Genomic DNA, 266,300 nt, shown 5'->3' on the forward strand with positions numbered 1-266,300 from the left:
GCCAGTCCGAGGCGCCTCAGGAAAATCCAGGAAAATGCACCAAACGGGGGTAGCGGGTGGGTGGACAGAGGGAAACGCAGCAGGCGGCCTGGCTCCGGAGTCCTGGGCCTGGCCCCGGCCTCTAGGCCAGCGGTCACTCCGAGAACAAAGGCAGGTGGGGACCAGTACTGGCCGTGCAGGCCACCACCCACACGTGGCCCTGTCCGACGCCTCAGACGGAACATGGGCAGTGGCCATGCGGTCCAGGTGGCCACTCCCACTGGGCTTTCCCTGAGGGCCCGACCGAGGGCTGGACCCGCAGGTCAACCTCGGGCTGCCCAGCCCACCACCACCTGGCCAGGGCCTACCGGGGCCTCCCAGCGTCCCGGTCACCTGCGGCCCAAAGCCCAGAACCAGCACGAAGAGCTGGCCAGACACATGGGCTGGGGCGTCCAGCGGCGTGGCCAGTGGCAGAGTGGGGGGCCACAAGGCTGGGGGCGGGGCGGAGACACGTGGGTGGGGCCGCGTGGGCGGGGATGTGGCGGGGCCTGTGGCCCTGTAGTAGGCGGGTTGTGTGGTGGGGCCTTTGCTAATAGCCAACGGGCAGGGCAGGTGCTGGTCCGTGGGCGGGGCCACGTGGGCGGGGCCACGTGATCGCCTGGTGGACGGGGCCTTAGCTAATGTGGGCGGGCCATATGTGGTGGGCGGGGTCGTAGGCGGAGCTCAGCCCCTCCCCCGGTCCTGACTTGGTACTTGGCCCGGCGCGTGGCGGGGGTCCAGGCTTCCTGTGAGCAGGCAGGAGCCTTGGCAGAGGGGCTGGCAGCCCCCGGGCAGGACGCCGAGGAGAGCCCAGAGCGGCTCTGGACAGCTGCAGCCTTGTATTGTAAGGCGAGGGGGGCTGGGCGAGGGGGAGGGCTAGAGGCCGCGCCGGGTCCCTGAGCATCACCCCAGGAAAGTTTCCAGCCGGGAGCCCGGGCCCCCAGAATGACCGCAGAGCGCCCCGGAGTGGACACTGGGCTGGCCCCAGCGAGACGGGCTCACTGCAGTTGCCGACAGCTGTGCTGACTCACCGGTGGGCGTCGGTCCTGCACGAGAGCCCCACTGTCCCGCGGTCAGCGCGTACTCCAATCGAGAGTGTCCGCTAGCTCGCCACGCCGCCGTTCTAATCACCCATTGATAGATGGCCAGTGCTTTTATAGGACTAAACAAATTTCCGCTCCCGTGTCCCTCTGTCGCCCGGGGCGGCCGGTGTTTATGTCCTGTCCCTGATTGAGAACACGCCTGTGCACCGGGGCTTACGGCCACTTCCTGTGCTCCAGACACCGCGCTCTGCAGGCATGAATGCGGGGCATTGTGCCGGGCGCGGGTGCCAGCCTCAGGGGGGGGGGCTCCATGTGCGGCTCTGGCCTCCTGGGGGGCACGGCCCGAGGGAGCGGGGCCTCGTCTGCAGAGCTGACCCCCAGCTCGCCTGGGGAGTGGGGGGAGGAGCAGGACGGGAGCACCTGAGGGGTGGGCCGACGGCACCCGCAGTGGTGCCCCTGCGCCCACCCCCCCCCCCCCGAGTCCAGTGGCTTCTCCCGGAGCTGGAGTGGTCTTGGAGCCCAAGCCATGGGTTAGCGCTCCTCTTCCTGTGCCCCCGCCGTGACCCTGTCCTCAGGTCCCCGCTGCTTCCGCTGCTTCAGAGGCCCTTGGTGGGGCGCGGGCGCCATTGGCAGCTGCCTTGTGTCCCCCGCCCTGCCCGGACCTTGCGCCAGCCTTGGCTGCAGAATCCAGTGGCAGGTCATTTGTGGACTCAGATGTCTTCCTGTCCTGAGCAGGTAAACTGAGGCTCGAGGGAGCTGGGGTCAGCAGCGGTGCAGCGGGGGGCGGGGCACAGCATGAGTCTCAGCGGGGCAGGTGCTGGGTCGTGAGGGCCTCACCCCTGCAGGGTTAGGCTGGGGTGCTGTGTCCCAGGGCGTGTCCGCTCCACGCGTGCCTCTGCTCCCTCCTTGGGGATGGGCCCCTTGGCACCCTCAGCAGAGTCCCGGGCCCCCCGGGGTGGACGCCTTCCGGAGCTGCTCCTCGGGGCCCTGGATCCAGTCACTGCTCTGTCCCCTTGGCCCCGGCCCATCTCTCAGCACCCGCACTGGCCCAGAGCAGCCCGGATGTAGATACACGGCCTCATCCTTGCGGGGCAGAGCACCTGGGGTCGTCTGGGGTGGGAGAGTTTGGGGACGCCGGCTCCCAATGAAGGATATGCCCCTCACCTTGTCTGGCCTTTGGGGCTGCTCTGTGAAGGTATGTGTGCAGCTGTGTGTGCCCGTGTGTGTCTGCAGGTGTGTGTGCCTGTATCTGTGGGTGTGTGTCTACGGTGTATGTGCCTGTATCTGTGGGTGTGTGTCTGTGTGTGTGTCTGTGAGTGTGTGCCTATATCTGCAGGTGTGTGTGCCTGTATATCTGTGGGTGTGTACTCGTGTGTGTCTGCGGTGTGTGTGCCTGTATCTGTGGGTGTGTACTCGTGTGTGTCTGCAGGTATGTGTTCCTGTATCTGTGGGTGTGTGTCTGTGTGTGTCTGTGGGTGTGTGTGCCTGTATCTGCAGGTGTGTACTCGTGTGTGTCTGCGGTGTGTGTTCCTGTATCTGTGGGTGTGTGTCTGTGTGTGTGTCTGCGAGTGTGTGCCTATATCTGCAGGTGTGTGTGCCTGTATCTGTGGGTGTGTGCCCATGTGTGTCTGTGGGTTTGTGCCTGTGTTTGTCTGTGGGTGTGTGCATGTCCCACACACCCGCAGATACACAGGTCCCTTGTGTGACCCAGAACTGCCTCGTGCCGTGGGCAGAGGCTTCAGCCCCAGGACCTGCTGGCTGTCTCCTACCACTTCGTCACCTTCCCAGGATGCGGCTGGGCACCCCTAGGGCACTCCCAGTGCCCGCGGCCAGGATGGCCTGCCAGTGCAGGTGGGGACATGCTGAGTGCTAGACGCCTGCCTGGTGCCCGGGGGCACTCCCAGGACTCTGCTGCTGTCCCCAGTGGCCCTCAGGGGCCCAGGGACCAGTAGGGTGGGGGGCTATGTCCCTGCGCAGCTAGTCCCCCTCCTGTCCACTCTCCCCAACCCCAGGACTCCTGGACAGCTCTGCCCACCTGTGCCACTGATGACTTCCTGCACCTGTCTGTCCATGTGCACACTCCTGCAGACACACCTGCACACACCTGCACACACCTGCACCATCTGCACACACCTGCACACACCTGCACACACTTGCATACACAATTACACATACCTGCACACACACCTGCACACACCTGCACCATCTGCACACACCTGCACACACCTGCACCATCTGCACACACCTGCACACACCTGCACACACACCTGCACACACTTGCACACACAATTACACACACCTGCACACACACCTGCACACACACCTGCACACACCTGCACACACACCTGCACACACAATTGCACACACCTGCACACACCTGCACACACCTGTACCGTCTGCACACACCTGCACACACACCTGCACACACAATTGCACACACCTGCACACACACCTGCACTTACCTGCACACACATCTGCAACACACACCTGCAGATATATGCACATACCTTCTTATGCACACCTGAAAGCACACAGGCACAGTTCTCACCAGCAACATGTGTGTACCTGCAATCACACATGCACTCATCTGTAACACATGCAATACACCTGCAGAGACATGTGTACACCTGCAGGCACACGTGGACATACCTGTAAACATGTGCACATACACTACAAACACTAACACATATCCATACGTACCTGCAGATGTGCACACACTCCAGCAGACACGCACTGGTATGCCTGCAGATGCACGTGTGTTTACCAACACCAACACACATGCCATTGCACATCTGTATATGCACACACTCAGACATGTGCAGACATGTCCATGTGAGCAAACACCTGAGCATGTGCACACAGGTGGAACACGTGTGTGTACCACCCGCTCTCCCCAGCACACATGTGTGTGCCACCTACTATTCCTGAGCACACGTTTATGAGCTTGGTGCAGGCGAGACCTGAGGGGGGTGGCCCCACTGCCCCCGTCCCACTCTGTGTGGGCGTGTCCCTGGCTGTCCCTGCCTCAGTTTCCCACCTGGAAAGCGAAGCTGTGGTGGGGCTGTGAGCTGTGGCCGGAGCACGCAGGGCGGGAGGCCGTGGGGGGCTGGGCACCCCTGCATACATCCTTCCAGACGGCCGTCCCTGTCCTACTGCAGGCCTGACCCAGGGGCTGCCGCAAGGCTCGGGCGGGGGTGCTGGTGGCACCGGGAAGAGGAGTGGGAAGGACGGGGACGAGGCCTGAAGGCTGCCAGCAAGGACCGGGCATGGCAGCACCGCTGTGAGGCTCGGGGGCTGGGCGGGCAGGGCGGGCGGGAGGTGTCCCTGGAGGAGCACACGTGTTGTGTCCCGGCCTCTGCTGGCTCCGAGGGGGCGAGGGGGTGGGGGACCCGCCTCTGTCCCCGCGAGGGCCTGAGTCCTGGTCACCTGGTCTGGGGTGCCGGGGGAGACCTCTTGTCCCGGCCCACGAGTGTGACCGTGCCTGTGCCCAGCGGCTCTCAGCTGACCTTCCAGCCTGCGGGGGCCCTGGCCGGTCCCTGGCCAGAAGCCTCGCTGGTCCCATCTGAGAAATGGGTGGAGGGCCGGTGTGAGGGTGGCGTCAGTGCCCTGGGCTGGCCGCGCCCCCCCGGCAGAGGGCTGGGCCTCCTGTGCCTGTAGGGGCCGCGCTCATGGGCTCTCATGTGACATCAGCGGGGAATCAAAGATATTTTATTATTTGGAAACACCATATAGGGAAGCGGCCCGGAGCCCTGTCACGGCGCCAGAGCCGGCACCTCCCCTGGGAGTTAATTATTTTCTTAAAATGCAACTTGTACTGTTAGTTTAAAACATTCCGAGTGTGTTCGCACTCTGTAAATCTTCAGTGGCCTCCAGTCCAAATCACTCGCAGATAAGCGCCGCTCTGCGGGGGGACAGGGGTGGAATCAAAGGGCCCGGGCGCCCCCGCCCGCCCTCTCCCCGCACGCCCGCCCGGCTCCCTGTAGGCCGTCACTTTCGGGGGGGCTCCGGGCCCGCAGCGGCCTCAGGCTGCTCGGGTTTTTCTGGTGGGCAAAGACCCCCGGCTTGCCCGAGGGAAGGGGGGCAGCTTGTCTGGGCAGCCAGGGGGGCAGGGGTGCGGGGACCCCTGGGCCTCCCGGCTCACTCCGGCCGCCCCACCCAAGCCCGTCTTCCTCTCGAGACTGTGACGCGTCTGGGCCCGCTGGTGGCGCCGACGCTGGCACTTCTGGGTCTGTGGTAGGACCGGCAGGGCCTGGGCGGGGGGAGACTCAGTCCTGGGAACCCGTCCCCCGCTCACTCAGCTGCACACCTGGCGCCCGCCTCAGCCCCAGCCCCCCAGGCTCCCCACAGGCCCCCAAGAACACCACAGACCCCCATGGGCGCCTCATGGACCCCCACAGGCCCCCACAGACCCCACATCACCCCATGGACCCCCACAGGTCCCCTGGGCCCTCTGGACCCTTCAGAGTCTGCGGTCAGGACCGGGCCCAGGACTGACCAGGCCTTGGGCCCCTGCAGACCCTCTGGCCAGGCCTGGGCAGGAGCTGCCGCAATCAGGAGACCCCCGACCCCCTCCGCCTTTCCCTCTGACCCCACTCAGTGCACGGAAAACCCATAAGGGTGACCCAGTGACATCGTCCGGGGGACGGCCAGGGCTCCCATGACTGCTCAACCTGACGGGCAGCAGGACACGGGACAGGCCAGTGCAAGGGTGCGGGTGTCCCGGTGACAGTGTGTCATGTGCCATGGGTGCACACACGTGTCCACTGGTGATGGAGCATGTGACATGTGTGCATATGTGTATGCACGTCTGAGCAAGTGCTTGTATGCACAAGTGTGAGCAAGTGTGCATGTGTATTTGTTCATGTGTGAGTGCACGTGTGTGTAAGAACACAGGCTCTGCGCCTGTGACGTGTGAGTGCGTGTGAGTGACGGGCTGAGGGTGTGCGCATAAACACGCGTGGTCAGGGTCAGGCAGAAGCCCCTGGGCTGGGGTCTGGCCTGTTGGGGAGGAGCTCTGCCCCCGGCCCTGACCCCCAGCCCTGACCTCCAGCCCTGACCCCCAGGCCCGCACCCCTGGCTGCCTGCGCAGCACATCCACACACTTGGGCCCGGGTCCTGCAGCTTTGGGCTGCGGGGACAGGGCTGTTGGGGCTCCTGCTCCCTGCCAGGGGGAGGGGCTGCGAGCCCCTGCAGGCCCCTCGGCTGGCTGAGCACGGGCAGCGCCCGACTTGGGGCTGTGGTGGGCTGTGGGGCGCTTGTCACGTGTCCTGAGGGCAGGACTGCCCGCACGCGGCTGCCCGGAGGTGCCCGGCTCACTCCTGCTCCCACCAAATAGCATTTTGGTGAGTTAAGTGTGAGAGAACTAAAAACAACCCGATTGAATTTCCCTTAGACACACACGTGGGTTTGGAAGTCAGGGGCAGGGGCCGGGCTCGCCCCCCCCCTCCTCAGTGGGCGCGCCCCCTCTCGCCCCCGCGCCCCCCCACACGCGTAGATGACGAGTCTGCAGTCTCGAGCCTCTGCTGGTCCCTGGGTGCAGCGTGCAGGACTGTGCGTCCCGGCTGGGGGGTCCCGCCCTCGGGGTCTGAGCATGGAACACTTGAGGTCATCGGAAAGGCAAACAGAATTGTTAACAGTTTCCAAAAATAACCCAGCAACTGTGGTGGCAGCGGTGGGCAGGGAAGCTGGGGCAGGGCGGCTGGGACCCCCTCTGTGTCCCGTGCTGGCGGAGCTGTGAGGGGCCTCAGCTGGCCCAGTTCATCTGCAGAGTTCACCACGTGGGTGGGGGACTGGGGAGGTCCCGTGTGACCAGGGAGGTGAGGCAGGGCCACTGTGATGTCTGGACTCCACTCTAGAGCAGCAGCGGCACCACCATCACCACAACCATCACCGTCACCATCACCGTCACCATCACCACCACCATCACCATCACCACAACCATCACTGTCACCATCACCGTCACCATCACCACCATCACCACAACCATCACCGTCACCATCACTGTCACCATCACCACCATCATCACCATCACCACAACCATCACCGTCACCGTCACCATCACCGTCACCATCACCACCATCACCATCACATCACTGCCACCATTGCCACCATCACCATCACCACTACTGTCACCACCGTCTCTACCATCACCTTAACCACCATCACCTTCACCATCACCACCACCATCGTCACCATCACTGTCACCATCACCATCATCACTCTCATTGTCACCATCACCTTTACCATCACCATCATCACCTTTACCACCTTCATCATCATCATCACCATCATCACAATCATCACTGCTGCCGCCACCCACTGCCAGCCATCCCCGTGCAGGGAAAACCCTTGAACCATGCATGAGTCTGGACTTGGCACAGCCCCTGCCTCCCCGATGCTCCCTCCCTGCCACCCTCCAGCACCCGTCCCCGCGTGCCTCTGCTGTATCCAGCCTGCGGTCTGCCCGGGCCCCTCGTGCCCCTGACAACGCCCCCACTGCTGTTTCATGCTCCCCGCAGCTCCCGGTGCCCGGCCCAGGCCCCAGCTCGGAGCGGCTGCTTGCCCTCCCTGGAAACCCCCGGTCCAGGGGGTGGGCTCAGTGGGGGCCTCAGCAGGGCAGGTTCAAGAGTATGGGGGACTCAGAAGCTACAGGAGGGCCCATGTGTACAGATTAGGGCCTGGGGGCCCGTGTATGTGGGTTCATGTGTGTGTGTGTGTGTGTGTGTGTGTGTGTGTGGGCTCGTGTGAGGGTCCATGGATGTGTGGGCTCATATGTGGGGCTCATGTGTGGGTATGTGTGGCTCTGTGTGTGTGGTTCCGTGGGGGAGGGGTTCGTGCGTGTGTGGGCCTGTGTGTGTGGGTCCGTGTGTGTGTGGGCTCGTGTGTGGGTCCATGTGTGTATGTGGGTCTGTGTGTATGGGTTCAGGTGTGTGTGGGTCTGTGTGTGTGTCCGTGTGTGTGTGTGTTTCTGTGTGTATGAGGTTCTGTGTGTGTGGTACTGTGTGTGTGTGTGTGTGTGTCTGTGTGCGTGGCCCTGGGAGTCCTCTGTTGGTGGCTGTGCCCTTGCAGTGGCTGCCCGGGTGTGTGCTTTGCAGTTCCCGTGTTAGTGAAGTTCCCTCCGTCACGGTTCCCCGCGCAGATTCCGCCCCTGCCCGGTCAGGGTGGGTCAGCAGCCTCCGTGAGGGATGAGGGGGGGCTCCAGGCCGCGCTGGCCAGAGCCCATTCCCGGGGGCCAGCCCACGCTGCAGGGTTGGGCGCTGAGGGGGCCGGGGCGCCCAGAGCTGCCTCCAAGGTGGGCTCAGGGACATGGGGTGGCCCAGGGTGGCGGGGCAGGGCCCGAAGGTCTCCGGGGTCAGAGGTCGGATGGGAGGTGGGTGGGGCCCCCAGCTGGGGTAGCCTCGGGCTGGGCCAGCCCCTCTGTGCTGCGCAGACAGCCGCGGCGTGAATATTCATGAGGAGTGACCTGGCTGGGCCAGCGCCTGCCCGTTGGCGGCCGCGCAGAGGCCTGGGGCAGGGCAGCGGGCAGGGCCCAGTGCAGGGCAGCTGTAGACGCCGCTTCCGAGCGTGTCCCCGCCGGGCCCGGTCACTCCTGTGCTGACACAGCGCGGCTCCTGCAAATTGATTTTTCCTCTGCAGCCTTTGTGTGCGCTCGGGCTAACGCAGAGCCGCCCGGCTGCCGGACCCCTGCCGACCCCCGGGGTGCCAGTGCCCGCAGCCCGGCCCCGCCTCCCGGGGGCTGCGCTGCCCGCTGGTGGCAGGAGTCTGGCCAAGGAGCGGGGCCCTGTGGGCACGGCGGCCGGGACCCCGCTCCCCCAGCACCAGGGGCCCTTCCTGCCTGGACAGGATCCTCACCGCACACCGCACACGGGCGGGGGCCTGCCTGTCCCGGGACCCAGCCAGACCGAGACTCAGACGCCCGCAGCCTCGCAGTGGGGGCTGGGGGCTGGGGGCTGCGCCTGCCTCGCCTCCTCCGGAACCAGCCTCTCAGCTGGGGCGGGGAGCACTGGGTCTATCCCCAAGTTCCAGACTGTCCCCCACGGTCCGGGCTCTCACGGACGCCAGGCGGCCCCCCCCCCCCCGTGCTGCCCCCTCCGGCAGCCCGCCCAGACGGCCGGGCACGGGCCTGCTGTGTGTCCGGCGCCCACCCCTGTGTGCATCCGTAGCGGGGCCCCCTGGGGTGAAGGTGCAGCCCCCGGCGGGGGGCTGGTGAGAGACATGGACAGCTGACCGTCCCCCACTGTCCCACACCCCAGCGGCTCCTCGGGTTACACTCGGCTGATGTCATGCTAGAAAGAGGCCCCTGCAGACCCAGGCCAGCCGGGAATGGGGGGTCGCAGCAGCGGGAGGGAGCGGGCAGGCCTGCCCTCCATCTCGCCTGGCGTAGCCGGTCCCTCACCGTCACCCCGGGCTCCACTCCCGCACCTTCCTGTGCCCGCCCGGCCAGGGTGCACGCACACGCACGTGACACACACGTGAGCTCCCGTGTATAGGTCAGTGCGTCTCCTCATCCACCCATGCGGTCAGCCGTGCACCCGTGTAGTCATCTGCCACCCGCTCGTCCGTTTGCCCTTCCCCCGCCCACATCATCCTTCCGCCCGCCCACCCACCATCACCCACCCACCCGCCGTCCCCCACTTGTCTCTGTGTTCTGACCGGACCCTCAGTTTACCAACACGTTTCTTGCTCTAGCAGCAGGACAGAGAGCGTGTGACGGGGCAGGAGGGGCGTGTTGGGTGCACAGGGTCTGCCTGCTGGAGTGTGTCTGAGCATGTGACATGTGTTTGCTTGCCGCAGCAGGGAGCGTGGGACGGGGGCTGCCCGCACGCTCTGCCATCCCAGTCCCCGGGCGCCCGCTGGCCGTTCCCCCCCCCACAGCTCTGCAGCCCCGGGGGGCGAGGGCATCGTGCTCTCTGCCGAGTGGGGGGCTGCGGCCGCCCTCGCTCCACACATGGTCCACGTTAGCTACCCCCACCGATGCGTCCACAGAGTTCCTGGCCCTGGTGGTCGGCCCGCCCCCGCCGCCAGCCCACCTCACTTCTAATTGGGCCGCCAGGCCGTTTACTGGTGTCTGGGTGGCTGCGGGGCTGTGGGAGCAGAACAATGCGCCATTCACGTCCAAACAGAACACCAGTGATCAGCTAAGATCTTTAGCTAAGGAGCACGGTTTAATTGGAACAGATGCTGTGAATTCCAGTGCACAAGGCCAGCTCCTATGTGATGGGGACCAGGTATGTGCCAGGGGTCCCATTTTAATAGCGGCTTCGATGGGTTTTATTGGCACATAGAAAGCCCAGCCCCGTGCGCCCGCGGGCACTCGGTTGCTCTGAGAGAGCCTAGCCTGCGCGGCCAAGCCTCCTCCCCGGCCCCCCAGGAGCACGGCCCGGGGGGCTCCACCGTCGGCCGCCCTCCGAGGGGTCTGGCTGGGGTCGCCCTGCCCCAGGAGCCGGCGCACACTCGGGCACCCAGTCTGCGCCTCCTGCCCCGGGCTCAGCTCTGGCACGTTCACGTGGTGCCTGGGGCCCGCCTCACACCAGCAGGCGCGTGGCAAAGGCCCCTTCCCGGCCGGCGAGCTGCCTCGCTCTGCACGGGGCAGGGGTGTCCCTTAGAGTGGCCTCAGTCTGGCCCCACCCAGAGCTCCAGGCACAAGTGCCACCCTTGCCCGTAGATGTACCGCAGGCTCCCGGTGAGGCTGTCTCGGGGGCACAGGAGGGCGCGAGCAGGTCACCTGACACAGGACACAGCCGGGAGCCTCAGCTGCAGGGAGCCTCGAGGTCACCCCCCAACATACTCCCAGAACCCACCCACTCACGAGCCCCCCACCCACCACTCACCTCTGACCCCACCCGCCCGCCCCCCAACCAACCACTGCCGTCCGTGTACTCGCCCACTGACCCTCCCCCCTCCCTTTGCCATTCACCCATCTGCCCGCCCGCCCGCCCACCCACCCATTCCTCTGTGCACCATCGTCCTTTGTCTGTCTGTCTGTCCGTCTGTCCCCGTGCTGACCCCTCCCCCTCCCCCTCTGTCCCGGGCACTCGCACTCGCACCGACCTTCTGGCCTGTGTCACCTCCCAGCAGGCGCGGCCTTGCGGGCCGTCCTGGGTGCCTGGTGGGCACTGGTGCCATCCAGGCCGGGCAGTGGCCGTGCCTGCCGGACTCTTTCCTGCCCGACTGACTCCCCCAGAGACTGCTCCTTGGCCCGAGCCCTGGCAGCCCTCCAGGTGACCAGTGGGTGGCAAGGAGGGGGCTTAGCGCCCGTGGAGGTGAGAGTCAGGGGCCATTAACCAGGACTGGTTCCTGGCCCGGCCCACCCGGTGCCCCGGCCCCCGGCATGCGGCGTGGCTGTCCGTGACTCTCCCAAGGTCGCTGAGCCGACAAGGGCGGGTGTTCCCCAGACGGGACCACTGCCGTGGGGGGCTGGGTCAGGGCAGGCCAGGCCACAGCCCAGAGCCCGGGGGGCCTGTGGTCCCTGGCGTCCAGATTCAGACTGGCCCCTGCGGGCCCCTGGCAGACACTCCTCCCTAGGGTGCTTGTGCCAGCCCCGTGGGGTGACCCAGGCTCCCATGGGGTCACCATGTCCCCAGCCCGGTGGACGAGCTGCCCCGAGCCCAGGGCTGAGGCTGTGGAGGGCCCCAGGCCATCTTTCCCCGACGGGCCTTGAGGGGCCTTCCTGGCCCCACTGTTTCTGTGGGGAGGGGTCTTCCTGCCCACCCCAGGCCCTGCCCACTGGGGGTCGGCGTCCATGGCTCCCTTTGTCCAGCTGGGTGTCGGCTGGCCTCCGTGTGCTGCCCAGCTCTGCCTGCCCAGCTTCACCTCCAAGACGTGCTGTGCTGAGCCTGGGGGTGCAGGGGTGCCCAGGGCCGCCCATTCCCCGTCCCCCCCCGGCCGTGTCTGGGGGGTGCAGGGGTGCCCAGGGCTGCCCCATCCCCCGCCCCCCGGCCGTGTGCCCAAACAGCATGAGCCCGTCTCGTTCTGCCCAGGACCCACTGTCCAGCCACGGCTGTCGCGGCCGAGGCTCCCTGTGGGCAGGTGCAGTGGTGCCCTCGCCCACTGCCCCGCGTGGGGGGAAGCTCCAGGGGGCGCTGGAGGTCACGTGACGCACTTCCCCTCCCAGCCCCCAGAGGCTGAGCTGGCCCAGCCGCGGCTCCTCTTGGGGTTTCTCTGCTGACCCCGAGTCTGCCCGGTCAGGAGCTGAAGGTCGTTTCCTAAAGACGATGGGAACAAACGAAGGTTCTGTGGCCTCCGACGCCGAGCGGGGACCAGCCGGGGCATTTTGTTGGAGCTTCCGTGGTGTCCTGCAGAGGCCAGGCCGAGGGCGCCCCCATCCGCTTCCCTTCTGTGCCCGCCCGGGAGGCTTGCCCGGACCCCGGCCCTCGGGAGGGGCGTCGGGAGATGGCCAGCTGGGCCCGGGCTGGGAGAGTCCCTGGTGCCCGCGGGGCTGTTCTGAGGTGCATCTCCGCCCCAGACAGCCCCGTTTCTTGGTTCGTCAAACATTTGTGGACTTGACCTGGGTTTCGCCTTTCCCCTGGCAGTGCCCGCTGGGCCTCGGGCCGCCATGCCGAGCTGCCAGACCGTCAGCCCTGGGGCGGGCGGGTCAGGTGCTGGCGCTGCCCCGGGCTCCGCCTTCTCACGCTCGGGCGTTACGCCCCTCCGGGCGTCCCTCTGGGCTTCCGGCCAAGGCTGCCTGTGGCCCCTCAGCGGTGGCCACTGTCCTCCCTGCACCAGAGGCTGGAGGAGTTGGAGCTGCACGACCCCCCACTCCGGGTGGGCCCGCGTGCTCCTGTCACTCACCCAGCTCCTGCCCCAGCTGCGGTGGGGGCTTCCCCGTCCCTCCGTCCATCCAGCCACGCCATCGGTCACCCACCCGCCCGTCCGAGGTACTTCTCCGCCTGCTGAGCCCTTCTGGCCGCCGGGCGCCTCCCAGATCTCTGGGCCGTCCTGTGCCCGTCTGGTTCTGGCGGCTCTGGCGAGGCTCGGCCCCTCCTCCCGAAGGACCGGGTTTCCTCAGCTGGGTCCGCTTTGCTTGTCTTCGGACGAGGCAGTGGTCTCCTTGGGCCCCAGGTCTGGCCCTTCGCTCCAGGTGCGGACAGTGCCGTGCGTGTCTGACGGGGCCCGGGGGTCTCGGGCGCGGCTCGAGCTCGTTTCCCTCCCAGGTGGGCGTCTGGGGCTGTGTGCATCCCCCTCACTCCTGCCCTCTGCCTATCTGAGACACCCTGGCTCTCACGCCCGCGGGCTGCCCACGCTTGTCCTTCTTGCCTCAGTGGAGACCAGAGTAGGCCCAGGGGGCCGGTGTCACCCCCGGGGAGCTGTCGGCTTGAGGCTGACTTGGGGGTGCCGAGTGCCAGTTTCTGCAAAGGGGGCGTCTCTGAGTCAGGGCTCTTTGGCTGAGCAGACCCCCCAGGCCCTGGCTGTGGACCCCCAGCGAGCCCGTTTTCATCCCAGTGATGATCTCAAAACAGTTCCTCGTTGGTGGCTTTGCACGGTCTCCCCCGGCTCTGCTGGGGGCTGTTCTGTCCGGCCAGGCCTTAGTCTAGTCAGTCTTCCTCAGTGCCTCAGTGCCGCCTGCACGCAGCACGTGCAGGAAAAGGCCCCAACAACGAGACCCCGGCCTCGGCCGCCGCCGGCCCCCTCCTGGGGATTTGCGCTGCTGGTGCGTGGCTGCGGGTGAACTTTGCCGGCAGGTCCCCCGAGGCCTGCCAGAGTGGCCAGTGATGTCGCCTTGCTCAGGGCTCGTGCCCGGGGGAGTCCCCTTCGCACCTGTGTGTGGCCGGTCACTCAGCCTTGCTGGTGGTCACTCAGAGCCCGGCCTCGCGCTGCGGGACTGGCCCTGCCGGCTGCCTGGCACGGGCCGTCGGCGCGGCTATGTCTGCCCAGTGCCGGGGAGCCGGGTCTCTGCAAGGCCCTGGTGGCCCCTGGAGATGGGTTGCCTGGGGGCGTGACGATGCTGGCTCCCCGCGCAGAAGGGGACGGCCATGCTGCAGGCGCCGTGCTGCCCGGGGTGGGCAGTTCCTGCAGACTGTACTTGGGGCTGTGCCGGCCCTTTGGGGAGTCGGGGCGCTGCTGGGTTGGGTGCTGTGGGCCGAGTGCTGTGGGCCGGGTGCTGTGGGCTGGGTGCTGTGGGCCGGGTGCTGTGGGCCGGGTGCTGGGTGCTGTGGGCCGGGTGCTGTGGGCTGGATGCTGTGGGCCGGGTGCTGTGGGCTGGGTGCTGTGGGCCGGGTGCTGGGTGCTGCGGGCCGGGTGCTGGGTGCTGTGGGCCGGGTGCTGTGGGCTGGGTGCTGCGGGCCGGGTGCTCTGGGGGTGGGCACTGTCTCCCTTTGAGCAGACCCAAGCTGCCCTGTGCGGGCCATGCTGTCCCCGTGTGCCGGCCGGCCTGGCCCTGGGCAGGCAGGTCTGGCTTCCAGATGTCCGCCAGCGCTAATGAGTCCAGTCTGCTGACCACTAATTGGCCGAGGCTTTGGGCGCCAGTGACAGATGGAAGTGGGGTGACGGGCAGACGGGCGCGGACGGGCCGAGGGCGAGGGTGCCGGCTGCTCCGGGCTGCCCGCTCAGGTCCAGGTGGGGACTCGTCCAGCGGCAGGCCCCGGGGCCTGGGGACGGCCGCGGAGCAGGGCCGAGCTTCTGGGTGAGGCCGTGTTGGAGCCGTGTCGGGCCCCGGCCGCTGCCCATAAACCTGCCGGGGCGATTTACGAGCGCGGTCAGCAGGTGGGGCTCCGGGCCCGTCTGGGGCCGGGCAGGGGCTGTCCTGGCCGCGCCGCTGCTTCCATGGGGGCGGGAGGAGCCTCCCTAGGACCGGCCCGAGGGCAGGGCACGGCGGGGTGGGGCAGGGGGTCTCAGGAACTCTGGCCCAGCAGCCCGGAGCCGCCCTTCCCGCGGCCTGGGACCCCCCGGCGGGGACAGGGCATGGCGCAGCCGTGAGCAGGACCCGCGGCCGGGCCCAGGCCCAGCGCTGGCGAGTGAGCACGTGTGTGGGAGCCCGCACTCACGGGTGGTCAGGCGGCAGGGGGCTCCCGGAACCCTCGGAGGCCCCCGCCCCACCCGTCCCGGTGCTGTGTCCCCTCCCAGGGGTCATGGGACAGTGCAGCTGGGGGCCCCAGACTCAGTGTGGATGCTGTCACAGGTGGGAGGGGCAGAGTCCAGCGCGTGGGGGCCGGCTTCCTGCCCGTCGGCCGCTCCCGCACCACACAGGACACGGCAGAGGGTTTGGTGACCAGAACATTCTGGTGTGACCCGGCATGGCCTGGCCGGCCTTGGGAGACTGTCGAGCCTCCAGACTGTGCTGCCGGGACGTCTGAGGTGGGGCGGGCTGGCGGCGGGCACCTGCAGCCTGGGGCTGCCACCCAGGTTTTACCCCAGCACCCCAAGGGCCCCCCGAGCCTCCCTGGAGTCAGCCCTGAGCACAGAGCCGGGAGTGACATTGAGCACAGAGCCGGGAGTCAGCCTTGAGCACAGAGCCGGGAGTCAGCCTTGAGCACAGAGCTTGGAGTGAGCCCTGAGCACAGATCCAGGAGTGAGCCCTGAGTAAAGAGTTGGGAGTGAGTCCTGAGCACAGAGCCAGGAGTCAGCCCTGAGCACAGAGCCAGGAGTCAGCCCTGAGCACAGAGTTGGGAGTGAGCCCTGAGCACAGAGCCAGGAGTCAGCCCTGAGCACAGCTGGGCACCCACGTGTCCCCACTGTCTGTCTGGCGTCCACGTCCCAGGGGGCCGAGAGGCGTGGGCGGGAGGCAGAGGTGTGGGGGGATGGCGGGGAACCTTCTGTCTCACTCGATTTCTCACCACCCCCCTCATCTCTTCGCAGCTGTGACAGGCTGGAGGTGCCGGCACGTGCGGCCGAGGGAGTGTCCCCTCTGCCCCCTGGACTCCAGCTCAGCGTCCACCCTGGCTCTGCCCTCAGGGTCTCAGGCTCCATCTTCCCCCACCCAGAGGGCTCAGGCCGGGAGGGGTGCTGAGGGGGGGGCCGGGGCCTCTGGAGAGCCATCCCCGAGGGTTTCCTGGTGGAGGGTGCGTGGGTGTCTGCTCAGCAGACGGCCTCCGACCTCCTCCCTCCCTGGGCCCTGCGTGGCGCCTGGCCATCCTGGCAAAGGGAAGGAGATTTGTCTCCCCTAAACAGCAACTCGCGGGCAGCGGCCCCTCTCAGGGTGGACGCTGAGGTGGGGCCTCTGCCTGCAGACTCAGCTCCGGGGCGCCTGAGCACGCAGGGGAGGGGGGGGGCTCCCAGCCCATTGTTGCCTCTGCTGATTGTTACCCGGGCGGGCCGGGGGCTGGGCGGGGGCCTGGCGGGGGCTCCGGGCACTGAGCCCTGGCCGCCCGGGCTGGAATCTCCGGGCCCCAGCCTTCCGAGAGCCTGCCGGGTCACAGAGTGGCGGCCCGGCGCGGGGCAGCATGGCTGAGGCCCACGCCCTGGACCTGCCGGCCGTGATCCTCGACAACGGCTCCGGGCTCTGCAAGGCCGGGCTGTCGGGCGAGATCGGGCCGCGCCACGTGGTGAGCTCCGTCGTGGGCGCCCCCCGCTTCAAGATGCCCGTGGCCGGCGCCAACCAGAAGGCGTCCTTCGTGGGCGACGAGGCGCTGCAGAAGGCCGAGGCCCTGCAGCTGTGCTGGCCCATCGAGCGCGGCCTGGTCACGCACTGGGACGAGGCCGAGAAACTCTGGCGCCACCTGTTCGAGTGGGAGCTGGGCGTGAAGGCCACCGAGCGGGCCGTGCTCATGACCGAGACCTCGCTGAACCCCCGGGAGACTCGGGAGAAGACGGCCGAGGTGATGTTTGAGGGCTTCTGCGTGCCCGCCTTCTACCTGTCCGACCAGGCCGTGCTGGCGCTGTACGCATCCGCCTGCGTCACTGGGCTGGTGGTGGACAGCGGGGACGGGGTGACCAGCGCCGTGCCCATCTTCGAGGGCTACTCCCTGCCCCACGCCGTCACCAAGCTCCACGTGGCCGGCAGGGACATCACGGAGCGGCTGGGCCGGCTGCTGCTGGCCGGCGGGCGGTCCTTCCCGTGCCCGCTGGACAAGGCGCTGCTGGACGACCTGAAGGAGAAGCTGTGCTACGTGGCGCTGCAGCCTGAGCGGGAGCTGGCGCGGCGGCCTGAGGAGGTGGCGCGCGAGTACAAGCTGCCCGACGGGCGGCTGGTGAGCGTGGGCGACCAGCTCTTCCAGGCGCCCGAGGGGCTGTTCGCGCCCGAGCAGCTGGGCCTGCAGAGCCCGGGGCTGCCCCGCATGGTGTCCGGCAGCATCGCCAAGTGCGACGCCGACATCCAGAAGACGCTGTTCGGGGAGATCGTGCTGTCGGGCGGCTCCACGCTGTTCCAGGGCCTGGACGACCGGCTCCTGCGGGAGCTGGAGCAGCTGGCGTCCAAGGGCACCCCCATCAAGATCACGGCGCCCCCCGACCGCTGGTTCTCCACCTGGATCGGCGCGTCCATCGTCACCTCCCTGAGCAGCTTCAGGCAGATGTGGGTCACGGCCGCCGACTTCCGGGAGTTCGGCAGCGCCGTGGTGCAGAGGCGGTGCTTCTAGCCCCAATAAAGGCCGGGGGCTGGGAACGCTCGTCCTCTGTGTGCCGCCTGGCGGGCGCCGGGCTGGGCGGGCAGCTGGACCCCCTGCAGAGGGGCAGGGAAGGGGGGGCCCCCGGCCCCCGGAAGCCCGTCCCGGTGAGCTCCCAGCCTGCGAACAGGTGCATCTGCGTGGTCCTGACTGGGCCCGCTTGCTCCTGCCCTCCCGGTGCCCCGGGCATCGGCTGGAGACTGGGCTCCCCGTCCCTGAGAGACCCTGTCGCCCTGTGCCCATGTGCCCTGTGTGCCCGTGTGCCCTCCATGTGCCCCATGAGTCCATGTGCCTGTGTGCCATGTGCTGTGTGTCCGTGTGCCCGTGTGCTATGTACCCATGTGCCATGTGCCCATGTGCTGTGTACCCATGTGCCATGTGCCTGTATGCCATGTGCCCGTGTGCCCATGTACCCGTGTGCTTATGTGCCATGTGCCCGTGTGCCCGTGTGCTATGTACCCGTGTGCCATGTGCCTGTATGCCATGTGCCTGTGTGCCCATGTGCCCGTGTGCTTATGTGCCATGTGCCCGTGTGCCCGTGTGCTATGTACCCATGTGCCATGTGCCTGTATGCCATGTGCCCGTGTGCCCATGTGCCCATGTGCCCGTGTGCTTATGTGCCATGTGCCCGTGTGCTCATGTGCCCCTGTACCATGTGCCTGTGTGCCATATGCTTGTGTTCTGTGTGCCTGTGTGCTCATGTGCTGTGTGCCATGTGCTTGTGTGCCCATGTGCCATGTGCCGTGTGCCCATGTGCTGTGTGCCTGTGTGCCCGTGTGCCGTGTGCCTGTGTTCTGTGTGCCTGTATGCCCATGTGCTGTGTGCCATGTGCTTGTGTGCCCGTGTGCCCATATGCCATGTGCCATGTGCCCATGTGCTGTGTGCCTGTGTGCCCGTGTGCTGTGTGCCATGTGCCGTGTGCTGCCCCATCCCCGACACTCCTCAGGTGCTTTCCCACGGTGGGATCTGGTGTTCCTGGTCCCGGGTTGGACACGGCAGTTTCTGCCCTGCCTGCCCACACCCCCTACACCCTTTCCCTCCAGGCAGGTGAGCACCCAGCCGGCACCCCTGTGCCCTGGTCACGCCTCGGGCCCACAGGTCTCCCGGGCCCTCCACGTGCGGGTGCAGCTGGGCCGCCTCGGTTCCCCTGGACTCCAGCCCGGGGGCTCTCAGGAGGGGCGTGGGGCCCCAGGAGCTGCGGGCGTCACTGTCGGCCTGAGGCTCTGGCTGGGCCCCACGGGCAGGACCCACCCCAGCACTGAGAGCCGGGCACGGGGCGGGCAGAGACCCCGAGCCTGTCCACACCCGGCGCTCTGGGGGCAGTAGAGGGACTCGGCCCTGGGGACCCCCTGCCCTCTCCCAGCGTGCCCCTCCCACGGGTGCCCAGCGATGCAAGGACCCCCACGCAGCCCTGGCAGGGCCTTTGGCGGTTCCCAGCCCACACTCACCTGCACCCACACCTGCACCTACACTCACTGCACTCACACTCCCCCCCGTGCTCGGCCCCAGCGGGACGGCCTGAGCCCCAGTGGGCCGCCCCCCCCCCCCAGACCTGCCCACATAGACTGGCTCCAGGCCTACTGCGCACCCCTCCCTCTGCACCCGACAAGGTCAACGTCACTGTCACTGTCATCCTGTTCATCAATTTGCTCGAGCGGGCACCAGTAACGTCTCCACTGTGAGACTTGTTACTGTGTTTGGCATATGGAACACGCCACGGGGAGCTTGCCAGGCTCTGCCGGGTGGGCGAGATACTTCGGTAGCTTGCCGGGCTCTCCGAGAGGGGCAGAGAAATGGAACCCGGATCAGCTGTGTGCAAGGAAGTTGCCCTACCCGCTGTGCTATCGACAAGGTATACCCCAAAATTCCCGTACCTGCGCCCATGTACACCTGCACCCACCCCTGCACCCCCACACACCTGCACCCCCACACACCTGCACCCCCACTCACCTGCACCCCCACTCACCTGCACCCACACTCACCTGCACCCACCCCTGCACCCCCACACACCTGCACCCACACTCACCTGTACCCACACCTGCACCCACTCACCTGCACCCACACTCCCTGCACCCCCACGCACCTGCACCCACACCCGCACCCACACACCCCTGCACCCACCCCTGCACCCACCCCTGCACCCACACTCACCTGTACCCACACTCACCTGTACCCACTCCTGCACCCACACTCCTGCACCCACACTCCCTGCACCCCCACGCACCTGCACCCCCAAGCACCTGCACCCACACTCACCTGCACCCACACCTGCACCCACACTCCCTGCACTCCCACAGACCTGCACCCACACACCCCTGCACCCACACACCCCTGCACCCACACACCCCTGCACTCACACTCACCTGCACCCACACACCCCTGCACCCGCACTCACCTGTACTCCCGCACACACCTGCACCCACACACACCTGCACCCACACACCCCTGCACCCACACTCACCTGCACCCCCACACCTGCACCCCACATACCTGCACCCACACTCGCCTGCACCCACACTCGCCTGCGCCCACACACACCTGCGCCCACACACCTGCACCCACACTCACCTGCACCCACACACACCTGCACCCACACACACCTGCACCCACACACCTGCACCCACAGACACCTGCTGTCACCCTGGCCCAGGTCGCATCAGCTGCTGCAGTACCAGTGGCCTCCACTCCAGTTGGAGACCTGGGTACCTCTAGGTGGGGGCGGGTCAGGCGTCCTCTCTGCTCTGCCTGCGGCTCTAGGCTGCCTCAGCTCGGGAGGGATCAGGCGGGGCCAGCGTCCCCCTGTGGCCTGCCTGGGAGCTGGGGGCAGCGCGGTCACGTCAGGGCCAGGCCTGGGGGCTCCCCATCACCTGCTCGGGCCTCGCTTCCTCCACCCGCACCCGGGGCCTGCTCGGCCTTGGTGCAGTGCAGCCTGGTGGTCTGGGCAGCTGCCTCGTGAGGAGTGTGTCGGCGGGGGCAGCTCTGTGACCAGTGCTCAGGCCGGGCAAGCTGGGGCCCCCTGGGAGCCCAGACCAGCGCGAGGAGAATGTTGCCCAGCGTTTCCTCTGCTCAAACACCCCCAGGGGTTCAGGCCCCACCTGGTCTGGGCTCCTCCGGCTGGGCCGGGCGCCCGGGAGCAGGGGTCGAGACACTGAGGGTCCCCCACCAGGAGTCTGGACCAGGGTGAAGTGGGGAGGTGCAATCAGAGGGCGGAGGCCGGGGGAGGTGCCGTCAGGGCGGAGTGGCCACAGGCTCCTGTGGGCCGAGCTGCCAGCGGCCCCCCGCCGGGCGTGAGGTGACAGGAGGCAGGGGGGCCAGGCTGGAGCCTTGACCCCACCCACACTGGGCAGTGGCGCCCAGGCCTTCCTGGTGGGGGTGCTGCCGCCCTGCAGACACCCGGACTGAGCAGATGTGAGAGGCCTCGCCCAACAGCCCGCAGCTCAGAGAGGAGCAGGGCCAGGTGGTCCGGCTGTGGGGGGCCTAGGGAGACAGGTGCAGGGCGTGCCTAGGGGTCCCTTATCTCCTGGGGAGCGAGACCTCCACAACTCATCCGGGAAATCAATCAGGAGAACCTGGCAGAAGGGACTGGGGCTCTCTGTGGCCCCAAATCCCCTGCTGGGTGGGGGTGCGGAGGGGGGAGGGAGGGACAGGGAGAGGAAGAGGAAGAGAAAGGAGGGCGAGGAGAGAGTAAGGGAGGGAGAGGGAGAGAGGGGGAGGGAGGGAGAGAAAGGGAGAGTGTGAGAGGGAGAGGGACAGGGGGAGGGGGAGAGGGGAAGGGAGAGAGGGAGGGGGAGGGGGAGAGGGAGGGGAGAGGGAGAGAGGCAGAGAGGCAGGGAGGGAGAGAGGGAAAGGGGGAGAGGAAGAGGGAGAGAAGGGGGAAGACGGGGAGCGGGAGGGAGGGAGGGAGGGAGGGAGGGAGGGAGGGAGGGAGGGAAGGAGGGAGGGAGGCCTGTGCCCTCCTGCCTGGCCCCCAGGCATGGGGGTGGGGTGGGCTCCCGCCAGGGCTGCTGGCAGAGTCACCGGGCAGGGTGTCCCTGTGCCGGGAGCTCTAGCCGGCCCACTGCCCTGCAGCTGGGGTCTCCTGCAGACCCCGCCCGGGAATCTGTGGGTGACTCGCACACACGGGACGTATCCACGCCTGCACACGCAGGCACACTGCACACACATGCGTGTGTGATGCTTCCTGTTTCTCAGGGTGCCGCCCACGTGCCCGTGGGAGCTGCACGCGGTACACTGGCCCCAAGGCGGGACTGGCTGCAGGTCGGGGGGCCGGGCGCATCCCAGGCACAGAGGCGGGCTGGGCCTGGCCCCTCCCCGTGGGGGCGAGGCTCACAGTGCCACAGTCTCTGCCACCAGCCCTGCCCACGGCTCTGCTTCTGCAGCCCCCCTGGGGGACCCGGACAGGGTGGCGGCTCCGGGGCCTCAGCACAAGGCCAGGTGGGGGAGCACTGGGCCAGGAGCAAACACAGGTACAGAGACACAGGAGCACACACGGCAACATGGCACTGTATGGTCTGAGCACACATGCAGACACATACATGGAAACATGTGCACACAGAAATGCATTAGCACTCATGCAGACACACATTGGTACACATGCACACATGTAGACACATACATTGGCACATGTGTACACAGAGATACAAACATTGACATGTTGAACCATGTACTCTACATCTCGTGTACACACATGAGCAGGCACATGTGTGCCCAGGAACTGCCTGCACACATGTGAACAGATGAGCCCACATGAATGGGTCCCACACACATGTGTACAGGTGAGCCCACATGAATGAGTCCCACACACGTGTGCACATAGATGAGTTTGCAAGAATGGGTCCCACACACGTGTGTGCTTAGGTGAGCTAGATGAATGGGTCCCACACACATGTGTGCACACAGATGAGCTCCCATGAACGGGTCCCACACATGCATGTGCACACAAGTGAGATCATATGAACAGGTCCCCCACGTGTGTGCACACAGGTGAGCGCCCATGAACGGGTCCCACAGGGCCTCGGGTCCAAGCTGGGCTGAGACCCAGTTGGGGCCTGTGGGGATGGAGACGGGGCCTCACAAGGGAGGTGGGGGACCCTTGAAGCGCCTGAGCAGGCGCAGGGGTGCCCGGACCTTCAGGGATGTGCCCTGAGAGGCCCTGGGGCAGACAGGCGGTCAGCGAACCCGATTCTGCTGTCTCAGTGTCCGCCGACTGCTCTGATCACAGTGCTCCGGCAGCTGCCCTTGGCTGGGCGGGGGGGGGGGGGGGCCGGTCCCCGACGGGGTCAGCGGTGCCCCATGAGGCGGCTCCAACTCAGGCCTTGGTGTGGGGGGGACACAGGACGCACCGAGGAGGGGGCAGCGTCGGGGGCAGCAGTGGCACGCTGGGCTCCCACATCCCATCAGGGTCACCTGCGGGAGGCCGGGGCCACCTCTATCGGGCCACCTTGGGGTCCCAGCGGGGTCTAGCTGGGGGGTCTTCCTGAAGAAGGGAGGGTCTGAAGTGGGAGAGTGTGGGGGTGAGTGGAGGGGAGTGTGAGGTGAGTATGGAGGTGTGGGGGAAGCGGAAGTAAGTGCAGGGGAGTGTGCGGAGTGGGGGGAGTGAGGAGGAGGGAGTAGGGCGGGGAGGGGGAGTGAGGAGGAGACTGAGGAGGGGAGTGGGAGGGGAGTAAGGAGTGGGGAGTGAGGCAGGGAGGGGGTGAGGAGAGGAGTGAGGAGGGGAGTGAGGAGGAGAGTGAGGAGGGGAGTGGGAGGGGAGTGAGGAGGGGAGTGAGGAGAGGAGGGGGGCAGGGAGGAGGAGTGAGCAGGGGAGTGAGGAAGGGAGTGGGGCGGGGAGTGCGGTGGGGAGGGGGAGTGAGCAGGGGAGTGGGACGGGGAGGGGAGTGAGGAGGAGAGTGAGGAGGGGAGGGGGGTGGGGAGGGGAGTGAGCAGGGAAGTGAGGAGGGGAGTGGGGCGGGGAGGAGGAGTGAGGCGGGGAGTGAGGAGGAGAGTGAGGAGGGGAGTGAGGAGGAGAGTGAGGAGGGGAGTGGGGCGGGGAGGGGAGTGAGGAGGAGAGTGAGGAGGGGAGGAGGGCGGGGAGGGGAGTGAGGAGGGGAGTGAGGAGGGGAGTGAGGAGGGGAGTGGGAGGGGAGTGAGGAGGGGAGTGAGGAGGGGGAGTGAGGAGGGGAATGGGGCGGGAAGTGGGGCAGGGAGTGGGGAGGAGAGTGAGGAGGGGAGTGGGGCGGGGAGGAGGAGTGAGGCGGGGAGTGAGGAGGAGAGTGAGGAGGGGAGTGAGGAGGAGAGTGAGGAGGGGAGTGGGGCGGGGAGGGGAAGTGAGGAGGAGAGTGAGGAGGGGAGTGGGGCGGGGAGGAGGAGTGAGGCGGGGAGTGAGGAGGAGAGTGAGGAGGGGAGTGAGGAGGAGAGTGAGGAGGGGAGTGGGGCGGGGAGGGGAGTGAGGAGAGGAGGAGAGTGAGGAGGGGAGGAGGGCGGGGAGGGGAGTGAGGAGGGGAGTGAGGAGGGGAGTGAGGAGGGGAGTGGGAGGGGAGTGAGGAGGGGAGTGAGGAGGGGGAGTGAGGAGGGGAATGGGGCGGGGAGTGGGGCAGGGAGTGGGGCGGGGAGGGGAAGTGAGGAGGGGAAGTGAGGAGGAGAGTGAGGAGGGGAGTGGGGCGGGGAGGGGGGCGGGGAGTGAGAAGGGGGAGTGAGGAGGGGAGTGGGGCAGGGAGTGGGGCGGGGAGCGGGGCGGGGAGGGGAGCGAGCAGGGGAGCGAGCAGGGGAGTGAGGAGGGGAGGGGGCGGGGAGGGGAGCGAGCAGGGGAGTGGAGGGCGTGTGTGCTCTGGCCGCAGGCCTGTCCCCTGGCTGTGCCCGGGAACTCCCTGGCACGCTGACGCACGTTTGCGGAGCGACTGGTGCCAGGACGGGGTCCTGCTCACTTCTCTTTCCCTGGTGGGGGGTGAGCCCTGGGTCCCCTCGCGGGTGGTCACGCCCGGCACGGCGCTGCCTCTACACCCCACCCGCCTTCCCGGAGCAGAACCGCTAGGGGTCACGGGCACTGTGCCAAGGCTGCGGGCCCTGTCCTGCAGGCAGGTGACCGGCTGCCGCCCGCCCCTGTGCTGGGGGAAACGGCTAGCGTCCGCCCGAGGGGCCTGCGGCTCGGGGGCTGTTTGCACAGAGCAGCCGACTCAGTTTCCCTGCCGTGTCTCAGCCACCCCGTCTTGTGGGTGGCCGCGGTCCTTTACTGGGGCCATTTCGAGAAATCAGTGGGGGGAGGCGCTCTGGGACCCTCGGCCTCCTGTCCCACGTGAGCCCCATTCCACGGCGTCTCTGGGCCTCGCCTGCTGGCCCCCGGCCCTGGAGAGACAGGCTATAGCCGCTTCCCGGCTGGTGGCCCTGGGGCTCTGGCCCCTGGAACCCACTGACTCCGGCACGGCTGCTCCAGGGCGCTGTCGTGGCTCAGGGCACTGGCCTGCGGGTGGCCGTTGGGTTGGTGTGGGGGTTGGCGTGTTGGGTCCATGTGTGGGTGTGTGGATTGGCATGTTGATTTCATGTGTGGGTTGATGTGTTGGGTTCCTTGTGGGTTGGTGTGTGGGTTGGTATGTTGGGTCCATGTGTGGGTTCATGTGTGTATCCACGTGTAAGTTCATGTGTGTCAGTGTGGGTCAGTGGGGTCAGTGGGGTCAGTGGGGTCAGTGTGGAACAGTGTGGGTCAGTGGGGTCAGTGTGGGTCAGTGTGGGTCAGTGGGGTCAGTGTGGGTCAGTGGGGTCAGTGGGGTCAGTGTGGGACAGTGTGGGTCAGTGTGGGTCAGTGGGGTCAGTGTGGGTCAGTGTGGGTCAGTGTGGGTCAGTGTGGGTCAGTGGGGTCAGTGTGGGACAGTGTGGATCAGTGGGGTCAGTGTGGGTCAGTGGGGTCAGTGTGGGACAGTGTGGGACAGTGTGGGTCAGTGGGGTCAGTGTGGGTCAGTGGGGTCAGTGTGGGTCAGTGTGGGACAGTGTGGGTCAGTGGAGTCAGTGAGGTCAGTGGGGGTCAGTGAGGTCAGTGAGGTCAGTGTGGGACAGTGTGGGTCAGTGGGGGTCAGTGGGGGTCAGTGGGGTCAGTGTGGGACAGTGGGGTCAGTGTGGGCTAGTGGAGTCAGTGAGGTCAGTGTGGGTCAGTGGGGTCAGTGTGGGACAGTGTGGGTCAGTGTGGGTCAGTGGGGTCAGTGTGGGTCAGTGTGGGACAGTGTGGGTCCGTGTGGGTCAGTGGGGTCAGTGTGGGCCAGTGGAGTCAGTGAGGTCAGTGGGGGTCAGTGGGGGTCAGTGAGGTCAGTGAGGTCAGTGTGGGACAGTGTGGGTCAGTGGGGGTCAGTGTGGGACAGTGGGGTCAGTGAGGTCAGTGGGGGTCAGTGGGGGTTAGTGGGGGTCAGTGAGGTCAGTGGGGTCAGTGAGGTCAGTGGGGGTCAGTGTGGGACAGTGTGGGTCAGTGTGGGTCAGTGGGGTCAGTGTGGGTCAGTGAGTGTCAGTGGGATCAGTGTGGGTCAGTGTGGGTCAGTGTGGGTCAGTGGGGTCAGTGTGGGTCAGTGGGGTCAGTGGGGTCAGTGGGATCAGTGTGGGACAGTGTGGGTCAGTGGGGTCAGTGAGGTCAGTGGGGGTCAGTGTGGGACAGTGTGGGTCAGTGTGGGTCAGTGGGGTCAGTGTGGGTCAGTGGGGTCAGTGTGGGTCAGTGTGGGTCAGTGGGGTCAGTGGGATCAGTGTGGGACAGTGTGGGTCAGTGGGGGTCAGTGTGGGACGGTGTGGGTCAGTGGGGTCAGTGTGGGTCAGTGGGGTCAGTGTGGGACAGTGTGGGTCAGTGGGGTCAGTGTGGGTCAGTGGGGTCAGTGGGATCAGTGTGGGTCAGTGTGGGTCAGTGTGTGGGCTTTGTCCACCTTGTCCCCATCTGTACACTGCTTCCCCCTTCCACCCTGATGAGAGGGGCGTCGGGGTCTGAGCCCTGGTGGACAAGTCCACCGTCTCGCGAGCACGGGGACTCTGGCAGCACCGTTGCTGGGCAGGGACCTGCCGCCGGCGTGGGGAGTGTGCGGCTGCCCCCACTCCTGGCCGACCAGGACCCAGACCCCAAGTGCCCGGGAGACCAGCATCGCGGCAGGGAGTGACACGCACGGGTGCCCTGAGCACGAGCACTGAGCGAGGAGCCTCCGAGTGCGGGAACGCATCCCTGCTGCCCAGAAGGACGTGGCGTCTGAAGACAATTGCTGGGAACAGCCCGACTGGATGCGGAAGACGAGGGGACGGGCAGAGTGGACGCAGTGCTTAACGGCCCTGGGGCACGGCGGCGGGGTTGCTGGCCAGAGCCACGAGGGCATCTGAGGGTCCACCCGAGCCTCAGCCAGGCAAGACGTGGGGGCAAGTGGGGCCTAGAGGGGCCTTCCGAGAAGACGCCATCTGAAGTGGGGACAAGGGACCTTCCTGGGCAGTGTCACAGGGAGGTGAGGGGCGTCAGCTGGAGGGGACACGGCAGGTGGCTCCTTGAAGGGCCTGAGACCGGTGGCCGGCCCGCCTCAACCCCGGGCACCTCTCGGTCCCGAGTGCCTGGGGTCCCAGAACCCTCCTGGCAGTGAGGTCGAGAGGGTAGCCCCGGGCCGACGGGCACAGCTGGGAGCCTGAGGCCACGGGCAACTCCAGGCGGTCACTCAGATAGCCACGACCTTCCCGGTGCCGCCCAGCACGCAGAAGCACGGGAGCAGGTGCTTGCAAGCCGGGGAGGGTGGGCCGGGTTGGGGGCACAGTTGAGGGCGTGTGGCAGGAGCCCGCCGCCCCGTGGGGCCGCGCGGGTTCCCGGGAACACATGTGTGACCCGAGGCCTCGAACCTGGCATGAGGAAACTGCATGGCAGGAGAGGAAAGAGGACAAGCCAGGCGGGCAAAGGGCCGGGGCGAGGAGCCACGGGAGACAGAGACGGGCGGGCGGGGAGCCGAGTGGCCCTCGGGCTCCTTGGCCCCCAGCGGGCCGAGCTGGAGAGCCCCGAACTCGCCGTGCGGAAACCCCAGACGGGCTGGGGGAAGCCCCACGCGGGTCTGCGCGGCCCGAGGGTCAGGACTTAACTCACAGAAGAAGCGAGAAAACGCTGTGAGCAGATTAAAATGAAAATACAATATTTTGAAATCGGTGGGAGGCAGTTAAGCAGCGTTTAGAGGGAGGCGTGCGGCCATAAACTCCCGGGTGAGGAACGGAGGAAACGCCGAACTAAGAAGTGCCGCGCTCCGCCGAAGGGCCGTAAGATGCAGAGAAATGACGCCCGAGCAGGCAGGAGGAAATCGTAAACACCAGAGCAAAGAGCTGGGGAGGGAAAGTGGAAACAGGGAAGAACCAACGGAGCCAAAGGCTGCTCTTGCCAAAGGCTGCTGGTGAGCCCTGGCCGGGGACCGGGCAGACGGCACGGGTCAGTGCCTCCAGAGGGCCAGCGTGCGGGTCCATTCACACCAAGCACGAGCAGCTACAGCCAGGTTAGAACTGGACATCTTAAAACGCTTCGAAACAGAATAAAGATACGCCGCGCAATCAGCTCGCGAAGTCTGTCAGACTGCTGAAGGGCGCGAACGTTCAGAAGGAAACCTCTCAGCTCTGCGGGACGGGCAGCCCCGAACTCAGGGCTGAGGGAATGAGGGCTCCAGAGGCTTCCGGAGGCATTTCCAGGGACCCACCGTCACCCCCACACCATCCTCCTGGCGAGTCTGGGCCCGCTTGCCACAGGAGCTGTGGCCACAGCTGGTGCATGAGCTCATGTGAGGGCTCCATGAGCAGCACAGCTAAAGGAGCACGCCAGTGTGGCCCTGAGCACCCGGGTGTGTGAGAGAGAGGGAGGGGGCGGGGGGAGGGAGGAGGGAGAGAGAGGGAGAGAGGGAGGGATAGGGAGGAAGTGAGAGGGAAAGAGAAAGGGAGGGAGAGGGAAGGAGAGAGGGAGAGGGAGGGGAGAGAGAGGGAGAGGGAGACAGAGGGGGAGAGAGAGATAGGGAGGAAGTGAGAGGGAAAATAAGAGAGAGAGGGAGAGAGAGAGGGAGGGAGAGAGGGAGGGAGGGGGAGGAGGGAGGGGGAGAGGGAGGGTGGGGAGAGAGATGGAGAGGGAGAGAAGGGAGATGGAGAGGGAGGGAGAGGGATGGAGGGGGAGAGGGAGGGTGGGGAGAGAGATGGAGAGGGAGAGAAGGGAGATGGAGAGGGAGGGAGGGGGAGGGAGGGGGAGATGGAGAGGGAGGGAGGGGGAGGGAGGGGGAGATGGGGAGGGAGGGAGGGAGGGAGGGAGGGGAGGGGGAGCACCCTTTGGGCCGAGCAGGGGAGGTGCCCGAGTGGGAGATCATGGAGCTGAACCCCGAGTCCCAGGTCACGTTCACGTCTGGGAGAGTCGAGACCGGCTGTGTCCGGACAGAGCCCCCCGCAGTGTGTGGGGAGCTGGGGGCGACTTCCCTTCCCAGGCCGGGTGCGGGGGCTGAGGGCCCCTGGCCCTGGGCTCATCCCCCACCCGAGCAGCTGCAGGGCCTGCAGGGAACCCGGGGAACCCAACAGGTCAGGCGATGGCTTCAAAAGCAGGACGGGACAAGCGTCACTGAAGCACGGCGGGGAGGCGTCTGCCTCACATGCCGTAGACTCGGGTTTGGTTCGGTTCGATCCGCGGGGTCCTGTGTTTACCCTGAGCACTGCCAGGCGTGTCCCCAAAATCAAACAGACAAGCAAACTAGAATTTGCTAAAGTGAAACTGTTTATTCTTCTGAAGCAGCTTTGCAGAAAATGCAAAAGAAAAAAAAAAGCCAAACCAACCCAGAGGCAGGTGGCCAGGGGCGGGCGTGGCAGGTGCAGTGCCCGGGACTGAGCCAGGGCAGCAGAGGCCCAGGGCCCCGGCGCTGCAGGGGACAGTCTGAGGCCCAGTGGGCAGGGCCCCATCACCAGGACTCCCATCTCCTGCCACCCGCCCAGGGGGCGCTGGGCTCGCACTCACGCTGTGGCGCGACCGTTCTGGCCAGCACCGGGCAGTGCCAGCCCGCAGTGGGTCTCTGCGAGGCGCTGGAGAGACGCGGGCACTGTGCAAGGAGCAATCTCTCGGCGGGGCTGGGGAGCCGGGCGCTGCCTCCCGGTTCCGCCCCAAAGCAGCCGAACCCTTCTCACAGCATAAACCAGCACAAAGTGTAATGACTTCAAGGTGCCTCCGGCTCGCCGGGGCCTCGCAGCTTAGGGGTTTTTAAAAATACATATATTTAAAGCAAATATTATTGCACATGACTACTCTGTAATTTGGATTAATTGCTTTGGCTTTTTTCTGGAAATAAAATCTTTAAGGCAAATCCATAAACCCCTGGCCCAGGCCGCCAGTCTAGCAGCGCGGGCTTACAGAGACCCCGGGCACCCCACAGAGGACGTGGGGGGCCATGAGCCCCTGGGGGCCAAGGACACATAGGACCACGTGGCCAGGTGCCAGGGCTGTAGGCACTGGGGCGGGGGGGGGCTGGGGGCCAGCCTCAGGGGTGGGGCAGGCACAGAGGCCACACCCTGGCCCCTGTCACTCTGCTCATGACACTGCGAGATGCCATGTCGCCTGGTCGGGACCCAGGGCCACGTGCCAGGAAGTGGTGGGATGGGGCTGGGGCCACCAGAGTCCCCCAGGCTGAGCAGCTGAGGGCCAGAGGCAGCCTTGATGGGGGCCACCGCCCAACGCGCTGCGCTCCTGGCCCCATAGTTCATTGAGTGGGGACCCGTCCCCCCACACAGTCCATCCCACACAGTCCATCCCTCCCTCCAACCATCTGCCAACCCGTCCCCCCATGCACCCACCCACCCTATCCATCCACCATCCATCCCTTCCCTCTGTCCACCCACCCACCATCCATCCATCCATCCATCTATTCACCATCCATTCCTTCCCTCTGTCCACCCACCCACCATCCACCCACCATCCATCCCTTCCCTGTCCATCCATCCACCATCCACCCACCCACCACCCACCCACCCACCATCCATCCATCCATCCATCCATCTATTCACCATCCATCCCTTCCCTCTGTCCATCCATCCATCCACCCATTCACCCATCTATCCACCACCCAACACCCACCACCCATCCACCCACCAACCATCCACATCCACCCACCCACCATCCACCATCCACCCACCCACCACCCACCAGCCACCCACCATCCACCCATCCACCCACCATCTACCCATTCATCCATCCACCCATTCATCCGTCCATCCATCCGCCCATCCATCCACCCAGCCACCCACCAGCCACCCACCAGCCACCCCCTCATCAATCCTCCCTCGCTCCCACCCCCCATCTACCCCTTTACCTCACCCACTCGCCATCCACCATGTGAAACTGCCAATGGTCTTCCTGTGCCCATTTGCTGGACCCTGTGAGTGGGAGAGGACAGATCGGACGCTCACCTTCTGGACACCCGAGGGTGCAGCACCGAGGGGCTGGCAGGGGGCAGGAGACGAGGTTCCTCCTTGGAGAGGAGGCGCAGGAATTCAGCGGCTGCCGACTCACAGCGCCCAGAAGGAGGGGGAGGATTCTGCTCTCAGTTGAAACCCCAGAGCGATTTTCCGACAATATCTAGTCTTTGGAGAACAATGAAAAGCAGCGAATGCAGGAGAACGGCTGATGACTCCCCGAGTTCTCGTCCCGGAGAGCAGGCTGCTGACACCTCACTTAGCTCCGGGGTGAGGGGCTCCGAGGCGGAGCTGGTGCCACCCCGGGGCCGAGTGTCTGTCGTCTGTCTGTCCCTGGCAGCGTGGCGGTCTCGGGGTCCAGTTCTCTCCCTGGATGTGCAGCTCAGGACCGGGCCCCCGGCCTGCGCGCTGGCCCCGAGAAAGCTGGGAGATCAGGCGCCCGGATGCTTCCAGAAGGTGGGGGGGGGGCCCGGGGGTCTAAGGCAGAGCTGGTCTCGCGGGGGAGATTCTGCCGGAGCACCCGGGCAGGTGCAGGACGGGTGCAATGAGGGTCCTGGATGCTCCCCCCGTCTGAGCCGGGACTCCAGTGCCGGGAAGTGACCGGCGAGAGCAGGCCGCTCCCCTGTGCTCCTGGCAGCGCCCCCAGTGGACAGGACTGGATGTGCGTGCGTGGGGTTTCTGGGTCCCCCTGCGAGAACATCGGGGATGCAGGTGCGTCTGTCCTGGGCCATTCTGGGGGCCCTGCTGTCCGCTCCAGCCCCCGGCTCCCACCATGGCTGGCCTTGGGCAGCCCTGGCCTCCCCGGTCAGGCCAGCAGGGTGTGCAGCTAGGGGGCGCACTCCCGGGGGCGCTGTGAGAGCTCAGGGGCAGCAGGGCGTGAGCCCCGGACGGAGCCCGGGCACTGGCCTTGCCCTCCTCTGCAGCCATGGGGGCGGGCCTGTGCCCTCCCTGCTCTTCCACAACACTGTCTGTAGGTGGGGCAGGGGTGTCTTGAAGCAGGGGGCGCATTGGCACCACAGGGTACAGCCAGCACCTCGCCTGTTCCAGAACCTTCCACCTTTGCAGGGGCAGGAGGGGAGCCTGTTCCCTTGTTCCTCAGGCTGCCCCTCCCTCGCAGCGGGCACTTCCCTGGGAGCTGCAGCAGCGGCTGTGGGGGTGACTCCCCGCCCCTGCCCCAGCCCCTCTAGCACAGGCTCCGGAGGCCCCAGACCACCAACTGCAGCCTCCCTGGGGTCTGCGGATTCTTCCAGAAGCTCTGGCAGGCTTTCCGACTCAGAATTGGGGCCAGGGCACAGGCTCCAGTCGGAGCTGCTGGTTTCCAGAGCAGAGGCTCGGGGCAGAGGGGGGCCGCGCAGGGGGACCCCACACCATGCACAAGCACATGCACACACACACACACTCTTAAACACCTTGCACACGTACACATAATCTTGCACACACTCATACACTCATATACATACGCCCTCACACATTCACACCCACTCATGCACACACATACACACATGCACACTCATTCACACGCTCGTGCATACACTCTCACACCTTCATACCCACAAACTCGCACACACAATCATGCACACATTCACGCAGTCATGCTCACACTCATGCGCACAGACGCCCTCACATGTTCACACCCACACACTCAGAAACATGCATACACACTTTCATACCTGTACACTCACACACTCACATTCACACTCGTGCACACCAGATACATACGTGCATGCACAAGCACACATTCACACACTCATACAGACACACACACACATCACACCTGCACACTCATGCACTCTGGTGCCCATCCACATCCACACTGTCACAGTGCATATTTACACTCCCACTCATATGCGTGTGCACACTCACTCACACTCCTGCACACGTACTCCTCGGGTTCTCATGTGCACACGCTCACACTAATGTGGCACACACCCATGTGCTCATGCACATGCATGCACACACAAGCTCCCGCACCCAGGCTCTCACGTGCTTACACACGCTTGTGCACGCAGGGCGGGTCGGGCAGCCCCCGGGACAGCGGCCGTGGCGGCAGAGGCAGGAGAAGCACTCAGCCTGTGGGGTTTATTTGTGTTAAGAAATCCGCATTCGCTGCTGAGGCTTCCATGGCTTTGTTTAAGTGATAGTTTTCCTTTTCGGTGAAAGTTGGAGCACTGATAAACAGCTCCAGCTGTAAAAATCAAAGGCGGAGGTGACGCCAAGGTGCTCACGACACAGAAACGCGGGGGGAGGGGCCTGCCTCCACCTCTGGAGTGGAAATCACCCTCGCCACAATGCGGGCGAACAATTACCCGCTGATTATTAATTAGCGTCCTTTAGAGGTGCTCCGGCCCCTGTTCCCCCTCGGAACTGTTACCGCTCTGATGTGCAAACTAGCTTAGTGGTGTTTATTACGACCCTGTCCCATGTGGTCCCCGGCTCCGACGGATACTTTGTAAATGACACATTTATGATTGCAAAGACCTTCCTGGAAGCCCAGACACCAGCATGACGGGCTGCTGCTGAGCAGAGCCAGAGGCTGGGCCCGCCCGCCCCGCCCGCGTGAACACGGCGGGGAGGGCTGGACTCATCTGCGCCTCAGCAGAGACCCCCGCCCCTCCCCATCTGTGCACTCTGGGGGGCTGTGTGCCCTCTCCTAACCACCGCCCCCCTGTAAGGGGCAGGAGCTACCATGGACACAGCCCCAGATGGCCGGCAGAGGCAGGCCCGGGGGTCCACAACCCTGAGCCCCCACTGCAGGCCAGGGGGCGCGTCTCCCAGGCCTCTGCTGCACGCCCCACCCCCACCCCTGCTGCCAGTTTTCTTTTCCAAATGGCACCTGGAAGGAGGGGGACGCTCTGGGGACTGTGTGGCCACACCCCTGCCCTCCACAGGCAGCTGGACACGGAGCCCCTGGTGAGGGGCCCTGCCCACCCTCTGGGACTCCGGGGGCTCAAGTGGGCACCATGGGTAGGGGGAAGAGGGCCCCAAGTCGGGGCTGTCTCTGGGCGACTCTGGGTGCCCTTGGCAGAACGTACCAGGAGCCCAAGGGGCTGGGTGCTGCCTGCTGGAGCCAGCTGGCCCCGGGCCAGGTCCAGTGCTGACCAGTAGGACAAGGTCAGGGCTGGGCCCAGGGCCCGGTCCATAGGGGGGGTGGGGGGGAGCGCCCCAGGAATCGGCTCAGTCCCTGCGCCCTCCTCCGGGACGGATCTTGCCCCGCCCTGGCCCCTCACCTACCGCGCGGGCTCCTCACCCCCTTTGTACACATTAGGGAATTGGGGTGCCAGTAGCCGGGCGGGGCTGACCCCAGCCGGAGGCGCGGGGGAGAGGCTGGGCGTCCCCTGCCCCCTCCCTCGCAGGCCGCGGACACAAAGGGAGCAGGAGGCAGGGGGGCGGTGCTCCCCCGGTCCCCAGGCCCAGCCTGGCCAGTCCTGGAGCGGGGTGAGGGCTGGGGCCGGCGACGCGGCGCGGCCGCGAACGCCTCGCTCCATCACCTAGGGGTCACTCCGCAAAAGAAGTAATTTTCCCTCTGCCTGGGGCGCTCTGGTCTCTGCCCTTTCCTCGCCAGCGCGAGCCCCGTCCCCACCCGCGCGGCGATTACCGGTTCAGCAGCGAGTCCCCGGGGCGGAGGGGCGAGCCAGCCGCCCCCGCCCCTCCTCGCCCCCCTCCTTCCCGCCCAGAAGCCGGGCGGCGGGGAAGGCGGCAGAGGCGCGGCCCCGCCCCGGGCCCCCCATCCCGGCGCGGGGTTTTGGGGCGGATCTGGCCGCCCGGCTCTCAAGGTCACGCAGGAGGGCCCCGCCCCAACGTGCCCGGACACGCCCGCCGCGCGGTCGCCCGGGTCCCGGCGGGGGTGCACCTCGGGGGAGCACGCCGCGACCTCTGCTCCAGGCCCGCCGCCAGCACCCCCGCCCCCCACGGATGCCGGCGCGCGCCCTCTGCAGGGCCGGGAGCCTCCCTGGAGGCGGCGTCGGGCGCCCGCGGAGAGAGGCAGGGAAGGCTGCGGGGGCGGCGCGGGGGTGCGCCCTCTCCCCAGAAGCGCGCGCCGCTGCAGAACGCCCGGCTCGGGTGTGGGGGGACCTTGGGCTCTCCCAGCCCGCACGCGTCTAAGTCCCTGGGGCAAACTGACCCCAAACTCTGTATTGGTGGGGGTGGGGGTGCCCGGCCCGTTTGCTCAGAATTTTCTCGGTTCCCCGCGAGAACCCGAGGTGGGGGCACGGGAAGGTCTCCCCGACTTCGCTCGGGGAGCCTGGGGAAAAGCAGAAACGGGGCTCTCCCCTCCAGGGTTACGCCCGCGGCGTGCGGAGTCCCCGGGACCAAAGACGAAATCTGGGGCTCCGGGTTCAGAGGCGGCGGCCGGGGACGCCGAGGCGGGATTCGCAGAGCCACGTGTGGGCTCGCGGCTCAGGCCCCTTCGGAGCGTTTGCTCGGTTTCCGGGCGCCCCGGCGGGGTCCTGGGCTCGGGGGCGCAGGGCACGCGGGGTGCGGGCGCCCGCGCGGCGGCCCCGGGGTCCGGCGTGCAGGGATCGCGCCCCCGCGCGCTGTTTTCGTTGTCCCGCGCGCAGCGGGAGCCGGAGCCGCGGGCAGGGGCCGAGTCCTCGCGGGCCGCGCTCCGGAGCCGCCGCGGTGTCCCCTCGGCCACGCGGGGCGGGTGGCGTTGGGAGGGCAACGAAGAGCCCGCGGCGTCGGCGGGGCGCGGCCCCAGGGTCCCCTCGCCCGGCGCGCGGGCGGCCCGGGGTGTGCGGCGCGGGCCCGCGAGCCGGACAGCGGGATTCGTTGGCGGCTTCTGGGAGGTTCTGGGCGCGGGCGGAAGGCGTGGGAAACCGAAGCGGTCACCGCGGCGTCGCGGACGCCCGCACTTGCCCCCGCCGCGGCGCCCGGCGACGGTGGGGAGCGACCGGGCCGTCAGCCTCTTCTCCCAGGGCCGCTTTTGGTTGAGATTCGGGAAAAATTCCCTCCCCCCCAGGCTCCAGCGGGGAGTTCAGGCCCGTGGCGTCGATCTCTTAAAAACAAAACAAAACAGCAAACATTCCGCACTCAGCGCCCAAGAGCCCTGCAGGGCACCCTGCGGGGTGCTGTCCTGCATGCCCAAGGGTCCTGCTCGCTACCAAGGAAGCCGCTTTCCAAACCTGGGGTGTGCAGGGTGCTGTTGGCTGTGGTCCCTTGCCCGAATTCCTGGGCATCTGGCAGTGAACCCTGGCCTTCCCAGGTGGACCCATTACCGGGCGTGGGGCTGCAGGACACTTGACGTCTAGAATTAGGCCAGGAACTAGGTGGGGCCAAAAGGAGGAGCAAAGGGGCCCTCAGATCAGCCCAGAGCTGGGGCTGGAGCTGAGCGGGTGCGGTGGGCCCAGCCACCTCAGGCCTCCCCGGCAGTCCCCCAAGCTCCCTGCTGAGCTCCAAGACCACCTCCCTGTCCCTCCGACCCGACCCTCCTGCTCTCCAGGCTGGCAGTGTGGGGGAGACGTCGCCTCTGGGGAGGGCCAGGACCCCGGAGAGAGTGACACCCATACCCCGGGCTCGCAGGGCGGGAGGAGGGTTTACATTCCAGCCTCCCAGGCAGCCGTATGTAAATCAAATGTAAATCAGGGTTTCCCGGCACTGGGGTGTGCGGAACGGCCTGCAGAGCCCGAGCTGCGCCCCTGGGTGGCAGGGGACGCCAGTGGCCAGCCCCCAGGAGGCAGCCACGGCCCAGGCCCCGGGAGGGATGTGGCCCGAGGAATGCAGATGGGCTTCTCAGGGTGCCCCAGAGCCCCGGGGACCCCTTACCTGTTGCCCAGAGGGGTGCTGAGCTCTGGGCTTCCCGCAGGGCCTCCCAGGCCAGCTCAGTCCTGTGGCTGCCCTCAGCCCGCCCAGCGCAGTGCCCCTGGGGCGCTGCCCCCTCCCAGTGGCCCTTCAACCCTCTTGGGACCCACCGGCAAACCCCTTGTCCTGCCGCACACAGCTGGCCAGAGGCCTCTCCCCCTGATTGTGCAGTGCCCGCCCGGCCTCCGCTTCTAAGTCTGGCCACGCGGGGGCAGGGCCTGGCCAGGGCACGGCCTCGGATCCAGCAGCAGCAGGCTGCCCGAACAGCTCCTTGAGCCAGCCTGGGCCGGAAGAGAGCACCCCCACAGGCCCTGTGCCCTTGGGGGTCCAGGCCCCTGAGCCACTCCCAAGGTGACCCTGAGGTGCCCTCCCAGGCCCTCACAGCACGGGGAAGCGTATACCCACAAGCCCCTCAATGCTAGAAGGGGTCAACCGAGTCTGTTGGGGGGCCCTGATCCTGCAGACAGGGACTCTGAGCTGAGGGGGCACGGGGGCCAGCTCTAGGGTGCATCTGGGGCACCCAGGGAGAAGGTGGGCCTGATGGTGGCCCCCAGCCAGGGAGAGGGGCCCCGGGGCAGGCAGGACGGGCTGCAGGCGGGAGCATCTGGGCCTGCACTTCACACCTCCACAGCTCCCGGGCTCCCTCTGTGCTGAGGGTGACCTTGGTCTGGACCAGCCCCCTCCGTGCCCTGGGGTTCCACCTGGGCCAGCATAGGGTGGCCTCGTCCCCAGGGACACCCCACGGGGCCCCAGAGCCCAGGACCTGCGCCAGCCGTCCAGCGTCCCTGGGGAGAGTGTTGGGCTGGGGGACAGTCCCGAGGGCTGAACCCCCTCATGACAGCACTCACCGAGGCTGCTCCGTCCGGGGGCGATGGTCGCGGGCGGCGTGGCAGGGCAGGGCGGCTCGGCGGTTCCGATTCGGTCTGGGAAGCGCTTCCGACTCGGACACTACCGAGAAGGCGGAAGGCCCGGTGCAGCCTCGGCAGGGCCTGCCAAGTCCAGTTGGGCCGGCTGCTCCGGCCGGGGGCGGCAGCCCCGAGCCTCCTTCCGGGGCGCGACTCTGCTGGGACCTGGGGTGGGGGGGCTGGGGTCAGCTCAGGCCAGAGCCGCCTCGCCCCCCTCAGCACAGGCCACGGGGTTCCTGCCATAGTGGATCTCGGCGGAGGCTCCCAGGCCGCGGGGCACATCGAGGGGAGGGGGCGGCGGCAGGCGGAGCCGCCCCCGGGGCCGCGGCGGGCACGACCCCGCGCCCCGCGCCAGCACCCCGGGGCGAAGCGAGTTGTGGGGCCGGAAGCGAGGGCGCGGGGTCAGCGCCTCCGCGGGGTCCAGGTCCATGTCCGGAGCCCAGACAGACCCCCAGACTTGCCCGGGTCCCCCTCCGGGCCGGTCCCCCAGCCCCGCCAGCGCCCCCAGCCCCCGGGGCCGCGGCGCGGAGTTGGCGGCCGGCGGGGCGAGGAGCCGCCGCGGAGCCGCCCGCGCGCTCCACCTGCTCCGGCCGCGGCGCACCTGGGCCGGGAGAGGCGCGCGAGGAGCCCCGGAGGCCGGCCCGGGGGCGGCGGCGCGCCGCGGGGTACTCACCTGGGGGCGGCGGGCCCCGAGCGGCGGCCGCGCCCCCCGGGGAGCGCGGCTGGGAACGCGGAGGGCGCCGCGCCCCGCGGTCCGGAGGGTCCCGGGCCGCCCGCGCCGGCCAGAGCCGCTCGGCCCCGAGACTCGGCGGTGGGGTGGGGGGCGCAGGGGAGGGGGGCCCGCAGGCTCCGAGGGGGCTTCGGCGGAGCCGGGTTCGGGCGCGAGGGCCGGGGGCGTGGGGGCGCGGGCCGGGGGCGCGCAAAGCTCTTTAATTCGTCACGACACGCGGGGGGCAGCGGGCGCGGTCGCCGGCCCCGCGCCCCGACTGTCCGGCGCGGCGCCCCCCGTCCCGGAGCAGCGCGGCGGCCGCCCGCATCCTCCCGTCGTCCGGGACGGGCCGGCCGCGCGGCGCGGCGCGGGGGCAGGGCGGGGGGCCGTCACCTCGCCTCGGGGCCACCTGGGTCCTTTTAAAGTGTCCGGGGTGCGGGCCCCGGGCGGGAGCGCCGGGCAGGGAATGTTTTCTTAAAGGGCCAGTCCGCGCCGCGCCGAAAGGGGGAGGGGGCGGGGGGGGCCGGGAGGTGAGGCCGCGCGGGCCGCCGAGAGCCCCCCAAAGCCGCGCGCGGCGGCGGCGGCGGGCGGCGGCGCGATGATGAGGATGATGAATACATTGCAAAGTTTTTTTGGCCCCGGCGAGGGGTGTCAGATTGAGCGCTGTGTGCGCATGTGCGAAGGTGTCCAAACTGACAATGCTGGGGAGATGAAGATCGTGTGTAGCTGCTTCTGGACTCCAGGAGGAGGAGGTTCCGCGCGCCGACACCATGCGATCCAAGGCGAGAGCGAGGAAGCTGGCCAAAAGTAAGTCTCCCGCGCCCGGCCGCGCCGCACCGCCGGGCCCGGGCCGCGGGGCCGGGGCGCCCGGGCCAGGGGCGCGCGTCGGGCGGGGCGCGGCCGGCGCGCCGGGGCGCCCGGGGCCCCCCGATCGTCCGCGCGGCCCGGGGGCCGCTCCGCCTCCCGCGCTCCGGGGCGGCCGGGCTCGGCGCGGAGGCTCGGGGCGCCCGGGCCGCGCGCTCCCCGAAGGCGCCGGCCCCCTCCTCGCCGAACCCCCTCCCCCCCCTTGTCAGGCGCTCGGGCCCGGGAACCCGAGGCGCGCGGTGGGGGCCGGGGAGGGGGGCGGAGGGGGAGGGCCGGGGGTGGAGGGGAGCGAAAAGCGAAAGTTAGCGAAAAGTTGACGAAAGGGGAAAGCAACTTTTCCCTGCTGGCTGGCTGCTGGCTCGCTCGCTCTCCGACTGCCTCTCAGCCCTGGGCAAATCATATTCCGGGCTCCTGGAATAGTGGGCGCTAGAGCACCGCCTTTGGCGTCCGCCAGCCGGGCGCAGAGGAGGGAGACCCCGAGCCGGGGCGGGGGCTGGAGGCGGGGGCGCGGGGCGCCCACCGGGCCCGCGGACGGCCGGGCGGGCGGGCGAGGCGGCCCCGCGGCCGGGAGCACAATGGGAGCCGCCGCCGCCGCGCCCGCCGCCGCGCCCGCCCGGGAAGTTTCGTGCCCACGGGTGCCCCGCGCCGCGCCGGGCGCCCCCGGCCCTCGGCGCCCCGCGCCCGCCCCGCGCCCCCGCCGCCCCGGCCCCGCCGCCGCCGCCGCCGCCGCCGCCGTCGCCGCCGCCGCCGCCACCGCCGCCGCCCCGGCCCCGCGCGGACCCCCGCGCGCCGCCCGCCCGCCCGCCGGCCACGGAGCCGCCCCGGCCGCTGCCCGCTCGGTCCCGCCGCTCTTACTTTCTCTTTCGCTGCGTCGCGGGCCGCGTCCCGGGCTCCGGCGCCCAGCCCGCCGCCGGCCGGGTCCTCGCCCCCGGCCCGCGCGCCCGCCGCCCCGCGCCCCGCGCCCGCCGCCGCGCTCCGACCCCCGCGCGCCCTCCGCGCTCCGGCGGCGAGGCCCGCGGGCCGGCCCGAGCGGCGGGACAGGTGGGGGAGGCGGCGGACCAACGGCTCTCGCGGCCCGGGACGCAGCCCGGTTGCAGCGAAGCGGCGAGTGCGGCGCCCGGCCGGCCCCACGCCCCGCGCGGCCCCCGCGCCCCCCGCGCCCGCCGCCCCCGCGTCTGCGCTCGGGCCGCCGCCCCCTCGCTGCGGGGGCGCCGGGCAGGGGGCGGCGGCCGCTCCCCGGGGAGCCCTGCCCGGCTCCAGGGCCGTTCGCCCGCCCCTGCCCACCCCACAGGCCTGGCAGCGCCCGGGCCGCGGCCCCCGGCGTGAGCCGGGGAGGGGGACGCGCCGCCCGCCGCCCGCCGCTGCCCGCAGCCCGTCCGCTCGCCCCTCTCGGACCGCGCACGGCTCCCGGCCGGCCGCCCCGCGCGCACGGGCCGCCCTCGGCCCGAGGGGAAAAGCAGCTGGCGGTTTGGGGGGACCCCCCTTGGACTCCGCGGTGGCCCTTCCTGGCCCCTGGACGAGACGCCCCTCTCCAGCCCGCGCCCGCGGACGACTGCGTCCGCCCTGGCCCGCGTGACCTCTGGGCCCTCTTGGTGCGAATAAGGCCCGCGCCGGCGGACTGCGAGCGTCTGGGCCGGAGCCTGCGGGGCGCGTGGGGGGCTCCCGGCTGGGGAGCCCATCGGGGTCGGCGGGTGTGTTCCGGTCGCCTCGGAGACGTCGCTCCGGGGCGCAGGCCGCGGGTCAGCCCTGGCGGGGGACGGACCCGGAGGAGTGAAGCGGCGCCGAGCGCGGGGCTGGCGCTCCTGGCCTTCGCTGCAAGCGAGAGCGCCCGAGGCCGCCAGCCCCGAACTCCGGGCGGGCACCCGGCGTAGTCCGGGACTCTGCTGGTGCCCCCCGCCCGTCGGCTAGTGGTGCCCAGACCTGGGCCGGGGGGGACCTGGGCCCTGCAAGGGGCGCCTGGGCCTCGGAGGAAGGAGCTGGTTGGGGGCACAGCGCTGCAACCCTGCTGGAGTCGTTAGTGAGAACCAGCCGGACTGAGCCCGACACAGCTGGAACCGCCAGGGAACCCCTTGGCAGGACCCGGCGGCCACCTCCAGGCCGGTGCCCGGGCAGGCGCGGCAGCAGGGCCGAGTGGCTCCGGGAGGAATTTCATTTCATTGGACGATATTTTAAGCAGATGTGGAGGTCCCTGGAGACCCGACTCCATTACCTGGGAGAGAGGCGGCTGCCAACCCGCCCCGGCCGCTGGGAGGCCGGGAGGGAGTGGGGTCACGGGGCAGGCCGGCCCCTCCCTCTGCCCTTGCTCTTGGCCTGTGGTGCGGCCAGAAGGGCCAGCCAGTTGGGTGGGTGTGACCCCCAGACCCTGGGCTCAGGGGGCTGTGCAGGTCTGTGCTTCGGGGGCTGTGATTTCGTTTGTGTTTCCCGTGACCCCTCTGCAGCGCGTGGCCTCTGTGTGGCCGGCCCGGGACAGCACCGGGGCTCGGCAGGGCGCTCTGAGCTGGCCAGAGCCACCCTCTCAGACGCAGTCCAGGCCCCCCGCGCCCCCCTCGAGCCAGCACAGGGCGCCCCGGGCCCCTCCCTGGACTGGGCAGTGCGGGTGGTGGGCAGGTCCGGGCAGGGATGCTAACAAAAGCGCCACTGCTGTTAGAGGGTGGGGCCAGGTGGGCAGGTGGGCGGTCAGCAGTGGCTCTCCTGCCCCCTCCTCCTCTCGGCCCAGGGGGGAGAATCGGAAGACTCTCCAACTGCCCCCCCCAGCTGTCCCGTGGAGCCCTGCAGCCCGGAAGGGGTCTGTCTCCAGGTCCCTCCAGGCAAGTGTGCTGGGGCGGAGGCTGGGCACTGCCCTGCCCCTGGGCACTCTGTGGGCTGTGTGTGTGCGGGGAGGGTGTCCAGGGCAGAGAGGCTGGAGTCGGCTGCCCGCTGTCCTCCCCGGCTGTACTCTGAGCTGGACCCGAGCAGCACACCAGGTCACCTGTGGCCCTCTGCCCTCGTTGGAGCTCAAGCTGGCCGTGGCCTTCGCCCGGGCAGTTGGACCACTGGGCCGCCGAGATCGCCCACGTGTCCCGGGGCTGCCCGCTTTGGGCGAACAGGCCAGGTGCCGCCCGCGAAGTCAGCAGGGCTGCCCGCTCCGCTCCACCCTGGGGTCCCGGGCGGGGCCTCCCATGCCCACAGGGGCACAGTCAGGGGCATCCGGAGCATGGACAGGGGGTGGACACGGTGGCCCCAGAGCAGGTGCTGAGCTCCACCCCTCAGGGCCTGCCTCTCCTGCCGTGCAGTGTGGGGGCCTGCCCAGACCCCCCCCTGGGGGCGGCGTGGGCACCATTAGCCCCTGTGAGAGTCAATTAGGGGCAATTAGGGACTGGGGGGGTGCTGGTGCTGGTAATTAAAGTGATGGATAATTAGAGTTTCAACAAAAATTATCCAGGATTAAAAATCTTTTGAATAATTTCGTTTAAAAATTTCAAATAGCGTTAAATACAATCGATCAGGATTTGAAGGAAACCCGCGTAAGGAGTGCTGGGTGCTGGCACGGGCAGCGCCAGCTCTCTCGGGCTGGAGGTGCGGGGCTGAGCCCTGCGCCGCTCACTCCCGCCTCGCCTAACCCCCGGCTGCTCCCGGCTGGGCAGACCTGCCGCCGAGGGCTTCTGCCTCTTAGCGTTTGACCCGAGCTGCAGCCGCCTTGCCCAGACCCTCCCCGCCCCCCTCGGGTCTCACCCGGGCTGGGGCGGTGGGGAGGGGGAGCCCGGCGGGGAGGGGCTGCAGGGGAGTCTAGCCAGAGGAAGGGAGGGGACACCCCTCCTGGGGGGTCCCACACTGCCTCCCGGAAGTGGGAGGTGCCAGGTCCTGGGGTCACTGCCTGGGGGGGGGGGGTCAGAGCTCCCCAGTGCAGGCACCTTGAGTCAGATCAGAGCCCCAGGTCACACCGAGAGTGGGCTGGGTCAGAGCAGAGCCCCCTCCCCTCCCCCTCCTCCCCCCCCCCCCCCCCCCCCCCCCCCCCCGCAGCCACAGTTCATTCCTCGGGGCTTTCAGAAAGTGTCAGAAAGTGTCAGAAGGGTCAGGGTTTCAGCTGCCTGGGCAGGGCTGGAGTCTTCTGGGTGCCTGGCTGGCTGCCTGTGCCAGGGCCTGCCCATCTGAGCCCTGGGTGCCCCTCCAGGTGCGAGTGCCCCACACTGGGCCCCTCCCCGCAGGTGTCCAGGGATCTCCTGGCCTCTGCAGCTGTCAGGGCAGGGGCGGAGAGGCCGTCCTGTCCAGCTCCCCGGGCCAAGGCCAGCCTGGGGGCCACGGGGGCCAGCGGGCTGCCGGCTGTGCCCGTCTCGGGGTGAAGCAGAAGGTTCTCACTCTGTGGGTTTTTCGGGTCCTGCCTGCGTGGTCCAGGGCGTGGGGGCCTGGTGGTGGCCAGCCTGGCCTTCCTCCGGGGAGCACGTGGGAACAAAGCCCCGAGGTGGCAGGTAGGTGCCCTGCCTCAGAGCCATGTTTGTTTAATAGTTGACGTTCTGTGAGAAAAAAGCCGGGAACGGGCTCTGGGGCAGACCTCGCTTAGTTTATATCCACTATAACTATTTCTGTCCATGAAAATTGGCTTAATTATATCAATGGAATGTTTCTTTTTCAATTCTGTATGCAATTAGTCCATCTTGCCGGCTGCAATTTATTTTAATAAAAAAATAAACCAGTGGCGTGTTCAGTTCCTCGTCCCCTGGGGACAAATGCGATTGGTGTGTTTAATTTCATTAACTACAATGCGGCCTACTGGAAAAATGTATAAAATCAGCTTTATACAGCTTAAACACTGGCGTTTGAAACAAATCATTATTGCATTAGCTGTCACACTGGTAATTCTAGAATCTTAGGAAAAAAATATATTATGGCTGTTTTTATAACCCTTTGCAAATGCACTGTTAAAATAATTTATAATCATTTTAAAACATGGCTGGTCCGGGTGGATATTTCATGTCCCGTCACTAAGCTTTGCGATGCCCTGTGCCCGGCTCCAGGCTGCAAGGTGCCCGGTGCCCGGCTGCCGGCCGAGGGGCCCTCTGCAGGCCAGCCTGGGGCTCTCTCCCGCCAGCGTGGGGACTGGGCAGGCTGGCTCCCGGCACCCCGCGATGGAAGAAGCACCCTGGACGCAGGCTCGGGGTACGGAGCATCTGTGCTGTTGGCTCGGCCGGCCCCCACGCCCCGGGCACCCCCAGGAGAGCTGGAGACCCCAGACGCACCCCTTCCTGGCCACCGACTCCCAGAGGGCCTGTGTCCAGGACAGCCCCAGTGTGGGGTACGGGGTCGGGGCCCAGCATGGTGCAAGCCGCTGGCCAGCAGCTGGGGGCCGGCTGGGCTGCAGGGTCTGTGCCCCTGTCTCTGGTGGGTGCCGGGGGCTGACCCTGCACCTGGGCCTGGAGGCTGGGAGCCCTGGAGGCCATGGCCAGGCTGCTGGCCGCTGAGGGACTCCAGGTGTCCCCAAAGTGCCTGCCCCTGCCTGTCCCCGAGGCTCATGACCCCTTTGCCGTGGCCCCTGCTCTTCTGGCTCATTAGAACCAGCAGTTCTGGGGGGCTGTCTCGGGTCTGAAGTCCCCCCGGTGCCCCCGCTGGGCCCTGCCCGGGCCTCCCTCTGGGCACTTTGTTGTGCTGCGACCTCAGAGAGAAGCCAAGCTGAAGGCCGAGGGGTGACGTGCAGAGACAGGCGCCCCGTCCCACCCCTGCCGGGACCCCTGCCATGTGCACGGTGAGGGATGGGCCCGTCCCCGCGCCCCCTGCCACAGCCCCTGCCCTGAAGCAAGGGAGGCTTGTTCTGAGACGTGTGTCCCGGGCAGACCAGGGATGGTGTGTGTGTCTCTGGGCACCTGCCCCTGTGCGAGAGCTTCTGGAAGGTTCTGAAGGACAGGCAGAGGCCACTGCAGGTGGTTGGGGTCTTCTTTCCAGGATGAAGGGAGGGCTGGGGGGGCACTGCCTGGAGTGGGGGCACCACGGGCACCTCGTCCTGCTGGCAGCTCCATCGGGAGCCCAGGGCTGCTCGCTGGGCTCCACCCACCGCCCCCTGGAGCCTGGCTCACCCGCGGGCTCCCCGCAGGCCTTCCCACCGCCGGGCAGCTGCTGCTGGCACTGACCGCTCTGCCCTGGGCTGCCTCCTGCTGCCTCAGGCTTCCCCTCGCCCGGTGCCCAGCCCTTGTGCAGGGCTCTGCTAAGTTTGTGGGGGTGGCCGGGCTGCTGGCCTGTGCCATCGGTCGGTTGGGACTTGGGTGGGAAGGAGCCGGTACACCGCGGCAGTGCACCCCCAGGCTGCGGCCCCCGGCACCCCGGCCCTCCTCTGCTGGCGGGCGGTGTCCTCCGGATCCCAGTGCTCTACTTCCAGCTGCGGCTCCATGTGCCGTGCTCCTCTGACTCCGCTCTGCCCCCGACATTCCCGCACAGGGACCAGGTGTGCGGGCCGGCGCCCGCCTCGCGGAGACCCTGGACCCGTGTTCAGGAGCGGGCGGTGGAGCAGACACGGATTTCCATAATGGACCTGCCCCTGGGCTCCCGGGAAGGCCGGCCAGCGCCAGGCGCTTGTATCCGCTCACTGGGCTGGTGCCGCCTCAGGGAGCTGCAGCCCCCCGGTCCATAGAGCATGGAACAAAGCCCAGACGTGCCGCCTGAGGAGCACAGATGGTGTGGGAGCCCTACGACGGGCCCAGACAGCGGCCTCGAACCCCGCCCGGACGGCCTCCCTCCGGCCAGGCCGGCCCATCCCTGGCGTCCCCTTCGGGGCCCCTTTCCCTAGAAGCAGCTCTGCAGGGACAGCTGCTTGTCCCGGGGTGCCCCCGGCCATTAGCCCCTCTCTCTGCCCAGAGCGGGTCCAGCCACCCCCCGGCCCGTTGGCACCAGGGTCGGTCGGTGTGGCAGGGGGCTGCAGCGTGCAGGGGAGCCTCGGGCTGCCCCAGCCTCCTGGGTCCTCCTTGGAGGGGACCCTGACAGGCTGACAGTGACCCCCTCCTCGCTGCCACCTGCTGTCCCGGGCGCTCCCCGGGGAGGCGGCTTCCCCGCAAATCACTCCCAGGCTCTCTTATTCTTGGAAGACGCCGCGCATTCTTGAACTGCTTCAGAACGGGGAGCATTTGCTGGCCAGAGCCGGCGGCTGGAGGGCGAGACGGACGGGGACACACAGCTGCCCGGGACCCCCGCGGGGCCGTCCCCGCGCGTGCCCCCTGGCGCACACCCGAGCCAGGCGTGGGTGGGCACGCCACGGCTGCTTCCCCAGCCGCCCCCCGCCCCAGCTCCTGAGCTGGTGCAACGGTGTCTGCCCAGCTGCGCCGAAGCCGTGCACAGCTGTCGGCCGAGCAGGAAGAGACCAGAAAGTTCCATGCAGACGCGGCCACCCCAGACTGCTCCGTGCCCGCTCGAGCCCCCCGAAAAGGCAGGGGGAGGGCGGCTGTTTAGAGGACCCTGGGCCCGTGTGCTCACGTTTAGAAAAATTAGGCCCTCTTGAAAAATTACGGAATTATGCGGCCAGTGTCGGGTTCCGAGATAATGATGTGTCTGTGTGTGAAAATATTAAATTGCAATGACACGCCTGTGAGGGCCTGTCTGAATAGGGTATTCAGTTCCCGCCCGGGCTGCTCCGAGCGCCGGTGACTGATGGAATACAAATGGTGTCGTAAAACATCGGGCGCACCCCGGACTCGCTGCTCCGCCAGGCTGTCCCCGCGCCCGCGAGGGAGCAGCGGCACCACGGATAATTATTTATTTATCACCTTCGCCAGCGCAGCTCTCTGCCAGAGATCAGTGCCGCCCTGGCCGAGATTGCGGGGACGGGCGGCCGGGCCCCGCCCTAGGACCTCCCCAGGTCCGTGTCGGACCGTGTCCCGGGCACCTGAGCACCATTCCCCACGGTGTCCCCGGCGCGGGGCCGTGGCTGGGCACCTGGGCCGTGGGGCCAGTGACCCCGGGCCCGGAGCCGGAGCCCTGTGCCCACTCCCGCCACAGACTGGCCCATGTGCTCAGGCCCTGCGTGTGCCACCGTGCTGTGCGTGTGCTCGTGTGAGCGGGCTGGGGTCTGGGAACAATGGGCCGGGCAGCCGTGCAGAGAGCTGGGCTCGCGGGCCCAAGGGGGCTCCTGTTTCACGCTGGGATCTCCGGGGAAGGCGTTAATCTCACCTCACAAAGGTTAGATAAAGCCCCCGGGCTGCTGTTGGTCATTGAATCTCATCTGCTAATGACTGGGTCTGGGGTCTGAGACCCTCCCCCGCCCACCGCTTAAGGGGTCCCCAGGGACCTTCCTCTGTGCTCACTGGGTTTTAAGTTGCGGGGTGGAAGGGGGGCCTGGCGGGCGGGCGGGAGGGAGAGTTTGCTGGCGGCTGAGCTCTGGCGAGGGCCGGGAGTTTTGCACGTGGGAGCAGGGCCCCCCGCCCCCCAGCTCTCTGGATCCGACATGCCGTGCTCCTCCCGGGGGGCCTCAGCAAGGCCGACCCCCAGGCACAGCAGGCCGAGGCGTGTGGGGTATTGGGGGCGCTGGTGCCCCGCCTGCCGCAGGCCTCAGCCCACCGTCCGGGCTTCGGGGACCTGGCAGGTGACGGGGTGGTGGGGGGCGTGCAGGCGGGTGGGGGGGCAGGCCTGGAGCCGGGGGGTGCTCGGCTCCACGGCCCCAGCCCTCTGCAGCGCCGCCAGGGAGCACCTGGACGGGCACCTCCTTCAGACCCACCCTGCCAGCCGCCCTCCAGGGCCTCTAGAACCTTCTCGAGCTTGGCTGAAGCTGGCCCTCCCCGGGGCCTTGGTACACGGGGAGCGCTGGGGTGCTGTGCATCCGGGCAGCCAGACACCCCCACTGGGCTTGAGGGCCCGTCCCGGTTCCCAGGAAGGGCTGAGCAGTGTCCGGGCACCACAGGGAGGGTCAGTGTCGGGACCTGGTGGGGGGGCAGTGGCTTACCTGACTGCTCTCCGCAGTGTCCTGACTCAGGACAGAGTAGATCTCCATGGGCAGGGTGAGCGAGTCTGGGCACATGCACGCACATGCAGGCACACGCAGACACACGCAGACACACACAGACATGCAGGCACAAGCAGACATACACAGGCACAAGCAGACACATGCAGGCACACACAAGCACATGAAGGAACATGCAGGCACATGCATGCACACACAGGTACACACAGACACATGCAGGCACATGCAGGCACACACAGGCACATGCAGATACATGAAGGAATACTCAGACACATGCAGACACATGCAGGCACACCAGACACACACAGACATGCAGGCACACGCAGGCACATGCAGATACATGTAGGCACATGTAGGCACACACAGGCATATGCAGACACAAACACACATAGACACATGCAGGCACATGCAGACACAGGCATATGCGTACATACTCAGGCACACGCAGACACATGCAGACATGCAGGTATATGCAGGCACATGTAGACATACACAGGTACACACAGGCACATGAGGGAATACACAGACACATGCAGGCACATGCAGACACACAGGTACATGCAGACACAGATACACACAGGTACGCACAGACACACATGGACACATGGGAACCCTGGGTACACATAGGCACATACCAGGCTCCCACAAGTACACATATGATACACTCCACATGCAAGAGCACACAGGGAACACATATGTGCAGAAGTACGCACACTTTACATACATACGCACATGAGGAGCACATGGCCACAGTCTGCAAGTTCATAGACACATGAGAATGGCACACATGTCACCAAATATAACCTTCACATGCAGAGGAAAGCACGTGTGTATTTCACATGCACATATGTGGAATATATGTGCATGTGGAATATGTGCACACACCCACACATGTAAAGCGGCCCTTGAAGACACACATAGGCATAAACCCATAGGCAAAGCACATATTTCCCACACAGACACACACATAGGCAAATGCAAACTGTCCATGGGAGTGTGCAGCATCCCGTGCACACACGTGTGCAGGCATCCTGGGCACACACATGTAGAGTGTCTTGAATCCCTTGTGAGAGTTCCTGTATGTGTAGGCATGCACACAAGTGGGTTCCCGTGTCCACGCGTGTGTGCAGTGTCCTGCGTCCACAGGCCTCTCCAGTTAGTGTCCCGTGCACACGCATGCGTGCAGAGTGCCCTGCGGGCAGGCGTGTGCTACACACTTTTGGCCAGCAGCAGGGACGTGTGGGCACTCGGGGGCTGTCCTGCTAGGGTGTCCCACACCCCACCCTTGGGGGGCCCAGGCGCTCACAGCTGCGTGCGCCTCCACCCCATCAGCAGTGGCCTTTGACAAAAGTTGGATCTGGTGTCCACAGGCCCCGGAGCTGCCCACGAGCGTCCCCCGGGCCCTTTCAAAGGGACATTTGATCTGAAGTGGGGCCGGTAAGGAGACTCCTGCGCCCCTGCGCCCGCCCAAGCCCGCTGCCCGCGAGGCCCAGCGCTGGCAGGGGGCCTGGGACCTGGCGATCTGTCCCCCGGGAGGCTCGGAATGCGGGTGAGGGGCCACGGCCGGCCGCCGGAGGGGCGACTCCAGGGGCTCTCGCCGAAACCTGAGGTGCTCTGCAGAGAGGCCGCCGGCCGTGCTCGGGCCAGCACGGCCCCTGCCCGGGAACCTGAGCCGAGGGCGCGTGGCCGCGGCCCCCCCACGGGAACGGGAACGGGAAGTGGGGGCTGCCTGGCCCGGCTCCAGGGGCCACTGCTTCCGTGGGGTCCTGCTGGGCCCACTCTGGTTTAGGGAACTTGACCCTTGCCATGGGGGCCGCAGCCACTCCGTGCAGGGCCCTGAGGCGCGTTCGGGGCTGGGGGCAGCGGCCTGCGGGCTCCGGCCCCGAGACCGAGGCTGCCGGCGGGCCTGGGCTCTGGGCTGAGCCGCCTTTCGGGTATCAGTTAGGGGGCTGTGAGGGCCGTGGCCAGCTCTGGTCCCAGGGTGGATGGACAGTGGGTGCACGTGGGGTGGACAGACCTCCTGTCCACCCCCGAGGGCCCACATGGCAGGACGGGCCCCTGGCCTGGGCAGTGTGGTGCTCACCCCAGGCCTCCCCCACCGTTGCTCACGGCTCAGGGCAGCACACGGCTGCTCAGGCCCTTTGCTCCTGTTGGCAGGAGTGGACAGAGGGACCGGCCCGGGGCCTGGCGCCCGCCTCAGTGGCCGCGGGAGACTCCGCAGCCGGCCGAGCTCTGGGGTCTTGGGCAGAGAGCAGCATCCCTGGAGTGAACCGTCTGGGGCCCGAGTCCGCAGTCCAGGCCTGGCCCTGCCCCGTCCCCCCGTGCCCCGGCCGGGCTGGAGGGGCCAGTGCTAGGGCGCTCCTGTCTGGGTCCCCCCTTGGCCTGCGTGTCCCGGGGGCAGGGACTCCGTCCCACATTGGGGTCAGGCCAGCCCCTCTGTACTCGGCCGGAGTGACCCCAAATGAGGAAGCACACACAGCTTGCGGCCGGGGCTCGGGACGGGAACTGGCTTTGATTTCACCCTGGCCGGTGACGTAAGGGCAGCCGGTGGCCAGGGCAGCGGCCCCGACGAGTCCTGCCTGTGCACCCCACCCAGTAGCCCCCGTACCCGGAGGAGGTGCCAGGGGTCTCAGCAGCCCCGGCTCTGGGTCTGCCCCCCGAGTCCTCCCCCGCACTGCACCCAGGCCTGTGCCTACGGGCGCCACCCCTGACCTTGGCCCTCGCCCCCTGCATGGACTGGGCAGCCGGGGCGGTCTCGCCCGGGAGAGGGGTCGGGCCCAGGCCGCATGGACTCGGGGAGTCGTGGGTCGGGGCTGATATGGCTGACGGTCCGGCTGGTGCAGGGTCCACGGAGCTGCCCCTGCCCGGCTGAGCCTCTGGCGTGAGCCTGCCCCCGACTCCGAGCAGAGCTGGGGTCCATGTGGACACGCCCTGGCCTCGGCGAGGACGGGAGTGGGGGCCAGGACTGCCCCCGCTGCCTGCTTTTCCTATCCATGTGGGCCCCTTGCCCCTCCCTGGGCCCGCAGCGGCCATGGCCCCACTCACAGGGGCCTGGCTGGACCCCTCAAGTCCTGAGACTGTCCTGGCAGGCCGGGGAGAAGGGGACTAGTCCCTGGGGGCTGACACGGGGCCCACAGAGCCCGAGGCACTGGGCAAGGGAAGGTCCTGGGCCCCCAGACATCAGCCCCTACTCCGAGGGTCTCTGTGGGGCGCTCGAGCGGGAGTGGGTGGGCTCACACAGCAGGCTGGGCGCCCCGAGAGTGAGGAGGGGGAGCGTCCCCTGGTTGGACGGGCTCCCCCTCCGTCCTGGACCCCTCGGTGGAGCGTCCCCGACCTCTCCGGACCCCACTCAGGGACGGGCGCGTGGCCCGGGGCCCGTGGGGGCTGAATTCCCCGGCGACACTTCTGTGATTCTGTGGTCAAGGCGGGCGGAAGCGCCAGCAGAAGTGGGACCGTGTGGTCACCTGGGGCTGGGGCCGCGGCCACCGCGTGGGGCCTGTGGTTCTGTGACCTAGAACAGAGCATGGGGGACGGGCCAGACACACCGTGGCTGGGGAGTGGGCCGGGGGCCGGGGGCGGGGTGGGGTTGCGGGGCCGGGGGGGGGGGTCTGTCTCGGGACCCTCAAGGCAGGGGCCGGCCCGCACAGGGCTGGGTGAGAGGTTGGGGTCAGTGAGACTGGCCCTGGGCTCAGCCACAGGGACGGCCCACACGGCCAGACCCCAGCCCCACGCCTGGACCCCAGCACGCGTGAGGTTTCGGGGCTCCACTCACGCTCTCTGGAGCCGGACTGAGGTGCGGGGGGGGGGGGTCTCCCGTGCCCGTGTGTTTCCCACACACTCAGGAGTCCCACTGGGCCCCGGGGAAGCTGGGGACGCCCCCCCTCCCCTTCCCGGAGCGGCCGGGCTGGCCTGGGGGTCCACATGGGGCTATTCAGGGGGCTGTGAGGGGCTGTGTCTGGATGTGGCAGCTCAGGCTGAGGGTGTCTGAGGTCGGGGTGGGGTCACCGGGGAGCTTGTCGCCTGGGGCCAGCACCGCCCGCTCATGGTGGGCCCAGGCTGGGGTCCCAGCAGACCCGCTCCTCGGCCTGAGGTCCAGAACCAGGCGCCCCACGCCACGCCACGTCACGCCACGCCACGCTGCTGCGGCCTCCCCCCACGGGAAGTGTGCAAGGTGGGCTCGGGGCGCCCGCCGTGGGGAGGCTGGGGGTGCTGCGGCCGCCCTTCCTCTTTGTGGGCGACTCCCTCGCCACGGCCCCTCCCGCTCGGCCAGCCAGGGAGGAGGCTGGGCCCCGGCTGGCCCAGAAGGTTCTAGAACAGGCTGAACTGCTCCGTCTCCCTGCAAGAGCTCAGCCTTGACTTGCCCACCGGCTGGACGGTGAGTGCCAGTGTCCAGGCCACCTCCCCGCCCCGGGCAGGCTCAGGCTTCCTGGGGACTCCGTTCTTCTGGAAGTGTCTGGAAGGGACGACCGCATGGCCAGTGCTCGCCCTGGGGACAGCGGGGGCCTGGTCAGGCTGTCGGGCGCAGGAGGGGCCGGGGCGGGTGTTGGTCACGCTGCTGCTGGTACCTGCCACCGAGACAAGGACGTTCCCGGTGGGTGCTGACCGGCCCCTGCAAGCCTTGCGGGTGCCCGGCCCGGTCCGGGAGGGGCTCTCTCCTGGACGCGGGCTCGGGGCGGGCGCAGAGGCTGAGTGCCCACGGCACCCGGCACCCGCTCTCATGGGCCAAGGCCCCCGTGCAGAGTTGGCTGAGTGGTTGGTGCCCCCGCAGGACCCACACCAGGTAGGGGTCTGTCCCCCTGCCCTCGGCCTGTGCTGCCCTGCAGCCCCCCTTCCCTCGGGGCTGGTTCCCTGGGGTCCTGCCTGAGTGGGCCACGCGCTGGCCGGGAAGGGTCTCCGGGTCTCTGAGCTCTGAGTGGGCCCAGGAAGCCACCCTGGACCCGGAGGAGGAGAGGCTGGGCGCAGCAGGGGTGCGGGGAGAGGAGTCTTGGCCCCGCCCTCAGCCCCAAGGGGTCAGGGATCCTTGGGCGCTCTGAGACATCCCCTGCCAGGCCGCCTCTGGGCGCAGCTGGGGGCAGCCCCGCCCTGCCCGCACCTCCTGTGTTCCGGGGTCCTGTGGTGGCTGCTGCAGGGGCCCGGCTTGGGGTCTCCCTGTGCCCCGGGGAGATCCCCGCCCTCATCCCTGCAGTGCCCGAGCGGCCGGGTGGACCCGTGCCGGACACTCGTTTCCTCCCTTCGCCGTCCCGGGTGGGTTTCTGCTGGGCACAGAGCCAGGAGCACCTCTGCGCGCTCGAGGGTCTGGGTGGGGGTGGGGAAGGTAGGTGGGGCCGGGGGCGGGTCAGGGGCAGGTCGAGGGGTGGGGGCCGGGTGGGGTCCGGCTCCGGGTGTGCAGCAGCGTGCAGCCCCGCCGGGCCGGCGGGAAGGGGTGTCCTCACGCAGGAGCGTCCCGGGAGATAGCGGGCGGCGTCCAGCGCACCTCGCCGATCACCAGCATCGTGGGAAAAGCCGCGATGAGGCCGCCAGCCTCGCATTGTCCGCGGGAGATTAAAGCGGGCGGCATTGTCTGCGCCGGATAAATCTCCCTGCTGTCACTCAGCCGCGAGTCAGGCCCCCCTGGTTTCTGAAGGGGCTTATCTGTGCTGAATGGGGGCCGCACCTCCGGCCCGAGCCTGGGGAGCAGCGGCCGGGGCACCTTGCACGGGCTGGGGCGAGGGCCGGGTGGGGGGCAGCTCGGGTCCCCTCCCACACGCCACATCTGCTGGGGGCACAGGCCCTGTCCCCCGGGGCTGGGGACCCCAGACCTGCAGGTGGGGGCAGCCCCGTGGACAGCCCAGGGCAGGGGGCCCAGGGGACCAGGACTCAGGAGGAGCTTGGCGCTGCCCCTGGTGACCCCGCTGACACCTGGCCAGGGGGCGCCACAGCTCCCGGCTGCGGCCAGCTGTGGGCGGGGCCCTTGGGGCGGGCTGCTGGGGGTCTCGGAGCACAGGGGCTGCGGGCCTGGGGAGTTGAAGCTCCTGGCATGTCACCCCTGACCCACGCTCCTGGGGGGCAGGGAGGACTCAGCCCTGGGTCAGGACCCCGTGAGCTGGTGCACCCTGCCTTGCTCTGGAGCACTCTGCCCTCCTGCCTCCCCCCCCCCAGCCTGAACCTGGGCGGGGGCTCCAGCAGCCAAGCCCCTCCCCGTCGCCATCACACAGTAGGAACCTGCGTGTTCTGGAAGCTTCCTTCCAGCCGCACCGTGTGGCCCAGCCAGAGTATCAGTCTGCGCGCCCCCCCCCCCCCGCCTCCACGAGCCCCTCCTGGGACTGTGCCCGCAGACCCCGAGCTGCCCCCCCGTCCTGGGTGCTGGGCAGGGCTGCCCGCCATGGCCCGTGGCCCCGTGTCTGGATACAGCACCTGGCCCTTCCCCGGCACACGCAAGGCCACGGTCCTGGGTCGGGACCCCAGTGTGCGGCCAGAAGGAGGCGGAAGCCCCCTCGAGGTGAGGTGTGGCCTGGCGAGGGGGCGGGAGGGACCCACAATTAGCGGAGCCCTTTCTGCGGCTGGACGCGGCGGCCATGGAAATGAAGGCGGGAGCGGGCTCCCTCGCCCAGCCTTGAGCCCTTTCAATACCGTTTCAAGAGAATAAAATCAACAGGCCCCAGGAAATTTGCATACGGCTACTTAACATCAATTCTGTATGTTTTTTCTTACAAGAATGAGCACATCCGCCAGCGCGGCCAGGGCGGGCCTATCCTGGAGCTAACGCTCAAACCCTTACAATTTTTTAAAACCCAACAGCTTTTCCATAACAAAGGGCAAAATTCACAAACAAATTGCCTTCCTCCTCCGAGCCTGCTCCTTGGCCGGGGGGCTGTTGACAGCATTCTGGCTCCTGGGTCACCGCTGAATGGCGGGTCCCACGGAGACAGGGTCCCCCAAGGACTGTTGAGAACAGCATGGCCCGGGAGCGGGGAGCAGCTCCCCCTTCCTCCTTTCACAAGGCCGGCTAACGAGCCGCATTGTGGGGCCCGGGAGGCGGTCTCAGGGCAAGCTGGGCTGTGCAGAGGCTGCCCCGCACGGCCGGCCCTGCCTGGGGGTGCCCGGGGGTGCCGGGGCTTTCCGGGGGTGCTGGGAGGTTCTTAGACGTACTGGGCTGTTCTGGGAGACTCTGGGAAGGTTCTGAAAGGTGCTGGGGGGTTGGGGAGGTGGTAAGAGGTACCTGGTGAAGCGTGCATGCAAGCGCGCATGCATGTGTGTGTGTGCACGCTTGTGCATGTGTGCATGTATGACTGTGTGTGCGTGTACATGTGTGCATGTGTGTGCATGTGGGTGTGTGTGCACGTGCGAATATGCATGTGCATGCGTGTATGTATCTGTGTGAGTGTGTGCCTGTGCATGTGCATGTGCGTGTGTGTGTGTCTGTGTATGTGTGCTTAGGCGTGTGTGTGTGTGTGCGTGTGTGTGTGTGTGTGTGTGTGTGTGTGTGTGTGTGTGTGTGTGTGTGTATCGTGCCACCTGCCCAGGGTCCTGGGCTCGGGAGTACCCGGACAGTGTCCTAAGGACGGGAGGGACCCGCCTGGCTTCCTGTAGGATGGGGCAGCCTCGCTTAATGAGACGCCAGCCCCAGCCGGTGGACGCACTGTATGTCCCAGAGGCCTCTGCTCTCCCTCCTGTCTCATAGCCGGGACTGGTCAGGGGTAGGACTGGCCTGGGTTGCAGGGCTCTCAGCATCATGGAAAGTTCTGGAACCCTGGTCTGGGAGGGGTTGGGCCAGGACCAGAGGACAGGTGTGTCAGCTCCGCGGCCGGGTGCCCAGGGGGCTCTCGGCTGAGGGGGGCTCACCTGCCTGGGGGCTGCCCTCAGGCAGTGTCCAGAAGGCCCCAGGAGGAGAGGACAGTCCCGAGGGCTCCGGGACCACCTGACCCCAGCCCCTCCCTAGGAGCAGGCCGGACGGTGACTCACAGAGCAGCCTGCTGGGACCCTGGCCCGCCCCAGGCGCCCCGCCCAAGCCAGAGGCCAGCGGGGCCTCTGCCGTCCAGCACGAGAGAAATGTGAGCCTGGCCCCTGCCCGTGTCCACGGGGCCCCAGTGGGTGTGGGGCAGCCCCAGGAGGGGCCACGCTGCCGTCCCCATGTCGCTGGGCGGGGCCCTTCCGGGGGCTGGGGGGCTGGACAGGCCGTCCAGCTCGGCCGAGACAGAAGCCACAGAGGTGCCGGGCTGGGAGCGGCTCGGGGGAGCCCGGGTTCAGGCTGGCCGGCTGGGCGGCCCGGGGGCGGGGAGCTCCACGCAGGTGCTTAGAGAGGGTTTAGCGGGATTAGGGCCCTGGCAGAGCAGCTCCCGTCACCCCCAGCCTAACTCCAGTGTAAACAGCCCGGCCCCCGCAGGCCGCTGGCCCTGGACGGCCGGCGGGCTGGTGGGAAGCCCCGTCCACCCGGGCTCAGGTGTCGGGATTGTGGGAGCGGCCGGCGGCTCCCAGCCCGCATTGTCCCGGCACAGAGCCGTGGGACCGCCTCCCCTTGTCTCCGAGGCACCTGATCTGGGAGCCTGCCAGCACCCAGGCCCCCGCAGCCCCCACAGCCCCCGCTCTGCCCACACCACAGGGCGGGGGTGGTCCCTGGCCAGGATGAGCCCTCCTGGCGGGGGTGGGGGCTCTGCCCTGGGGTCCAATGGCTGCAGTGCCTGGGTGGGGGCAGCTCGGAGCCTCTGCCAACCTCCCCCCAGGATCCTTCTCGAAGGCCCTCCCCAGAGAGCCCCCTGCAGGCCCTGGGGTCTGGGTCCAGGGGCCGAAGCGGCTCAGGTGAGGGGCCCGCCCGCGCTCCCGCAGGAAGGCCGGGTTTGTGCCCGGCTAGAGGCGGGACGGGCTGTGCGCGGGGGGCGGCGTCCCTGGCTGTGCCCCTCAGACGGGCCTGGGGGTCTCGGCGTTGCCCAGACTTTGCCTGCAGACCTGGCAGAGCCCTCGGCACCCAGCGCTGGCTCAGCGGGTGCGGAGGCTGAGCGGGGAGAGTGTCCGTCTGTCCATCCTGCCCACGTGGTTGGGGTCTCATGGCTGCTTCCAGGGCCCCAGTCAGGGGTCTCGGTGGGGCCCCCTGGCCTCTGCACGGTGGTCGTCTTCCTGTCCCGCCGGACGTGACCTGAGACTTGCTCCCGATGCCCCCGTTGGCACTCTGCCCGCCCGTCCCTGTCGCCGCCCTGGTCAGGTCGTGGGCCCGGGGCCCGGGGCGAGGAGGGATGGGCACGCAGCCCACGCTCTGCCGGACCAGCCTGGCTCTGGGGACTGCTGGGCACGTCGAGGTGTGGGCACGGGGTCGACTCCTCAGGGGCAGAGCCCGCGTGGGCACGGCGGGGACTCCGACAGGCCCAGGCCCCCCCTCGTGCCCCTGCTACCCGTGAGCTGACGCGGGGGGGGGCAGAGTGGCTGGAGGGGGGTGGGCGCATTGGCCAGGGGGCTCACACAGAGCGGGGAGTGTTGTCTGAGGGAGGGACCAGACAGCAGCCTGAGGACAGGACAGGGCTCCAGAGGGGAGGAGGAAGGGGAGGAGGGAAGGGAGAGATGAAGCAGGGGAAAGGGCAGGGGTGGGGAGAGATGGGGGGAGGGGAGGAAGGAAGGAATGAGGGAGGAGAAAAGGATGTAGGGGAGGAGGAGGGGGAGGAGGGGAGGAGGAGGGAGAGGAAGGGAAAAGGGGGAGGAGGGAGAGGAGGGAGAGGAAGGGAAGAGGGGGAGGAGGGAGAGGAGGAGAGGAGGCAGGGGAGGAGGAGGGGAGGAGGGAGAGGAGGGGAGGAGGGGGAGGAGGGAGAGAGGCAGGGGAGGAGGAGGAGGGGAGGAGGGGGAGGAAGGAGAGGAGGGAGAGTATGCAGGGGAGGAAGGAGAGGAGGCAGGGGAGGAAGAGGGAGAGGAGAGGAGGAGGAGGAGGAGGGAGTGGAAAGAAAGGGGGTGGGGGAAGGGAGGGAGGGGTAGGGGCTGAGGTCAGAGGGCATGACGGGGCAGGTGCCTCAGTCCCTGGGTCCCGCTGGCACTTGGGCCCAGCTCCCGACACCACCGTCAGCCCCTTGCAGGCGGCGCACACGGGTCCCCCGGGACCTGGGCCGGAGGAGGCTGCGTGGCCGCCGCTGAGGTAGTTAGTTTGGGGGTTGAGGGGGCTGAAGAGGACCTGCCCCCACGCCCGGCTCTCCCTGCCCACCGTGGGCGTGTGCCAGGCATGCGTGTGGCTCTGAGGAGGTGCGGCTTGGCCCCCGTGGCACGATCCCCAGCCAGCGCGGTCCCCTCTGCGTGGGGAAGACTCTCAGTGCTCCTCTGCGGGAGCTTCAGGTGGGGGCAGAGGGGAAGGCGCAGGGAGGAGGGGGAGCAGACAGAGGGGGAGGTCGGAGCAGGGGAGGGCTGGAGCAGCCAGCACAGAGGGGACATGGGCTGGGGCTCGGCCGCCCTCCTGCCTCGGGGACCCGCGTCCCGCGGCCAGATCAGCCTCTCCGCCAGCTCTGTGTCCAGGTGCGGGGTCCCCGGGGTTCCGGCCGGGTCCTCTCTGGGCCTCAGGAGCACCCGGGTGCAAGGCCACGCGGCCGCCCACCTTGGGAGCGAGCGGGAGTGACAGGGGCCACCGCCTTGGGGCCTCCTTGGCGTGTAGCTGCGAAACGTCAGTGTCCTTGTCAGGCAGCGGGACGGCCAGTGAGCACATGGGCCACAGGCATGCACAGCACACGCGCACACATGGCACCTACACACGCACGGCACCTACACACTCACGCACGATACCTACATGTGCATACACAGTACCTACACATGTACACATGCTACCTACACACAGTACCTACATGTGTATGCACAGTACCTACACATGCTTATAAGGTACTACTTATACATGCAAATACAGTACCTAAACATGCACACATGGTACCTACATGTGTGCACATGGTATCTACATATGCACATACGGTACCTATACATCCACATGATACCTACACGTGCACACATAGTTCCTATACATGCACACAATACTTACACTTGCATATACAGTCCCTACATGTGCACACACAACACCCCATGGTACACAGACAACACCCCATGGTGCACATACAACAGCCCACAGTGCATACATAACACCCCCAAGGAGCACACACAACACCCCACAGTGTACACACAGTATCCCCGGTGCACATATGGTATCCTACAGTGCACACGCAACACCCCACAGTGCACACGGTATCCATAGTGCACACATATACTCACATGCATGTACTATCCACACCCATTTGCTCTGCACCCATGTATACATGTGTGTTACCCACACCCACTCACAATGTACTGAGCCCTTTTTCACAGCCGGGTACACATATGATATTCAGTCATGCACACCAGTATGACACGTGCACACAGCACAGACATGCAAATAAACCCATGTGCACTGCTCCCCGTGCCAACACGTGCTGCATACCTGCACAAATGTGGATGCTCTTTGCACTCACTCACACTTGCACTTGTGCGCTCAGCACGCAGCGCGCCCGCTTCCCCTGATCCCCGCACTCGCTCGGGGGAAGCTGCCGACACTGGCCAGTGTGCGGGCATGAGGTGCTTGGGGGCTGCGGGTCGGGGCCCCGCCCGTGTGCACGTCCACGGCCTGCGCGGCTGAGCGTGCGGCTGCCAGAGCTGCCGGGTGTGCACCGTCGCGCGGCTCTGCGGGGGGCTGCCTCGTCTGTGTCACCACGACTGTGCAGCCTGGGGCCGCTGCGGCTGCCGTGCTGGGCAGGGGAGGCCCGAGAGGGGCGCCTCAGCCCTGCCGGCCTCACCCCGCACCCGTGTCCCCCCTGTCCTGCCAGGCGGTGAGGCGGGCAGAGCCCGGTGCGCCCGGCGGCCCCTCGGGCTGGCCCAGCCGCTCCCGGGCCTGACTCTGGGCTGCGGGGCGGGCGGGGGCGGGCGGGGGCTGCGGGGGGCCAGGTGAAGGGCATCTGAAATACAAATACTGGACAAGGCCCCCAGGCGCTGGGCCGCCCTGGCCACGGCCGTGCCGCCTTCCGTGTAGGAAATCGGATTAGACCGTGTAGCCGGCGATTGAAAGCAGGGGTGCGGCCCCCGCCCCCCAGAGGCGCCAGCCGGCCTGTGCCTGGCGTTCTGGACGGCCAAGAGCCACGTGCCCGGCCAGCGGCCACTGCCCAGAGGCTGCCTGGCCATCGGCACTGGGCTGGGCAGGGTGGAGCCGTGCGCGAGGGTCCCGCCTCGTCTCTGGGCCGAGCAGCCCCCTCCGCAGTCTGGACCCACCGCAGGCCACGCCCTCCTTCCTCCCAGCCTGGAAGTTCACGTGTGCCCACGCGTGGCAGGAGCATGCGGGGGGCACGGCCCTTCGAAGGCCACTCATCCCAGCCGCCCCTGGGACCAGGGGGCAGCGTGGGGAGCACCTGCCTTGCGCATCTGCGGGCCGGGCTGGGGTCGCCCCTGCGTGGGCGTGTCCACGTGCTGGACACCATGTCCGGCCGGCCGAGCCCTGCTCCCCCCCATCCCCACAGACCGCCTCCCCCCGCCTCTGCAGCTTTGTCGGCCGTGGCCGCGAGCCGGTCCCGCATCGATCCGAGCTGGCTGGCCGCTGCCCCCTCTGGGCCGAGTGGCCGTGGGCCCTTTGTGCAGCCGCGCGGGTGGGCGGGCGCCGCGAGCTGCCGCTGGGGCGGCTAATTGCTCTTCGGGACCCTGCTTGGAAAGTCGTTTGTCTGAAAGGGCACAGGGGGCAGCGGCCGGCGGGGGGCGGGGTCACTCAGGCTGGGCCCGGCTGGCTCCGGCGTGGGGGCGGCTGTCCTGCCGCTGTGCTTGGGGGTCATTCCGTCCACAGCGAGCCTGTCGCTCCTCTCGTGACCGCAAAGCATCGGAGATGGTTCCGGAAGCCGAGGGAGCTGCGGGGCAAGCTAATTGGCAGGCTAAGGACATGGCGTGGCGTGGCCCAGGTCACGGGGAGAGTCACCGGGGACCGTCCCCTGGGCCCGCAGCGTCCCCTGGGAATCACCGTTTCCTGCCCCTCCCTTAGCCCCGGGCCTCGGCCGTGCTGTGCCTGTCCACTCACCAGATGGACCCGGCAGAACTGGGCGGCGGAGGGGAGGCACGTGTCACCCCGCAGGGTCTGCCCGGCCTGGGGCCCCGGGAAGGGGGAGTCTGGGGTGAGCCCAGGTGAGGGGGCTACATGGAGGGCCGGGAGGCTGGGACCCCGCGGGTGGGAGGGGCGAGGCAGGAGCCCGGAGCCGGGAGGGGCCGTCTCCCTAACAAAGCTCTGCAGCCGCGGCCGTGCCCAGACCTTTCACATTAGAGCCCCCGGTGGATATGGATCTGATTAGGGCGTCTGCGGGCCCGCACACGCGCGGCCCCTCTGCCCTCGCCCCGCTGACCGCCGCTGCTCTCCGGCCCGGGCGGCACCGTGATAGCCACGGGGGAGTGAGCCCCGGCCCCGGGGACAGGCGTGGGAAGCCCAGTGCCCGCGCTGGCCCTGCAGCCCGGCCCGGGGCAGGACGTGGGCCGGCCTGGGGGAAGAAGGGACCCCTGCCTGCCCGCCAGCCCAGGAGGAAATCAGATTTAGGGCCCCGCCCCGCCAGAAGGCCTAATTCAATAAGGAGGGGGACGCGGTTGTATTTTATTCTATTTCTACTTTGAACAGGTTGAATCTTCCTGTAGGGCCCCAGAAGGCGGTAGCCAGGATATGGGAACCAGCCCGCGTCACAAATTCAAACCAGGACCCCGGCACCCCAGAGCCCGCCTGGCGCAGGTCTGAGGGCGGGGGGCTGCCACACAGGACGGGGTCCGGGAGCTGAGGGCGCGGCCTGCCCTGGTGCCGTCTGTGCTTGGGCACCCCCGTCCCCCCCCACCCCGTCCCCCACTTCCACGTCTCCACCCGGGAGCAGGGTCTGCTGCCCTAGCTCTGCTCTTGCAAGCCTGGACAGCTGGCACCGCGGGGTGGGGGTCCCTCCCCTGAACAGCAGGTCTCAGCCCTGCTGTGCTTCTCTCCTGTGGTGCCTAAGGGGCCTGGGCAGTGGGCAGAGTTGGTCCTCCGGATGTGGGTGGGAAGCAGTAAACCTGGGGCCTTCCTGGAGGAGGCGGTCTGCTGACGTGGGCGGCCCCCGGCCAGAGCTGGCCAGTTTCCCCGGCGTTTTCACACACCGTGGCGGGTCAGGTGCTGGCCAGGACTGTACTTGGAGTGGAACCTGAGTGTCAGCTGCTGCTTGCATTTGGGTTCTAGAAACTGCATCTTCCCTGGGCAGCCGATGCCCAGGACGCCCCGTCCCGGGGCCACGCAGCAGGGGCCCTGCAGCACCGCACCCCCGGGACCCCGGTCCACAGCCTGTGGTGGACGTCACAGGCCGGGCCAGCGTTCACAGGGTCAGCTGCCACGAGCCCCAGCAGCGGCCCCATGCCAGGAAGGGCGGGAGGGCAGGCCGGGGGCAGGCCCGGAAGTGCCCCCAGCTCAGGAGTGCAGGCCGGGGGGGCTTCCCGGGCGGGGGCTGCGGAGCGGCTCCTGGGTGGGCCTGGGTCTCCCACAGCTCTGCCGGCTCATGTTCTCCGGGCTGCTCTGGGGCCACGCGACCCCCGGGCCCACCCAAGCCCAGCGTCGGTCCACATCCGCCCGGGCCTCGGGCGCTGCGGGACCCCCGAGGACAGGGAGACGAGCGTGTTCGGGGGTGTCCCCTGCCTGGGTGTGGCTGTCATGAGCCTCGCGGGACCCCTGAGGACCCCAGGTGGTGCCACGCGGGAAGGCAGGATGGGGGAGGCTTCTGGGGCTCTCGGAGGGGCGGGACGGAGCCCTGAACACTTCCTCCTCGGGGGGCCGTCAGCGTGCGGGCAGGGCTGCACGCACACGGCTGCTCCCGCGTGGCCCGGTCACGCTGGACTCAACCCTGGGCCTCAGCCTGGCCAGCCCGGGGCTCTTTAAGGCGGGGACGGCCCTGCAGGCGGAGTGTGGGCCCATGGGCACGGACCCGGCTAGCCGGGCGCTTGGCAGCGCGACCAGCGCTGGCCGCTTCATTAACTCGGGCCCCTTTGTGGGCCGGAGCCCCGGGCCCAGGCTGTCAGGGGGGTGTGAGAGGATGATGGCATTAGAGCGCAGCAATTAACAGGCTTCTTAATTAGCAGGAGGAATTAGGGAGCCTGCTCTCGAGGAGGGGCAGTTATCTGATTATGCATTGATCCGGGAGCCTCCCTTAGGTAATCCTCTCCCAGCCTGGGACTCGCAGCTGCTTAAATATTCCGCGCGGAGAGTCTCGGCGGGAGAAAGGGGCCATTGTGGGCCGCCCGCCCGCCCGGCCTCGTGCACCATCCCGCCCTGCCGGGCCTCGCCTGGGAACGCGTCCTCCCGGCCGGCCTGTCGGTGGGAGCAGGTGGAAGGCACCCCGGCCCGCCCGGGGACCCCAGAGAATCCAGACCCCCGCCGCTGCTGTGGCAGGACTGGGGGCTCCTGCCGGGGTGGGTGTGCAGGCCCAGGCGGACCTGAGGCAGGTGGTCCCCGCCGCTTGCAGGGAAGAGACTTCCAGGTGGCCGGGGCAGGGTTCCGAGGCAAGGCAGGGAGGAAGGTTCCAGAAAGCCCGGCAGTGCCTGGGGCGGGAGCTGGGACCTGGGGCTCTTTGCCAGGAGCCGGGTACGTGGTTCCGATTCGGAGGCTGGGAGCTCACTTCTCCCACACCCCGCTGGGCGTCCCCCAGGGTCCTCGGGCCAGTGCTGGCACCCCGCTCTGCCCTTCCCCCACCCCGGGCCGAGACTGGCAGCGAGAGGGTTTCTCAAACCAAGAGCAAAGTTGGAGCGAAGGGGGGCGCAGACGGCCTCTTGTTTTGCAGAACTCAAAATAGATCCCGGCGCGGTGCTTTTAGACACCAGCCGAGGCCGCTCGTCCGGGCCCGGCTCCGGCGGGCCAGCCGTGACGACCTGGCGGCGGGGCAGCGGGAGCCAGTTCCCTGCGCGGCCTCACCCGTTTGCTACATCAGATATCAGATACCGCCGTGCCAGACGATCCCTCGGGAGAGAGAAACGCCCACCCCGTGGGTGCGGGCGGCCAGCCTGGGCCGCCTCGCCAGGGCCCAGACGCACGGGCCGGCCGGGTCTGGCTCTGCAACCCTGGCTGGGGGTGGGAGGCGGGCAGGACAGGGCCGGCCCGAGCCCGGGCTGCTGCCCACTGGGCAGTGTGGGCCGGCGCAGTGGACACGCCTTCCCCAGGGGCTGCGGCGTCTGGGCCGGTCCCCACGGCTTCCTGTCTGCATGTGCTAATTCCTGAGAAAAGACCAGTTCCCACCGGTGCAGACAGGCCGGAATGCAGGACCGGTCAGTGCCCCGGGGCCCGGGACGGTCAGGCCCCCTGGAGCCCAGAACCAAAGGGCTGCCCGTGCCTGGGGCCTGCTTGTGGGCACCCTGTAGGCCCTACCTCGGCACCCACCATGCAGGGGGACCCAGAGAAAACCAGGAGTCAGTGCATTCTGGGGCTGTGCAGTTAAATGCTACTGCAGCTGGAGACCCAGCACCACACATGCACATACGTGTAATGCTGTGTAGATGTGTGTGCAGACATGTATACATGTGTGTATACATGTGTGCATATGTATACATGCCTGTGTAGGTATGTATACATGCCTCGTAGCTCTTCATGTGTGCATGCCTCTGTAGGTATGTGTGCATGCCTTGTACCCATGTGTGTGCGTGCCTGTGTAGTCCTGCATGTGCATACATGTGCGTGCCTGTGTAGACCTGCACGTGTATACATGTGGTGCAGATGTGCTGTGGGCAGGGAGCCCGTGCATCCAGCCACGGCCGAGCAGTCAGTCCTGTGCTGGGGCTCCTGGGCAGCACTGGCCCCTCAGGCTCACCCCTGTCTGTGGCCCAGGAGGCCACGGCTCCCCAGCTGGGATCCACACCACCGTCCACACCACTGTCCACACTGCCTTCCACACGGCCATCCACACTGCCATCCACACCACCGTCCACACCGCCGTCCACACCGCTGTCCACACCACTGTCCACACTGCCTTCCACAATGCCATCCACACTGCCATCCACACCATCGTCTACACTGCCGTCCACACCAGCATCCACACCAGCATCCACACCACCGTCCACACCACTGTCCACACCAGCGCCCACTGGTGCTCCCTGGTGTGGGGGGTGGGGTCTGCAGCTGGTTTTGCACTAGGCTCCACGGGCTGACTCGTCACTGGCCTTAGTGGGGGGGCCCCGCTGGGCCCCTTCTTGGCTGTCACCTGCAGCAGGAGGAAGCGGCCCCCAGGCCTGGCACTGCCCAAAGCCCTGTGCCCTAGGGTCATGCCAGGCTCCAGCAACCTTGGGTCTGGCTACAGCCATGAGGGGGCCCGTAGCTGCAATTTGCACAGGTCTGTGCGCAGACACAGACACACGTGCACTTTCACACATGTTCATGCATGCCTGCACATGTCCTTGGTGTGAACGTGTGTTCACACACATGTGTGCATGTTCAGTGCCTGCATGTGCATTCCCACACGTGTGTCCTCTGTGCCTGTGGCGTGCAGGCAGGGCCAGCAGAGAGTGCAGGGCTGGAGAGCACGGGTGAGGCCACGCGTATGCCAGGCGAGTGTGTCTGGCCAGGGCCCGTCCACTCCCGGGCAGGGCCGCAGACAATGCCGTGCTGCCCCTCTGGCACTCTGTGGTCCCTGGCCTGCACCCGAGTGTGCCCCCCACTGCTCTGTCCACTGCCAGGGCCCCCATGCACCAGCCATCGGGGGCGGAGCGAGGAGCTGCTAGGGTCATGCTGGAGAACTTGCCGGCCTTTTCCCTTCTAGAACCCTCTAGAAGGTTCCACCCACTGCCATGGGCCTGGCCCTTCTCGGTTTGTTTTGGGGGATCCCGTTCGGCCGGTCCCAGCAGCTTTTCCTCCAGGGACGGCTTTGCGCGGCCGCTCCTGTGGCCGGGGGTGTCCCTGCCCCTCTGGGCTCGGGGCAGAGGCTCAGCCGGGGGAGAGCACCCCGTGTGGCTCCCGGCCCGGCGCACACCTCCCCCGTCCCCACCTCCCTGTGCCCGTGGGGGACCCGAGGTTTCCCATGAAGTTTGCTGAAAGGAATTTTTAGCACGAACCGAAGAGAAAGGAGCAGCAGCGCCTCCAACTCGCCAGCTCCCGCCTGGCCGCTGGGGGCGGGGAGCCCTTTCGGAAGGTTCTAGAAGCAGGGGCAGTCGTCCGGCCCTGGAGGTTGAGGGGTGTGGCCGCAGGGCCTCCCCGGGGCCTGTCCTTGAGGTGCCAGGCCTGAGTCTCGGAGCTGCCCGCCCTCCATAAGCCGGTTAAATTAGCCTCGTAATACTAAAATGCTAGGCCCTTTAATATGTAAACAATGACAATTTTTTTTCAAAGGGTTTAGGATTTAAATTAGTTTTTAAAAAACCCAATTACTGCCATTTAATTCGAGGGGAGTGTTCTTTATGTGCTAATTATATAGCTGGGAAATGAGCGATCAGGCACAATGGGGCCGCAAGTGCACTTTTTAAAGGTCTAAACTTATTTATTGGAGTTTGGAGGCCGTCTGCTCTGGGAGCTGTGGGGGCAGGGCGCCACGGCGGGCAGGGCGCCTGGACGGGGTCAGCCAGGCCTCGCCTGTGGCCGTAGCTCGTCTTATTGCCGGGATGTTTAGGAGGTGTCGGAACCAGCTCTGGGCCCCGTCCCTGCCCGCCCGGCTCTCTGGCCTGTGGCACAGGAGAAAAGACTGCTGGTGCAGGGGCAGGAAACATGACCAGAGTAGTGCCTCTATCTCCCCAGAGACTTGCCCATCCAGAGCCTTCTAGGACCTTCCAGGACATTCTAGCCCCTTCTCGAGCTCTCTGAAGCTACTCAGAGGTGCATACAAGTTCCAAGAGGCAGCAGATAGGCTTCCCTGCAGTCCATGTCAGTTCTGGAATGTTCTAGAGGCTTCCTGGGTGGAGAAGAGGCCCAGCCGCCTGGACCAGGCTCAGCGGGGCCCTCCCCCGAGGAGGCCATGGCTCAGCCCAGCCTCGGACGACGCGCTGGCGTGTCACTAGCTGGGGCCCAGGTGCAGTGCAGGGGCGAGGTAGTGCGGGCACCGTGTCCGGGAGTGTGGGAGGGGCAGAACCCCGAAGGCTCCTGGAACACGGCGGGGGTCCGGATTCTTGGAGCCAAGGCGCTGGGGGTCGAGGCTGGGAGTCAGGGCGGGAGGGGGCCGCTCGCTCCCGGCCCGGGAGTCAGCCTTAGCACCTCGAGTGCGCAAAGCAGCGAAGATTAAACGTAAAGCGATTAGACAACTTTCCTTCTCAAGACATTAGCTGGTCAAAAATGACAAAAATGTCCCTAAGCCGAGAACGAGGCCCCGGGGAAACAGGCGTCCTTTGTTCGTGGGCAGCCGGACTGCGCAGCCCGCGTGGGGCCGGCCGGCGGGCAGGGGGAGGAAGGCTTCCTGGGGGCTGCAGGGTTCCCAGGCCCCGGCAAGCGGGCAGCCTTGCGGTTCCTCGGGCACAGGGGACGCGTGGGGCGGGGGCTCCTCTGCGCGTGCCCGGCCCAGGGGACGCACCGGGCAGCGACGCCGCGGGAGTAACCGGAGCCGCCATGCTGGTGGGCAGTGACAATGAGAGGGTCTCTTCAGCCGGGCACCAGGCCGGGCACTGTGGCCGCACCGCCCGGCTGCGGCGTAATTACAGGCTCGGGTTACCCGGGACACAGACGCTCGCATTGTGTCCGGCAGGGACGGACCCCTGGACCCTCCTCCTCCTCCTCGTCCCCTGGACCCCGCCCCTCCACGCAGCCTCACCCCCACGAGAGCCGGCTCTCACGCCCTTTCCCCACCCCTCCACTCCAGCCTCTCACTGCCGTGCCCAGGGCCAGGCTGGGCTCCGCCGGGGCCTGCGGGCTTCGTGTGGGCAGAAGTGCCCGCCGGGGGCCACCCTCTGAGCCCCGGGAGGGGTCGTGTCTCGGGCACGTGGGAGACTGAGTCCGGGGCTCCCCTCCCCGTGCAGCCTGGCCCCGGAGCCGGGCAGGGCCTCCTCTCCCCTGCCTCTGACCCTGGAGCCGCCCTCGGGGGTCACATGAGCAGATTTAGCCCGAGCTTCCCCGGCTGCCCAAAGTCACGTCATGTGGGAGAGATCAGCGCGGGGCACCCCCGGGCTCCGCAGCCCCTCCCTGCGCTACGCCAGGCCTGCTGGCCGTCAGAGGGGCTGCCTGGAGGAGGAGGCTGCCGAGAAGGGGCAAGAGTCTGCCCTGGGCCGTCCACAGGGCCCGAGCCCCGCCCACTCGGGCAGCTCAGGAGCCAGCCCCGAAGGTGACCCCTGGTGTGCTCGGAGGACACTGGCTCCCGCGGCACCGTGTCCAGCTCACCCTGCCCCACCCCTGCCTAGGGGGCCCAGGGCTGGGGAAGCTCAGCCCCACACAGACGGCCCCCGGCGGGCACAGAGACCCCCACAGGGAGCTGCTTCAGCACCCAGAAAGTTCCACATGTCCGCCCTGCCCCTCCCCGCTGCCCCAGGCCTCCAGGACCCACCTCCAGGGGGTGGGTCACTGTATGGGTCACTGTGTGGGGTCACTGTATGGGTCACTGTATGGGGGTCACTGTATGGGGATCACTGTATGGGTTACTGTATGGGTCACTGTATAGGGTCACTATATGGGGGTCACTGTATGGAGTCACCGTGTGGGGTCACCATGTGGGGTCACTGCATGGGTCACTGTATGGGTCACTATATGGGGGTCACTATATGGGGGGTCACTGTATGGGGTCACTATATGGGGTCACTGTATGGGTCACTGTATGGGGTCACTGTATGGGGTCACTGTATGGGGTCACTGTATGGGGTCACTGTATAGGTCACTGAATGGGGTCACTATGTAAGAGGGTAACTGTGCACAGGGGTCACTGTGGAGTCACTGTATGGGTCACTGGGGGTCACTGTTTGTGGGGTAATAGTATAGAGGTCATGTATGGGATCACTGTACAGGGTCATTGTATGGGGGCCACTATATGGGGTCATGTACGGGTCACTGTATGGGGTCACGCATGGGGTCACATATGGGGTCATACATGGGGCTGCAGTACAGGGCTGCGTCAGGGGGCCGACTGGCTTTGGGGCGTCTGCCTGGGCCCGGGCTCACCCCTGGGAGGAGAGGAGGGGCAGCGGGTTCTTCCTGGGCTGCCCTGTCCCCTCCTCTGTGGGCAGTTCCCAGGCTGTGGGCGTTCAACTCTGCCCTTTTGAGAGAAAGAGCCTGTTGTGTGGGTCCTCACGGCACCCCCGCCCCCAGCCCAGGCTGTCTCATGCGGGGCTCCCTGTCCCCGCCCCCGTGCCCTCTCCCCGAGGGCCCTAGGCTGGCCAGGGGTGCAGGGACGAGGCTGGGATAGACTCTGCTCGGCCTCTTGGCCCGCAGTGGGACGCGGACACTCTCCGAGTGCGCCTGCCCTGCCGGCTCCGCGCCCCTGCCTGCCGCCCCCCAGCCTGGGCACGAGTGGCCACGGGCTGGTGTGGCGGTGCCGTGGCTGGGGCTGGCACGTTCCCCGCACCTGGCACCCCCGTCCCGGCTGCCGCCGCTGGTCCTTCTGCGGAAACCCGGGGCCCGCACCCACCTCCGTTAGACAGTGGGGCGGGCGGGGCAGACCGGCTCTCCGTCTGGGGGCTGCCCCGGGACCTGCCCCCGACCTTGAGCCCTGACGTCGAGTCGGCCAGTGCTCTGCCCGCCGAGGTGGACTGGCCATCTGCGAGGTCAGGCTGGCCGTGGTGCAGGCGGACTCGCGCCTCGTGTTCAGGCTGGCCTTGCGGCGGGCGCCTGCCGGGTCCCTGTCGGGCGGATGCGGCCCCCGGATGGCCGCACATCTTTGTTCAGGAACCTGGTCTTTATTAAATTTAATTGCTTCCTTTTCTGGCCTGAAATCAAGGGTGGCCTCAAAGCACGGACAGCACCAATTTAATTTAATTACTCCGCAGCCTTCCGAGCAGAAATGCAGCTACCGGGGGCGCGGAGGGGCCCGACTCTGGATGTGCCCGGCAGCCCCGGAGAGCCCGGCCCGGCCTCCGTCTCCCGCCCCCACCCGCGAGAGCAGACTCGGGGCTCCCGGCTGCTTGATGGATTCATTTTCATTTGCGCTCGGACACGGGCAATTCATTAGGGCCCTTTATCTGCGCCACAGCCGCCGGCTCCGGCTGTGGGTGTGGACGGGGCCTGGCCGCGCCTCCCGCAGCCCGTGGGGCCCCCCGCTGGGGGTCAGCCCCGGCTCCAATGTGCTTCCGTCCACTCCTGGCTCGGCTGCTCGTCCCGCCCGCTGGTCCGGCCGCCTCGGGCACGAGGCTGCAGCGCCCCGGAACCGGGAACGAAAACACCGGGAATGATTAAGATGATTTGTTAAATAATAGAAAATGTTTTTCGTTTCCAATTTCCAGCTCTCCGAAGCCAGCCTCCGCTGCTGCTTCTCATCCCTTAATATTTAGACTTATGGGCCAATTTGAGGGTATTTTCTCTTCCCGCGATGATTAATGCGTCTCTGGAACAATGTCATCACCAGTCACCCACCTGGCCTGTCGGCCCGCATCAATCTCCGGGCTGGGTGGTAATTTATGACGGGCCCGGCAATTTGCAAAGCTAATGGGGAGGGGGAGGCCCGCCCGCCCGGCTCCGCACTCCCCCCCGTTAGGAGAACAAATGGTGCTGACGCCAGACATCATCTCCAAGGCTCGATAAATATTTTATCAGCCATAATGGAAATTGCCAAATTGGTCTAATTGTTCAATACGTGTTCAGCGTGGTGTCAGCGCCCGCCCGGCCACTGCCCGACCCTCCTGGCCGCCTGGGCACGGGCCGGGCGCTGGGTGCGTCCCGGGGGTGTAAATAATGTGCTGGCCGCAGTAGCCCCTTAAGGGAGTGATAAATTTAGTGAGAATTAATGGCCCGGTTTCACTGCGATTGTGCGCCGGGGCCTTGGAGAACTAGGGCCAGAGTTGTGGAGGCTGGCAGGTGGTCACCAGGGTGGACGCTGGGCCTTCCTGCACGGCTGTCAGACACACACACGTGCATGTGCACATGTACACACACATGCACATATGCACCACATGCACATGCACACACATGCACACACACCTGTAGACACACACATGCATGCATAGGCATACCCACCCACACATGCACACACCCACACAGACACAGCATTGACACTCACACACATATTCACACACTTGCACACACATTCACATACATGCACACACATGCACATACACCTGTACATGCACACACAGGTGCACACACACCCACATGCACACATACACACATGCATACACACATGGACACACATGACACACATGCACACACATACACACATGCATGCACATGCACACACATATACACGTATGCACACACACCCGCTGGCCCACGGGCACACAGCTCCTTCACGTGGGTCTCCCCTCCCCCTGAGAGCTCCCCCCGCGGCCCCAACCCCCCCAGACTGGTGCCCACCGGTGGTGTCAGAGTCTTCACACCCGACGAGACCTTTTATTCTCTGGAACAGAGAGATCTCGGGGCTGGGGCACACGTGAGGCTGCAGGGAGACACGTGGGCACACGCTGAGCAGGACTGTCACTGCCCTCACCCCCACGTGTTCCGCTTCCAGCAGCACCTCCGGGGCTCCCAAGGCCCACACCAGAGTCGGCCCCAAAGCAGTGCCCCACAGGTGGGCCCGGCCGTGCCAGCGCCCGGGGGCAGGGACAGGGCCACTGCGCGTGCTGGGCAGGAGCAGGGCGCGGTAGTGCCCGGGGAGAGAGGCGTCTGTCCGTCCCCTCGCTGCTGTTCCTCATTAGTCCCTCGCCGCTGCCCCCGTCCTCCAGCCAAAGGCGAAGCGAGGGAGTGTGACCGCGGAAACGCACGCCAGGCCCGCGGCCGAGCGGCCGTGTGGACGCTGCAGGGGGCCAGCCAGCAGACTCTGGGACGGGGCCGTGGGGGGCGGGCACCGAGGGGCTGGCCACACTGCCCGCCACACAGCTCCCAGGGGCGGGGCTGGGGCCAGGGGGTGGTGACCACCCTGTCCCCACCATGCAGGGGCAGGACATTGGGGTGTCCCCCGCCTGCTCCCCGCCCCTCTCCCCGTCCCTAACCCTACACTCCGGGGCAGCAGCGACCTGGTCACTTAGGTGTCCTGCCGGCGCCCTGACCCCTTTCTCGCCCAGGGCAGCAGTGACCCTGTGACCCCGGGACTGCTGCAAGCAGAGCAGGGTCCAGGGGCCCGTCTGGGAATGCCCCCAGACACGGCCGGCCCCGGGGTCTGCCCTGGGAGCCCTCCCAAGCCTCAGAGCACTATTTCTGCCTGTCCGTGAGCCGGCTGGCATGTGTACCGTGTGGCTGTGCACACTCGTGTCTGTCCATCCCCTCGGAGACAGTGTGTGTTGTGTGTGTTGCACAGCACATGTGTGATCATGAGTGGCCATGTGTCGTGTGCGTGTCTGCATGTCGTGTGTGCACGTGTGGGGGGCTTTTCTGGCTGAGTAGGTGGGGTGGCTGGGTAGGTCTTGGTCAGGTCAAAGGCGCTGCCCGCAGGAGCCCAGGGCCGCTCTGGGGGCTGCACCCCAGTTCCTGGCAGGCTGCGCCCAGCACTGCCCCATTCTTGCTTACTGCTGGGCACCCCTCGTGGAATCAGAGGTGACAGGCAGCCCAGACGACAAGACCCTGCACAGTGTCTCCTCACTGCTGGGGCCCGCCAGAGGCTTGCTGGGGCCCACAGGCCAGGTGAGACCCTCCAAGCCACACCTGGGCCAAGGTAGTCCCCAACCCGCCAGAAGGCTCGGAGCCAGGAGCCAGGCCCTTGAGGCCTATCTGCAGAGAGAGGGTGCCAGCCAGGAGACTGGGGGAGGGGTGCCACATGCTGGGAAGCAAGGGGTTGCGGGCGACAGTGGGGACTGTGGGACTGTGGGGACTATAGGGACTGTGAGGACTGTGAGGCTGTGGGACTGTGGGACTGAGGGACTGTGAGGCTGTGGGACTGAGGGACCGTGGGGACTGTGGGACCGTGGGGACTGTGGGACCATGGGGACTGTGGGGACTATGGGGACCGTGGGACTGTGAGGACTGTGAGACTGTGGGACTGTGGGGACTGTGGGGACTGTCGGGACTATGGGGACTGTGGGACTGTGGGACTGTGGGGACTATGGGGACTGTGGGACTGTGAGGGCTGTGAGACTGTGGGACTGTGGGGACTATGGGGACTGTGAGGACTGTGAGGCTGTGAGAATGTGGGACTGTGGGGACTATGGGGACTGTGGGACTGTGAGGACTGTGAAGACTATGAGGCTGTGGGACTGAGGGATTGAGGGACTGTGGGACTGAGGGGACTGTGGGACTGTGAGGGCTGTGGACTGTGGGACTGTGGGACTGTGAGGGCTGTGGACTGTGGGGACTGTGAGACTGTGGGACTGGGAATCTGGGGACTGTGGGGACTGTGGATCTGTGGGACTGTGGGACTCTGGGGAATGTGGACTGTGGGACTGTGGGACTCTGGGGAATGTGGACTGTGGGACTGTGGGGACTGTGAGGATTGTGAGGCTGTGGGACTATGGGACTGAGGGATTTGTGGGACTGAGGGACTGTGGGACTGTGGGGACTGTGGGGACTGTGAGGACTGTGAGGCTGTGGGACTGAGTAACCGTGAGGACTGTGAGACTGTGGGGACTGTGGGGACTATGGGGACTGTGGGACTGTGAGGACTGTGAGGCTGTGGGACTGTGGGACTGAGGGGACTGTGGGGACTATGGGGACTGTGAGACTGTGGGGACTGTGGGATTGTGGGACTGTGGGACTGTGGGGACTATGGGGACTGTGGAAACTGGGACTGTGGGACTGTGGGGGCTATTGGGACTGTGAGGACTGTGAGGCTGTGGGACTGTGGTACTGAGGGACTGTGGGGACTATGGGACTGTGAGGGCTGTGGACTGTGGGACTGTGGGACTGTGGGGACTGTGGGGACTGTGAGACTGTGGGACTGTGGGACTGTGGGACTGAGGAACTGTGGGGACTATGGGGACTGTGAGGACTGTGAGGCTGTGGGATTGTGGGGACTGTCGGACAGTGGGGACTGTGGGGACTATGGAGACTGTGGGGACTGTGGGACAGTGAGGACTGTGGGGACTGTGGGACTATGGGGACTGTGGGGACTGTGGGGACTGTGAGGCTGTGGGACTATGGGACTGTGGGGACTGTGAGGCTGTGGGACTGTGGGACTGAGGGACTGTGGGGACTGTGGGGACTATGGGGACTGTGGAAACTGTGGGACTGTGGGGACTGTGGGGACTATGAAGACTGTGGGGACTGTGGGGACTGTAAGACTATGGGACTGTGGGGATTGTGAGGATTGTGAGGCTGTGGTACTGTGGGACAGAGAGACTCTGGGGACTGTGGAACTGTGGGACTGTGAAGCTGTGGGACTGTGGGACTGAGGGACTGTGGGGACTGTGGGATTGTGGGGACTGTAAGGACTGTGAGGCTGTGGGACTGTGGAACTGAGGGATTGTGTGGACTGTGGGACTGTGGGGACTATGAGGACTGTGGGGACTGTGGGGACTGTGGGACTGTGGGGACTGTGAGGACTGTGAGGCTATGGGACTGTGGAACTGAGGGATTGTGTGGACTGTGGGACTGTGCGGACTATGGGGACTATGGGGACAGTGGGGACTGCGAGGCTATGGTACTTTGGGACAGAGAGACTCTGGGGACTGTGGTACTGTGGGACTGTGGGGACTGTGAGGCTGTGGGACTCTGGGACTGAGGAACTGTGGGAACTATGGGGACTGTGGAAACTGGGACTGTGGGGACTGTGGGAACTATGGGGACTGTGGGGACTGTGGGGACTGTGGGACTGTGGGGACTGTGGGGACTGTGGGACTGTGGGGACTATGAGGACTGTGAGACTGAGGGACTGTGGGACTGTGGGGACTTGGGACTGTGGGGACTGTGGGGACTGTGAGATAATGGGGACTGTGGGACTGAGGGGAATATGGAGACTGTGAGGACTGTGAGGCTGTGGGACTATGGGACTGTGGAAACTGGGACTGTGGGGACTGTGGGAACTATGGGAACTGTGGGGACTGTGGGGACTGTGGGGACTGTGGGACTGTGGGGACTATGAGGACTGTGAGACTGAGGGACTGTGGGACTGTGGGGACTGTGGGACTGTGGGACTGTGGGACTGTGGGACTGAGGGACTGTGGGACTGTGGGACTGAGAGACTGTGGGACTGAGGGACTGTGTGACTGTGGGGACTATGGGGACTGCGGGGATTGTGGGACTGTGGGGACTGTGAGGACTGTGAGGCTGTGGGACTGAGGGACTGTGGGGACTGTGGGACTCTGGGGACTCTGGGAACTGTGGGACTGTCGGGACTGTCGGGACTGTGAGGCTGTGGGACTGAGGGACTGTGGGGAATGTGGGACTCTGGGGACTCTGGGAACTGTGGGACTGTGGGGACTGTGACACTGTGGGACTGTGGGAGTGTGGGGCTGTGAGGCTTTGGGACTGTGGGACTGAGAGACTATGGGGACTGTGGGGACTGTGAGGACTGTGAGACTGTAGGACTGTGGGACTGAGGGACTGTGAGGACTCTGAGGCTGTGGGACTATGGGGACTGTGGGGACTGTGGGGACTGTGGGACTGACGGACTGTGAAGACTGTGAGGCTTTGGAACTTTGGGACTGTGGGGACTGTGGGGACTCTGGGACTGTGGGACTGAGGGACTGTGGAATTGTAGGGACTATGGGGACTGTGAGGACTGTGAGGCTGTGGGACTGTGGGACTGAGGGATTATGGGGACTGTGGGGACTGTGAGGACTGTGAGACTGTGGGACTGTGGGGACTTTGGGACTATGGGGATTGTGGGGACTATGGGGATTGTGGGGACTATGGGGATTGTGGGGACTATGAGGACTGTGAGGCTGTGGGACTGTGGGACTGAGGGACTGTGAGGACTGTGGGGACTGTGAGGACTGTGAGACTGTGGGACTGTGGGGACTTTGGGACTATGGGGATTGTGGGGACTATGGGGATTGTGGGGACTATGGGGATTGTGGGGACTATGAGGACTGTGAGGCTGTGGGACTGTGGGACTGAGGGACTGTGAGGACTGTGAGGCTGTGGGACTGAGGGACTGTGGAACTGTGGGACTGAGGGACTGTGGAACTGTGAGGCTGTGGGACTGTGTGTTGAGGGACTGTGGGGACTGTGGGGACTGTGAGGGCTGTGGAATGTGGGACTGTGGGACTGTGGGACTGTGGGGACTGTGGGGACTGTGAGGACTGTGAGGCTGTGGGACTGAGGGACTGTGGAACTGTGGAACTGTGGGACTGAGGGACTGTGGAACTGTGAGGCTGTGGGACTGTGGGTTGAGGGACTGTGGGGACTGTGGGGACTGTGAGGGCTGTGGACTGTGGGACTGTGGGACTGTGGGGACTGTGGGACTGTGGGGACTGTGAGGACTGTGGGACTGAGGGACTGTGAGGACTGTGAGGCTGTGGGACTGAGGGACTGTGGAACTGTGGGACTGAGGGACTGTGGAACTGTGAGGCTGTGGGACTGTGGGACTGTGGGGACTATGGGCACTGTGAGGACTGTGAGGCTGTGAGAATATGGGACTGTGGGGACTATGGGGACTGAGGGACTGTGGGACTGTGGGGACTATGGGGACCCTGGGACTGTGGGGACTATGAAGATTATGAGGCTGTGGGACTGAGGGACTGAAGGACTGTGGGACTGTGAGGTTGTGGGACTGTGAGGTCTGTGGACTGTGGGATTGTGGGACTGTGAGGGCTGTGGGACTGTGTGACTGTGGGGACTGTGAGGCTGTGGGACTGTGGGACTGTGGGACTGTGGGGACTGTGGGACTGTGTGACTGTGGGACTGTGTGACTGTGGGACTGTGGGACCTTGGGGACTGAGGGACTGTGAGGACTGTGAGGCCATGGGACTGAGGGACTGTGGAACTGTGGTACTGTGGGACTGTGGGACTGAGGGACTGTGGGACTGTGGGGATTATGGGGACTGTGAGACTGGGAATCTGGGGACTGTGGGGACTGTGGGACTGTGGGGACTGTGGGACTGTGGGACTGTGGGACTGTGGGACTGTGGAACTGTGGAACCTTGGGGATGAGGGACTGTGAGGACTGTGAGGCCATGGGACTGAGGGACTGTGGAACTGTGGTACTGTGGGACTGTGGGACTGAGGGACTGTGGGACTGTGGGGACTATGGGGACTGTGAGACTGTGAGACTGGGAATCTGGGGACTGTGGGGACTGTGGGACTGTGGGGACTGTGGAACTGTGGGACTGTGGGACTGTGTGACTGTGGGACTGTGGGACCTTGGGGACTGAGGGACTGTGAGGACTGTGAGGCCATGGGACTGAGGGACTGTGGAACTGTGGGACTGTGGGACTGTGGGACTGAGGGACTGTGGGGACTGTGGGGACTGTGAGACTGTGAGACTGGGAATCTGGGGACTGTGGGGACTGTGGGGACTGTGGGACTGTGGGGACTGTGGGACTGTGGGACTGTGGGGACTGTGGGACTGTGGGACTATGGATCTGTGGGGACTGTGGGGACTGTGGGGGCTTGGGGGCTGGTGGGGACTCCGGGTCTCTGCGGTCTGTGGGGTCCGAGGCCGGTTCGGCGCCTTCTCCATGCTGCTCTGTCCCAGTGGTCATGCCCCAGGGTGCCCACGGCGCAGAGAGTCGCTGAGAGCCAGGCTGTGGACCTGCCCCCACCCCCCTCCTGATTGTGCCCTGATTCCACCCCAGCAGTGCTGGCCCCAAGCCTGCGTCTGGCAGAGTCGGACACCAAGGGTCTTCTAGAATCTTCCATTTCTCTGTCATGGGTGAACGGTCTGTGTCAGGGCCAGGTCCCAGAGTGGTCTGCAGCGGGCAGTGGTGTCCCCTGAGGTCAGGCTGCGGCCGCTCCCCTGACAGGCCACCGCTGACTGCACAGGAGAGGCCCCGCAGTCCTGCAGGCTCCCTGTGTGGCGGGGCGGGGGGGCAGCAGGCGGGGGTCTGAGCGCCCCCTCGCCCCTCTGTCTCCGGTTCCCCCGGGGGGACTCTCAGCGGGGAGACATCAGTGCCTGCTCCCGGGTCATCCAGGCCCTCCACACCCGGCTCCCGTCGGACCGTCTGTCTCTCAGCTCCCCGGCTGCCCTCGTGGTCTGGGGGTCCTGTTACGGCGTGAGTGTCGCCGGGGGCAACCAGATGCCCCTGCCCTTGTGCTGCACGGCTGCCCCGGTCAGTGCAGGGCGGCTCCTCACTGCAGCAGGCGGGAGCTGGCCGGAGGCCTCGGGTGGGCCCTGTGCGCTGAGAGAGGTGCTGGGCACCGGCCGAGGGCCCCACCCGGAGGCAGGAGGGCTCCCCGGATCGGACCAGCCCCCTGAGCGGCCCCCCAGGAACCTCAGCAGAGAGGCAGGAGGGACCGTCCACTCCCCACAGGCACTTGGCCCCTGGGCAGGCCTTCTTGCGGCCTGTGGGCACGGGCCCCGCTTCACTCCTGGCCCCAGAGCCCCTCCGTGCAGGGACGCTCCCTGAAGGTCACTGAGTCGGAACCAGGGGCCAGTGTGCCCACTCGTGGCCACACGGCTGACGACTCGGCAGCGTCTTCCCGCTAGTTCCCACTCACTTGTTTGTCTGTCTGTCCATCCACCGATCCACCCGTCCACCCACCACCCACCGTCCGTCCACCCAGCTGTGTGACAGGCGGTCCCTGCGCCGGGCTGTGACCTGGCCACACACTGTCTGTCGTGGCCGTCCCTGGACTCCGGCGTCGTGAGCAAAGGGGCCTTGGCTTCCCTCGAGGGCCACGGGGCTGCTCTGCTGGACACACTTCCCGGGGCCTCTGCGCGGGGCCCAGCTTCCACTTGCCTTGGCCCTGTCCTCCAGCTGGCCTGTCACTGTGGGACACCCGGGAAGTGCCAGCCCCGCTGCCCCCAGAGCCGGGCGCCGTGCGTGTGCGGCCGGGAGAGCGTGCGCGATGCTCCGGGAAGACGCCGTGTTTGGGCCAGGAGCGACGAGCGGGGCTTAAGTGGGGGTTTCAAGTGCACGTTTAATTCACGCTGATTAACAGCTGCGCGCAGAGTAAACACCAGCTGAACGTCAGCCGCCCGGCGGGCGCAGGACCCGGGAGGGCGGGACCGGCCGCCGTCGGAGTGCGCCTCTGCACACGGACCCCCACATAGCCGCATTCCCCAGCTGCAGTGGGCTGGGGTCTCTGTCCCTGCAGGCTGGAGACGCGTCGGCCTGGGGGTCGCCCGTGCAGGTGTCACCGTGCTGGGGTCATCTGTGCTGGGGTTGTCCACGATGGGGTCACCCGTGCTGGGGTCATCCATGTTGGGGTCACCTGTGCTGGGGTCGTCCATGATGAGGTCACCAGTGCTGGAGTTGTCATTTTGGGGTCACCCATGTTGGGGTCACCCATGTTGGGGTCATCCATGTTGGGGTCGCCTGTGCTGGGGTCACTTGTGTCGGGTCAGCTTGGCCTCAGACGAGGTGTCCCCAGATGAATCCTGGCTGTGGTCACCCTGACTCGGCGCCTGGCCTGGCTCTCGGTGCCCAGAGGCCGGCACGCCTTGCCGGCGCTGAGGGGCTGCCCGGCGGGGTGGGGTCCAGTTCCATCTCCCGGGTGGAAGCCCCGTGGCGGGAGAGGAGCGAAGGACAGCGCGACCTCGGGGACGCCCCGTGACCCCTGGCCTCCCTCCGAGCGCAGGCACGGGGAGATTTACGGAGGTGGCACCCTTGTCCCTGCCCCTAATTCATGCGTTTGTCAGCGCAGCCTCTAATCGAGGCGCCCGGAGGAGGGATAAATAATGAAGAGAGAAAACACTGGGTCATAATCCAGGACCATTTGCAAATCCATCACCGAGCCTCTCCCGGGCAGAGACAGGCGGTGACGGATGGCGCCCGGCGCCCATCCATCAGCTCCCTCCGCACCGCGCACCCACGAGGGCGGTGGCAGGACAGGGGTCCCGCACCCAGCAACAGATGGGCCGCCCGGCCCATTCCTCAGAGGGGAGAGGTCCCAGGTGTTCTGGGGGCACCCGCCAGGCCTGCGCTGAGGAGGGGGCGGCCCGGGCAGGGGCCGGGGTGACGGGGTGGTCTCGCCGAGGGCAGGACTGGGGTCAGCGCCCAGCTCCTTGCCCCCTCGGGTTGGGCAGGCGGCAGAACCAGAGGGGCTCCTGTGTGCAGCGGGCTGGGGGTCCTGGCCATAGCTGTCTGGGGCCCGTGGGGGCAGCCGAGGGGATGAGAGGACAGCGGCGCCTAGTGCCCCCGGGGATGGCCGGCTCAGGGCTGAGCCAGGGACAGGCCAGCTCGGGGTCCCCGGATTCCAGAATGGGTCCCGCTGGGTGGCAGCGTGCTGGCCCCTGGCAGACGTCGGCTGGGCGTGTCTGCAGTGCTGGCGGCCCCTGGTGTGGTCTGGGGGCTCCGCAGCCCTGCCTGACCCCCTACAGGGGCAGTGCTGAGAGCACCGGGACAGGGCTACAGGGAGGGGCCCGGCGGGCAGGTGCTGCGTGGGGTCGGGTGTTCACTGCCTCAGGCATGTGGAGAGGCCTCGCCCGCCCGCCTGGGGCCCATCAGCCCCTCCCAGGCCAGCCACCTGGTGCCTGCAGAGTGGCCACCGGCCTTTCTGGGGCTGTGTGCATGTGTGCATGCATTGTGTGTATATGTACGTGTACGAGTGTGTGCGCATGTGCAACTACATGTGTGGGAATGTGCATGTGTGCACACATGTATACACATGGGAGTATATGAACAAAGGTATGTGTGCACCTGTGAGTGCCTGTATGAGTGTGTGCACCTATATGTGCACACCTGTGAGTATACATGCATGTGTGTCTGCAAACGTGAAGTGTATGCCATGTGAACATGTGAGTGTGTGGGTGCATGTATGAGCATGCGTGAGCCGTGAACATGGCAGTGCAGAGCATCTGTGTGAGCTCTGAGCTCACGTGTGCGCAGACCCAGGGGCCGTGTCCTGCCCCCATGAAGTTGCCCCCATGCCCGTCAGGCGACACCTGTCCCCAGTCAAGTCCCGCGCGGACCCCCCTGCTGCCTGGTGTCCCCACGCTCCGTGACTCCAGGAGGTCCTGGGACTGAGCGACTCCGCCCCGTGCAGGGGCCCAGGAGCCCGTGTGGCCCCAGGAGCCCGTGGATCCCCCATCAATGCTGCCCGCTGAGCCCCATCTCCTGCCGGGAGACCCGGGGGGCGGGACGCGGCAACCAATAAACCGAGGGAGTTTCCGGAGCATCTCAGAGACGGGCCGACGGTCCACGGGCGGGGAGGGCAATCACCTGCAGCTCACTGGGCGCCGTGGGGCCACACTGGGCACTGGGAGACTCTCTGGTCACCCCGGGCACTGAGGGACTCTCTGGTCACCCGGGCACTGAGGGACTCTCTGGTCACCCGGGCACTGAGGGACTCTCTGGTCACCCGGGCACTGAGGGACTCTCTGGTTACCCCGGGCACTGAGGGACTCTCTGGTCACCCCGGGCACTGAGGGACTCTCTGGTCACCCTGGGCACTGAGGGACTCTCTGGTCATCCCGGGCACTGAGGGACTCTGGTCACCCCGGGCACTGAGGGACTCTGGTCACCCCGGGCACTGAGGGACTCTCTGGTCACCCCGGGCACTGAGGGACTCTCTGGTCACCCCGGGCACTGAGGGACTCTGGTCACCCCGGGCACTGAGGGACTCTCTGGTCACCCCGGGCACTGAGGGACTCTGGTCACCCCGGGCACTGAGGGACTCTGTCACCCCGGCCTCTGAGGGACTCTGGTCACCCCGGGCACTGAGGGACTCTCTGGTCACCCCGGGCACTGAGGGACTCTCTGGTCACCCCGGGCTCTGAGGGACTCTCTGGTCACCCCGGGCACTGAGGGACTCTCTGGTCACCCCGGGCACTGAGGGACTCTCTGGTCACCTCGGGCACTGAGGGACTCTGGTCACCCCGGGCACTGAGGGACTCTGTCACCCCGGCCTCTGAGGGACTCTGGTCACCCCGGGCACTGAGGGACTCTCTGGTCACCCCGGGCACTGAGGGACTCTCTGGTCACCCCGGGCTCTGAGGGACTCTCTGGTCACCCCGGGCACTGAGGGACTCTCTGGTCACCCCGGGTTCTGAGGGACTCTCTGGTCACCCCGGGCACTGAGGGACTCTCTGGTCACCCCGGGCTCTGAGGGACTCTCTGGTCACCCCGGGCACTGAGGGACTCTGGTCACCCCGGGCACTGAGGGACTCTCTGGTCACCCCGGGCACTGAGGGACTCTCTGGTCACCCCGGGCACTGAGGGGCTCTGGTCACCCCGGGCACTGTGGCCGTCACGGCAGCTCTTGCTTCGGGCCCAGCCTCCCGCCCGCCGCGGCTCTCAGCCTGCCTGGCCGTCCCTCTCCTGCGGGGAGCTGATTAGCGCCGTGGCGTGAGGAGGTGTTGGGCAGGAGGGCGGGGGTCATTTCGGAAAGCCTCTTTGTGGATGGGTGTGGAACGGGGAGAGAATGAATAGTTCTGAGCTCATTTCCATAGAAACTGTCTCATTACCATCCGCTGCCCGCTGGACGCGTCGGCCCGTTGCCAGCGCGGGCTCCACAATGAGGTGCCCCCGCCTGCCCGCGGCCGCGCCAGGCCCCGCCCCCGCCGCCCGAGACCCCTCCTCGGCGGGCCGAAGTGTGGCACCCGCAGCCGCCTCTTGGCCTGCTGGGCGCTGGGCCGGCTCTGCCCGCAGCCCTGTCCACCCGAGATCTGCTCGCCCCCGCCCCCTCGCCACCCCTGCTCTGCACTCACACATGTATGATGCATGTGCACACATGTGCACGAAGGGCAGAGCACCGTGGGGTGATGCTGCCACCCCGACAGGCCTCTGTGACCCTTCCCTTGGGGGCGCCTGGACGTGAGGGACGGGGGCAGAAGCCCAGAACCTTCTGCCCCGAGGAGCATGGCACAGGCCCGAGCCCCAGCCCCGAGGGCCACGGCCGCGATCAGGGTCAGGGTCACGGCAGCTTCTAGAACGCTGGTGCGAGCAGGTGGCGGGCCACGGGCCGCACGCCGGCAGGCACACGAGGAGGGCGAGGGGTCCCAGCAGCCCAGCAGGGGTGCGGCTCTGCCCCCGCATTCGGGGCCTCTCCCCGCCGGGCCCCAGCACCCCGGGACACGGCCTCCCCCTGCACGGACCCTGCCCTGCAGGTCACCTGGGGTGGGTCTCTCCTGCCGGGCGGGCGCTGCAGGGAGCGGAGTGGGGGTGGGGCGCCCTTCCCGCCCTTCCCGCCCTTCCCGCCGAGGCCATCTCGGGGTGCTGCACCCCAAATCTGTCTCACAGAGGTGGTCGGGGCAGCTGGAGGAGAGGGTGGGGCGGGCAGAGGGGCGCACACCTGGGGTCCCCAAAGCTCGAAACTGTCACCACTGAGTCGAGGGGGCGGCTGGGGTGGGCCGTGGCCTGGGCCGTGGCTGCGGGTCCTAGAGCTTGGTTGAGGCGGAGTAGGGTTGGGCGGCGAGGGCCGGGGCAGAGCTGGGGGCCTGCCTGCTCCCTGCTCTGTGCTCCCTGTGGGTGGGGAGGGCCTCGAGCAGGTTCCCAGAGGGCCGTGCAGGGGCGGGTGCAGGGGTGGGTGCAGGGGTACAGCACATCCAACATAAGAAACGGGGTCACCGCAAATCGTGTGCTGTGCTCCCTGGGGGGCTTGTGGGCTCCTCTGGGCATGGTGCTCGGGGCCCCGGGGTGTGGGGGCCGCCCCGGCCCGGCCCGGCCTTCTGTTGCTGAGACTCAGTAACCACCAAGAAACGCGGATTCCCGAGCCTGCCCCGCCCACCCCCCCCCCCCGAACGCCCCGGCCTGGCCGGCTGCTCTGGCCTTGGCTGCCGCAGGGCACAGCCACTCTGCGGGCACACGGCACATGGGCAACACGGGCACACGGCACACGGGCACACAGGCACACGGAGCCCTGGACACTCCCTGCCCGGGAAGGGCAGGATCTGGGCAGCGGCTGTGCCCGGGGCCCAGACAGGCCGGTGGAGGCAGCGGGTGGCCGACCCTGTGGGACCCCAGCCCACCCCACCCTCCGGCCCTCCGCTTCCCTTCCTAGCCCTGCCTCTGCCCTTCCCGCCCCACCCCTCCCCTTCCCTGCCTTCCCCTCCCACCCCCTTCCCTTCCTGGCCCTCTGCCCATCCCCTCCCCTGTGTTTTCAGGACCCCCCTCCTCTTCCAGACCCTCCCCTACCGTCCCCAAACCCTCCCCCCGCACCCTTCCCCCCCTCCCCTCCCCTCCCCTGCCCAGTGCTTGCCTGCCCGCCCCCGAGCTGTTCCCCTGTGACCTCCCGGGGGCTACTCCAGGACGAGGCTCCATCCTCCGTGCTCCGTCCTTCCCTGGGCCCCGCCCGTCCCGCGCCCGCCCCCGCCCTGCGCCCGCCTTTCCCCCCTCCTCCCCAGGCCTCCTGTGCCCACTGAGCTGGCTGCCGCCAGCAGGTGCCCGAGGCCCCCGGCCTACACTCTGCAGCTACTACTACCAGCAGGAAGCCCGGGAGGAAAGCAGCAGAGGGGCTGTGTTCTGGGGGGACGTGAGAGGACTCGGGCGCCGGCGGTGAGAGGAGGCTGCTGGGGGGCCTGTTTCGGCTGAGGCAACCCCGCCCTGACACCCCCAGCCCCGTGAGGCGGCCAGAGGTGGGCGTGACCGGGACCCCCATGCCGGCCTGGGGCCCGGGCTGAGGCCCAGCGTGCGATGCGGGCAGGTGGCATGTGCAGGTCCCAGCAGGCCGCGGCTTCACCGCGCCTCAGTTTCCCGGTCCGAGAGATGGACGCGATGCCGACAACGTCCAGTGCTGGGCGGCCCCTGGCCAGCTGACCGCAGCCCGGCCACCGCCGGCCCCGAGCGCCCTGGCCGGCCGGGGGCCCGGGAGGCCTCGAGCGCGGCCGGCCACGCTCGGGTCAGTAGCGAGCGCCATTGTCAAGGAGATTAATAGCGGTGGGGCCGCCGTTAATTCAGTGCCTAATGAGTGCGGGCCGCGCGCGCCCAGTAATCGGGTGATGTATGTGGGAGCGCCCACGTCCTGGCAGGGGTGAAAATCATTTCGACAAGTCAAATATTGTCACAGGGAACAAATGGTTCTGCCTGTTAATAAAAATTAATGAATTTTTTTCTTCTCCCTCCCTCTCCCCTCGCCACTGGCCTGCTAAATGGAGCTGCCCAGGGACCGGACACTTTATTTCAGGGTTAGAACTGTAAACGTCTTGATTAGGGCCGGAGCGGCCGTGCAGGGGGCGGGGGTGGCGGCTGCGGCTGCCCCGGGCCCAGGGCAGGCGGGGGTCGCGGGAGGCCCCGCAGTCACCCTCTTCCTCTGCCACGGAGACTTGCTCGTCCGTCCAGCGGCCAGCGGCCAGCGGTGGCAGCGCGTGCCCGGTGGGCAGGAAGGAGGAGCCTGGGCCGTGGCTATAAATAGTGTGGCCGCTGCGGGCTCCTTAACCCCTTCCTCGCCGCGTCCTGCAGGCCCCTCGCTCCTCTCCCGTGTCCCCGGGCCGGGCCAGGCTCTCGGCACCCAACAAAGCCGCCTGCAGGCCACTGTGGCCCCCCGGGTGGCCCCAAGCCAGCCCAGCCCATGGCCCCCAAATCGCAAACCGTCCCCAGACCCAAAGGGCAGGGCGGGCTCCCCCGGACCCTCAGTTTGACTGCGAGCCCCTTCAGAGATGGGGGTCGTGGCCGGGGGCTCAGGGCCTCAGGGCCCCGCGGCGGGGGGGGCGGAGCTGGGCCCCCAGGCTGGTCAGGGCGCGCCCAGGAGGCAGATGCATGGGCACCCGTGCTGGCCACAGTGGCCCCTGGTGCCCGTGGACGGTCCCCAGCACCTGCTCCCCCCGCACTGGGCATCGGCACACACTGGGGTCCCGGCCCTCGAGGACAGCCCAGGGCTGGCCCACCGGCTCGGGCGGCCCAGCTGGGCACACGGAGGGTCCGAAGTGGCAGGGGCCGGTGGGGTCGCGCGGGGGGGGTGGGGTGCGTGGCCCCTGGCTGAGACGTCTGTCTGTTAGGAATATTCCATCAGACTCCAGGCCGTGCGGGCGAGGGGCCCCACATCAGGGCGTGAGGGTCCGGGCTGGCTCGGCGGAGAGGCGGGAGTGCCCACCGCCGCCTCCAGGGCTGGAAGTGGGATATTAAGCGGGGAATAAAGGCGCGGGAGGAAAGGCCGAGTCACATCTCGAGAAACAAAGAGGCTTTTACCAGAACAAGCCCTGATAAAAATTACAGTGGCCTCGCGCCCGCGCCCGCTCCCGCCGCCCGGGGCCATGGGGCGGCCGGTGGCTGCGCAGCTCCCAGGAGCGCCCGGTAAATAGCGTCTTAGAATAACTCGCTCCGCGTGGGGCCGCTGCGCGGGCTCTGAGGCGGGATCGGGAGGGTCCGGCTGGCCCGGGGGAGGGTCCCAGCCTCACGTGACGCTGGCGGACCCAGGGGCTGCGCGGGGCTCACGTTCGGGTCCTTCTCTGACGGGGTCACCGGGGGGGCTACACGCGAGGGCTGAGGCAGCGTGCTGCCCACACGCCCTAGTGGACGGCCCCGGGCCTCGTGCCCAGCCCTGCACCCGCACACCTGCAGTCAGACCCCGCAGAGGTCCCGGGTCCCGGCAGCACGGGGGCCACGGGCCTGGGCCAGCCCCGCCTGCAGACACCCCTTCCCACGGCCCCTGCAGTGGCCAGGCTTAGCCATGGAGCCTACTGGCTCGATGTGCATAGCCCTGACAGGCCTCGCGGGGGCCAGACGGTGGTTCCACCAGGGCCTGGGGAAGGGGCCGGGCAGCTGAGGCTGGGGCTGAGACGGGGCCTCGGGCGGAGGCCGGGACTGGGTGAGCCACGGAGAGTGGAAGGGGGGCTGAGGGACCTCGTCTCGGGGCGGGGGGACCAGGGCAGGCGAGAGTCCCCCACCGCCCCTTAGAATGGCCCTTGGGGGGTCCTCACTCCAGGTGGCCGCCAGCCACTACGCACAGTCTGCGGAGTGCTGGGGTGGGGGAGTCGACCCCGGGGAGGCTGGGCCGCCCTCCCCGGGGCCTGGTGGGTGGGCAGCATGGAACGAGCCCCAGCATGTTTGTGCCCATGAGAGCCCGTGTGACCCCACCTGAAACCGCGTTTCAGGCCAGGTGGCGCCAGGGTGCCCTGCGGCAGCTTCCTGGGTGCTGCTGGAGGGGCCCCGACCTGGCCCGGGTGAGACAGGCCCACAGGGCTGGACGCTGCTGCAGAGTATGGGGAGGAGGGAAGGGGAGGGGAGGGAAGGGGAGGGGAGGGGAGGGGAGAGAGGGGAGGGGGAGGGGAGGGGGGAGAGGGGAGGGAGAGGGGGGAGGGGAGGGAAGAGGAGGGGAGGGAAGGGGAGGGGAGGGAGGGGAGGGGAGGGGAGGGAGGGGAGGGGAGGGGAGGGGAGGGAAGCACAGCGGGGCGCCCCCTTCCCGCCCTGAGCTGTGGCAGAGCCAGGCCCAGCCCGCCCGGCTTCCCCCTCCCCAGCTTCTCCGGGGCTCCCAGGGCTCAGCTACCACAACGGCTGGGGGGGCCGCGGGTAGTGTGGCGGGACCCCCACCCGGGCAGCTGGTGCTGCGCCTGGACCCTCAGGGCCCCGAGCAGGCCCCGGTGCAGAGCCGCGTGTCCAGCGTGTGCCGTGGGCGGCCGGGGGCACGGGGGACCGGGCGCTCTGTCCCCGGGAGCAGGAGGGGCCCCGGTTTGAGGGAGGGGGTGGCAGCCTGGACTGAGCCAAGGGGCGTCCCTGGGTGGGCAGAGCCCCATCTCCCCTCGGGCCTGTCCCGGCCCTGGACGCGCCCACACAGGGTCTGCCCCTCTCTCCCGCCCCTCTGGGCAGCTCCGCATGGGAGGGGCCGGGCCATCAGGCAGCCGGGGGGCCAGGCCTGTGCAGACCCCAGACCCGCCGGCCACTCTCACGGCCCAAGTGTGTCCGCAGGGACCCAGCAGCCCCTCCCCACTGGCCCTCGCTGCAGAGTGACCCACAGCGCAGACGGCCGCCTGGGCGTGGCGGGCGGGGGCCGCGGCCAGCCTACCACCCCTCGGGGGTCCTGTGAGGCCCGCAGTGTCGCCCCTCAGCACCCCCGCCTCCTGGGCCTGAGAGTCCACCGCGCGGCTGAGCGGGAGGCCGGCCGGAGGACGAGGGGCCCAGGGGGGCCCTGAGGGTCCCTGCCCCAGAGGCTGCCCCGGGCAGCCGCTGACCCCGCCTCTCTCCCCAGGTGACGGCGACCTCGCGGGGGACATGTACGAGCGCGACGCGGAGCTGCTGGCCGGCGAGAGCGCGGAGGACGAGGCGGAGGACGGCCCCATGTCCCCGGCGCCGCTGGGCCCGCCGTCGCCCTTCACCCCCAAGGAGGGCTCCCCGTACGCCGCCCCGGTCTACATCCCCGAGGACATCCCCGTCCCGCCCGACTTCGAGCTGCGCGAGTCCTCCGTGCCGGGGGCCGGCCTGGGCGTCTGGGCCCGGAAGAGGCTGGACACGGGCCAGCGGCTGGGGCCCTTCGCGCTGGCAGCACCGCGGCCGGTGCTCCGGGACGCCGACTTCGGATGGGAGGTGAGCACCGCCTCGGCGCGGCCAGCCCTGGGGGCCCAGGCACCGCCCCGTGTTTCCTGGGCGGGGGCTTCAACCGCGCTCGCGGGGACGCAGGGGGACGGTGAGAGCCAGGGGGCCTGGCCGAGTATCTGTCCCACACCCGAGGGGCCCTCAAGGGCGTCTCGTGGACCACCAGCCCCCAGCCCCGCTGCCGGCCCCTGCTCGGTGCTCTCTGAGGGACCCGCAAAGGCAGGACCAGTCCCCGCGCTGACCCCTCACCTGGAGGTCACTTGCTGTGCCCATGGGGGGCTGCCACAGCCAGGCTGCAGGGGACACTCTGTGTCGACATGATCTGCCTGTGTGGACGTGGTCAGTCCCTGTGTGGACATGGTCAGTCTGTGTGTAGACATGGTCAGTCCATATGTGGACGTGGTCAGCCCGTGTGTGGACATGGTCAGTCCGTGTGTGGACATGGTCAGCCCGTGCATGGATGGATGTGGTCAGCCCGTGTGTGGACGTGGTCTGCAGGTGCAAGTTGTGGCTGCAGATTGCCCGGTGACCTGCCCCAGCCCGGACTGTCCACTCTGTGGCCGGCCCCGCCTGCCCTCAGCTCCGGTCGTGCTCTTGGCCTATGTGAGGCCCCAACTTTCCTGTTCAGAGCCGGAACCAGGCCTGGTTCTCCAGCCGTTCCCCAAGCCCCCTCACCTGCACTCTAGAATGTGCTTCTAGAACATTCTGCCCCTGGCCTTCCTGTGGGGAGGAGCCTCGGGCTGTGTCCTGGGACCAGCGGCCTGTCTGTCGGGGCAGCTGGGCCTGGGCAGACCCCCGGGTGCCCGTCAGCCCGACTGTGGCTTCCGGGGGTCTGGACACTGGATCTGATCATTTGTCAAGAAACCCTGAGTGTGGCCGTTTACCTGCTGGCCAGGCCCGGGGCCGGCCACGCCTGCCCACCTCTCCCGCCCCTCTCCGAGAGCAGTTGGGGGCACCGGGGGGCCCTGAGGGAGAGTGAGGGGCCGGGGTGGGCCCACCTCTCCCGCGCCTCTCCGAGAGCAGTTGGGGGCACCGGGGGGCCCTGAGGGAGAGTGAGGGGCCGGGGTGGGCCCACCTCTCCCGCGCTGGCCGCGGGGTTGGCTCGTCCGCCTGGACGTCGCGTATCACTCTCCCATACGCGGGCCCCGGGGAAGCCCTGGGCGCCGTGGAAAGGGCTCCCGGGGCTGCGGCCACCTGCCCCTCGGCCGCTGCCCCCCACCCGGGGCCGGGGCTCAGCTGTGCTCGCCAGGGCCCGTGTCCGGGGCGGGCGTCGGAGCCAGGGAGGTTTCTGCGGCTCCGAGAGGGCACGGGGCCCCACAGCCCGGCCAGAGGGAGGCCTGGGGAGGCGGTCACAGAGAAGGGCCAGGGAGGGTCCCCCAGGCAGCGACCCTCCGGGACACACAGCCCCCAGCCCCCAGGACACCACCCGGACAGTGTGATGCCTGTCACGGGGGGAGCAGTGCCTCAGATTTCCCGGGGATCTGTGCACCCCTGCACCCCGCACCAGTGCACGTAGCACCCGCAGCCCTGCATGCTGCGCCCCTGCACCCCCACACCAGCACCCCACAGCCCTGCACGCTGCACCCCTGCACCCTGCACCAGTGCACGTAGCACCCGCAGTCCTGCACGCTGTGCCCCTGCGCCCTCACACCAGCACCCACAGCCCTGCACGCTGTACCCCTGCACCCCGCACCAGTGCACGTAGCACCCGCAGCCCTGCACACTGCACCCCTGTGCCCTCACACCAGCACCCACAGCCCTGCACCCCTGCATCCCTGCACCCTACACCAGTGCACGGAGTACCCGCAGCCCTGCACGTTGTGCCCCAGCACCCACAGCCCTGCACCCCTGCACCCCTGCACCCTGCACCAGTGCACGGAGCACCCACAGCCCTGCACACTGCGCCCCTGCACCCCACGCCCCGTGGCCGGGTGCATGCTGCCGTGTGTGGCTGGCTCTGGACCCGCTCTCCCGAACAGCAGGCCAGGGTTGGACCAGGCTGGTCTGCACCGGCCCCCGTCTGGGCTTCCTCCAGTCGCTGCCCTCTGCAGGCTGGGTCAGTCACTCCTCTCGCTTGTGGCCTCCAGACCGACTCAGGGCTGCTGGCACCAGAGTGGCCCTGGCAGGGTGAGCCCATTCTGCCCTCGTCCAGCCGGATGTCCCCCGGCGGGCGCACCCCACCCTGGGCCCCCCACAGCCCGTCGCCGTGACATCAGCCCCGCCGCTTTTAGCCGGGAATGCCGTGGAGTCCTGCGCTCGTGGGCCAGCCCTGCGCGGGCACATGCGGAATGCTGGGAAAGACGACGGCTAAGAATACCCCCGCTCCTCCGCTTCCTTAAGGGGTAATGTCTCAGCGCCCCGCGGGCGGGCCGCGCTTCCTTTAAATAGACCTCAGACTCTCAAGCGAAAAAGGAAATAAATATTTTCTTTTCATATTTGAGAGAAGTTTCCAAATGCCAGCTTCTTAAATGGCATTTTACCATTTCATGTACCCCACATGCACATGTCTTACATGCACACGTGTGTACATTCACGTGCTTGCACACGTCTCACATGCAGGCACATAACATGTATTCTACACACGTCTGTGTGCACCACACATGCATGCACACATATTAATACTCACACTCACACATACCTAACCACATAGACACACACATGCATCAAACATGTACGTGTGCCCACACATGTATCATGTGCTCACATATTAGTCACATGTCAAGGACACATGATATGATGCAGGGTCACATACAGGAGCTCCATAAACCCTTCTGGGAAGGGGCAGAGTGGGGGTCGCCCCCGTCCACAGGCAGCACTGTCCCTGCTGTCTGACCCCTCTTCCTGCCCCTCGGTGCCCTGGCAGGGCCTTGGCACTCGTGCAGATGTCCGCTCGCTGGGGCCAGGGTCCCAGATCAGGACCCCACCGCGGCCCCGCCCTGCCCTGGCATCTCCTGCCTGGCCAGGTGGCCTCTGCTGCCCGCTCTCCTGGCACTGGTGTCCAACATGCAGGTGTGGGTCCTGCCCTGTCTGGGCTCCGTGCGGCGTCTGTGGCCCCATCTGGGCTGCCCTGACTCAGGCCCAGCTCCCGCCCCTCCCAGAGCCCCCAGGGACCGGGTCAGGAGGGGGCTGGCCACAGGGCCCTAAGGGCCACCTCGCCGGCACGACCCAGAGACGGGCGGGGGTGTCCTGGGGGGTCCGACTCACAGCGGGCAGGGGCGTGGCTGGGCTGTCCATGCAGGCCCCAGGCCAGGATCCCACCAGGGGACCGAGGGACACACCGGGGGGTGCGACCCCCGCCCCCTCCCGGGACAGCAGCAGCGCTGCAGCCCACCTGCCCGGGCGCGGGCACGGCCGCGGGCACTCCCGGGCCAGCAGGGCCCAGCGGCCTCCCGCCCGCGGCCAGCGGTGAGAGTCCGGGCTCCAGGCCATAAAAGGTCTCGCTGGGCACCGCAGACGGGGCAGACCCGCCCGAGCTTATCAGGGCCTCTCAGCCGGAATCCCGGCGGCGCTCGGAATGTTCTCGGTGTGTCCCGGGCACGGCGGCTGCTCCCAGCCCGTCCTGCCTGGACGCTCCTGGCCCTACCTCCTGCCCGAGGCCCGCGGGCTTGCTCCCGCCCCGGAGGGTCTGTCCTTCGGGCAGCGTGGGGGGTCTGCCGGGGGCACGGGTGCCAGGTGAGCAGCCCCGGGGGGGGTGTCCCGTCGGCATCTCCCTGGAGCCCGGGCGGGGCTGGACAGGCACACGCCAGCGTCCCGCGGGACCCGGCGGCCTGGCTAGGGTCTCGGCTGTGTGGCTGAGGCTTTGTCTCTGGCCGCGGCCGAGATAAGCCCCGGCCGGAACAAGCTGCGGTGACCTTGTCTGGGTGGAAACTGCCCGTTTCCCTCCAGACTAACACGGGCTCCTGCAGGCCTTGCTGGGCTCTAGGGGACCCCGCAGCCCCCCGAGGGCTGCGTGGTGCAGCCGGGATGAGCGCAGTGAGTGGGCAGGGGCGGCCGTGCTCACAGCAACCCGGGGGTCTCTCCCCGCGCCCAGGGGTGATCCCTGAGCACTGCTGGCTGTGGCCCGGAAACCAAAGCCAGCCCCCAGCGCCCCCAAACCGACCAGCCCCCCTCCCCCCTCCTGGAGACCTGGGTGCGCTGCCCCACGGGGTGCCCTCACGTCCGTGACCCAGGCGGCACCTAATGCCGCTGAGGAAACAGTTGGCTGTGCCGTCCTCCCTGTCAGCCAGGGGCGGGCACAGACGCCAGCAGCGCCGGGGAGAGCCCCGCACGCTGGCAGGGCACTGGGGGCTGACTGGGGCCGTCAGAGCCACACAGAGCACCTGTATCTGTGAGACCCACCGGAGTGAGGCCAGTTAGGGGCCTGAGTTACAGCCCAGCCCACGGCTCAGTGCAGGGGTGCGTTCATGCACGTCATGAGTACACACGCATCTTGTGTGCAGGTCTGCGTACACACACATCACGTGTGCAGGTGTGAGTGCATATGCTCTATGTGTGTGCAGGTGTGAGTACATGTGCTCTGTGCGAAGGTGTGAGTACATGTGCTCTATGTGTCTGCAGCTGTGAGTACATGTGCTCTGCGTGAGTACACAATGTGTGTGCAGGTATGAGTACACATGTACTATGTGTATGCAGGTATGAGTACACATGCATCATGCATGCAGGTGTGAGTACATGATGCATCGTGTGTAGGTGTGAACACAGTGCATCATGGGAGTGCAGGTGTGAGTACATAGTACATCATGTGTGAAAGTGTGAGTATATAGTATGTCGTGTGTGCAGGGGTGCCTACATGTGCATCATGTATAGGTGTGAGTATACATGCATCATGTATGTGCAGGTGTAAGTACACAAGTATGTGTGTGCAGGTGTAAGCACAAGGTGCATTATGTGGTGTAAGTGTGAGTGCACAAGCATATGTGTGCAGGTATGAGCACAAGGCGCATCATGTGTATCCAGGTATGAATACGTATGCATCATGTGTGCAGGGGGTACACAGTGCATCATGTGTGTGCAGGTGTGAGTACACAGTGCATCATGTGAGTGCAGGTGAGTACATGTTGCATCTCATGTGTGCAGATGTGAGTACATGAGTACATGGTATGTCACTTGTGTGCAGGCCTGTGCTTGAGTGTGTGTACATGAACTCAGGATGTTATATCAGTGTTCATATATCTGTGTTCACATGGGTATGTTCATGTGTTCTCACATGTACACATGCATGAAGAGCCCTGGGCCCCTGGTGGAGCAGCAGGGGGGACGTCAAAGTGAGTGTCACTCCCAGCGGCCTTGCGAGTCTTCTTTTGGTGGGAGCTGTGGGTTTGGGAGGGATCGGCCCTGGCTCTCTGCTCACCCGCCAGCATGGTTCCTGCTGGGGTCCCAGGAGGAGACCCTGGAGTCTTAGGTCACAGCCATGTAGGGACCCCAGAGCCGCCTTCGTCCCCAGCGGAGTGGGGTAGGAACCAAGGACAGGGCAGCCCTGGCTGCTGGCAGAAGACCCAGAACTTGGAATTGGCGTGGCAGTGTGGGACTATGGGAGCGTGGGAGTGTGGGAGTATGGGAGTGGGAGTGTGGGAGTGTGAGTGTGTGAGAGTGTGAGTGTGGGAGTGTGGGACTATGGGAGCGTGGGAGTGTGGGAGTGTGAGTGTGTGAGTGTGGGAGTGTGAATGTGGGAGTGTAGGACTATGGGAGCGTGGGAGTGTGGGAGTGTGGGAGTGTGAGAGTGTGAGTGTGGGAGTGAGAGTGTGGGAGTGTGAGTGTGTGAGAGTGTGTGTTTGTGGGAGTGTGGGAGTGTGGGAGTGTGAGTGTGTGTGTGAGTGTGGGACTGTGGGAGTGTGAGTGTGGGAGTGTGAGTGTGAGAGCATGAGTGTGGGATTGTGGAGTGTGGGTTTGTGGGAGTGTGAGTGTGGGTTCTCGGGATTGCGGGAGCGTGGGAGCGTGGGTGTGCAGTGTGGTGTGTGGGAGCGTGGGTGTGCAGTGTGGTGTGTGGGAGCGTGGGTGTGCTGGTGTGTGGGAGTGTGGGTGTGGCAGTGTGGAGGGTGGGAGCGTGGGTGTGCTGGTGTGTGTGAGCGTGGGGCTGTGGACCCCGTGGCTGGGGCCGTGGCAGCGTGGGCTCCTGGAGCAGGGGAGTGTGGGACTGCGGGGCCGTGAGTGTGGGTGGGCCGGGGCCTCTGCGGGTGAGTCGGCCTGGGCCGTGGCTGGGGGCCTGTGCGATGGGGCTGGGGCGCGGCGACTGTGGCCCCGGGGCTGCGATGCTGGGGCCGTGATCGTCACAGGCCAGCTCGTGTCCGGGCCGTGGGGGCTGGGCCGGGCAGTGCCAGGAGGCCCCTGCCAGCCGGGCTGCTGCCCGCCCCTCCGGCCTGGTGGGCTAATTGGGCGGAGCGGCCGGGGGCGTTGCCCAGACAATGCGGACGGGGCTGGGGCTTGTCCTCGGCAGTGAATGGGGCGGCCTGAATGGGCCATTCATCCGGCTGGGCGGGCTCTCCTGGGGGGCTGCCGGCCCCTCCCGCCCGCAGGACCACACCTGCCCACTCCTCTCTGGGCCGGTCAGTGCGAGCGGCCAGCTCCTGCCCACTGTGGGCTCCCAGGGGGGTGTCCAGCTCTGAGGGTCGTCGGGCTGTGAGGCGGGTCTGGGGCCGGCCCTGTGGGCGTCGTCCTGCCCACCAGCGTCCCCAGCCGTCTCGAGGCTCCAGCGGGGGGGGCACGTCCCCCCGTGGCCACTCCCCTCCCGGAGCAGCGGCCACCAGGAGGGACACACAGCAGGCCTGGCTTGGCCGAGCCTGGGGTGCTCCCGGGGCAGCCACAGTGCCCAGGCCCCGCCCGGAACGCAGAGGCCCTGGGGGCGTGGCCTGCAGCAGGCAGCTCCTACCTGGCCCCTCCCCAAGCAGCCGCAAGGAGGGGCTGGGCCCGGGGTGGGAGCAGACGGCCTGACACTGAGTGTGGGCAGCTCCAGCTCCACGTGCACACGCCAGCACACACACACATATGTAAACACACCAACACACACACCAACACACACTGACACCCAACACATGCTCACACACACATGCACACAGCCATGCGCTTGTGCACACACCAACACACACACGCACACACACGCACGCACCCCACGCCCTGCGTGTGCACACACGGGTGCAGACACACCCATGTGCATGGCTGGTGCCAGGTCCTGTGCCCCGCAGCTGGGCACCAGGGAGGGCAGCTGGCCCAGCCCCTCGCCCCAGCCCCGCCCCCAGTGGAGAGTCCGCACTGAGCCCCGCGTCTGTCCACACAGCAGGGACCCGCCCACCAGAACAGGACCCATGGCCATCTGTGGGCCTGAGTCCACCTCGGGCTGTGTCCGTCTGTCCACATGTGTGGCCCATGTGTGTGTCATATGGCAGGGGAAGTTCCGGAAGGTGCCTCAGGGCTGGGCTGTGGGAGACTCTGTGTCTGGGGCCCCGAGGGAAACTGGGGGCCTCGGGGATGCAAGGTGACGGGAGCTTGGGGTGCAGGGCAGGGGTCAGGGGTCAGGGTGCAGGGTGTCGGGGTTCAGGGGTTGGGGTCAAGAGACTGGAGGTTGGGGTGCAGAGCAGGGGTCGGGTGCAAGGGGCAGGGGTCAGGAAAGTGGGGGTCGGGGTCAGGGGTTGGGGTGCAGGGGTCAGGGGTCTGGAAAGTGGGCGTCGGGGTCAGGGGTTGGGGTGCAGGGGTCAGGGGTCGGGAAAGTGGGGGTCAGGGTCAGGGGTTGGGGTGCAGGGGTCAGGGGTCGGGAAAGTGGGGGTTGGGGTCAGGGGTTGGGGTGCAGGGGTTAGGGGTCGGGGTGCAGGGGGCAAGAGAGTGGGGGTCAGGTGCAGAGGGCAAGGGTCAGGGTGTAGGGGGCAGGGGTCGGGGGACAGGAGGCAGGGGGCAGGAGAGTGGGGGTCAGGTGCAGGGGGCAGGGGTCGGGGTGCAGGGGGCAGGAGAGTGGGGGTTGGGAAAGTGGGGCGCGGCCGTGGGGGCCGGGTGGGGAGCAGGGGTGCCAGGAGAAGGGGCTTTGGAGTCAGCGCCCTCGGGGAGGAGGGTGCGGGGGTCCTGGGCACGCCCCAGCTGTGGCCCATCTGGGCAGCTGCCGGGGGCCCTGACAGCCGAGGGCGAGGCTAGAGGGAGACCCGGGAGCACCCACAGCCGCCCCAGCAGCTCGGGTGGGAGGGTGCAGCCGTGGAATGTTCTGCAGGACCCTGCATGGCCCCTCCTGCTTTGGGGCGCCCCCCCCGGCACTGTGGCTGAGACCGCACCCCCGCTGTCCAGAGCGTCCCCGGGTCCCCGCGCCTCTCGTCCCGGGGAGGCCCAGAGCAGTCGCCTCACGAGGGTCTCGTGCCTGGGTGTGCCCGGTCACTCCCGGTCACTCTGCAGGTGGGCACAGACGGCCCAGCCTGCCCCTCGGCTCCACTCCGGCTCTCGGGAGCGGGGACCCCCGCCTGGCGGGGCTGTCCTGGTGAGGGTCCGAGGCTGCAGGTGGAGAGGCGTGGGCAGAGGGTCCCGCGGGGCTCAGGGCCAGGTGCTAGCTTGGCCGCGGCCAGCCCTGGGCTGCGTGGGCACCGGACCCACCCAGACTGTGGCCCGCGCCCCCCGCACCGGGGTGTCCGGGCACCGCAGCCCACAGGCGGGGCTGCCAGTGGCCCCTGGTCTCTGGGGAGCCGCGGAAGGGGTGCGGGACCCTGCCCGGAGCAGGCCGCCCCCTGACCAGTGACGTGGTGGTGCTGGCCTCCTGCTGGCCGCCGCCCCTCCCTGGCCGTGGGGCCTCTCGGGGGCCGGGAGGGCGCAGCCCCCACCCTGCCCCTCTGCTGTACCCAGGGCTCGCTGCTGGGGGCCCTGGGCACACGTGCGGCTGAGCGGGTCACAGTGTCCGTGTGTGCGTGTGTCAGGGACACATGTGCGGGAGCGTGCCGCCAGTGTGCGTGTGCACGCAGGAGGCCGGGCCGGGGGCGTGCACGTGTGTGCGGTGAGCGGCAGCCGGCCTGCACTCGGGAGCTGTGCGCGGCCCCTGCGAGCGCCCCCTCGGCCGGCCGGAGGAGACAATGAATCGCTTCCTACCTAGCCGGCTAATGGCGAGTTCTTTAGGGGATTAATCCGCCCGCCCCGGCCGTCAGCGCGAGTGACAGCGGCACCTCCTGAGGACCCCGCTAATTTGTTCCCCATTCAGCGCGCGGAGCGGCGGGCGCGGAGGGCCCTGGCCAGGCCTCATTCAGCGGGCGCGGGGCTGGGAAAGGGGCCAGTCAGTGCTCACAATGCCCGGCACCCCGGCGGAAGCTTTGTCCCCCGCCCCCACGCGGCCCCGCTAGTTAAGCTCCTCATTTGTCCCCACGGGGCCGAGCCTCGATCACCCTCCCGGCCTCTCGGCTCATCCTGCCGCCCCCCCACGCCCCGCCCAGGCCGAGGGGGCAGGGCGGCCTGCGGTGGCACTGCTGGAATTCCAGGCCCGGCCAGCAGCATTGGGCTGGGGAGGGGGCCTGGGCCCGCCCCCTCGCCCCTCCCTGCCCGTGCCAGTGGCCTCGGCACTTCCGGCACCCTGCGGCCTCTGCCAGTGTCCTGCTCAGGACCCTCCTCCCGGCCCCCTGCGGGGCCCCTCCGCTGTTGGGCGAGCCGGGCCCAGCTGCCCAGGTGCCGGTTCCCAGGGACGCAGCCATCCCCACTCTCAGCCCAGCCACCACCAGGCCGCACGGGGCCTGCACACAGCGCACAGTCGGGGTGAGGCCGGGCCCGGCCCCTGAGAGCCAGGCGGGGCACGGGGGCTTGGCGCGGGGCCGTGCAGCCCCCTCCGCCCTCCCGGCACTCCTCCCGCAGAGCCCAGCGTGGACGGTGCTGCTCCCGCGGAGGGCCTCTCCCCTCCCCTGTGGGACGGGCCGAGGTGGGCCTGTCACCGTGAGCGGCTCCCAGCTCGAGAGGGGCCGACCTGTCTGCCCCGCCCCGCGGCGCCCCTGCCCTGCGCCCAGCCTGAGCCTCCCTGTGGGCTCGTGTCTGGAGTGGGCGGGACGGGGACTCCGTGTGTCCGGGGGTCCCAGCCCCGCTGCCAGCTGGCCGCCCTGGGCGCTGGGCACCGTCTGTCCCCCTCTGCCCGGCAGCGGGGCTGCGGGGCCGCGGGGTCTGCGTGCTGTGTGAGGAGGAAGCCCAGGACTCCTCGGCCGGGAGGCCCGAGTCCAGGCCGGGCGGTGGCCCCGCTGTCCCCCTGCCCGGCTGCTGCCGTTGCCCCGAGGGCCTTCCCCGGAGGCGTCCCGGCGCCCGCGTGCGCTGCCCAGAGACAGGCCCTGCCCTTTCCCGCTGGCACGGCGGGCCAGCCAGGGCCTAGCCTGGTGCCCCGGGGCTGCGGCCTGGCCCGCACGACTCTGCCCTGTCGCACCCTCATTAATCACTGTCACACACGACCCTCAACAAGGCCGGCTTTCTTCGTGCCGGCCTCATCCATCCCATTGTCCCGCAGACTCCGATGGCAGCAAAACAGCCCGAGCAGCACATAAAAGGGACAAAAATGAAAAGAATCGAGGGGGAAAGAGAGGAGGCATTTTCCCTCCTACCCTCGATGGCCGCTCCGCAGCGCAGACCTAAATTATTCATACATTTATGAAACGGGCTTTGAGCCCCGCTCTATGATGCTCTTTGTCTCTCCTTCTTGTCTCTTGTTCGGGATTAATCTTCGCTGTAATCCGGACGCCGGCGGCACAAAGGCCCCCCTCTTCCCTGGGAACCCCGTTCCCGAGCCTCGTCGGGGGCACGTTAGTGCTGAGGTGGCATCGCCTGGGGACGTCGGACGGCCACGTCCAAGGAGCGTCCGCGGAACAAAAAGTGCCGAGCGGTTCCCACGTCCCGCTCGGCCCGGCCGTGGGACAGGACCCGCCACGGGCTCGCCCAGCCCCCCGCGGAGCCGAGCACGCAGCCAGCAAGGGGCCGGGGCCGCGGGGACGGGCTGGCCTTCGGGGGCATCACGTGTCCACGGCCGCGTCTGACGAGGACACAGGCCAGTGCCGGCCATGCCCAGCTCACGGGCTGGTGCCGAGGGCCGGGCGGTGCCACCCTCGTCTCCCCGTGTGCCACGCCGCCCTCGGCTTCGAGGGTCCCGACCTTCGGGCGCGTCCTGAGCGGGTCAAACCCCCGGGTGCCCCAGCCTGCGGGCTGCCCCCACGCGTGTCCTTTTCAAGGCGGGGAGGCCCTGGCGGCTGCCCTGGGTCCCCGGAGCAGGGGCTGAGGGTCCCTCCCCGACCCCCACGGGCACGGCCAGGCCCGGGACCGTCACCAGCCCCCGCAGCCCAGGGCGCCCGGGTCCTCTGGGTCAGGCCCTCCAGCTCCACCCCGGGCGAGGCCGGGACCCCGGCTGCCGCCTGCCCCCTCCTCAACACCCCCTCAGCCGCATCTGCAGGCCAGGGGCTGCCCTCCCCGATGGGGTCCCCTGGCCGTCCCCGAGGCAGACCCCATTGTGGTGGCCGGGGACACCCGTGTGACAAAGGGTCGGAGCGGCCAAGTGGTGGCCGAGGGGAGGGCCTGGCCCCGCGGGGGTCTGCAGCCCGGCTTTCTTCCTCGCTGCTTCCTACTTTCCCTCTCTCGTGGGGGTCCCCCAAAGCCTTTCATTCCGGCTTCATATTCACATAAAGACATCAAGAAAACCCAGCAGAAAGAATTATTAGGCATGGCTGTCAGACGCTTTACCAGCGCGGGGGAGCCATAACCCTTTGTGCGCTGGCCCGGCTCCGCCAAGGCCCATCCCGGGACCCTGTGCGGCCCGGCCCACCCTCGGGGCACCCTGGTGGGCGGCATCCTACCCGCAGGCCTCTTTGTTCCTGTCTGAGGGGGCGAGCAGCCGGAAGAGCAGAGGTGGGGGGTCGCTCTTGCCGGGGTGCGGGCGGGCGGGGGTGCTGCCCTTGGCTCTTCCCCGACCCCCTGCCCCCTCGCCCAGCCCCCCCACCCGACCCCAGCGCTGCTGTCACCGCCCTCTGTCCTGGTGTTCCACAGGGGCCCGACCGGCTCTCCCCACAGGGGTTTCCTGGGGCTGAGGGGCTGCAGGGCGGGGTGGCCCCGGGGCGGGCAGGGCTGGGGCTGGGGGCGTCCTCTGGTCGCCTCCCGGATCCTACGACCCGAAAACCGCATGCCGACAAACGGCTCCCTCGGCAAACATTTTTATTTCCAATTAGCAAAAGAAAAATTGCTAATTTGCTGCAGTTGGAGCGGGCTGACGTCTCAATCTGCAGAGTGTCAGCACACTCAAAGGCCGCGTTTCACACCGCACCGAGAGTCCGCAGCCCCGAGAGGGTCAGGGCAGCGGGCCCAGAAACCAGATTGACTGGCCACAGCGCGAAATTACTCACACAGACGCACATTGTCTGCGTGCCAGCTCCCCGAGGACCTGCTGGCCCGCGCCCGAGAGGGGGCAGCTGCGCATCTTCGGGGACGGGAGGCGGGCGCTGGTTAATCATCACCCGGCTCGTCTGCGCCGGCTGCCGGAACCGCGGGGAAGTGAGCGGCCGGCCACCGCGGGCCGGAGATCCCGGCTGATAAGCCCCTGGAGTTAATGGCTGAGCCGGGCTGCAGACTCGGGCACCTGCCCCCCGACGTGGGGCCCTGCCAGCCGCGGGCGGGGGCTTCCCGGACGTCGCACACTGAGGCCACCGGCCTCACGGACGAGCTTGTCCGTGTCCTGCAGACGGGAGAGACGGGGCCGCAGAGCTGTCCCCCCCCCCGCAGGGATTCGCCCGCCATTGCTCCCGCCCCCAGGTGTCCGGTGGGCAGCGCCGGGCACTGGTGTCAGGGCAGCGGGCCCGTGGGAGGGGCCACGCTGGGCAGGCAGACACGGTCAGCTGAGGCCCAGCGGGGCAGAGCCGCGCCGTGACCTTCCAGGGGCCGACGTCGGGGCCCCCGGCAACAGCCGCAGGCCGGCGGGAAGCCAGACCGCCAAGGGCCTGGGGCTGCGCCACACCGGAGAACCTCCCCTGGCCGGACCCGAGGCTGGGCCCGCAGCTGTCAGCTGTCGTGTGGCCTCAGACCCCTGTAGGCCCCCCCCAGGGGGCCCGGAAGCCTGGTCGTGTGGCGTGGAGGGAGGGGGCAGGTGCCAGGCCAGCGCCCTCTGGAAGGGGCCGAGGGCGGGCAGAGCCTTGTCCAGACGGGTGGCCACTCAGGAAGCCCTGGGCTGGGCAGCTGGGCAGCACCGCAGCCCCCACCCCAACCCTCTCCTGCTCTGCCCCACAGCTCTGGGTGACCAGAGCCACGGCAGAGAGCAGACATGCAGAGCACACGCACCGTGCACATACCTTCCCTGCTCCCACAGGCATGCACACGTGTATTCTGTGTTCTCATAGGTATAGCACACGTGTGTTCCATGTTCTCACAGGCATAGCACACATGTGTTCCATGTTCTCACAGGCATAGCAAATGTGTGTTCCATGTTCTCATAGGCATAGCACACACATGTTCCATTTTCCCACAAGCATTTTGGCATGAAGCACATACATGTTCCCACAGTTACACGCACAGCACACCTGCATTCCCAGCCCGCAGGGGTGCCGAGATGTGTGCACACACGGGCGTTCATGCATGAGGGGCTGCAGAGCGCTGTCTTGGTCAGGAGGGCACGCATGTGCAGGCCGTGGTGCGGGCTGGAGAAGCACATGGGGAGAGTCCAGGCTAGACCGCACCCGCAGAGCCACGCCCAGGACGGGGACAGCCTGGTCCCTCCGAGTCCAGTGAACTCCAAGCAGCAGCCGCCCATGCCCTGACCCCTCCCGGCAGGCGCTGTCCCCACGGCAGCCTGGGGCAGGGGTGTCTGCTGGCTGCAGGGGGCCCGCCTGGAGCCCGGCCCCCCTCCCTCTGCTGCCGTGGGGGGGGGCTCGGCAGCTTGGGCGGGCCCGGAGCCCAAATCGATTTCGGGGTGAGCAAGTGTTCCCGGTTTACAGCCTCTTATCGCCCGACTACTGGGTGCTGCACCCACACCCAGGTTCATCTTTGGTCTCGGCTCCTGCCGCCCCCACAGGTGTGCCCCGGCCCACCCAGGCGCGCCCCGAAGCCGTCGGACCCGCCGCTCCCGGCCGTGCCTGGCCAGCCTGCCCCCGGCTCCGTCGCTGGCCGCAGGGTCGTGACCTGTGAACTTGACGCTTGACCCACACGCGATCCTCAGCGGGCCGGCGGGTCCCGGGGGCGTCCACGCACGTCCATACACTCTCCCCCATCCGCCGCCGGGAGCTGCCCCCCACTGGGAGGGAAGCGGGAAGCGCTGCCGGGAACGGAGGCTGGGACAGAGAGGCCATCGCTCACGCGCCGCAGGACAGGAGCGGCCATCCGTCAGGTCGCTCCGCCCCTCAAATAGATAATCAATTTCCCCGAGGCATCAATAACCAGAGTGGACGTTTATGGCCCCTCGGATGGTTTATCTCTGGGGCTGAGACAGCAGCGGCTGATGGATGCCACGTCTGCCCGAGCACACAATTAAGGGCTCGGGGAGAGGGGGTTTATATCCCGCACAAAAAAGCAATCAGAGTCATAATTGAACTCCATTGCGTGGAATCAGCCGGAAATAAATATCACACCCCAAAGAGCGCGGTCCAGGCCGGGCAGCGTGGCCACACGCCACTCCCGGGGGCGGCGGGCAGCTCTGGGCAGGCTGCGGTGCCCAGCAGTGGCCCCTCCTGGGGCCCGCGCGGGCTCTGGCCTGAGGGGGCCCAGGAGGCTGAGGGAGGGGCCTCGGCCCCGGGCAGCAGGGCAGAGGCCCCTGGCGCAGGGCCTGGCCTCCAGCCCGGGGCCCCTCGTGCCTGTCCACCACGTCTGGACATGCGGCTGGCGGCGTGCGAGGAGCGTGTGGAAGGTCATCTGCGCTTGGCCAAATATGGCTCTGGGTTGGGAGGGAGAGGCAGAGGGCACCCTGGACACGGAATGGCTCTTGAAAACAGCATTTTGATGAGTTAAGTATAAATAAATCAGAAACACACGGATTTCATTTCCTTTAAAACACCCGCGGGCTCAAACACTAGCGGGAAAAGTGCCTGGCGAGCGGCGGTTTGGGGCCCTGACAAGCCCGAATATTTTGAAGAGGTTTCTGAGTGCTCCCCGCTCGGGCTCCTGCCCTGCGCCTCAGGGAGCGCGGTGAGGGTGGTGCCACTGCACGTGTGTGTCTGCACGCATGTGTCTGCACGTGGACGCACACACGTGGCCGTGTTCATGTTCGCATATGAGTATGTGCATCCATGTGTGCACGTCTTAATGTGCCCACATGTCTACACACGTGTGTGTTGCGTGCGTCTTTGCGCATGTATGTCCTGTGTGTACACAATGTGTCCTTGCCTATGTGTGTTTCCATGTGTGTCCTGGGGCATGACTGCAGACACATGTGCCCATGTGTACTGTGTGACTGTGTGATAGGTTCACGGGTGTGTCTGCATGTCTACACACAGAGGCATAGTATGTTCACCTGTGTGCACACACGTGTGCCTCTGTGCAAGCCTGCTCCCGCGTGTGTGGTGTGTCTGCACGCTCATCGGGCATGGTGGGCACTGCCCCTCTGAGGTTCAGCCTCTGAGCTCTGTGCTGTGCGTGTGGCCGCGGGGCCCTGGCGTGTCTGCTGCTGGAGGGGGTCGCTGCGGCTCGCTGTGAGGGGCAGGGGGCCTCGCTGAGGGGCTTTGTCCGCTGTGCCGTGGGGACGCTGACAGGGTCACGGCTGCATTTCTGAGGGCAGAGCCAATGGAGTGGGCACCACTTGGGTAAAGCCTGACCCCTCCTCCTGGGGGCTGCAGGGCTGTGGCCCCCGGCTCAGGAATGTGGGTCCACGCTGACCAGGCTATGGCGGGGGGGGGGGGGGCCCTGGCCGGAGCTCAGCCTGCAGGGCCGGGGGGGGGGGGGGACGGGAGGGAGGGGCTGGCCGGAGCTCAGCCTGCAGGGCGGGCGGGGGGACGGGGGGGCTGGCCGGAGCTCAGCCTGCAGGGCGGGGGGGGGCGGGGGGGCGCGTGCCACCCGATGCACCAGGCTCTCGGCGACCCCCCTCCCGCCGGCTCTTATCTGCAGCATCGGCCCATCCTCCTTCTCCACGCGGAGACGTAAACAGAAACGGTCTGGCGAGGCCCTCGAGACCCTTCCCACAATGTTCCTCTTGGCGCCCGATGAGAAAGCCCGCGGCCCACACTCGGAGCCGGGTTCTGAGACTCTGCGGAACGGGACTTGGGGATTTAATAACAGTTCCCCACCGCTTGGCCTCTAAATTGATAATAAAAACAAATATCCCTTCCCGGTGCTGCGGCCGAGTGTCCTCGGGACCAGCTCTGTCCCCGCACCCAGACACGGGCTGGCCGCATCCAGCCGGGCCGGCCCTCGAGGGGCCACACACGCTGAGAGTCACCCATCGCGCAAGACCCCAGCAGGCGGCCCCCCTGCCCGCCTTCCCGAGGGGCCCGGGCACAGCCCCAGCCCCGCTCCTGGAGGAAACGAGGTCTGTTATTTATGGAGGAGCCCCTGGCGCGGGCGCGGGGAGGGAGACACGCTGTGCCCAGGGGCCAGGGGCTGACTGTTCTGCTCGGTGACCCCCGGCCTCGCCAACTCAGCTGGAAAATTGGGTCAAGCCGTGGCAGCAGCTCGCAGGCCAGAGCCGCAGGCACTGGGGGCTCTGGGCCACTCAGCAGCCACGACACCAGCCCGGGGTCCCCCACCCAGCGCCTCCCCTGGTGAGGCCCCGGCCTGCTCCTGCTCCCGCGGCCTCGCCACTGGCTTGTTTTAAGATGTAGGGCTTGGGCGGGCTGACCCGGGACCCGGGGGCCCTTGTCCAGGAACCAGAGCCTGGAGGAGCTCAGGGAAGGGAGCGAAGCAGACACAGCGTGAGCAAGTGTGTGTTCACATGTGTGCATGTGCATGTGTGTGTGTTGTGCCCCGGTGTAAGTGCGTCAGGGCCTCATGAGTGTGAGCCTATGCATGCGTGTGGGTGTGAGTGCATGCATATACTTGTGTATGCGTGCATGTGCAGGCGTGTGCGTGTCCTGTTCCGTGTGTGTCTTGTGCATGGGTGTGTATGCGCATGTGTGAATGCATATATGTGGTGTGTGTCTAGATGCATACATACATTTTTACATGCGTGTGGTATCTGGGAGAGGATGGGTGTGAGGGCCTGTGTGGATGCATGTATGTGTGTGTGGATTTATGCGAGTGAGTTCATGCATGTGTGGGGTATGTGAGTGCCCTGTGTGGGGATGTGTGTGCTCATGCATGTGCCTTGCCTGTGAGCATGTATGTGATAGCGTGAGCTTATATGAGCATATGTGCAGGTCCTGTTTATCTGTGTGAGCGACCTGCCTTGGAACCTGTAGGGGAGAGGGGGGGGTCTCTGCGCCCAGCCTCAGCAGCGGGTCCCGCCCGGGAGGGGTGTCCGGGCACGGCCGCCGCAGTGTGGGGGCCATGGCCTGGGGAGGGGCCCGGCGCCCACTACCCCCCGCACCAGGATCCCCTGCCCCATTCTTGTCTCTGCTCCACCTGTCCTGCTCCCCGTGCTCCCCACCTGCCCCCGTGGTCCCTTGCCCTGTGCTCCCCATCTCCCCTGTGCTCCCCTGCCCTGTGCTCCCCACCTGCCCCCGTGCTCCCCACCTGCCCCTGTGCTCCCCACCTGCCCCCGTACTCCCCACCTGCCCCCCGTGCTCCCCATCTCCCCTTTGCTCCCATCTGCCCCCGTGCTCCCCATCTGCCCCCGTGCTCCCCATCTTCCCTGTGCTCCCCATCTGCCCCCGTGCTCCCCACCTGCCCCCGTGCTCCCCATCTCCCCTGTGCTCCCCATCTGCCCCTGTGCTCCCCATCTGCCCCTGTGCTCCCCATCTCCCCTGTGCTCCCCATCTCCCCTGTGCTCCCCATCTGCCCCTGTGCTCCCCATCTGCCCCCGTGCTCCCCATCTCCCCTGTGCTCCCCATCTGCCCCTGTGCTCCCCATCTGCCCCCGTGCTCCCCATCTCCCCTGTGCTCTCCTGCCCTGTGCTCTCCATCTGCCCCCATGGTCCCCTGCCCTGTGCTCCCCACCTGCCCCCCTGCTCCCCATCACCCCTGTGCTCCCCGTGCTCCCCTGTCCTGTGCTCCCCACCTGCCCCCGTGCTCTCCATCTCCCCTGTGCTCCCCGTGCTCCCCTGCCCTGTGCTCCCCATCTGCCCCCGTGCTCCCATCTCCCTTGTGCTCCCTGTGCTCCCCATCTCCCCTGTGCTCCCCTGCCCTGTGCTCCCCACCTGCCCCCGTGCTCCCATCTCCTCTGTGCTCCCCGTGCTCCCCTGCCCTGTGCTCCCCACCTGCCCCCGTGCTCCCATCTCCCCTGTGCTCCCCGTGCTCCCCTTGCTCCGGCCGCGCCCTGGACAGCAGGCCCAGCGCAGATGCACACGCACTTGTCAGTGCCGCGCGGGGACTGGCCCCGCAGCCCTGCACCCTCCCGGGGCTGCCCTGCCCACGACGCTGGCGGGATGTGGGCTGGGGGCTCTGAGCCCACCTCCAGGTGGGCCTCGGGATGGTGAAGGTTACCCCAGCCCCTGAGTGGGTCTGGGGGAGACAGCCCCGCACGGTGGGCACGGCGGGGAGGGTCCCAGAACAGAGCCTGGCAGCGACACCCGAGGCCTTGCCCCCAGGGGCTTCTCTGGCTGGGGGTTCTCACAGGCCACCCCTCCCTCACCACGGGCCTGAGGGCTGAGCTTGGGCCGGGGGGTGGTGCCGTCTGCGGGGGACTCTGGGCTCCGGAAAGTGGAAGAAGGTTCTGGAAGCAGTGTGGAGGCCGGCAGGTGCCGTGCCCGGTATTTGTCTTGGCAGAGCCGGAAACTCAGTGTCCTGAGGCGATTACACGGGTCCCGTGACTGTGGCTTCCGGCCCTGGGGGCGCCCCAGGGAGAGCCCACTGAGCAGGGCCGCCTGGGGGTCTGCCCTGCGCCCCCGGAGCCTCTGCTCCCCGCAGCCCCCAGAGAGCCCCGGCGGGGGCGCCCAGAGCAGCCACACTCACGGCCCCGAGAGCTGTCTCCCGCGCCCCGGCGGGCGGGCGCCCGGCACCGGCCGGCCGCGCTTCCCTTCCCGAGGCCAAAAGTTATGACTTGTCATGAGTCATTGATTAGAAGTGCCACCCGCCACCCGCAGGAGATTTACACGCCCTCGCCCGGGGCACATCAATCTCCCGGAAGCAGGAGGAGGAAGCGGCCCCCACCTGCAGGCCCAGGGGGGCGGGCGCCCGTGGGTCAGCGGGGCTCAGACCCAGGACCCCCGACACGGACCCCCAGCGGGAGGGCGGGGCAGGGAGGGGGCCTGGGGCCAGTCGGCAGCTCTGGGCCCCAGGGGTCAGGGCTCAGCTCCCCTCACTGGGGCCACTGAGTGCAGACGGTGGCACATGCGCCCGCTGGCAGCCACGGAAGGGGGACCCCAGGGAGGGGGGGGCCCTCGCTCTGCCCGGAGCAGTTTCACCAGCCAGTGCCACCCCGCCGGGGGGGAGGCAGGAGACGGGGACAGGAGGGGGTTCGGGGGGCAGCGGGGTGGGGGCGAGGGGGTTCTGGGAGCCTGGGCCGGGGAGCAGCCGTGTGCCCGGGGGGGGGGGCGGGGGGCTCCTCCAGGCTCTTTCCCGCCTACTTGCCTGTGTAAATATTTTTCTTCGGAGTAAAGAGAGAGCCGCCATTCAGGCCCGGAGCTTGAAAGGACTGAGAAGTATCTGTTTAGGCATAAAAGCTAAAAACAGTGTCCAAGGCGCCTTTAAAAAACCATTTCTGAAGCTTGGACACGGCCAGGCTGATTTTTTTTTAATGCAGAAAATAAATAAATAGGCCCTGCCCGGCGCGGAGAGCCCGGCATGTGTGGAGGGCAGCCCCCGGGCCGGCCCACGAGCGCTGGCTCTGCCCTGCCAGCCCGGTCCAGGCCAGCCTTGACCCGGGCCAGCCCGGCCAGGGGGCCAGAGTCTCTCCCGACCCCCAGAATGTGGCGGCTGGTGTGGTCCCAGCGTCTGGGCCCCAGAGACCATGGGGGGGGGGGGCGCGTGGGCCTGGGTCCGGGAGCTTGGGCCCCTCTCCCAGACCTGGGGGGCTGCACACACACAGGTGCCGCAGGGGACAGAGGTGGAGAGCCCTTGCCCCTGGCCAGAACTGGGGGAGTGTGGCAGGTGCAGGGGTGCAGGGTGTGGGGACAGGGGTGCTGGGTGAGGGGTAGGGAGGCAAGACAGGGCTCTGCAGCCCTGCTGGCCTAGGGAGCAAGAGGCGTGTCCACGCAGAGCCTGCAGAGGTCACGGCCAGCTGCTCACTTGGACCTGGACCCCATTGCCCCAAGTGTTGTGGATGGGGTCCTGGGGGCACCCCAGGGGCGGCGGGAGGAGGGGTCCGCCAGCTGCTGGGGGACCCCTTCCAGGAGCACGTGGCCAGGGCAGAGTGCCCGGCCGCCCAAGGACTGATGGGCGCAGAGTGGGGGGCACTGCCCCGAGGCCAGAGTGGGCCAGCACTGAGGGGCTGAGGCCACCCAGGCCCACCCAGCCTCTCTGTCCATCTGTCCGACTGGCTGGCGTGGGGTGGCCGTGGGTCCCTCTCTCCCGCTCACTCGCACCCCCAGCTTCCATCCCGGAGCTGCTTCCCGCCGCCCCCGAGGCTGAGACTGGACTCCAGGGGTCCCCGGGGGGCTGTGCTGTAGTCTGCACCCCGACAGCCACTCTGCGAGCACAACTTCAGAGTCCATTAAAGAAACATGACCCCATGGGCGGGCGTTCCCCGCACTCGGGACTCTGACGGCTCTTTCAGCTGAGCCGGCTCAGGGTCGTGCCACGGCCACCCCCACCCGGCACTCGCTCAGGCCAGACCCAGGCCGAGTTTCTCCCCTTCTCCCTTTACTCCACTGTCTCTTTCACCTATTTCTCTCGTGAGTGGAAACAACACAATGTATGCGTGCGTGCACGTGTGTATATGTGTGCATGTGTGTGCACATGTGTGCGTGTGTGCACGTGTGTGCACACATGTATGTGCACATGTGTGTGCCCGTGTGTGCGTGTGTGTGTGCATGTGCGCGTGTGTGTGCACGTGTGTGCACGTGTGTGTGCGCTCTCCTGCAAACCGCTCCGTGCCGCCGCTTACTTTGAAAGCTCCTGGGGCACTGGAGAGATAATACAGTGGACAGGGCACTTGCCTTGCATGTGGCTGACCTGGGTTCGATCTCCGGTCCCCCATGTGGCCCCCAAGCTGCACTAGAAGAGAGAAGGCCACAGGCGCCCTCCAGGGAGCCTGGCTCTGCGGGGCCCCAGGAGTCTGGGGGCAGGTCAGTGACCCTTCGAGCCAGCCCAGCCTGCTGCGGCCTGTCCTCGGCCCAGGCCCGGGCAGTAGGGCAGCTCCCGGTGCTGCCCCACGGTTGGTCGGGCCCGGCCGGGTGCACCCTACGTGCTTTCCTGCCATGCCCAGGTCCACCCCCAGCCGGAGCCGGGCCAGGGGGAGCCTGGCCTACCTCGGGGCAGCCGGGCTGCCGGGGGTTGCTCCCGAGGCTGGATGCCCGGCCCTGCTGGACAGAGAGTGCCCGGGCGAGCCCGTGGCCCCCGAAGGTTGCTGAGGGGCTGCTTGAGCCACGACGGCAACGCCCCCAGCCTGGGTTCCTCGGCTCGTAACCCCCGCCCCAGGCGTGCAGCCCCGAGCTGAGCCCCTCCGGCCGGCCACACTGACCGACGCTCCCACTGTTTTGCAGCACGTGCTGGCCGATGCCGAGGAGACGCCGCAGGACAGTCGCGCCGGGAAGGTAGGCGGCCCCACATCTGCGTGCTCTGACCACGCCCACTGCCAGGTGGGCCTGAGCGTGTCCGCGTCCAGCGGGCTCTGCGAGTGTCCTACAGTCCCTGAGCGTGTCCGCATCCTGCGGGCTCCGCGCGTGTCCGTGTCCTGCGGACTCTGAGCGTGTCCGTGTCCTGTGGTCCCTGAGCGTGTCCGTGTCCTGCGGACTCCGAGCGTGTCCGTGTCCTGCGGTCCCTGAGCGTGTCCGAGTCCAGCGGGCTCCTCGCATGTCCGTGTCTGTGGTCCCTAGTGCGTCCCCGCGTGCTGGCCGTGGGGCGACTCCAGCGCAGGCCCGCTGGAGCTGAGGGGATGCCGGGCTGTGCAGACGGGCAGTCACGACCGCCTGGTGTTTCCTCGGCCCGGGTGAGAGCGGGGAGGGGAGCCCGCCACGGCTGCGGGTCCCACATGGCCGCCGCCTCGCACTAAGTAAGCAAACACCCCGCCGGCGGCCGTGTCAGCCGGGCACCGCGGGCGCAGGGCCAGTGATGGATAGAGGCTGGTAGACAAACATTAGCTCTGAACGAGGCAGAGCGTGACCCGGGCCAGCCCCGCACAGCCCCGGGGCACGCACGCAGCCACTGTCGCAGGGCCCAGCCAGGAGGCCCCAGCTGAGCTCTGCTTCCTTCCTGAGGCGCCAGGCACATGGGGTGCAAACACGCGTGCGTGCAAACACATATGTACACGCACACCCACATGCACGCAGGCATACGTGTGCACGGGCTTCTGCAGTGTGGGAGCAGCTCCTTCCCCCCTCGCCCTGCGAGGAGGTGTCTCCCACCCCCACCAGGTGTGTGTGTGTGTGTGTGTGGTGGGGGGGGGGGCTTCACGGCTGCTGAGTCAGCAGAGCCAGCCAGCGTGGTGCCGGGAGGGGGCCGTGCTCGCGAGGGCGGCAGCGGGCATCAGCCTGTCCCTGGGCATCCCGGGGACACGGCTCCGCAGGAGGGGGCCCTGCGCCTCTGCCCACCAGGCCTGGGCACGCTTCGTGCTGCCACTCACCTCCGGGCCCAGGGGGGGCAGCTCCTTGAGGGCAGCTCAGAGCCCCGCAAGCCCCTCGGAAGCCCAGAGGCCAGCCCTGGGCATCAGCCCCCGGACTGCACGGCCGAGAGCCTCAGGAGGCCCAGGGTGAGGACCGAGCCCCGCCCCACCCACCCCAGACCCACCCTGATACCCCCCCACCCCCCACCCATCCCGTCCCCCACACACACTCCCCACCCGTCCTGTGCCAGCCCCCCGCCTGCCCACCCCCTGCCCGCCACACACCTGCCTATGACGGCTGTCCAGTGGCATCTGCCCCCATCCCCCTGGCCCCGCGCCCCCCTGACCTCACATGCCCCCGGTTCCGCATCCCCCTGCCGCCCGCCGTGTTCCCGTCTGCACCCACGGGCTCTGGCCGCTTCTGCAAGGTCCCTGCGGCTGCAGGTTAGCCGGGCCTTCCTGGCCCGGGCGGGCGGCCTCTCCCGTCTGTTTACTCAGAGGGAAGCCGGGCCCCCCCCCCCGGGAGCAGACATCTGCGGAGATAATCTGCGGCTGTCCATCCATCACGGAGCCCGCTCCCGGGGGAGCCCGCCCGGGGCCGCAATAAAAAGGCCGCGAAGAGGCTTTGGGGACGAATAAAGCGGTGTGTTAAGGGCCCCTGGAAATGGATGAAGCACATGATTAAGGCTCAATGTCTTATCAAAATCCAATAGGATAGACATTTGGCAAAGGGCTTAAATGTATTCTTGGACCTTCTGGAGGGCTTGAATTTATCCGTTAACAAGAGCGCGGTCCGCCCAGGGAGATGGTATCGCCGGGGGAATTTTGATTCAATCTCTCCGCTGATATGAGGGCGCCCACGGCCCGGCCGCGGCCTTTGTCTCAGTTTATCTAGTTTTCTTTCTCCGTCCTGAAAAGGGCGGGCGCGTGAACACAGCCGGGCCTGCAGCAGACAAAGACCCGGTCCCGGCCGCTCCTCTCCCCGCTGTGCGGCCCGGGACGGGTCCTGGGCCCGGCTCTCGGACCCGCACCTCCTCGGCGCGGCAGGGAGGGCTGCAGGTGCCAGAGACAAACGCGGCTAATAAAGGCCCCCGGCTCGGGCGGGGCGCAGGCCCGAGCCTCCCCCGGGACCCGGACAAAGCGCTACAGGTCGCCAGACAGCGCCGGCCGGCTCGCCGTGATTGATTGATAATTATGATCATTTGCAGGAAGATTATCTGGCTGTTAGCATCCTCGGCCTGCTGCACGGGGCGGCTGGGTTCCGGTGCTTTCTGCAGCCAGGCCCGGGGAGCCGGGGAGCCTGGAGGTGTCGGGCTGGGCGGGAGGCCACACACGGGACGTCCCTCCTGGCGGGCAGTGGGGGGCGTGGCCACTGCTGGTCTTTCCCAGGCAGCAGAGCGACGGGGAGCCACGTCCTCAGGAATCTCGGCCGTGCCCCGCTGCCCACAGCCCCCGGCCCCCCTGTGGCTCACCTACAAATATGCCTCATCACCCACCGCACCCCAGCGGCGTGGCCGGCCACGGCACCCCGCGACCGCGGTTATTAATTTGCATGTGGGTTCAGTTATGTCTTTATGAAATCAAAGTGTGTTTAGCTGCCGCGGAGACAGGCCGAGTTGATTTTGATAATCTCGGCCTGAATAGACTTGCTTGGCCGTGGTAAGTCCCGGACAAAAGGCTGGACAGGGGCTTTCAGCCCCCGAGGGCCCGTCCCCGCCTTGGTCCCGGCTGCTGATGAAAGCGCAGGAGTCCATTAATTCCGTGAATGAACATATAGTAAAGTCAGTCCCCTCTTGAGAACAATAATGTTGGGTCAGCCCCGTCGCCATGGAGACTAAGCGCCCCTAAGAACTCGCATCCTTGATTTTGCTGAATCAAAGGCGGCCAAGCCGAGGCCGAGCTGCCCCCTCCCTTCCTTTCCCCTTCCCCTTCCTCTTCCTGGGACTCTCGCGCCCCTGGGCAGCCCCCCTCGAGCCCCTCCCCCCAGGGCCTTCACCAGTCCCGGCTTATCTGGCTGGTGGCCAGGGCACAGGCCCCGCCCGGCGGACTCTGACCTCTGGCCCCCAGGCAGCACCTGAACTTGCCCCTCATGGGGGGCGGCTGGAGGCCTTCCTGGCGATAAGGGTGATTAATGGCCCAGAGCGATAGGCGGCCTGGGGTGAGTTATGGCCGCCCCGGGCTGGTGACCAGCCAGTTATAAATGTAACCTGTTTGCGCTGGCCGGAATCGACTCTGTCCTGTGCCCCCCCACCCCGGCCCCCACACCTCAGGGGCCCTTAAGTCAGCTTAGACCATCAGATCAGGCCTGGGATGAGCGGGTGATTAATTTCCTCCCAGGTAACTTATTACCTGCCAGGTCTGGGGGTGCCGCCCAGGCTGTTCCCCCGCGAGGGTCTCGGGGCCCAGGGGCACACTTCCTGCTGGCCCCCCATCAGGAAGGTTCTGGCCTGAGGGCGGGAGGGGGCTGGTCAGGACCACCCACCCCGAGGGTCAGTGTTCACAGGGTCTGTCCCCTCAGGGACCCTGAGCCCCTCCCCGCCCTTGGCAGCTCCAGCGTGAGGGATGGTGGGTGCACGCAGAGGGCGACTGCCCGGCCCCTGCCCCACTGCTGCCCCCTGCCCCACTGCCTGCCCCCTGCCCCACTGCCCGGCCCCTGCCCCACTGCCTGCCCCCTGCCCTCTCTGCCCGGCCCGCCCTGTCCCTGCCCCAGGCCCGGTCACTGTCTGAGGCCGTGGCCCAGGAAGACGTCGGACCAGAGTCCTCAGCTGGGAGCTGGCAGGTGTGAGCAGGGGGTAGTGCCCGCCAGCCACCCCTGGACAGTCACTCCTCATGGGCAGATGGACAGTGCCCGGCCAGACAGGGAGTGGGTGGTGCCAAACAGCCTTTAGATGGGAGTGTAGGGGGAGGGTCAGTGGGGTCAGCCGAGGTCAGTTGGGGGTCAGTCTGGGGTCAGTCAGAAGGTCAAGTAGGGGTCAGTCAGAAGGTCAGTTAGGGGTCATTCTGGGGTCAGTATGAGGGTCATTCTGGAGGCCAGTCAGGGGTTAGTCTGGGAGGTCAGTCAGGAAGTCAGTCTGGGGTCTGTCGAGGTCAGTCAGGGGTTAATCTGGGGGTCAGTCTGAGGGTCAGTCTGGGGGTCAGTCTGGAGGTCAGAGGGGGTTCCTGCATCAGTCTGGGCTGCGTCCATCAGGTGTGTCCATCTCAGGGTCCAAACTTGAGCTGACCGGCTGTCCCGTATCTGTGCAGTGACTGGCTCTGGCCGGTCTCGAACCTGTCGGGGGTGACCAGGGCACCCAGGCTGGGACGACTCGGGGTCATTCTAAGGGCCAGTGAGGCGCTGAGCTCCCACCCAGCAGGCACTGGTGCTGTGGGTGTGGCCGCCCCTGCCGGGCCCTGGGCACCCCGTGCCCAGCTGCCCCTCCTGCTGCTGGCCACCGGGCACTCGGAGCGGGAGGGGAAACCCCCTCGACTGGGCCCTGCACTCGGGGGCCAGTTGGGCAGTTTCTGGGGGAGCCATTGGGGCCGCGGTCCCGGGAGAGGGTCTGGGGGCAAGTGGGGCTCGCCAGTCTCCCGAGCCCGCGTGACTCGACCCCGATTTCCCATCGCAGCGGGGGGCGGAGTCCAGCCCAGGAACGCTCTGTGAGGGGCCGAGAGGCAGAGCCCAGCCTGGCCGCTGCTCGCCTCTGTGGGCAGGGCAGGGACAGGCTCCTGCCGCAGGCTGGCCACCGGGCCGCCCACGAGGCTGCAGGGCAGCGAGGCCCCGAGGGGCAGATGGTTATCGGGGGGCCTGGCCAGGGGAGCTGTGAATGGGCTTCCGGCCTTTGTCCTGGCCCGAGCGGGCTTCAGGGGGGCCGGCCGGGGCGAGCTGAGGTCGCCTGGAGAAGGCTCCCCAGGGCGACGCCCCTCCTGCTGTGGCCAGACAGGTGGGCACCCCGCCCACGCGGCCAGTCCGCCCTCCACCCGGGGCTGCAGCCTGGCACACGGCCCCCAGTGTCCCCATAGCCGTGGTTCTGGGGCAGACCCTCATGCCCTGCAGGCCGTCGGGGGGCTCAACGCCGCCCCAGCCCCCGTCCATGCTCCTTTCTGGAGGGAGGGTTCCTGACGGAGCAGACGCACTGACCACAGGCCACAGCAGTGCTGGCCAAGGACCTGACGGTGGTGACAGTGAGGGGGTGACGGCGAGGGTGACGGTGACGGTGGTGGTGGTGGTGATGGCGTGTGGTGCTGGTGACGGTGCCGGTGGCAGTGAAGGTGCTGAGGTTCTCTAGGGCACACTCATCCCAGGGGCCAGAGGCCCAGCCGGGCGCGGGCAGGGTGCTGGCCTACCGCCCACTCTGGGACCCAGGCAGGCGCTTGACCTCCTGCCGCCCTCCGTAGCCCCCCCAGCTCCTCGCCCTGCAAGACCCCAAGTTCGGGCTGAGCGGTGGGTGCCCCCCACAGATGCGGCTGCCCTCCGTGAGAACAACAGGAAGGGGTGGGGGGGCCTCCTGCGAGCCCCACGCCCACGCCCGGCCCGAGACCCCGGAGCCGTGAGAAATACAGGACTTCCTGCGAGATAGTGCTGGATTGTGAGCACGAATTACTTTTTTCCTTTGAAACACCAAGAAGTCAGGTCAAAATATTTTTGCATTTCAAACACTTGAGTCCCTTTGTCCCGGGCCCTGGCCTGGGTTTCCAGGCGGCCTCACAATGCGTGGAAGCATCTCTGCGCGCCAGACGGGCCGGGCGATAAGGGGCGGCCGAGAGCTGGAGAGCAGTGCCGGGCGTGTGTTTACACAGCCGCCCCGGAAACAGGCCCGCCGGAGGGGCCCGGGGCCCGCTGCCCGCTCCGGGCCAAGGCAGTGGGGCCGCTGGACACCCGGACTCCATCGCGTGGGCTGCTGTCCACTCTCCCTCCGGCGGGCGCCCCCTCGGGGGCACGGACAGTCGGCCGATCCCGCACTGGGCACAAGGCGACCCCCAGACCGGCCGCGGCCTGCGTCGGTGGGGGACACGCTTGGTGAGGGGCCTGGTTGCAGCCCAGCATCGCTGCTTCCCGCGGGCCCTGGGGATCGGGCAGCACCCCAAAACCCGTCCCGCAAACCCGTCCGCCGAGCAGGAAGGCCGAGCTGCCAGGGGTCTGGAGCAGCAAGAAGGCCGTGCCCCCCGGCTGCCCGACCCCTTCCTGTGGCCAGGGCCCCTTGGAGGCGCCATGTGACTGGGCTTGGCCGGGGGGCTGAGGGGAGGGCGTGGGGCCACCGGGCTGCAACCTTAGATTGGCCCACGAGGGGTCTCCACGAGGGGCTCATGTCCACCCGGCACGGCTCGGGGCTTGCCCCTGTTTGGTTTCGGTGGTGATGTCCAGTCCTGGACTCAGAGTGCCACTGGGCCCCGGGGGGCAAGTCGGGGTCAGTGGGGGCCTCGAGTCTCAGGGGCCAGCACAGGGCCCACAGGCCGGGAGGGGGTGGCCCTGGGGCTGAGCACGGGCCCAGCTGGGCAGCCCCTTGGCAGGCCGGGAGCGGGGGGCTGTGCGAGCTATGCCCGCCGCGCTGACTCAGCTCCGCGTCACCGTGAAGCCTCTTGAATCAGCACCGTCGCGGCTCCGGGGAGGCAAGTTAATAAAGCGGGACCCCGGGCGGGCGGCGCGGCCTCTGACATCTTAATCTTCCTCAAAGAGGCGTGGACAGCCGCGGCGGCCACACAGCCGGGCGCCGGCGAGGGGCAGGGCAGGGCCGGGCCATGGGCATCTGGACCCCCGAGGCCCTCTGCGCTCGGGGTGGCGCCCGAGCCCAGGGACCCCCTCACGGGCCACAGGCAGCCCCCCGTGAGGCCAACAGTGCCTCGGGCCGGGGGTCCTGAAGGAGACGCCCTGACCACAGCCGCAGCCCCGCGCCCCACGGGCCGCCCCCGGGCCCGGCCGCCTTGGCCGGGGCCAAGACAGGCAGGACTCACAGACGCAGGGACGGACAGACGTGCAGACAGATGCACCTGCTGCTGCTGCTGCATTGACGGGCGGGGTTGTGCCCACGCCCCCGGCGACACCCAGGGCCCTGCTGACCACAGGCCGCCGTGCTGGGCTCCTGCCCGCTTGACCCCCGTCCATGAGGCCCTGCAGAGGGGCCCGTCTGGCCTAACATGACACTGACCTCGTGCCCGCAGCTGCCCCCACTGGGCCTTCGGCCCCAGCTGGTCTGTGTGGGCCCTGGACGTGTGTGCCAGGGGGCCCGGCCCGGGCGGGGCTGGCCTGTCTGGGGGAGCCAGGAGGGTGCGGAGTGGGGGGGCCCTCACACCCGGCTGCAGCAACTGGAGATTGAAAGGGACATTTCCGGTGGACAGTTTTACAGTGACCACTTAATTAGGCCCCGGAGGGGAGAGATCAGCCCAGCGGGTCATTGTCATGCGCGTTTCAGAGCAGGGATGACCCCAGCTCAGGGCTGGCGACCCCCAGTCCCTCCGGCTGGCGCTACGGGAATAGGGAAGGGGGAGACGGGGTGTGCGGGAAGCAGGCCCCCCACGGGGCTAGGGGTGCCCGCCGGCCGCCCCCGCAGACCCCCTGCTCCCCGGACAGCGGCCAGGCCAGGCTCTGTACCCCGCAGACCCCCTGACCCAGGCCGGCGGCCAGGCCGGGGGTGACTGCCCAGCCTCCTCCAGGTAACTGGCCGCCAAGGCGGGGAGTTCTGGGCGCTCAGAAGTCCGGGTTTGGGGCAGGGGGACACAGCGGGGCGGGTGTGGAGGCCCTGGGCGCTGAGGTGGGAGTGCCAGGCCGGGCATGGTGGCAGCCCTCGCATGGCCCCCAAGGGTCTTTGTCCCTCATGCCCACGGGAGCTCTGGTCCTACGGGGAGTCCACAGAGGGCAGCGGGACGGGGCCTTCTGCAGCCCTGAGCTCCGGGCTGGTGCCTCGGGCTGAGACCCAGAGCCTCAGGCCTCTGCCGTGCCGCCTGGCCGCTGGGCATGGACCACAGTAGAGGGCTGTGGGCACAGCTGTGGGCATGAACCGTGGTCATCACTGTGGTCGTGGGCGGTGGCTGTGGTCGTGGCCCGGGCTGAGCGGAGAGGTGGTCACCAACCTCCCTGCCGGCCTGCAGGGGCATCCGGCCCCAGGGGCCCCCAGCCCGGGCGAGGCAGACGAGCACTCCTGCCCTCTCCCGGCGGTTCCTCCCTCTGACCAGCCCAGTTTCCCGGCGCATCCAGCCTGGCCGCAGGCCTGGTCCCGAGAGCAGCAGCTCCCGACGTGGGGCTGGGGAGAGCCTGCAGGCCTGTGGGGGGCCGAGCTGGGTGCGGGGGCCCTTCCCGCGAGGGCCCAGGGCGAGCCGGCCCCCAGCAGGGTCAGCATGGGGAATGGCGGGCGGGGGCAGGGCTGAGGCGAGCCTGTCCCAGGACCCTCCCATGGACACAGGGCCTGCCTGCCGACCCAGGTCCCGACAACAGGGGCCCAGCAGTGCCGGGGAGCGACGGCCCCCGCCTGTGCTGGGGATGCAGGAGGTCCCGAGCAGCCAGTGTGGCCGGTGCTGGGCCAGGGGCAGAGGGACACAGGCCGCTCCCTCGGGGACAGGCAGCAGCAAGGGCGGGCAGCCCGGCTCACAGCGTCCACTCAGGTCCTTTGGCCCGTGAGAACAGCCCCACAGTTTCTGCCATGGCAGGGCCTGGGGGCACTGGTGGTGGGGTGACCCTTTCATGTCCATCGTGGACCCACCCATGGTGCCCTGGACACCTCTGGTCATGAGAACAGCTGCACACATACATGTGCACAGGCTTTGCACATGTGCACACACGTGCATATGGGCACACGCGTGTTTATGCGTAAGCATGCACCTGAGCTTTGTATCTGGAGTGGTGGGTGTGTAGGAGCACACATGTGTACATGGTCGCCTGCACGTGTTATAAGCATGTACACATGCATGTGGTGAGCACGTATCCATATGCATAGTACTGTGCATGCATTCGTCCTGTGTTGTGTGCACACACGCACGCATGGTGTATGTAGTGTACACGGTGCCCCGAGTATATGCATGTATGTGTATGTAGAATCACAGTGCGTGGGACATCAGAGCAGTGAGTGGTGTGTATATTCGCGTGCCAAGGAGCATGTGTGTGCATGCGTGTGAGGTGCGTGTCAGGAATGTGGACAGGGCCACCGTCCTGCTCAGGCCGTGCCGAGGGGGCAGTGGGGCGGAGCCTCTCGCAGGTCCGAGTCGGTGAGGAATTTAACCGGCAAATCCAAGTCCCTGGAAAGAAGAGAGAGTCACAAGACACTTTTCAAAGCTTCTTTCATGAAAGTGTGTTTGGGATTTGACCGTAATGGCTGTCCCCGCGTGCCAAGGCCTGACGCGCTGGCAGGTAGCGCCCATCGCTCGAGCTGAAATGGTACCTAAATGAATTAGCAATAAAATGGACTTAGGCCGAGCAGTGGGAACTTCCATTAATCTCGGGTTAATCACTAAAGAGGTGCCATTCACTTTTCCTCAGAAGTCACATTTTTCTCCCCTTGCTGGCGACCAGATTTCATAAAGTAACATATTTCTAATGAAAGGTCTCTGCTTGAATTAAGCCCCGAAGGTTTATGCAGATTTTGCGTTTGATTACTGCCGGCATGGGCTCTCCGCCGGCTGTGGGAGCGAGGTCGGCCTGAAAGGGCCTCAGCGTGCAGTTCATAATATTCTTTGAAATAAAATAGTGCACTTGTGCTTAGTGGCTTTAATCAGCCCTGACTTTTGATAGTCAAACAATAGCTAATTACAGTAACACCTGCCTGCAGGCCCTGTCACCGCGGCCCCTGGCGGATGGGCCTGTCTCCGCCGCAGGATGACGGCCGGGCGTCTCGCTGACACTCTGGGCTGGGCTCGCCATTAGCACAGACCGATTTGGCGGGCGAGCCGCTCGGCTCTCCTCCTTTGTATGGGGGCCCGGGGAGAGGCGCCCGCGGGGGCCAGCCGGGGCTGGGGCGGGTGGGAAGGTGGGGTGGGTGCCGCGGGGGGAGGGGGGCCCGCTCCGGTGGGGCTGCTCTTCCCGCGTGGGGAGTGGGGAGTGGGGAGCGGGCCGGCCCGCGGAAGTCATAAATTATGATCTCGTTCAGGTCTTTCTTTTCTCATTAATTTTGCCTGGAAACAAGCCGCGTCCTCCAGAACCAGCCAAGTGAGTCACGGCAGCCTGTGGGCCGGGGGCTCCGCAGACGCCGCCGCCGGGGGCCCCTCAGGAGCGAGCACCCACCGGGAGCCACCCCCCACCCAACAGAGCGGGAGGAGGCAGGCCCGTCCCCGAGGTCTGCTCAGAACTGCCGGCACCCAGGGCCTGGGTCCCAGGGCTGGCACCGCCCTCACCCCCTGCTCCTTCCGGAGACAGCCGGGTTCGGTGTCTGGGCACCCCGGGGCCCTGCGCCTCAGCCTTTGCCCAGGGCTGGCCCGGGATCGGGGACCGGAGCGGGCAGGCTTTGGCCCCACCCTGCGCTGCTGGGGCTGGGGCGCCTGTGCAGCTGCAGGCGGCTGTGCCCACGGAGGTGCCAGCTCACGGGGCAGCTGGCCGCGTCCTCTGGCCGTGGCTCCCTCCGGCGACTCCCCCGCCTCACCCCGCCTGCAGCCACAGAGCTGTCGGGGGCGAGAGGGCGGAAAAGCTGTTTTCTGTTAGAGCAGGTTTATTTTCCTCGCAATTATGTCTGACTCAGCGCGCCGCGCACGGGGTGCTGGCTGGAGAAGCGCCTCGCTGGCCTGGGGGCCTCTGGGGGACCCCCGCCAGGCCACAGACCCGGGCCCCCACTCACACCAGCAAAGGGCTCAGCACCCACCGCCCTCAGCAGGGACCCGGGCAGCCGCGGCCCACCCCAGCGCCACCCGCCTTCCGTCTCCCTTCTTCCCAGTGGCCTCTGTCCGGTCCCTGGGCCCACCGGGTACGGGCTGCGGTCAAGTTCAGCAGGGAGCCCCTTCCCCAGCCCACCCCTGCTGACCCCGGCCCCAGGCCGCCATCTGCCTCCCGTCTGCGCGTTTGCCATCATTGATGAGCTTGATTGATCAGCCCCGCAGCCACAGGTTGGTAATAAAGCTGTTTGGGGGCCTCTCGGATTCCCCAGGGCCCCCGGCCGTGACAGGACTTGACACCGGCCATTCGTCACTGCTGCCTGTGGTCACCGCGTGCCGTGACCGGCAGACAGACGGGAACCAGGCCGGCACGGCAGCAGGAGGGGCGCCCGCCGCTGTGTCTGTGTGTGGGGCGGGGTCCCGCCCGGCGTGCGCCCACAGACCCTCGGGTCCCACAGCCCCGAGGGCACTCCCAGAACTCGGCATGGCGTGCGGTTCCCGGGGTCAGGCAAGGAGCAGAGGTCAGCTGCGGAGGCTCCACCCCGGGGAGCTGCCAGCACGAGTGAGGCCTCACCAGGGTGCCCCTGCCACGGGCAAGGGCACGCGTGTCCGGGAGGTGCAGGTCCCACTGCATGGCCCAGGGGAAAGGCGGCCAGCAACCGACTCCCTGGACTCGCGTGAGGGTGCTCCTCCAGAGAAAGGGCCTGACTCTGCGGGGACAGAGGGAGCCAGGCCTCCAGCCGACCCAGCCCCACGCCGTGGAACATGCTAGGGCGGAAGCCCGGCCCACGGTCCCCTGACATGCATCTCAGTGACATGCGTGACTGAGCTTTGGGACACGGAGCCCATGGAGCCCCACCCATGGCCCCAGGGAGCCCTCCAGGGGCGCCCCCAAGCCCATCATCACCCAAAGGCCCCGCTGGGGCCTGCAGCCCGAGCAAGTGTGCGGTTCCCGGCCTCCCGCATGCTGTGGTCTGTGCAGGCAGCGCAGTGGCCAAGTATCACCCAGGCCAGCCCACAGCCCAGCACTTCCTGCCCCGTCTCCGCTCTTCCTGGAGGGCTGCAGGGCTGCAGGGCAGGGGCAGCCCACAGCACTCAGGAGCGGGGGGCAAGCTGGCCGCCCAGCGGAAGTGTCAGACGAGACACCTCGGCTGCCAGCACACACAGGGGCCAGGCCTCTGGCACTCAGGCCCCCCGCCCTGCCCACTGAGCCCCTGGGGTTCTGCTGACCTAGCGGGAGAGCCGGGAGCTGGCAGAGGAGCCAGCAGGCAGGCACTGGCCTGGCCCAGACCCCCCTGCAGAGACCCCCGTCAGAGGCTAGGCCCCAGCTTAGAGCTACGGTGGGCCTGGAGGTCCTGGACGGGGGCAGCAGGCTGACCCAGCCTGGCTCCCCACAGTGCCAAGGAGACACTGGGCACCAAGGGCTGAGCCCTCAGCCAGGGCCCCAGAAAGGCGCGGCCACGGCTTGCAGAATCTGAGTCTCTTTAAGGAAATATTGATCTGCCTTCCAATCGCAGTGATCACGTGGTCTTGGGCACCGCTCTGGGGACAAGGTGGTTTAAATGAGAAAATTGAGCCGTTTCAGGGGGACGCCCATGCATGTCGTCTGCGAGCGCCCAGGAGTGGGGGAGCCCCCCTCATCCTGTCTCCGTGTGAGCAAGACACAGGCTGTGTGTCTGCACACCGGGGGCCACTGAGCCTGGCCCGGCCTCGCCCCTGCGCTTGTCCCAAGGGCCCGGCCAAGCAAGGCACTCTGGACACAGGGGCAGGGCCTGGGCACCTTGACTGCGAGGGGCGGGGCGTTGGGCACCCGCAGGCGGGGCCTCGAGTAACCACCAGTGACAGAAAGGGGTGGGGCCTCGGGTCACCAATAACGACAAGGGGCGGGGCCGGGGCACCAGTGACTGAAAGGGGCGGGACCTTGAGGCGTCCATGATGGCAAGGGGCGGGGTCTCGGGCACCAGTGCCTAAAGGGGGCGGGGCCTCAGGGCAACCAATCCTAGAAAAGGGCCGGACTTCGAGTCACCACAAATGACGGCAAGGCGTGTGGCTCTGAGTCACCAATGACAGTAAGGGGTGGGGCCTTTGGGCACCAATGCCAGAAAGGGGCGGGGCCTCAAGTAACCACCAATGACGGCGAGGGGTGGGGCCTTGGCACCAATGCTGGTGAGGGGCGGGCCTAGGACACCCAGGATTACAGGGGGCGGGGCCTCAAGGAACCGCCAATGACGGCGAGGGGTGGGGCCTGGGGCCGGTGACCACGTGGAGCCTCGCTGGCCCTGACCCGGACTGGTGGGTTCCGAGCCGGAGGACGGTTGCCTCCCCTGTCCAGCGCGGCAGAAGGCATGGGTATGATTTGGGGGGCTGCTAAATGGGCGCATCGCCCTGTCAGACCCGGTTCCCCACCCGCCCGCCTGGTCCTGCCCACCCCGGCGCCCTGAGCGGACTCGGGACCCCCGCTGGGGGCGCCCCTGCCGCGAGGGGTGACAGCCGGTGCCTGGGGACCCGAACCTGTTTCCAGGAAGGAGGACCCCGTCTTCCCACCCAGAGCTCACCAGGTGGTGGCAGGGAGCAACAGATCGACTGGCCCCGGGGACCAGGGATTCTGACACTGGACATGGGCGGCGTCCACTTCCCTCGCCCTGTCGCCCCCAGAAAGCGGAGCCACTGGAGCCTTCCTCGTGGGTGCCCGGGGACACGGCTGGCCCGCCGGCTCCCGTCCGCAGCCTCCTGGGACACACGTCTGGGCTCTGTGGAGCCCCAACCCGTGCCCCTTAGTGCCCAGAGCCCCCGCCCCCCGCAGTGCCCTCAGTCTGGTCTGCTCCCCGCAGGCGCCAAGCCCCCGCCCCGCCCCCACCCCGGAAGGAAACCCCTTCGCACTTTCAGATGAAGAGTCTCTGGGCTCGGTGTCCAGCTGGTCCCCGGCTCCGACCTATGAACAGGCCTGTCTGTGAGTCCTCAGACTGCCCGGCCCGGTGTGGCGCCACGCTGGCACACACACGTTCCCACAGCCCGCCAGAGCCAGGCTGGCCCTGGAAACACAGCTGACCCCACGCTGCCCCTCCAGGCTGCCCACCCGAGACCCCAGTGGGCTCCACCCAGATGGCGCTTCCAAAGCTCCCAGGACAGACCACGGCAGCTGGGCTCCCCTGGACACTGCAGGGCCCGGCCCCAGGGCTTCCCGCTGCCCCTGCCCGGGGAGAGAGCAAGGGCGGGTGGAGGCAGCCCCTGGACGCCTGGACACGCCCGCTTTGGAGAGCGCCCAGGGCGGCACCTGCCCAGCCTTGCGGGGAGGGCAGCCTCGGTGCCCCCCGAGCCGTCTCCTCCTAGGCCTCAGCAGGGTTGGGGGCTGAGGGGGACCTGACGCCCTACTCCCGCCCGCCTGCTCCCGCAGCTCATCCGGCAGAGGGGCGGCCAGGCGGGGGCCGCAGGACACAGGCTCGAGCAGGAAGTGGCCTCCCGCAGGCTGACCCCTGCCCCCTGCCCCCCAAACCTCAGCAGCCTGCAGCCCGCAGCCACACCCCCTCCCCGCCCTCAGGAGCCGGGGCACAGGCGCCCTCTGTCGCCCACGAGGCAAGTGCAGGCGGGGTTGCCTGCAGCCGGACTGTGGCCGCGCTCCTGCGTCCTGCAGGGCAGGGGACAGGCGGGAAGGGAAGGGAGAGGCCGTCCCACGGGGCCCTCGGTGCAGAGCAACAGCCCTGCAGAGACTTCCGGAAACAGCCGTGCTCACACCTCGAGAGGGGCCCGAGGAACCTGCCGCCCGCGCCCCCGGCCCAGTGACCCCCGAGAGCCTGCAGGGACAGGGACCAGAAGCCGAGACCCTGTGGGCTAAAGGATGGTCTGGCCGCAGCACTTCTGGGCCGCAGAGCTGGCAGCATCTGATGCTAGAATGTTCCAGCCGGAGGAGGGAGGCCTCTCCTCTCCGAGGGCCCAGGGCAGCTTTGCCTGAGAGTCCCGGCCCTGGTTCCGGCCCTGGTCCCGCCGGGTCGGGCCCAGAGCCCAGAGCAGACGGACGTTCCCGAGGCCTGGGCATCAGTCACCAGGGGCATCACGCTGCACGGGGCCAGGGGGGCTCGGGGATGGGTCCCAGGCAGGGTCCCGGGAGGGTCAGGTGCAGTGGGCTCTCCTCTCCCTGGCCGCTGCGTGTCATGCCCACAGTGGACACTCATGCCAGAAGCGCCATCCTGTGGGGGTAGTACCAGACAGGCACTGGGTGGCAGCTACCCAGGCCCTTCCGTGGGGCCCCGAGCTCTCGGACAGTCCTGCATGTGTGTGTGCACTGTCCACTGTGGGTATGCATGCGTGTGCATGGTCCGCTGTGTGCACTGGCCACTGTCTGTTGTGTGTGTATGTGTGTGCACTGTCTACTGTGCATTTGTGCTCTGTCCACTGTCTGCTGTGGTTGTGCATGTGTGTGCTGTCCACTGTGGGTGTGACTGTGTGCACGGTCCACACTGTGTGTGTGCGTACGTGTGTACTGTCCACTGTGTGTGCACTGTCCACTGTCTATTATGCATCTCTGCATGTATGGGCACTGTTCACTGTGCCTTTGTGCACTGTCTACTGTCCACTGTGGCTGGGCATGTGTGTGCAGCCCACTGTGTGTGACTGTGCACTGTCCACTGTGTGCATGCGTGTGCACTGTCTCTATAAGACCCGCTGTCCATAGGAGGCCCCTGGCCATCAGTTGGAGGAGGGGCAGCGGTCTGGGCAGGGGACTCAGTAATGTGGTGGATTTGCCTGGACAGTCGCAGACGTGGTCACCGGGCATTGGGGTGTCCGGCCGGCGGGGTAGTGTATGAGCCGCCCCGGGCCTCCCCAGGGAAGGGGTCACACGGCCTTGTCGGGGCTGGAGCTCTGTGGGTGGACAGCAGCAGTGGGGGCAGCTCTGCTTCCCCGGAGGGCCTTTCCCACAAGCCCCCCTCGAATCAGGACCTCAAAATACCAGGTGTCCTTTAAGGATGGGATGGGGACATGATGTCCAGCTGGGCCCTCCCAGGGACCTGGGGCCCGTTCCCGGGTGGCCCCCGGTGGCTGGGGCGGGCAGGTGCCGGCAGGGACCCCTCCTAGCAGGTCACTGTTCGGGCTGGCATGCCCGGGGCCCCCTCTGAGCCCACCGTGTGCCCTAGGGCCAGGCTTCCCGCGCCGAGTGGACACGGCTTCAGGACAGTTTTCCTGGCCCCAAGCGAACGGGCACCTGGACGCTCCCAGCCCTCCAGGTGTCCGGAGCAGCTCGGCCCCCACCTGCACCCATTGTTCCGGGCCTCCCCTTTAGGTCATTTTACATTTTCACCCGATCCCTGTAATTCTGTGGCACATTCCCACCCACAGGCAGCCCAGGTGCAGCTGTGGGCCGCGGGAACAGCACACCCGCACCCAGGGCGCTGCCTGGGGAGTCCACGGGGAGGCCGTGTCCCGCAGGGCCTGGGGGCGCCTTCCTGGGGGGTGAGCGAGCAGGGCCCTAATCATAGAGCCGCAGCGGGGCGCAGCCCAAATAAATACCGAGAGAACATTTGAAGACTCAATAAATTGATCATATTCCCCTGAACCTTCACCCTGGTAACGACGGGGCCATTTAAATGCTAATGGCGTTTTCTGGAAAGTCGATTACTGGAGCTGAGCGATCGTCAGCATTCTCCCTCCGCCCCTCCCGCCCGCACCCCTCCCGGCTCCCACCAGGATCTGGCACCTGGAGCGGCCCTGCCCTACCCGCCGCAGCTGGGGGCTGGACCAAGGGCCTGTCCACTGACCTCCACACCCAGGCCTGCCCGGCAGTGGGCGTCCCTGGTCAGAGCAAGCTGACCGTGGTGGTCAGTTTCCAGAGCCGCGCTGACCGGCCCCTCCTCCAAGCCTGCTGCCCCTCCACGGGTCCCAGGAAGGAGGGGGTGCGGGGAGTGGGGGTGTCCCCAGCTCCCCCAAAGCTCAGGCCCCGCCCTGTGGCTCCCGGCAGGCTCGGGGCAGTGAGGGGACAGAGGCACAGGGGCCGTGAGGGGGGGTCTGCCCCGGGGACGGGCAGAGTCTGCGCCCCAGGAGGGCCGCCCGGGCACCCCGAGTAGGGGGACAGACGGGCCCTCGCGTCCCCGCACAGGACTGTGGGCAGCGAGAGCCCGGGCCGCTTCCCGGGCTCGGCCTCCCCCGGGCCCGTCCCCCCGCGCCCACTGCGGGAAGCGGGGCTCACCCGGCGGAAGTGCGAGAGCCGGGGACAGCCTGAGAGGGTCCCCGTGCCGCTCGGCCTGAAACGGGATCCGGCCGCCCGTCACATAATGCGGCTCTGTGTGTGCCCGGCCGTGCGCCGGCCGCCTGCTTTCAAGGAGCGGCAGTCACGGGAGTTAGTGGAGCAGAAACCGCCTCGTCCTTCATCGCGGCCCTTATTACTGCCGTGGGGCTCCTGCGGGGGCCCTGGGGCCCGGAGTCGCCCCAATGACCTTGAGAGCGCAAGGTTCCCTGCCCAGGCCCGGCGCCAGCCCTCTGCACGGGAACAGACACCGTCTCGGGCCAGGCCAGGCATGGCCACGCACGCACACGCATGTACACACACATACATGTACACACGCATGCACAGACATGCACACATGCATGTGCACACGTACACACCGGCATACACATGCGCACACGCGTGCACACACACATGCACACGAGGCCCCGAGGCCCACCCCCAGCAGCAGGAGTGCAGGCCCAAGCACGCACCTCCCTCAGACAGGAGCAAGATGCGGGGCCCGGGGGAGCCTCTCACGGACGCTGGGCCATGTCACCCCACAGGGACCCGGTCACTGAGGGTCCCCTGGGCCGGGCCCGGAGAGCCAGCCAGTCCCTCTCCTGCCCCGTGGAGGCCCCCTGGAGCGGCCGAGCCTCCGCCGCCTGGCACAAGGCCCCCTCGAGAGCAGGGAGCACTGTCCACTCCGCACTGTCCCGGCACGGTGGGGTCGACCCTGAGCACAGGGCAGGGGCACGGCCAGGACGCAAACCCGGCCCCAAGAAGAGAAGAAACGCTGGTCTGAGGCCCGGAGTGGCAAGGTCGCGCTCGTGACCTTCCGCCCGGCCCGGCGAGGCCCGCTGAGTGGCTGTCCCCTGGCTCGCGGCCACGCTGTCCTCCGTGGCAGCCTCGGGTCCTGGGACTCAGCACCCACTTCACGGCACGGCGGCGCGAGCTGACGGCCAGGCACTCAGACGCTCGAGCCTCGGCGGTTTTTAGCCGCGTGAATCAAAGCAGCTGCGGCCCCTTTGATCCGGCAGCCCGCGGCGACCCCACGGCAGAGAGGGGCAGATAAGGGCCCGCCCGTCCCGCGCTCGGAGCCCGAGTGTTGAAAAGGGCAAGTGGCACCTAACCTTCCCTCCACCACCCTGCCGGCCGGCAGATAAGCGCCGCTGCAGAGGGGGAGGACAGAGGCGTGGGGACCCGACGGGAAGCAGAGCGCTGCCCCCACCCCCGGCCCCTGACCCAGACCCCGGGGCCCTGGGCAGGGCTCACACCTCCGCTTCCTCCGCAGTCCCCGCCGGGAACGGCCTCGGCCTCGGGAGCTCAGCCCTCGCCAGGTCCGGGCGCGAGTCACGGCCTCCGCCCCTCCCGCCACCACGAGAGCTTTGCCGCGGCGTGGACAGGGCGAGTGCCGCGTGGTAAAGGTTGCGGGCCGTCTGGGCGCAGGCTCATCCATCTGTGAAGGGGACAAGGCGGTAATAGAAGGAGCCGACCGCCGGGGGCAAAGTCGGAGCGAGCTCATCAGAGCAAGGGGCCCTGCGCGCTCTTAAATAGAATTCCATTATTGTTCATAAATAGAGAGATTGAAGTGGCCGGGCCAGGAGCCGTGATCAGAGGGGATTGCGCGTGAGCTAAACTCGAGACTAGTATTTGTTTTGAGTAAGTGGTTGTCTGGGCTAATAGCAGGGTATTTCATGGTTAAGAGCTTGTTGAACGGGATTTATGGACGAATCCTGCGCCACTGTTTGTGCGGGGTTCTGGGGGCCGCTGGGAGGCGGGAGCGGCGCCAGCCAGGCCCTCTCCAGCGCGTCCCCCGCCTCGCGCCGCCCGGACGGGAGGGCAGCTCCTGCCGCAGGTGCCCGGCGCCAAGGGCACGGCCCAGGCGCAGTCACAGCTGCCCGCAAGCACCTGTGAGAGCCCGTGAGCATGTGAGTGTGTGTCCCTGAGGGACGGGGTGTGAGTCTTCGTGTGTGTGTGTACCTGTGTGTAAGTATGCGTATGTGTGCTTGCGTAGGAGGTTGCATGTGTGTAGGTGTGTGCGTGAGTGTGCCTGCGTGTGTGTATCTGTGTGTATGTGTGTCTGTATGTGTTAGTGTGCATGAGACTGTGTGTGTGTCTCAGTATGATAGGTGTGTCTGTGTGAGTGTGCACACGTCTTTGTGCGTGCGTAAGTGTGTATGTTCATGTGTGTGCCTTGTGTGAGTATTCATGTGTGTGCCCCTGAGTGAGTATGCATAGTGTGTGCCTGTGTTTTCGTATGCATGCCGTGTGTGAGTGTTCATGTGTGTGCCTGTGTTAGTGTGTGTGCTTGGCAGTGTGCGTGTGGGGACTCGGGGGTGTACTGTACATGCACCCGTGTGTGCGTGCATGCATGGGAGGTGCTGCATGCCTGATGCTTCTGAGTGCCTGAGAGCACACGCATGTGTTTACGTGTGCGTGTGTGCGTCTCTCTGTGTGTCTCCCGGTGAATGGCCATGCTTGCACCCGTGTGGATGTGTGTCCCACCTGTGGTGGAATTGGGGCCTCCTCCCCTCTGAGGGCACAGGGCACAGGGGCCGCTGTCAGGCCTGCGTGTCGAGACCCCCGGTGCCGTGCCTGGAGGGGCTGGACGGGTCCTTCTCACGGTCCCGGCGCTGCTGTGCAGAGGTGCCCTTGGGGCCTGGTCTACCCCGTGCGGGCCTGTGCAGCTCTGCAGGGCACTTCGGGCCTGAGTTTGCCCTCACCTGCGCCCCCCCAGAGGCCGTGGTTGGTGCGGCCCCCTCGGCTCTGAGGTCCACGGGGCCCCCCAGGCAGCCCCACACCCAGCCTCGCTGCCCCAGGCAAGGACTCCCCTAGCCCCAGGCTGATGGTGGCCCAGAACTCGGGGTCCTCCTCCTGGTGGTGGGCTTCAGAGCCGAGCACGCGGGCTATGGTCACTCCCGCGGTCACTCCCAGTGGCCTTGGCCCGAGGCGTCTCCTGACCCTGCAGGCCCTGGTCTGTCCAGATAGGGCCAGCCGCCCGCTGACCCCACCCATCTGCCTGTCCATCAGCAGGTGGGCGGCTGGGTGGGGGGCTGGGGGCTCTTCTGCTCGCAGCTAAACTGTTGTCCCCAGCGGCCCCCGGCCCACCCCGCCCCCGGCCCCCGCCCCCACACGCTCTCCTCACATCAGCTCGGCTGCGCCCTGCCCGGTGCTTCCCCAGAGCAGCTGAGCCAGGAGCCGAGAGAGCCGAGGGGCAGTGGGCTGCCCGTGGCAGGCCCCTCCTGGCTGACCCTCTGACCTGCCTCCTCTGACTGCCGGGACCCCCACCGCACGCTGCGGCCTGAAGCCCAGCCCACAGCAGAGCAGAGCGCCCAGCACTCGGGGAGGGACACCAGGGCGGGACACCGGGGCTGGGGAAGAGCAGAAAGCACCTCCCGACCACGACACAAGCCCGACCAGCACCGTCATGCGGCGGCCCCTGTGGGCGCCCGATGTCACTGTCCTCTGTGCCCCTGAAGTCACTGTCCTCTGTGCCCCTGATGTCACTGTCCTCTGTGCCCCTGATGGTCACTGTCCCCGTGTCCTAATGGTCACTGTCCCCGGGTCCTGATGGTCACTGTCCCCTGTGCCCCTGATGGCCACTTTCACCTGTGTCCTGATGGTCACTGTCCCTGTGTCCTGATGGCCACTGTCCCTGTGTCCTGATGGCCACTGTCCCCTGTGCCCCTGATGGCCACTGTCCCCTGTGCCCCTGATGGTCACTGTCCCTGTGTCCTGGTGGTCACTGCCCCCCTGTGGCCTCACTAGTTCTGAGTCACCTTGTCCCCAGCAGGTGGGAGGCCCCAAGCACTGCAGACGCCTGGGCAGGTCCCAGCCGCCCAGCCTCCTGCCTGGACCTGCTGTCCTGTCCAGACCCCTTGACCCACCTGGGGTCCTGCAGGGTGAGGCAGGTCCCACCCCAACTCTCTGCACATGGGGGGGCCTGTGCTATGCCCGCCCATCCTCAGAGCAAGTATGGGGGGCCTGTGCCCGCCCGTGTCACCCGGGGCCTGTGCCCATCCGTGTCACATGGGGCCAGTGCCTGTCTGTGCCCATCCATGTCACACGGGGCCTGTGCCTATCCATGTCACACGGGGCTGTGCCCGTCTGTGTCACATGGGGCCTGTGCCCACCCGTGTCACACAGGGCTGTGCCTGTCTGTGCCCGTCCGTGTCACACGGGGCTGTGCCCATCATTGTCACACGGGGCTGTGCCCGCCCATGTCACACGGGGCTGTGCCCATCATTGTCACACGGGGCCTGTGCCCGTCCATGCTCGCGTGGCGGCACCCTCTGGACTCACCCAGGGTGGGGCAGAGCGATAGGGCAGGTGCCCGGTGCTGGACGGCAGCCACATGCCAGAGCGTGGGGACCCGGCCAGGGGAGCAGGGAAGGTGGGTCCAGCCTGGTCAAGCTGCAGGTCTGTCCTGCCTTCAGCAGGGCTGGGGGTCCCGTCAGCCACCATGAAGACCGGGCGCAGCAGCGTCCACCAGAGGGCCCCCCGCACGTGCTTCCTGGGGACGCCCTGACCACCCAGGCGGCTGTGGCCCTGGGGCTTCAGCCCCTCCTCTAGGAAAGGCGCAGAGCCAGGCCCGGGCATGCAGAGCTGACCCATGCCTCAGAGTGCCAGGCCATGAGCTCGGAGCCGTGCAGTGCTGGGCCGAGTCGTGCAGTGCTGAGCTGAGTTGTTCAGTACTGAGCTGAGTTGTTCAGTGCTGAGCTGAGCTGTGCAGTGCTGAGCTGAGCTGTGCAGTGCTGAGCCAAGTCATGCAGTGCTGGGCCGAGTCATGCAGTGCTGAGCCAAGTTGTGCAGTGCTGGGCCAAGTTGTGCAGTGCTGAGTCATCTTCACTGTACAGTGCTGGGCCGAGTTGTACAGTTCTGAGCTGAGTCATTCAGTGGTGAGCTGAGTCGTGTAGTGCTGAGCCGAGTCATGCAGTGCTGAGTCGTTTGTGCTATGCAGTGCTGGGCCGAGTCGTGCAGTGCTGAGTCGTCTTTGCTGTGCAGTGCTGGGCCGAGTGTGCAGTGCTGAGCTGAGTCCTGCAGTGCTGAGCTGAGTGGTTGTGTCTCTGCAGGCAGAGGCGGGCCCTGCGGGGGCGCCCGAGGCCCTGCCTGCCGTGTGGGCAGGGGCACTGGCTGACGGGACCACCGGGCGCCCTCAGGCTGCAGGTCCTGCCACTGCTTCCGCCTCGCAGTGGGCTGCCGAGACGCTGCGTCCCCGGGCGCCCCCACCCCAACTCGGGACAGGAGCAGGGGCTCACGTCCCTCCCGCCCCCGCAGCCCCACCGACAGAGCCCTGAGGGGGCCGCCACCGAGGGGGTTGTGACCCCGGCCCCGGCGTGCCCCCAGTTCTGTCCACTGCCGGCGTGGACACCTAGGAAGCAGCAGAAGGACGGGCAGCCTGGGCCGACACGCTGGGCCCGGGGACGGCAGTGGACACTGAGCCACGGCCCATCTGCGGGCGGTGACATCAGCTTGGCATCACTCCTGGGCTGTGTCCGGAGCGGCACAGACAGGCCGGGTCACTCGTGGGCACGGTGCGGGCCAGGGGCTGCCCAGCGCACCGCCCGCTCCGCGGGCTGGAATCTGAGACGTCCACAAATACCCCGGAGCTCTCCAGGGCTGTTCCAAGGAGACATTGATGTTGGCACGGGCACTATTTTCCTTTTATTGCTGTTATAAGATTCAACATTTTTCCAGAAATAACTCCTGAGAAGTACGCCCGGATGGGGAACACGTGTGATTCCAACACACGAGACGCTGCCCGCCGGGCCGGCCTCGGTCACGAGTCTTCCCGGGGAGGGGGGGCATCTCCCGTGGGAACTGGCCCCTCCGTGAGAGGAGGCTGAGGAGGTCAGACGGACAGACAGATGGACAGGGCAGCGTCCGGACTCGCAGAGATGAGGCAGGCGTGCGTGGGGGTGGTGCAGAAGCTGCCTGAGGCCGGGGGTCCAGCAGGCAGGCCGGGAGGGAGGGGGCTTCCGGAGACCCCCAGGCAGTGGGGGCCCTCGAAGCCCCGAAGGGGAGAGGGGAGAGGAGCCTGCTTGTGAGGTGGAAACTTCTCCAGGCTCGGGCTCCTGGGCCCGGGGTGCCCCTGGGCAGGGGGGCCTGGACCAGAGGGGCAGCGTGGCCGCTGACCCCTCGGAGCCGCCTCCCTCGCCCGGGGCCTGATTTGCGAATGTGTGAAGGCTTCGCTGCCAGGGGAGCTGGCGCGGAGCCCGGGGCTCGGCCTCGGGCAGGGAGGCTGGCTGCCAAGCTGGCCCCGGCCCAGCGTCCGAGGCAGGAAGAATTACAAGGAGCAAATGTGTGCGCTGTTAGCACTTGAGCACGATTCACTGCCCACGGTGGACGAGGGGGGCAGCGGCCCGGCCGGCCGCATCTGAGTCTCAAATGTCTCTGCTGAGCCGCCCTGTGTGGCGGCGGGAACAAGGTCCCCAGCCCCGCGGCTGCCCGCCTGGGACCTGGCCGGCCAGCAGAGAGCAGAGCAGGGTTGGCACCTGTGGCTGGGGGGACGGGGCTGCGGGGGGCGGCAGGGCCCCTCTGCGCTCTGCCCGCCTCTCGCCGCTGTGACCCCACCTGTACCCTAGTCGGCCCGGGAGGGAGAGCGGGAGCGGGGGAGTCTGCGCCCCTGCACGGCCACGGCGGGGCTCCCAGGGGGCAGGTCAGCCCCGGGGCTCTCGCTCCTGCTGCCCCTGGAGCCAGCGCGGCCGCAGCAGCTTTGATCTGGGGGTCCGGGTCCAGTCACTTCGTCCGGGCGACCGGGCCGGCGGGACGATGGCCGCGTCGAGTCTGGCCGGCAGATGGGACAGGAAACCGGCTCCTGGCCGCCGCCCTGGCCATCTTGGATAGATTACAGAGTGACTTCATAGCCGCCACCAGCGGGCTGGGGAGAGCGCGGCCCCTCCCCCGCGCGCCCGCCCCTGCCCCCTGCAGTTGCCGCCTTCCCGAGTTTCGGAAGGGCCGCGGCCGAATAAATCAAGGTGCCAGGCCGCTCTGCAGCAGGCTGGATTTATATCCGGGTTTCAGGAAGAGGCGCGAATCCATCACCCGTGCCACCGCTCCATAGATTTTCAAGTTTGCTGGAATCAGCCTGGGCGGGGCTGCGGAGCGGCCGGAGCCGGGAGGACGCGCGCAGCCCACCTCGAGGAGGACCGGCAAGCGCCCATTGTTCTCTGTCGCAGGAAGCACTTAACAACTTGTTGTTCCTTGTACTTTTTTAATGAGCCGGGAACATTGGGCAGCCCCCAGCGGCCTGGGGGGCAGGCGGAGCCCCAGCTTTTGTCTTTAGCATTTTTCATCTTCTGACTTTACATGGGAACTGACAAGCCCCCCGCCCCCCGGAGAACCCGAGCCGCCCGGGCCGGGTTCAAAGCGCTCCAATCTGCAGCGTCCCCCGCGACTTCACTTCTAATCAGGTTTTCACTTTCGTGGTTCCCCATCAGAGCCCCCATCACTCCGGGTTCTATTGATTAGAGCCGGGCTGAGGGGCTGAGGGGATGCTCGGCCGGCCGCGGCCTGGAGACAGTGTCTGAGGGGTTGAATGACATCTCAGGGGGCAGGATCAGGCTTCCAGACTCCTTTCATCCATCAGATGAGAGAACAAGCCTCAGCTTTCAGCCGCCAGGCGGGCAGGGGGAGCTGGCCACACAGATAAGGGGCAGCTCCTGTTCCCACCCCCTCCCACCTCACCTAGCGCCCGGCCTGGCCTGCGCTCCCAGGAAGCCCCTTCCAGGGCTGAGCAGGCGTCCACCTGGCCCCGCCACACCTGTCAGCTCCCGGGCACGCCGTGAAGCAGGGGACGGACAGGAAGTAGGGGGTGTGGGACAGGAAGCAGGGGCAGTGCAGCAGGAAATAGGCACGATGTGACAGGAAGCAAGGACAGGTGACAGGAAGGACAGTGGCAGACAGGGACAGTATGACAGGAAGTAGAGCCAGTGTAGCAGGAAGTAGGGACAATATGACAGGAAGGCTACTGTGACAGGAAGCAGGGACCATGTGACAAAAACAGGGACACAGTTGACAGGAAACTGTGTGACAGGATATAAGACCATGTGACAGGAAGCAGGAACCGGTTGGCAGGAGTTCGCATCAGTGTGAGAGGAAATAAGGATAGTGTAGCAGAACGTACAGTGTGACCGGAAGTAGGGACAGCTTGAAAAGAAGCAGGGACCATGAGACAGGAGCCAGCCTCAGTTGACAGGAAACAGTGTGACAGGAAGCAGAGATAGAATAATAGGAATCAGGAGCAGTGTGATACGAAGCGGGACAGTGTGACAGGAAGCAGGAACAATGTGACAGGAAGCAGGGACAGTATGACAGGAAGCAGGAACAGTGTGACAGGAAGCAGGGACAGTATGACAGGAAGCAGGAATAGTGTGACAGGAAGCAGGAGCAGCATGACAGGAAGCAGAAACAGTGTGACAGGAAGCGGGGACAGTATGACAGGAAGCAGAAACAGTGAGATGAAGGAAGTAGGGGCAGTGTGGTAGGAAGCGGGATAGTGTTGCAAGAAGCAGGAACAGTGTGGCAAGAAGCAGGAACAGTGTGTCAGAAAGCAGGAACAGTGTGACAGGAATTAGGGACAGTGTGACAGGAAGCAGGAACTGTGTGACAGGAAGCAGGGATAGTGTGGCAGGAAGCAGGAGCAGTGTGACAGGAAGCAGAGACAGTGTGACAGGAAGCAGGAACAGTGTGACAGGAAGTAGGGGCAGTGTGACAGGAAGCGGGATAGAGTGACAGGAAGCAGGAGCAGTATGACAGGAAGCAGGGACAGGGTGACAGGAAGCAGAAGCAGTATGACATGAAGAAGGGAGAGTGTGACAGGAAGCAAGAACAGTGACAGGAAGTAGGGGCAGTGTGACAGGAAGTGGGATAGAGTGACAGGAAGCAGGGACAGGGTGACAGGAAGCAGGGACAGGGTGACAGAAACCTGGGACAGTGGGGCAGGCCACATGACAGGGACAGCTAAGAGTACTGACCATGATGCCATAGGTCTCCCACGGTGGCAGCGCATCTCTGACCGCCTTGTCAGGGTCATTTTCCCCTCGCATCTGCACAGGCACTGGCGGGGGCGCGGAGGGCACCTTTGGGGGAATGAGATGAGATGAAGGACAGTCGTCACCAGACCTTGGCTGGCCCTGGCAGGACCCCGCAAGCCAGGCCTCACAGCTCAGTGATGTCACTGGGCTCCGTTGTCACCGGGGTGGGGGTCCTCGTGGGACAGCTGGGGAGTGACCAGGCCTCCTGCCACATCCCTGAACCTCCCCTCCAGGATGCGCCTCCAGAGGAAGCCCCGGGGGCTCCTGGCCTCGGGGTCTCCCGGTACCTCTGCTGGGGCCGGGGAAGCCCTCCGGAGCAGCCCGTGGGCGAGCGGCCCAGCCTGGCCCGGCACCCCAGCGCCTGGGGCCGACATTTCTAGAACATCACTTCCTCCTAATGAAGACCCAACAAAGTTTCCGAAGGCAAATGACAGGCTGGTTAACTTTAGATCCCAACTCCAAAAAGATCCATTTTCCTCTTTGTAATGCTCTAGTTAGTGGTTACTGGCACGTTGCATTAACTAATTGGAGATGGAATTATCAAATTTGCTCATTGCTGCTAGCGCTAATTTGAAAGCTTGCAATAAAGGAGGCTTGAGGGGCAGATGAAAGCGCCCACCCACAGCGGCGCCGAGGCGGCCCCGCCTCGCAGCGAGGCGCAAAGGGCCGGGGTAATTGCAGACATGAGCCCAGCTGATTGAGGAAAATTACAGCCCGGGGTTTACTACAAGTTTTTTTGTGTGTGGCTTTTCTGAAATTGTGCGGTGGAGGCAATGACAAGGAAGACACGTAGCGAACTTTTAATGACTGCATCAGGACAGCCTTCCAGCACTTTCTGCCTGTCCGCGGGTTCTAACCACCGCGGCCGGCTCACGCCAGCCCGGGGCTCTGGCGTTCGGCGGGAGCTCGCGGGTTCCGTTCCACTTCGCCGGCTGCTCCTTCCCCCTGGAGTGTTCTTCCTTCCTCGCGAGGAGGCCCCAGCGCCATGAGCGTGCTCACGCGTGCACATACGTGTTCTCAGCCATGCACATGGTGTGCCTATGCTCCAGGCCAGGCTTGCGCGCTCCCGGCACCCCACCCTCGGCTCCCACGCTTACACACGGCGCCCTGGCAAGGCGCGGCTTGGCGCACTGCCGCCGCACCCGCTCTGTAAGAGCAGAGTCCGTCTGGCTCGCTGGCTGCCGGGTGCACAGCACGGGCCGGGCAGGGGCGCCGCTCAAGACGGGCCGAGGGGCTGCGCTGGGCCAGCAAGGAAGGACGCCCCCTGGCCCGAGCTCCGGCCGGTTGACTCCGTGCTGGCCACGGGCCAGTGCGACACTGACGGTGAGACCGCTGCCATGGGTGTGGGCAGAGCCAGGCGGCACCTGGATTTGTGGGTTTGGTTTGTTTGGGGCCACCTCGGGTGCTCGGGGCTTACCCCGGGCTCTGCACTCAGGGGTCACTCCTGGGCGGCTTCAGCGACCCTCTGGGGTCCTGGGGACCGAGCCCAGTCAGCTGCGTGCCAGGCAGGTGCTCCATGCTGCGCAGCTGCGGCCCGCGGGCCAGGCGCTTTGGGGTGGTCCCTGGGGCCAGGGGTCCTGCTGGCTCTGGCAGCAGAGTGGGGAGCTCGGGGGGCGCTGCCTCACGCACACAGGTGTCCCCACTCCCACCAGCCATGTCCCTCCCGAGCAAGCCTGGACGGGGACAGGACGCTGCGTGGGCTGGGATGCCGCCCACTCCCGCCACACGGAGGGGGGACAGTGGGGGGACAGTGGGGGGACGGCTCCTCCTTGGCCAGCTGTCTCCTTGCTGTCCTCGGGGAAACTGAGGCCGAGAGGGGCTGCTGAGGCCTGGCCAGGGGTGGACTGTGGCTCCACGCAGCTGACTCTCCATCTGGGGGTCTTCCCCGGTGCCCCCCTTCATCCAGCTGGGCCTCCGCCCATGACGTCCAGCACGCATCCCCAGGCAGGACCCAGCACCACGCATGGACCTGTGCCTGCCGGTGCCGGTGGGTGGCCAGTGCTGAGTGTGGCCAGTGCTGAGTGTGGCTAGTGCTCAGTGGTGAATGTGACCAGTGCTGAGTGTGGCCAGTGGTGAGCATGACCAATGACGTAGGGACAATGATGAATGTGACCAGCAGTGAGTGTGGCCTGCCCGTGGGTGGCCAGTGGCCAGTGTGGCCAGTGGTGAGTGTGACTAGTGGCGAGTATGTCCAGTGGTGAGTGTGGGCAATGGTGAGTGTGGGCAGTGGTGAGGTGAGTGGCTGGTGGTATGGTCAGTGATAAGTGCAGGCAGTAGTGAGTGGTCAGTGGCATGGACAGTGGTGACTGGTCAGTGATGCGTGATCAGTGGTGAGTGTGGATAGTGGTGACTGGTCAGTGGTGAGTGTGGTCAGTGGTGAGTGGTCAGTGATGAGTGTGGACAGTGGTGAGTGGTCAGAGGTGAGTGTGGACAGTGGTGAGTGGTCAGTGGTGAGTGTGGTCAGTGGTTAGTGTGGTCAGTAGTGAGTGGTCAGTGATGAGTGTGGACAGTGGTGAGTATTGTCTGGGGTCAGTGTGGTCAATGGTGAACGTGGGCTGGGGTCAGTGTGGGCAGTGGTGAGTGTGGGCAGTGGTGACTGGTCAGTGGTGAGTATGGACAGTGGTCAGTGGTCAGTGTGAACAATGCTGAGTATGGTCTGAGGTCAGTGTGGTTAGTGGTGAGCATGGTCTGGGGTCAGTGTGGTCAGTGGTGAGTGTGGTCAATGGCGAGGTGAGTGGCTGGTGGTATGGTCAGTGATAAGTGCGGACAGTAGTGAGTGGTCAGTGGCGTGGACAGTGGTGAGTGGTCAGTGGTGAGTGATCAGTGGTGAGTGTGGACGGTGGTGACTGGTCAGTGGTGAGTGTGGTCAGTGGTGAGTGTGGTCAGTGGTGAGTGGTTCGTGATGAGTGTGGACAGTGGTCAGTGGTCAGTGGCCAGTGGTCAATGGTGAGTGTGGTCAGTGGTTAGTGTGGTCAATGGTGAGTGGTCAGAGGTGAGTGTGGACAGTGGTGAGTGTGGGCTGGGGTCAGTGTGGTCAGTGGTGAGTGTGGGCTGGGGTCAGTGTGGTCAGAGGTGAGCGGGGACTGGGGTCAGTGTGGCCAGTGGTGAGTGTGGCCAGTGGTGAGCATGGTCTGGGGTCAGTGTGGTCTGATGCTACGGTCCTTCCAGTGTCCCCTGAAGCAGCCAAGGGCAGGGGGTGGCCCAGCACCCACCTTGGAGGCATGAGTGTGGGCCCCCAAGCCTGGGGTCCCCACAGACTAGAGTGAGGCTGCCCTGGGCCCCACCGCTGAGTCGCCCCCCCAGCGGGAGTGGACCCTGCACTGACCGTCCAGCCAGGACAGAGCCTGTGAGCCCAACGCTGTCCTGCCCACTCACTGGCTCCGTCTGGAGTGGGCCTGCTGAGGGCCCGGCAGGGAGAGCCACCGGGGCCGCACACGGTATGACCCTGGGGACAGTGGGGCCCCACGCGCCTCCCTCCACAGCCTTCATGGAGCCCCAGGGGAAGGGGAGGAGGCAGATTGCACGAGCACTGCGGGAGTGGGGAGGGGTGTGCGGATATGGGAGGGGGAGGGCGTGTGCAGGTGTATGAGGTGTGTGGATGCATGAGGGGGTATGACTGTGGGGGGTGTATGAGGGTGTGTGCAGGAATGTGCAGGTGGATGGGGGTGTGTGACGGCGTTTGAGGTTGTGTGCAATGTGTGATGGTGTGTGATGGTATGTGCGGGAGTATGAGGGTGTTGTGGATGTGTACAGGTATGTGAGGGGGAGGGTGTGTGTGCAGGTTTGTCCAGGTGTGTGCAAGGATATAAGGTTGTGTGGGTGTGTTCAGGACTCTGCAGGGGTGTGAGTGTGTATGCAGAGTGTCAAAGGGCACTGCAGGCGTGCACAGTCTGTGAGCAAGTGTGTGCACAGTCAGGGTCTCTGCATACATGTGTGGGTATATACATGCAGGCATGTGCACAGATGTGGAGTGCATGTGTGTAAGAGTATGTGTGTACATAAGATATGTTATCATGAGTGTGTACATGTGGGTACACATGTGTGCATGGTGTATGCACAGGTGGCGTGTGCACTTCTGCAGATGGGCTGTGTGCATTGTGTGTGTCGGTGGACTGTGTGCATTGTGCATGCAGATGAACTGTGTGCAAATGAGCCGTGTTGTGTGCATTGTGGTGCAGATGGGCTGTGTGCAGATGGGCTGTGTGCATGTGTGTGTAGCTGGGCTGTGTGGGCAGATGGGCTGTGTGCATGTGTGTGTAGATGGACTATATGCATGTGTGTGCAGATGGGCTGTGTGCATGAGTACAGATGAGCTGTGTGCATTATGCAGGCAAATAAGTTTTGTGCACTGTGTGTGCAGATGGACTGTGTGCAACTGCGTGGATGTGTGCAGGTGTGTGTACATAATATGTATGCACACATGTACAGGTGTGAAGAGAGGGGAAGAGGGGTGTGTGGCCGACTATGTACCATGAGGTGCATGTGCAACCTTTGAGGGTTCTGTGCACACAGGAGGTGCCTGAAGGAGGCGTGTGTGCATGGTGCTGGCATACACATGACGACTATGCCTGCCGGTGACACACATCACGGCCCACGTCTCCCCACTCTGTCCTCACTGTGACCCCCAACGTGGACCCTGCAGCCACCCAGAACCTTTCAGCCACCCCGTCCACTCCAGGTGCCACCCCCCACGGGTGCTGCTGGAACATCTCCTCCCTGGGCCAGTCCCATCGCCTGGACGCAGAGCCCGGACCACCCCCAGCCCCAAGTGCCCCCACATCATGCCCAAGGCCCTGCGGAGCTGAGGGGGCAGGGGGCGGGCACTGACAGGGCAGGAGGAACACGGGCCCAGGGTGGCAGGGACTCCCAATTCTCTCGGGGCTCAGGGCCTGGCGGAGGATGGAGAGAGCTGGGCCCGGGGCCACCAAGGCCGTCCGCTGGCCGAACCCCTCTGGACCGAGGGGCATTGGATGAGATGGGGAGAGGCTCAGGGCCCCCCACAAGCAGCGCCGGCTGGACTGGGGACCCCCAAGCACTGTCCCACAGGGCGTGGCTGAGGGGCTCCACCTGCTTTCCTTCTTGGGGTTCCCGCCGATATTTGGGTCTGCTCACTGCACGGGGGCGGGCGGTATAATGTCCTGGCCCCAGGCACCACATGGTGATGATGTAAAGAGGCAGTGTGTGTGTGTGTGTGTGTGTGTGTGTGTGTGTGCGCATGTGTGCGTGCATGTGTTCATGTGCGTGTTGTGTTTGTGTGTGTGTGTGTGTGCTCGTGTGTGAACCAGGCCAGTATAGGTGCAAACCAGTGGGGCACTGGGCCCCTGACCCTGAGTGGGCCTAGCTGAGGGGGGCCTGCCCCCCTCACCCCAGGGGCTGCTCTCCAGAACAGGCAGGTGAGGGAGTGCAGAGGCCAGAGGGGCCAGATGTGGCTCCACCAACACAGCCGCGGGGGTCCCAGGACCTCGGGCACCGTCCTGTCCCCCTCCCTCCCCACAGGCTTCCTAAGGGGGGTGGCGAGGGGCTCGGGTGGCGCTGCAGTAACTCATCCTCAGTCTCCCTGCTCTCGTGAGCCCCGACCCAGGCCTCACAGCCCCATTCCCTGATCACGAGGGGGGCTCCCCACGCGCCCCTCGGAGCAGCCCTAGGGTGATGGAGACTTCGGGGGGCGGGGAACGGGGACGCCAAGCAGGACTGGCGGCCAGGACAGGCGTTTCTGGGCTCTGACCCTTTAGGAACGGGCCTGCTGGCCACTGGCCATTTCTGGGCTCCTGCCCCTTTAAGAGGGCAGCATCCAGCGTGCAGCCTCCCTCAGGAGCCCTGAGGGGCGACTGAGAACAGCAGGCTGGAGAATGCGAAAGCCAAGCCAAGAGGAGTTATGGGGCCTCTGGGCTTCTGACCCCACTTCCCCTGCACTTGTTGCGCTGCGGCTTTAACCCCCTCCTGGCCGGACCCCGGGCAGGCCCAGACCGCCCGTCCCCGAGGGGCTGCCCTCGGAGACAGCCTCCCTGCAGGAACAGGAGCAGAGACAGACCCCAGAGTCGCGGCCTGAGGACCCTCTCTGGGAAGAGGCGGAAGCAGCCGGGCCTGCCAGGGTTCTAGCCCAGAGCCTGGCACCCGGCTCCCAGGAAAGGCCAGAGTCATGCCAGCGGCCTCGTGGCAGGGAGCTGTCCCCAGCTCGGCCCGGGCACCTGGGTCCTCCCGTCCCTACGGGCAGGGACACGGGCCCTCCCCACCCCACCCACAGCGCCTGCTGCCCCGGGGTGGACGGTCCTCCCCGCCGAGCCAGTGACCCAGCGGGGCAGGCAGCCGGCACGCGTGGTGGGCACTGCAGGAGGGTCAAGGAGGGAGCAGTGAGGGGCACTCGCCAGCGTCGGCCGGGGTGAAGCTCCCGCCGTCCGCAGAGGGGCTGGCCCTGTGCAGAGCCGAGCTGGTGCCCCCACGGCCCCCATGGCCAGCGGGGGGGGTGGGCAGTGGCCTGGGCAGCTGCAGGTGCCGGGGGACCCTGGACCCGGCTGAGGCTGGGGCCCCTCAAGGCAGATGCACCCCACGAGAGATGCAGCCCCCAAGTGGCTCACGGGCGGCCCCGCCCCCAGCCCAGGGGCTGCCCGGTCTCCAGCTCCTGCCAGCCCCACGGGCACTGGGAACCTGGGCCCAGATCTGCTCACAGTGTGTTCTGGTCCCCAGAAAATCATCTATTAATCGATTCCAATTACTCCTGATTGTTTCTCATACATTTCAATTAGGCGGCTGTGGGGCAGGCAGGAGGGGGCGGGGGCAGTCCTGGGGGCACACAGAGCCCGCGCCCTGCCTGCGGCTCCCACGGCGCCGGGGCCAGGCTGCGGCTGGGGGGACGCACCGGTGGGCGTGCTCGGTGCCCCCCACCTGCACCCCCGCCTGGGGTGGGCTCTCCTGGCTCCGGGAGTCTGCCCGTTCCGGCCAGGGCGCTCTTAGATCTTGGGGTGGAACTGCCCACACGTGCCCGTCGGTGTCGGGCGGTGAGGGGTGGTCCCCACACGGCCTGCCTGTAAGACACGAGGGGCTCAGACAAGACGAGACCCTCTCGCAGGGCAGGGAGGGAATGTCTGCACCCCTGTGCGCCCTCAGCACCCCATGTCCCAAGAACAAACACTCCAGGCCCCAGGCTTGGCGCCCCCCCGCAGACGGTGTGTGTGCACTCTGGCCGAGTCTCGTGGAGGAGCACCGTGTGTGTGCTTGAGCCAGAGCCGCTCGTAGCAGTGTCACATGGGCATGTCATGTGTGTGCACTTGAGTTGAAACATCACATGGGAACATCACATGTGTGCATTCAGACTGGACTGTCACGTGGAACATCATGTGTGTGTACTTGAGCTGGAGCATTATGTGGGAGCATCACATGGGAGCACTCAGGCTGGACTGTCACGTGGGAACATCATATGTACACACTAGGGCCAGAGCATTATGTGTGCGCACTTGAACCAGACTGTCACATAGGAGCATCACGTGTGTGCTTGGAACTGGAGCATCATGTGGGGGCTTCTCGTGTGTGCACTCAGGCTGGAGTGTCACGTGGGGCCTTTTCCTGTGTGCACTCGAGGCTGGAGCATCACATGGGAGTGTCATATGGGACTTCTCGTGTGTGCTCGGGCTGGAGCATCACGTGGGAGTGACATGTGGGGGCTTCTCATGTGTGTGCTTGGGCTGGAACATCACATGGGAGTGTCACATGGGGCTTCTCATGTGTGCACTCGGGCGGGACTGTCACGTGGGGTGGGCTTCTCGTGTATGCACGTGTGTGCTTGGGCTGGAGCATCATGTGGGAGTGTCACATGGGGCTTCTCGTGTGTGTACTCGGGCTGGAGTGTCACGTGAGGCTTATCATGTGTGCACTTGGTCTGGAGCATCACATGGGAGTGTCACGTGGGGTGGGCTTCTCGTGTGTGCACGTGTGTGCTTGGGCTGGAGCGTCACGTGGGAGCATCACGTGAGGCTTCTCGTGTGTGCACTCGGGCTGGAGTGTCACGTGGGGGCTCGCGTGGCAGCCTTACAGAGGCTGTGTTTCCGACACTGACCATCTCAGCGTGCTGGGCCGGGTCCCAAGAGGAAGCGCCAGGCTGCAGCCCTTTCTGGAACCTTCCTTCCGCTTCGGAAAGAGCATGAAAGGGCGGTATTGACGGGAAAGCGGGGCCGCGTGTAGACCGCAGCGGGCGCCTCCCGCCGGCCCGTGCGTGTCGGGGCTGTGCATCCCGCCCGGCCTGCACGCTCCGCTGTGCGCTTCTGGCCGGCCAAAGCAAACACACAAACACAACTTCAAACGGCGGCGCGGGCGGGGGGACATCTGAAATCTAACCTCTGGCTGAGGTTTAGAAAAACACGCCTTCGGACATGGATCTGCAAATAAACTTTCCAAAGAAAAACACGGACTTCTTTCCAAAGTCGTCCTTATTCCGTGTCCCCCCGCATCCTGCTGGAAAGTGCGGCCGGGCGCTTGAGGAGAGCCGGGCGGTGCCAGCGGGCCCCGTGCCCGTGGGCTCTCAGGCGAGCGGAGGGGAGGCTGCGTGCTGAGCTGGGGGTGCTGGTCCTTAGAGACCCATCCAGCACCGCTGCCCGCTCTGCCCTAGAAACTGCCCCCGCCCCATATCTCTGGGCTTCAGCCGCAGGTCCCTCTGAGGAGAGGACGGGCCTCCCGACGTGCTCATGCGGGGCTCACACACGCATGTGCAGGCTGTGTTCGGTGTTGGGTGTTGTTGGTCCATGTTTCTGTACATGGGTGCTGTACATGCGTGTATGAGCCTCTGTTCACAAGTGTGCTGGTGTGTGCGCCTGTGTCTGCATGTGTTGGCGTGTGCCTGCATCTCGTGTGTGTGGCCGTGCCCCCGTGAAACCTTCCCCATGAGGCAGGGGCGGGGCCGGGGCGGGCAAGCCGGCAGTAGCCGCTGGCCTCGGGCAGGCACAGTGCGGAATGGACCGCGCCCGCCCTTCGGGGGACGCTCCCTGGAGCACGGGAGCCTACTGCTCTCTGGGCCGGGCCAGGGCTCAGGTTAGCAGCGCTGGGGAGCACCAGGAGCTCAGGACACAGAGTCCACTCGATCCCAGCCACCTCTCACCAAGAGTCAGGGCTGGGGGGAAAGCACATGAAATCCATGTGCACAGACACACATGTGCACACATGTGCACGTGTGGTCACGCATGTCCTCGCTGCATATAGATACATGTGTGCACATGGGTGCATGAGTGTGCTTACATGTGCAAATGTGCCCTTTCTGCAATGGGCATGCATGCACAGGGGTGCACATGTATGAATACCAGGCACCCATGTGAAGCACGTGTGCCTTGCATATGTGTAGGTACATGTGGAGATGCACTTGCACATGTGCTCACGTGCACCTTGTACAGACACATATGTGTGCATGCACACTATCACACCGTGCTCAAGCCTTGCATGCAGGTGCACAGATACACATGTGAGACAGGTGTGCACACATGTGCACAGGCCATGGGGACATGCGGTTGGCTCTAGGAGGACCTTGATGACAGTTTCTCATCTCCCCTTCCTTCCGGGAGGGCAGAGGAGGAGTGTGGGGGGCACCGTTTCCCGGGGAGACCCTTGGGGGCAGAGTGGGTTGGTCCCACCACAGATGCACTGGCCCTCAGGGGAGACGGCCCCGTGGCCAGCTGTCCCTTTGGCCAGAGTGCAGCTCAGCCTGAGTGCGGGCCTCCTCTGGCTGGGGGCCCGCCTTCCTGCCGCCCCTCCCCTTCTCCCTCCCCGCGTCCGTTTGTCCGTTCGTCCCTCTGCCCAGTTCGGTGCCGCTGCCAGCTCCATCGCCCCGCCTGGCACGTCCTGGGGAGGCTGCGGAGGAGCACTGTGGTCTCGGGGCTGCTCTAAGCAGGGCAGGGGCGGTTGGGGTGAAGCTCGGGTGGAGAGAAGGTGCGGGGGTCCCTGCGGGGAGTTCTGGGGGCTTCTTTATGTTTACCAGCCTCTCCAGCACCAAGAGCGTCACCGGAGCCAAGTCCTCCTGCGTGATGAAGCTGTCCTCGAGGGCTTCCTGGGGGAGGCGCTGCAACCCCAGGCCTAGACGTTCAGTGAGTCTCTGACTCTCCAGAGGGGACTGACTCGTGGGGAGGGTCTCCCAGGAAACCGCCCCCACTTCCTGTGGCAGTCGAGCGGAACGACAGAGGCTGCAGGGAGGCAGCACCCGAGGGATGTCTGGGAGCCCATGAGGCTGGTCTGGGGGTTCCGGCTCCCACTCGAGCACTGTGGGGCCTTCCCTGGCCTTCCAGGTCCCGCCCGCACACGGCCGGGGGCAGGATCCTGCTCCTGTTCCCAACTTCCTGCCAGCCAGGGCGACTCCTTCAGGCGCGTGCCCGCGGCCTCCCGCAAAGGCCAGCCTCGCTGTGGTTTCTGACAGCCCGCATCAAGCCAGGCCCCCGCCCACCCGGCTGTGTCTGGGGGAAGCAGCCGGGACCCCCGGGTCTATTCAGGCCACACCGACCTGGGCCCGACACGGAGCAAGTGCCGTGCTCAATTTTTAACCAGTGGTTTCCACTCGCCGCCAACAGGAGGGACAGTGGGGGACAGCGACGGGGTCCCACAGGGCCCACTGGGCCGGCAGAGCTGAGTCCTTACTACAGGGGTCGGTCACAGGGGTCCTTGGAGGAACGAGAGGGTGCACCCCAGACAGCCTGCTGTGCCACGGGCATCTGAGACCTTTCTCCTGCCCAGCCAGCACAGTTCTGCACCAGCTACTCACCAAACAAACCCACAGACCCACAGACCCACAGACCACAGACCACAGACCCACAGATCACAAACCACAGACCCACAGACCACAGACCACGGACCACAGACCCACAGACCACAGACACAGAGACCACAGACCACAGACCCACAGACCCACAGACCACAGACACACAGACTACAGACCCACAGACACACAGACCACAGACACACAGACCACAGACCCACAGACCACAGACCACAGACCCACAGACACACAGACCAAAGACCACAGACACACACACCACAGACCCACAGACACACAGACCACAGACCACAGACACATAGACCACAGACCACAGACACACAGACCACAGACCCACAGACACACAGACCACAGGATACAGACCACAGACCCACAGACCCACAGACCACAGACCCACAGACCACAGACCCACAGACACACAGACACACAGACACACAGACCACAGACACACAGACCCACAGACCCACAGACCACAGACACACAGACCCACAGACACACAGACCACAGGATACAGACCACAGACCCACAGCCCCACAGACCACAGACACACAGACCACAGACCCACAGACACACAGACCACAGACCACAGACCACAGACCCACAGACACACAGACCACAGACCCACAGACACACAGACCACAGGATACAGACCACAGACCCACAGATCCACAGACCACAGACCCACAGACACACAGACCACAGGATACAGACCACAGACCCACAGATCCACAGACCACAGACCCACAGACACACAGACCACAGGATACAGACCACAGACCCACAGCCCCACATACCACAGACACACAGACCACAGACCCACAGACACACAGACCACAGACACACAGACCCACAGACCACAGACACACAGACCACAGACCACAGACCCACACACCCACAGACCCACAGACACACAGACCCACAGACCACAAACCACAGACCACAGACACACAGACCACAGACCCACAGACACACAGACCCACAGACCCACAGACCCACAGACCACGGACCACAACCGCAGACACAGAGACCACAGACCACAGACCCACAGACCACAGAAACACAGACCACAGACCCACAGACACACAGACCACAGACACACAGACCACAGACCCAGAGACAGACAGACCCACAGACCACAGACCACAGACCCACAGACCCACAGACCAAAGACCACAGACACACAGACCACAGACCACAGACACACAGACCACAGACCACAGACACATAGACCAGAGACCACAGACACACAGACACACAGACACAGACCACAGACTACAGACCCACAGATCACAGACCCACAGACACACAGACCACAGACCCACAGACACACAGACCACAGGATACAGACCACAGACCCACACACCCACAGACCCACAGACCACAGACCCACAGACACACAGACACACAAACCACAGACCACAGACACACAGACCCACAGACCCACAGACCACAGACACACAGACCCACTGACACACAGACCACAGGATACAGACCACAGACACACTGACCACAGACCCACAGACACACAGACCACAGACACATACACATAGACCACAGACCACAGACACACAGACACACAGACCCACAGACACAGACCACAGACTACAGACCCACAGATCACAGACCCACAGACCACAGACCCACAGACACACAGACCACAGGATACAGACCACAGACCCACAGACCCACAGACCACAGACACACAGACCACAGACCCACAGACACACAGACCACAGACCACAGACACATAGACCATAGACCACAGACACACAGACCACAGACCCACAGACACACAGACCACAGACCCACAGACCAAAGACCACAGACACACAGACCACAGACCCACAGACACACAGACCACAGGACACAGAACACAGACCCACAGACCCACAGACCACAGACCCACAGACCACAGACCCACAGACACACAGACCACAGGATACAGACCACAGACCACAGACCCACAGACACACAGACCACAGACCCACAGACACAGAGACCACAGACCACAGACACATAGACCACAGACCACAGACACACAGACACACAGACCCACAGACACAGACCACAGACTACAGACCCACAGATCACAGACCCACAGACCACAGACCACAGACACACAGACCACAGGATACAGACCACAGACCCACAGACACACAGACCACAGACCCACAGACCAAAGACCACAGACACACAGACCACAGACCCACAGACACACAGACCACAGGACACAGAACACAGACCCACAGACCCACAGATCACAGACCCACAGACCACAGACCCACAGACACACAGACCACAGGATACAGACCACAGACCCACAGACCACAGACACACTGACCACAGACCCACAGACACACAGACCACAGACCACAGACACATAGACCACAGACCACAGACACACAGACACACAGACTCACAGACACAGACCACAGACTACAGACCAACAGATCACAGACCACAGACACACAGACACACAGACTCACAGACACAGACCACAGACTACAGACCCACAGATCACAGACCCACAGACCACAGACCCACAGACACACAGACCACAGGATACAGACCACAGACCCACAGACCCACAGACCACGGACACACAGACCACAGACCCACAGACTACAGACCCACAGATCACAGACCCACAGACCACAGACCCACAGACACACAGACCACAGGATACAGACCACAGACCCACAGACCCACAGACCACGGACACACAGACCACAGACACACAGACACACAGACCACAGACCACAGACACATAGACCATAGACCACAGACACACAGACCACAGACCCACAGACACACAGACCACAGACCCACAGACCAAAGACCACAGACACACAGACCACAGACACACAGACACACAGACCACAGGACACAGAACACAGACCCACCGACCCACAGACCACAGACCCACAGACCACAGACCCACAGACACACAGACCACAGACCACAGACCCACAGACACACAGACCACAGGATACAGACCACAGAACCACAGACCACAGACCCACAGACACACAGACCACAGACCACAGACACATAGACCACAGACCACAGACACACAGACACACAGACCCACAGACACAGACCACAGACTACAGACCCACAGATCACAGACCCACAGATCACAGACCCACAGACCACAGACCCACAGACACACAGACCACAGACAAACAGACACACAGACCACAGGATACAGACCACAGACCCACAGACCCACAGACCACAGACCCACAGACCCACAGACACACAGACCACAGACCCACAGATCAAAGACCACAGACACACAGACCACAGACCCACAGACACACAGACCACAGGACACAGAACACAGACCCACAGACCCACAGACCACAGAGCCACAGACACACAGACCACAGACCACAGACCACAGACACACAGACACACAGACCCACAGACCCACAGACCCATAGACTCACAGACCCACAGACACACAGACGCACAGACCACGGACCCACAGACACACAGACCCACAGACTCACAGAGCCATAGACTCACAGACCCACAGACACACAGACCCACAGACCACAGACCCACAGACACACAGACCCACAGACCCACAGACCCACAGACACACAGACCCACAGACCCACAGACCCACAGACCACAGACCCACAGACTAAAGACCCACACACCCACAGACCACAGACCCACAGATCACAGACCCACAGACCAAAGACCACAGACACACAGACCACAGCCTCACAGACACACAGACCACAGGACACAGAACACAGACCCACAGACCCACAGACCACAGACCCAAAGACCACAGACCCACAGACACACAGCCCACAGACCACAGACACACAGACACACAGACCCACAGACTCACAGACCCATAGACTCACAGACCCACAGACACACAGACCCACAGACACACAGACCCACAGACCACAGACCCACAGACACACAGACCCACAGACCCACAGACACACAGACCCACAGACCACAAGCCACAGACCACAGACCCACAGACTAAAGACCCACACACCCACAGACCACATACCCACAGATCACAGACCCACAGACCCACAGACCACAGACTACAGACCCACAGACCAACAGACCACAGACACACAGACCCACAGACCCACAGACCACAGACCCACAGACCCACAGACCCACAGACCACAGACCACAGACCCACAGACCACAGACCCACACACCCACAGACCCACAGACCACTGACCACAGACCCACAGACCACAGACCCACAGACACACAGACCACAGACCACAGCCCACAGACACACAGACCACTGACCATAGACCACAGACCCACAGACCACAGACACACAGACCACAGACCCACAGACCAAAGACCACAGACACACAGACCACAGACCCACAGACCCACAGACCACAGACCCACAGACCAAAGACCACAGACACACAGACCACAGACCCACAGACACACAGACCACAGGACACAGAACACAGACCCACAGACCAAAGACCAACAGACCACAGACACACAGACACACAGACCCACAGACCACAGACCCACAGACCCACAGACCCACAGTCCACAGACCACAGACCCACAGACTACAGACCCACACACCCACAGACCCACAGACCACTGACCACAGACCCACAAACCACAGACCACAGACCCACAGACCCACAGACCACAGACCACAGACCACAGACACACAGACCACTGACCATAGACCACAGACCCACAGACCAAAGACCACAGACACACAGACCACAGCCTCACAGACACACAGACCACAGGACACAGAACACAGACCCACAGACCCACAGGCCACAGACCCACAGACCACAGACCCACCGACACTGACCACAGACCACAGACCCACAGACACACAGACCCACAGACTCACAGACCCATAGACTCACAGACCACAGACACACAGACCCACAGACACACAGACCCACAGACCACAGACCCACAGACACACAGACCCACAGACCCACAGACACACAGACCCACAGACCCACAGACCACAAGCCACAGACCACAGACCCACAGACTAAAGACCCACACACCCACTGACCACAGACCCACAGATCACAGACCCACAGACCCACAGACCACAGACTACAGACCCACAGACCACAGACGCACAGACACACAGACCCACGGACCACAGACACACAGACCACAGACCCACAGACCACAGACACACAGACCACAGACACACAGACCAAAGACCACAGACACACAGACCACAGACACACAGACCACAGGACACAGAACACAGACCCACAGACCCACAGACCACAGACCCACAGACCACAGACCCACAGACACACAGACCACAGACCACAGACCCACAGACACACAGACCCTCAGACTCACAGACCCATAGACTCACAGAACCACAGACACACAGACCCACAGACCACAGACCCACAGATCCACAGACCCACAGACACACAGACCCACAGACCACAGACCCACAGACACACAGACCCACAGACACACAGACCCACAGACACACAGACCCACAGACCACAAACCACAGACCCACAGACTAAAGACCCACACACCCACAGACCACAGACACACAGACCCACGGACCACCGACCCACAGACCACAGACCCACAGACCCACAGACCACAGACCCACAGACCACAGACCACAGACCCACAGACCACAGACCCACACACCCACAGACCCACAGACCACTGACCACAGACCCACAGACACACAGACCACTGACCATAGACCACAGACCCACAGACCACAAACCACAGACCCTAGACCCACAGACCCTAGACCCACAGACCACAGACCCACAGACCATAGACACACAGACACACAGACCACTGACACATAGACCACAGACCACAGACACACAGACCACAGACACACAGACCCACAGACCACTGACCACAGACACACAGACCACAGACCACAGACACACACACCCACACACCCACAGCCCCACTGACCATATACCACAGACACACAGACACACAGACCACAGACCCACAGACATCAGACCACAGACCCACACACCTACACACCCACAGCCCCACTGACCATATACCACAGACACACAGACCACAGACCACAGACACACAGACTTGCTCAGCCATGTTTCCACCCCCTGTAGTGTGGGGTGCCTTTGGGGGACTGGAGCACACCCCAGTAGGGCAGCCGTGCCCAGGTGAGATGGGCAAGGGCAGCTATCTGGGAAGATCCCGACCCGGGACAGCTGAGGGACAGTGTCCAGGACACAGGAGGGTGGAGATGATCCATCCCAGCAGGCTGAAGCCCTTTGTGAGACCACCAGCGCCCACGCCCCACCTGCTGTCCCCACAGACCTGGCGTCCCCACAGACCCGGCGTCCTCACAGACCCGGCGTCCCCACTAGTGACCAGAAGCGCCCAGGCCACTTTCGCTCTCCCCACGGGCCCTGCACCCCCGCCCTTGGCTCGGCACGTGGCTGACCAGCCTGCCCTGCCCTCCTGCAGCAGCACGCCCTGGCCCGACTGGCCCTCCTGTGTCCTCTGTCCATGTCCCGGCTAGCCCTGAGGGGACGGAGCCCCCGCAGGTGAGCCACAGGCTTCCCTGCCACCTGGGGGGTGGGGCATGACGGCTCCACCCTGGACGCTCTCCTGCTCCAGCCCTGGCTCCCCCCTCCCGGCAGTGATGCCAACAGCACCTCAGTGACACTCAGGGTGACACTCCCACTCGGAGTGACACACTCATGGTGACACTGACACTGGAATGACAGTGGGGTGACACTAGCACTCAGGGCCTCACTGACACTTGAAGCAACACTGACACTCATGGTGACAGTGACACTTGGGTGACACTCGGGGCTTCACTGACAGAGTCTCACTGAGACTCGGGGTGACACCAACACTCGTGGTGACACTGACACTCAAGTGACACTGACACTCAGGTGATACTGACATGGGTGACACTGACACTCGGGGTAACACCGTCACTCGGGGTGACACCAACACATATGGTGACACTGACACTCAGGGGACACTGACACTCAGGTATACTGACACGGGTGACACTGACACGGGTGACACTGACACTCGGGGTAACAACGTCACTTGGGGTGACACCAACACGTGTGACACTGACACTCATGTGACACTGACACTTGGGTGACACTGACACTCAGAGTAACACCATCACTTGGGGTGACACCAACACATGTGACACTGACACTCAGGTGACACTGACACTTGGGGTGACACTGACACTTGGGGTGACACTGATACTTGGGGTGACACTGACACTTGGGTGACACTGACACTCAGGTGACACTGACACTCAGGTGACACTGACACTTGGGGTGACACTGACACGGGGTGACACTGACACTTGGGTGACATGACACGGGTGACATGACACTCGGGGTGACGCTCAGGCCCCAGCAACATGTGGGGTGGCACGACCCTCAGGGCCGCCCGCACAGGACGCCGCTGCCTCCCCTGACTACACCCCACACACTCCGGCCACCCTGACTGTGGTGCCCCGCGGTCACGCAGGGACCGTTTGGGGTGCAGGCTGCTGATGTCCCTGCCTCAGTCCGCACCTCTGCAGTTCCTCCCTAACTGGGTCTGGTCCTGCGGCCCCTTTTCCTCTGCCTGAGTCCCCGCCCACCCCACTGCACCTGCCTCAGCGCCCGCCTCCCCCTCACGTCCGTCCGTCCGCCCGTCCGTCCTGCTCCCGAGCTGCTTCACTCCTCTGCAGGGCCGTGCTCCCTGCCCCCCCCCCCGCCCCACTCCCGCCTCTTCCCTGGCGGTGCTGTCCCGGGCCCGCTCCCCACCCCTCCACCCCACGTCCTCACTGGGTGCGGCCATGGCGGGGACCCGCAGCACAAGTGTGGTGCTCGCTCCTCCCAGGGAAACCAAAGGCTCCCCAGGGGACCTTGGCCAGTGACGCTCAGCCAAGCCGGGGTAGACGCTGGGACCCTCGGCCACTCCTCCCGCTGGGACCCTCGGCCACTCCTCCCCTGGGACCCTCGGCCACTCCTCCCCCTGGGACCCTCAGCCACTCCTCCCCCTGGGACCCTCGGCCACTCCTCCCCTGGGACCCTAGGCCACTCCTCCCCCTGGGACCCTCGGCCACTCCTCCCCCTGGGACCCTAGGCCACTCCTCCCCTGGGACCCTAGGCCACTCCTCCCCCTGGGACCCTCGGCCACTCCTCCCCTGGGACCCTAGGCCACTCCTCCCCCTGGAACCCTCGGCCACTCCTCCCGCTGGGACCCTCGGCCACTCCTCCCCCTGGGACCCTCGGCCACTCCTCCCGCTGGGACCCTCGGCCACTCCTCCCCCTGGGACCCTCGGCCACTCCTCCCGCTGGGACCCTCGGCCACTCCTCCCCCTGGGACCCTCGGCCACTCCTCCTGGGACCCCTCAGGCTGACCCCCCGAGACCCCTTGGCCAGTGCTCCTGCCTGCTAGGGTCCGTCTCCACTGCCCGCCGTTCCCAGAGCACCGTAGGTCGGGAGCCTCGCCCGGGGCGGGGGTGCCCAGGCCGCTCCCTGCCCTCGCCTGGCCCCTGGGTCTGCAGGGATGCTCCTGCCAGCCCCTGCCCTCCGGGCGGCTCCCCCGTGCCGTGGACCCCAGCCCACGTCCTTGGGCCTCGCTCGGCTTCCCTGACAGCCGCCCCCCAGCTGCCCCCACCCCGGCTCCAGGAGCCGACAAGAGCCCCACAGAGGCCGCGTGGCGACGGGCCAGGGCCGCTGGGCGCAGGGCAGGCCCCGGTGCCTGCGAGCCCGCGCATAAAAGGGGGCATTGAGGGGCGGTGCCCGGGCCCCTCACCCGGCCCACAATGCCGGCTTTGTGTGGGCTGGCAGGCCGCGCGGAGCGGGAACTCGCCCCCTCCTCCCGGGGAGAGATTATTTAATTTAAAAATAATTGAACGTGGAAAATGGTGGATGTGGGAACCGTTGACCAGGTCCCTTTGTGCCTCTCCCGGGCTCGCCTGCCGCGGGGCGCGGAGGGTGGTGGGCCCTGCTCTGGGCCTTCCTGCCCACTTGCCCTGTCCCCAGGGCTGGCAGGGGTCTCGGGCAGACACCCCACCCCCCATGACGGTCTGTGCGCTCGGCGGCCGTGACCCGCCCTGCAGGCTCAGCGGGCCTGGGCGGCCCATCCCTTCTCCCGAGGGTGCACCCCGGACAGTCCAGGGGCCCCGGGCCAGAAGGCGGCTGGGGAGGCTAGGGGCTGGGCCGGAGTCCGGCCTGTGTGTCCGGGCAGGAGGGAGCAGTGCCCGGGGTGGGGGCCACCTCAGCAGTGTGTAGTGAGGCCTGTCCCCCGCCCCGCAGACCCCTACGGTGCTCGGGGACTTCCCGTCAAGGCCAGAGCCAAGGTCAGCCACGCGGAGCCTGGGAGAGACGTCGGAGGGGCCGGAGCACTGGAGGGAGCACTGAGGGCTGAGGTGTGGAGGACCGTGTATGGGCTCCGCCCAGGGCGAGGCCGGCAGCCCTGGCCCCCGCGGGCCTGAGGCACCTCGTTAGTATTCCTGCGAGGCCCCGGGAGTGACAGCAGAGAGAGGAGCCGCGTCCCGGCCAAGGACAGGGACAAAGAGCCGCGTTCATGCCGGGCCGCGGGGGCCGCAGGCCGCCCCCCCTCCGCAGGCCGCTCTTGAACTCGAGCGGCCCCTCTCAAGGACCGGCCCTGCAGGCAGGTGCCAGCGCCCGGCCTCGGGGCGGCCTCAGGGCCTCCCACGGCCCCTACCAGGGGCCACGCGGCTGCCGGGGAGGCCCGACCTCAGCCCCCCGGGCGGGCGCGGCCTGGGCACTGCAGCGGGAAGCCCCCGGCCCCGGCCCGGCCATGCCCGCATTCCTGCCGCGGGCCCTGGCTCCGGCGAGGGTCCCGCCGCACAGATAAGATAGGGTCGTGTTGGGGAGGAGGTGCCGACGGGTGGCCCCGCACACCGGGGCGATGAAAGGGGCTGGGGGTGGTGCTGACGTGGCCACGGCGCTTCATGAGGTCATCACCCGGGCCGCTGCGATAGCTGCAGGTCAGGCGCCCGGCGGGGCGGGCACAGGCGGGCGCAGGGCGGGGGAGGGGCAGGGTCAAGGCCCCTGAGGCCAGCACGGAGGCCTCTGAAGCTCGACCAGACCATGGAGACCCTCAGCCTGGCCAGCCAGCCCGGTTCCCCGGCCTTGGGGCGGGGGAGCATCTCCGGACACACAGGCGCCCTCGGGCCGGGGCCCTGACCAGGGCTGGGCGGGAGGCCCCGGGACTCTTGCACTGAGCCAGACTCACCCGGCGCCCGGCGGGTGGGCTCAGCTGTGCCGGCGTCTGCACCTTCCACAGGGGCCCTCCCCCACCCCGAACAGCGGCCAGGGCTGTCGGCAGCCGCCCGCCTGGGGCAGCCCAGAGAGGCGGCCTGGGGCGATGGGGCACGGCCCCTGCTGAGACACCGTCCAGGGCCGGGCACCCAGGCAGCAGCCCCCGCCCGCAGGAGCCCTCCCGGAGCTCAGGCTCCGGCCCCGCGGGTCCCTGTGGGAGCCAGCCACCAGACCCCACAGAGGGGTTGCTGGCCACCTCAGCCTCTGCCTCTGCACCCTGTGCCCCTTGACCTTGGCCCAGGAAGACCCCTGAGGCAGCCGGCCGTGTCTTGGACCCCAGAATCAGCCTGGGCACACACAGAGGCCCTGGGACCTCGATGGGACACACGCCCCCTTCACCTGCTGTCTCACTCCAGGTCCCCTGCTGGGCCGCACCCTGTCTCTCTCCCTCTGTCTCTCTGCCTCATCTCCCTGTCTCTGTCTCTGTCTCTTTCTGTGTCTGTCTCTCTGTGTCTCTGTCTATCTCATCTCTCTTTCTCTCTGTGTCTCTGTCTCTCTCTGTCTCTGTTTTGTCTCTCTGTCTCTGGTGAGCTGGGGGCAGTGTGGTGCCGGCTGGGCCCCGCCTCCCGAGGACCCCTCAAAGAGAAGCTGAAGCCCACCTTCAGCTCCAGATGGGACTCTCGGGGGCGGCGAGCCTGTGGGCTGGGGCTGGCTGGAGCGGGGGTCCGGCGCCCTCTGCCGGCCGGCCCTGCCCCGCCCCCGCCGGGCGACGGCCTGCAGCCAGCCTCTCGCAGGCCGGGGTTTTAATTGTCCCCCTCAACGCCTTCCCTCGCCCGCTCCCCGCGGCAGCGTTTCCGCCTCTCCCGCGTCTGTTCTCTCCTTTCTTCTCCCTCCGCGGCCGGCCTCCGTGATTAAGCCCCAGGTTCCTGCTGCTTTTAATAGGTCTGCGGGCTTGACCATCTGATGGGCTGCGGTGGCTGGAATGCCCGGGTCCCCTAACGCGCGGGATTAATCACGCCTGTCAGCTATTCAGGCCCCGCGCACCCGCCCAGCCCCACATCACACCGACGGCAGCGCCAGCCCCGATTGGCGGCGGCTGGGAAACAGGCGGGGGCCGGCCCGCCCCGCGCCCACCTCCACCCTGCGCTGCCCGCGAACAATGGGAGTTTGCACTGGGCACTCCGGAAAGTTCCATGTGGCGAGGTCCGGGAGGAGGCGGGGCTCTGCAGCTGTCCCCCACACTGACCGCCCCTCCAGGGCCACGCCGCCAAGGGGGTCCAGACCAGAGTCCCAGGGTAAAGGTGGGGGCCAGCCCCAGAGCCCCCGGCCCCGCCTCCTTCTCACGGCCCCAGCCCACACCCCTGTCTGGCCCCACAGCCTCGCCCTCTGGGTCGCCCCTAAAACTGACCGCGTGCAAGACGTCCACTGTGTGGGGCCCCGGCTTGGCCCCCTCACTCCCAGACCACCTCACTCTGCACAGCAGCCACTTCCTGCCAGCAAACACGGCGTTCCCGGGGGTCAGCACTGAGGGGACACTGCATGGACGTGTCGGCAAACGCTGCACTCCCGGGAGTCAGCGCGTGGACGCGGCTGTTCCAGCAGGTGAAGTCCCTCCCTGCCTGGCCTTTCCCCCATCACAGACCGGACACATCCAGCTCGGGTCTGGGGCACCTGACTCCTGGGGGGCAGCCAAGGGGCCAGAGTCTGCCACTCCCAAGCCCGCCCTGCCCACCCCAAGTCTGGGCTGAGCCACAGCGCCATGAAGGCAGGACCTTCGTAATCTCGGGGCCAGTTTGGACTGGGGGATCTCTCTAGAAGCTGAGAGGGAACCCAAAACATCCAATCTTGCTGCGGGGCCGGCAAGTGCGGGAACCCCAAAAGGGGGCACGCAGGAGCCCGGCCAAACCCCAGCACCACCTGGTGTGGCCCTAAGCCCCCAGATCACACCCAGCGAGAGCCAGGTGGGGGAGGGGGTCTTCCGGCCACATGACAATCCAGGCCCTGGGAGAAACGAAGAGCCTTGGTCTGTGCCCTTGGCGGCGGGGCCCAGAGCAGAGCTGGGGGCAGGGGGGAGCCCCCCAGCTGAGCAACAGGTGCGGGGAGCTGCGTGCTGGGGTGTGGCAGCGTGGGAGGGGTTGCAGGCTGGGCTGCCACGTGCCGTGAGGCGCAGCTAGCTGGTGCATGTGGGTACAGCACGCTTGTGTACTTGGGGTGCGGCAGCTGGTATATGTGGGTACAGCGCTGATGTGGGTGCAGTATCTGGCGTGTATGGGACATAGTGGCTGGTGTGTGTGGTGCATTGGCTGGTGTATATGGTGCATTGGCTGGTGTGTGTGGTGCAGTGGCTGGTGTGTGTGGTGCAGTGGCTGGTATGTGTGGTGCAGTGGCTGGTGTGGGGGGGGCAGTGGCTGGTGTGTGTGGTGCAGTGGCTGGTGTGTGTGGTGCAGTGGCTGGTGTGTGTGGTGCAGTGGCTGGTGTGTGTGGTGCAGTGGCTGGTGTGTGGGTGCAGTGGCTGGTGTGTGTGGGTGCAGTGGCTGGTGTGTGGGTGCAGTGGCTGGTGTGTGTGGGGCAGTGGCTGGTGTGTGGGGCAGTGGCTGGTGTGTGTGGGGCAGTGGCTGGTGTGTGTGGGGCAGTGGCTGGTGTGTGTGGTGCAGTGGCTGGTGTGTGTGGTGCAGTGGCTGGTGTGTGTGGTGCAGTGGCTGGTATGTGTGGTGCAGTGGCTGGTGTGTGGGGGGCAGTGGCTGGTGTGTGTGGTGCAGTGGCTGGTGTGTGTGGTGCAGTGGCTGGTGTGGGGGGTGCAGTGGCTGGTGTGTGTGGTGCAGTGGCTGGTGTGTGGGTGCAGTGGCTGGTGTGTGTGGGTGCAGTGGCTGGTGTGTGGGTGCAGTGGCTGGTGTGTGTGGGGCAGTGGCTGGTGTGTGGGGCAGTGGCTGGTGTGTGTGGGGCAGTGGCTGGTGTGTGTGGGGCAGTGGCTGGTGTGTGTGGTGCAGTGGCTGGTGTGTGTGGTGCAGAACATTGTTTCCTTTCCTTGGCACAGGGTGCAAACACCACAGGTGGACGTGCAGATCTGAGTGGCCTCAGCAGGGGGCACGAGGGGTGGGGACACGTGGGAAGCCCCTGAAGCTCCAGGGGTTGCCCGGCACCCTGTGGTGGTCAGCAGGAGTGAAGGGCAGCCTGAGCAGAGGCAGGGGCCGGCCGGGCACAGGTGGACATCCTTCCCTGGCCGGGCTGATCTCTGCCGCTCCCAGACCTTGCCCTCCCGCAAACGCCCAGCCCGAGGATGCAGGACAGCATGGAGTGCGCTGACCGAAAGTGACCACGACAGTGAGTCCCTGCGGACCCGGAGGCTGTGTGGCTGTCCCTCCCGGGGCAGTGGGAGGTGTGGGCAACAATCTAGAACCCAGACCACAGGGAGCAAAACCGACGTCTGCTTTTGGAGTAATTATTCCCATGCTTACCCCCAAGGGTGCTACGCCCCTAAACCCTTGCCCCAGCCATGCCACGCCCTCTCAGCGCCAGGCCACGCCCTCCACATCGGGCCACGCCCATCCATGCCAGGCCACGCCCCCTCCTGCAAGGGCACGCCCCCAGCCCTGGCCAGGCTATCCCTCCATGCCACGCCCCTTCCCAGGCCTCCCTCCCTGAGCCTCTGAGGGCCCCCCCAGCGCGCAGGGCCAGCCTATGGCCTGCTTTACCGGGTGTGGCCACCTCTGGTCACCTGGACTGAGGCCTGCGTGAGGTTTGGCCCGATGAGAAGGACGGGGACGGTGCAGGGAGCTCTCCCTCCGCCTGGCCCTGGAGGTCTGCCCATGGGAAGTGTCCTGACCCGGCCGCGCTGCAGGGCACCAGCTGGGACGCAGAGGGGACGCACGGCAGGCAGACCCCCACGGCTTCTCCCCACGCGGGACCCCTGCAGCGTGGGCCCTGGGGACAGCCCGGAGGCATGGCCCCCCCACCGCCTCTTCACAGCTCTGACACTCCCCTGCCAGCGTCCCCGTGCTCCCCAGAATCCAGGCAGGGGGAGGCAAGCCCCTCCTCGCATCCCCCCAATACGGAGGAGCGCCCCCGCAGCCTGCTTTTCCCCCGGGGCCCAACCACCCCTGAAACACGGGGGTCTCCGCAGGCCGCAGGCTGGCCCCTGCCTCTCAGCCTCCGGACGCCTTTCGGGTGAGGCAGAGATGTGGGCGTAGACTCACGTCCAGGTTCGGAATCGGGCTAGGACGCAGGTGCCGCGGCCCCGGCAGAGGGGTCCCCATGTCCGTCTCTCGGGGGCTGAGAGCTGCTCGCGTGTCCCACCCAAGGGCCCCTGCGTGGCCCAGGAAGGGAAGGAGGAGCCAGGCTCCCCTCTGCACCGACCCCAGTACCTCACGCGCCCGCTGCCCCGTCCAAGCCGGCCTCCTGTGGGCTGGACACTGCCCGCTGTGCCCCTGGGAACTGTCTGAAGGGTTGGGAAGGACCTGGGCATGTCCGCTGCCGCCTCGGGGTCCCCCGTCTGGAGGGACTGTACCCCGCAGTCTGAGTACCAGGACAGGTGTCTCCAGTCCCGGGTGGGGGCTGGGCCCGTCACTCCCTCCAGCTGCAGGGACCACGGTGGTTTCTGTGTGCTGGCCCCGGCCATGTCCAGCTCAAGCCTGACGGTGTGGGCAGCAGAGGCCCCTTTCGGCCTGGCCACGGGCCTCACTCCCAAGGGGCCTGTGAGGACCTGGTGCTGTCATGGGGCGGGGGTGGGGCTGACCAGCCAGGGGGCCTCTGGGTGACCCGCTGCCACACCCCGGCGCGGGGTCACTGGGGCTTGGTGGGGCCTGGGGACTCTGTCCTGGAGAGTCCCCGGAGGTCTCCCCGAGTGGGGGGCAGTGGCCAGCTGGGCCCCCCTTCTCCATGTGACAGTCGCCCAGGCCACCGGCTGTCCCATGGCCGTATCGTGGCCTTCCGGGCCCTTGCCCCGCTCCTGTGGAACTTCGTCTTTTACCTTGGGGGGCCCCAACCCGCTGTGCACCCCAACAGCTCAGTGATTGGGCCTTATATTTGGGGGACGGGAGGGCGGAGGGAACTCAGAGCCTGCTCAGGCCGGGCTCACCTTCGACCCACGCAGGGCCTGAGCGGGCGTCTCCGTAGGGGCCCGTCGCCCCGTCCCTCACCCCACAGCCCGGGAACCGGGACGGGGGGCCACGCCCAGGGAGCCCGGGGCGCTGGCCCAGACCTGGGGCAGGAGGCTGGACACAGGCCCGGAGATTGTCTTGGGGACACCTGCTGGGCCCTCCCTTGCTGGAGGGAGACCCGGGGGTTCGGGGAGGGACGGGAGTGTCCCTGCCATGGCAGGCAGGACCTGGGCAGCGGGAGAAGGGGCCCAGCCGGGCCCAGGGAGCAGCAGGGCCACCTCCGGGGGTGCAGGAGACCCTCTCAGACCAGTCCCAGGCCGCACCCTGCCCTGCCCGAGAGAACTTTCCAGAAGGCTGACATTGGGAGAGTCCATGGCAAAGAGGCTCCGCCAGCAGCAGGAGGGGGGACCCCAGACAGGGTGCTGTCCACACCGTCCGTGGTGGCCCCTGCCCACCCCAGGGTCCAGCCCCTCTGAGCTCTGGCAGCTGCGGGCCCCCCACCCCGAGGTTCCCGGGCCCTCATCTCTGTCCCCCAGAAAGCCCCCACCAGGCTGCCCCCCGGAATGCTAGGACACTTGGGGTCCACCCCTTTCCTGAAGGCTTCGCTTGAGCACAGCCCCCAGTACCCTGGGTGCTGCCCCATTGGCCTGCTGGGGGCGCGAGAAGGACGCAGACCTGAGTGCCCATTGCACAGTGCTCCTGCCCCTGCCCCTTCCACAGCAGCCTGGGTGGGCATCAGACTCCGCCGGACGCCCTCTGGGCTCACCTGTGCGTGGGACCCACCCACCGCCTGGGCGACCCCATGTGCTGCACCCCTTCCCGACCTCCAGTGCCTGGGTCCAGGCCACCCGAAGCCCGAGTCCAGGCACACAGGTAGCGTCCAGGAAGCCCCGTCCGGGTGCGGCCCGAGCTGATGCCTCTGGGTGCAGGCCCCGTGTCCCCTCCCTGCTGGCGGGATCACATGGGGCCAAGCGCTGAGCTGAGGGCACTGGCCGCCGTGTGGCCCCTCGGTCACCACCTGCAGGCGGTGGGTCTGCCGGGAGAGGCGAGGCCCGGGGGCTGGCGGGGAAGAAAGGGGGCGGCCCCCAGCAGGACAGGAGAGGACGGGGACAGCCACAGAAACTGCCCAGGGCACTGGGGGGTGCGTGGTGGCGTGTGGGGACACAGCTCTGGGGGGGGGCTGTGAGCACGTTACCCACGCAGGACAGACACATGCCACCTGTGCATGCCCCTGTGGGCAGATGCACCAGACCCATACACAGGCACGTGCCGTGAATCACATGTGTACATGTGCACTTGTGGGGACCTCTCACAGACATACACGCTCACAGATACTAATAAATGTGTACACATGCACATTTATGTGCACCATGTTATGTGTGTGGGCATGATCACATGTGTGAACATGTGTACTCTATACACATGGGTGTCTGGGAATCTGTTGTGTAGACATGTGTGTTCACACACATGAATTTATGTGTATTTACATGTACACATATGTCTATGGAGGGCCATCACATTTATGTGCATGCTCACACACATGACTATGTGTGCACTCCAGCATACACACATGTGCCTGTGCAGACCTATCACATGGATATATATGCTCATGCACTCACAAATGCATGAGTGTGCTCTTGCACACCTGTGTGGCCCCAGCCTGTGGGCACTCATATACATGCATATATGGGTTTAGATGTGGCCCCATCATGTTGGCATGCACACTTGTGTACTCATGCATGAACACACATGTGCCCTTGTATGCATGTACTTGCATGCCTTGTTGACCCATCATGTAGATGGCTGTGTATCCAGTGTGCACATGTGATTGTGTGTACATGTGTTCACTCATTTGGACACACACGCCCCTGTGTGGACCCATTGTGTGGACATACAACACACAAATACATGTGTGTACACATGTGAATGTACACGTGTGTCTGTGTTAACCTGTTATGTGGACATATGTGCTTAGGTGACCACATGCTGCTTGTGCGTGCGCACATAGATACGTGTGTGTACACATGTGCACTCACTCATGCATACACATCTGTGTGAACCCATCCTAAGGGCACACATGAATATATGTGTGCACTCTGTGTAGACCCGTCGTGTGGGTGTGCATTCACATGTGCACAGAGACACACATGTGTATTCTATGGACCCGTCGTGTGGGCACATGCTGCTTATGCACTCACACGTGAATGCCTGGCTGTACGCATGCTGGTGGTACACCTGTGTGGGCATATCACGTGGGCTCACATTTTCATGCATACATGAATACATGTGTTCACTTGTGTGCACACACATGTGCCTTATGGACCCGTCATGTGTGGGCTCACACACTCAGGAAGGTGCCTGGGAAAGACTGGGAGGGGGCGGGGAGGCAAGGAGGAAGACCCACCCCTGCCCCGCCCCGGAGGCCAGCCCCAGCATCGCGAAGGCCCCGTGCCGGCACCGGCACCATGACCCGACCCGCGGGACAGCAGCAGCATGTGGCTGGACGGGCCTGGAGGGTCCCGGCTCGGGGAGGAAGTGGGCAAAGGGGCTGGGAAGGGCCTGGCGGCCGGCGTGTGGCAGAAAGATACAAAGTGTCCTTTTATTGGGGGCGAGCGAGCAAGGGGCCCGGGTAAGCTGAGCGTATTTGGATAAACTTGACGGCCTTCCCCTGAAACGGCCTTTTGTTCCGCCGGGAGAAAGGAGAAGGCGGCGGCACCGCCCGGCCTGGAGCCGCTCCAGAGAAAACGGAGGTGGGCGCGGGTGCCGGGGCGTCTCGCGAGCGCCCGCGCTCCAGGTCAAATGTTTATTATTATTTATTTTATTTTTTATTAGAACGTGCGGTTAACGCCCTGCTGCCTGATAGCGGTCCAGCCGGGCCGGGAGTCTGTCTGGCCGCCGGCCACCACACAAAGGCCGCTCTGTGGCCGCGCGGCCGGGGACGCCTCCCGCGACGGAGGTGGTGGGCGATTGGAGGGTCTCCCGGCAGAGAGGAAGCTACAGCCTGTCTGCGCCCCTGCAGCGGGGGGCGGGGCTCGGGGCACAGACAGCCAGGTGGCTCCGGGGTCCCTGGACCGGCCGCACCCCACCCTGGGCGCCGGGCCTCGGCTCTGCTCCTCCGATGCCCCCAAGAAAACCAGTGTCTCTCCATGGCACCGAGGGAGACAGCCAGTGAGGCCGCGTGGGGCGGTCCCCTGTTTGGGGGTGCAGCACCCCCTTCTCTGCAGACGACCCGCTCCTCTGGGCCCCGGGGCCAGGAGCTTGGCCACCTGGAGCTGTGTCCAGCATCGACCCAGGGGAGGGCGGGGTCCTCAGTTACCTCCCACACGTACGGAGCAGAGGGCACGGCTGGGGTGCAGGTCTCTGCAGGACTGGGGCTCAATGCCCAGCACCGGGCCCAGCCAGGACGGTCCCCCGATGCCCGGCCCTCACCAGGCAGGGACGCAAGGCTCCAGGCACTGGCCAGAACCCTCAGCTCTGTGGGAGCCCCTCAGGGCTGGCCTGCAGCCCGCCCCCTGGACGCTCCTGCTCCCTCCGGGCCAGACGCAGGCAGGACAGGCTGCACTAGGGGCTGTGCACCTCGGGGTGCTGGCCCCCGGCTGCTCACGGGAGGCCCTGTGCCCCCGCTGTGAGGAGCCAGGTGCAGTGCTTGGGACACGGCCTGCTGCCCGCGTTGCTCAGAGGGGCACCTCGCTGGACACCGCGCTGGGAGCTGAGGGGCCCTCGCAGCCTCCGACGCCGCTTCTGGGCGGCGGTGGGCTGGGAGCACGCAGAGGGCCCGCAGGAGGGCAGGGGTCCCGCTCTGCAAGGCAGCGAGGGGCCTCTGAGGAACTCTAGTCTGGCTGAGGGCCAGGAAGCCAACCTGGATTGGGGTCACCCCCAGCTGCGCCCACCTCCAACTGGGGGGACCCCTCGGCACGTGTCACCTCCACAGACAGCCCCCGTCCTGCGGGCACTCACTCGGGACCGTGAGGGAGCAGGGATGCGGCGTGCGGCCCCTCCGCTCCAGACCCCCTCCCCGTCACCCGCACTGCGAGGCCAGAGGGAAAGTCCCGCTCAGGGCTGAGGGGCGGGCGGCGGAAGGTGCCAGCTCCGTGCCACACCCCACGCTGCACGCTGTCAGTGGGGGACACTGTGCGCGCCCCACTGGGGGCCGGGTCCGCCCGGACACGCCATCTACCGTGGCCGCCCGTCCTTCTCGCCCGCCACCTGGGTGGGGCAAAGCGCCGGCAGCTGAGGCCCCTTGGTCCCTCCGCGGGCACCTGGACGCGGGACACAGGGCTGGGAGGGCAGGGGTGCAGCACGCGGGCACCTCTGGGCTGCCCTCCGCCCGGGGGGCGCCAGGCTGTCCAGCACTGGGGAAGTCGCGTGCGGCCGAGGGTGGGCGAGTCCAGGCCCCCTGCTGCGTCCTGTCGCCCTGTCCAGGCCGGGAGGGCGGCTGCAGCCCCCCCCGCCGGGAGCAGAGGCCTTGCTGGGCTCCCAGGGCGGCCGCCCAGCCTGGCCATACCTGGGCAGGGAGGGGCGCGGGCCTGGCAGAGCTTCCAAGGACGGCCGCGGGAACGGAGCCCCTGCCAAGGGCCATGTTTGCGCAGCCCGGGGCAGCGGAAGGGCCCGCTCGGGGCTTGGCACGGCCCGGCCCTGCCCCAGGGCAAGCTCTGCGGGAGCTGACACCCCTCCCCCCGCGGGTGGGCAGGACCCGCTCGGGGACACAGAGCCCGGGCAGAGGAGACGCCAGGGCGAGATCCTCCCAAAGAGCCCACACCAGGACACCGCCAGGACCCACGCGGGTACTCGCCCCAGCCAGAGAGCCATGGTGGCGGGATCAGGGGCCTGTGACGCAGGGACACCCCCGCTCACCCCAAGGCCCTTCACTCCCCTGGCCCCCGCCGTGTCCTGGGCGCCCAGGGCAGAGGCAGGCATAGACTGGCCTCATCTGGGTGCAGGGCAGGGCTGTGGGAGCCCCTGGGGAGGTCGCCCAAGGGGGGTCTACGGGCTGGGGATGCGCATCCTGGGACTCTGCGGTTGTCACCTCTCAGGCAGCTTCACCCGTCTCTCACCTTCTCCAGAGAAAGCCAGAGGGGCCTGGAAACTACCCACTCGCCTCTCTGATCACTCAACCGTGCCCCCGTGCACCCACCACCCTGACACCCACCTACTCACCACCCACCAATCCGCCCATCCACTTACCATCCTCCAGCCCACCACCACCCACCCACCACCACCCCCTCACCATCCACCCACCCACCACCACCCACTCACCCACTCATCCTTGCAGCCCCAGCCCCTGCCCCCGGCCCGTGAAGCTGCCCTCGTGCCCGCTGATGCTGGGTCTTGCAGAGGCGCTGGGCAGGCCGGTCAGGAGGGGCTGGTGACGCGAGGGGCCGGCTGAGGACTGCTCGAGCCTCACGTCCAACGTGGCTGTGGCAGTGGCTGCCCACAGCCTGTCCTGGGCCTCCGGGAGCACAGGATTAGCGTGACAGAGCACGGGTCGCACGCTGCACGGTGCCCTCCGAGGGCAGGGAACGAGCTGCCAGGACTCACCGGGAGCCTGGCCGGGTCTGAGCGGGCCCTGGAGAGCTCGGGCGTGGACAGTGCAGAGAACTGGGGCTTTACTCCGCCTGCAGCAGGGTTCGGGGCTCCTCCTGCAGGGGGAGGGGGCAGGGAGCAACATCCTGGGATTCTGCGGTTGTCACCTCTCGGAGGCCAGAGAGAGGTCGCCATGGTGACAGCGGGCCGCCGGTGGGGAGACTGTCACCACTAGGACCCACCAGTAACCGCCAAGTGCAAGGCCTTCCTGAGGGCTGGGGGGAGCCAAGCGCTGAGCACCCACGGGCTTGGCTGGGGCAGGACTGGACCTGAGGGATGGGGCGGGGCCTGAGGGATGGGGCGGGGCCTGTGGGACAGAGGCGGGGCCTGGGATGGGGCAGGGCCTGTGGGTCAGGGGCGGGCCCTTCGGGATGGGTGGGGCCTGTGAGGTGGGGCGGGGCCTTGAGATGGGCGGAGCCTTAAGGGCCAGGCCTTGGTACCGGAGCGGGGGTCTACGGGCTGGGGATGCTCAACCCAGGTGAGCACCGTCCAGACCTCAGGCAGCAGAGCCAGATGGCAGAGCCCCAGCAGGGGCAGATGCCCTGTCCAGGCTGTGCTGACTGACCCGTATCGCTCCTGCTTCCGCTGGGGAGCAGAGGCCCAGGGCCACCTTCCCTCGGGCAGGCCCAGCTAGTGTCCAGAGGCGGGGTGGCCTCCGCGCTGAGTCTGGGGGGGGCAAAGAGGCCTGGCCCGGGGGGCTCCTGACCGACCCTCTCTCCCCGGCAGATCTCCGAAGACCTGGGCAGTGACAAGTTTGGCGCGGACATCGGAGCGGCCGGGGCAGGCAGCTGGCTCAAGTACATCCGGGTGGCATGCTCCTGCAGCGACCAGAACCTCAGCCTCTGCCAGGTCAACGAGCAGGTAGGGCCGGGCTGCGGCCGGGACGGGTGGCATCTCCGCGGGCAGCAGCCGGGCCTCCACCCCGCTCCTGCCCCCGGCCAACTGGCCGGGAAGCTGCTGGGGTGTGGCGTGAGGCAGAGGCCCCGCCCGAGAGCAGCCAGAGCGCACAGCTCGCCCTGATGCCAAGGGCGAGTCCGGGGGGCAGAGGGGACAGCTGGCACCTTCCTGAGGCCGGTCGCTGCACCCCGCGGAGCCTCCCCGGGTCCCTGGGGCACCCACCGCTGCGTCTGAATGTGGGGCCCAACCCCTCCACCTCCGCTGTCAGCATTGCCTGTGGTACGCGGCCGGGAGAGATGCCGTTTGCACCCACGCACGGCCGTGCCGCTCGGGGTCCGCTGTCCCCGGCTCAGGGGCGGCCGTGGGGCTCGGACAGCGCAGACCCGCGCGGCCCCTTCCGGTGAAGGTCGTGTTGCTTGAGGGACACGTGGGCAGGGAAGCCACGCGGCCGGGAGATGGGGGCTGCCGAGCTCGGAGGATCCGCCCTGACCACCGTGGCCACAGCTGGACTTGTCTCAGAACATCTGGAGCAGGTGGCCCAAAGGCGGGTGAAACAGCTGGTGGCGGAGACCGCCAGGGGCCCGGACTGCAGAGCGACCCCCGGTCCTGTGACCCTGACCTCCGAGGGTCCCCGGGGAGCACGGCTCACACCGGGAGTGAGGCGGAGACAGGCAGTAGCAGCTGCCCAGCCACACCCCAAAATCTCAACTTGGAAACGCTCAGGTCAAAGGGGAAGAGCACTGGCAGGAGTCTAGGGGTGCCGTAGCGCCCCCGGCACCCCGCAAACCTGCACCAGGGCGCAGGGGGCTAGTGGGCAGGTTGTCTCCCCAACCCGCGAGCCCCCCAGAAAACGCTAAAGCAGGAGCCACGGGGCTGAGCTCACCGCCCCCACTGGGCCCCCCGCCCCCGCCCGCCAGAGCTGCAGACCCCTGAGCACCAGCCTTTCAAGGGGACACTCACTCGTGTGCTCCTGGACAAAGGGACAGGGCAGAGGGGACAGCACCGAGACACGGGTTCTGGGGGCCTCCAGAGGTACCCCCAAGCCCGCTGACCCATGCCCTTGGAATGTGGCTGGGAGGCCCCCCCTGCTGTGACCCTGTGGGTGGACACAGGCTGGGGCACCGCCCCGGCTCACGGCGCGAGTCCTCGGCCACAGACACGGCTACACACAGGCTCCTCTGGTGACCGGGTCGTGTCCGGTTCATGTCCGGTTCAGCCAGTCTCCACGGGGCCTGGCTGGGTGGGGTGGTGGCCGCGGCCTACCTCCCAGACAGCGTCTGCTGGACCGGGCCACCTACCCCAGAAACCGGGGTCTGCGGTGTCCGCACCTGCTGCCGCTGTCCCCTGGGGTGCCGGATGCCGGAGCGGCAGACGCCCCCCAGGCTGAGACGCCCCGGCACGGGCAGCGGGGAGGAGCCGCAGCAGTGTGGGCGTGAGGGTCCTTCTTGCCCGTTTTAGGGTGACTGGGTCCCATCCGGTTGTCCCCCCAGCCCGCACAAACATAAGCAAAGGAGAACCAACAAGCCGCATTTATTTTGGGAGGGTGGTCCCCAACCGCTCCCCCGGCCCCCGCTTTCCTTCTGCAAAACCCGAGACCCTCTCTTGTCCGGGGGCTCCTTCTCCCTCGATCATGGGCCGGCGCTGGTGCAACGTCCCGGAGACAGAGACGGGCTGTTCCCGACGGCTTTCAAGGCTGGGAGGAAAGCCCCCCAGCCCCCCGCCCGCCCCGCTGCCTCCCCTGGACGACAGCCACCTGCCTGCCACTGTGCGTGGGGCGGGGGACCAGCCTGGGCCACCAGCACTCGCGGGTGACGGGTCAGGGAGCTTCAGTCCGGGGTCCCTGAAGCAAGGGCGGGCGTGTCACACGGCTGGTGGCCCTTCTCAGGCCGTCCTCCCCACCTAGAGACTGGGGCTGAGGGGGTCCCAGACACACGCACAGCCCACTCCCAGGGGCACAGGCTCTGAAATGACCGCACGGCCGAGCCCCACGGACCCCAGGGGACCATAGCGGCTTCCCTGGAAAACCGGGGCGGTGGGTGGGGCGCAGACTCCACGCACCAACCTTGACCCAGACCTCGGGCGCTCCCTGCTGAGCCCCGGGTGGGCAGGTTCCCCCAGAGGCCGTGGACGGGTCAGGAGGGAGCCTCGCTGTGCAGCCTCGGGAGCAGCCCAGTTGGGGAAAGCCGGGAAGGGGCTTGTGAGGTGTTGGGGGGCTCCGGGGAGGAGCGCAGAGGCCCTTGAACTCAGAGCCCCCCCAGAGCACGTGCCCCCTCCAGGACAGCGCCTGCACAGCCCCCACCTCCCCACCCGGAAGCTCCCACTCACGCACCACGCATACTCCCGCCGCATGCACGCACCACGCACACTCCCCACCCATGCGCAACACTCCAGCCCACATGCACGCACACTCTCGTCCACAAGCACGCACCACGCACACTCCTGCCCACATGCGCACACTCCCGCTCACATGCACGCACCACGCACACTCCCCACCCATGCGCGCACACTCCAGCCCACATGCACGCACACTCCCGCCCACATGCACGCACACTCTCGCCCACAAGCACGCACCACGCACACTCCTGCCCACATGCGCATACTCCCGCCCACAAGCACGCACCACGTACACTCCCGCCCACATACGCACACTCCCGCCCACATGCACGCACCACGCACTCCGCCCACATGCACGTACCACGCACACTCCCCACCCATGCGTACACACTCCCGCCCATGCGCACACTCCCACCCACATGCACGCACACTCCCGCCCACATGCAAGCACACTCCCGCCCGCATGCGGACACTATCGCCCGCATGCACGCACCGCGCACTCCCACCCACATGCGAACTCTCGCCCGCATGCGCACGCACTTCCGCGCACATCCGTGCACTCACGCACCATGCGCTCCTGCCCGCAGCATGCGCGCACCATGCACACACCCCCACCCGCATTCCCGCGCCCATGCGCACACTATGCACCATGCGCTACATGCACACTCTCTCGCCCACGTGCACGCCCTCACGCACGTGCCCCAGTTCACGGGCACGCGCACACACGCTGGGGCCCAGCACACCTTGATGCTGAGGTCCCGGGTAGGGAAGAAGCGCGGCAGGTCCGTACAGCCAAGAAATTTCACCTGTTTATCTAAATGCGCCTTCGAAGCCCCTGGGGGACCCAGTGGGGGCCCTCCCCTGGCGGGCGGGGCGGGAAGCCCCGCGCCCCACACTCCGCGGGAGCCGGCCGGGCGCCTGCTATGCGGGGCGGCCTGTCCCGCGTGCCGGGCTTTGCCACAGCTCCGGAGAGCACCCGAGGACCCCCGAGGACCCTTCGTCCTGGCCTCCACACACAGCCTGGGGCGGCCAGGACGGCGTCAGCGCGCTGGGCGCTCCCGGCCTCTCCCCGCCACGGGGGGCCAAAGGGCAGTGGCCCGCCCGGCTCACCTGCGCGCGGGATGTGACGTGGCCCTGGGTCCGAGCGCGGCGGCCTGGGGGTGCCCCGGGAGAGGGGGGATGGGGCGGCCGGCCTGGCTGCAGGAGGGGCTGGCGCGGGGAATGGAGCCCCGGGAGCCCCTCCGGAGCCCCCGGGGGCCTGTGTCCCGCCGCAGACCCAGACCGCGCTTCCCGGAGGACGAGGTCCGGGCGCGCCCGCCCCGCCTGCCATTAGCCCTAATAACCATTAATTCCCCTGCGGCTCAAAGTCCAGCGCCAGCACCGCCGCGCCTGCCGCTCGCCCCCACCGGGCCCCGCGGGAAGGGGCGTCCGAGCCTGTGTGAGTCCCCCGGGCAGCCGCTGGTCCCTCCGGGCACTGACCGCAGCAGAGGCCCTGAGGTGGGCGGGGAGCGGGGGCGGGGGAGGGGGACCGGTCAGCACGCTCCCCTGCACGCAGGCTGGACTCGCGGGGGCCGGCCGGGTATGGGTGCTCCCCGGACCCCCCGCGGGTGTGCCCTGGGGTCCCCTGGGCGCATCAGCGGCACCCCGGGCGTTTCAGGCGCGGCTGTGCGCCGCGGAGTCACTTGCAGCAGGTGGCAAGGCTGGTGCGGGTGCAGGGCGGGGGCCTGGGTGCCGGCGCCTGGCCTCCCCCGCCCGCGTCCCTGCCCCGTCTACGCGCCGGGCACTCGAGCTGGCCCCATTCTTCCCCGCGTGGGGGGCGGCGGGGGGGTCCACAGCCAGACGCCCGCTGGCCGGAAGTCGAGAGGGCGGGCGCAGAGCGGGGTGGGGGTGCAGGCCCTGAGCCCCAGCCCACGAGTGGTTGCTGGGAAGCCCGGCCGGGCCCTGCGGGGTCCCTGACACCGGCCAGGCGGGCAGGCAGCGCCCTCGGGGCCTGGACATGTGGACGGAGCGCGGGACGAAGCATGGCTGCCGGGAGGAGTGTCGGGTCCCTCCGGGGCCACACCCAGCGCAGGCTTCTGGCCGCGGCCGGGCCGCTGCGCCCCGCTCGACCCCAGCCCGGCCAGCCCCCCGGGAGGACGCCCCGCCTCGGCGCTGCCCAGGGAAGGGGTCTGACCCGGAGCGCGGGTGGCCGCAGCCTCTTCTCTGCCCCCAGGTCTACTACAAAGTCATCAAGGACATCCGGCCGGGGGAGGAGCTGCTGGTGCACGTGAAGGACGCGGCCTGCGCGCTGGGCACGGTGCCCCCCAGTCCGGATGGTAAGGGCGCCCACCCGCCCCCACGGGCCCCGGGCAGAGCCGGGGGTGCCCACGCGACGGCCACGGGTCGCCCGGCGTGGGGCTGTGCCGAATCCCAGCCCTGCCCCTGCCCAGGCAGAGGCCTGCAGGGGCTGCCAAGGGAGAGGCTTGGTGGGGGGCTCCCTGCGCGCCTCCCCCTCGCGGGTGTCCCGGCCAGCAGACGGCCTGGCATCTGTCCTGCTGTGCAGCGGGCCGGTCCCCACCGTGTCTTAGGCCTTAGGAGGCCCTGGGCTGGACACCCTCCACCCCACACATCGGAGGGTTTCCCTGCCCCGCCTGAAGCGAACCAGCTCCCCCACCCCACCCCTGCGCATGAGCTCAGCTGGGGCCCAGTGCGGGGAGCCCGGGCACGGAGAGGCCTGGAAGACGGAGACTTGCATGTTGGCTGTGCCAGCACCCCAGAAGAGGCAGGGGGCCCCCATCTCTTCCGTGTGCGAGGAGGTGCTCCCGCTCCCAACCCCCGTGCCTCCCTCCCTCCCCCCCCCACCCTGTCAGGACACACTCGGGCTCATACCTCATGGTCACTTATGGCCACCACCGGAGGCCCTGGGGCTCCCGTCACTGTCGCCTCTCCACTGGCCACTGGGAGCAGGCGGTGGAGGGGGCTGGGGGGGGTCTGAGGACGGAGCCGGGGGCGTGCTTTGTGACAGAGAGCTCTTGCAGCACAGGCTTTAGAATCCAGCCCCCAAGCCCACACCCTCGGCAGCTCCCTAATAATTTCTCAAACCTTTGCGGGCTAATTGCTGGCGCACAATAGTCCGACATCCAATATTTGACTTCTCTCTGCTGTCAAGATCACTCTGGGCCTCCCAGCCGCCACCCCCCTCTCTTAAATTCTGAATTGAAGAGAAAGAAAATGCAAAAATGTTCCTCACTAAGATAATTATCATAAAAACTCTTTTATCCCAGCCCGGCTCAATGCACGGCCCTTATCGCGGCAGGAATTGGGAGCGCTCCGAGCTCCTGTGAGATTAGACGCAGACGCCGCCGCTGTGTCCCCCGGCTCTCCGAGGCCATTACCTCCGATTTATTGCTCTATTGCATTTCCACTCTGCCACGGCAAGTCACTGATGGAACTCGAGTGACCGGGCGGCGTGGATGTGCAGGGCCGGCCTCCCACCCCGCCAGGGCGAAGGCTCACCGTCCGCCCCAGGCCCCTCAGCCGTCCGGCTTGAGTGACAGTCCTTTGTGCCGAGGCTGGGGCCGGCCCCGGAGACGCCTCCTTCTGGCCCCCGAGCAGACTTGGCGGGCAGGGCCGGTAGAGCTGTGGCTTCAGAAGACCCCGACCCCAGGCCTGGGAGCTGGGCTCCGACGTCCGAGCACTCGGCAGTCAGCTGGGCCCCTGGTCCTGAGACTCCGCACTGCCCCCCACCCCGCCACACACAGACGCACACATACACATGCACACACACATGCGCGTGCACACACACGTGTGCACACACGTACACACACGCGCATGCGCACATACACGTACACACATGCACGCCCCTACTCCCCAGTGTGCAGGGAAGATGCCTTCAACGCACAGAGAAAATCACTTCTGCCCCCAAAAGGCCTTTTTCCGGTTTTTCTTTGTTTGGGGGGCCACGCCCATCACTCGGTGCCCAGTACCATACACATACACGCACACACATGCATACACGTTCACACATGCACACACATACCTCCACTCACCCATACACACGTATATACACACATTAACCCATATACACACACATTCACACACCCACACACCTTCACGCAAGCATATATGCGTTCACTTAAAACCACACACATTCATGTACAACCACACATGTCCACACACATTTGTACACATGCACATCCATGCTTCACACAGATATCACTCACCCACACGCAAACCCACAATACACGGCCACACTGACTCTTCACAGACACCTGCACTCAGCACAGGCTCATTCACCGTGTGCCCAGATACTTCACGCACATACATCGGACAGACACACATCCACATGAGCACAGAGACACGTGTTTCCTGCATGTAACGGGCACATAACTACACAGCAGCATTTGCATTCAGCGTGCCGGGGCCTGACAGGAAACTCCTCTCCCTGCTCAAAGCAACCAGCGTCAGTGTTAGGTGCCCGGTCCCAACGCTCCACAGAAGCCGCGACGGCCTCGACACAGCCATGTCAGACTTGCTTCATGTTAGGACGCAGCTCTGTCTGCACACGCGTGACTCCGCCCCAGGCTGGTCTTCCATGTCCTCAGCCCACCACGCCCTTGCTGGGCTCCCAGTGCAGTAACGTCGGCGCCGCAGAGGCAGGCACGGTTCACTCTGCACAGCCACACGCATGCTCCACTGCGCACACAGCCCCACACACACGTGCATAGAACCCGCCCCGTGAAGATCAGGTGTACGTGAACATGAAGATCACAGACAACCGTGAGCATGAAGGTCAGACATGTAATCATGAGGGTCAGACACGTGAACGTGAAGATCACATGTGAGCAGGAGGGTCAGACATGGGAGTGTGACAGTCACACAGACTTGCATGAGATGCGCGTTTTGGTCACGCCCAGGTGAGATTCACACAAGTTCAGACTCACGCACAGGAAGACACGCCATGGGCAGAGATGACAGAGGGGTGACAGTGCCACTGTCCCCTCACACAGTCGCATGGACACACGCAAACCCGAATGCACTGCACTCGGGACCCTGCACCCAACACACAACTGTCACAGCACACGGCACACACACCTGCACCCCACACGCCTGCGCCCACGCACTTGGCACTCATACCAACACCGGGCATGTGCGTGCCCTCATGCTCCCGTGCTCACCTGTGCCCGGCCACAGGCTCTGCGGGGCACACGTCTCTGGTCTGGGACGAAGCGTTGTGCTCTGGGCGGGCACAGTTCTGGGGGTGGAAGGGGAGGCTGGAGGCACCCAGGCAGCTAAGGGCCCCGGTGGCTGCTGGGCCTGGCCCGGTGGCCTGTGCCCCCTGCCTCGTGCACCCCCTTTCACCTGTGGCCCTTCCGGTGAGCAGGCGTGAGCGTCCGAGGCCCTGCTGCCTCAGCAGAGCACTGGACCGGGCTTCCTCCTTTGCTTAGTGCTGCTGCAGGCAGACTCGGGGTCCCCGTCACCCGCAGGAAGGGGTGACGCGCGGCCCACCCCCTGCTCCCACAGAGGCCCCCACCTTCCGCTGCGGTGCCTGTGACGAGCTCTTCCCGGCCAAGCTGGACCTGCGGCGACACCAGAAGTTCTCGTGTGGCTCGGCGGGCTCCGCCCTCTTCCCGGGCCTGGGGCCCCGGCTGCAGCCGGACAGGCTGGTGGGCGGCCCCGACGCGCAGGCCCACGAGTGCAAGGACTGCGAGCGCCTGTTCCCCACCAAGTACAGGTGCGCCCCTGAGCCAGCCCCGAGGGACCCGGAGACAGGCCCGGGTGGGCTGCCACCTGGCCCTGGGGACATCGGCCACACACCGGCTGCCGGACACGCGCCCCAGAGGCGGGCAGGGAGGGGCCCCGGGCTCAGGCAGCCACGCTGGGATTGGGGGCGGGGGGGCTGCCCTGGGACACAGGGGCCACTCCGGGCGGCCATCCCTGGCCCAGCCTTGGCTGCGGAGGGAGCAAGGCAGAGCCCGCCGGCCTCGGTGGGGTGAGGGGCCTGGGATTAAGCCCCCGCCTGAAGGAACGGGTGAGCATTTGGGGCGCAGGCCGCACTCCCGAGGGCCACCGTCCTCCGCCATAAACACATAAATCACAATTAGCGCGGGGAGACGCCCGCCCCAGCGGCCGGCCCGCGCGAGCTGACGGCTGGCTGGGCCCGTAATGAGGCCGGGACGCTCCTGGCAGGTCCTGGAGATGAAGCAGCCCCGATGGGCCGGGTGGGGGGCGGCGAGCAGCCACACAGCCCCGCACCCCTGCAGGGCTCACCCTGCTCCCAGCTCCCAGCCCCTCCTGGTGGGACTCCGGGCGGGCGGGAAGTGGGCAGCACGGGAACTTTCTAGGCCCTTTTCGGTGGCCGGCATCAAGGTGCAGACTGCAGGCACGCGGCGGGCAGGGAGGGGGCTCACGCGACCGACTCTGCCGCAGCCTGGAGCAGCACCTGGTGGTGCACACGGAGGAGCGAGAGTACAAGTGTGACCAGTGTCCCAAGGCCTTCAACTGGAAGTCCAACCTCATCCGCCACCAGATGTCCCATGACAGCGGCAAACGCTTCGAGTGTGAGAACTGCGTGAAGGTGCGTGCGCCCCCCCCACGCCCCGTGGCTCCGCCCCCGCCCGTGGCTCCGCCCCCACATGGGCCCTTCCCTGGTGCGGCCTGAGCAGCAGGGGCGCCGCCTCCGTCTCCCCAGGTCTTCACAGACCCCAGCAACCTGCAGCGGCACATCCGGTCCCAGCACGTGGGCGCCCGGGCACACGCCTGCCCCGACTGCGGCAAGACGTTCGCCACGTCGTCGGGCCTCAAGCAGCACAAGCACATCCACAGCACAGTGAAGCCGTTCATATGTGAGTGTCCGGTGGGGCCGTGGGGGGCCCGGCGGAGAGGCCGGAGACCAAAGGGCAGGCGCACACACAGCCCAGATGTGGCCCCTGGCTTGCTCACTTTGAAAGCCCAGGGGCTCCTCATCTGCCTGGCACATGCTGAGTCACCACAGCCACTCTGTGCTGAGTCATCACACCAGCTCTGCTGAGTCATCACACCACCTGTGCTGAGTCATTCATACCAGCTCTGCTGAGTCATTCATACCAGCTCTGCTGAGTCATCACACCACCTGTGCTGAGTCATTCATACCAGCTCTGCTGAGTCATTTATACCAGCTCTGTGCTGAATCATTCATACCAGCTCTGCTGAGTCATTTATACCAGCTCTGCTGAGTCATCACACCACCTGTGCCAAGTCATTCATACCAGCTTTGCTGAGTCATTTATACCAGCTCTGTGCTGAGTCATTCATACCAGCTCTGCTGAGTCATCACACCAGCTCTGCTGAATCATCACACCACCTGTGCTGAGTCATTCATACCAGCTCTGCTGAGTCATTTATACCAGCTCTGCTGAGTCATCACGCCAGCTCTGCTGAGTCATCACACCAGCTCTGCTAAGTCATTTATACCAGCTCTCTGCTGAGTCATCACACCACCTGTGCTGAGTCATTCATACCATTTTTGCTGAGTCATTTATACCAGCTCTGTGCTGAGTCATTCACACCAGCTTTGCTGAGTCATCACACTACCTGTGCTGAGTCATCACACCACCTGTTCTGGGTCATTCATACCAGCTCTGTGCTAAGTCATCATATCAACCATGTGCTGGGTCATTCACGTAAGCTTTGCACCAAGTCATCTCTCTCACACACCACACCACACACACACATATACATACACGCACTCACACACTCTTTGCTGTGTCAACAGTAACTGAAGATTGCAGAGTCTCTCAGACAAAGTTGTGTTCTGTGCTGTGCAGACACTGTGAATCTCACCAAGTCGTCACACACGACCTCTGGTGCACCCCTACAAAATTCCAGAGCAGTGGCACTCAGCCTGCCCACCCCAGCACACAGCCCACACCAGACCTGTACTTGAAAACCTGCATTCTAGAGCGAGCGGGAACGCCCCCTGGCGTGGCGTGGACTGGCGCCCTCGGGGACCGTCCGTCATGCAGGGCAGTGCTGGGCTCTCAGCCAGGGCTTCTGAGCACAGACCTCCCGCCCCACGCTCCGTGCCTGTCTAGAGACACCCAGCCCACGGCCCCCGGGTCTCTGCTAGCCCCTCAGGAGGCCCAGGGACCCAGTCACATCCTCACCGCTCCAGCACCTGCTCAGAAACCTAAGGGGCGCGGGGAGGGAGGCAGGGAGGCAGGGAGGCAGCAGCCTTCCCCCCCGCAGACACACTCTGCTCCGGCACCAGAGACCCCCTCCAAGGGCTGGCGAGCCCGAGGGCCGCATTCTGCGGAGGACGGCACGTGGGGGGCAGCTCCCCTCAGCCTCTGCCAGCTGCCAGAGAAAACCCGAGCCTTGGCCAGATGGCAGTGGAGACACCTCATTCAGATCAGGCGACAGATTTAGGGACCAGCTGGACATGTGGGCGCAGCCCCCAGGCCCGAGGGGTGAGACCCAGTGCCAGCAGGGAGACAGAACAACTGCCCTTCCAGGAAAGGCGCCCTGGGCAGCCCAGGGATGCCACACCCATGCCACCGGCAGCCCCTCTGGGAAGTACCTGCTTGACACCCCTCACCGTCCACTACCTGAGCAGCAGCCAGCAGGGAGGGGAGCATGGGGCACTCACACACGTGTGCATGCAGTTCACAAGTGTGTGCAGGGTGTGTACATGTGGGTATGTGCAGATGTCAGTGCATTATGGGGTGTATGCAGATGTGTGTGGCTGCGTGCACTCATGCATTGTGAGATGTGTGTACACGTGTGCATGCACGTGCGTGGCGTTCACATGTGCATGTGTGTGATTTCACCATGTGTGCATACATCTTGGCATGTGTATTTGTGTATATTGTATATGTGTCTGTGTTGCGTGCAATGCTGTGTGTTGTGTGCATGTCTGTGTGAGTTGGGTGCAATGCTGTGTGTTTCATGTGTGGCCATGTGTTGTGTGTGTGGCTTTGTGTGGTGCATGTATAGCTGTGTGTTTTGTGCGTGGCTGTGTGTGTTGTGTGTGTGGCTGTGTGTTGCATGCGTGTCTGCGTGTGTGCGTGTTGAGGTTGGTCCCAATGCTCAGGCAGCAAGCAGACAGGCGCTCCCTGCCCTCCCCTGGAGCGTGTGTGTGTGTGTGTGTGTGTGTGTGTGTGTGTGTGTGCGCGCGCGCGGCTGTGTGTGCCCAGCGACCCGGGCTGAGGACAGGGTCTCTCTGAATCCCCGGCCCGGGCGCCCTCCTGGGTGCTGAGTCCCACACCCAGCATCCTGGAGCGGCCAGGCTGTTCTGGGACCCCCCAGGCACTGCTGTGACCCGTGCGTCCCAGCAGTAGACGCGCCCGCTCGCTGGGAGGGGGCGTCCCGAGCCCCCTGGGCGGACGCTGGCTCGGTGGGAATGCGGACTGCGAGGCGGGCCGTGCAGTGTTGGGGACACGTATTTATAGCAGGTCCCCGCGGGGCACTGCGCCTCCCCAAAAGGGCAGATTGGATGAAACGAGGCAGCAGCGCCCCAGCCCTGCCAGCGCCCCGCCCCACCAGACAGCCGGAGTATAAATAGATTCCGTGATTAGAGCTCAGCCGGGGGGGCCCACGTGGTCTCTGCCGGGCAGCCGGAGGAAGTGAGCGCCCGCCAGGACACAGGTGCATGTGCACGAGCATGCGTGGGGCGCATGTGTGCCGCCACTCTGCCCCTGTCCTGGGGAGAAAGACAAGGGGACGAGGAACGTGGGAGTCGCGGACACTCCGCCCACGGGCCCACGGGCCTGGGAACCTGCCCGCGTCCAGCTCGGCAGCGCTGCCCTCTGCTGGCCAGAGCTGGAATGGCGCGCTGTCACTTCCCTCCTGCCCCGGGCATTGTTCCCGCACCCCCAAAACACGATCGACCGAGGCCACCGGGGGCTGTCCCCAGGGGGTGCAGTCACAGGCCGTGCAGGGGGAGTCGGGGTCTTTACCTGGAGCCGGATCCGATTTGGGGCTTGTACCTCACCCGCAGGGCACGGGTCCCAAGCTCCTGATGTCCACCCAGGGGCCAGTCCACAGCCGGCCTCTGTTAGGAGTGGGCAGGCAGGGAGAAGACAGGCTGGCCCCGGCAGCTGGTGATGGGAGGCGTGTCTGGGCAGGCTGCACATGCACGTGTTCACGTCTAAACATAAGTGCAGGCACACCACACACGAGACACATGTAGTTGCACACACAGCAGGTACCCATGCACACAGATGCGTACAGAGACGTGTGTGCACAGCAGCACCTGCGTGCAAGTACACGGGAATGTGCACCCAAGAAATGTGGCTGCCTACACGACACACACACATACATGCAAACAGCCATGCACACACATGTACACAGCCAATCACATGCATGTACACAGCCATGCACAAAGCCATGCACACACGTGCACGCGTGCTTGCACACAGGCCGGCCCCAGGGGCGCCCAGGGTCCCGGCCGTCCACAGCCTGCCTTGCTCCCGGCCCGCAGGTGAAGTCTGCCACAAGTCCTACACGCAGTTCTCCAACCTGTGCCGGCACAAGCGCATGCACGCGGACTGCCGCACGCAGATCAAGTGCAAGGACTGCGGGCAGATGTTCAGTACTACCTCCTCCCTCAACAAGCACCGGCGCTTCTGCGAGGGCAAGAACCATTACGCGCCCGGGGGCCTCTTCGCCCCGGGGCTGCCCCTGACCCCCAGCCCCCTGCTGGACAAGGCCAAGCCGCCGCCCAGCCTCAACCACACGAGCCTCAGCTTCGGCGAGTACTTCCCCTCCAGGCCGCACCCCGGCGGCCTGCCCTTCTCCACGGCGCCGCCCGCCTTCCCCGCGCTCACGCCCGGCTACCCCGGCATCTTCCCCCCGTCCCTGTACCCCCGGCCCCCGCTGCTGCCCCCGACGCCCCTGCTCAAAAGCCCCCTCAACCACACGCAGGACGCCAAGCTGCCCAGCCCGCTGGGGAACCCGGCCCTGCCCCTGGTCTCGGCCGTGGGCCACGGCGGCGCGGGCGGCGCGGGGGCTGCGGGGCCCGAGGACAAGTTTGAGGGGGCCCTGGAGGACACATACGCCGAGAAGCTCCCGGCGCGCGGCAGCGACGTCTCCGACGGCAGCGACTTCGAGGACCTCAACACCACGACCGGGACCGACCTGGACACCACCACGGGGTCAGGCTCGGACCTGGACAGCGACGCCGACAGTGACCGGGACCGGGCCAAGGGCCAGAGCAGGGCGGCCGAGGGCAAGGCGGAGCTGGGGGGCGGCGCGGCGCCCCCCGGAGCAGCCGGCAGCGCCGGGGACCTGCCCGTGTTCTACTCCCAGCACGCCGCCTTCTTCCCGCCGCCCGACGAGCAGCTGCTGGGCACGGCGGGCGCAGCCGGCGACTCCATCAAGGCCATCGCGTCCATCGCCGAGAAGTACTTCGGGCCGGGCTTCATGGGCATGCAGGAGAAGAAGCTGGGCGCGCTGCCCTACCCCGCCGTCTTCCCCTTCCAGCTGCTGCCCGGCTTCGCCCCCGGCCTGTGCCCCTTCTCCGACCGAGCCCTCGCCCACAACCTGCTGGTCAAGGCCGAGCCCAAGTCTCCCCGGGACGTGCTCAAGGCGGGCGGCCCCGGCGGCGAGTCCCCGTTCGACCTCACCACCAAGCCCAAAGACGCCAAGCCCGCCCCGCCCGCCCCGCCAGGCCCCGCCGCCCCCGAGGAGCAGCCGCTGGACCTGAGCGTGGGCAGCCGCGCGCGCGCCAGCCAGGATGGAGCCGCCCGCGCGCCCCGCAAGAACCACGTGTACGGGGAGCGCCGGCCAGGGGCGGGCGAGGGGCTGCCCCCCGTGTGCCTGGGCCAGCTGCCCGCCCAGCCCTCCCTGCACTACGCCAAGCCGTCGCCCTTCTTCATGGACCCCATTTACAGGTACCGGCACACCCCACGCTGGCCCGGCCGGGGCCCTCTCGGTGACCCCACCCTGCGCTGCCGATGCCCCAGACCCGCGCTCAGGGCGGCCCTGGGGACTCAGCCGGGGGCTGGCCCTGCGAGGGGTGGAGGCTGCAGACCCCAGGGCCGCGCTCTGCTGGCCCCCGGCAGGGCCGGAGGGGCCGAGAGGGGCACGCCCAGCCTGGGCCAGGAGAGCGGCAGGGTCGGGGTCGGCGCAGCGAGCCAGGGCTGGGGTGGCCCTCTGGGTCCCTGTGCACAGTGAGGCCCGGCCTGTGCTTGCCTTGCTGGCGGCGACTCAGCCCTTCGTGGTACCCCAGATGGGCCCCAAGCACCACCTGAGCCCAGCCGGGCCCATAAACCTGACAAAGCGGCAACCAGGCCACGCTGGGCCTCATGGGGAGGGGTGGGCCGCTCCGGCCAGACCCCCAACGCAGTCAGGCTGAGAGTCCCGCCCCGCCCTGCCCCTCACCTCCACCTGGAGCCTTTTGGGAAGCCGCAGGTGCGAGGTGACACAGGCCTCCCTGGGCCCTCTGGGGCGGCAGCCGGGCAGGGCACAGACCCACCCGCCTGCCCGGGGCTCACTGCCCGCCTGCCCGGGGCTCTCTGTCCGAGGAGGGCCCGGGTAGGTCCCTGCCTCTGATTGTCACCAGGCTGTGCTCTCGCAGGGCAGGGCCTGCCCGTGGCTCCAGTCAGTGGCTGTGGGGACACGTGCCCCGGCCCCCTCCCTCGGGGGTTCCCTGGGACAAGGGCCACCCCGCCCCGCCCCGCACGGCCAGATCCCAGGGCCGTGATGCCCAGAAGCACCCCCCCTCACTGCACTTTCTTACATTTTTTTTCCTTCTTGGCTTTTTGGGTCACACCCGGCGATGCTCAGGGGTCACTCCTGGCTCTGCACTCAGGAATCACTCCTGGCGGTGCTCAGGGGACCCTATGGGATGCCGGGGACCGAACCTGGGTAGGCCGCGTGCCAGGCAAATGCCCTCCCGCTGTGCTGTTGCTCCAGCCCCCCACTGCACTTTCTGTGTCTCCCCGGGGCCCCAAGGGGGCACATGGCAACACCCTTGTCACTGGTCAGCGAGCCCCACAGTCCTGGGAATGTTCCGGAACTCTCCCCCCAGAATCGTCCTGAGCTGTGAGGTCAAGTCCTGCCTAGCGCCTCCCAGGACAGGGGCCCCGGGGGCCTGGAACGGGGTCCAGCACCGCATCTCCGGGGACCTGCATTCGCTGCCGATGCGTGAACAGGGGCGGGGGCTTCAGAGAAGGCTCTGGACTCTCCGCCCGCGTTGGGCTGGTGCATGGAGGGTCCGCGGGGCCCCAGCCCGCCAGGCGGGGTACGTAACCCACGTCTTGCTGTCCAGCAGGGTGGAGAAGCGCAAGGTGGCCGACCCCGTGGGCGTCCTCAAGGAGAAGTACCTGCGGCCCGCCTCCCTCCTCTTCCACCCCCAGGTGAAGCCACGGGCCGGGGGGCTGGACCCTGGTGTGGGGGCCCAGCCTCTGTGCCCATGGCAAGACCCCGTGGGGTCCCCCGGGCCTGAGCGGATGCCCGGCATTGTTCTGCGCCCGCCCACACTCCGTGCCTGTATTGTTCCTGCCCACCCCACACATCCTGCGTTTGTGTCCGGGCTCCGGGCCGGCCTGTCTGATGGGGGCTGTGGGACAGTGGCACATTGTCCCTCCCGCCCACACCCCCAGGTGCCTGAGAGGGTCTGAGGCTTCTGTGCAGGGCTGGCCTGAGCAGGGCGTCGGCTGTAAGCCGAGGGTGACCCCCGAGGACCAGTGAAACGGGGCGCACCCCACGGAAGAAGGCTGCCCCAGGTCAGAGGTCCCCTGCCATCGGAAGCCGCTGGCCACAGCGACTCTTCCTGGGGTCACTCAGCGGTGGCTGCCCACGCAGAAGCCGCAGGTGCCCTGCTTAGCAGTGGCAGAAGCTCCTCAGGGCCCCTGGCCCCCGGTGCCCAGTTCCTGCTGCAGGGGAGGGGGCTCAGGCCTTCGGGCTGGGCAGGGCTGGCGGCCACGGGGCTGGTGTGCGTGTCCTCCAGCAGGAGCCCAGAGGGCCCCCCCTCCCCTCCCTTGGAGCGCTGCCCAGTCTCAGGGCTCGGACCCCTCCGGCTCAGGCAGGCAGCTCTGCCTTCCCAGGCAGTGGCCAACAGTGCCCGTCATGTGACTGTCCACGGAGCAGGGGCTTCACATCCCCTCCCCACGCAGATGCCACCCGGGGCCCCGCGGGCTCGGGGTGCTGGAGCCCAGCCCCCCACCTTTCAGTCCCTAGCCCCGGGTGGGCCGGTGCGGGCGGGCTCGCCGTGCAGGACCCAGCCCGCAGGCCCTGAGCGCCTCCCGCCCGCAGATGTCGGCCATCGAGACCATGACGGAGAAGCTGGACTCCGCCGGCGCGCTGCAGCCCCTGCCCCACCATCCCTTCAACTTCCGCTCCCCGCCGCCCACGCTCTCGGACCCCATCCTCAGGAAGGGCAAGGAGCGCTACACGTGCAGGTGGGCCGTGTGCCGAGCTTGGACCTCCTGCGGGACAGCGCCTGTCACGCGTGGGGTGGGGCTGTGAGGGGGCGGGGCCGAGGTGGGAGCCGAGCCAGTGATTGGGTGTGGCCAGGGCGGGGCTAGTGCTGCGGCAGACCAGTGATTGGGCAAGGCCAGGGCAGAGGCGGGGCTAGTGCTGCAGCAGACCAGTGATTGGGCAAGGCCAGGGCAGAGGCGGGGCTAGTGCTGCAGCAGGGCCATTGAAGGGATGAGGCCAGCGTGGGGGCGGGGCCAGTGATGGGGCGATGCCAGGGGGCGGGGCGGGGCCAGTGCCCAGAGCAGGCCAGGTTTCCGGGGTGCACTTGGGGCCACTACAGAACTGAGCTGCAGCTGGGCAGAGGGAGAGCCCGGAGCTGGCTGAGCCTGAGGACCCAGCCAGTCATGGCCGCGAGTCTCACGTCCTGCCCTGCACCAGGTACTGTGGCAAGATCTTCCCCCGGTCAGCAAACCTCACGAGACACCTGCGGACGCACACTGGGGAGCAGCCCTACAGGTAGGGGTGCCCCTGGGCTGCGCAGGGCCCTGCGCCCAGCGGTCCCGCCTGTGGGGGAGGGGCCGAGGCTCCAGGCAACTCAGCACCCAGACATGGGGGTCACTGGGAGTCACCCCAGTCTCCCGGGACTGCCCTGCAGGGAGCTGCCCAGAGGCTCCGGCGGCCAGTGGGCCTGGGGTCCCAGTGCCTCCTGCGGCCCCCTGTGCCCGGAGCGCCGCCTGCCCGGCCCTGCTGCCCGGCTCCCCCAGTGTCCCCCAGATGTCCTCTGCTCTGCGTGTGTGTGGTGGACAGGGCCAGCCCCGCCACTGCCCCTGTCGTGCCTGCGATGTGGGCACCCCAGGAGCTGGGGGGAGCGAGAGCCCCCGCACAGCCGCCCGCAGAGGCTGACCCCGCGCCCGCGCCGCCCGGGTGCTTATGCCGTGTGCACGCCCTGAGTCCCCCACAGCCCAGCCTGGGGAGCCCCCCGGCCTGTCCCGGCCGCCACAGAGGCATCAGGCTCCGGAGTCCCCACTCTGCACCCAGGACTCTGTCCTGAGGCTTCTCCAGGCCCCCTCCCCTGGGGCGTCACTCCCAGGCCCCCTATAGGATGGGAGGGTGGTCCCCACATCCCACCTCCAGGAGCGGCCTCGCGTGTTCCCACAGCGCCCCCTGCTGCCCCTCCTCCCTCAGCGCGCCTGCACGGAGCAGAGCAGCCCTGGGCTCCCCTTGGTCCTGGGCACCCTGCCGGGGGCGTGTGGCTGCACCTCTTCTTCGGGGGGCCAAGGAGCCCCCAGAGAGGGCAGCGAGGACCCACAAGGGCCCTGTAAGGAGAGAGGGGGGAGGGAGACACGGGCCTGGGGTCCCTGGGAGGAGCAGGAGGCGGGGGTGGGGTGGGGTGCATCCATGGCACGCGGCTGCCCCCTGCAGGCTGAAGGGAGCATGTGCCTGGCCTGGGTTTCTGCACCCCGCGGGACAGCCTGCTCAGGGGCTGGCCAGCAGCCCGCACCCCACGGCTCTGCACACCCCCCTGCAGGTGCAAGTACTGCGACCGCTCCTTCAGCATCTCGTCCAACCTCCAGCGGCACGTCCGCAACATCCACAACAAGGAGAAGCCCTTCAAGTGCCACCTGTGCAACCGCTGCTTCGGCCAGCAGACCAACCTGGACCGCCACCTGAAGAAGCACGAGCACGAGCACGCGCCAGGTGCGGGCCCGCCGGCGGGCGGGGCCGGGCTGCCGGGGCGCCCCTCTGACGCCCCTGTCCCCGCAGTGAGCCAGCACGCCGGCGTCCTCGCCAACCACCTGGGCACCGGCGCCTCCTCCCCCACATCCGAGTCTGACAGCCACGCGCTGCTGGACGAGAAGGAGGACGCGTACTTCTCCGAGATCCGCAACTTCATCGCCAACAGTGAGATGGGCCAGGCGTCAGCGCGGGCAGACTCCCGGTGAGCACGTTGGGGAGCCCCGGGGCCACGTGCGCGGCCAGCACCGCGCCTGGGCTCAGCACCGGACCCAGTACCAGGCGCTCACTGGGGAGTTCTGCCTCTGATCCCACCCGTGCACCACACGCCTGCACACACGTGTGCAGCTGTGTGAGTGCACGTGGCAGCACGTGTGTATGCAAATATGTGAGCAGGTGAGTGCTCGTATGTGAGTGCTCGGGTGTGAGCAGACTGAGTGCACATATGTGATCAGGAGAGTGAAGGCACACTTGTGACACGTGTGTAGGTAAACAGCGAGCAGGTATGTGAGTGTGCAGGTGTGAGTGCATACGTGAGCAGGTTGTGGTGCACTTGTGAGTTGGCATGTGATACACGGATGTGATCAGGTTGAGTGCACATGTGAGCAGGCATGTGATGCACAGTGGGATCAGGTGTGTGAATGCACACATGTGAGTAGGCATGTGATACACGGGTGGGATCAGGTGTGTGAATGCACATATGAGCAGGTGTGATGTACAGTGAGATCAGGTGTGTGAATGCATATGTGAGCAGGTATGTGATGCATCTGTGAGCAAGCATGTGATGCACGTGTGAGCAGGTGTGTAATGCAAGGTGGGATCATGCGTGTGATGCACTGTGAGTTCACAAAATAATGTGCAGGTGCTGAGACGATGATGCGTGTGCATTCGGTGGCCCAGAGCCGCCTCCCCAGCAGAGACAGAGAGACGGGACCGTAGCCTGACGGGGGAATGGCCTGTTTAATGCAGAGCTGCCAGCATCCTTACAGAACATCTGAGGGGGTGAGGTGAGGACACAGGTGTGATTGATCATTTGCATATGGAAATTTACACAGCTCATTTACATAGGAAGTCATTAGCATAGGAAATTCTCTTGGGGAGATTAAAGCAAGGAGACACTGTCTTCCAGGGACATCTACGTTGCTTTTATATTTCCCTCTAGTTGTATTTGTTATCAGTACTTGCAGTTGTTTGGGTAAACACAGTAAGAGACACTGATCCCAAAACTTAATTCTGAGCTCAGAACTAAGGTAAACGCCTTGTTTGCGCCCTGGGCTCTGAGCACAAACAAGACTTTTACCGTAAATCCCAAACTGTTTCCTCAGGTCGGTTCAGCTTGTCCTTCCCCATGGGGGTCCCGTTAAGTTATAACAACTTGGGCTGGTGAGATAGCATAGTGGACAGGGTGTTCGCCTTGCACCCGGGTTTGCTGGGTTTGCCGACCCAGGTTTGAATCCCAGCATCCCATACGGTCCCCCGAGCACCGCCAAGAGTAATTCCTGAGTGCAGAGCCAGGAGAAATCCCTGTGCATTGCCAGGTGTGGCCCAAAAAAAGAAAAAAAAAGTCCTAACAGCTTGCATCAAAACCATACATTTATGCTTTCTAGACTTCCCATTTCAATGCTGGGGTGGCTTTGCCACACTTTGCCACTCGCCCTGGTCCATCCCAGTCCCACGGTGGGACCTTTCTTTTGGGGTGTTAGGAACTACTGCAACTGAAGCCTGAGTCAAGTAATTGTGACAATGCCCAGTGATAGATATATTTCAGAGTCATTCAACTCCCAAATATTAGAAGCAGAGCATTAATGGTCTTTCTGTGTTTAACCAAAGAACATTGCTCTATAGTAAAATATAAAAAGGCTATAGGGAAATGGAAAAGCAAGTACAAATACACAGCACTTCAAATACAAAGCACTACAAATACAAAGTTTAGAATTACCAGAAAGTTTTGGCTTATAAGTAACCAAGACTCACTTGGGGAACTGTGACAACGAAATGAGGAGTAAAATGCAAAGGAAAAGTTAAAGATAAACTTTAACTACATAAGGGCTGCTAGCTAGAGCACAGGAAGCTTCTCTGGGAAGAGGAAAAGGGGCAATTTATTGATGAACCCTAAAACACCTAGGGTTGGGGACTGGAGCAAGAGCACAGCGGGTAGGGCATTTGCCTTGCACGCGGCCGACTCGGGTTCAAATCCCAACATCCCATATGGTCCCCTGAGCACCGCCAGGAGTTAATTCCTGAGTGCAGAGCCAGGAGTAACCCCTGTGACCCAAAAAGAAAAAAAAAAACACCTAGGGTTGATATCCAGCAGTGCACGGTGGGGTCAGGCGTGTGAGTGCTCATGTGTGAGCAGGCGTGTGATGTACGGTGGGATCGGGTATGTGAGTGCACATGTGTGAGCAGGCATGCAATGCATGATGGGATCAGGAGTGTGGATGCACACGTGTGAACAGGCTGTGATGCACAGTGGGACCAGGTGTGTGAATGCACAGTGAGCAGGTGTGTGATACACGGTAAGATCAGGTATGTGAACGCATGTGTGAGCAGGCATGTGATACATGTGTGAGCAGGTGTGTGAGTGCACACGTGTGAGCAGGCGTGTGATGCACAGTGAATCAGGCGTGTGAGTGCACACATATGAGCAGGCATGTGATGCACGGTGTGATCAGGGATGTGAGTGCACATGTGTGATCAGTTGTGTGATGCACGGTGTGATCAGGGGTGTGAGTGCACACATGTGATCAGGCATGTGATACACAGTGGGGTCAGGGGTGTGAGTGCACACATGTGAGCAGGTATATGATGCACTGGGACCAGGCGTGTGAGTGCACATGTGATCAGGTTGTGTGATGCACGGTGTGATCAGGGGTGTGAGTGCACACGTGTGAACAGGCGTGTGATGCACGGTGGGATCAGGTGTGTGCAAACAGAGCTGCTGCCATGATGAGTCCCACCCGGCCACGTTGTCCCTGGGGGCCCTGGGCAGTGGCGGCCACCAGAGGCTCCCGCTGCTGCAGCCAGGCTGCCCTGCATGGGGTCTGGGAAGGCTTTCGGGGGCTCCTGCCGCCCCACAGCCTGGGCTGGACTCCTGAGGGGGCTGCAGCCCCACCCCTGCCCTCCGGGAGCCCAAGCCCAGCCGGAGACTCACGGCGCAGGACAGTCCCCCCTGGCACCGGGGCTGGCAGTGCCACCCTCGCTGGGCCTGTCCTGGGGAGACGCCAGCGGCCGTGATGGCACAACCCGCAGTGGGGGGCAGGAAGTGAGGCTCCGAGGAGGGGCGCCCACACCCACACCCCAGGCCCCCGGACACGCCCCTGGGTGGGACCAGTCCATACGCCCTGGAGCCCGGGGCCACAGCCCCACTCCCGTGGGGAGGCCTCGGGGGTCTATCCCAGTGACTGTCCCCCATGCACAGGGCATGTGGCAGTGGCCCGGGGGCCCTGCTGTTCCCTGCAGCAGTGGGCCATGACCCCCGCCCAGGTGAGGGGGCGGGGCTCCCTCAGCACCCGGCACTCGGCTTCAGCACTGGGGGGCTCAGTCCCCCTGAGGGGCCACCTGGAGACCCTGAGCCCCCAGACAGACCAGCTGGGCTCTGGCCCTGGCCTGCCTCTGTCCTGAAGCCCCTCCCTCCGCTCTGGCCCCTCCCCCCTACCCCTGTTGTCCGGGGCCTGCGCTGGCCGGGGCCTGGCAGGACTCTGGCTCCCAGGCTGTGAAGTTCAGTTCACAGAACCACACCCAGGGCTACACACTGAGCAAGGGGGGCCCTTGCCCCCAGGTTTCCCACCCTCAGCCCGCAGCAGTGCTCCCTTTCTAAGAGGGGCCCGGACTAGAGCCCCCAGCCCCCAGCTGGGGCAGCGGAGCACCGGGCCCCCCTCCCCTCCCCGAGGCCAAGGAAGCTCGTGGAGTTCTGGGGTCCAGGCACAGTGCAGGGGAGTCCCCGTCTCCCCCCCCCACGGTCCCAGCTCCCCGGGGAGCCCAGCAGGCTGCCCCTCGCTGCTGGCCGGGAGGGAGGGTGGCCCCTCCAGCCCAGGGCCTGCCCAGCTTCCTCCCCAAACGCTCCCCGACGGCACCGAAGCTCAGGCCCTCGGGCAGACGGACGGACAGAGGCAGCCTCGCCCTCCCACAGCGGCTGCAGCGGGGCTTCCTGCCAAGGACTCGGTGGCCAGCTCCCGTGTCCTTGCAGGCCAGAGGGGCAGGACCTCGACAGTGCCCCCCAGTGCCCAGGCCTGGCAGAGGGGAAGCCCGACGACGTGGAGGAAGAGGAGGAGGAAGAGCTGGAGGAGGAGGACGAGGACAGCCTGGCGGGCAAGTCCCAGGAGGACGCGGTGTCCCCCACCCCCGAGCCCCAGGGTGCCTACGAGGAGGATGAGGATGACGAGCCTCCCGCCACCCTGGCCGTCGGCTTCGAGCACACCCGCAGGTGGGTGCCAGCCGCCTCACCCCTCAGGTCGCACTTGCAGAGCCCACACACGGCACATCCATAGAACATGCGTACACATACCACGCACACACCCACAACTGTACGTAAGCAGTGCATCACACATCACACCACACACATACCACATATCACGCACACCACACATGCATACACACCACCACATTCATCACATGTACCACATCACATGTTCATGCCACATGTGTACATAAACACCACGCGTACACACATATTACATCCAACATCTCGTGCAAGCACTGCACACTACAGATATACATGTGCAAACCACATGCATATACACGGTACAGGTACCACACATACATCATACATGACATATCCACACACCACATCACACATACATACCATTCACATGCACCACACAAACCATATATATACCGCACCTCCCACATCCAATACGTTATACATGCACCATCCACGGGCACATATCACATATACTACACATACCCACTACATATGTACCACGCCACATATCATATACACGTCATGGACGTACATAGTGCACATTTGAACCCCACACATGACACACATGGACATCACATACATTGTTCATGCCACACACATACACCACACAAGTACACCCCTACATACATCACATATACAACATACACATACCACACACCATATACCCACAAATTGCACACAACACATACACAGTACATTTTTGCACTACAGACACCACTGTAAATCACTTGCCTATGCCACACACATGTATGCACACCCACACCAGGCACATCATATACACACCATATACATGTTCCACACATGTATATATATACCACATGCGTGTACCACACTTATATACACCAAACATATATCACACATAGGCATATACACCACATACACCATGCACCACAACTCATACTATACACCATATACACTTGTAAGCATACCTGTATTCATATCATATACACTTGCATACACCACATATACCACATATTACACATGCAATACACACCCCACACATACCATGTGCATGTCACTCATGCATGCACAGACACTTCACATGTACTACATACCATATGCACCACACCATGCACACCAGGAATATCACACAACATACATGTGCCACCCACTCACACCACACACATGCACCACATATATTGCACATTTGCCATACTTGTACACATATGTATCACAGGCATGCTATAAACCGTGTGCACCATACATAGAACATGACAAACACCATATGTATAGGTACCACGCGTCATGCTCATGCATACACATACTCCATATGTCATACATGTGTGTACAATATACATGCATCGCACAAATATCACAGTGTACATGTGCCACATATTATGTGCATTAACACAACATGAGATCACACACTATACACATGCTCCACACATATCACGTGTACACACCACACATATAATATACGGCCCATAACACAGTGCATCCCATCAGACAACACACATGCAGCATATTCACATCACACATACCCACACGTGTACCCTACATATTACACATATGCACATACACATGCAACCATTCACCACACACAGCAAAATAGTACAACACATGTTCATATCACCACACTACAAGCGTGCACATGAGCACAACACACACAGTGGCGAGGGGAACCCGCTGCCCCCCTACACATCACACACATACTGCACACACTATACATGTACCACACAGACCACAAACACCACTGCAGACGCAGAACAGTCTACCGTGCACACGCATGCACACCCATGCCATATACACCACCATTCATATCACACCTGTGCACCAGCCGTGCCCCAGACACCATATATACCACATCCAGTCATCCACATGCAGCACAATGTACCATGTGCCACACGTCACGCCTGCTCACACGCAGCCACACTCTCACCGACACTCACGCCCAGGGCCACATCTCCCGGGCACTGCCACACCCGGGACCCCCGCGTGCCATCTCCCGCCTTCCTGCCCCCGATGCTCGCCATGCACGAACTCGGCTCCACCCACCGCGCTCCCACATGTGCTGCGTCCGCATATCCGTGTGTCCCGTGTCCGCGTGTCCGTCTCCTTGTGCATGTGGCTTGTGGAGGGGCTGTGGTGTGCATGCAGGCTCGGGGCCAGCAGGCGTGAGACGGGGCCGAGGCCAGAGCAGCTAACCTGGCCTCTCCCGGTCCTTGGCGCAGGTGTCCTGGACAGCCAGCGGGCGGCCTGTTAGCTTTGGAGCCGACGCCGACTTTTGGGAAGGGGCTGGACCTCCGCAGAGCCGCTGAGGAAGCCTTTGAAGTTAAAGATGTGCTTAATTCCACCCTAGATTCTGAGGCCCTAAAACAGACCCTGTACAGGCAGGCTAAGAAGCAGGTAAGGCGCCCGCAGAGCCCCGCCCCCCGGGGGCCGGCCGCGGGCCAGCCACGGCCCAGCCACGGCCCTGGACAGCTGCCCTCCCCCAGCGCCCAGAGCAGCAGGAGCAGGGCAGCGCCACCCCCGGGCCACCAGCGGGTGGCGCCCACGAGCAGTTGCCTGTCTGGCCCCACCCCGGCCTCCACCCTCTGTCCAGTCGTCCTGCCTGAGGGACGCCCCGGTCCTCCCCAGGACAGCTGCCCCGGGCTTTACGCGCCAGCGCCCGAGTGTGTGTGTGCGTGTGTGTCTCGTCACTGATCTGTCCAGAGCGTGAGCCGGGGCCTTCCCCGCACCCCTGCTGGTCGCCCGGCCTGTGGAGGTGCCCGTCTCGGCTCGGGGACAGGCTGCGGTGCCCGCCGATCCCCGGGCACTGAAACGGGCGTGGGGGCTCGGAGGGTGCAGAGCCGCCACCCCTCACCGCCTGTCCCGCCCTGTCCCCCTAGGCGTACACAATGATGCTCTCCCTCTCCGAGGACGCGCCCCTGCACGCCTCCTCCCCCAGCCCTCTGGACACTTGGCTGAACATCACGGGAGCCGCACCCGAGTCTGGCGCCTTCGACCCTATGAACCATCTCTGAGGGGCCGGCTGTGGCCGGGGGCAGAGGCCAGAGGACCAGGCCCCCGCACGCTCCCGCAGAAACCCCGCTCGCAGGAGGAGGCTCAGCGAGACAGGCGGCCCTTTCTCCGAAACCCTCCACCCGCCGCACCTTCGCAGTGTCCAGTCCCCACGGAAACAACTCCGGCTCCAGGCACCGCCCGGGCACCAGCCCCAAGGAGCCGCGCGGAACATGGACTCGCACCCAGAACTGGGCCAGGGCGCTCGGCTCTGCAGAAGGCGGCCGCCCCTGGGATTTTTATACGGAAAACGGCGAGAAGGACCCTTTTGGTAATCTTATTGCCGACAGAATCTATTTAAGCATGTGGTTTTAAAGATAGACAGTATTTTTTAAAAACAAACAAAAAATCAGCAGATAACTTGCAAATTGTTTTTTTAAAGTAATTTTGCATCGCTTCAAAAGCTCAGTTGGTCCGTGCGCCCGTGCCCGCCAGGAACGTCCTTTTTACGGTGGCTGTGGCAGACGTTTTCTAGCCCTCACCCATTTGCGAGGCCCAGGCGAGCCGTCCTGGGAGCAGCTGACCAAGCGGGAACTTTCTAGAAGACGTCCAGCTCCACGTGGTGGGACCGTGACTCGGGGGACACCTCCCGGCCGGGGGCGGTCAGGGCCATGGCCCAGGTTCGTGGCGTCCCTCCTCCCGACGGCGACCACGGCTCGGCAGATGCACCGGCAGAGGGCAGGGCACCCAGGCTGGCGGCCTCTCGGCCCCGAGCTGGACACGCGCTGGACAGCTGCACGTGGGCCCGAGGCCACCTCTCAGCGGCCATCGGGGGCTTTAAGTTATTCCCGAGGGGCCACTCCCCAGTGACACTTTCCCTGATGGAATTGACCTTAATCTGTATATAACTTGTAATTTTTCTAATTCATTTCTTTTTCTTATTTTATTTCCTCCTTAACAGTATTTTTGGCATTAGACATTCTTATTGTGAAGATACAATGTTAATATAAGTACCTAGCGAAGGACCAAAACCGTGTAATAAGGTGTGTCGAGTGCTTGATGCCAGGGGCCGCGGCAGCTTCTAATGTGCCAAATTTCCCCCGCGCCCCGCCCCACGGACCCCGCTGCCCTTCTCCAGACAATCATGTTTTTGTTCACTCTGAATTTCAGTCGCATTTGAGACAAGTGTTCTATTTATTTGCTGTTTGGAAGACAGAGAGCCCTCGCGTCCCCACGAGAAGCCGCCCCGCTCCCAGCTCTGAACCAGAAGCACGCAGGGCGGAGGCGGTGGCTGGGATGTCCCGGCCGTGTCCAGGGCACGCGGGACGGACGATAGCGGTTCAGCTCGGGCTGGCCACTGAGCTCAGAAGCTCCGCGCTGTCCTGTCCGAGCCTGCTGGGCCGCGGGGCGGGGCCGCGGCTACTGCCCAACTGACCGCATGTGACGTCCACCTACAGCCGCCCCAGCCCCTGGCCCCAGGCGTCCCCAGGGGGTGCCTGGCTCCCTTCGGCTGGTGGGACCCAGACCCCAGCGCCCCCTCCCTGCCCGAGGCCTGTCCCAGCAGCGCCGAGAGGGCGGCATCCAGCTCTGTCCCCCGCACCCGCGGCCCCTCCAAGGGGACCAGCCCCTCCAACCCAGGGTCCCTGCTGCACAGCTGTTTGTCCTCCTGAAATGGATTCTAGCAAGCCGTACTTCCAGAATGTTCTGTCCCTCGGCCTTGTAACACTCGGCAGATGCCGGCGCCTCTCCGGGCCCCCACGGGGGGCCACCGCCTCCAGGCGCAGAGCCCGGGCCTGGCCTGTCCCCGCCACAAGCCCTCCAGCTCCAGCCAGGGCAGCTGCCACTGACCCGGGGGGCGCGGGGACTGGCACGTGGCCTGGGCAGCCGCAAACGAGGGGCCACTTTGGAAACGTGGGCGACCCTCTGCCCAGACGCCCCCGCGGGGCCCGTTTGATCAAACGATCAAACCCGATCAAACCCAGGGACCCTGGGGGGCGTCACCTCCCTGAGCCTGTCCCAGCCCCCGGGCCGCCCGGCTGCCCACCCTGGGGAGGGGGCCCCTTCCCCTCCCCGCTGCCCCCCCACATGTCACACACGTGTGCTCGAGGCCTCAAAGCACCGGATATGGCGCCCCCGCCCCCCCACCTGCCGAGCTGTGTCCGCTGTGCACTCCTGGGGGCAGGACACCTGCCCAGAGCCAGCGGGCGCCGGGGGCACCTGCCGCAGTGGCCGCCCGGCCCGCCTGCCTCCCGAGTGCGTTTGAACACTTGTGCAAACACCCGAACCCAAAGCTGGAGCCTCCAAACCTGCGGTCGCGGCCGGGCATGGCGCCTCCTCGTTCCCAGGGCCCCGAGCCGCCCCCCAGAGCTGGGCGCCCTGCACGCCCCGCCCCTCGCGGCCACTCCGAGCTCCGTGTCCCCCGGGGTGTTGCTGTCCCTTCAGAACTGTGGCGTGTGGACAGAGAAGCCGCTGTGAGTGTCCGTCCCCGCGCCATGCGTCCGGCCCGGCCGCCGAGCTCCGCCTGTAAATCACTCCCGTCCCACGTAGACTGTGCATGGCGTGTTAGCACCCTATCGTGTCTGTGTGTGCCGTTTTGATGCCAGGAGAATTCGTAGATGCATCCACTGATCGTGGTTAGGGCCGAGCCACTCCTCAGCCGGGGGACGGAGGAGAGCGGCCGCGCCCCCGCCGGCGAGAGAGGTCCCAGACCTCCCCTCCACGCCGTGATGCCGGCAGGTGGACTCTGTGGAGGAGTCTGGGGGTGAGCGAGGAGCCGCGGGCCGGGTCAGTGCTGTAGAATAGGACTGTATGCCAAATGTAACCGCTCCGATGCTACATGACTTTATACAGGAGATTGACATGCAATAAATCTGTGCTTTCTACACCTCTGCCTGGAAGTCTCGGCGCGGGCGGGGGCGGCCGGGTGCGGGACCCCTTCCAGGAGCCCCCCAGCACGCTCCCCCAACCCCTCCCCCTCCTGGTGTCCATCCCAGCCTGCTGCCCTGTGCCCGCCTCGCCCCCGTGGGCAGTGGAGGCAGCTGGACACACCTCGCCTGCCCCACCCAGCTGCTGCTCCTGTCCTGGGCCCTCGGGAAGCCCCTGCCCACGTCTCCCTCTCAGTTCCGAGGCTGCAGACCCCGGAGCGGAGTCGCCGGCGTCTCCCTGGGTTCATCCGCCAGCCTGCGTGGGCCTTGGGGGGGCTCAGAGCACTGGGGGACGGTGGCACCAGGTGACGGGACGCTGCCTGGCTCTGCTGGCACGATGCCCCCGAGCCTTATCCTGGCCTCCTCCTGGAGCACCCCACCCTGAGCCTCCCCTCCCCCTTTGTGGGGGTCTCCTCCCAAGCCCACCGAGTTTCCGGTCCCACCCCGCCCCGCCCAGGAGCACCCTGCTTCCTCGGACACGGCACCGGCTTCTTCCTCACCCCAGCGCCCGCCACATGGGCCCAAAGCCCACACACTCCTCACACTGGTACGCAGGACCCCCGAGGGCCCCTCACAAAACACTGCAGTGACTCGGGGCTGAGGAGGGACATTGGGTTTATCTCGACACCCCAAACCTGCCTGGAAACGCTCCCAGAGAAGGAAGGTGCAGCAATAGATCAGTACATGGAGGGTGGGTGGGTGGATGGGGGGTTAGAGACAGATGGATGGATGGTAGAAGGATGGAAATGGATGGATGGATGGATGGATGGATGGATGGATGGATGGATGATGGATGGAGATGGATGGATGGATGGATGGATGGTGGATGGATGGATGATGGGTGGTGGATGGATGGATGGATGGATGGATGGATGGATGGTGGAAGGACGGAAATGGATGGATGGATGGTGGATGGATGGATGGATGGATGGATGGTGAATGGATGGATGCATGGATGGTGGATGGATGGATGGAGATGGATGGATGCATGGATGGTGGATGGATGGATGAATGGGTGGGTGGATGGGTGGATGGATGGATGGATGGTGAATGGATGGATGGTAGATGGATGGATGGACTGTGGATAGATTATGGATGGATGAGTGAGTGGATGGCAGATGGATGGGTGGCAGATGGATGGATGGTTGATTGGTGGGTGGATGGTGAGTGGAATATAGTTGGATGAATGGATGGATTATGTATAGACGGATTGATGGATGGTGGATGGATGGGTTATAGATGGATGGATGGGTCAGTGGTGGATGGATTTTGGATGGGTGGTGGACGGGTGAATGGATTATGGATGGATGGATTATAGATGGTAGATGGGTGATGGATGAATGGCGGGTGGACGGGTCGCTAGTGGAGGATGCATGGATGAACGGCAGGTGAATGGGCAACAGAAGAATGAGTGGATGAGTGGATGGATGGATTGATAGTGGATGACTAGATACAGTTGAGTGGATGGGGGTTGGATAGACATAGGTGAATTGTTAAACGAATAGATACAAATGTGAGTGGAAGGATGGATGAATAATGGGTGAATGACAGATGGACGGGCAGGGGGAGGGTGGATGGTCAGCGGATTCGTGGATGCGGGAAAGATGGTGGGTGGTAGGGGGAGAGGCGGGTACTGGACCAATGGCGTGAGAGCGGTCAGAAGCCTGGGCAGACGGACCGATGGTTAGAGGGTCACTGCAGACGGATGTGTGGTAGACAGGCGGGTGGACGGATGGGCGAATGACCACTGGACATCTTGGTCCAACACGCAGTATGAACTGTGGGAACTCCAGTGCCCCCAGACGCGCGGGCGCCTTGAGCCGGCCCGAGCCGCCCGGGGCGCCTGCGAGGAACCACTCCCTGTGGACGGTCCAGGTCTCGGGCTGGGCGTTTCCCAGCGGGAAGTGGGCGTGTGGCCGGCGTCAGACTTCCCAGGCTGTTGCTTCGTGCATTGAGCCCCGCTGGTCGGACGCAGCCTTGCCCGGAGCCGCGGGCACAGAGCATTTTGGGAGCGTCTCTCCGGGAAGGGGCTTCAGTCCGGAGGACACACCCGGGGAGTCGGGCGCCAAGTGGCGGCTCTCCCCAGTCCTCGGGCGCTGGGGTGCCCGCCGGGGCCTTCCCAGTGCTGCGCGGCTCCAGTGAGGCGGAGCCTCAGCCTTGCCCGCTGCAGCGGGCCCTCGTGGGGGGGGGGGGCGGCTGAGAATGGCGCCTTTGTGGGCAAGCCGGCGCCCTGGGGAGGGCGGGGAAGGAGGCACTTTGCATTCCCCTGCAGCCCCCCCACGCGAGCCTCAGGGAGCTTCCTCCAGGCCCCCCAGGTCCGCACACAGGGACAGGGACACCGTGGCTTGGGGGAACAGCAGCCCAACGCGTGTGCAGGGCACGGGGGACCAGCCTGGGCACAGTGCCCCCTGCGGGCCAGGCTCATGCACGGCAGGAAGGGAAGCAGAGCTGGGGGCGGAGCCTCGGGCAGGGGAGACCCCCAGGCCCCCAAGGGGGAGCTGGACCCGAGGGCTGGAGAAGAGAAGGTTCCGGAACTCCCGCCTCTCACGGAGGCAGGCGCAGGTGCAGGGCCCACAGCCTCGTGTCAGAACCAGCGAGCGTGGGGAATGATGACACCTCACCGCCCCCCAGACGCCCAGGCAAGGGGTGTGTGAGGGAACACGGGTATGCATGGGAACACGCGTGCATGGGAACATGCAGGTACATGCAGGAACACGGGGCACACTTGGCACCCACTGAGTGGAGGAAGGTGCAGGCAAGTTTGCTTCCACAGAATATTCCAGAAAGGCAGAACCCTGGGGGTGGGCAGTGGGTGCCAGGGACTGGGGGCAGGGAGGGGGCAGACTGAGGGGTGGAACATCCTAGATGGAGCCTGTGGGAGGAAGTTCCAACGCCTCTCTTCTTTGTTTTTCTCTTTGGCTTCTTGGTTTCGGGGTCACCCTGGGGTGCTAGGGGCCACTGACGCTGCACCGGGGGCAGCTCCCGCCAGTCGCTCCTTAAACTTGCCCGAGGCCGCAAAGCTGGGGGCTTGTGTCGCACACACGGGCGTGGGGGACGCGGGAAGGGTCCGACACCAGTGAAGGTCTCTGAATGCACAACCAGAAATGAACCCACTCAGGGCCGGAGCGATAGTGGAAGGGCGGGAGACGTCGCCTGCGTGGGGACCAGGTGCCACTAGGGGGCGCTGGCAGTAAGGGTTAGTTGGGAATCGGCCCAGACGGAGCTCAAGAGCGCAACGTTCTAGATGGAGCTTGCAGGTCGCAACTAGGGTTTGGCTTTGGTTTTGGTCTTGTTTGTTTGGGGTCACACCTGCCAATGCTGGGGGTTCACTGCACTCAGGAATCACTCTGGGCAAGCTCAGGCCACCACACGGAATGTCGGGGATCGAACCTGGGTCAGCCTCTTGCAAGGCAAGCGCCCCCCACGCAGTTCTACCTCCCCAGCCCCCACAATGATGCAGTTTATAAAACCCTTTTTGAGAAGCAGAGAGACAGTACAGTGGGGAGGGCATTTGCCCTGCTTGCGCCAACCCAGGTTCAGTCCCGGGCATCCCACAGGGTCCCTGAGCTTGCCAGAGTGATCCGTGAGCATCACGAGGTGTGCCCTCCAAATTTGTAATTAAAAAAATACATCCTTTGTGGAAGAAACAAAAAGAAAGAGGAAGGAAGGAAGGAAGGAGGGAGGGAGGGAGGAAGGGACGAAGGAAGGGAGGAATGAAGGGAGGAAGGAAGGGAGGAAGGAAGGAAGGAAGGAAGGAAGGAAGGAAGGAAGGAAGGAAGGAAGGGAGGGAGGGAGGGAGGGAGGGAGGAAGGAGGGAGGGAGGAAGGAGGGAGGGAGGAGGAAAGGAGGGAGGGAGGAGGGAAGGAGGGAGGAAGGAAGGGACGAAGGAAGGAAGGGAGGGAGGGAGGAAGGGAGGGAGGAAGGAAGGAAGGAAGGAAGGAAGGAAGGAAGGGAGGAAGGAGGGAGGGAGGGAAGGAAGGAAGGGAGGGAGGGGGGAGGGAGGGAGGGGGTGGGGGAGGGGGAGGGAGGGAGGACACTGTCCAGAGATGAGAGCCCGGCGAGAAGGGCAGCCCAGCATGTGTGAGGTCTGAGCTGCATCCCCGGGCGCCCCACGGCCCCCGCGTGCCCTGGGCCTCACTCCTGCCCCGCCAAGCTCCAAACTTCAAGGCCTGACTACGCAGGATGCTTGGGACGACGCCCGGAACACGCTCGGTTGCGGATGGACACGGTTCCGTGCAGGCAGCGTTTCTCCTACCCCCAAACACCCCGTCTGCGCCTTCGCCCTGGAATTCTGGGCCTGGCCGTGTCCCTTGCTGACGCGTGAGCTCAGAGGCTCCTGAGCCATGACCTGTGGCTCTGCTTACATTTGGGGTTTTCCCATCATTGGTGAACACATGCACACACATGCACACACGTGCACTCACACGCATGCACATCCACATGTGTGCACTGAACATGCACCCACATGTGCACACACATGCACACGCACACCCACACATGTCCACTACACATGCACACCCACATATGCATGCACACATGCACACATGCATATGTACATGTACATGCACACAAGTGCACACACAAATGGACATGTGCGCACACAGGCATACATACTCACACATACACTTGTGCACACAGTCTGCACACCCAAACACTTGTGCACACACATACACGCACACATCGTCTGCACTGTATACACACATACATGCATGAGCACACACGTGCACACACGCACATGCTCTCAGTCCGTGTCTGTGGCATGTCACACAGTTGGACAAGCTGGAGCCGCTTGCTCCTGGGCTCAAAAGTTGCGTATGATTTGTCCTGTCCATGGCCTCTTGGTGGACCAGCGCTGACCCCTCCGGCACCTTCTCTGTCAGGGTCCTGGCCGGCGACCCCAGGACACTGGAGCACGACCCCCGAGGTCGCCGACCTCCTCCCCGTCGGGGAGGGGGTGGGCAGGGGAGCAGCCCGGGTGCCCCACTGGCCTCGCCAGCCCAGCCTGGTGTCAGCTGGTGACCCGCCTCTCCCGCCCCCAGCAGGGGCAGAGGGTCACTGTCACCGGCCCCGCCAGAGTGCGTGTGTGGAGTCGGGGGTGAGCCCGGGGCTGCACACGGGTGGCTCTTGCCTCCAGGGGCAGGGGGTTTGGTCAAAGTCTCAGGCTGGCTGCTGAGACCCCAACACTTCTCTCCGCACCCCCCATGGTGAGGGTCTCCTGTCTCGCCCCCTTTGGGGTTTGCTCCTGCCCCAAGTGTTCAGGCCGCTTTGGCCTCGCCCCCGTGCAGCTCTGCCGCTCCGCCCATCGCCCGTCTCTCTGCCGCTGCTCTGGGGGTCGCGGGCTGCGGTGTGCTGTGGGGGCCGTGGGGTCGTGGGCTTCCTCACCCGCCAGAGCCGAGCCCTGGGGAGTTGGCGGGGACAGTGCAGCCCAGCCCGGGCCCCGCCAATGCCCTGTGACTCAGGGTTGGCCCCAGTGGCACTGAGGGTGGCCCGGGGCCCGGCCTCTGCCCCCACCCGCCCTCCCAGCACGCAGCTCGCCCGGCGGTGGCGGCGTCCGAGGTTCCCGGGGCTCCCTGGTTGCCCCGAGCCCCCCGCTCACATGCACGGCGAGACCCCCTGCAGGCCTGGCCGGCCTCTGTGCCGAGGGCTCTGGAACCAGGGGCCCAGCCCTGCACCCAGAGCCGGCTCCAAACCTCCTCTGGGCCCGCGGCTCTGGGCTCGGCTCGCGGGATCCAAACTGTGGCCCCCACGGCGTCTCAACTCTCCCGGGGGGCCGCGTTGTGCAGTTTTAAAATTTCCACCTTTAGGGGCTAGAACAATAGTCCAAGGGGGAGGGCCCTTGCCTGGCACACTGCCAACCTGGGTTGGACCCCGGCGTCCCGTATCCCCGTCCTGGCACCCCTGAGCCCTCCAGGACGGACCCCAGAGTGCAGAGCCGGGAGGAAGCCCTGAGCACTGCTGGCCCCAAAACAAAACAACAAAGTAAGTTAAATAAATAAATAAAAGTTCTCTCTTTGAAAACTGAAAGTGCTCCCCAGTGGGTGCTCAGAGCTCTGGGGCCCCGGCCAGGCCACTCACTCCTGCCCGGTTTCAGAGGATGAGGATGCCTTCCGGGCTGGAAGGACAGTCCTTGGGGGCACATGGGGGAGTGACCAGCTGCGCCCAGACAGGCCCCGCCCAGGGGCGGCTCTGCCCACGGCCCAGCTGAGGTCAGCTCAGCCTTCCCTAGGGTGACAGCCGCTGGGCGACGAAAGGGCACTTGGTGATGTCCGTCCTCTTGGGCACTCCCTGGGCCAGCAGGGGCAGCGGGCAGGACGCAGCTCGAGGCGGCCACATCAGCACTGCCCTCAGAGGCGGGTGCTTGGGTCAGGCCAGGCTTCTCGGGGCCGCCAGCAGGTCAACCCGTACTGCGGGATGAGGGTATCAGCAGCCTGATGATGCCCACAGGCTTCCTGACACCCCAAGTTGTCACTGTGCCTTTGGCCAGACCCCAACAACTTGGGTCCAAGTTTACCAAGAAATTAAATGGCCAAAAGTTAGGTATGTGGGAGCCACGCCCCAAAACCACCTCCAGTCAGCTATATAAGCTCATTTATTGGCCTTATTTCAGAGACCCATAGATAAATCTCAAAGAGATCAAAGGGGCTGGAACGATAGCATAGTGGGTAGGGTGTTTGCCTTGCATGCGGCCAACCCAGATCAATTCCCAGCATCCCAAATGGTCCCCCAAGCACCGCCAGGAGTAATTCCTGCGTGCAGAGCCTGGAGTAACCCCTGTGCATTGCTGGGTGTGATCCAAAAAGCAAAGAAAGAAAGAAAGACAGAAAGAAAGACAGAAAGAAAGAAAGAAAGAAAGAAAGAAAGAAAGAAAGAAAGAAAGAAAGAAAGAAAGAAAGAAAGAAAGAAAGAAAGAAAGAAAGAAAGAGGAAGGGAAGGAAGGAAGAAAGAAAGAAAGAAAGAAAGAAAGAAAGAAAGAAAGAAAGAAAGAAAGAAAGAAAGAAAGAAAGAGAGAGAGAGAGAGAGAGAGAGAGAGAGAGAGATCAAAAGCCACATTTAATCTTGGACCCGCGCATGGCTGAACAGACTGGGGTAAATCGGAAGTGTGGCATGGATGGGCCTGGTGCCCGCCCAAGCAGGGCCCCTGGCAGCCGCTTGCTTCCACAATCCAAAATTACCACATACCCCGGGCCGACTCCACCATCTCAGGATGAACCTCACCGAGATATAATCTGCTGAAAATTCTGGTGTGTGGATTTTGTGACTGAGATCTCCAGGCTTTCTCGGGGTCGGGATGGGCTACCTCCCCCACTCCCACCCTGTACTTCCGGAAGCCTCGGCAGTTACACCCACACCCCAAAGCTGCCACCCAGTTATTAAGCTATTCTAGCCTTACCGTCCCAATAAAAATACCAAATGCCCTGAATGAACACCATCACCTCCTAGCACCTGTATTGCAAACCGTAACGCACAAAAGGGAAAGGAGAGAGAGACCAAGAGGAAAGTGTCTCCCATAAAGGGAGGCTGGGGGGTGGGGGGCTTTTGTGTTGGGGATGGTGGTGGGGAAACGGGGGACACTGGTGGTAGGAAATGTGCACTGGTGGAGGGATGGGTGCTGGATCATTGTATGACTGAAAGCCAATTATGAACAGCTTTGTAATGGTCTATCTCACGGATACTCAATTAAACACTTTGTTGTTGGTTTTGGGTCACACCCAGTGATGCACAGGGGTTACTCCAGGGTCATGCACTCAGGAATTACTCCTGGCAGTGCTCAGGGGACCATATGGGATGCTGGGATTCGAACCCGGGTCGGCCGCGTGCAAGGCAAATGCCCTACCCACTGTGCTATTGCTCCAGCCCCTCAATTAAACATTTTTTTAAAACAGTAATGTGGAGTTCACGACCGCTTTAGTCAGCTTAATCGATGGCTGAATAAATAGCAGTACTCCACATTAAAAAAAAAAAATAGGCTTCCTGCAGGGTGCTTGGCTGCCAGCACTGCCAGGACGTGGGCCCTGCCGGCCTGTGGGCACCACCGGCCCAGCTGCCTCCCTGGGCAGCCCGTCAGCAGACATGCTGTGTTCATTGTGGCTGGGGTGGGACCCCTGGGCAGGGCCCACGCCCTCTCCCCCAGCAGGCGCCGCGGGAGGCAGTGCTCAGGGAGGCCCAGGCTCGCCCAGGCGACTGGTGAGTGCCCCGTCCCGCTCTCTCTGCCAGGCCCCGCGCCATCTGCCAGGGGACAGAGGTGCCCCCCAGGACGGGAGACCCGGCTCACAGGCGTGCTGCGGGGCCAGGATGCTGAGCCTCGTGCTGAGCACCCCCAGAGAGGCCGAGTCGGCACGGGCGGGGCTGGCCCACACCAGGAAGCCAGTATTCCTGGGAAGGCCCCAGTGAGGGTCTGTGTGGGGGCATTGGGGGCCAAGGCTCCGATGCTCCCCGTGTCCCTTCTCCCTGCGTCTGGACCACTGGGCTCCGGCAGGCGGGGCTCTGGGTATAATTCCCACAGTGACCACGGGAGGGCAGCAGCCACCCACCTTTCCCGCTGCAGCCCCTGGCGCCTTCTGCGGTGTCTTTTGGGGCCCTGAGGCCTTAGCCGCCCCCAGGTGCAAGCCTGTAAGACAGGCGCACTGGTGGGTCTGACCCCGTGGCAACAGACCCGCCGTGCCAGGGACTCTCTGACGTGGGCTGGAAGCCGGCAGGCCACAGGGGAGCCCCGCAGGGCTGTCTCCAAACCACAGCCCCCAAGGAGGTGCCACGCTGGGGTGGAGCCGGAAGCACCCTGGCCTGGCACAAGCTCGGGGCGCGGGCACCAGGAGACCGAGTTCTGTGCCAGCCCGGGTTCGGCCCGCCGTGTCCATAGGCAGCGGGCTGTGTGGACGGGGAGTCCCAAATGTATGACCCGGGCAGCGGGGGTCTTCAGCCCCTCCGGCCTGAGTCCTGGGGGCCGCTGGGGGTCCCTGACCCTGCCGGGCAGAGCTGCCTTGTCGCGACAGCCCTGCGGCAGGAAGAGGCTGTATCGGGAGGCAGCACGGAGCACTTGCCACCGCCACCTTTAGAGGGGAATCTACGCGTGTTCTGCGGCGTCTTGCCAGGGTGCGGGCGAGGCGGGTGTAGGGGGCTTTACCACAGCCATGTGCATCCAGATGACCTAAAACTGCCCGTGTAGTCACTTTTCTGGGTGCTGGAGGCTGGAGATCAGCTTCCGAGACTCCTGTCCCGCCTCTCTGCTGCCAGCCCAGACCCTGGGCCTGGCGGGAACCTTGAGTGACTCCTGCTGTGTCCAGGTCAAACTGCTCTGCAAGCAACACCGCCAAGGCGGCGGCCCCGCCCCCCCCTCCCCGCCTCCCTCCCCGGGCAGGAATGCGCCTCCCTCCACTCCCTGCCGGCCACCGGCTGGCTCCAGCCGGCTCCCTCCAACCCTCACTGCTCCTGCTCGGGACATGCAGACATGTGCACACACATTCACACACACGCATACGTGCACACGTGAACATGCACATGCGTGTCCACACAGACACACGTTCACACATGTGCACACACATTCACACCTGCACACATTCACCCGTGCAGATACATGCACACATTCACACATGTGCACACATGCAGAGACTTTCACACGCGTGTGCACACATGCACACTTACACACAATGCACATCCCCAATCCCTGTGCTGGCTTCCTGGCTGCTGTCCCCTGTCACCTCAGCCCCATCTCCTGGGGCGGCCCCAGAAGGAGAGACTGGGGCCCCCAGGAGAGCCTGCAGGGGCCGCGCTGGCCCGTGCTGTGCCTGAGAGGCGGGCGTGAGTCCTGGTGCACTGAGGTGGCAGGGCTGCGTTGTCAGTGTCATCTGGAACTGGGGAGCACTTTTCCCTGAGCCTCATCAGCACCACTGAGAACCGGGCTGTGCACAGACACGAGGCGCAAAGTGGCAGGAGGAAGCACGTTCAGGGCCATTCCAGACCCGATTGGGAGCCTGTCTAGTTCCCGGCCAGAATCCACGCGGCAGCTCCTCGGAACCTGCGTCCTGGTCACTGGGTGGATTCTTCCTGGCCCCGCCCGCGGTGGCCGCTCTGTGGCTTTAGGACCCGCGTGTAAAGGCGGGTGTTTCTGAAGCACCTCCAGGCGCCCCAGGCCATCCCTCCGGGTTCTCACGAGTAACCCCCCGGGAAGCGCCGCCCCCCCCCCCCCCCCCCCGCACGCTCGCCGGGAGCCTGAGCCTGAGAAGCGCTTCCCATCCTCTTCTTTCTGGTTAACTTTCTTCAGTAAAGCTTCTGATGGAATCTTTTAACATAAATGCACTACAATTAAAAAAAAAAAGACCCAACAAATAACACAGTCCTATGTCATTGGAAGAAAATCAACAAAATTGGATTTCTGCTCAGTCAAAAACTATGACTTCATCTTTCCGTTTCCACGTCCCCCCGCGCAGCCGGGGGCTCTGCACCCCGCGGTCCCCGCCTCTGTGAGCAGGAACAAAGCCCCGACAGTGCCTCACTCTGAAAGCACCACAAAGCACAATGTCCAGTTCTGGGCTCTCTGGGGCTCCCGGAGACGCTGGGGGGGAGCGGGTGCTCTGCTCACGGCCGCAGCTCTCACTGCTTTGGATTTTGCTTTTGGGCCATACCCGTGGTGCTCAGGGCTTACTCTGGCTCTGTGCTCAGGGGTCACTCCGGGTGGGCTCAGGGCACCCTGGGGGATGCTGGACCCAAGCTACTTGCAAGGGAAGGTCCCTCCCTGCCGTCCTGTCTCTCCAGCTCCAGTTCAACTTTCCCTGCAAATCCAACTCTGGTGATGTTCCCACCCGGCGTTTTCCAGCACTGTCTCCCGACCCCTCCCCAGCGCAGTTTCACTCCAGTTTAACTGGGGAAGAATTCGTCGGCTTCATGTTACACATCTCGCACTCCTCAAGGATGGGACCCCCCACCCCAAACATGTTGCCTAAAGTCACCGCTGTGTGTCAGAATGCTGTTGTCTCACTGAATCGCAAAGCTTGGCTGCCCTTACTCCTGGCCGGAAGCTCGGCAAGGCCAGTTACTAAGTCCAGCAGTTCCTTGGAAACAGTATCACTTGATAAAAGACTTCTGTGAATTTCTGTTCCCATGAACTCCCTCTGACATTTAATAGCAACTAAGGAGATCTACTATCACTCGGGCTTTTTAGATGTTCTGCAACTAAATAAGTTGCATCAGATGCACACTAGCTTTTGCTTATGGAAAGTGCATATGTTTGTGCAATAAGTGGACCACTCGCGGGTGGGGCAAGAGGACAGCCGGGAGGGCGCTTGCCTTGCATGCAGCTGATCCTGGTTCCACCCCTGGCATCCCAGATTCCTCTGAGCACTGCCAGGAGTAATCCCTGAGCACAGAGCCAAGAGAAACCCCTGAGCATCGCCCCCCAATCAGAAATAAATAAATAAATAAATAAATAAATAAATAAATAAATAAATGGATCGCTCACGGCCTGGAGACACGCAAGGGCGGAAGCTCCCGTAAAGCAGGTGAGAGCTCAAGTTTGGTCGCCAGCACTGCTTGGAGTGACCCCCAACACTGACCAGCCGCAGCCCCTGGACACCTCTAGCTGCGCCCCTGCCCCCCAATGAACATATAAAAGCCCACTGGCATTCGCCTTCACAGACGATGGTGATGGAGGAAGTGGCTGCCCTCAGACGCTGGCGCTTCTGTAAAAGAAGGGCCGTGTGGGAGACAGCCAGGAAGGGGACTGCCGTGCCCGCAGCCAGCCTGGGTCCATCCCTGGCTCTGCGATCTCTGAGCTCAGGGCCCCTAGCGCGGCTGGGTGTTGCCCAAAAACAAATATGAAGAGATAACAGCAGTTGTTAAACATCAAACGTTTTAGCACTTTGATCCAAAATTATGCTAATTTGATACCTCCGTGCTGAGGACTGAGGGATAAAAATGTAGTCTTTATGTTCGGAAATACACTTTTACTCTGCATGCCCAGTGAAAATACCTCGACCAGAACACACACCCTGCGGGTCCTGAACCCGGGGCCTTCGGGCTCCTGGTGTTGCTGCTAGCGCGGGAGGAGCAAAGGGCTGGAGTCTTCAGGTCCAAGGCAGCCAAGTCTGGAGTGAGTTCCGGTAAGCGTTCTTACCGGTTCCAGATCTGTCATGACCCCTCATTCAATTACAGGGTCGCGCCCACATTTTAAAAAATAAACAAACCAAGGCTGGGAAACACGCCCGCCCACGTGTCTCCTCCCCAGGCCCCTGAACACACCCGGAGCCAGAGCCGAGCCGGAAGAACAGGTCCTCCTCCTGGAGGAGGCGAGGAACTCCTGCCCTGGAAGCCAAGGTCTGCACCATCTCAGCCACCTACTGGGGAGGGTGGCAAAGCGTCACCCAGAGCAGGGCCCAGGCTGTCGGGGGCGGGGCCAGCAGTGACTCCTCCCTCAGGAAGAGCCGGAGGCCCCGCCCACAGGCCGGGCTCCTCCCACGGGGAGAAAGAGGTCCCGCCCACAGAGCTGGGCTCCTCCCACAAAGGGAAGACAGAAAGGACCCTCTCACAGAGCTGGGCACCCCTATGGGGAGGGGATATTCAGGCCCCGCCCACAGACCGGGCTCCTCCCACGGGGAGGAGATATGTAGGCCCCGCCCACAGACAGCCTGGGCCCAGCCTGGGCTCCTCCCACACAGGGAAGACAGACAGGACCCTCCCACAGAGCTGGGCTCCCCCTGGGGAGGAGACATTCAGGCCCCGCCCACAGGCCGGGCTCCTCCCACGGGGAGGAGACATGTAGGCCCCGCCCACAGAGCTGGGCTCCTCCCACACAGGGAAGACAGACAGGGCCCTCCCACAGAGCTGGGCTCCCTCTGGGGAGGAGACATTCAGGCCCCGCCCACAGACCGGGCTCCTCCCATGGGGAGGAGACATGTAGGCTCCGCCCACAGAGCTGGGCTCCTCCCACACAGGGAAGACAGACAGGGCCCTCCCACAGTGCTGGGCTCCCCCTGGGGAGGAGACATTTAGGCCCCGCCCACAGAAGTCCCACGGGGCGGGGCTTCTGTCCCGGCGGGCGTGGCTACGCTGCAGGCGCGGCGTTACGCCAGCGGGCAGGTGTTTTCCCTCCCTCACGCCGCTGCCCGGGTTCGAGCCCGGCACGCCCGCCTTATGGTTCCGCTAAGCCCCACCTGGCGTGACCCCCCAGTGCTGAGCCAGGAGTAACACCTGAGCAGCGCCCGGGGTGGCTCAAACAACGCACCGAGGAAAGCAGAGGAAAGCGCTGCAACCCGCGGGTGGCGCCCGGCCCAGGGCAGGGGGCGCGCAGCGCGGCGTGTGGGGCCCGCGGCGGGCAGAGCCTCGGTGAGTGCCGCGGGCTCGGCGGGCGGGCGCGGGCCCCGCCGCCGGGCCTCCGTCCCCGGCCGGCAGGTCGGCGGAAGGGTCGGGCGGTCCCGCCCCCCGACGTGCCAAAGGTGCGGGCGGCCGGCGGCGCGCGCGGGCGAGGCGGGGCAGCTCCAGGAATCCGAGGGCGGGGCCCGGCCACGGCGGGGGCCGACCCCCGGCGGCCGGAGGGCCTCTCGGAGGGGCGCGGGTCCCGGCGGGGGCGGGGGCGGGGGCCCGCGCGCGCTCCGGCCCCGCGGGTCACGTGGCGCCGCGGGCCGGCCAGGTGTGGGCGCCCGGGCCGAGCCTCCCGCCCGCCTCCCGCGGGGCGACAGGAAGTGGCGGGGCGGGGCCGGGGAGGGGCCGGCCGGCCGGGCGCCGAGTCCACGGCTGGCCCCGGGCGCTCGCTGGGCCCCGCGCGCGGCGCAGGTGAGCCGGGGCGGCGGGAGGGCGGGGACGCGCGGGCCCCGCGCACAGGTGAGCCGGGCTGGAGGTGCGCGGGCGGGGCCAGCCGCCGGGGGACCCGGGGACCCCCAGCCCGACCCCGCGCCCGCCTGCGCCCGGGGGCCGCCCCAGGCCTGGCCCGGCTCTCTCCGGGCCGCGAGACCCCCGAGCGAGCAGGAGTCAGCCCCCCAGCGCCAAGTCCCGCAGACCTGCCCACCTGCCGCCTGCCCCGCTTGCAGCTTGGGCGGAGGGGGGGGTGGGCGCCGGCTCGGGCAGGGCAGGGTGCCCCCTCGGCCCCCAGGCAGCAAGACCCCGCCTGGGATCCGGGAGCCTCAGCCCAGGGCTGGCCTGGGGGTCTCCTGTCCCACCTCCACCTGTCTGCAGCCCCCTGGGCTGGCGGGCGCTCGGCGCCTATCTGGGGGCCGGGAGGGCGTCCGCGGGGTGTCTCAGCCCCTCCACCGGGGCTCCCGAGGCCCGGCGGGCGGGAGTCCCTGGAGAACGGGGGTCAGGGCCACCTGTGCTGGCTGCTTGTCCCATCCCGGGCCTCCGCGTCCCCTTCCCCCTGACCAGCCCTGTGGGGGGCTCGGGTCTCCGCGGGGGTGGGCTCCTACCTCTGGGTGCGGCCACTCGAGTTACTTTCGGTTTCCGAGTGACCTGTGCCCATCTCAGTGTGGCCGGCCCAGGAGAGGAAGGTCTGGGTCAGGCCAGCTGGCCCGCTCACCTGCTGCTGGCCACCGGACCCTTGAGGAACTTTCTCTCCACTGTCTGGGGACCCGTGGGCAGCCTGGGTGCCAGGCGCAGGGGGCAGCCGGATGGGCAGGGTCAGTGCCTGCTCAGCACCGGGCACACCCAGCTGCATCTCCTGCCGGGCGGGGCCCAGACGGAACAGAGCGGGAGGGTCTCCCACCCCGTCCGGGGCAGCCCTGGCTGGCGCCGCCCAGCATGAGGGACATTTGTTCCAGAGAATTCCTTGTTGTGGGACTGCCTGTGGGTGTGCAGCAGCGAGCTGAGCGGCGGCCGGAATGTCACGGGCACAGGCCGTGTCCCGCTCTGGCAGAGCCAGCTGAGGGCTGCGGGTGGCCAGCACAGCAGTGACCAAAGGCTGGGTGCCGAGCCCCTGGGTGCAGAGCCCACCGCCAGCTCAGGGTCCTCCCAGCCCCCTGAGGAGGGGGGCGGCCCGTTCCGCTCTCCAGGGCCTGCCAGGAGTGTGTGCCTACCCGTGTGTATGCATGTACTCACACATGCTCATAGATGTGTGTGTACACACATGTACTTTCTTGCTGTGTGCATGCATGTATTGCAGGTTTGCTCGCCCATGTGTGTGCACTGCTCATGTGTGCATGCATGCAAACTCACCTCTAGTCACACACGTGTTCTTGCATTCATGTTCTATGCATGAACTTGTGCTCTCACCTGTGTGTTCTCCCATGAGTGTGAGTGTGTGTTCCTGTGTGTTGTGCGTGTGTGTTCACCTATAGCATGGGCCTAGAGTGCACACAGACACATGCGCTTACCCATGCACATGTTGCTCATGTGTGCACTGTGCATGCCTGTGTGTGTGTTCTGTGACACGTGTCCGCGTTTGTGTGCACGCGTGTGCTGCCTGGCCTGGGGCATAGCAGTCAGGAAAGCAGGGCTCCTGGTCTCTGCGCTGTTGATTCACACCCCGTGGCACTGGACGCGTTGGACAGCAGAGATGGTCGTTTGGGAGGAGGACAGGCGAGACCTTCGGCGCCCTCCAGGGTGGACCTGGAACAGTGGCAGGCTGCACCGAGTCCAGGCCTCGGGGCCAGCGGGGCGGTCACAGCGGGGAGGCGGCCCCGGCCCTGCGGCCTGAGCCCAGCTCCACCCAGGGCCACTGGTCAGCGGAGGGCCCAGAGGACACGCCCGGAGGGGGCGTCCAGGGGCTGCTTAGAAATCGGGAGCAGCTGTGAGCCCTGTGGGGGCGCCAGGAGGGGATGGTCGGGAGGCGGAGGGGCCGCCAGGGGACAGCCCCGCTGCTGACCCCTGAGCCCAGTCAGCTAGTCTGCGCTGCGCTTCAGGCGGGAGCCCGGCTGGCCCACGGCTCCGCCCGCCCCCTCTGTCCGTCACAGGTGCCGTCCACGGCCTGGGTCTCTGCCCGTGGCTCACCGGACAGGTTCCCTGGTGCCTTCCGGCCTGGAGACTTTGCCCTCCGCTGGGCGGGGCTCAGCCGCCGGCCCTGCTCCACCCGGTCCTGGAGTCGGGCGTGACAGGCCCGGCAGAGAGGGAGGAGAGAGGCTGGAGCGAGGGGCCGCAGGCTTTGGGGTGCTGGGGGCTCCCCGTCGCGCAGAGCAGCCCCGGGGCAGACACCTGGACTCCGGCGCCCAGAACCCGGTGCCCGCCGCCCGCGGGTGTGGTCCATGCCTCTGCCAGACTTGGCAAACATCTGCCTCCGCCACCGGCCAAGCGCGCTGGCACCGCGACACGGGTGGGGACACGGGACCCAGTGACACCCCCAGGCGGGGGGGGGGCATGGCTGCAGTCACCCTTGGCTGGTGACTCAGAACATCCCCGGAATGTGTGGGCCGCCCTTGGCGTGGGGGTGGCAGGGAGGCTCGACCAGGCTCCTGCGACACAGGCCCACAGGGACAGCCACTGGCCGAGGGCTAGGCACCCCCCCGCAGCCCTGCCCACTGGGCTCCCCGGCCGTGTCGCCCCACTCCTGCTGCCAGTGAGCAGCTCGGGCGGCAGCTAGGAGGGAGTGTCCCCCGCAGAAGCCTGCTGGGGGACACAAAGAGCAGCTTAAAGAGCCCCAAGCCCCCGAGTGTCCAGCTCCGAACTCAGCCGGTGGGAGGGTCGTGAACGTTCCTGGAGCAGGGTAGTGAGGGCGCTAGGGGGCCCAGCTAGGAAGGCCTCGCGGGGTGGCCTGAGTCGCGGCAGCCCCAATACTGTCCCCAAGGTCTTGTCCCAGTGCTCAGAGCAGCCTTATTCTGGAGAGGGCGGGGGGGGGGCACACGCCACCCCCCCTCAGGTAGAGAGGGGGAACCGCAGGCTCTGGTGCCCGCCCGCCCGTCCTGCGCCAGGCCCCCGCCCGGGAGGACCGCTGCGACCCATGCAGCTCTGCGGGCTGGCCAGGAGAAAGGTGCCGGCAGATGCCCACCCGGGGCAGCTCTGGGCCTCGTTTCTTCTCCGACTGACACTGGGCGAGCCCGGGCGGGAGGCCGCAGCACACCCGCCCACCCTGAGCCCCCCCCCCCCCGCCCCGCAGGACCCGCGCCCAGCATGGCTCAGAGATGCGCCGACAGCCCCCTGGAGGAGGGCTTCCCCGAGTACCGCTTCCACTCGGAGCTGCGGCTGGACGCCAAGGGCCACCCCGCGCCCGCGCTGCCCGTGGTGCGGACCTCCCTGCGCGTCCGGATCGGCCCCGCCAGCGCCCCGCCCGCGGGGCCCCCCGAGGCCAGCCCGGTGGTCCTGAGCACCGAGAGCCCCGCGGCCCTGAAGATGGGCACCCAGCAGCTGATCCCCAAGGGGCTGGCCGCGTCCAGCAGGACCAAGACCCCCGCCCGCCACCAGAGCTTCGGGGCTGCGGTGCTCAGCAAGGAGGCGGCGCGCAGGGACCCCCAGCTCCAGCCGCCCCCCAGCTCCCTGGACGACATGGACGTGGACGTGAGCTCTGGGGGGAACCTGCGCCGCAATCTGCGGAACCAGAGCTACCGGGCGGCCATGAAGAGCCTGGGGGGCCCTGGCGGCGAGGAGGACCCCAGCCTGATGACCCCCAAGCTGCAGGCCCTGGCCGAGGAGCCCGGCCAGCCGGCGCGGAGCGCGGCCAAAAGCAAGGTGAGCGGGGCTTCTGGGGGCGACTTCCGGGCTAGGGCGGGGCGGGGTTTGTCTCGGGGCGTGGCCAGTCCGATGGACATGGCCCGTGGTAGTAGGGCCAGACCTGGAGCGTCTGAGCAGCCCCCCTGAGGGTGGGGAGGCCGCCCCCAAGCCGGCCCGGGGGCTGGGATGCAGTGGGCACACCGGCCGCCCCCCTTGCCGGCAGCACAGCGCTGGAAGCCCCCTCACTGGCCTTCGAGGCCCAAAGCCTGAGTCTGCCTGGGTCCAGTTCAGTGCCCACAGGGCCGGCCCAGCTCCCCCCTGCCGCACCCCCACCAACTGCAGCTGCCTGAGGCCTTCCCGATGGGGCAGGGGTGCTCCCGAGCACTGAGCAGGGCTGTGTGGGTGCCACCGGCAGAGCAGCCCCCAGAACAGGCGAGCCCCGGGTGGAACCTGGAGCCAGGGCAGGGGTCCCACATTCCAGACCAGCAAGGGAGTCCTCAGGCCCTGACTCGAGCACCAGCACCGGGAGGTCCGGAGGGGAGGGCGGCCCCGACAAGGAGGTTCCTGCCCCCCGCACCTCTGCAACAGGCTCACTGTCTGCCCCTTGTCTGCGCCTCACTCAGCCCTTCCTGCCTCTCTACCCTTCTGGGGGGCTCTGTGTGCCCCCTTGGCTCACTTCTCCCTGTCAAAGTGCTCACCCCTACTCCCTTCTCCAGGAAGCCCCTCCAGGTTACCCCTCTCTGTTGCCTTTCCCGTCTGTCCTGAGTCCCCTGCTGGGACCCCGGGTGGGACAGACACTCCTGGAGCCCGGCGGGCAGAGCGGCCGCGGGACCCACTGGCCAGGCTGCTGACTGGCCGCGTGGCTCCATCTCCCTTGCAGAAGACTCTAGGGCGGAAGCGGGCGAACAAGGGCTCCTTCAAGGACGGTGAGTGACCCAGTGCCACTGGTTCTGGGTGCATCAGGGCTGGGGAGGGCCCCGAGAGGGCACTGGAGGGGTGGTGGGGCGCCCGCAGGACTGGCAGGTGCCCCCGGTGAGCGCCTGGCCTGACAGGCCTCAGTGGGGCAGGCTGGGGGGGGAGGGGGCCGGGGGCAGAGACGCTGAGTGGAGCCCCTGGGCTGGCCGGCGGCAAGGGGGGGGCTCTCCGGCCCCAGGTGGCCTGTGTCACCGCCCCAGACCCCCCCGCCCAGTCACTGCTGGTCACTGCCAGCCTGAAGCCGGCACGTGCCCTCTGGGGGCACCCGGCTCAGGACCCCGGGTGACGGATCCCTCTCCCCAGACCCCCGCTTCTACCAGGAGATCCGGGAGCGCGGCCTGAACACCAGCCACGAGTCAGACGACGAACTCCCGGCTGAGCCCTGCAGCCCCGGTGGCGCCCGCAAGGTGGACGCCCCCATCGTGGTCAAGACCCACCGGCCCCCGCAGCTCACCTGGAGCCAGCTCCCAGAGGTAGGAATGTTCCAGAAGGGCCCCGGGAGTGGCACCCCCACTGCCACTGCCTGCCCTCCTCGGGTCCTGGCCCCGGCCCAGTCGCGGCCACACAGGGACATGGTCGGGACATGTGGGCACTGGGCCGTGACTCGCCTGCACCCATGGAGGACAGGCTGGGACCTCGCCCAGCCTCCCCTCTGTGCCCTGCCCCCGCCTTCCCTCTGCACACCCCCCCCCCACCTTCCCTCTGTGCCCCTCGCCTCCCCTCTGCGTCCCTCTCCCGCCTCTCTGCACGCCCGGCCTCCCCTCTGCACCTCCCCACCTTCCGTCTGTGCCCTGCACCCCTTCCTCGTGCCTGGGTCTGCCAGAAAATTCCCACAGAGACCCCAGAGCTGGAGCCCCGCTGCCCCACCTTCTCCCCGCACTGCATGGCAGAGGTCAGGGCCAGGGGACAGGTCTGCGCTGACCCCACTGTGCCCCCAGGTGGTGGAATTGGGCATCCTGGACCAGCTGTCCGCCGAGGAGCGCAAGAGGCAGGAGGTGAGGGCTGGGTGGGGCAGCGTCCACGGCACAGCCCTGCCCAGCACCAGAGTGACCAGGACAGCCAGAGTGGCCCTGGCCTCGTGACGGCCAACCTGGCGGGCTGCAGTCCTGTGCCAGGCTGGGCTTCAAGTCCAGGGTACCCCTGATGCCAGTGTGCCATGGGGACACGGTGCCGCTGTCCCCGCGGGCCAGCCTGGACCCGGTGCCGCTGTCCCCGCAGGCCATCTTCGAGATCCTCACGTCGGAGTTCTCGTACCAGCACAGCCTGGGCATCCTGGTGACTGAGTTCCTGCAGTCCCCGCAGCTGCGGGCCGCAGTCTCGCCAACCGACTTCCACCACCTCTTCTCCAACATCCTGGACGTGCAGCGTGCCAGCCAGCGGTGGGTCCGCGTCTCAGTGCCCAGGAGGCACTCAGGGTGCTGGCTGTTGGGTGTCTGGATGACAGAGTCTCAGGGTACCAGGTCGTGGGGCTCCAGGTCATGTTCTGGGTTCCAGGGCTGGGGTGTCGGGGTGTCCCGGACTCAGCTCTCAGACACTGGCAGGTGCAGGCAGCTGGCTGGGCTGAGCGTCTGGGGCCACACGGGCGGGGCCGTGGGGCGGGGGTCACGGGCAGGGCTCTGTGCAGGGGTCACCCCTGAGGCCCTCTGGCACCTCCAGGCTCCACCACTCCATAGCCCCTCAGCCCCCCCAGCTACGGTGGCCGGGCCTGGTCACTCCCCGGGCAGGCGGGGAGCTCTGCCCCCTATGAGGAACACCCCCCACTCTGCCCTGTAGGACTGGGGGCCCCGGGGGCAGCCCCGTCCCTCGTCTCCCAAGAGGTCTCAGGAGACACGGCCGAGCCCAGCGGAGAGCAGGCTTCCAGTGCTCACTTCAGTGGACCCGGGCCCAGCCCGCCGGGCAGGTGGAGCCCAGCGGCAGCCACTCCCCCAGCCTCAGGTCCCGCTGCCCGCGTTCAGTGACAGGAAGTCAGCCCAGGCTGGGGAGCCGAGCCTTGCCCCGGCCGCCCTGCTCCGTGATCGCTGCGTGCCGCCCGGGTCTTCCTGGGATCCTGCCATGTGTGTGTACAAGTGTGAGTGTGCTCTCGTGTGATGTGGGTACATGGGTGTGTGTGTGTGTGTGTGCACTTACATGTGTATTGTGCGTGCATGTATCTCTGCACTTACGTGTTATTTATTATGCATATATGTGCACGCATACGCTTCCATGGATGCATGTTATGTGTTCATGTGTGTGCATATCTGTGGCACATGTGTTGTATATATCTGGTGTGTGCATGGTGTCTATGTACATGTGTGTTTCTGATGCCTGTAAATGCTTGGTACTTGAATATGTGCATGCGTCTGTGGGTTCATGCCTGCCTGCACATGTGCCTTCTGGTAATCACATACGTGCACATGTCCATGCATTTTTCTGGTGTTTGTCTGTGTGTATTTGGTTGCATTTATATGTGTGATGTGTTCATGCATGTGTATGTGGTGTGTGCTGCATGGTGTGCGGTGTATATCTGGTGTGTCGTGTATGTATGTATCTTGTGTGACATGTATGCCTGCCATGTTTGCATCTGTCACATGTATGTGTGTATCTGTGACATGTATATGTATCTGCCATGTTTGCATCTGTGTCACATGTATGTGTATCTGGCATGTGTTTGCATCTGTGCAACATGTTTGCATGTAGCTGACGTGTTTGCATCTGTGACGTGTTTTTGTGCATAGCTGATCTGTTTGCATCTTTGCAACATATTTGCGTGTAGCTGGCCTGTCGTGTTTCATCTGTGACATGTGTGTGCATGTAGCTGGCGGGTCATGTTTGCATATGTGTGATGTTTGTAGCTGGCGTGTCATGTCTATGCGCATAGCTGGCGTGTGCACGCCCATGCACGTGCCTGTTTGCCCGCAGGTTCTTCGAGGCCCTGGAGCAGCGCCACAAGGAGCAGGTGTGTGTGGAGGACATCAGCGACATCCTGGAGGAGCACGCGGAGCGCCACTTCCACCCCTACGTCTCCTACTGCGCCAACGAGGTCTACCAGCAGCGGGCGCTGCAGAAGCTGACGTGAGCGCCCGCCTGGGGGAGCGTCCCGGGGCCCCCCGCGCGTGCTGAGCCCCGGCCTGTGTCCTGGCAGGAACAGCAACGCGGCCTTCCGCGAGGTGCTGCGGGAGACGGAGCGGCGGCCCGCGTGTGGCGGGCTCCCCCTCATCTCCTTCCTCATCCTCCCCATGCAGCGCGTGACGCGGCTGCCGCTGCTCACGGACGTGAGTACCCGCCGCCCCCCTCGCTCTGCTCCCACCCCCGGGCCCTGGGGATGTTTCGGGGGCGCCAGTAGGTGGCCGCTGGTCCCCTGTAGCACGTGGCGGTCGTGGCCCTCGGCACCCCCGGCCGTGGCTCTGGCGCGGCCCCCACCTCTGTTCCAGCGCTGGGGAGAGGTTTGGGGGCCCCGCAGGTACCCGTGCACATACCGGCATGCAGTACACACGTGTACAGGCAAGGGCTGCGCACATGCGTGCACTGAGCAGCACATGCGGGGCAGCGGGCAGGAGCCCAGCAGGGCCCCAGGGCGCTCGTGCCCAGCGCTGGCCCCGCTGGCCCGGCCGGGTGGGCCCCAGTGGGGCGAGCAGAGGCCGGGCCGCAGAGGGTCCCCGGGGCCCTTCTGAGCTGCGTCCCCCCAGCGCCCTCCCCGCAGCCCTGTGCCAGGCCCCCTCTGGTGTTCTCCGCAGACGCTCTGCCTCAAGTCCCAGGGTCACCCCGAGAGGTACAAGGCCGCCAGCCGAGCCCTCAAGGCCATCAGCAAGGTGAGGGCCGGGCAGCAGGGGAAGCTCCGGGGTCCCTGCCCACCGCACACGGGCTGCACACTCAGCCCGCCTCACCCCTGCAGCTGGTGAAGAAATGTAACGAGGGGGCCCATCAGATGGAGCGCACGGAGCTCATGTACAGGCTGTCCAAGCAGCTGGACTTCAGCAGAGTCAAGGTACCTCAGCCCGGCCGCCGCCTGGCCCCAGGGCTGCAGGGCAGGGGGTGGGCTGGCTGGGCCAGGAGTCCTGCCCGCACTGAGAGAGGCAGGGCTGGGGCGGGCTGAGCTGTGGGCTGAGAGGCAGGGCTGGGGCGGGCTGAGCTGTGGGCTGAGAGGCAGGGCTGGGGCGGGCTGAGCTGTGGGCTGGCCCCTGTGGGGACCCTGGGCCGATGGGGCAGGCCCCACTGTGGCGAGGGGACCAGGCTCTGGGTGGGCCACGGGGCCTTCCTGGAGGAGGTTCCAGGTGAGGATTAGAGTAGATCAGGGGGGGCCTTCCTGGAGGAGATTCCAGGTGAGGATTAGAGTAGATCAGGGGGGCCTTCCTGGAGGAGGTTCCAGGGTGAAACCTACAGTCTTCTCTGGTCCTCACGCTTCAAGTGTGACCCTGCCTGGGTCGGGGGCTTCAGACAGGACAGCTTTCGGGGCTCTGGCAGAGACGCCTACCCAGCCCGCTGCAGCCTGCTGGCACCCCTGCCCGTGGGGCGCCGGGCGGGGCCGGGTGCCAGGCAGCCGCGCCTGAGGACCCTCTGAGGCGCCCTTGTCCGCCCGTCTCACCCGTCTCCGGCCCCCAGTCTCTCCCGCTGATCTCGGCGTCCCGCTGGCTGCGGCGGCGCGGGGAGCTGCTGCAGGTGGAGGAGGCCGGGCTCTTCCGGAAGCTGGGTGGCCGGCCGGCCGCCTACCTATTCCTCTTCAACGACGTGCTGGTCCTCACCAAGAGGAAGAGGTGCGCTTGCCGGGGCGGCTCTCGGGGCCCAGGGCCATGCCCACCTGTCCTCTCCGCCCCGTCTGTCCACTCTGCCCCATCTGTCTGTCCACTCTGCCCCACCTGTCCACTCCGCCCCGTCTGTCCACTCAGCCCAGTCTGTCTGTCCACTCTGCCCCGTCTGTCCACTCAGCCCTGTCTGTCTGTCCACTCTGCCCCATCTGTCTGTCCACTCTGCCCCGGGTCTGTCCACTCTGCCCCGTCTGTCCACTCTGCCCTGTCTGTCTGTCCACTCAGCCCAGTCTGTCCACTCAGCCAAGTCTGTCCACTCCGCCCCGTCTGTCTGTCCACTCAGCCCCGTCTGTCTGTTCACTCTGCCCCGTCTGTCTGTCCACTCAGCCCCGTCTGTCTGTTCACTCTGCCCTGTCTGTCTGTCCACTCTGCCCCATCTGTCTGTCCACTCAGCCCCGGGTCTGTCCACTGCAGCCCACTATGTCCATCTGTCCCCTGCAGTCCAGTCCCATGTGTCGTGTCCACTGCGGCCCTGTGCCCATCTGTGCACCACAGCCCCTGTGCCCGTGTCTGTCCGCAGCGAGGAGAGCTTCGTGGTGCAGGACTACGCGCAGGTGGACGACATCGCGGTGCAGAGGCTGGAGCCGGGCGAGGCGGCCCTGCCGGGGGGCGGCAGCCGCAGCTCATCGGTGCCCTACCCCTTCCGGCTGACCCTGCGGTGCAACAGCGAGGGCCGGCGGGAGAGCTTCCTGCTGGCCGCTGAGTCCGCGTGAGCAGGGGGGGGCGGGGAGGTGCGGGCTCCAGACGCGGCTGGTTCCGGGGTCAGCGGGAGAGGCCGCCTCTGGGGAGGGGCCGGGCACGGCACTGACCCCGTGTGCCCCCAGGAGCGACCGGGCCCGCTGGATCACGGCTCTCAGCCCGAGGGAGAAGCAGGGGTCCCCCAACAAAGGAGGTGAGGCCCGGCGGGTCCGCGTCACGCCCCCCACCCCCCCCCGCTGTCCTCGCTGAGACACGGGCCAGCCCCAGGCCCCATGGGAAGGCCCGGCCAGCTGAGTCCTGTCGCTGTGCCCAGACCTGCTCCAGGTGGAGGTGACCAGGGCCTACCTGGCCAAGCAAGTGGACGAGATCAGCCTGCAGCAGGCGGACGTGGTGCTCGTGCTGGAGCAGGAGGACGGTGAGCCCCTGGGCGGCACGGGGGGGTCCGCCCGGGGATGGGCGGGGGGCGCGGGGCTCGTGCACCCGTGCTCAGGCCCCGTGCACCCAGGGTGGCTGTACGGGGAGCGCCTGCGGGACGGCGAGACCGGCTGGTTCCCAGAGGACGTGGCCTGCAGCATCACCAGCCGCGTGGCCGTGGAGGACAACGTGCGCCGCATGGCCAGGCTGCGTCTGGAGACGGATGTGTAGGTGCCCGGCCCGGGAGCACCCTCCAGCCCCCCGGGAGCATTCTAGTTCGGTCTTGGGAGCACCCTCCAGCTCTCCTGGGAGCACCCTCCAGCCCCCCGGGAGCACTCTAATTCGGTCTTGGGAGCACCCTCCAGCTCTCCTGGGAGCACCCTCCATCCCCCCGGGAGCACTCTACTTCAACCTTGGGAGCACCCTCCAGCCCCCCAGGAGCACTCTAGTTTGGCCTTCGGAGCACCCTCCAGCTCTCCTGGGAGCACCCTCCAGCCCCCGGGAGCACTCTACTTCACCCTTGGGAGCACCCTCCAGCTCTCCTGGGAGCACCTCCAGCCCCGCCCCCAGGAGGACCCTCCAGATCAGCTCTCAGGGTGTCAGCAGCCCCAGGCCAAGACCTCGGGGAGCTCCATGAGACCGATCCCTCTGCTCCAGCGGCTGCCCCACCCCGGTAGCTGACGGGGGGCTGGCCCTGACAGGCCATCCCCCCGTGCCCTGAATGGGGCTGAGACTGTGACCTCGACGTTTCCAGGACATTAAAGCGTTCCTTCCACATGTGGGGTCTCTGGCAGCTCAGCCTGCGTGTGGTCACTGCAGCCCATCCCTGCACTGCCCGTGCGGACACCTGGGGCGCTGCCATCCCGGTGCCATGCGGTCACTCTGGGGTGACCTGCCTGCTCTCGGCACGGCCGGGGGCCAGGATGCAGCTGCCCGAGGGGAGGGGAACCTATACCGCTGCCGTACCCTGGGGTCTGGTGGAGGGGGCTGCCCCAAGGGGACCCCAGAGGTGAGCCCCACGGCTGGGCCTCCCCCCACCTCCTGACCTAGGTCAGAGCCAGTCAGGGGCCGCCCTGGCCCCGGGGCCTGATGCAGCTGGCCGGGCACGTGGTGTGTGTGCATTGGTCGCCTCTGGCCGGCTGGACACTGGACATTCTACGTGTCGGCCCAGATGCCGTGTGTGGTTGTCCCCACTGTGCCTGCCCCAACAGCCGCCCTGTCTCCGGAACTGAGGGCCCGGGAGGTCCCCCCCTCCCCCTTGGCCTCCACTCCGTGACCTGGAGCAGGGGGCATCCGCGGACGGACTTCAGCCCTTCTACGCAAGCCAGGAGTGGGCACCCCTAACCTGGAGAGGGTTCGCACCCCATCCCCACTGAGGTGCCCCCGTGGGAGTGGGCAGTCACCCCCAGGCCTGTGCCCACTGGGGGTGGGCGGGGCAAGGCGCCAGCCCTGGCTTTGGCACCGTGAGTGGGTCCGGTTTGACGCCTCACTCGGGGCCGGGCGGGCCGCATGGACAGGGCACTCTGCCTCCCCCTAGTGGACGCCGAGTCGGCCCTGCGTCCTGGACAGCACAGGAGCCCCCCGCTGGGCCCCTTTCCACCCTCCCACATCTCGGGGGGGCTCATCCTCGTCCTGTCCCCCGAGTTCCAGGGTCTTCTCACCGCTGCCTCCACCACCCCTGGGCAGCCGGGGCTCCTGGCGCCCCCGCCTGGCAGGCGAAGACCCCCTGGCCCCCTGGGAAGGGCCACCTAAGCAGGCACGGCCCACTCCTACCCCGCAGTGTCCTGGGGCCCGCGGACAGTCCCGGGCCTGAGCTGCTGCCCTTCGCAGCTCTGGGAATTCTGCATGAGCACTAGAGGCTGAGTGGCAGAGGCACACCAGCTTCTGGCGGCTGGTTTTCTAGGGAACCTTCTAGAATGACCATCCAGGGCAGATCAGGGTGGTGGCCGGCTGCCGTCTCGCTTCTGTTCGCTCCAGTTCAGGCACTTTGCACTTGTCCGAGACGGGACTCTGGTGTCCGCGGCTCTGCTGAGTCAGGGACCTTCCCGTGTGCTTGTCCTGTGCCTTGGGCCCCACCCAGCCGTGCTCGGGGCTGTCCTAGGCCTGCTCAGCTGTCACTCCTGGGGGACCCTCTGCTGCAGGGACCCCAGCCCAGTGAGCCCCGTACAGGAAAGCGTCCTGCTGCCAGCTCCACATATTCCCCATCAGCATCTTCAGCCCTTCCCCCATTTCCCGGCTTCATGTTCAGAGTCTGTCAGTCCGGGCTGGGGCATGTGCACAGCGTGCTCGGGGCCCGGGCTCCTCATCCTCGGGCCCACACGGCAGGAGGAGCACCAGGAGCGGCCCCTCCTCTGCAAGACCCTCCCGCTGAGGCCCGCCCCTCCAGGCGCCCTTACCAGGCCCAGCCCCTCCCACCTGCCTGTCTTCTGGTCCAATTGACAGCCCTTCCCAGAACCCACGTCCCAGCGCGCGGGGTAGTGGGGCTCAGGCCCGGATGCGCACCAGCAGTCTCGGGCCGTGTGCTGTGATGTCCCAGCCACTCCTCGCCCAGGTCCCTACCCCGTCTCTGCTGCGGAGAATGTGTGAGTGTGCGGTGGGGTTTCTGTGTGAACGTGGGGGGCGTGGAGTGTGCGTGTAAATGTGTGTGTGTGTGTGTGTGAATACGGGGGAGCATGGTGTGTGTGTAAGTGTGCGGGGCGGTGAATGTGGGTGTGTGACTGCGTGGAGTGTGTTTGTAGTGTGTGGATGTGTGAATGCATGTGGGTGTGTGAATGTGTGCATGTGTGTGAGTGCGTGTGTGCTCAGCCAGGGGCCCAGGTGCAGGCTGAGCCGGGCCACCTGCGCCAGCCTGCGTCGGGGGCGCCCGGCCGGGGAGGGCAGGGCCCAGGGCAGCAGGGCCTGGGTGAGGAGGCGCCACACAGAGCAGAGGACACGCAGTAGGTCACCTGGGTTCTTCATTCGCGCCTGTCGCGGGGACCCCGCGCCACAGGCCCCACGGCCACTCCTGGGCCCCAGCACGGGCACAGCGGGCACGTCCAGCTGCCTGGAAGCCGCATCCATAAATACACTCGGGGCCCCATGGGAGGGCACCAGAAGCCGCGGCGGGTGGGCAGGGCCCCGGCGGGGGCAGTGCAGGCTGCGGCCACGGGCCGGGCTCAGAGGCGGGTGGGCGTCCTCCAGGAGGGGGGTCCCTGCGGCAAGAGGCCCGGCTCCACGGTCCCGGCTCCTCCCCCTCATCGGCGCAAGCGCCCGGGGTCCTCTGCTGGTCTGGACGGCTGGCAGGCTTCACGCTGCGGGCGCTGCGGGCTCTGTGCGGGCTGCGGGGAGCGTGGGCCCTGCACACACATGGGCTGCGGGGTCAGCCAGGAAGGGGCCGGCCCACCCTCCCCGCTCCGTCCCAGGTCCTCTCTGAGGCCGCCACCCCACATCCCTGCCCCTTGTCCGGACTGAGAGCCCCCGGCCCCTCCTGCCCTGCCTGGCCAGAGCACCCCCTGTGCACCCGCTGGCCAGTACAAGCACAGGGCAGTCCTTTGGAGACGCATGCAAAGACAGTCCCTCAAGGCCCCCAGGACAGGGGCGAAGCCCACCACGGACGGGGAGCAAACCTGAGCCGGAACCCCTGCCGCGCCCCCTGGGGTCCCAGACCCACGGATCCAGGGCCGGCTGCCTAGCGCCCGTGATGCAGGGCATCAGCCGACCACCAGGGGCGCTGTCCACCGCGTTTCCTCAGCATCCGCCCCGTGTTCCCAGCCCAGAGGCTGCAAGCCCGCCCTTAAGGAGACCCATGTGGGACCCCCAAGCTGAGGGGCCCCTCTGAGGTCCACACCCAGACCAGCTCCCCTTCCATCCAGCTGCAGAAGTAGCCCCTTTCCCATGGGGGTGCTGGGGAACAGTGAAGGGCACCCCAGCTCTGCCAGCAAGCCCCGCCCCCCTCACCACCAGGAAACTGAGGCCAAGGCACAGCCCTGCACCTTCCCACACTGCTGTGGGCACACAGGAGCACCCACGTGCTAGCACGCACTGGAACACAGTACACGGAGCTAGCATGTCCAGAGCACACATGTCCAGACAGCACACAGGTATGGGCACATGTGCGTGTTCGCATGCTCTGAAGCAGCCCCCCGAGTGCACACATTGCAAGAACGTGTCTGTGTTTGTGTTAGCATACATGCACAGCCGTGCGCAGTCACGCGTGGGCACTCAGCGCCAGCGCGAGCAGGGCGGGGCAGGGCGGGTGCTGCTGTGTACCACGGGATCCTGGTCTATCGGGGGCACGCCGCAGCCACTCACCCTGGCGGCACGTGGGTCCCGTGGCGCCATCCAGGCAGTGGCACTGCCCACTCTCGGGGTCGCAGTCCGCCCCGCCCCCGCAGTCGCAGCGCAGGGCACAGTCGGGCCCAAAGAAGCCCCTTCTGCATCCTGTGGGTGGTGGGAGCCCCAGTACCATCACCTGCGGGCGGCCGCTGGGCCTGGCCTCCCGGGGCCCAGGGCGCGCTGGCGGCCGCGGCCCGTTTCTCTGCCCAGGGGGCACTCCGTGGCGCCCCCGTGGTCTCGGCAGTGGGAGGTGGCGCCCAGGCTCGGCTGCCGGCACCGCACAGCTGAGTGAGGCGGAGTTTGCACACAGCACAGTGGGGTCCGGGCACAGATCGGGGGCTCCCCTCGGAGTCTCTCCCGCCCCTCACGGGGAGCAGCACCGCGTTCCCTGCCCCCAGAACACCCCCAGGGGCAGACTCACCCAGGTCACAGGTGGGCCCAGTGCGTCCCGGGGGACAGAGGCAGCGGCCGGTGGTGGGGTCACAGGGAGCCCCGCCCTGGCAGCTGCACCGCCGCAGACAGTCCTGCCCGAAGGAGCCTGGCGCACACCCTGAGGGGCGCAGGGGTCTCTGAGTCAGGCGGGGTGGGGCAGGGCCTAGGGCATGTTGGGCGGGGCGGACAGGGCGCTGTCTGCGGGAGGGGCGGGGCTTTGGGGTGGAGCCTGGACTGTGGAGGGGGAGGGGCGGGCGGGGTACTGTGGGGCGGGGCCGGGGCTGTGGGAGGGGCGGGGCCGGGGATATGGAAGGGGTGGGGCCTGGTGCTGTGGGTGGGCGGGGCGGGCTGCTGTGGGAGGGGCAGGGCCTGGTGCTGTGAGTAGGAAGGGCAGGGTGCTATGGAGCGGGGCCGGGGCTGTGGGAGAGGTGGGGCCTGGTGCTGTGAGTAGGCGGGGCAGGATGCTGTGGGGCGGGGCCTGGTGCTGTGGGTAGGCGGGGCAGAGTGCTGTGGGGCGGGGCCGGGGCTGTGGGAAGGGCGGGGCCTGGTGCTGTGGGTAGGCGGGGCGGGGTGCTGTGGGGCGGGGCCCGGAGGTTGGGCAGGGCGGGGTCTGACCTGTGCTGTGAGGGGCGGGGCACTGTGGGGACTGGGCACTCACACTGCTCACAGGACTGGCCCTGCAGGCCGGCCGGGCAGAGGCAGCGTCCACTGACAGGGTCGCAGGAGGCCCCGTGCTGACATGCGCAGGCCGCACGGCAGCCAGGTCCGTGAAAACCGGGGGGACAGGCTGGGGGAGTCAGGTCAGTTGCCTCAGCTTACCCAGAGCAAGAAGACCCCAGCCCCCTAGGTCCCACCCTGGCGCGGCCGGGGGTCCGCAGGAGAGCCGGGACTCACGGTGCTGGCAGGAGGGGCCGTAGACGCCAGCGCGGCACACACAGGCGCCCGTGGCGGGGTCGCAGCTGCTGTTCCCGCAGGCGCACGGCAGGCGACAGGCAGCCCCGTAGTGTCCCGGGGGGCAGGCTGCAGGGAGTCCCGCGTCAGGGGCACGGCAGGCCCAGGCCCCCCGCGCAGCCCCGGGCGCCCACTCACACAGCTCGCAGTGGAGCCCCGTCCAGCCGGGGCCGCAGGAGCAGGTGCCGGTGGCCGCGTGGCAGAGCCCCCCGTTCCTGCACAGACACTCCTGCTCACAGCCAACGCCAAACCGGTCCCGGGGGCACCCTGAGGGGACGCAGGTGCCGCTCAGGGCTCCGGCCCAGGCTGGGGTCACCGGGTACGTCGCATCGCGCCCCGTTCCACACAGGCCTTCAGGCCCCTGAGGCCCATCTCTGCTCCCAGGGGACACGCATGCCCCTCCCAACCGGGCACCCCCCACCCCCGTCACGGTCCATGAGCGCCTGGCAGGAGGGCAGGGAGGACGTCCTGGCGGAGGTGGCAGGCAACAGGACCAGCCTCCAGGCAGAGCGCTCAGACGGCCGGCCTGCACCCTCGGTGTGGTCAGGGCAGGCCAGGGACAGGACCCCGGCCCCAGGAGGGCCAGCGATGTGGGGGGCCCCGGCAGCCATGCCCCACGGCCCCAGCACAGCACGAAGCACCAGGAAGACCCGTTGGCTGGAGGCTGGAGCTGGTCCGAGTCCCCGGGCCCCACCCTGGGCGCCCGCACTGGCTGGGGGGGAGGGGCTGTGTGGGCGCCGTGGTCTCACCGTGCTCACACTGGGGGCCGGTCCTCCCCGGGGGGCAGCTGCACGCGCCGGTCACAGGGTCGCAGACTGCTTCCGGCCCGCACCTACACACGCGGGCACAGCCGGGGCCAGCGCGGCCGGGCGGGCAGGCTGCGGGGCGGGAGGCGGCTGCTGGGGCGCCCACGACCCGCCCCGCCCACCGCAGGGGCTGTCCCGCCACCCCCACACTCACCAAGTCCGCAGTCGGGTCCGAGGAAGCCCGCGGGGCAGCGGCAGGTGCCCGAGGCCGGGTCGCAGGAGCCCCCGTTAAGACACTCGCAGGGCTGCTGGCAGCTGGGCCCGAAGCGCCCGGGCGGGCACGCTGCAGGGGAAGGGTGGAGTGCGGGCACAGGACGCTGCCCACCCGCCCCTCAGACGGCCCTCCCCCGGCAGGCCAGCGGGGAGCCCGCACTCACCTTGCCGGCAGCCGGGGCCGTGGAAGCCAGCGGCGCAGACGCAGGCCCCTGAGGCGGGGTGGCAGGTGTGACGGTCCCCGGGACACTGACACTGCTGCCCGCAGCGCTCCCCAAAGGTGCCGGGCGGGCAGGCTGGGTGTGGGCGGGAGGTCAGCCATGTGCCCCCCCGCAGCTGGCCCTGGGCCCCCGCGGGGTCGCTCAGGGTCAGCCGTGGGTCCCGCCCAGCTGGAGCCTGGCCGCGGTCACCTACCCTGCTCACAGCTGGGCCCACTGAGACCAGGGGGGCAGCTGCAGGCCCCAGTGACGTGGTGGCAGGGGGCGTCCGGGGGGCACTGGCAGCGCTGGGCACACTCCTCTCCGAACTGGCCGGCCGGGCAGGCTGTGGGGAGTGCGGGCAGTGGGCCCCCAGCAGCGCCCCGGGGTCAGGCGGAGCCAGCCTGCGTGGACCCAGGACTCACCTTCTTCGCACCGGGGGCCCGTCCATCCCGGGGGGCAGAGGCAGGCACCGGTCACGGGGTGGCACGAGGCGCCGCGGCGGCAGGCACAGCGCCCCTCACAGCGCGGCCCGAAGGTGCCCTCCACACAGGCTGCGGCGATGAGAAGGGGTGAGGCGGGGCCAGCCCTGGGGGCCGGCAGCTGGACGGGGGAAGCCTGGACTTGGGGTGAGGGGCCGGCTCGGAGGCAGGTGGCTCCAGGTGGGGCGGTGCTGAGCTGGCCACGACGACCCCGAGGCCGTGTGGCCTGAGGGACCCTCACTGAGACAGGCCTGGGCCCCCTGGGCCCGGGACGGCTGCCCGGCCCGGTGGGTGCAGTGGGGGCCTCAGGACCTACCCTGAGGGGCTCCGGGCCCCCACTCACAGGTCCGACTGGTGGCCCTGGGCCGCCGCGAGGGTGAGAGGAGCAGGGAGGGTCAAGGACACTGCGGGCGGAGGACAGGTGGGCCCAGGGCCTGCCCGGCAGAGGGCGAGATGTGGTGCGCAGGGCCCCGCGGTGCACCTTGCTGGCAGAGAGGCCCTGTCCAGCCGGGCACAGGCAATGCCCCCTGATGGTGTGGTGGGAGGCCCACAGGAGCAGGCGCATCTGGGCCTGCGGTGGGGGCTGGGCGGCAGCGGGACAAGGTCACGGGTCAGGCCCAGGGCTGTAGCAAGGCTGGGGTAGGGGGCTGGCGGGACCCTTAGCAGAGCCTGGTCTGGTCTGGGGACCCCAGACGGGGCATCAGGACAAACGTGTCAGGGGCCACACACCACTGGGCACAGTGGAGACCCCAGTGGTCAGCGAGGCACAGGCAGGAGCCGTGGACGGGGTGGGGGGCGCAGGGCCGCCAGCAGGCGCAGGAAGGCACAGGGTGGGGCCCACGGCGGCACCACGCACACAGCCCAGCGCGCAGGGCCCTGAGGACGGCCCGGGCCCAGGCCCACCCGCCGGCCAAGCAGCTGCCCCCGACGCCCAGGGGGACGCCAAGGCTGGTGGGAGAGCCCCACGCGTGACCTGTGCTTGGGTGCATGAGGAAGACCCCAGTGGCCACCGCACGTCGATGGCGCTGGGGGTAGGGACCCGGGGAGGGGCATGAGGCAGGCGCTGTCCCCATGTGTGCAGGTGCAGAAGCCTGCGAGCACGTATGTTGTGTGTGCTGTGCTGCTCCAGAATACGTGTGGGCACATGTCTGCAGTGTTCATGCGTGGGCAAAGATGCTTGTTCACACGTGCCCACATGAGCTGTGTGCCCATGTGTACATATGTGGGCATGTGCACGTGCCTGGGTGTACATGCTTCTACTCATGTTCTAAATGTGTGTGGAACACTGTGTATCCATGTTTGCAGCACTGTGGGCCCGTATGTGGGGAGCACTGACTGCCTGTGTGTGGGGAGCACTCACTGCCTTGTGTGGGGAGCACTGTGTGCCCATGTGTGGGGAGCACTGACTGCCTGTGTGTGGGGAGCACTCCCTGCCTTGTGTGGGGAGCACTGTGTGCCCATGTGTGGGGAGCACTGAACGTGTGTGAGGAGCACTGTGTGCCCGTGTGGGGAGCACTAGTGCCCGTGCTCTGGGTGTGTGGCCGCCCGCAGTGCCCATGCGTCTCCGTGGCACTGCAATGGTCAGTGCTGCATTTGCAGAACACGCTGCACGTGGGTCCCAGCACCACTCTCACCACTGCAAGAGGGGCGCCACTTGATCGCCTGGTGCCAGGGCGCCAAAGGGCACTGGCCAAGGGCTGCCCACATCTCTGGCCAGTTCACCCGGGGCACAGCTGCAGCACCCACTCACCCGGTAGCAGTGCCCGTCCCTGGCACATGAGCACCGAGCCTGGCACCAGGCCCTGTCCACCCTGTGGGGCACACTGCAGGGGGTGGGGCAGGGCAGAGTCGGGGAGGAGCAGGGGTGCAGCGGGAGGGGCGGGCAGGAGAGAGAGCTACAGGGATGCAGGTGGAGGCAGGGCTGGGGCTAGGCCCAATCTCACTGCCCGGGCACTGGCTGCCATGAATCCAGGTGGGCACAGGCAGGCCCAGACGGGCTCAGAGTGTCCCCGTGTCCACACTCTGGGCAGATGTCCTGGCAGCCCAGCGCCCAGAGACCCTCAGGCTCCCCACGAACAGGACCCCCCAGTGAGCCCCGCCGCCCACTCCAGGCCCCCACCCCAGGGTGCCCCTCACCTGCCGCACAGCCAAGGCCCGTCCTCCCGGGGGGGCAGTCACACTGACCAGTGACCGCGTCACAGGGGGCCCCCCCGCACGAGCAGGAGCTGGAGCAGTTCAGCCCGAACATGCCGACAGGACACTCTGCGGGGGGACGGCAGGGGAGGGCACAGCACAGAGCCATCTGTGGGCACCACCCACCAGACCCCCGTGCAGTGCCTTGGACCCACCGGCCGGCACAGGGAAGGGGCCAGGGGGCGTTCAGAGGCCATGCATGGGGTGCATGCAGGGCGGGGGGCACGGGGTAGGGACACGGGGTAGGGACACGGGGTAGGGACACGGGGCGGGGGGCACAGAGGGCCACACTGAGTGGGCAGGGCGTGGTCAGCAACCCTCGGAGGGGCCGGCCCGGGGCTGCCATGTGCCAAGGCAGGAGATGGGGGCGAGGTGCCCAGTGCCCACCCAGCAGGACCCGACGGCACCAGCTGCCACCCACCTTGGTCGCAGTCCTTCCCCCACAGGCCCGCGGGACACAGCGCCCCACACTGGCCGCTGACAGGGTCGCAGGCCGCGCCGGGCAGGCAGGCGCACACTTGCTGGCACCCGGGTCCGAAGAAGCCAGGCTGGCACTCTGGGGGGGGGAGAGGGGCTGAGGGTCCTGCGGCTGCCCGGGCCCCGCCCGCCTGCACTCACCGTCCTGGCAGCGAGCGCCCCCGAAGCCGGCCTTGCAGGAGCAGCTGCCGTCCCTCCTGTCACAGGCCCGCGTGCCCCGCCGCTCGCAGCGACACTCCTCGGAGCAGCCCGGCCCGAAGGCCCAGGCTGGGCAGGCTGCACCGCAGAACCGTGAGGGCTCTGCCCGCGGCACTGTCCCCAGCCAGGGGCCCGACGGACACTGCCCGGGCAGGGCTGTGGGGGTCGGGGAGCCCGTCCCTGTGTCTAGGGCTCCCGAGGCAGGTGTGTGACCCCGGGGCGGCTCAGGGCAGCTGGCCGCGTGGCGAGGGCACCCCCCAGGACACAGGTGGGTCTAGGGCACCCCCCAGGACACAGGGGAGTCTAGGGCACCCCCCAGGACACAGGGGAGTCTAGGGCACCCCCCAGGACACAGGTGGATCTAGGGCACCCCCCAGGATACAGGTGGGTCTAGGGCACCCCCCCAGGACACAGGTGGGTCTAGGGCACCCCCCAGGACACAGGTGGGTCTAGGGCACCCCCCAGGACACAGGTGGGTCTAGGGCACCCCCCAGGACACAGGGGAGTCTAGGGCACCCCCCCCAGGACACAGGTGGGTCTAGGGCACCCCCCAGGACACAGGTGGGTCTAGGGCACCCCCCCAGGACACAGGTGGGTCTAGGGCACCCCCCCCAGGACACGGGTGAGTCTAGGGCACCCCCCAGGACACAGGTGGGTCTAGGGCACCCCCCAGGACACAGGTGGGTCTAGGGCACCCCCCAGGACACGGGTGGGTCTAGGGCACCCCCCAGGACACGGGTGGGTCCTGGCCGAGCCCCACGGCCGCGCCTGCAGGTGGGACCAGGATACACGGCGGGACATGGGCTGAGCTGGGGGGCCCCACCCCGACCCAGGCAGGACTCACGCAGGTGGCAGAAACGGCCGTAGCGCCCGGGGTCACACAGGCAGGCGCCGTGGAGGCGGTGGCAGCGCCCGCGATGAGCACAGTGGCACTTCCGGAGGCAATGGGGGCCGTAGAAGCCCTGGGGGCAGCCTGGGGGCAGGAGGGACAGGGTGTGGGGGTCCAGCGGTGGGGCCTCATCTGCCCTCAAGCACACAGCTGGGGAGTTGGGGGCAGGGCGGCCTGGCGGGGTGGGCGGGGCCACCGGGAGGGCGGGGCCACCGGATGGGCAGGGCCACCAGGAGGGCGGGGCCACAGGGAGAGAGGACCACGACCACGGAGGGGCTGCCGGCAGCGAAGGGCGGGGCTGTGGGGAGGGGCGATGCCACGGGGAGGGGAGAGGTCAAGGGGAGGGCGAGCAGCCAGCAGGGCGGGCCGGGCCCCCACCACAGGCTGGGGACTAGGAGCTCTGGACGGGGCCACTCCTGGGGACCTAGCCCCCCCTGCCCACCCCCCAGCAGCACTGAAGCCACGACAGACCTCTGGGTGCAGCCTGCTGGGAACCCACCCGGAAGGTCGGGCCACCCCCCCAGGTGGACCCCACATGTGGCGGGTCTGGGCTCGGCCCTTCCCAGGGCACAGGCACCCCACACCCCTCCCAGGAGGGTCCCAGATGGGCATTCCCTGAGCCAGGCCGGTACCCACCGTCCTCACAGTGGGCGCCCCCCACGCCCGGCGGGCAGTGACAGGCCCCCGTGACCGGGTCGCAGGTGCCCCCGTTCTGGCAGCGGCAGGAGAGGGTGCAGTTCCTCCCGTAGGTGTCCCGGGGACAGGCTGCAGGGGACAGGGCTCCCTCAGCACACCCGGGGGTGCCACGGCAGCCGGAGGCAGGGGCAGAGCTCAGGGGCAGGGGGCAGGGCTCTGCCACGCCCGTGCCCCGCCCCACACCCCGCCCGGCCCCCCTAGGCCCCCGGCTCTCACTCTCGTTGCAGACCAGCCCGGTCCAGCCCGCTGGGCAGTCGCAGCCGTCAAGGCCGGGCAGGCAGGCGCCCCCGTTCCTGCAGTCAGCACACGTCACGCTGCAGTCGTGGCCGAAGGAGCCGTCCAGGCAGACTGGGGGGCGAGGGAGGGTCTCAGCCCAGGAGCGCACTGGCCCCGGGGCCGCCACGCCCGGCCCGACCAGCACTCACCGAAGCGCTCCTGCAGGGAGTGCTCGCCGCGGGCCTCGGCCACCTCCTCCTCGGCCCCCGCGTAGTCCTCCTGGAAGAGCAGCGGCCCCTCGTCCCGGAGCACCGCCATGTGGGGCAGAGGCCGCACGAAGGGCAGCTGCCCGGCCAGGTCCACCTCGGGCAGCTCCAGCGCTGGGCGGGCAGAGGGCCCTGAGAACCGCGTCCCCGCCCCCCGCCCCCGCCCCACCCGCGCCGTCCCAGCGGGCCGCACTCACGGGAGCAGCCCTGGAGGTCCTCGTCCAGCCGGAAGCCGGCCTCGCAGGAGCACCGGAAGGAGCCCGCCACGTTGGCGCACTGCTGCTCGCAGCCGCCGCGGTCTGAGGCGCACTCGTCCACATCTGCGGGCAGAGCCGGCGGGGCTGACCAGCGGCCGGGCACTCGGACCCCGCCCGGGCTGTCCCCGCAGCCCCTCACACGCACCTTCGCACCCGCAGCCGTCGGTGCTGAGCCGGTAGCCCGCGGAGCAGCCGCACTCGTACCCGCCCGGCGTGTTGGTGCACACCTGCTGGCAGCAGGGCGCCTGCGCACAGTCGTCGATGTCTGCGGGGCACGGAGGCTGCTGGCACCCTCACACCGCCGCGGGACTCACCAGCCCCACGCCGGCCTGCCCACGCCCCAGGGCACCCCGAGAGGGGGAGGCGGGCGGGAGCCCCGAAGGGCGTGGCCACTGCGGTGTGCAGGTGGTTTCTGGGGCATCAGCGCACAGGCTGGGGGCTCGGGCTGGGGGGGCTCGGGCTGGGGGCTCAGGCCAGGGGGCTCGGGCTGGGGGGGCTCGGGCTGGGGGGCTCCCGCACCCAGGCATGTCTTCTGGTCGTCATCCAGCATGTAGCCGTGGGGGCACGAGCACTGGGGACCCTCCTGGCTGTGGGTGCAGCCGTGGGAGCAGCCGCCGTTGCCCAGCTCGCAGCTGTTCACGATCTCCATCTCGATGCCTGTGTGACAGGCGGGTCAGGGGCCAGGCGGCAACCCCTCGCCGCCCCCCGCACCCCACTCACGGTAGCACTGCCGGCTGTCGGCGCCCAGCTCGTAGCCCGCGTGGCACACACACTTGAACGACCCCTGGGTGTTGAGGCAGCCGTGGGCGCACCGGGCCAGCCCCGTGGCACACTCGTCCACGTCTGCGAGAGAGCAAAGATGCGCCCGGGTCCACACCCCAGACCTGAGGGGGTCCCGGGGCAGGAAGGGGCACACAGGGTCCCCAGGCCCCTCCCCTCCGCACCCGCAGCCTGGGACGGGAGGGGCCTTGCAGGAGAGAGAGCAGGGCCCCGCCTCCCTGTGCCAGCAGCATCGGCCATTTGGTCCAGACCTGGGGTCCTCAGCAGGTCGCCCGTCACACAGACAGAGCCGACTCCTGGAGGCAACTCTGTGGCCACTGGCAGGACACCCCAAAACTGCCAGCACCTGGCCTGGACACGGGCACCCCAGACTCACTCTCGGGGTGGTGGGGACCCCCCCAAGTCGGCTCCTCAGAGAAGCTACAACGGGGGGTGTGGGAAGAGGGTCCAGAGAGAGGCTCCACGCGGTGCCTGGGTGCCCCCAGCGGGACAGCCCCGATTACTGGGGACAGGACCCCACTCCCAGGCCCAGGGGCGCGCCTACCTTCGCAGGTCCTGCGGTCAGCAGCCAGCCTGTAGCCGGCATGGCACGAGCAGCGGGCCAGACCCTGGACTGCCTGGCACGTGTGCATGCAGCCGCCGTTCCGCTCCACGCACGGGTTTCGCCCTGCGGCCAGGCAGGGGTGGGGGCTCCTGACTCAGGGTCCGTCCAGCCCTGGCGGTCAGCTGGGGGGCGTGTCCCCTCCGTGGGTCCGACCCGCCAGGCAGGGAGAGGCTCCTCAGAAGATCTCAATGCACCCCCACTACGGCCCACTCAGCCCGGACCCACGGCCCCTCGGGCCCACTATGGAGCAGTCCCGGGCTATAGGAGGGGCCCCGGGCTGGGGGCGGGGCCATGGGGCAGGTCAGGCCTGTGGGCGGGGCCCGGGCTGTAGGGCAGGTCCGGCGTGTGGGTGGGGCCCTTCAGGGGGCGGGGCTGTGAAGCAGGTCTGGCTTGTGGGCGGGGCCATGTTGGGGGCGGGGCCAGCGGGGCGGACTGGTCCGACTTGTGGACGGGCTGTGCAGGGGGCGGGGCTGAGGCAGGTCTGGCTTGTGGGCGGGGCCATGTTGGGGGCGGGGCCAGCCAGGCTTGTGGACGGGCCTTGTTGGGGGCGGGGCCGGGCTGCAACACTCACTGGCACAGCGCTTGCCGTCTTCCTGCAGCTGGAAGCCAGGCCGGCACTGGCAGCGGTGCTGGGCAGCCGTGAGCTGCACGCATTCGTGCTGGCAGCCGCCATTGCCCACGGTGCACGAGTTGATGGCTGGGGGGAAGGGGGCCTATCAGGCTGGGTGTCAGCACTCAGGGCTGCCCAGACGGACTGCAGTGACCCACACACAGCCACAGCCGGCAGGAAGCCTCAGAGACCCTCAGGCCCCTCCCGTGTGTCGTCACCCAGAAGCTGGGGTGTACGGTCTGGCTCTCGACCCCTGCCGGGCACAGGCGGGCCCCTCTCCGCCCTAGGACTGGGTGTGAGAAGCAGCAGGTCCCCTGCCCCTCTAGCCCAGATGGGCCCCTGGCAGACTGCACTCCAGGCTCCAACACCTGGGGAGCCGGGCCCCGAAGAGCACAGCTCCGGTGGCAAGGCTGGCCGCTCCTGTGCAGTGGGCAGGCCGGGCTGTGGGCGTGCCCCGAGTGTCCGTGCTGGGGCTGGCCAGGAAGGCGTGGGCTCTCGGTGTGTGCCTCTGACCCGCCCTGCTGAGCTCCCACAGACACGGGCTGCCCTGGCTGTCATCACAGCACATCGGGTGGGATCTGCGGGCCTGGTGGTGGGACGGCAGCGTGCCCACACCCCAGGACACGGCTCCAGGCCAGGCCCACGGCGGCCAAACCCAGCTCGCTCCGTCCAGGGTGAGCAGCAGACGCACGGCCACACACGTGCTCCCCCATGTGGAGTGGGTGGTGGGGGCACGGGGGAGGGGAGGGGGCCAGCCCAGGGCCCAGCCAGCTGGACGTGACTGTCCTGCACATGTTGGAAGGTTGGCGGGGCCGCACCGCGGGAACCAGTGCCCCGGCCCCCATGCCCTCATCCATAGACCCTTCCCCAGACAGCTCTGCTGACTCCGTGACGGCCACTTCAGGAGCCCGGGAACGTGGCCTGAGCTGCCCCCATTCCTGGGGTTTGTGGTCACACCCGCGCTCAGACTCAATCATAACCAGACACTTTTCCTGGCTGGGCCCGCGGGTACGGGGTGGGGGATGCCGGGAGCCCTGAGAGGGGCCGGCACCAGGAGGAAATGTCCTCGAGAGCAGCCCCCGAGACGGGCTCAGGACGACAGGCACGCACCCCGGGAGCAGGTGGGAGATGGTAGGGAGAGTTCGCGGGTTCCCCCAGCCAGTCCCTGGTGCCTGGGGAGGTGCCCAGGCCCGGGCCCCGCCATTGGCACACAGTCCTAGGAAGGTGGGCAAACCCATCTCTCAGGCACTGGGCGGCCTTGGAGGGACCAGCCGCAGGGGGAGGGGACCAGGGCCCTGGGGCCACTGTGAGACCTTGCTTGGGCCACAGAGGAAGAGTCACACCCAGGCATAGTCCTGAGGAAGCACCAGTCACCCCGGTGTTTGTGTCCTATCACCCAGCCCAGGTCGACTGCACCGAGTCAGGGCTTGTGGAGGCCATCAGGGCCCCGTGAGGCTGAGGGGGGGCCTGAGCTGCACTGTGGGGCACTGCTGTAGACAGGGCTAAAGCCCAACCCCACCTGCCGGGACCAGGCTCTAGGTGCCTGGCAGGGGAGCAGCGGGCACCCAAGGAGCTACAATCCCCATTCCCACCAGCAGGTGGCACCGCCCCGGCCAGCAGAGAGCGCGCTCCAAAGAAGCTGCAACCACTGTTTCCACCAGCAGGAGGCGCCCTGCAGAGGCACTGCAATCCCTGCTTCTGACAGCGACCTGCCCCGCAGGAGTGCTTGGCTGCTTGGCGTAGCGGCATTACGGCATAACCCCCACCTGAAAACTAGGTTGTGGCTAGGAGAGTGGTGAAGGGCTCACCCTGCCTGCCCAGGAGGGCCCCCAAGCTCAGCCCAGGGCCAGCCCACCCTGCGCAGCACTCAATCCCAGCCGGCGCATTGGAGACTTTGTACTGAGTACCAGGGTGCTCAGTCCCAGTCCCTCAGGGCCTCTGCCAGGGACAGGGAGAGGTAGCCACCCCCCCCCACACACACACAGCAGTCCACAGCTGGGTGAGCACTGTGCCCAGAGTCCTGGTCTGGGAAGCGGGTGAGGAGGAGCACTGTGCCCAGAGCCGTCTGTGCATGTCTGGGTGCAGCTGGGCCCCCTGCAGGGCCCCACCCACAAGCCATCCTCGGGGCCGCCCCCAGCTGCTGCCTGAGCTCCGGAGCCAAGCAGGAGCAGCTCCCAGGGCTCCCGGGCTCCCACAGCGGCTGGCACGTGCCCGCGGCCTGTCTGGGCCCTGGGTGGTGCCGCCTCCAGCCCAGACTCGGGCCCAGCTCAGCCCCGCCCAGCGCCCAGCCTCTCCCTGCCTCCCCCCACCGCCCGACAGGGCCCGGGAGAGCTCTTGGCTCCCCCAGGGTCCAGGAGCCCCACAGCTGTGCCCCATCTGCACGCCTGCCACCCAGCTGCGGCCCTGAGCGGGCGCCTCCCAGAGCCATCTGTGAGGGTGGGGCGGGGGCTCGGGGCTCAGAGGGCGCCACTGTACCCGCAGTCTTCACCCTGGGGCTAGGGGCCCCACAGGTGAGAGCTGTCCGGGCCAGCAGGGCCCCCGGGCCCACCCCAACGCACCCACCAGCAGGCAGCCACTGCAGCACAGAGGGGCGGGGGCTCCCCGCTGCCCGAGAGCCCCGGGGGGCAGGGGCCTCGCCCCGAGCCCCAAGCACTCAGGGGCCAACTGGATGCCCTCAAGGGGCCACTCTGGGACTCGCAGGTACCCGGGTCCCGGCAGGCGGCTGGATGTGGAGAAAGCACAGTGCAAGCCCCAAGGAGCAAGTGACCGGTCCTGGGCGGGCGAGTGGGCAGTGACGGCAGTCTGGGACCCTGGGTCTGGGGCAGGGAGTGGGGCCGGCGGGGAGAGGTACCAGCGGCATCTGCTGGGCATGTGGGCTCCGGGGGTCAGATCCCATGGAGGAGGACTGCGGGGTAGTGGTCTGCGACTGTGTGGTCGTAAGCTCAAACCCCAGAGTCCCACATGAGCCCGTGCCCACACCTGCTGTTGGACCCCACCGCACATGCGGGTCCAATCTCCAGCATCACACACACAGTCAAACACGCACACACACTGACACACATTCGCACAGTCACACACACGCACGCAGTCACACATTCAGTCCACAGCCGCACACACGTTCACTCACACACGTACATGTACCACACACACACACACACCCCAGCACTGCCAGCCGTAACCCGGGGTTCCAGAAGGCCCCCAGCCCCACGCGCCCCCGCGCTGCAGCACGGCCCACATTCCTGCATCTGCTCCCACTTTCTGACCAGAGACGCTTCCCGGGCGGCGCCTGGACATGTGTGCGGCGCGGCCCCCCGGGGCTGGCAGGACGCCCCGCCACAGCGCAGCGGAGCGGGAGGGAGGGAGGCGCCGGCCAGCGCTCGGCTCGGGTGGGACGCGGGGGCCACGGGCGCCCAGACAAACAGGGAGGGGCCGGCCTGTGTCCCCAGCCCCCCCCGCGGCAGGCCTGGCATCCTGCCCTGCACCCTGGGGGTCCCGGGACCTCCACCCCGCTTCCCTGCCCCCACGGTGGGGAGCGCACAGGGGCGCAGGCCACGGAAGCAAGACCTGCAGGGGGGTCCTTGACGGAGAGCGCAGCTCTCGGCTGCATGCCTGGGCGCCCCCTAACTTACTGGAACCCCGTAAGCCTGCAGAGGTGCCTGCTGAGGGGTCGCGCCCACGGGGCCCGCAAAGCCTCCCAGAATCACAGCCGGCCCCCAGCTCGGGGTCTCCCAGCTCAAGGGGGAGATGGGGGTGGGGCGTGGCTCAGGGAGAGGCAAGTGGGCTGGGCGTGGCTAGGGGCGGGGCTTGGCCTGGGACCAGGAGGCGGGGCCAGGGTCGGCACGGGCGGGGCCAGGCTCGGTGTGGGCGGGGCTCACCCAGGCAGCTCCTCCCATCCGCGTGGAGCCGGAAGCCGGCGCTGCACTCGCACAGGTACGAGCCGGGCGTGTTCACGCAGCGCTGCTGGCAGCCCCCGTTGTGCAGGCGACACTCGTCCACGTCTGCAGGGGACACGGGGGTCACTGTCAGCACCCACCTGGCTGCCCCAGGGACCCAGACCCCTCACCGCCCAGAAATCCCACCCCAGCCTCTGCACCCCACAGTCCGCCCCATCCCTGAACCCCCAGGCCTCTCTCCGCCCTTCGCCCCTGCTGCCAGGACTGCACCCCATCAAACACCTCCTCCAAGTCTGCGCACCCCCAACCCACACCTGCACCCCACACCCCACCCATGCTTGGCACACCCCAAAACCCTCCCCATGCAGACAACAGCTCAAGTCTTCCAAGCCCACAGCACCCCAAAGCTCTGCCCAGGCCCGCCGCACCCAAGCCCCTCCCCACGCCCACAACAGCCCAAACCCCTGCTCATGCCAGCCACACCCCCAAGTCCTGCCCTTGCCTGCAGCACCCCCAACCCTCCCCACCCCTGCAGTACCCCCACCCCTCCCCACCCCTGCAGTACCCCCACCCCTCCCCACCCCTGCAGTACCCCCACCCCTCCCCACCCCTGCAGTACCCCAACCCTCCCCACCCCTGCAGCACCCCAACCCTCCCCACCTCTGCAGTACCCCAACCCTCCCCACCCCTGCAGTACCCCAACCCTCCCCACCCCTGTGGGGCCAGAGCAGCTGAGGCACCCCCTGATGGGGTGCGGGGTGGGGCCGCCCCCGGGGCGCTTCACACTGGACTTGGAGCTCACAGTCGGGGAGCAAACCCCGAGCCAGGGCCGGGTCGGTGCAGCAGCTGAGGGAGAGCCGACCCCGAAACGCCCGCTGAGGGGCTGGAGGAGCAGCGGCTCCCCGCCCACGTGCGGCAGGGACAGTGTGAGCTGTGCCGTGTGACCAGGCACAGCTGGACGCCAGTGACCGGCCCCTCGTGACGGGATATCCCCCCACAGTGGCCAGGCCTCAGGGGGACACCGGGGAGGTGGGGGAGACCCAGAACCAGCGAGACGAAGCATGGCAGAGGGTCCCTGAGACCTTAGGGGTCAGCCCTGTGGGCCCCGACACCCCAGACAGCCACATGCGAGAGTGTGGTCTGCTCTGGCCGGAGGAGGGGACCCCGTGGCTCTCCGGGGAGGTGACAGGCCCGAGAGGCGCACCTCCGAGGGACCACCTGTGCCCACCATGGACTCTCCGGGCACTGGGCAGTGCTGACTGGATGAAGAAGACTAAGGCCCCGGAGACGCCCCAGAAGCCAACCTGGGGGGCCGTACCCCAGGCCACGGTGCAGTCAGCCCCCAGAGTGCCCTCAGGAAGGGTCCCCGCCTGCCCACCGGGCCCGCCTGTGGGTCCTAGTCTGGCGGGGAGGCTGGGCAGTGACCCGAGGGGCAGCGTGGCCAGGCGAGGGGCATGCCGAGTCAGCTGGGACCGAGGTTGGAGGTCCACTGGCGGAAGCTGGCCATCTTCACACCCAACTCCCCACAGCAGCAGCCCCCTGGGGTCTAGGCTGTGCCCCAGGCCGGGGCAGGGGGCTGCTCCAAGGGCCTCCCCATCTGGCCCTTTCAGCGGGAGCAGAACTTGGCTCCCGGGGCGGCTGTTCCGGGCTGGCCCGGTCCCCCCGCGCGGCCACTCGGGCCATCTGGGCCGCGTCTGTGCAGCTCCTGCAGTGCGCATCGCCGTGTGGCCAGAGACCCCCGGCTGTGAAACCAGGAGGGGCTGGCCAGGGCCCGTCAGGACACGGCCCCGCACCCTAGGGCCGCTGCGGGTCAGAGGAGGGGGGAGACGGCCGTTTCTGGGGGGAGGCGGGTCAGGAGCACGGTCGGCAGCCCCCAACTCCAGCTGGAGGGGCGGGGGCTCCCTCCAGACCGGGGCACCCCAGCTCCGCCGGCACCTTGGGCCAGGGAGCACAGGGTCCCTGCAGCTGGCGGGGCTGTCCGCGCCCAGACACGGGGCGTGCAGTGTCTCCGGGCCGGGGGACCGCGGTCTCGGCCGCACCAGAGAAACCAGAGTCTGTCCCCCAAACTGCCCAGCGCCTCACCCCGCCCCCAGGCCCCCACGAGCCACAGGAGCCCCCCTGCGGGCGCAGAGCAGGACAGGGCCGGGGCCTCGGCGGCCGACCGTCTGGCCGGCTGAACCACGGGGGGTGGGCTGTGCGCCCACTGGGCTCCGAGCCTGCCCCCTGCCGAGGGGCAGCGCCGGGGGAACAGGAGGGCCGGGGCTGGACAGTGCCCGGGGCAGCCCGGCAGAGCCAGTGGCGCAGGGGAGACCAGGTGCCCCCCACAGCTAGTCTCGGGGTGGCGGGGGTCCGGGGGGCGGGGGGCGGGCCGGGGACCCGGAGGGGCGAGCCGCGGCCCCAGGGTGAGCGGGAAGATGAGTCAGCCCCGCCGCACCCCACACCCACCTCGCATTCCTGAGGATGCTGCCAGCGGGGTCCCGCCGGCCGCCTGAGCATCCTGCAGGGCAGCGGCCGGCCCGGGCGCGGGGCGCGGGGCGCGGGCGCGGGCGAGGAGGGGGGCACCTGCCCGGGCGCACGCCGCCCCGCGCCCAGCCCCCCGCCGCCCGGGGCGCCCCGGCCCCCCCCCCGCCGGCCCCGCCGCGCCGCCCGCGCCGGGCGCCAACTTCGAACGCGGGAACAAAGACGGCGCCCGCGCCCGCCCGCGCCCACCTGGCCTCGGCTCGCCGGCGCTCACGGGGTAGCCGGCCCGGCCCAGGTGGCACGGGTAGCAGCCCCTCCAGAGGAAGCGGTAGTGCGTGCCCGCGACGCGCGCCACGGCCCCCAGCAGCCCCAGGCAGCACAGCGCCGCCAGCCCGCGCGTCCCGGCCGCCGGCATGGCCACCGCCTCTGCGCGCCCGCCCCCAGGTAAAGGCCCGGCCCGCGGCCCCGGCCCGCCCCCCGGCCCGCCCCCGCCCGCCGGGCCCCCCGGCCGCGCGCCGCCCACCGCGCCCGCCGCGCATTCCTGCGCGCGCGCCCCCGCCCGGGCTCGGCCACGGACCCACGCGCGCCCGCGCGCCCCCGACACGCGCGCGGCCCCCGCCGGACGCGCTTCCTGGAGCGGCACAAAAGGAAGGCGGGCCGCGCCTCCAGCCGACGGCCGCGCTGCCAAGTCTGCGCGCGGCCTCTGCGGCCACCGAGGGGAAACGTGGGCGGGGCCGCCCGCACCCCGCGCCGGCCCAGGGGACCCGGCCCAGCAGGGACACCCTCGGCAGGTGGCAGCGGGCAGCGCGCGAAGCGCAGCATGCGCCCCAGGGGCACCCTCCCCACGTCCAGGGCCCCCTGGCCACACCCCTTGCCCCCAGCAAAGGGGCCAGCGTGGGGGCCAGCCCTTGGACACAAGGCGGGGGCCCACCCCAGTGCCCGCCGCGGTCCCGGCTGGCAGCGTTCCTGAGGGCGTGCAGGTTGGAGGCCTCGAGGGCTCTGACGGGCAGGGCTCACGGCTGGGAGCCCCCACCTGGACTCCATTTCCGTACCCAACGGCCAACTACAGTCTCATCTGTGGCAAGGGACGGCACCCAGGCCATCCCCCAGGCCCAGAGCCCAGCGGCCGTCCCTGCGGGATAGGGTGGGGGGACGCATGGGCCTGCCCGGAGGCACCCGGAAGCCAGCAGGACTGTGTGGCCAGGGACAGTGGTGCCCCATACCCCGTCTGCCCCTCCCTTGGCAGCTGCTCTGGGCCTGCCCCCTGGGGGCTGTGAAGAGTAGCCGCCGGGACCCCAGCCGTCCCCCCGCCCCGCTGTCCTAGGGCTCTGCTGACCGGGAAACCCCCAGGCCCAGAGGGCAGCCAGGGACAGGAGGTGCAAAGAGCCTTGTGGGGGCAGTGGAGGGGGTCCTCGGCCGCCGGAAGGGACAAACAGCTCCCAGGCCAGGAGGGTGCCGGGGGTCTCGTGCCCGAGCAGCCCCCAGAGACGCACCCAAAGGCTTCCTGACAAGCTTGGACAAAGGAGCCGCCTCAGAGCTGCCCCCCGCACGCAGCTCCCAGAAGCTTCCCACGCTCCTGCGGGTCACAGAGGCCATCAGCACCCCAAAGCGGCCCCCAGGAGCAGATGCCGCTGCTCTCACTTGCCGCACCCTCCCACCCCCAGTGACGGAGGCAGAAGGCGTGAAGGGCGGCTGGAGGCCCCAGCCAGGCAAGGGGCCCCGGTCTCCAAGCTGGTCCCCAGGCCAGCACTGATGGGAAACTGGCCCTGCAAGAGGGGCACCCTGGGCCGCGCCCCCCAGAGCCCGACTCCCAAGGAGCCCCTTGACCTCCAGCCGACAGCAGCCCTGGACACCCACGGTCCCTCTCTGCACTCCCCCCACTGCCCCCTCCCACCACCCAGCCTTCCTGCCCCTTACACCTGACAGCCCTCACACCCCATCACTCACACAACCACACACACAACACACAGTCATACACACACATGCAGTCACACACATGCAGTTCCAGTCACATACACGCGATCACACATACACTCACACAGGTACACACATTTTCACACACGCAGTCACACACATGCAGTTATAAACTCACGCAATCTCACACACATACAGTTACACACATAACAACCACACATATGAAGTTACAAATGCAGTCACACTCAGTCACACACACATGCAGTTATGCAGTTACACACAATCACTGAGTCACACATGCAGTTACATACATGTGCAATCACTCACACATGCAATCACACACATACATACAATCACATGCAGTTACATACATGTGCAGTCGTACTCACACGTGCAGTTACACACTCATAGTCACATACATGCACTCACACACATGCAATCTTACCACACATGGAGTTACACACATGCAGCCACACATGCAGCTACACACACAATCACACAATCACACACACATAGTTACACACATGCAATCACACTCACATGCATTACACATATAGTCACACACATGCAATCATATTCTCACATGCAATTACACATGTGCAGTTATACAATACAATCACACATAAATGCATTTACACACATGCAGTTACACACTCGCCTACAGTCACACACATGCAGTTACACATATGCATTCTCACACATGCAATTACACACAGTCACAAACATTCTCACACACACACTTCCACTTCCTCTCACTCACATACACACACACACTTAAAAACACATGTCTGGGGCCACAGCGACAGCAGTGAATGGTGCAACTGCCTTGCACGCAGCCGACCCAGATTTAGTTCCCAGCATCCCAGAGGTCCCCAAGCACCGCTGGGAGTGATGCCTGAGTGCAGGCCAGGAGTAACTGCTGAGCATCGCCGGGTGTGGCCCCAAAGCCCCACACAATACTCTCTCACACTCACATACACACACTCACATACAGACACAAGCACACACTCATTCCCACACGCGCGTCTCTCACACACTCAGTGGCCGGGGAAGCTCCTCTGTGCAGGGCCGGGGTATGCGGGGCGGGGCGGGCCTGGGGTGCGCTGGTGCGGGGCTCCGCCCGCGTGGGGCCGGCCCGGAGCAGCCCAGACGGGGCCTCCCCCTCGCAGGGCGGCTGTGGGGTCTGGAAGTGGTTTGGGAAACGCGTTCCCGATGCGCTGCTGGGAATGTCTGTGTGTCAGCAGAAGGGGCGGGCGCCAGGCCCAGAGCCGCCCCCCACATGCCCGGGCCCCGAGTGCCGGGCCCCGCCCTCACAGGCCCCCGACGCCACCAGGCTTCAGGGGCCAGAAGCTGAGCATGGCAGAGCCACAAGCTCCCCACCCACGTGTGTCCTGGAGTTCAGACACCTCCTCTAGGAAGCCCTCCCGGTGCTCCTCCGGGCCATGCCCTGCACTGCCACAAGGTTCAGTCACCCGAGCGTGTGCTCCTGCACGGCCCTAGGGCGCAGAGAGGACACTGCACGGGGCAGCAGTCAGGGCAGAGGGCCGGGCTGCCCCTGGGGAGGAAGAGGACCCCCGGGGCTGGCGGGGCGGGGACGGCTCCCCGCTTGGCAGGGGCCTCTCCAAGAGCCACGCCCGGGCGGGCCAGGTCTGGGAGGCCCCTCGGCCCACCGCCCGCGGGCTGCTCCTGCTAAACGCATCACGGCTCCCCGAGGAAGGAAATCAAAGCCGCGGCTGTTTCCGCCCGCCCGCGCCACTGCCGCCTGCCAGGGCCGCCGCCCCTGGTGCCAGAGCCCCGCGGGCCCCGCCGCGCCCAGGGAGCGCCCGGTGGGACAGGCGGCTCACGTCTGCGCACGGGTGCCCGGCCTCCCGGGACCCAGACTCAGCCTCCTGTCCCCCAGGGCTTCCTGGAGGCGGCAGCCAGCCTTGCGCCAGGGAGTGGCTGCGCGGAGAAGGTCAGTCCGGGGACGCGGGGCAGGTGAGGGGCCTGGGGCTGTGCTGGAGCCCAGCACAGAGGGCTGGGGGTCTGTCAGAGGGACGCGCACGGGCCTCCGGCTGGGCCGCGGGAGGCAGCGACCCCACAGTGCCCAGGCAGCACCACAGCCAGACGCCGCCTGGCACACCGGGTGCCCACGTCCTCCACCTCCACCTCAGCCCAGGCTGCCTGGGACTGGGCAGGGCCGGGCTGGGCGGGGCCGGGGGACACCAGAGCACAGGGGCCCTGCGGATGCTTCTCGGCCCCGAGGGCTCTCAGAGGCCGGTCCAGTGCCTATGCCCAGAGGGCCGGAGGAGCCCAGGCCTGTCCTGAGCATGGTCTCCACCTTGGTCCACACCACCCGCTCCGTCCCTCAGCCACCCCCAGCTGCAGGCTGCGGAGGTCAAGAGTCCACTGCGGGGCAGAGGGGTGTCAGGGCTGGCAGGCTGGGCACAGGCCCAGAGAGCAGGAGAGGCGCAGGGAGGACGGAGGAGGAGGCTGCAGGGCAGGGGGAGGAGGAGGCTGCAGGGCGGGGGGAGGAGGAGGCTGTAGGGAGGATGGAGGAGAGGAGGCTGCAGGCCGCCGCCCCTGGTGAGGAGGAGGCTGTAGGGAGGATGGAGGAGAGGAGGCTGCAGGGCGGGGGGGAGGAGGAGGCTGCAGGGCGGGGGGTGGGGGAGGAGGAGGCTGCAGGGCGGGGGGAGGAGGAGGCTGCAGGGCGGGAGGAGGAGGAGGCGGCTGCAGGGCAGGGGGGGGAGGAGAGGAGGCTGCAGGGCGGGGGGGAGGAGGGGGCTGCAGGGCGGGGGGGGAGGAGGAGGCGGCTGCAGGGCGGGGGGAAGAGAGGAGGCTGCAGGGCGGGGGGGGGAGGAGGAGGCTGCAGGGGGGGAGGAGGAGGCTGCAGGGGGGGAGGAGGAGGCTGCAGGGGGGGGGAGGAGGAGGCTGCAGGGGGGGGGAGGAGGAGGCTGCAGGGCAGGGGGAGGAGGAGGCGGCTGCAGGGGGGGGGGAGGAGAGGAGGCTGCAGGGCGGGGGGGAGGAGGGGGCTGCAGGGCGGGGGGAGGAGGAGGCGGCTGCAGGGCATGGGGGAGGAGGAGGAGGGGTGTGGCGGGAGGGGGCGCCCGCTGCCCTGTGGCTCGTGAACTCCTGCAGCTCGGGAGAGGCAGGCGTGGCCCCTGCGCGGCCCCTAGGCAGGTGGCCCCCGGGAGAAGAGGCAGCCGGGGCCCGCCCTGCCCCGCCCCTGCAGACACCCTGCCTGTCCAGGAGGGCACACAGGCAGCGAGGGGACCAGCAGAGTCTCGCCGGGGCTGGACATGGTCCCCGTGTCCACCGTGCTCAGGCCCCCCGCTGTGTCCGGTGCCGCAGGGCAGCCGAGGGGCCAGTCCCAGGCAGCACTCCGTGTCCTGGGCCGCGCTTTCTCCTGGCGGGGGTGGGGGGGGACGGGCACCAGGGAAGCACCATCTCCCCAGCACCCCCCAGGCTCACCCCACTCTCTGCCGCCATTTCCCACCGCAGCACCCGGAAAGGGCGGGCGGCGTCCCAGCCAGGACCCTACCGGGGCCCCACGCACTGGTCAGCGGACGGCAGCACGGGGCAGACGGGGCCCGGCCGCGGGGGTCTCGCGGGGTAGCCCGGGCCTGAGCAGCGGGAACAAGGGCGCGTCCACTCAGGGAGGCCTGGGGGGCCGCAGAGCGTGGGCACCACCGTCCGGGCAGCTGGGAGCCTGGGCCGGCCGGCCCCGAGGGCGGCCTCCATGAGTGCCAAGTCCCTCTCCCCCGAGCCAGCCGTGTCGGGGTCCTGGCCGCCGAGGGGGGGCCGCGGCAGCACTTGGCGGGGGCGCACGGTGACTCGGGGCCCAGCCATCCCAAGCACGCGGCGCCGGCCAGCGCTCCCCGGGGGCTGAGGCCGGGAGGGGCCCGGCCAGTCCTTCCTCCCAACCCCGCGCCCCCGCCCAGGCCGGGCCCTCAGCCAAGGCGCAGCCCGACATCGAGAGGGCCTCAGGGATCGGGGGTCCAATGCCACTGAGCGGGGGGCGCTCACGCCCCGCCACAAGGCCCCGCGGCCCGAGTGGAGGTCAGCGCGCCACGGCTGTCCCAGCCATGACAAGGGCTGAGGCCGCGCGGTCAGCCAGGGTCCCCAGCCAGGCCTCACCAGGCGCCCAGCTGCCCCAGGCCACAGCCCGAGCCCGGGGGTCCATTCCCGGCACTGCCTGGACAAGGCGACTCGAGAAGGGAAAAGCTCCCACCCTGGCGGTGCTCAGGGACCCTCTGGGCGCTGAGGGTCACACCCAGGCCGGTACGCGCGAGGCAAGCGACCCTCTGCACAAGGGGGAGGCCCAGGGACACCGCCTTCTGGCCCGGCGAGACCAGCACAAGCCAAGCCCACGCACCGAGGTGGCCGGCGAGGGCCCCCCGGAGCCGGCTGTGGGGGTGGCCGGGACTCGGGGGGCCGGGGGCGGGGCAGACACTGGCGCCCGGCGTGAGGGGGCTGCGGAGCCCCCAGAGGGAAGGCGTCCTCCAGGCGGGCACGTCGCCCCGGCCCCAAACCAAGGGTCACCCCAGGCTGCCAAGGGCAGGACATGAGGGCAGAGCAGGGGGAGGGGTGACGTCACGGCAGGGCCAGGACAAGCCGGGGGCCACGGAGCCCCCTCCCCGGGCAGAGGTGTCCCCAGTCCCGGACCACGACTGACCATCGCTGCCAACCGTCCCCCTCCGCCCTCCCCAGGGAGACCCCGCAGCAGCCTCTCACCCCCAGCCGACAGCTGGCCCCCAGCTGGAGCCACTGGCGCAGAGGCGGCTGGGGAGACGGGACGCGCTTATCTGCCACTTCGAGGGGCCTCCCGGCAGCGGGGCCAGGACCAGTGCGGGGGGGGGGCGGCGCCCCCACCCCCGCTCCCCTGCACTCTCGGGTCCGGCTGGCACGACGCAGGCCAGCGCGGGGCGCCCAGTAGAACCCAGCCTGCAGCCCCTGAGCTCGGACCCCAGGGGGCCCACCCGCAGCAGCCTCGCCACACCCCTCCCCAGGGACCCTCCCCCCAACACGGCCTGACACGCCGCCCCACGTGCAGTGACTGACCCTGGCACAGGCCAGAGCAGGTGCTCCGGGCGCAGCCCCGCCCCCGCCCACTGGACAGACAGACAGACACGAAGCCCCCGCAACGGACACTCCTGGCCTGTGGCCCAGCAGTCCCAGACTCGAGGGGCCAGGCGAGCTGGGCCCGGGGTGGGTCTCTCCGAGAGAACGTGCCGGAGCGTTCGGGACACGCGCCGCAGCGCCCACTGGCCCTCCAGAGGGTGAGATCCGGGCCGGGAAGGCGACCTGGTCTGGAGCTGGGTGAGAGCCGGGCACAGTGAGGATGGCATGGAGCACGCGCCCAGCACGCTGCCCGATCCACATGGACAGAGGCCCGAGGGAGAGCGGCTCCGGGCCCCGCTGGGCTAGGAGTGCGCAGGGGTGGGGTGGCCACCCGGCCGGCAGCAAGCAGAGGACAGGAGAGTGGCCGGCACGGACACCTAGCAGGGCCAGGACACGGGCCAGGAGCCAGCAGCTGGCGGTACCAGGCCCCGCCCCCATGGTGAGCTGTGGGGACAGAGGGGGACACGGGGCTGTGTGTGGGGACGGGGACACGGGGCTGTGTGTGGGGACAGGGGACACAGGGCTGTGTGGGGACTATGGGGACACGGGGCTGTGTGTGGGGACAGGGGACAAGGGGCTGTGTGGGGACAGGGGACACGGGGCTGTGTGTGGGGACAGAGGGGGACACGGGGCTGTGTGGGGACAGGGGACATGGGGCTGTGTGGGGACAGGGGACACTGGGCTGTGTGGGGACAGAGGGACACGGGGCTGTGTGTGGGGACAGGGGACACGGGGCTGTGTGTGGGGACAGAGGGGAACACGGGGTTGTGTGGGGACAGGGGACACGGGGCTGTGTGTGGGGACAGAGGGGGACACGGGGCTGTGTGGGGACGGGGACACGGGGCTGTGTGTGGGGACAGGGGACACGGGGCTGTGTGGGGACTAGGGGGACACGGGGCTGTGTGTGGGGACAGGGGACACGGGGCTGTGTGTGGGGACAGAGGGGGACACGGGGCTGTGTGGGGACAGGGGACACGGGGCTGTGTGTGGGGACGGGGACACGGGGCTGTGTGTGGGGACGGGGACACGGGGCTGTGTGTGGGGACAGGGAACACGGGGCTGTGTGTGGGGACAGAGGGGGACACGGGGCTGTGTGGGGACAGGGGACATGGGGCTGTGTGTGGGGACAGGGGACACGGGGCTGTGTGTGGGGACGGGGACACGGGGCTGTGTGTGGGGACAGGGGACACGGGGCTGTGTGTGGGGACAGGGGACACGGGGCTGTGTGTGGGGACGGGGACACGGGGCTGTGTGGGGACAGGGGACATGGGGCTGTGTGTGGGGACAGGGGACACGGGGCTGTGTGTGGACAGAGGGACTCGGGTCTCCCCAGACTGCGCTGCCCACTGAGCTGTCCCTTCGCCCTCGGGCAGCTGTGGGGCCGGGCGGGGCTGCGGGCAGTCTTTGGTGCAGAGCGGCAGGTCAGCGGGTGACCCTCTGGGCGCTGAGACCCGGGCCCCTCCCGGCCTCCCGCGGGAGGGCAGCTGGGGTCAGCTTCCCCAGGCCCAACCCCCGGCCCACGCCGGACCCCTGGTCTCCGGCCCAGGGGAGGCTGGAGCGGGCGGTGGGCACCGGGAGGTGGGCCAGGCTGGGCAGAAGCCCCATGGCCGCGGGGTCCCTCAGACAGGGGCACCCGCTCGGGGAGGTGTGGGCGCTGAGAGCGGGTGGCCGCGCCCAGCCCCCTCCCCACCGGGACAGCCCCGGGCACGCCCTCGCGGGACAAGCTGTGGGCGCCTCCGGGACAGGTCCTGACCTGCCTCGGGTGGGGGGGGTCTGCAAATGGGGGGTCCCACACCTGGAGCTAAACCCCGCCAGGAGGCTGAGGCCACGAGGACCCCAGGGCCAGGGCGGGGGCAGGCCGGGCGGGTTGGAACCAGGATCGTGGCCACCCAGGCCCCTCCATCCCCAGCCCTGCTCCCACCCGGGGCTCAGGGAGGCCGGCGTGAGCAGGGACCGAGGCTCAGACCCCCTCGCTCCGCCCAAGCCCACTCTCCACTGGCCCGGAGCTGGGGGGGGGGGGTGGGGTGGGGCTGGCTCTGCCATGGTCACTCCCCCAGGCCACAGGGTCCCCGCGAGTCTGCAGGGCTGCAAGTCCTGTCTGGGGGCTAGAGGGGGCGTCCTGCCCGGGTCCCAGCCTGTCCTGGGTACGGAAGGAGTTCCCGTGACCCCAGGGCCCCACCGGCACAGGGCAGGGCAGGGTGGGGGTTTCTGGATCAGCACCAGGGCAGACCATCGTGCCCGAGACTGCCCGGTGGGCCCGCGGGGTCCAGGCGCACACTTCAGGGCAGGGGCGTGGGCGTCCAGGGCAGCACCTGAGGGGAAGGGCCGGGAGGCAGCTGTGGGGGGAGGGACGGGAAGGGGAGGGAGGGGCAGAGGGGGTGGGGGGAGGGAGATAGGGGAGGGAGGGAAGGGGTGGGGAGGGCGGGGCAGGGTGGAGAAGGTGGGGAAGGGGAATTGCGGGGTGGGATGGGGTGACAGGGCGGGAGGGGAAGTGCAGTGGGGCAGGGGTGGGTGGGGTGGGCAGGCAGGGGAGGGGCGGGAAGAGGGGGAGTGGTGGGGCAGGAGGGAAGGGGCAGGAGAAGGGGGAGCGGCAGGCCCTCCCCATTGTTCCTTCATCCCCACAGGGGGTCTCGCAGTTAGGGCGGGTTTGGAGCCCAGCAGCAGTCAGCGCCCTGTCGCTGGGCTGGGAGAGTGGCCTGGCTCTGGGACCGAGCACTGTGGGGGGAGCCCACAGGCCTGGAGACCCTGGAGCAAGGCTGGAGCTGGTCCGTGCGCCCCATGGGCCCACAGGAGGGGGTTGGGGGGCGCTGGCCAGGCGGGTCACCCCACAGCACCCGGGCCCACCACGCGGCTACTAGGGCGCTCTGAGGCGCCACAGAGCAGGGGCGGGGGGCGGGGGAGATGGGGTGCTGCGGGCAGGCGCCCCAGGGCCGCTCCTCGGGGCCGGCCGGTCCCAGCTCACCCCCTAGTGGCCACTGCCGAGACTGCATGCGCCCCCACTGCCCTACCAGATTCTTCTAGATGGGTCTGACAGCCCCCAGGCCCGTGGGCCCATCGAGGCAGGGGAAACCCCAGGGTCGCTGGCCTCCCACCCAGGAGCACCTCGATTCCAGGGAGTGGCTCCCACACGGGTCCCTGTCCTTGGGGGCAGCTCCGGGTGAGGCGGGCACTGCCCAAAGCCTCCCCTCGTAACAGAGACAGCAGAAAGGGCTTTGGGGAGGGACAGAGCCAGCAGGGCCTCAGGACAGCCGCGGGGACGAGTGTGGGATGAGGGAGGGGCAGGGGCCCTGTCCTCACCCCTCCGGGCCGCTCCGGAGCCGCCTGGCTGTGACAGGCTGAGGGTCTCCATCACTGACACCCACATCCTGTCATTGTGTGCACCGAGTTCATGAGACTGCCGGGTGCATGTACACACGTGTGCGTTGTGTTCCCTGTGTACCATGTGATCTGCATGCCTGTCACGCCCAGCGTCACTCACATGTGTGTTGTATGTTCACGTTCACGTGTGCTATATGCCTGCACGTCTGGGCAGTGTTGCCTTGTGTGTGTATTCACGTGTGCTGCCACCCAGTGGTACACACGTGTGTACTATATGTACCGTATGAGCTCACACGTGCCAGGATTGGGCCTGCAGTGCCTTTCCCAGCACTGACCCCTCATCCCCGGGCACCTCCCCTCAGACTGCCCACCAGGAGCGCATGCCCGCCCCCTGGGGTGACCCGGCTCCCTGGAGCACTGTCCTCACCCAGGCCCGGAGCTCCAGCAGCTGCCCCACCCGGGCGTGGCTCCAGCCCCGTTTGCTCTCGTGTGGCCCCGCCCGGCCCTGCCCTGCCCCCCGCGGTCACTCCAGCCCCCTGAGCCTCTGGCCTCGGCGCCCAGGACTGTCCCCAAAGCGGCTACTCCTGCTCCGGCCAGCTCTGACCATGGCAGGGCGAAGGAGAGTGACCCCAGCCCTGAGCCCTGGCAGTGCCCTCAGGGGACCCCAGACCCGCTGCAGCCCCCACCTGGTCACAGCCGCTGGGCGGGTTCTGGGGCTGCTTGGCGGAGGCATAGGGGTATGGAAGAGGAAGCAGGGTGAAGGGACAGAGTCCCTGGGGACCCCCTCCTGCCCAGGCAACCAGTACACTGTCCCACCGCGTCTCCCAGGCCAGTGGCTGTCGTGTGGCCCAGACTGGTCAGGGGCCAGCAACAGGGACCCTGTGGCACCTTTGACTGCCTGCGCTGCCTCCTCGGGGCCACCAGGTGGCGCCAGCGCCCCGTCCAGCCCAGCGGCTCCCTCTGGAAGGTTCCTGTCCGCGGCGGCCCTTGCCCACCTTCCCCTGCCCAGGGCACCTTGGCCGGCAGGCGGCAGGGTCTGTGCCGGGAGGGGCCCAGGGCACTCGGGGCTGAAACTGCAGGGGGTCCAGCACCCTCCACCTGGGCGAGCCACTGGGCCCCGTCCGCTGGCAGCGGGCAGAGACCCCGGCTGGCCCCGCACCCCTCCCCGCGGGGTCTGGCTGGGGTGGCCGCCCTGCTCTGGAATGCGGGACGCCGTGCCAGCCCCAGGAGCCTCGTTAATTACCCGGAGGGGGCGGCGCGGCAACCCTGGCGGCCAGCTGCACTTCCTGGAAGCAGCCCCCAGCAGCGGCCACTCTGGGCAGGGGGCACGACTGCGGAGGACCCCAGGCCGGACAGGAGGCCAGGTCAGGGGGACAGGACAACACAGCCTCCCCAGGGGCCCGTTCCTTGGGTGAGGAGAAGGGGGGCAGGCCTGCAGGCCTCGGCAGGGGTGGGGGCCTCCTCAGTAAGACCCCCACGCGCGCCCAGCAGTCACAGCCCTCCTCGCTCTGCAGTCGCCCCCACACTGCTGGCCGCACCCGGGTGCCCGCACTCCCGCAGAGCTGGGCCCGCCGCGGGGCTCTGAGCACCTGCCTGCTGAAGCCCGGGGTGGGCGCTGTGGGGGGCCTGAGAGGGTCGGGGGAGCGCGGGGGCCAGGCGAGGCGGCACTGGCACCGCGGTGACCCAGAATAGAAGCCGCAGCATCTGCCGGGCGGGCAGCGCTGTGAACCAGGCCTGGCCCTGGCACGCAGGCTGCTGGCTCCTGTCCACGCGGCCAGCGAGGTCGGCCAGGGGCCGGCGCACCCCGGCACTCCGCACCAGCCTGCTCAGGCCGCGCAGCGGGTACGCGGGGACCCCCCCCACCCCGTGGGGCCACACACTGAGCGAGCACTGCCCTCGGCTGTGGGCCCGGGACACAGCTGGGGCAGGGGAGGTGGGGGTCAGCGCGACAGGCGCAGGGGAGACTTGGCGGCGTCCAGTCCCGGCGACCACCGAGAGGCCGAGGACGGGGCGGGCGGCCCGGCTGGCCGAGGGACCACAGAAGCCTGTGGGCGCCCCCAGCTGGCCGCGGGGCGCCTCGCCAGGGTGCAGGGGGCTGGGTCAGCTCTGCAGACGCCACCCTGGGGACCAGGCTGCCCCAGAAAGCGCATTCGGGCGCACAGCACCCACGGCCTGCCCTCGGCACTGGCCGGGTCACAGGCCACCCCAGGCACAGGACTCCTCCCCCTGGCACGGGGTGGGGCCCCTCCCAGGCATAGGTGGCTCCTCCCCTCGGCCTGGCCCCGCCCCTCCCCAGTGGTAAGGCGGCCCCGCCCCTCGGCCTGGCCCCGCCCTCCCCAGCAGGTAAGAGGCCCCCCGCCCCTCTGCCTGGCCTCGCCCCTCCCCAGTGGTAAGGCGGCCCCGCCCCTCTGCCTGGCCCCGCCCCTCCCGAGCAGGTAAGCCGGCCCCGCCCCTCGGCCTGGCCCCGCCCCTCGGCCTGGCCCCGCCCCGGGCGCAGGGAGCCCCAGGCGGCCCCGCGCCTCTTTCCTGCGGGAAGTGGGAGATTTCAGCATCCTTTGCCGAGGGGCTCTGGAGTCCTCAGGCCCCGAGGGCCACAGGCTGGCCAGGCGGGGCCGTGCTGGACCCCCTCCGAGAGAAGTCAGGCTGGAGGCCAAGCGCCTCCCTCTGCACCCTGGACTTCGGTCCCACCGAGGGCAGCGCGGGGCAGTCCTGGTTCCCGCACTCTCTGGACCCTCGCTGGAGGCCCGGGGAGCCCACCACACTGCCTCCGACTCAACTGCTGACGACCCGGCCCACTTCGGCCACCCTGAGGCCGGGGAAACCGAGTCAGGGCCAAGGCTGTCTTCCTGGGGCCAAGCTCGGCTCAGAGGGGGCAGGGGGTGCAGGGGGGCCTCCCATCCCCCCCGTAGAGCAGCCTGGGGGGGCGCAGGCCCCTCCCACGCGGGCCGGGGCTCCCTCCCTTCCCCCCTCAGCGGCCCCCTCAGGTTCCCAGGCTCCCCTCCCCCATCTCCACAATCAACCGAGTCCCTCCCCCCCCCACCCCCTGCTCAAACCAAAGGCTCTGGGGAGGGGGGGAGGGTGGTTTCTGCTTTCAAAGCTGGAATCAGTCATAAGGGGGTGAATAACGGGTCCGACTGCCTGCAGCTGAGGAGGCAGCACGCTGGCCCCACGCACCTGGCCCCGAGACCCCCAGGAAGCCCCCAGTCACAGGGCTGAGCGGTGCTCAGTTCCACACCCCCCTGCCCCGGCCTCATCTGGGGCACTGGCCTGGTCAAGGCTGGCCTCATCAGGAGTGGACGGAAGGTTCTGGGCTCCTGGGAACCCCCGACCCTACCCTGCACCCACACGCCGGTGCCCAGGGGTGCCCCAGGCAGGGTGGGCACAGGGGGCACTCCTCACTGCGGGGCCAGCCCCCGGCCCCCACAGCCAGGAAGCCTCGGCCAGGGCTGGCCAGCATGGAAACTTCTAGCAAACAGCACCGGCCCCTGCCCACCCCAGCCCGCGCCCTTCCCCAGAGCCGCACCCTGAGGTCACGGTCCTGCCCCCACCCTGGCGCCCTGCCTGCGCCCATTTCCACCTGTGGGAGCCCCCTGCAGAGAGGGCGGGTCAGGGCGAGGACAGGCCTGGGCCGTCACCCTCCATTCCCAGGGCAGCTGGGGCAGAGCAGGACGGGGCTCACGCCCGCCTGTCCCACCAGGGAACTGGGTGACTGGGTAACGGGCCCCCGGGAACTTGCTGCCCTCACCACGCGCCCCATCACCCCATTCACCGGCAGGTGTGCCCACTCCTTCAGGGCCTCAGGGACGCCCGCTGCCCAGCTGCCGTACCTGGGGTAGGGCGGGACCCGAGCGGGGCTAGAAGGGACTGGCCCTCTCACAAGGCCTCAGCTGGGCGGGAGAGGCCCTGGTCTCCAGAGTCGCCCCATGGGCTGTGTCCACTCACCAGCTGACAGCAGGGACGGGGCAGCGGCAGGGCTGGCCCCAACCCGAGTCCCTCCGACAGCCCCTCACAGCGCCCCACCCCCGCCGTCCAGGCGGCAGGAAGTGGGGGGTCTGCTCCCCCAGGGGTCAGGGCCCTGGTTTGGGGGACACGCAGGGGCCCAGAGGCGGGAGCAGAGACGGAGCCGCAGCCACCCAGGACAGGCCCACTGGCTGCAAGAACTCCGCCCTGCCCGCCTGGTCCCAGAGGGCACGGAGAGGCCCCCGGGACAGAGCAGCCCCCAGCAGCCCACCAGGGGCCGGACCCCCACGCTCCGGGCAGGGCTGCCGCCCGCGGCCACCCTCCAGGCCTGTTATCTGGGTTAGAGAGGTTCCCACGGGCCTGGACAGCCGGGGCGGCTCTCCCTCCACCCCTCCCCCCTCCCCTCTTCCTCTCTCCTCCCCTCCCCTGTGTCCCTGCTGTCCCCGGCCTGTGCCCTGCATGCACACAGGACCCACTTCTCAGCGCAGCTCTCGGGACGTGTTTCTCTCTGTCCGGAGGGGGGCTGGCACACGGATGGCCGGATCGTGTGGGGGCAGCCATGAGCGGCAGACGGGCAGGGCCACGCCCCTGCTCCAGGGTACCCTCTGCAGGTCCAGCTGGGCGCGGTGCTCCAAGCCAAGGGGCCCTGCAGGGAGGCCACGACCCAGGTGGCCGCAGCGGAGTGTGGAAGGGCACACACATGTCCACGCATGCAGGTCACAGGGGCCCTGGCCGCGCCTAGCACCTCCGGCCACGTCCCGGTCAGCAGAGCTGCTGAATGGCCTCAGGAACCCGCCACGAGGCACGACGCCGCTGGACAGCACGTGTGGCCCTGCACGACAGTCTGATGGCCACGCCTGCGTCCCCTCAACTCCACGTCTGGGTGGGAGCTGGGGAAACCCTGAATGCGTGAATGAAGGGGCCGAGCGGGGCGAGGGGCCGAGTGGGATGAATGAGCGAGTGCGGCGTGACTTGGTGAATAAACAAACGGACGCAGGCGGCCCCCCTCAGCACCCCGGAACCCCCGCCCACGTGTCCCCTCCCTTCGCGGAACCCCATGAGAGGGGACAGCTCGTGTCCCCAGATGGCACATCCCAGGCCTCTCCCCGTCACAACAAACATAAAAGCCAAGTACACGACAAGGAAATCCTGCGCTAAAAATAAAGTTTCTAAACAAACGTCGAGAAAGACGAACCCCAGGCACAGAGCGGAGCCCCGGGAGTCGGGCAGGTGCGGGCCAGGCGCCAGGCAGTGCCCAGCGGGGAGCCCATGGGCGGAGACCGCCCCGCCCTGCGGCACAGGGAGGACCCCCTCCCGGGTGTGGCAGGCCACGTCCCCCGTGAGCGCCAGGGACCCCGGCTTCACTTCCTCCCCTGTCCCCAGCGGGATTCGGGCAGCTGTCATGCCTTTGGCAGGGCCCTCGGAAACGGGACCTCAGCTTTGAAGCTGGCCTCGGACCCACCCAGGTCCCTCTGCCCTCCTGGGGGACAGAGCCAGGCCCTGGGGGTGGGGGCGGGGACGCCCCCTCCCCCACCACACCCAGCCCTCTCCGCCTCTTCCCAGCTTCCCGCCGGGAGACAGCGGGGGATGGCCATCGCCGGGGCCAGCTCAAGCCCAGGCCCAGCCACGACTGGGTGTGCGTGACCTGGCCACCCCCGGCCAGTGCCCGGCCCCTCACACACAGCCACAATGCCAGGGTCCCACTTTCGGGAAAACCAGGCCCTGGGCCGAGCGACACCGCAGGGAGGCCTTAGCCTTGCACAACTCGGCCCGGGTTCGATCCCCGGCACTCCAGATGGCCCCCCAAGCCCACCAGGAGTGACCTGAGCACCGAAGCGGGAGTAACCCTTAAGCATCGCTGGCCGTGGCCACAAACCAGGGAGACCGGCACCCCCCCCTCTACGGGACACCCGGGTGCCCGCGACCTCCCCAGGCGTCCTCCCCGATGCCCCGAGGCTGGACTCTGCCCAGGAGCTCGGCCCCGGCCGGCCCCGGCCCTCGCGCCACTCCCCAAGTCCTGGAGCCGAGCCCAGCCGGGCCCTGCGGGACTCACCTGACAGGCAGCCCCGGTCAGCCGGCCGCTGGCTCCAGCCCGGGCAGCACCTGGGCACTGCCTGGGCCTGCACCACATACACCTGCCTGGAGCCCACGTAGTAGACGGTCCTAGGAAGGAGAAGGGTTGTCAGAGCCGCCCACTGGCCGCCCAGCCCTGCTTCAGCGAGGGGCAGGTGTGTGGGGGACCAGCTGTGGTCACACTCGCTCGGGGGCCCCAGGAGACGGAGGGCTGACGTGGACGGTGGCAGGGGGTGGACACAGGCGGGGGGCGAAGGGAGCAGGGGCGGACCCAGCCTGCTGCACACAGGGGGCGGAAGGGTCAGTGTGGGGGTGAGAGCCGTGAGGGCCTGCGCATGGCGTGGGGGAGCCCGGGAAGGCCAAGTGGGCAGAGTGGGCACCGCCCGCCACGCCACCCCCCACCTGGGCCTCACAGTGGGGACCCAGCGCAGGGAGAGGCCCGTGAGACCCACGTGTTGCCCAGGGCCACGGGCAAACAAGGGTCACTCCAGGGCATGAAGGTGGGCACTGTGGCTGGGCAGTACGTGCGCCCGCTGCAAACAGCCCACGACAGCACCAGGGCCTCACGCCCAGAGCACAACTCACTGAAGAGTTGAAGTGGGACAGCTTCACGCGGGACACGCCTGACGTGGGACAGCTTCACGCGGGACATATCTAACATGGAATAGCCTCATGTGGGTTATGCATAAGGGTCATGCCTGACACAAGACACAACTGACAAAGGACATGGCTGCCATGGGACACTCCTGACACAGGACATGCCTGACACAGAACATAAATGCCACGGGACATACCTGACATGGGTCATGCCTGACAGGACACAGCGGCCACAGGACACTCCTGACGGGGGGTCACTCCGCCCAGGGCTCTGTCCCCCACGGGGCTCCCTGTGCCCTGCCCCCTCCGGCACACACTAGGCGGGCCCGGGAAAGCCTCGGCCCGCACTCCGACAGGTGCCACGGCCCGGGGTGACGGGACCCAGCACCTACCTGCGCTCGTGGCCCAGGCACCAGGCCCGGCGCCCGCAGGCGGCCCTCCACACGGGCACGGCCCGGCTGACGACCCGCACGCAAGGCTGGCGGCGGCCCACCACGGTCACCTCCTGCTCGACACACACGTGGGGCCTGCGGCAGAGGGCACAGGTCAGCAGGTCAGTGGGCACCGGCCCAGGCCCAACCTCCGTGTCCAGCCACCCCGAGGGGAGGGCTAGACCCCCACCCAGACACCTGACGGGCTGGGGGCGATGGCACAGCGGCCTCCTGCGCCCATGTGTCAGCCCCTGCCGTGACCCACTGCCCGCCCGTGCCACTGCCCGCCTGTGCCACTGCCCGCCCAGCAGCAGCGGCGACCGTGCCCCGGGCCACATGGCCCCAGCCCCATGCTGGCCCCAAGGGGGAGCTGGCTGCAGACCAGGCCAGCAGGCGCACAGGCGGTGCAGGAGAGGGGGACGTCCAGGCACTCGGGGGTCCAGGGACTGGGGGTGTCCAGAGACTGGGGGGAAATCTAGAGACCAGGATGTGTCCAGAGACCAGGGTGGTGCCCTGAGACAGAGTGTCCAGAGACCAGGCTGTGTCCAGGGACTGGCGGTGCCCAGAGACTGGGCGTGTCTAGAGACCAGGGATGCCCTGAGACTCGGGGTGCCCAGGGACTGGGGGCGTCCAGAGACCAGGGGGTGCCCTGAAACTCGGGGTGCCCAGGGACTGGGGGTGCCCTGAGACTCGGGGTGCCCAGAGACTGGGGGTGTCCAGAGACCAGGGTGTGCCCTGAGACTTGAGAATGGGGGTGTCCAGAGACGGGGCTGTGGGCTGCAACCTCGGGGCTGCCAGCACCCCTGAACTCCAAGGCGAGTGTCAGGGTGCGGGGGAGTGGCCTTGGAGCCGGGGCCACTGTGACCTGGGAGCGGGCACAGGGGGGTACGAACAGAGGACAGGCTCCAGCCCTCCCCCACATGGGTGGTTCTGGATCCCGGTCTGGAATGAGCCCCTGGGCATGCAGCCAAGCCCTGGGCTCTGGCACACGCAGGGGGGAAGCAGGCCAGGCTGCGAGCTCCAGCTCTGCTCCAGCCCGACCCCGAAGCCACCCATCTCATGCCCCCATTTCCTGTGCAGATGGTACGTGGGTGCCTGAACCTAAATCCCCCCAGGTGTGGGGATCCCCCAGGTGTGGGGATCCCCCAGGTGTGGGGATCCCCCAGGGCCAGGGATCCCCCAGGTGTGGGGATTTCCCCAGGTGCAGTGATTCCCAAGGTGTGGGGATCCCCCAGGTGCAGTGCTTCCCCAGGTGAAGGGATTCCCCCAGGTGCAGGGATCCCCCCAGGTGAAGGGATTCCCCCAGGTGTGGGGATACCCCAGGTGCTAGACCCCTAACCACGCGCCTGCAGAGGCCTGAGGTGTCTCGGCTGCCTGTCTGTGGGGCGGAAAGGGGTCTGGGTGGGAATCCAAGCGTGCGACTGCGCTAGCCCAGCCCTTCTCGGCGTCTCTGGGTCCCGAGGAAGCTTCAGGAGGCCAGTGCAAAGGCCACCAGACGCACCCAAGAACAGACTTGGAGAAACACACCGGTTTGATGGGGCTGGAGCGATAGCACAGCGGGGAGGGCATTTGCCTTGCACGAGGCCAACCCGGGTTCGATCCCCAGCATCCCACATGGTCCCCGGAGCACCTCCAGGAGTAATTCCTGAGTGCAAAGCCAGGAGTAACCCCTGAGCATTGCTGGGTGTGATCCAAAAAAAAAATAGAAAAGACACCGGTCTGAGGCGCCAGACCGCCCCCTCTGCCCCAAAGGGCAGCCGGGAGCTGCCGTGGAGCTGCCGTGACCGTGGCCCCTTTCCTCCGTGGGGAGCTGTGAGGGTGGGGTGGGGGAGGGGGAGCCCCAGGCTCTGTGGTTCCCGCGCCTTCACAGAGGCAAGAGGCAGAGCCCAGCTGGGCAGTCGGACTCCCGGAACCGGCCACCTGCCGCGCCCGCTGAGGCCCAGGAAACCAGCCTGGGCTTCTGATGGACCCGGGTCCTCCTGCTTCCCCCACTCCCCGCGCGGGGAGCAAAGGGCGGTGCCCCCAGCTGCCCTGAGCCCCTCCTGTCCTGCAGTCACGGTCCCCCCATCCCCCCCGGATGGCCCGATGACACGGACACGTGGGGGTGCCCAGGCAAAGGGCAGTGGAAGGGACACGGAGCAAGCGCCGGGCACGGGAAGCCTGGAGGCCAAGTCCTTCCCCAGAGGGCCCAGGGCAGGGGGCACCGGGAGTCGGCCCTTGGCATCACGCCCACATGTCCAGGGGCTGGGCAACCGTCTGCCCCAACCAGCACCCAGAATTCCCAGGGGCCTGCCCCTCCGGCGGGAGGACAAGGCGACCGTCCCTCGGAGGGGCAGGCCCGCGCCACAGGATGACAGGAAGAAGGGGCGTCCGGCACAGCGCAGGCAGAGGGCCAGGGCGCGGCCACTCCGCCCGACCCGCTCCTTCGCAAGGACCCTGCCTTCCTGCTCGGGGTCCAGCAAGGCCCGGGGTGCGGCCGGAGGGCGCAGGCCAGGTACAGGGGGACGGAGCCGGGAGGGGCGGGCGCCCCCTGCCCTCGCGGCCCTGCGGCCGCCCGCCCCGCCGCCTGCAGGAGGGACGGCCGGGCGGACTTCCCCGGGCGGGCTGGGGGCCTCCTTCCTGCCCACCCGGGCGGGCTCTTCCCGCGCGGCCCCGCGCACGTGCTATCGCAGAAGCCAGGCCTCGGCGGGGAGGGGGCCGGGCGGCTCGGCGGGCAGCGCCAGGCCCGCCCCGCGCCCCGGACAAAGCGTCCCGCCGGCCCCCTCCCCGACTCACATGCCGGGCCGCAGGCGCAGCGGCTCCTCCGCGGGCAGCCCGGGCAGCAGCAGCACCAGGACCAGGGCCAGGGCCAGGGCGCGCCCGGCCGCGCCGGCCCCCGGGACCGCCCGCATCGCGCCGGTCCCGCGTGCGTCCGTCCCGCGTGCGTCCGTCCGTCCGTGGCTCACGGGCGGCCCCGGCCCGCGCGGAGACCCCGCGCCCCCACGTGCACCATGGCCCGGGCCGCAGCCGCCCAGCCGCGCCCGGAGTGGCCGCAGGTGCCGAGCTGCCCCTTCCCGCCCAGCCGCAGCGTCCGGCGCCCGGTCCAGCCCGCGCCCCGCGCCCCGCGCCCCGGCCCGCCCCCGCCCCGCCCCCGCGGGCCCGGACCCCGGACCCCAGACCCCGCCCCGCCCCGCCCCGTCCGGACCCCGCCCACATCGGCCCGGACCAGCTCCCAGACCCCGCCCCGCCCACATCGGACCCCAGACCCCGGCCCGCCCCGCCCCGCCCACACAAGCTCTGACCGCCGCTCCAGCCCCGCGCACACTCCCGCCGGGACCCCCAAGCCCCCTCCAGCCCACACCGGCTAGGACCCCAGTCCCCGCCCCGCGCATACTCCCGCCGGGACCCCCACCCAGCCCCCACCCCGCCCGCATTGGCCTGGACCCCAGCTCCCGCCCCGCCCCCAGACCCCGCCCAAACTGTCCGGGACCCCCCCGACCCCGCCCCGCCCTGCCCACACCGGCCCGGACCCACCTCCCAGCCAGGCGCACACCCTGCCGGGACCCCCACCGAGCCCCCGCCCCGCCCATAACCGCCCGTACTTATGCCCCCATCCACCCCCCCCCCCCACACACCCCTGCTCGGAAATCCCAGCCCACCAACACACCCCCTGCCCGGATCCCCAGCCCCTGCCCCGCCCACACCCTGGCCGGACCCCAACCCCCACACCGCCCACACACCGTGCTCCCGCCCACTCCTATCTCCGCCTCCGGCCCCGCCCACACCCTGCCAAGACCCCCACTCCCCCACACCACCGGGACCCGACGTTCACGCCCCGCCCACCCCGATACTCAGCTCCTCCTGTAGCCCCTCTTCGCCCCGCCCCTCCCGTAGGCCCCGCCCCAGCCCGCGTGGCCCCGCCCACAGCTGCACAGCCCGGTCCCCCAGCGCCGCGGCCGCGCCCAGACCCCCACAGCACAGTCCTGTACCCACCCTGGCCAGCGGCCCTCGCAGCCCCTCGGCTCGGGTCCCTGCGGATGGAAGTCCCAGGTCCGAGGTCCAGCGAGGTGGGCGGCGGAGGCACGTCCAGGACCCCTGCAGGCAGCCTGGCAGCGGGCACCCCACCGGCCACGCGGCCCCGTTCCCCGGGCGGAGCCCCGAAGTCCTGAGCGCACGACCGGGCGGGCTCCTTCCCGCCCACCCTGGAAACCCACCTGGGAGTCGGTGGGGGCCCTCCAGCTACCTGCAACGAGGGCGGCCACCTGCGGGCACAGGCGTGGATGTGCCCCTTCCCCGCCTGCCCCTGGGCCCTGCCCGGGGCTTTGCGGTGGGGGGGGGCGCTCCTGTGTCCTCCCTCGGCCAAGCCCCAGCCCGAGCTCAGGTTCATCCGTTTCCTGTGCGGTGGCTCCAACCCCAGGAGCCAGAGCCCGTTCCTGGAGACCGTCCGGCGGGCTGCAGGGGCGGGGACAGGCTGGGGGGGGGCAGGGCCAGGGCTGACCCTCGAACCCAAACAGCCAAAGACCTGCAGAAAGGACTGACGTTTGGGCCAGGGAGAGGACAGAGTGAGGTGCTCATCTGTTTGCCTCCTAGCACCCAGCCCCACCACGAGTGGCCGCTGAGTGCCCAGGTGAGTGGCCACCTGCGAGTGGGCTGGCGGGGGCGGGGCGGCTGGACAGCGGGCTCCTACCAGTAGGCGGGAGCCGTGGTGCGGGGGCCAGGTCACCTGGGCCAGGAGGTGAGGGTCGGGGGCTCGGGGTCAGGCTGGGTCCCAGTGCCACTTTGCTTTGGCTCTTCTTGGGGTTCAGAGGAGGCTCCACGAGTGTGGGAGTGGGGCGCCCCTGGGGGCCACCTGGGTGCGGCTTCCTGCTGTGACACTTCCTGGCTCCCACAGCTGCTGCCCAGCCCTACGCAGAGGTGGCGTGGGGCGCCTTGGCCAGTGACCGACCGCGGCAGTGACCACCTCATCCCTCACCGTCAGCAACACAGTGGGGTGGGAGAGCCCGGCAGGTGGGGGGCAGGCAGGTGGGGAGCACCAGTCACTCCAGGGACCACTGTCCCCCGACCTTGACCTCTGACCCGTGCGGCCCCTCACAGCCTTCCCAGAGGCCTGGCGAGCAGCTCACTGTGGCCTCCTCTGTGGGGAGGGTGAGAGCCGTGGCCCTGCTTCTGGGCCCCCGAGTCCAAGGCGGCAGTGGAGAGGGAGGGCAGGCCCAGCAGTGCCCCTGCTCCCGGCATCTGTGCCCTGGCCTGCTGCCCTGAGCAACGCTGCCCTCTGCTGGCGGGAGCGCGCACAGCTCTCCGGAAGCCCCAGCGGAAGCCGCGGACAAGGGACTCCCTGGCCACACCCCAGTCTGCCCCCCACAAGCGCAGGTTCCACCCCTTGCACACCCGCGTGTCCCCCCAGGCACACTCAGGTCGCAGCCCCGTGGCTCGGAACGCGGTCTGGACCGGGGGTTCTGCAGAAGGCGGGTCAGGCTGAGGCCCGGCCAGCCCAGCTCTCCAGCAGGAGGACGCGGGGGCGGAAGGGGCTCCAGGCTGGGGAGGGCACTGCCCACCTGCCCTCAGCCCCTCCTGTCCACCTGTCTTGATGCCTGGGGCAACAGTTGGGCACGGAGATGCCCGTCCCTCCAGCAGGCCCTGCCCAGAGCCCTTCACCCGTTCTTGGGCCCCATCCCCGAGGCAGAAACGCCAGCCTGGACCCATCCAGGGGTTTCTGTGCTGGGACGTGGCCCAGTGACCAGCTGTGCCGACGGCGCCCTGGTGCCGCCCAGCACGCGTCCACGGGCCTGTCAGACCTTGGCCTGCACCCCGTGCTCGCTCTGTCACTGCCCCACGTGGGGCTCGGCGTGCCCAGCGGGAGTGGACCCCTGGCCCTGAGGCGCAGCGTCCCGGGGCCAAGCCCAGGCCTGTCTAGGTCACCCTCACAGACAGGCACGGGCCCCACCTCTCCTT

General features: G+C 66.9%; 4 protein-coding genes across 5 annotated transcripts; 3 read left to right on the plus strand and 1 right to left on the minus strand.

The window, feature by feature from the left end:
* Positions 1-16,438: 16,438 nt before the first annotated feature.
* Positions 16,439-17,572, plus strand: ACTRT2 (actin related protein T2). Its single transcript, XM_004607041.2, has one exon. The coding sequence runs from the start codon at positions 16,439-16,441 to the stop codon at positions 17,570-17,572; it is 1,134 nt and encodes a 377-aa protein (XP_004607098.1).
* A 21,372-nt stretch (positions 17,573-38,944) lies between these two features.
* Positions 38,945-197,538, plus strand: PRDM16 (PR/SET domain 16). The gene is made up of 17 exons (XM_055137767.1): positions 38,945-39,196; positions 88,279-88,613; positions 110,239-110,289; positions 168,716-168,850; positions 173,433-173,535; positions 176,723-176,933; positions 177,629-177,776; positions 177,891-178,044; positions 181,659-183,069; positions 184,452-184,536; positions 185,435-185,580; positions 186,038-186,115; positions 187,128-187,297; positions 187,364-187,538; positions 191,520-191,756; positions 193,925-194,099; positions 194,582-197,538. Exons 1-17 carry the CDS (start codon positions 39,160-39,162, stop codon positions 194,714-194,716), a joined length of 3,786 nt encoding a protein of 1,261 aa, XP_054993742.1. The 5' UTR covers positions 38,945-39,159; the 3' UTR covers positions 194,717-197,538.
* Positions 197,539-211,308: 13,770 nt separating this feature from the next.
* On the plus strand, positions 211,309-222,835 carry ARHGEF16 (Rho guanine nucleotide exchange factor 16). Its single transcript, XM_055137779.1, has 15 exons — positions 211,309-211,378; positions 214,623-215,191; positions 216,054-216,099; positions 216,452-216,621; positions 217,087-217,143; positions 217,367-217,527; positions 219,047-219,199; positions 219,270-219,399; positions 219,862-219,936; positions 220,020-220,112; positions 220,727-220,878; positions 221,450-221,638; positions 221,754-221,821; positions 221,942-222,043; positions 222,134-222,835. Exons 2-15 carry the CDS (start codon positions 214,637-214,639, stop codon positions 222,271-222,273), a joined length of 2,091 nt encoding a protein of 696 aa, XP_054993754.1. The 5' UTR covers positions 211,309-211,378; positions 214,623-214,636; the 3' UTR covers positions 222,274-222,835.
* Positions 222,836-224,993: 2,158 nt separating this feature from the next.
* On the minus strand, positions 224,994-243,443 carry MEGF6 (multiple EGF like domains 6). Of its 2 annotated transcripts, XM_055137768.1 has the most exons (26): positions 243,226-243,443; positions 240,499-240,621; positions 236,585-236,710; positions 235,954-236,076; positions 235,350-235,472; positions 235,149-235,286; positions 234,775-234,894; positions 234,570-234,692; positions 234,316-234,486; positions 234,107-234,238; positions 233,831-233,959; positions 233,150-233,278; positions 232,249-232,383; positions 232,052-232,186; positions 231,574-231,699; positions 229,381-229,509; positions 229,173-229,301; positions 228,923-229,054; positions 228,700-228,828; positions 228,489-228,617; positions 227,878-228,006; positions 227,683-227,808; positions 227,447-227,575; positions 226,778-226,906; positions 226,333-226,461; positions 224,994-225,377 (listed from the first exon to the last, which is right to left on the minus strand). In XM_055137768.1, exons 1-26 carry the CDS (start codon positions 243,389-243,391, stop codon positions 225,328-225,330), a joined length of 3,339 nt encoding a protein of 1,112 aa, XP_054993743.1. In that variant the 5' UTR covers positions 243,392-243,443; the 3' UTR covers positions 224,994-225,327. The 2 variants fall into 2 exon arrangements, with proteins under 2 accessions (XP_054993743.1, XP_054993744.1); XM_055137769.1 differs by lacking the exon at positions 227,447-227,575.
* Between the last annotated feature and the right edge of the window lie 22,857 nt (positions 243,444-266,300).

This window comes from Sorex araneus, chromosome 5, assembly GCF_027595985.1.
Source record: "Sorex araneus isolate mSorAra2 chromosome 5, mSorAra2.pri, whole genome shotgun sequence".
Lineage (NCBI taxonomy): Eukaryota > Metazoa > Chordata > Mammalia > Eulipotyphla > Soricidae > Sorex > Sorex araneus.

Bases quoted from the DNA above. Each gene is read 5' to 3' on its own strand.
- ARHGEF16 (XM_055137779.1), top strand. From the start codon at position 214,637: ATGGCTCAGAGATGCGCCGACAGCCCCCTGGAGGAGGGCTTCCCCGAG. The intron at 220,113-220,726 runs GTACCTCAGCCC...TCCGGCCCCCAG, and splicing joins TGGACTTCAGCAGAGTCAAG to TCTCTCCCGCTGATCTCGGC. The intron at 221,822-221,941 runs GTGAGGCCCGGC...CGCTGTGCCCAG, and splicing joins GGGGTCCCCCAACAAAGGAG to ACCTGCTCCAGGTGGAGGTG.
- ACTRT2 (XM_004607041.2), top strand. From the start codon at position 16,439: ATGGCTGAGGCCCACGCCCTGGACCTGCCGGCCGTGATCCTCGACAAC.
- MEGF6 (XM_055137768.1), bottom strand. From the start codon at position 243,391: ATGCCGGCGGCCGGGACGCGCGGGCTGGCGGCGCTGTGCTGCCTGGGG. The intron at 240,622-243,225 runs GTGGGCGCGGGC...TGTCCCCTGCAG, and splicing joins CGCCGGCGAGCCGAGGCCAG to ACGTGGACGAGTGTCGCCTG. The intron at 228,829-228,922 runs GTGAGTGCGGGC...CTTCCCCTGCAG, and splicing joins CGGCCCCGGCTGCCGGCAAG to CGTGCCCGCCCGGGCGCTTC.
- PRDM16 (XM_055137767.1), top strand. From the start codon at position 39,160: ATGCGATCCAAGGCGAGAGCGAGGAAGCTGGCCAAAA. The intron at 110,290-168,715 runs GTAGGCGGCCCC...TCTCCCCGGCAG, and splicing joins AGGACAGTCGCGCCGGGAAG to ATCTCCGAAGACCTGGGCAG. The intron at 185,581-186,037 runs GTGGGCCGTGTG...GCCCTGCACCAG, and splicing joins AAGGAGCGCTACACGTGCAG to GTACTGTGGCAAGATCTTCC.